At 44.2% G+C, this 288358-nt stretch overlaps 2 protein-coding genes and 2 long non-coding RNA genes across 20 annotated transcripts; 2 read left to right on the top strand and 2 right to left on the bottom strand.

The window, feature by feature from the left end:
- Positions 1–13767: 13767 nt before the first annotated feature.
- On the bottom strand, positions 13768–157571 carry ZBTB38 (zinc finger and BTB domain containing 38). Of its 11 annotated transcripts, XM_042903784.1 has the most exons (9): positions 154082–154524; positions 140284–140526; positions 95301–95487; positions 94058–94130; positions 76552–76617; positions 75602–75964; positions 60973–61071; positions 33663–33754; positions 13768–20353 (listed from the first exon to the last, which is right to left on the bottom strand). In XM_042903784.1, the coding sequence occupies exon 9, from the start codon at positions 20351–20353 to the stop codon at positions 16769–16771; it is 3585 nt and encodes a 1194-aa protein (XP_042759718.1). In that variant the 5' UTR covers positions 33663–33754; positions 60973–61071; positions 75602–75964; positions 76552–76617; positions 94058–94130; positions 95301–95487; positions 140284–140526; positions 154082–154524; the 3' UTR covers positions 13768–16768. The 11 variants fall into 11 exon arrangements, with proteins under 11 accessions (XP_042759718.1, XP_042759717.1, XP_042759715.1 ...); XM_042903783.1 differs by lacking the exons at positions 33663–33754; positions 154082–154524 and adding an exon at positions 157556–157571; XM_042903781.1 differs by lacking the exon at positions 33663–33754 and having other exon boundaries at positions 154207–154524.
- A 7361-nt stretch (positions 157572–164932) lies between these two features.
- On the bottom strand, positions 164933–235976 carry PXYLP1 (2-phosphoxylose phosphatase 1). Of its 7 annotated transcripts, none has more exons than XM_042955840.1 (7): positions 235893–235976; positions 216770–216892; positions 199676–199807; positions 182654–182812; positions 181674–181800; positions 171406–171545; positions 164933–165995 (listed from the first exon to the last, which is right to left on the bottom strand). In XM_042955840.1, the coding sequence occupies exons 3-7, from the start codon at positions 199752–199754 to the stop codon at positions 165055–165057; spliced, it is 1446 nt and encodes a 481-aa protein (XP_042811774.1). In that variant the 5' UTR covers positions 199755–199807; positions 216770–216892; positions 235893–235976; the 3' UTR covers positions 164933–165054. The 7 variants fall into 7 exon arrangements, with proteins under 7 accessions (XP_042811774.1, XP_042811776.1, XP_042811775.1 ...); XM_042955842.1 differs by lacking the exon at positions 235893–235976 and adding an exon at positions 235334–235378; XM_042955841.1 differs by lacking the exon at positions 235893–235976 and adding an exon at positions 219058–219116.
- On the top strand, positions 203051–206454 carry LOC122230143. The gene is made up of 3 exons (XR_006207300.1): positions 203051–203270; positions 203365–203558; positions 205995–206454. It is a non-coding gene; the product is annotated as an uncharacterized LOC122230143 (long non-coding RNA).
- Positions 217870–221026, top strand: LOC122230142. Its single transcript, XR_006207299.1, has 3 exons — positions 217870–218317; positions 220326–220538; positions 220767–221026. It is a non-coding gene; the product is annotated as an uncharacterized LOC122230142 (long non-coding RNA).
- Positions 235977–288358: the final 52382 nt, after the last annotated feature.

Below are 288358 nucleotides of genomic sequence, written 5' to 3' on the forward strand. Positions count from 1 at the left end.
GGTTGTCTGACTCCATGCCATACCACAGCACCCATCCCTGCATTACAGGGGTCTTTGCATATTACCTCAGGCCACTGTGTGTGTGTTTACCTGTGTGTGTGGTGGGGTCGCTTCCCAGTAATTCAGGCAAGAGGCAGATATTAGTGGTTTATGGGATGGGCTACACCTGGTCAAGTGCAAACCAAGGTTGAAGCAGAACCTGATGTTCTGTGTTTCAAGTTATTGCCCGTCTTATCCTGAGTATTAACTTAATGTTAAACTAAAAACTCTTAGGTTTGGGATATGAAAGGGTAGGTACTACCTAGGAAAACTGTTGACAGCATGCACACACTTTTGTTATGGCAACACTGACCATTACTTCCTTCAATATGCAAAGCAGGGAGCAAGTGAATGGACAGGAGCTGGAAGAAGAGTGGGCACAACCTTACTGGGATTGGCCTCCTGCCTGGGCTGCTGCTAAATCGCAAGCTGGAGCGTCAGTGACCTCTGCTGGCAAGATTTTTTCCTCGGCTCTGCAGAAAGGATGGAGTCCCCTCCACGGTTCGTGTGTCCGGTTCAGTGTTCTTGAGAGAGAAACCATGAGATTTATGTCTATTGGGGGTAGGGCAGACTGGGCTTTCATGCTAAACTTTTACTGGGGGTTGGAGGCTACAGCAGGCAGCAATCTAGGCACAGATCCTACCCCAGCCTCCATCAGCCCTCTGTCAAACGCTGACAGCTTGTTTACGTTACTCGCTTTCCAAATATAAACATGCTTTCTTTTTTAAATAAATATGCTTTCAAAAAGAACGCATTCAAAAACAAGTTTCGCATAAACAGGTTTATAAACTGTCTTAAGAACATGTTTGCAAATTGGCAAAGGGAGGTGGAAACAACTGTCAAAACAAGTTCACTTTTTAATGTGTAGTATGTGTCGGGGTGGGGGGTGTGGGGGTGGGTTGAGACATCCTTTCCCAGCACCTTCCCAAATCGCACACCTCGCCACGTGCCATCTCATGCACAAAAACATGTGAAACGCTGTTGTGGGACAAGGCCTGAGCCTGCCTCTAAGCCAGGCAGACCTTTTTACAACTGTCCAGGTACGTCCGTAATTGGAGACTTGGGGCTGGAAAGCTGGATGGCGAAGTCGAAGCCATCATGACAGGTCTCGAGGGTCATGCTGATACAGTCACTGACTAAGCAGCTCTTGCCCCTGCAGGACCTCGTGGTGGGCACTTGACCTCTCCTAGCCCACCCTCCCTTCTCTGAATGTTGCGTTTCCGGTTAGGATCGGGCCTCTGCAGCTATCTTCTGACAGGGCTCTGTCCCTTTAACCAGAGCTAATTGGATCCAGACTAAACTGACCAAAGGGAACCAATTTCTTCCACGGGGGTTGGGGGAGGGCAGGAATCAGATATTCTTTTCCAGAATTGGCAATTAGTGCACAGGGACGGCAGTCAGTCTCTGATAGACGCTTTGTGAGGTCCTGTGGGCCTGGCCAGCACCTTGCACTGTGGGCAGGGAGACACAGAGAAGGCTGGGAGCACAGAGAGAACGAATTAAGGTGGCACGAAGGGGGCTCAGAGATGAGGTGGAGGGCTTCCTGGTTCCAACTTTCATCCATCCATCTTAGGTTCTTCCCTTGTTTCCTTCCCACATCCCATTTTTGCCTAAACAACAAAAGACCCTGAAGACAGAGGCACTTCTGTTTAGTTTGCATTGAATACAGAGCAAAATGTTCTGAAGACTTATGCTTGAGAGCTCAGAATTTGAATTATGTTGATTCAAGCTACCAGGAGACTCAGAAGGGATTGCAGCTTCTGTTCATTGGATTTTCTAGATGAGAGTTAAGCAGAAAACTCTCTTCCTGTTTGTTTCCATCTTTGTTATAAAAGTTGGTCTAAAATGTGCGAATAAAGAAAAGATTGGAAACAAATGTAGGACACTTATACAATACATACAATAGAGTACTCATACAATAGAGTACAATGTAGGCATAACAATACATACATTAGAGACTCATACAATAGAGTACGATATAGGCATAACAAGAAGAAGACAGACCCCCCTGTCCCCCGAAAGGCTCTCCATGATATTGGAGATTATTGGATATTATTATTGTTAAATAAATTAAGTACTGAATGCTATGTGTAGAGTTCTCACATTTGTGTAAAAAAGGAAGGAAACAAAAATATATAAGTTCATATAATATATATAGCTAATATATAAAATATACACATATGCTTGGATATGCATAGGATGTCTGTGGAGGACTACCCAAGATCTAGAACAGTGCATGCCTCCTGGGAGAAACCTTGGGGCAGAATGCGAGGATAACTTATTTTTCTCTGTGTCCCCTTTCACTGTATTTGAAAAAAAATTTTTCTTTTACCATGTACCAGCTCATTAAATACGTACATAATGAATAAACACCTACCAATGCATTAGCCTGCTTTCCCCTTTTATTAAGCAGAGAGCAGTCATTTCTGTTAACCAAGAGAATTCCTGGGCTCACCTATTCTGATATGTTTGCATTCATCTGTAAAAGTCATTGAATGATCAAACATAAGCGGTGAGGAGTGAAGGGTCGGTGTTCCTCGGGCAGCACGAGTGAGGCGGGGAGTGGAACAGGCAGGGGTGTAGTTGCAGAGGAAACAATATCCCAGCTTGAGGATCTGCTAGTAAACTGAGTTCTCATTTCCTATGTAGATTCTCATCACTGTGAGTGAAGTCCTTGGGCGCGGGCCTTTCTGCCTCTATTAAATGGTGAAAACAATACCTTCTTTCCCGGTTCTTGCTCAGATGAAAGCATTTGGCACAAGTCCCTTGCTCAGTTAGTTTTAGCCAAACACAGTGTGTTCTGTGGTCATTTTGATGGACTTTTCTTCAGCATGTCCCAGAAGGAGGGGCATAAAACCTCTATTTGTAGAGATTATGATGATGTTGGATGTTCTGGGTTTGAATTCAGACTGCTGTTTAGAGGAAGTTATTATTAGATGTGTCTCGGGGCGCCTGGGTGGATCAGTCGGTTAAACGTCCAATTTCGGCTCAGGTCACCATCTCGCAGTCCGTGAGTTCGAGCCCCGCGTCGGGCTCTGCACTGATGGCTCAGAGCCTGGAGCCTGCTTCAGATTCTGTGTCTCCCTCTCTCTCTGCCCCTCTCCCGTTCATGCTCTGTCTCTCTCTGTCTCAAAAATAAATAAACTTAAAAAAAAAGTAAAAAAAAAATGTGTCTCTGTTCTCTTTGGAGATTTTGCGGGGAGTGGGGACTTTATTCCCTTCAGCATAGGCATCTTTGCCGTCAGTTGGAGAGAACCAGTCTGAGACTGAAGCCAGTAGAGAGGAAAGTAGAGCAGAGAGAAATGGGAGAGATAGGAGAGACAGAGAGAAAGAGAGAGAGAGAGAGAGAGAGAGGAAAGAGACAGTACCATTTTTCTTAAGCCCTCATATCCTGCTTTGCTTAAAGCCAACTATTCTGTCCGTGGCAGCTGAGAGGGTCGTGGCTCAGTTTCCTTGCCCTTGTGATGAGAAGTAGAAATCCAGTATACTAGAACAAGGTTATGTGTTGCCCACCTACCAGCCACCCCCAACCTGATCGATATGGTCTGAAGGTGGGGCTGAGAAGCGAGGGAGAGGTGATTTCTAAAGGAAATTCAGGTGCTTTCACCATCAGACTAGAAGAGGACTCAGCAGGAAACCCCAGAGATGTCCACCAGGAAAACCCAGAGCTATCCACCACACTTAGCAGGACAGATGGGGGGCTTAGTTCTACTTCTGTTGTGGCTGCTGATGCCCCTTCCCATTCTGAAGAAACTCTTCCCCATTAGGGTGACCAGTCATCCTGGGTTTTCCAAGACTGACCTGGTTTAAGCACTGAAAAGCCCCGCCTCTCGGGAAAACCCTCCTTCCTGGACACACAGTGACGGTCGGTCACCCTGGAATGGAGAATCAGCACCCTTAGCAGAGGACTCATGTTTGCATTGCTGTGCTGATGCTGGAAACACAGCTAAATCAGGAAGCTCTGGACTCTGCCTGGAGGAGCGTGCCGTCTGAGGGAATTGAAAGGTGGGAAGGTGGAATTGAAAAAGGATTTTGCCAGAGAGCTGTGGGGCCGGACTGAGGCAAAGGCAAGCCGAGGTCTGAGGGTTGGTCTCACAAAACACCTCAAGGAAGAAGCTTTCTTTAGAAGGGACTTTTGACCTAGACATTGAGAAATGATCATGTCTGTGGGTGGGGGCGGAGTGGCGCGAGAACGGACCTTTCAGTATTGCTAGGAACTTGTACTCAGACACAGTGTGATGAAAAGCCAGATTCTCTGGGGAGTGGTGACAGCCCCCCGAAGTTCAACAAGGTCAAAGGCAAGAGTACAGATGGAAGCCTATGCAGTGGACTCTCGAACAATGCAGGGACTGGGGACCTGACCTGTGTAGAACCTTTGACTCCCGAGAAACTTAACCACTAATAGCCTACTGTTGACCAGAAGCCTCACTGATAATATAAACAGTCAATTATGTATATGTTGTAGATGTATTACATACTGTATTCTTATAATAAAGTAAGCTAGAAAAATCTTATTAAGAAGACCATAGGAAAGAGAAAATACATTTATAGCACTGTACTGTATTTATAAAAAGAATCTGCATATAAGTGGATTCACACAGTTCAAACTCGTGTTGGTTGAGGGTCAATGGCAGTATATCATGTATCTAAATTTGAAGGTTATAAGTCAGGTGAGTAAGCTCTTAATTAAATATGCTCTATTCTCTTCTTTCGGTAAACATACCTTCCTAACAATCTGGGAGGCCAGGTTTGGATTTAGAGGACCCAGTCTGTGGTGTTCCTGACTGGGGTGAGACAGCATGAGAAAGGCTGGGCCCAGGGTGTCCTTGTATTTCTTCTTACTCTCCGCCCTGCTCCTTCCCACACTGCCGGGGCTTTCGGCACATACACGTGTGATCCTGAAACTTCATCACAAACTCCGTCCACATCCCTTGCAAACACCTGCTCCTTGCCTGTCCCTCGGGTCTAGGGGAGTGACCCTGGCAGGGAAGAGACCCGAGCAGGCCCTGCAAGTGGGCAGAGACTTCTCAGGTCCTGAGCACTCTGGGTGGGCACCTCATTGTTGGCCCTGCGTGCAGACTCTGCCTGGAGAGAGGGGGGACCTCCGGAGGAGGGCCAGGGTGGGGCCTTCCTGCTTAGGTGTAAGGATGCCACTGAATGGTGAGGAGTTCCCAGTGGCTGGAATGTTGCCACAGTCCACATGAGCACTAGCAGAGGAGGCTGGTTCCCATCATGATGACAAAAATCGTGGCCCTGGGTTTCTCTTCAGGAAGAGAAACATCAGAAATGAAGGGGTCTGACCTGGGAAATGGCTTGCTGCTCTTCCCACTATAACCACATTTACACAGATATTGGGCATGTTCCAGTCAAGGTGTGGGATGTGGCCTTTTAGCCCCGTAAAACTGAGAAGCTAGAAATGAACAGCACCTAAGCTACACAGTATCTCAGCTGGCCAGATTTCGGGAGAGAAACTGGCCAAGCCTCAGAGCTGAGTCAGCTTCTCTCTGGCAGTAGCCTATTGCTTATGTGAAGTGAGTAAATTTTTGAATTAGAGATGGCAATTTCTTTTAGATGGCCTTCCTAATGGAAGATGTTCTTCCATCAGAGGGTCTGCAATGTATAAAAGTTAAGTGATGACCTAGATTTTCAGAGCATTATACATTAGACATTATACAACGGGGGGCACAGAAGGGGCATCAAGATCCTTTCGGGGGCCAGTCTATATCTCAGATTCGAATTCCTTGGTCCAGTCATAGGCTCCCCCCATATTTTACCCTTTGGAGTAGCTGACTAAAAGTTTCAGATTTTGATTAGTTATAAGAAAAACAAACAAACAAACAATACACCCCTCCCCCACTCCTCGCTATACTTCTATTCTTTCCTGATTGGGTAGAGGCAAGCAAAAGTATGAAGTCTCCCATTTGCTTTGGGCCACACAAGACCCCATTTTCACCCCCAACATGAAAAGAGTCTTGTTTAGATAGTCCTTGAAATTTGACTCAATTTGTACCCTCCTCATTTATTTCCATTTAAAGTATTTTCAGAGTTTCTTCCGCTCTCCCAAATCCTTGACAGCTAATCCCAGGAACTCTCCAGTTCTACTACAAATAATGCTGTGCTCCTACCCACCACAGCTTTGTGGTGAGAGGAGGTCTGTGCTCTCAGGCTTCAGTGCCATTTGCCTCTATTAGCCGGCTCTGGAACTCAACTGCCAGGGAACTCTGCTTCTCCACATACCAGCTGTATGACCTTGGGTAAGATAACTTCTCTGTGCTTGGTTTTCTCATTGGGGATTTTCTCTTGTAGAATAGCTTGTCCCTAAAGATGCCTGCCATCAATCCCTTCCCTCGTTGTATGTGCCTACTACTCCCCCATCGAGAAGTATAGTCCATCCCTCCACCCTTGAATCCAAGCTGGGCTGGGACTGCTTGGATGCCCAGGGTGGTCAAGACTTTAGATGATGCCACCATCTGACTATACCTGCACGAGGGGCCCGCTCAGCTGATCCCAGTCAAACCACAGAACCATATGATCTGAGAACACTGTATATGGCTGTTTTAAGCCACTAAGTTTTGTGGCACTGTACAGCAAAAGATGACCACATTAAACGTTGATGGGGATGATAATATCAACGTCTATCTCACAGGATTGATATGATGATTAAATAAATTAACATTAATTAGATGCTTAGAAGAGTGCCTGGTCATACAGGAGTACACCTTGGAGATATTGTGGGTTTGACTCTAGACCAGCACAATAAAATGAGTATCACGAAAAAACAAGTCAATTGAATTTTTTTGGTTTTCTAGTACGTGTAAAAGTATGTTTATACTATACTATAGTCCATTAATTGTGCAATAGCATTACATTTAAAAAACCGATATACAGGGGCACCAGGGTGGCTCAGTTGGTTAAGCGTCTGACTCTTGATCTTAGCTCAGGTCTTGATCTCAGGGTTGCGAGTTCAAGCCCCACATTTGGCTCCATGCTGGGTTTTGTGAAGCCTACTTAAAAAAAACAACAACAAAAACCCAAATCAGTGTCATGCCTTCATTAAAAAAAATACTTCCTTGCTAAAAAAATGTTAAGCCTCGGGCGCCTGGGTGGCTCAGTCGGTTAAGCCTCCAACTTCGGCTCAGGTCACGATCTCGCAGTCCGTGAGTTCGAGCCCCGCGTCAGGCTCTGTGCTGACAGCTCAGAGCCTGGAGCCTGTTTCAGATTCTGTGTCTCCCTCTCTCTTACCCTCCCCCGTTCATGCTCTGTCTCTCTGTGTCTCAAAAATAAATAAACGTTAAAAAAAAAATTTAAAAAAAAATGTTAAGCCTCATCCGAGCTTTCAGTGAGTTGTAAACACTGATCACAGATCCCCATAACAAATATAATAATGAAAAAGCTTGAAATATTGCAAGAATTACCAAAATGTAACACAGAGACACCAACAGACTTGCTCAGTGCTGGGTTGCCACAAACCTTTAATGTGTAAAAAAAAAAACAAACCCAAAAATGCAGTAAGTGCAAATCACAGTGAAGTGATGCGCAGTGAAATGAGGTCTGCCTACACGAACTGCCACAGAAGAACACATTGACCAAAAAACAAAAAACAACAACAAAAAAAGAAAGACATGGGACTCGGGGTATTCGAGTCTCAAGTTAATAAACACTCATTTTGAAGAAAGCATAGCAGTTGTCATTGGCCCAGTCCCCCACCTTCCAAAAAATCTTAGTCGATGTGGAGTCAGCTGGTGGTGGTGAGAACCATGTCCTGAAAACCGACAGGTGTTGGCCCTGTCTCTCTGGGCCCCTTGGCTTCTCTATGCTCTGTGCCCACAGCCCTCAGATGAAGACAGTAATCACCGGCAACACAACAGGATGATGGTGAGAGACAAATATGAAAGTAGTTGTAAAAGAGCCTTCAGGCCTCCTCCATTTGTGTGTGTCTATCAGACACTGAGGTCTGTACTTCCTTATATTAAACCCAGGCTTTCTAGTTCTTGGCTACAACTGAGTCTCTCGCCAATACCCTCAACTTTCTTGCCTCCTCATCCTTTGTTTCACCCCACGTGGTGGAATCCTGGTCTCCAAGCGTCAGATTCCACTTACAGCTCCTTTTCTCTCTCCTCTCTCCTTCCTAGCTCAGCTTCTGGAAACAAGAACCCTTGCTGACTCTCTTCCTCTCTGCTCCTGCATCTGCCCCCCAGTTTCCACCTGTACCACCACACTGAAACCACTCAGCAGGCTCATTCCAGCTCTCATGATCCAACTGGATGTCTCTCTTCTCAACTCCGCATTCAGTGACATCACGCTGGCAGCTTAAAATCATCTGTGGCAGGAGTGTTTACACGACAGACATTGGCAAGTACTATAAATCCGGCTTTCCTGCTCTCCAAGGTGATGGTTAACTGTTTTACCAGTATATCGCTCCCAGTGACCTTCTAGTTGCTAAGTGCAAAAGGGCACTTTCCAGATTTTCTTTACTTGGCTTTATCTTCACTTGACACAATTGATGATTCTCTCCTTTCTGAGAGGTTCTTCATCTCTGGCTGCCTAGATGCCATTCCTCCAATTTTCCTCCTACTTCTCTGTTCCCTTCTCTGTGCCAGCCTCTTACAGACTTTTATTTACTCATCAAATATCAATCACCAAATATTGGTGTTTTCCAGGATTCGGTCTTCTTTTGCTATACAAGCTTCATAGGAGACATCTTACATTCCCATAGTGTCAACAAATAGGAAAACAAAAGGTTATCCTTGACCCCTCCCCAGCCCTCACTTCTCCATATCCATCCAGTATCAAGTTCTGCTGATTTTGTCTCCTAAATAGCACTCATTCTCTCCTCTTTTCTCTCATCTTCACTGTCAATACATAACCCACACCACCATCATCTCCAGTCTGGACCACTGCAACAGATTCCTGCCTGCTCTACTTCTGGCCATTATTGTCCTCTGTGTCATTCCCCACAATTCAGCTTCAGTGACATTTCACAATACAAAACTGATTTAAAAAATTCTTCTTGTCCCAACAATCCAATGGCTCTCTGCTGCTCTTAGTGTAAGATCCCAATCCTTAGCATGACCTGGGGGTACTGCAGGGTATGGCTTTCAGCCTCCAGTCTCCTCTCAGACCCACCTCTCTAGCACTCTGGTCACCATTGGCTTCCAATGCACTGTGTTCCCCTAGAAACAGACTTTTGTACGTGCTATTCCCTCTACCCGGAAAGTCTTTCTTTTTCTTTTTCTTTCTTTCTTTTTCTTTCTTTCTTTCTTTTTCTTTCTTTCTCTTTCTTTTCTTTCTTTCTTTCTTTCTTTCTTTCTTTCTTTCTTTCTTTCTTTCTTTCCCTTCCTTCCTTCCTTCCTTCCTTCCTTCCTTCCTTTTTCTTTCTTTCTTAAGTTTATTTACTTATTTTGAGAAGAGCAAGAGAGAGAACAAGCAGGGCAGAGGCAGACAGAGAGGAAACGAAAGAGCATCTCAAGCAGGCTTTGCACCGACAGCATGGAGCTGGATGTGGGGCTTGATCTCATCAACCGTGAGACTATGACCTGAGCTGAAATCAAGAGTTAGACACTTAACCCACTGAGCCACTCAGGCACTCCTCTCCTCTTTCAACTTTATTCCTTTTTCAGATCTCATTCAAAAGGTACTTCCTCAAGGACGACTTCCCTCGAACTTCCAGACTAGCTTAGGCCCCCTGTTAAATGTCCTCATGGCACCTCTTCTTCACATTACTTACTGAAATTGTAATTGGTTAGCTTTTTGTGTTCCCCATTAGATCATAAGCTACAGGGACAATTTGTTTTTTCTGTTTTTGTATTCCCAGCACCTAGTTCAAATATGTTTTGAATGAATGAAACACAACTTTCAGCTTCATACCCAAAGCCAGTCCCCCTTCCGAACTTCTGGTCCACATAGCTAGTGGTCTACAGGTGACTCCACTCTTCTAATGACTCAGACCCAAAACCTGGGAGTCATATTTGACCTCTCTGTTTTTCTCACCTCCTGGGACCTAAACCACTCACAAATCCTATCAGATCTACCTTCAAAGTACATCCAGTATCTCAGACAGTATGTACCTCCTGATGGAAGAACATAACCCAACTTAGGAAGCTGTCTTGTTAATTCCCAGGCTGTGACAAACTCTTCAGGACAAACAACATAATTTCTTCAAAAATATATTGCAAGAGAAGAAAAAATAGTTTCTTCACTGCATTGCAGTGAGAGTCATTGGTTACTTACATTTTTTTAAAGTCGGCTCCACACCCAGCATGGAGCCCAGTGCATGGCTTGAACTCACAACCCCAACATCAACACCTGAGCTGAAACCAACAGTTGGACGCTTACACTGTTGGTGGGAATGCAAACTGGTACAGCCACCCTGGAAAACACTATGGAAAATAGTTTAAAAAAAAAACACCAAAAACCCTAAGTAAAGAACTACCCTACGATCCAGAAATTGCACTACTAGGAATTTATCTAAAGGATACAAACGTGCTGATCCGAAGGGGCATGTGTACCCCAATGTTTATAGCAACGCTACCAACAATAGCCAAATTATGGAAAGAGCCCAAATGTCCATCAACTGATGAATGGATAAAGAAGATAAAGTGTATACATACAATAGAGTACTACTCAGTGACGAAAAAGAATGAAATCTTGCCATTTGCAACAATGTGGATGGAACTAGAGTGTATTATGCTAAGCAAAATAAGTCAGAGAAAGCCATACGGTTTTAGTCTTATGTGGAAATTGAGAAACTCAACAGATAATCATAGGGGAAGGGAAGGAAAAATAAGATAAAAACAGAGAGGGAGGCAAACCTTAAGAGACTCTTCAATACGGAGAACAAACTGAGGGTTGCTGGAGGGGAGGTGGGTGGGGGGATGGGTTAATGGGTGACAGACATTAAGGAGGGAATTGTTGGGAGGAGCACTGGGTTCTACTCCTCCCGAAGCCAAGGCTACACTGTATATTAACTGACTTGAATTTAAATTGAAAACAATTTTTTTAATTTTTGAGAGAGAGACAGAGAGACAGAGAGACAGAGTGTGAATGGGGAGGGGCAGAAAGGGAGGGAGACACAGAAACTGAAGCAGGCTCCAGGCTCTGAGCTGTCAGCACAGAGCCCTTAAGGGGCTTGAACTCACAGACCGTGAGATCATGATCTGAGCAGAAGTCAGAAGCTCAACCAACTGAGCCACCCAGGTGCCCCAGAAATAATAATAAAAAAGAGAATAAAGTCACTCACAAACAACAACAAAAAAGAGTTGGACACTTAACTGACTGAACCACACAGGCCCTCCAGAGACCTTCTTCACTGACCTGCAGTCTCTTCCCTATACTGCAGTGACAGTCATCCTTTAAACACATTAAATCATTTCCTTTTTGTTGAAGCTCTCACACGGCCTCTCGCTTGGACCTTCTGGAACCGCTCTCTGCCCTTCCCTCCTAGCACTCAGCTGCTCATCTGCTCCCCCATCATCTGTCTGTGTCAGAAATACAAAATCTCTGGCAAGGCACACGAGGCCCTGGTGATGTGTCCTCTGTGTACCTCTCCTGGCTCACCACCCGGACCCCAGGCCTGCGGAACCACATGCACTCACCCATGCTCCTGTGTTTTAGCCACTCCTACCTGGACCTGCCTGCACTGGGAAGCCCAGGCTCGGTCAGGCCCAGCGCAGTGCCCTCTCTCTATCAGAACCCAACATAATCCGATCTGGTTCTGAGCAACTAGGGACTCAGGGTTTCGTTTTGTAATCGTGCCTTGCCTCATCAGTCTCCTTCCCCGGTCTCCGGCTCCTCAAAGGCACAGGCTACCTCTTATAACTCTATAGCCCTGGCCTGGACACAACACCTGAGACCCCAAATTAAACATATTTTGAATAAATGAATTAAAATTCTCCATAAATTAGCACTGTTCCAGCTTTTAAATCTCTGTATACCGAAGTTTCTTATAACAAAGAATAACATCCTGACCCCTATGTGACATAGAAGTCAGAGTTTTTAAAATTATTGGGGAAAAAAGTGCTCTTCACTTCTCAGCAAAACATTCTAAGTAAATAGAATTGAGGTCTTAGACATCAAGAATGAAATCATAATTTACAAAACCTTAAGAAATGTAATCATACTTCTGCTATAACCAGTTCTTCCAGGAGTTGTCTAAACTTGGGAGAATTTCATTTTAAAATCTGCACCCCAAGCCAACTCACCTGCTCACTGATGACCTTCCTCGGAGAATCAGCATCAAGGGGAGTATACTGGGGAGGGGGAGTGGGGACAAGGCAAGGGGTTCCTCTCTCCAGAAGGGAGACTGATAGCCGGCCAGGATTTGGGGAGGAGAAAGGTGAAGAGTTCTCAGATATGGAGGAAATTGCCTCTGCAAAGAGCTACTGAGGGGAGACAGAGGGCGTGGGACCGGTCAACCGGGGGGTGGGGGGGTGTGTGTGGGGGGGTGGGTAATGAGAAAAGAGGAAGGTGAGAAACAGGAGTAAAAGAACCCAAAGTGATTAATACAATATGCACAAGTAGGATTGCCTTGCAGGATTTGTTTTGATGCTTTTAATGGAGCTACTTTCTCAATTATTAAAAATTCTTTCAATATTTAATCTGTTTTGCTAGATAAGTGAAGTTAGTTTCAGCAGGCAGCAGTTATCAAATTTTTGATTTGGATTTGGTTTGGATTATCCTTCAAATACAAAACTGATGCTTACTGGCCAGACATTAGTAGGACTGGAAATTTGCGTTATTTTCCCTGTGTTGGTGATGGATTATGTTGCCTGAGCCACTGGCACTCCCTTTCACACTAGCTACTGTGACTAACTGCATGCATCTGAAGATAATTAAAGTTAGGAATATAGTCTGTGATGAGGGAACATTTTTTATGTGAAAAATTACTAGCTTAAAACAGTATTAAATATTTTACTCCATATTATTTTTAATCCCTTTTTTAAAATGTTTGTTTTTGAGAGAGAGAGAGAGAGGAAGAGAGAGAGAGAGAGAGGGAGCAGGGGAGGGGCAGAGAGAGAGAGAGGGAGACACAGCATCTGAAGCAGACTCCAGGCTCTGAGCTGACAGCACAGAGCCTGATACGGACCTTGAACTCACAACTGTGAGATCATGACCCGAGCCGAAGTCAGACATTTAACTGACTGAGCCACCCAGGCGCCCGATTTTACTCTATATTCTTGAAAAGAAAAAGTGTACAGATTTAAAAAATGATTTTATAAGGCAATATCCCAACATACAAGAGAAGGCAAATGCCCAGAGTGTAGAGGCATCAGAAATAAAGCAGCGGTGGTGTCAGGGAAAGCTGAGACCAGTACCGCCTCCTGAAGGCCATCACTGTAACAGCTATCATCATAAAGGTGCATTCATTTGTCATGCCTCTTTGCCTCACTGCCCGTTCAGTTTACATTAAGTATTTTTCTCTAAGGTGTTGAGAAGAAACAAAAACGTGGGCTTTGAAGTCAGGGAGATCTGGCTTGGAATCCTGGTTCTGTCTGGTTGTGGGATCTTCTCAAAGTCACTACAAATGTAGATAATGAAGTCTACTTCCCATGGTTGCTGGGAAAGACCTGAATGAAACAGCCCATGGGAAGAACCTTGCCAGATTCCTGGTACTAAGTGTAATTTGTTTCCCGAGGATGAGTAGAGTAGACAGAACACTTTCAACGCTCTCTGATTTATCACAAGGTCAGGCCTAGCCAAGGCATTAAATGATAAGAAGACTTCAATCTCTCTTATTTCTGCTTTTTTTTTTAATGCATATTCCATTTGAGTCCTAAGCATGTAAGTAGGTATCATGGAACGTAAACAAGTAAGGAAACAGAAATATATTAAATGAATAATATGTGAAACAATGCTGTGACTCACAAAGAGGAAATAGCCGCTTGACTGCACAAAAGAATTAACATTAAAACATTTAAGAGACTTAACATAGAATAAGCTATTTTAATCAAGCAAAACCAAATTTATATTCATTATTTCTAAAAATAAAATTAGACTTTTCCAACCCTTAACATCTGCATTTAATAATATCTTCTAACCAAAATACAGATGCTAAAACAGCAAATTACAATATATCTTGTACAGCATACAGTATGTTCACTGTTTACACCTACTTTAATTCTAGTTGGTCGTTATGTACTCAATGCATAAACATCACTCATGGTAAAGTTTTCACAATTAACAAAAATGTGACAAGGCTGTCTTAAAACGGCTCTGCTATAAATTGTATAGAATATACAGAATTACAAAGTCAAGTATTTTTTTTATCAAAATATACACCCCTCCCTGAAACTAACACAAGCTATCAACATTTTAAACGAATAATACAATTATAGAAAATATTTGCAAAATTATTTTTTCATGTATAAATATTCTGCCATATTTACTTTGGTCTAGAATTATCAGCATACAAGTCCACTTAAAAAATTTCCACATGTAAGGGCTAGGAGACATCACTACATGTAATAATTTTATATTTGGAGTTACCTCAAATCAAAATGACTGAAATACACAGTAATTCTCTTTGATTAATAATCCCAATTGAGATAAAATAAATTAGTAGATCACCGAATTACCTATTCAATATTCTAATTATCAATTCAGAAATGATTTTCATAAGCCCTTTGTGACCATCTCTTTTAACAAAACCCAAATGAGTAGTGCAGGTATACATATATACAACGTATAAAATAAGGATGAATTTGCTTGCATTTCCCCATTTTCCTCTATTACATAATACTGTATGTAAGTAAGTGAAAGTAGATCAACAAAAGATAAATGCAGATGCAATATTGGGGTTACTTAACAGCAAAATACTACTGTATAAAAAGGTCAGCTTTGATCGTGTCCTTCTCTGGGTGTTTAAATGCTTTCTTGCCCACCCAAATCCGTATTAAGTCTTCTTCAAGGAGACATCACAATACTTGAAGAGAGAAACTGGAGTCCTTTGAACTACTTCTTCATTATGGTGACTCTGCAACCTTGAATAACCTTGGGCTTCCATCTATCAAATCCCATGAACATGAATAGCTGTAGGTCACCCTTAAACCAGGTTCCAGGTTCTGCTCACACTGGTGATCAAAGGGTGGGAATGTTTTCTCTCTCCCTCCTATTCTGGCAGTTTATAACCTAAGAATGATGAGTTCCAGCTTCCCAGAACCTAGTCCACATGATGGAATATCCTACAGCGCAATTAGACTTGGAGGGCAATGGTGATGGTGTGGGGCAGCATAAAAGAACATGAAACAACTTAAGTGGGTTTTTAGCAAGGGAGCCAGGTGTCTGCAAACATGAAGACAAGGCATCTGGCTTTGGGAATAGGTTTCTGAGTCATATAAGTAAGTGATGGAATCGTATTACTCCACAGTCTATCTCTCCTCCAACCTCCCCCAAAACAAAGCTACTGTTTGAGGCAAGGAAGGTCATCGCTTCCTCTTGCCCACTCAAGTCATTAATGGGTGAGGTGGGAGGTGTCTTTCTGATGCCCTTTTGTTTTATATTAGTATATACTTGTGGGCTGCATAATCTCCAAGAAGGCTAATAATCACTGGGATTAGGCTTTCTGTCATTTTCAAGTGCCTGGGAATTCACCACCATATGCATGCTTTGCACTAAATTTCCTGGACACTCCTTCAGTGGAATGGGATGTGTCAGGTTTTAACTTAAACCCTGGAGACTGATTAAGTCTGTCTGAAATAGACCTCTACATCCATGGCCTTGTGATGGATGGAAGACTGCAGGGAGTTTCAGAAGAATTTGACCCTTCTTTATTTTCTGAAGTGAGGCCACTGCAAAGTAATATACAGCACAGGTGATCAGAGAAAAATTCTGGGAGGGCTCTCCCCCATAGATAAGGCATGACCTATTTTTTCTGTGACTGGAGTAGACCAGTTCTAGTAATAGCTCAGCCAGAACTTCAAGGGAACAGCATTCCATCTAAAAGCATACAACGTGCTCTTAAATCATATCAAGATGCTTTCTACTGATTTTTCCATTAGTCCTCATTATTTGCAGATCTATTGCTCGTCATTATAATTCTCTACAGGGGACATGGATAGTTAAAAGTCATAGTGATTTATATATGTATTTTACAAGGCTTGTGTTGCAGAAAAGTAGTTCTAGATAATGTATGAATGTCCTACTTAAGTTACTCAATTTCACACATATTTTCAGCTATAATATTAAATATTTCTTATATATCCACTAATTTAAACAATTTTTAATAGCACAGAAGCTGGATGGGAAAAATGACTGTCATAGCTCGTTTACCTTCTAACATATTTATGAAGATGATGTTTTCATGATATCCGACCCTCGTTTTCTCCAGTGACTAAAGACAGCTCAGCAGCCAGTTCCTATTAGCACTTACTAGAAAGTTCTAAATTAGGCTAACATTAGACTCTTTTTTTTTCCACTGGCAGAAATACCACAGCTAAGAACTTCATAAACTTCCACAAGATACTTGGGATACTGGAGGATTCAGCTATTTCATTTTTGTGCACTTTGCATGAAGTTAATGCTAAAACCCAAAGTAGATATTAGGATCCTTTTTCTGGAATTTTCACAAATGAGATTTTCTTTTTTACATTTCACTCCTTCATGACTGTTGTGTGAACAAAACAAAACTAAACTTAAAAAAAAAAAAACACACACCAGAAGAAACAGCTAAAAACACCCCAAAACAACAAACCCACCAACTTATAGTTTTGAAGATTTTTCTAAGTATCGCCACTCAAAGGACATTTTCAACAATGGTTTGCACATTATCCTTTTGGTCATTGTCTTCTGAATCATTGACATGTGGGTTCTCCAGAGGATTTGAGTTCTCATGGCACATGTCACCTTCGACTTTCTCCCGCTGACTTGGGCTCTTGAATAAGTGTTTCTTCTGGTGCATTCCAAGGGCAGCAGCTGTTTTGCAAATTTTGGGGCACTGGAAGCAGGCATAGCCCTTCCCATCATGTTCCCAAATGTGCCTCTGCTCATGATTCCTTTTTGTGGAAAGGTACAAAAAACTCTGAAAGCAGAACTGACAGTGGTAACGCTTTTCGCCGGTGTGGATTCTTTCGTGGATTTTGAGCGTCTCGTTCAACGTGAATGCCTTGTTGCAGTACTGACAGATGAACTCCTTCACGCCCAGGTGGATGCGTTCGTGTTTCTGTAAGTTTCCCTGCACCGAGAAGCACCGCCCGCAGGTCTTGCACTGGTACGGCTTCTCTCCGGTGTGACACCGCATGTGCATCTTGAGCGTGGAAGGGCTCTGGAACTGCTTGGCACAGAACTCGCAGGCGTAAGGCCTAGCAGTGAGATGCCGGTGGGGCCTTCCTTGATTGCCGGCCCCCGAGGCTTTGTCTCCATCGCAGAGTTCGCACTGCAGCTTGGGCATCTCTTTATTTTCTTCTTCCTCAAAGGCCTTCTCCTGAGGAGCTTTCCCCACAGCGCAGTCCAGTTCTGCTGGGTATTTACACTTATTGCTTGGGCTCCTGTGTTCATGTTCTTTCTTCCAGTTGACCTTCCTCATTTTCCTCAACTGTCTGGATTTCTTTTTGGGTTTGTAGTTGTAGTAAGGACGCCAAGGTTTGTCAGTGGAATCCTGGTCGCTGGCGTCATCGAACATCTCGTTCATTTCCACACACTCGGACTGGCAGAGCCCGAGTGGGCTGTGTCTGTTGGCTTCTGGGTCACTCTCTTGTGGCAAGGTCTCCTCCTGCACTTGATACTTGGGTCTTCTCCCTCTTTTATAGAACAACTTAGATCCTAGGATGTGCCTTTTCACGATGGCTTCGTTTCCGATTTTCACCGTTATCTGGCAAAGGGGCGCCACGTTGCTGTTTGTGGAGGTTCCTGGCAGAGCAGGCTTTGCAATGTAGGTTTCAATTTTACTGGTTTCTTTCATACTTGCGGTTTTGCTCAATGACCCTCCGGGATCAGCGACGTATTTGGACTCCTCTGCTATCTCCCCTTTGTTACAAGGCACGATCTTCTTTTTCTCCTTAATGCTTTTGGGTCTGCTGACGACCCTGCCCGCTTTGTCAGGCTCGAGTTTGCTGTCGTCTTTCAGGGGCTGACTGCCTGCTGGGTCCGAAGGGGCTCTGTGGCTGCTGCTGGTCATGGCGGCAACGGCGTTGCTGTGCATTATCACTGATGAGAACTGGCTACTATGCACAATGACCGAGGGTGCTGAGCCACTGTAGCTGATCACAGAGGCTGCATTCTCACTGCCACCACTCAAAGACGAAACAGGCACGTCCCCTGCTGGGAGGTCAGAGCTGACAGCATTCTCAGTGGAAGAAACCGACACCTCGGTAGAATAAAAGTTATTGTCGAGATCGACTTTCAGTGCTTCCTCTCCCCACTTGGTCCCCTCTGTGCTCTGTACGTTGGCAGAAGCGGGCATGTCCTGGCGTGCAGATGTTTCCAAGGGGACGGCTGGACTGCTGGTGAGGGTGTTGACGCGGTCTTGGAAATTCAGCGTCGGTAACTCAGAGCTGTGTGGATTCTGAATGACATAGGGACCAGATGCTGACGCATTCATCTGACTGCTTTCTCGAGCATTTTCATAGGAAGAATTTCGGTAGCTCTTATAAGGAGCCCTCTTGCATTTCATAGGCAGTAGCCTGTAAAGTTTATATGGATACACACTAGGCTTCAAGCCTCCATTTGCTGTTTTTTTACTGATGGAAAGTCTGTGATCTATGGCATGGAAAGACTTCTGATGGTTTTTGAGAATATAGTAGGTCATGAAAGTTTCAAGGCAGAAAATGCACTGATAGCGCCTCTCCCCTGTATGCCAAATTTCATGTCTTGTCCTGTACTCAGCCAGTGCAAATACTTTGTTGCAGTAATGACACGGATATGTTCTTCTCCACGAGTGAACATTTGCATGTCTTCGGAGGCTGGATAAAGTCACGTAACTACGTTTGCATACAACACAGCTGTAGAGCATCTGCCCATTAACAAATTTAACCATGTGGTCCGTTTCTGGCAAGGTACTTCCGGTACTGGAAAACTCACCAATCCTGTTTTCAGAGAGCAACGGTTCTGGACCTGTGAACGAACTTCCATTCTGTCCGATGGTTGGATAGTTTTCTAAAAAGCGCTGGTTTCCTCCGGGAACAGGCATGTGGCTGGACCTCATACAAATCTGCTCGTGCCGATCCAGTCTGTTCAGGGTGCTGAACTGCTTGTTGCAGTACTTGCACACTAACGGCTCCTGGGTTGGCTTGTGGAGCTGCATGTGGGCACCGAGCAAAGTGCTACTGTCAAAGGACTTAGAACAACAGCTGCAGTTGTACACGAGAGGTGGGACCTCTGCCGTCGGCGGCCCAGGGACGTCAGAGGATTTATTTTCATCTTCCTTGGAAAAACGGAGATCTCCTTCGTTGCTGGGAGATTTTGAACGAGGAAGAACGGCAGGCAGCTCTGGACTTCTTTCCTGATTAACCTCTGAGCTGGTTGCTGGAGGGGGTGGTCTATTTTCTGCAGCTGAATCGGAAGCCTGGGGTATGGAGACTGTCTTTGGCTTTCGGCACGTTTTCGGTTTTGCTGCTAGAGCTTCACAGGTTTCTTTACCTGTTTTACCAGGCGAACTGCTGTCGTGTTCACGTACGGGCTGACTTCTGTATGCCTCGGCCACGGAGGAAACGGCATACGAGTGCTCCGCCAGCGTGCGGACGGGCTCTGCCTCGTGGCACACGTCAGTCCTCTCCAGGCAGAGGCTGGTGGTTCTCATGGAGTCAGAGACCTTTTTGAAACTTGCTCTCAAGTCCAGTGGAGAGAACATGTTATTACTATTTTCTGTTTCAATGATGGAAAATGCATTTGTGATCCTTGGCCCATTGGTGATGGCAGGTTCTTCGTGCCTTTTTTCATTTTTTTCTTCTTTAACCACTCCCTTTTCAGTAATGCAGAATACATAGGGACCAGGGGAATTTGAGAAGTTGCGATCAGTAAGGTCTTCCAAGAAGGATATTCCCAGCTTTTTCCCTGCAGCTGCAAGATCCGTGACTGTTTCCTGTCTCTTGACGACAACTGTGGAGCTGTAGATATAATTAAGGATCTCTGTAAACACTTCAGCTTTGAGATCATCCAGTTCCAGGACATGGCTGGAAATACAGATTGTATGGCTCCAAAAGATATTTTTGAAATAAAGGCTTGAAGCAGCCAGGACATTGCTGTGGGCTTTAAATTTGGTGTCTTCCACAATAATAGTGACATCGCATAAAATGCCCCGAATGCGCTGCTCATTTAAGATGGAGAGCACTGTGTCACTGTGCAAGTCGTCCTTGAGGTCCCTGGAAAGGGACATGACTGTCATCTGAAACAAGAGGAGAGAAATGGTCAGAGACCCTTCCAAAACTAGTTTCTTTCCTTCCTTCTTTTTTTAAAGTAAGCTCTATGCCCAGCGTGGGGCTCAAACTCACAACCTCAAGTTCAAGAATCATATGCTCTACCAACTGAGCCAGCCAGGCGCCCCAACAAGTAGTTTCTTTATTTCTAGACAATTTTCAATGTTTTTGAAAAACTTTTTTTTTTTGTATGAAAATACAGGTTTTTATCTCATTTGCTGTTACTTGCAAGACTTGGAGTCAACATTAGAAACTAAATCTTGATCTCGCCCCAGCCTGTTTCTCATACCATTGCTAATAGTTGTTATAGTTGGAAATCCTCCCAGAACTCTTTCTCCAAAGCCGTAGCTATATATACACGTCCAAATTTGGGAGAAGGAGGGTTTCCCCCCCAAATGTGAAGGGTCTCATCATCACTCAAGGCTGCTGCATTGAACTCCTAGAGCTGGGCAATGCCATGGTCCTGCCACAAACGTCCTATTTTCATAGATAACCCTGAGGACCCGATCCAAACATCACTTATGAAGCAGGAAGATGATTTTTTTTTTAAAAAAAGCTTTCCCTAAGTAAGCAGTACCTGTATACAGAGGTACTGCCCACTCAGAGAAGAAGAACTGGAGAAGCCATTCTAATTTGTGGCTCTGAAAGGTCTCTCAATGGAAACCCTCAGTCTGCATGACCCAGTCTGACCACCAGGGGTTCCCTGCCTCTCTGCGTTACTGGCCATATCTCATACTTTCTCTAATTTCCCTTTTTATTACAGCCAAAGTAGATTAGGGTTTTCAAAAAGGGCTCGGTGACGTACTGAAGGCACACGAAAAAGAAACAATGCACAAAACCAAGAAAGCATGTCTCTGAGTCTACTCTCATTGTGGTTTGGATTTGAAGGTATCTCTTTAAGATACTGATTTCAATTCCTTCAGACATATACCCATAAGTGAGATTGCTGGATCACATGGTAGTTCTATTTTTAATTTCTTGAGGAATCTCCATACTCTTTTCCATAGTAGCTGTACTAATTTACATTCCCACCAACAGTGCACAAGGGCTCCCTTTTGTCCAACCCTTCATCAACATTTGTTCTCTCTTATCTTTTTGATGGTAGCCATTCTGACAGGTGTGAGCTGATATTTCATTGTGGTTTTGACTTACATTTCCCTGGTGGTTAGTGATGTTGAGCACTTTTTCATATGTCTGTTTGTCATCTTTATGCCTTCTTTGGAAAAATGTCTATTCAGGTTCTCTGCCCTTTTGTTAATCGGATTATTTGTGGGTTTTTGGTGTTGAGTTGTATAAATTATTTACATGTTATGGATATTAACCCCTTATCAGATATATCATTCGAAAATATCTTTTCCCATTTGGCAGGTTGCCTTTTTGTTTTGTTGATGGTTTCCTTTACTGTGCAAAAGGCTCTGATTTTAGTGTAGTCCACCAGTTGATTTTTTGCTTTTATTTCCCTTCCCTCAGGAGACATATCTAGAAAAATGATTCTATGGCCAATGTCAAAGAAATTACTGCCTGTGCTCTCTTCAAGGGTTTTTATGGTTGCAGGTCTCACATTGAGGTCTTTCATCCATTTTGAGTTTATTTTTGTACATGGTGTAAGAAAATGGTCCAGGTTCATTCTTCTGCATGTGGCTATCCAGTTGTCCCAGCACCAGTAATTCCACTACTGGGTATTCACCCCAAGAAAATAAAAACACGAATTTGAAAAGATATATGCAACCCTATGTTTATTTCAGCATTATTTACAACAGCCAAGATATGGAAGCAGCCTGTGTCTGCTGACAGATTAATGGATAAAGTAGATGTGGTACACACGCACATGCGCGCGCACACACACACACACACACACACACACACATACACACACAGGAATATTACTCAGTCAAAAACATGCATGTTGCCATATGTAACAACATGGATGGATCTAGAAGGTATAATGCTAAGTGAGATAAGTTAGAGAAAAACAAATACCATATGATCTCACTCATATGTGGAATTTAAGAAATAAAACAAGTGAGGGGCACCTACGTGGCTCAGTTGGTTAAGCATCCGACTCTTGGTTTCAGCCCAAGTCATGGTCTCACAGTTCATGAGTTTGAGACCCGTGTTGGGCTCTGCGCTGGCAGCACAGAGCCTGCTTGGGATTCTCTCTCCCTCTCTCTGCCCCTCCCTCATTCATGCTGCCTCTGTCTCTCTCAATATAAATAAATAAACTTAAAAAAATAATAAAACAAGTGAACAAAGGGGGAAAAAGACAAACAAAAAAACCAGACTTTTAAGTACAGTGAGCACTGGTGGTTACCAGAGGGCAGGTAGGTGGGAGGATATATGAAACGGATAAAGGGGATCAAATGTGATGCACAGTGAGCAATGTATAGAATTGTTGAATTGAAACTAATATAACACTGTATGTTAATTGTATTTCATTAAAAAAATACTGAGTCTAGTCACAGGTTCCTAAATTGGCACAATTTAAAGGCATAGTGGCTCTTGTTCTGGTTCAAGGATCTTATCTCTGTTCTTCCCAGCACCTAGTTCTTGGTATTTTCTCTATATATTTTAAACCATAAGACTGGAATGGCCAAAGCCTACCAACTAATATTCCAGTAAGAGATAGTATATTATATAAGAAATACATAGTATGTTAGTATGTAGGGATCTAAATTAAATTCAAACTTAACCTTACTCTGTGTCATGTATTCTGTTCTGTTTCATTTTAAAAATGCTAATAGCAACTCACTCAACTAATTTCACTATTCACTAACAGATCACTCCTGCAGTTAAAACCAAAAAAACCCCTCTAGTCTAAAGGTCATACTAATGAGCTGTTCATCCAGCCTCTCTCTCTCTCTTTTTTAAAATTTATTTTGAGAGTGAGACAGAGAGAGAGAGAGAGCAAGTGAAGGAGGAGCAGAGAGAGAGAGAGAGAGAGAGAGAGAGAGAGAGAATGAGAATCCCAAGCAGGCTCCACACTGTCAGCACAGAGCCAGATGTAAGGCTTGATCTCATGAACTGAACCATGAGATCATGACCTGAGCTGAAATCAAAAGTTGAATGCTTAACCGACTGAGCCAACCAGGCAAGCACCCCCAGCCTCTCTAGTGGCAGTGTCTTCCTAGCACTGAAGTACAACATTTAACTCACAGCATTCATTCAGCTGTGGAGAGACCAGATGGCCAAATGAAGAATTTCTTTTTACCCTTTTCTGAAGCTGTTATAAGTTGTGCCCATTATGTTATTTAGTGTCCTTTATACTTTAGGATCCATTTGATTCATTCTTTGATCTCATCCAGCCACAGGAAAAAGTGCATTAATACTAATAAATGCTTCTATTTCCAAGACAAGGAAGCTTAGAACCAACTTTTATCATCAACTGTTGTAGCCATTGTTAGCTTGGATTTCTGGTGTGACTAGTGTCTCATTTTCTTCATTTAATATTAGTTCTTTTCTACTTGTGCACTGTGCCTTTAATTGTAACCGTCCATGAATCTTTTTTAGAAATGTGAGGGATTAAGTCTATAAACAGAAATGGAATTAAATGAAATGGAACCTACAGCTTCCTCTATGCCCCTGAAGGAGACGGGGTCACCCCTGAACAGGTGGCAGGAGTCCGTTCTTCATTGGTTACAGATCAATGACATATTTTGCTGATGCTTCTTTTGTCTTCCATGAGTTCTCTGCTCTGGGCCCCTGGAGGATCCACTTTCTCTCCTGCCTCATTTATTCACATCCTGTTTGGCTTTTCTGAAGCCCATACGTTATTTCAATTCTTTATCCAGCCTGACTGGATAGTCTGAGATCTGGCAAAACACATACTGTATGATTTTAAAAGGTGGTTGCCCTCTCAGTTTAGTTCCATGCTGACATCTGTTTTGTCCTTCCACCTCAAAACTACTGCTTCTTCCAAAACATTCCAATTCACAGCACTCTTAAACTCCCACTAGGCCCTACTTCCACTTGGGGACTACAGTATTTCACATCAAGCCAATAAACACTCCAGGATGTTAGATGATAAGCCCCCCCCTCACTTCTGTAGGATTCTCTGATTCTTCTCTTAGGTTGTTCAATTAGGATGGTTAGTAAAAGGCCAAATGTTAACATTTAATAATATCTTTTTTTAACGTTTGTTTTTGAGAGAGCGAAAGTGTGAGCAGGGGAGGGGCAGAGAGACAGGGGGACAGAGGATCCGAAGCAGGCTCTGCACTGACAGCAGAGAGCCTGATGTGAGGCATGAGCCATGAGATCATGATCTGAGCCAGTGAGATACACAACCGACTGAGCTACCCAGGCGCCCCCACATCTAATAATATCTTAATCATACTCACAGTTAGAATAATGCATCTAATAGAAAGTATCATTATATAGGTCATTAACACACTGTTGTAACTATGGAATATCCACGTACGACACTATTCAAAAGGGGGATGATCTACCACGGTGTGGCAGAAATCCTTTTATAATCAGAGTAACTATGCAGCACTTCAATCTACGTTCTTGGCACACACACAAAAACTTCATTCTTGTGTCACTCTTCCCCAGCACACGTGTTAATGTCTAACATGGCTAGACACAGTACTCAGAGCTGGAAATACTGAGGAATAGGAGACAAGTCTCTTTCCTCAAGGAGCTCAGAGTCTAGGGGGAGAAAGAGAAGTGTCAACTAATAATTGCAATCCATGATGGTAGGCTTTATACTAAAGGTATGTACAAAGTGTTAAAGGATGAAGGGCCAACTTGTTATTTACAGGGGCCCTGGAAAGCTTGGCATCAATCAATCAATAAAACAGGAGTGTGGGATCAGGGAAATACAAATCAAAACCACACTCAGATATCACCTCACGCCAGTCAGAGTGGCCAAAATGAACAAATCAGGAGACTATAGATGCTGGCGAGGATGTAGAGAAACGGGAACCCTCTTGCACTGTTAGTGGGAATGCAAACTGGTGCGGCCGCTCTGGAAAACAGTGTAGAGGTTTCTCAAAAAATTAAAAATAGACCTACCCTATGACCCAGCAATAGCACTGCTAGGAATTTACCCAAGGGATACGGGAGTACTGATGCACAGGGGCACTTGTACCCCAATGTTTATAGCAGCACTCTCAACAATAGCCAAATTATGGAAAGAGCCTAAATGTCCATCAACTGATGAATGGATAAAGAAATTGTGGTTTATATACACAATGGAGTACTACGTGACAATGAGAAAGAATGAACTATGGCCCTTTGTAGCAACATGGATGGAACTGGAGAGTGTTATGCTAAGTGAAATAAGCCATACAGAGAAAGACAGATACCATATGTTTTCACTCTTATGTGGATCCTGAGAAACTTAACAGAAGACCATGGGGGAGGGGAAGGAAAAAAAAAAAAAGAGGTTAGAGTGGGAGAGAGCCAAACCATAAGAGACTCTTAAAAACTGAGAACAAACTGAGGGTTGATGGGGTGTGGGAGGGAGGGGAAGGTGGGTGATGGGTATTGAGGAGGGCACCTTTTGGGATGAGCACTGGGTGTTGTATGGAAACCAATTTGACAATAAACTTCATATATTGAAAAAATAAAATAAAAAACAAACAAACAAACAAGCAAACAAAAAAAAAACAAAACAGGAGTGTGGGAAAGGCATTCTAAGCAGAAGGAACACCACAGGCAAAACAAACAAAAAATGATAAAAGGGTATATGCGCTCAGAGACTGATGAGTGGGTCTGTGTGATGGCGGGAGAGCGTGTGCACATGGTCTGTCCCCAGGATCCCCAGCAGTGCCAGACATGTGGCAGGCCTCAACACCTTTCTGTTGAATGACATGGGCTAGGAAAGGAAGGGTCATAAAGGCTCTAAAGTACTCCTCATGGTAAATTTTATATTCTAGGTTAAGAGGGAACCACTGAAAGTCATAATCTATTCCAGATTTGACCTGGAAAAAAACCAAACCCCACTCACTCAGGCTGCCGTGTGCTGAAACAATCAGAGGGGAGGGGCAAGCTGGCTGCAGGAGACCAGGTGGGTAGGCCATCCATGGTCCAGCTGAGAAGCAGCCCATCCATCCAGGCAGAGTGAGAGGCGGGGGCAAGCAGACAGCCCTACCGCCAGCTAAGGAAGGGAGTGGGGGGTGGTATCTGGACTTAGAATAGATTTTCATTCCCTCCACCAACATTTATGGAACAACTGTTAAGTACATGGTATCAGACTAAATGTTAGAGGAAGACAAGAGTTCATTCCACATTTGAACAAATGTTTCCTGAATACCTACTATATGCTTTGGGACAGTAGTTCCCAAACCTGGCTATGCATGACAGTCACCTGGGAAGCTTTAAAATAGTATAAATTGATAGATTTTCCCCTCCCCTGCTCCCACAGAAATTCTGGTTTAGAACAGCTGGGGAAAGACCCTGGAATCCAATGTATTTTTTAAAAATATTTTTCATGTTTATTTATTTTTGAGAGAGACAGAGAGAGAGAGGGAGGGAGGAGTACAGAGAGAGGGAGACACAGAATCCGAAGCAGGCTCCAGGCTCTGAGCTGTCAGCACAGAGCCCGATGCAGGGCTCGAACCCATGAACTGTGGGATCAGGGCCGGAGCCGAAGTTGAGCACCCAACTGACGAACCACCCAGGCACCTCTGTATGTTTTGTATTTGCACTAATTTAGTGAATAAGGAAAACATTAATATGATACCAAATTCAAAAGACACAACACATAAACTTGATGAGTCTCTTTCCCACCTTGTCTCAGAGACTCTTCAAGTAGTTTTTATCAACCAGCTAGAACCAGGCCCAGTGGGCTGACACTAAAACCCTGTGCCATAAAATATATACAAATTCGTCCTTCAAAGCTTTGTGGTGTAGCAAGGGGTATAAGATGTGTTTATGAAACGCTGCATAACAAAGACACATAAATGTGTGGAATCACACAAGCAGGCAGGTTGGAAGAAGGCAGTGGCATTCTGGGGAGGAGCTTGGGAATGGCGGTGAGGGAAGGCACAGGGAGACACTCAGCAAAGCCCTGGAGGAGAAAGTGCCATGTAGTGGATCTTGAGGGTAGAATTTAGTTCTGCAGATCTAAACAAAGGGAAGGGAACCTCACTCAGAAAGAGGCACAGAGTTTCATGCCCTCAAAAAGCTTATAATCCAAGAGTCAGTGTAACAGTTCAAAGAATCTAAATCTGCAAAAGCAAATTGAAAAAGCAGTGAAAGTTGTTGAAGGTGGACCTTGAAGTCTTTAAGACTTTAGAACCCTCTAGAACCTCCTTTTTGATTTTACCTCCCACCTGAACCACTTCCCACCACAGTCACGGGGTCATCTCAGATGGTGCCAAAGCTAAAAGCCATATCCTACGTGTTCAAAGGGCAATAAAGAAATCAGTTCAAAGTCTGTAGACCCACAGACCCACAGTAGGCCACAGGCAAATCTGGCCCCCACAGGTTTTTCTGACCAATCTGGTTTTTGGAACCACGTTTTTGAAAAACCGGGCTGATGCTGAAAAGAGTAAGATTTAACATAAAAACCAATATACCTTTTTTGAACAACAGGAAGAGTGGGCAAAATGGTTGTTGTCCGCCTGGCAAGAAGGACTGGGTGCCTCACAGCTGTGTCCCCTCATCACAGCCACCTGCACTCACACACTGCCTGCCCATGCTCTTACCGCCAAGTGACTTCTCTCTGTAACCTGACCAGCCTGGCCCCGTTAGCTGATTTCCTTTGTTGTGACTGATAAGAACATAAAGGGAAATAACATTAGACCCACAGATCTTATCATACATACTTACTTAAAGATCCCAAAATTAAAATTCAGACTTATAAATGAGTTTTTGTGTGTTTGGGGTGGAGGGGGTAGTCATCCTCGGCAAAAACAGTATTCTTTGACCTAAAAAAGTTAACTGACCTCCTCTACTATATTTTTTTATAGAGAGTAACTTAACACTGAAGCCTTAGGAATTCCTGCCAATGGAAAGCCCACAAAAGACCTCAGAAAAAGAAATGTAGGATGGAAAGAAGATGAGATTTAATTTACATGTAACTTTTTAAAATGTTTTCTAAACAGCAAGCTTCATGCAATACATTCACTTCTCTCAGTAGTATTACTGAGATGGGATAGACAAGCATGAAAAAGGCTAACAACAAATGTTATAGATGCAAAAATTTTGGTGGGCCTACCTACATTTCTTTTTTTTTAAATTAAAAATTAAATTAAATTAAATTTTACATATTTTTTAAATATTTATTTTTGAGAGAGAGAGAGAGAGAGAGAGAGAGAGAGAGAGCGCGCAACCGGGGTAGGGACAGTGAGGGAGACACAGAATCCAAAGCAGGCTCCAGGTTCTGAGCTGTCAGTACAGAGCCAGATGCGGGGCTCAAACTCATGAACCACAAGATCATGACCTGAGCCAAAGTTGGATGCTTAACTGACTGAGCCACCCAGGTGCCCCTAATTTTTTATTTTAGAGAGACAGTGCCCAAGAGTGGGGGAGAGGGGCAGAGGGAAAGAGAGTGAGAATCTTAAGTAGGCTCTGTGCTTAGCCCAGAGTCCGATGTGGGGCTTGATCCCACAACCCTGGGATCATGACCTGAGCTGAAATCAAGAGTCGACATTCAACTGACTGAGCTGCCCAGGCCCCACATAAACTAATTTGTAATTAGATAATTAAGTGACTTTATAAATATATGAGCATATGCTATATAAAATACTTACACAGTCATATTTATCTATAAAAACACACATGTAGATATCTATATGTATATATACAACATAAGTATGTGATATACACATATATCTATATGTGTACATACACATATACGTGGACATTTGAAAGACAAAAGGGGTGCAGCTAATAACTATGCTAGAGAAACAGGTATACATTGGGACTGCACTTGAGGAAATAAGGATGAATATTCATCCTTTATTTATTTATACATATATTCATATATATACATGTGTATATATATGTATGTGTATGTCTATATATAAAAATAAAACCTAAACCTCTATGTAAACATAAAATTCTGTATTATAGTACAAGTACATATGTATATGTTTACAGAAAGTATGATAAACATACTTTATAATTATACTTTATATAAATGCCATTGGGAAATTCTAGTTCATTCACATATTTAGAATCTTCTGATCCTTTCGTCTCCTGCCATATTTCAACCTTATCTAACACATGCACATACATATAATGCAAAGATGAACACTTAAATAAGATGCTTTTGAAGATTAAATTACCACTTCTTCACCAGCTTTTTTAAAATTAATTAATTAATTAATTTATTTATTTTTAATTGTTTTTTTTTTTTTTAACATTTATTTATTTTTGAGACAGAGAGAGACAGAGCATGAACGGGGTAGGGTCAGAGAGAGAGGGAGACACAGAATCTGAAACAGGCTCCAGACTCTGAGCTGTCAGCACAGAGCCCGACGCAGGGCTCGAACTCACGGACAGCGAGATCATGACCTGAGCCAAAGTCGACCGCTCAACCGACTGAGCCACCCAGGTGCCCACTTCACCAGCTTTTAGAATGAACTATATTTAAAACAATAAAATAAATCTATGCTCATGGTAAAATATTCAAACAGTGCAGAAGTGTATTAAAGTACAAAGCAGAAGGCCTGTTCTCTGTCCTAGCCTCCCCTCCCCCACATCGATGCACCTACGGCACCCACAGCATGCATCCTCCCTAGATGGATACATTTTTTCTAACTTTGGAAGATCTGTACACTACATCTGTATAAAAGCTCTAGGAGAAAAATTATTTCCTCTTGAGTTTTTTCTACCCTAGCCTCTAGCTCCTCTGCCTGGCAATTCCTTAAACTTACCCATCTCAGGTGACAGCCCACCTGGGCACCCTTCGTCCTCTGGAACGCCTAGATTCTGGCTCCCACCTTTATGAAACGTGAAGTGTTATGCATTTGTTCATGTTTCTATCCTTCCCTATTTGCTCCTTGAGTACAAGGCCAATCTAACTCATCTTTGTTCTCGCGACACCTGTAGGGTACAGTACGTTGTCGACGATGGTGACAATAAGCAAGAGGAGCTGGCTCTTCAGACCCTGAGCAGCAAACAGCTTAAATTACACTCTGTATTTAGAAAAGTTCCTGATTTAAAGTTTTCAAAATTAGAACCAGATGAACCCAAATTCTACTCTGTAGACAGCACAAGTAACTAGGAAAATAAAAATTAATTCCTGTCCATTTTCTTCCTAGTTTCCTCCTAATGTGGCAGTTGGCTCCAAGTGTTTCATAGACCTGGAGTCTCCCAAGACCCTTTCAGCAGGTTCATGAGGTCAAAACTATTTTCATAATAACATAAAGATGTCATCTGCCTTCCCCCCCGCCCCCACCCAGCCATGCTAATATGTGCATTAATGGTACAAAAGCAATGATGGGCAAAAGAGCCAACACTGTAGCAAGCATCAAGCCAGTAACACCCAGATAAGAAAGTAAAAGTTACTAATTTTATTAAATCTTGGCTATTGAATATACATTTTTTTACTATTTTGTGTGATAAAATGGGAGGTACACACAAAACACTTCCACTGCACTGAAAAACCAATGTCTGCCTTGAGCACTTGGGTGGTTCTTAGAGTTGTGAGCTGAACTAGCCAACTTTTTTTTCATGGAACACCATTTTTACATTCAAAAACGACTGACAGACAAACTATGGTTATTCAGATGTGGATATCTGGGCAAACATTTTCTTGAAAATGAACTAAGCGGGACTGTCACTTCAAGGAAGTAGCCATTTTGTTCCCAGTAATAAAATTTGACTTTCAGATGAAAATCGCAATTCTGGAAAATTTGGTATTTAACACAAACTTTGGCATTCACCGCCATGAGCTCTACATTTCTCAATACATAATGATTTTTCTACAGAGGTTGGTGGTGATGTTAATGAATGTGACTTTAGTATATCGTGCAATGAGTTTGGAAGACAGGCATAGCTCAGTGAACTAACATTTGCCAAATATTGTAACAAAAAACCACGCACATACAGGCAAAAAGGTGTAAGATCAGTAGATTTAACTGTGACAACATATGGAAAGTTCATTGCTTTGGTTCAAGTTCCATGTCACAGCTAACCTTTAAAAAAACCAACTACCTGACAAGTTTTGGTGTATTATCAAGGAATATCCACAATTAAATGAAAAGCTATTAGAAAACATCTCCCACTTCCAATGACCTATTTGTATGAGGCTAGATTTTCTTCACATACTTCAACTACAACATACTTGCCATTGAATTCAGAAGCAGATATGAAAATCTGACTTCCTTTCTATCAAGCTAAACATTATATGTTTGCAAAAATGTAAGATAATTCCACTCTCATTACATTTTTTTGCCTTAGAAAAATTTATTTTTTTAAATGTTATTAAAAATGTTATTTAATCATGACTTTATCACAGCTATTTTTCATGAATTGTGATTATTATTTTTTAAATGTTTGTTTATTTTGAGAGAGAGACAGAGACAGCATGAGGAGGGGACGGACAGAGAGAGGGGTGAGTGACAATTCTGAGCCTGATGCTGGCCTCAGTCCCATGACTGTGAGATCATGACCTGAACTGAAATCAAGAGCTGGATGCTTAACTGACTGAGCCACCCAGGTGTCCCGAGTTAATTGTTGTTGTTGTTGTTGTTGTTTTTAATTTCCTTTTAAATATTGAATATGGCAAATACTGATAGATATTTAACTCAGATAAACAAAAGCTCTTTGGGTCTTCAATGATTTCTAAGAGTGTAAGGAGGTCTTGGGACCAAAACATTTGAGAAATGCTACTCTAACCTATAAGAAGATGTTCAAAATGATTGTTCTCTAAAAATTATTTTACTCAATAAGAGAAATCAGATACAGGCTTAAAAGAATGAGAGACAAAGTGAATGAGAATGTGGTAAAATACAAGCAGAAATCCCCAGGAGAAGGAGACCGAGGGATACAGAAACACAGACTGACATACCCACAGTCACAGAGACACACATTCTATAGCTGTCATGAATTTCCCAAGCTTGAAGTCATTACTAAAACCTCTGGAGTCTGAGCATGGCTGAAAAACCAGGGGGCCAAACAGGACTTCCGCACTATAGGTGCTCAGGTGACAACTGTTCCTTGATTTGCAGGGCTGTGGCCCATCTTATGTTTGCACAATCTAGCACTGCTCGCATTCTTGCCTTCCAAATCTCAAAGGTTAGCCTGCTCACAGAATTTTGTGTGCTCATAACAATTCTAACCATTCATCTATTGAATTAGCCCCCACCCCATTAGATTCTGGAGACTGCTTTTAGGCACTGATTCACTCATTCTACAACTGAACTTTAAAAAAGGGGAAGAGTACCTGGGTGGCTCAGTTGGCTGAGTGTCTGACTTTGGCTCAGGTCATGCCCCATATTGGGCTGTCTGCTGTCAGCACAGAGCCGCTTTGGATCCTCTGTCCCCTCTCTCTCTCTGTCCCTCCCTTGCTCACACTTTCTCTCTCAAAAATACACATTAACAATTTTTTTTAAAAAGGGAAACAATCCTTAGCAATGATCTGACCAACTAATACTCTCTATTTCCAGTTTATTATATTTTTAAATGTCTTTTTTATTTTGAGAGAGAGACAGAGTGCGAGCACAAGTAAGCACAAGTGGGGGAGAAGCAGAGAGAGAGGGAAACAGAATCTGAAGCAGGCTCCAGGCTGTGAGATGTCAGCACGGAGCCAGACATGGGGCTCAAACCCACGAACTGTGAGAGCATGACCTGAGCTGAAATCAGATGCTTAACTGACTGAGCCACCCAGGCGCCCCTCCAGCTTAATTAAATCTTCCCTCCTCAACTAGTCAAGGCAACTTTACTGAAATATGCAGAAATCAAAAAACATAAAATGAGAGTTTCCATATAAATTTTAACTCTCATGGTACAAAAAAATCTTGGAAAACCTCTTCATTAATCAATAACACATCTATTATTAGCACTTTACAGGGCTTGTTAATAAAATTTGGTGTACTTTTATTAGTAAATCTTTAAGACATGACAAAGAGTGAAGCAATGCAACGTCGAGTAAGGCTACTCTCTGGGGCCAGACTGAGGCCCATTTTTCTAAATCTTCTGATCAGAGGAGAAGGCCCAAGGCCCTCCTGCAGCCGCTGGCCACCACCCAATTCCTAACGTACAGAACAACAAAACTGAATCAACAGAGCAACTTTTGCTTCTCTCTACTGCACAGCTCCTTCTATAAAAAGAAACTTAGAAATAAAACCCAACTAAAAAAAGAACACACTGTATTAGGATACTGACCTGGAATTCTGCAAAAGTCAAATGCACAGTCCATTTTGGGGCAGTGAGGGGCCCATGTCGAAGTGAAAACTACCGCACGGGTCTGCTAGTCCCTGCAGAGAGTGTTCCGACAAAGGACACAGCTTCAGTGAGTCCGGTCCACCACCCCACACACATCCCTGCAGTACGTTTTCTCACAGTCCTGTTGGGTGACTACGTCACACCCTCACATGACAAGGTGTTAGAAACACACGCATCGGATCTCAAAAACAGATTACAAAACAGAAGCCCTTTATAGAGTTCGGCTATGTCTAGGAAAAGGAAAATCCTCTTGATTTCTCTTCTAAATGCAGTCCAAAGGGGTAGAGAAGAGCTGCATTTATCAGACTTTAACGCACTTAAACTATCAGATTCAAGAAAGCATGGTGAGGTGAGGAAAGTTTGCTTTTTCAACTGAAATTCAGGCCGTTCGAAAGGCTAACATCAGGAAGCTTCCAGGGTGTATTCAACAGAGAAAGGCTGGCTTGAACAACCTTACCTGAATATATTCTTTTGAAAAGGTAAACATCTGGTCTCTAGACTTGTAGTTGCGTGCATATGGATTGTAAGAACGAGCATTATCAGATTCATGAATGATGCAACGTGCTCAGTTAAATATTTCAAGTTGCTTGTTTGGAAAGATGAAAGGGGGAAAAGGTCCTTGGCTTCTTTTTCCTTTTTGAAACACAACAGTATTTCAGGGTAGTCCATGTACCTTGGGTTCACCTCAGGATCATGCATGCCCGGATATCTGCTTGCTTAGAGAGTGTACCTCTAAGCCCTCCGGTGCTGTGTTTGTTCCTGATCTCAACCAAATTCCACTGACACTCAGCGTCCCTAATGCAGGAGGCATTTTAAATATGAATGCTGCAGGAACCAAGTTACCAAAAAGACCAGAACAGGGTTCCTGTCCTCTGGGACTTCTCATTTCCAGGTGAGCTTATCATAAAGAGTTGGTCTCAAAAAACCAAATACCAATATTTTGGAAGCCTGAAGGGCCAACTGATTTAATGGCCCTATTCCTCTCAGGTGACTGCTTCCTCTTGGGAAGGACACAAGGAAGAACTGTCAGAAATTTTTGGCTACTGAACAACAATCACCCTCCAGCTGGTCACAAGAACTAAGATGGACTGAACACTAACTGCTGCTTTGGTGTTAAACCATCTAAACCCAGCTCCCCTGGCACCCTCCCTCTCCACCCCCTGCTCCCTCTGTCCCCCAGGTTTCTCAGGACTACTGAATGACAAGGAATCCCAGCTTACACTGGTTCTTTCTGGAGGAGCCAGAAACTGGGCAGGAAGGAGCAAGCACACAGCACACACACACAGCATGAAGAGCAGCACTCGGCCCACGGTGGGGTTGGTTCTGTGAGTGTGGGCTGGAATCAGCTTGAGAACTGACCATGTCCTGCTTAGCTGGTGGTTTGGAGAGGACTGCTTATGCAGTCCATGCTTCACACAGTACACGGGATGGTCTTTTATAAACACAAATGAGATCAAGTCCACCCCTGCTTAAAACCCTTTGGCGGTGTTCTCCAGACATCAGCACAAAATCCAGAAGCTTCACTGTGGCCTGCAAGGCCCGGTATCGTCCACAGGTCCCGGCTGCTCTCTCCAGACCTGCCTGCTCCCCTCCACCCCACTCTCTGTGCTCACTACATAGGCCTCCTTTTGCTTACTCCACCTGCCAGGTGTCTTCCAGCCTCGAGGGCTTTTAAACACACTGATCCCAGTACTGCCCAGGGCTGGCTCACTCTCATGCTTCAGGCCCAGCTCAAGTGTCATCCGGGGGGATCATCCCAAGTCTCTGTCTGATTCTGCTTTCACTTGCCCTCATAATGCCCGGTTTTCCTTCATACCGCCTACCTCATCCTGCAATTATCACATGCGTTTGCCTGCTTGTGCATTGTCTGCTCTGCCCACCAGAAGGTAAGCTCCGGGACAGAAAGGACCTTGTGAGTCCTGTTCACTGCTATGTCTACAGAATGCAGCACATGGTAGGTGGTCAGGAAACATCTGCTGAATGACTACATGAAATGGCTAGGCATAAAAAACATGAACGAGGCTCCCCTTGATTGAGAGAGCAACCTGCCCCCCCTCCCCTGCATTCCCGATGCCCTGTACCCTGCTCTGCTTTTATTTTTTCCACAGTACCCATGACATTCCAATATACTACGCAATTTACCCCTTTACTTCTTACTGTCCATCTGCCTGCTAGAATTGAAGTGCCACAAGGGCAGTAAACTTCGATATTCTACACTGATGTATCGTAAGCACCTAGAAAAGTGCCTGACACATAGTAGGCCCTCAGTAAATACTCACTTACTGAATAAACAATCCGCACTGTAAATAGATACATGTTTCTAAATCAGCATTAGATATGGGTAGGCACCACAAATACTGCCAAATACAATGCCCATCTGTTTGAATTTCCCTAATCAATTTAGAATAAAATTGCTTTTATCTGATGTATTTCAGGTTGCGAAGCACTTCACATATTAATTCTTTTTTTTTTTTCCACATTTTATTTATTTTTGAGGAGGGTGGGAGGGGCAGAGAGAGAGAGGGAGACACAGAATCCAAGCAGCTCCAGGCTCTGAGCTGTCAGTACAGAGCCCGATGCAGGGCCCGAACCCACAAGCCAAAAGATCATGACCTGAGCTGAAGTCAGACACTTAACTGATTGAGCCACCCAGGCACCCCAAATATTAATTCTTTTAATCCCCTTCAGCATCCCGGGCAGTGGGAAAGTAAAGTGGAGATATTACTATATACTCACAGGGTTAAGTGAATTAACAAACAGAGTTTGTGCTCAGTATATGGAAGCTGATATTATCGTGCCCACGGTATCAAGTGGAAACTGAGCCCAGATCAGTACCGTGCTTACAGAAGGGCTGTCACTTCTGATGGCAGCACGGTGCTCAGTCCCCCGCGCTCTACTGCCACCTCACATGCGTGTGCACACACAGCAGGAGTGAAGACAGAGCAGCATAAAACTGCCCTGCACCGAGTCCAAACAGCAGGCGTACTGTATGGGATCACTACTGTGGAAGCCCATAGCAGGAAGAGACCCAGGCCAAGATTCAAGAGCTAGAACCACTGGGGGCAGCCAGCCTAGATCACACACCAGGAAGTAACTAAGAGGGGCACCTGGGTGGCTCAGTCGGTTAAGCATCTGACTCCTGGTTTGGGCTCAGGTCTTGATCTCACATTTTGTGAGTTTGAGCCCCACGTTGGGCTCTGCATGGACAGTGTGGAGCCTGCTTGAGATTCTCTCTCTCCTTCTCTCTCTGCCTCTCCTGTGCACTCTTTCTCTCAAAATAAATAAGCTTTAAAAAAAAAAAAAGTAACAAAGAAATGCTGCCTGTCATGAAGCAGAATCTGTCAAGAGTGGTAGCCAAGAAGGGCAGCTGAGGATCGGAGTTAAGGCAAGCAGACCCCTTGCCATGGGCAGCAGTCACCAGGGCAACCTGAGCATTGCTACATGTAATGGGCCCCGGCCTGGGACTCTGCATGCTGGTCGGGCAAACAGTGGTGCTGCAGTAGGCATTCTCTAGGTGCCACCTGAACACGTAACACAGTCAGTCATGGTGCCTGCTCCACAGCCCAGAATTTGCTAAACACTCAACACCAAGGCTTTATACCCACGTGTGGCCAACTTAAAATCTCAGTATTAAAAGAAGTTGCTTTCTAAAAGTCTATTCAGTCCAATTCAGTCCAAGGACTCAGAAGACAAAGACCAAGGATTTGCACAGCCAGGATTTGTTACTCTGAAGTGTATGTATGTATCAGGAAAATGAATTTTCATTTGCTTCCCCTCCCCAATGAGTATTTAGATTTACCCGCTCATTAGAGGACTGGGCATGATGCAGTCTCAGGGATCATGAAGCTCATGCTAGAGACCTATCAGTCAGGGTACAGCATGAGAGCAATGAGTATGAAGCATCAGGGGAGCACTAGCAAAAGAGAATCTCCAGGGGAGGGTCACTTTGGGTGTGAGCTTTCCCCATGACAGATGGGAGAGTCCCCCCACAAACACAGAACTGAGAGGTGGTCAGTGAGGCTCATTAAAACCCTAAATCCAAATTCCAGTATTTTTTTTTTTAATTTTTAATGTTTATTTATTTTTTAGAGACAGAGTATGAGTGGGGGAGGGGCAGAGAGACAGGGAGACAGAATCCGAAGCAGGCTCCAGGCTCCAAGCTGTCAGCACAGAGCCCGATGTGGGGCTGGAACCCACAAACCATGAGATCATGACCTGGGCCAAAGTCAGATGCTTAACCCACTGAGCCCCCCAGGTTCCCCCAAATTCCAATATCTTTACCAAGGCTTATAAAGTCCTCTGCGACTTAACCGCATTTCCTGCCACTCTAACATGCATCAGCCTTCTTTCTGTTCATTCAATATGCCTAGGAACTTGTCACTTCAGGGTCTTGCTTCTGCATCCTAGAATGCCCTTCCAGCCCAGGCAGTAGTCCTCTTTTATCTCTATCCAACAATCCTTTCCCCCTCAATTAGGTTCATCTGTTATCTATTCTCAACATACTTTTCTTTCATAGCATTCGTTACGAGTGTAATTAAACAATGACAAATGTGTGCCTTTACCACAAAAGTATAAATTCTATGAGAGCTAAGACTGTCTACCAGTATCGTTAGCTCCTGGCACTGTACTTGGCACAGAACAGGTGCTAACAAACCTTTACTGAATGAATGCAAAAACAAAAAGTACCCAAACATTAAGCTTTCTAAAGCCCACTATACCGGGCACTGTTACCAAGCTTTCTGGATCCAGCATTAGGTCAACAGAAACCGCCCTGCTATTTGTCACCTATGCTAAAAGGGGTGAGTATGTTTGTTGAACATAAAAAAAGCCAAGAAGGCTGTTTTGACATGGTATAAGGAAACACACACACACACACACACACACACACACACCCCAGATCAACACTGCTAGCCTAAACCTGAGCCGGATAAGACAAGCCAGGGCCATCTATCTATTGCCCACAAAGTTGTCACTGCCCAAACAAGTTAAAACGCTGAAACGCAGCTTCAAAACACTGAGAAATGGCTTACTATTACTGCTTTGGCTCAAAAAAAGGGAGAAGAGCAACCCTTTATGCCCTGATATGCTTTGTTCTGTTATAGACAACAGGCCCAAAATGGAATTCCTTATGCTAAGCTAAGCCCCATGTCACCAAACTGAAACTTAACTTAGTTTTACCTCTTCCAGAAATGGAATCTTAAACCAGTCAATCACGAATCAACTTTTATCAGCATTAAGTACCCTGCTAATAAGGCCCTGCCGTCCGCTATATGGAGACTAACCTTGCAATAACCAATCTGCCTCTTTGCCTAGTGTAACTTCCGTATTCTGCTCCCATCTGCCTATAAAATCTCTTGCCTTGCATAGCGCTTTGGCGCTCCTTTTTTTTTATCTGCTAGATTGGATGCTGCTCAATTCACAAACTATGGAATAAAGTCAATAAAATCTTTAAAATTTACTCAGATGAATTTTGTTCTTAAATAGTTTAAACTCCAGGGATTTGGCTTTTGTCTCTTGAGTGCTTAAGCTAAGCTGGAAACAAACTTTTAAAATAACTTAAAAAAAATACTAAAACTTCAAAGTGGTTAACATGTGGGTGTAGAATAAAAAAGTTACTGAGCTACGTTGTGCACATGCACTGGCCCATGACTTCTAACTATGCTGCTGTCCCCTGCTCTTTCGAGAGCCCCTCTGGGCAGCCTTCCTCAGGGCTGGTGTAGTGTCACACTGACATCCCACTACAAGTGCATCAACGTCCCCAACAAGACCTGCTCATCTGACAGGAGGAAGTTCACCTCCTATGCCAGCCATATGCTGTGCCCTCAGCACCTGACGGGCACATCCACGTGCCCAGTACCATTCTACCCACTGTGTACACACCATCCCGATTAAGTTCACAGCAACCTGATTTTGCAAATGAGAAAACTGAGGATTCTGAGAGGCTGTGTCACTTGACTGGGGTCATTTCACTAGTGAGCGGCACAGCTGGGATTCAGACTCAGCAGTAGAACTCAAAGACTAGACTATCCATTTCAGGCTCAGAAGCACCAAGAAATAAAGAATAAGTTCTTGGTACCAAAGGCTCCTAGGCTCACGACCGCAGCCTACCTACCCGTGTGTGAGTGCCTGGCAAACTTTCAACTGGACTTGAGCAGGGCTGCCAAATGCAGGGGGACAGGCTATGCCCTGTGATATGCTGTCAAGAAGGGGAGGCTGAGAGCCAGCTCATGCTCTGCTTGGCCAGGCAGGTACACTGGGGAGGGCTGCATCCTCCTGCCATACGGACGGGGCTGTTTCTTTAAAATGCATAAAGATACCATATGGACCACCAGGTGGCTCTGGGGTGAACATTTTGGGGAAATTCAGAATTTTCCATAACATTCTATTTTTAATTTGTGTTCCTAAAAAAAAAAAAAAAAGTAAACTTCAAAGTAATATATGGCACTCATAAATATTATTTTTTAAAATATTTTATTTTTATGGGGCACCTGGGTGACTCAGTCAGTTAAGCGTCCAACTCTCGATCTCAGCTCAGGTCTTGATCTCAGGATCATGAATTCAAGCCCTGTGTTGGGCTCCACACCGGGCATGAGGCCTACTTAAAAAAAGATTTTATTTTTAAGTAACCTCTATATCCAATGTGGGTCTCGAACTTACAACCCCGACATCAAGAGTTGCATGCTCTACCAACTGACCCAGTCAGGTGCCCCACAATTGTTATTTTTTTGATCCACTTCTATTTCAAGGTAATATTTATCAAATGCTTACCACTCACCAGTAACTGAGTGCAACACAGGGCTACCATAAGAAGTAGGTATTGAAAGGGTGAATGAGGAGATCAGAGCTCCTGAACCAGGAGAACTGAGAGACCCCAAAGCCCTGTATCAATCCGTTCATGAAACAAGGCTCTCCCTAAGGATAATTCAGGATGAGGGAGATCACGTCCAATCTGGGATAGTGGCAGAGAGCTTAAACTTTGGTGTCAGGTGGACCTGGCTCCGTCACATTCTGGCTGTGACCTTGGGCACGCTTCTTAAGCTCTTTGCACCTCAGCCTCTTCATCTGCAAAATGGAGCTAAAAATAGAATCTATCAGGGTGCCTGGGTGGCCCAGTCGGTTAAGTGTCCGACTTCGGCTCAGGTCATGATCTCACAGTTCGTGGGTTCAAGCCCTGCGTCAGGCTCTGTGCTGACAGCTCAGGGCCTGGAGCCTGCTTTGGACTCTGTGTCTCCCTCTCTCTGTGGCCCTCCTCGGCTCATGCTCTGTCTCTCTTTCAAAAATAAACATTAAAAATTTTTTTTTAAAATAGAATCTATCAGGGTTAACATGAGGATTAAATGATAATACCTAGAAAGTGCTTTGTGTAATGTCTGGAACAAAATCAAGCTTGCTAATAACCATGAGCTATTATTAATATTACTATTACCAATTAATAATTAGTTGCAAATGTCAGTAGGAACAAATATTGCAAGCCTTGGCCCCAGGCCCCAAATATAAGGAATGTGAAATTCCTCAATGGCAGGGACATATGTTCTATTTCACTGTGTGTCCAGAGGTCCCCATCACCCCTCACAGTACTTAATACCCCAGAGGGGCTCATCAACTAATCATTCTTCCCTAATGCAGACAGCAGTTACATCTGAGCCTTAGCTCAGAGGTGGGCATTTAGTTACAAGTACCATCTTAAATTCTTTTCTTTCTTTAGTTGCATCGTTTGTTAGCATTCTTCTCAGCACGTGGAAAAAAGGTATTAAAAATTTAAATTAAAAAAATCATTCAAGTTAGCTATTTACTAGCAATTCTGGTAAAAAGCTTAATAGGAAGGAGACCAGAATGTTTAATGTTTAAGACAAACACCTAAATCACAAATTTCCATGATCTGTCCTTGTCCCCTTAAGTCAGATCACTCAAATTGCGCTCTACAAGGCAAAGTTAGGGTGCTGTCTGTCAGCTTACTCGGTGATGAGGCTGCTCTGGAGAGCAACATTCTTCCACCTCTGTTCTGCTGCTCCACCTCTACCTGTAGACAGACTCCTAGCAGACCACGTTTGCTCCTTTCCTCTCATACCATGGGACTTTTGCAAGGCCATGTCCTGGGACCTCCCTCTTACTTTAAACTAGGAACCTAGTAACATGTCAGTTTGGTAGGACTTATTTTAGAGAATATTTTGGTTTTCTGATTTTAGAATTTTTTTAGTTTATGTCTCAGTTTAATGGATTCATTAGATTGTGGTTTGTTCATTAAAATTTTTTTTTTATTTTGGGTTCAGTCTGGGGTTTAACATGTTTATGTGCTTATTTGGATCTGGTTCAAGCTTCCACTGAAACCCTGGAGGAAAATTTTTGACAACTGTCAGATGTAGTCAGTAGTCGCAAACTCTCCTTCTCCTGTTCCATTGGGCTGTCTTTTCTCTGTATAGTTACATCTTCATCCTTAGAGGTTAAAGCAGGGTCTCTGCTTATACACTCCTGGGTTTAAATTCCAGTTCTGCCGCTTACTAGCTGTATGAACTTGGACAAGTTAATTAACACCTCCAGACCTGTTTTTTTTTAATCTACAAAATGGATACAATAGGGCAACTTACACATAAAGTGCATTTCATTCTATTGCTCTTTTCACTCTAATTTTCCATGAAAATTCCAGAAATCAATACCTACAACTCTTTTCTTTAGCCCATCTCATTTTGATAATAACAACCAATTTAATGCTTGCTGCTTGAAAGGTTGGAATCAGGGGTTTCTCTGAAGCTGAAGTGGAAAGATGAATGGCCTAGAGAGTTTCAGGCTTCAAGGGCTTCCAGTGAGTCTGAGAAAAAGACTAGTTCTGACAGGCTGGGCAGTCAGGAGCCAGGCTGACCCCAGAAGAAAAGGAGTTAGCTACAAAACAGTCATGGAAGGTAAATGCAATAACAAATATTTAGCAAAATAAGGGACTATGTGGGTAATAACAGTAACAGTTCCTGTATCAAAGTCTTGCAAGAATATGTTAATGTAGGTACAGTAATGTAACTGATAGAACCAATGCCTACTTTTAAAGAAAAAGTACATGCATCATGATGTTTATGATAAATAAAATCAGTAACTGTATTAACAAATAGAAAATTAGTGACTATTGTTTTTTTTGGGGGGGGGGGGGTGTTCTATATGCCCATTGAAGATAACACCCGCCACAACCCTACTGTGAAGAATAAGCAGAGAAGAGGCCAGTGGCTTCTTTGGGTCCACACATTGCTCTTCTCACTGTGGGTAAAGATGCTGAGCAAGAGTGCCCTCAGACTATCATCTTAGCCCCAGATTAGATCATTACTCCGTTTTTTCACACACAGAAATGGCAAAAACATCCACATGGCCAGCCCCACCAGTGTTAGCAGACGGAGGGAAGGCAAAGCATTTTACAACCTGAGTGCTCTGTTCTCTTCACAGCTCCCTTCTGTTGCATCCTCACCTCACTGGGAAGGGGGCCTTTAAGCACAATAAAGAAGTCATGCCCGGAGTGGCAATCAACACCAGCAAGGAAGAGAGGAGGCAGGGCAGAGGGTGCTCTGTACCAGAAGGGGTGGGGCCGGATGCAGGATATGGGGAAGGGAGACCATGGAGGAAAGAGCCTGGGGCTCCCTCCCAAGGAGGTCTCTGCACTGAGGAGCTTCCTAGTAAACACAACTCCTGGGAAGGTCTGGCTACTGTCACTGAGCCTGCCCACGCTGCTCTTCCAGGTTTCACGGGCTTAATAACAGGGTTATGGTCATAAAAGTAAATTTCCTAAGGCAGTTCCTAGCTCCGAGATTAGACAGCCCTGTTACAAACATGATCCTTTAGACAGACTTTTGCCTTGGCAGCAGCCTTTTCCGGGTTGTGTTTTGAGGTTCTTTTACATTTGATGACCACAGCCCATCCCCAGTCCAGAGCGCTGTGTCCACAAGATGGTGCTGAGTCCACACAGAGAAATGGTCAGTGTCCTGGGTAGCTGGTAATCCTGTCCCCTCAGTCTTTCTCTCAATGGGCAGATGAGTACGCATTGCTCCAAAAGAAATAGATATTGAGTGTTTTAGGTAACAAAGAGAGCCAGCTTCTTAATGGAGTTTGCACTCTAACTCGTTCTCAATTTGCCACAAATGTAGGGAGTCTTCAGATAAAGGGTGGGTACCGCCCTGCCCAGTGCAGGAATTTCCTCCTTGGAGGGGCAGTCCTCACCAGGACCAAAGAAGGGGCCCTCAATGGTGGCCTCGGCCCTACAAGAGCCCTTTGAAGGTTTATTTAGCATGTCCCCCCTTCCTGGGCTAAACATTTCAAATTCCTCTACTAGTCCACTGTGAAGAGGGTTTAATAGACAAAGAGCATTGGATGTGGTCCAATCCTCTCATTTTGGATGCAAGTAAACTGAGGCATGGAGAAGTCTAAGATCTCATGGTGTGACCAAAACTGGTTTCTGGACTTCCGATTCCATGTGCTTCATTATATCACACTCAAATGGCAGATGCTGGGACCTGCTTACTAACAGCAGGACCACAGAAAGGACCTGACCTCCCTAAAACCACACAGGGTGTTAGGAGGATTCAGTGAGAGTACCTGAGCACTCAGCAAGGGCAAATAGGGAGCAAATAATTGATTTTATTTAGGATACACACATGCTTCTTTTTTTCTGGCATGAAGTTCTCCTTTCTTCCCTTGTTTTCTTCTTCTTTCTCAGCTTCCAAACTTCCAAGGCTGAGTTTTTTAACCAAAGCTCAAACACACCCATTTATTCTGATTAAATTTAATCATATTCATTTTATTCATCATCTCCAGTGTGCTGGGATATTTTAGAATGTAAATTCTAACTTAAAATGGATCTACTGATGTTTTAAAAACATGTTACACAGATTAATCCTCCTGAAATTTACAGGTAAGTTTAGGATGGTGATGTCTGTGACAAAAAAGGCAGGGCTGTTTTCTATGCTCACCTCGAGTGGCAGAATGTGGTCATTCTTCTAGCCTCTCCCCCCACCGCCCATCATATTTCAAGACTGGGACTTGGAAAATATTTTTCAACCTATCAGGATAAAACAGATAAAGCCTTGATTTCATTTTTGGTGAGGAAGCAGGTTGAATCTACACTATGAGGAAGTGGCCCTGTGAAGAACATCTCCGTCTGTGTTAATGCCTTAATATGTTTGGAATCAAGACACTGAGACCTCAGGGTAAGTGAGCTCTTGTGCTGAGATCCAGAAAACTTCTGAGCTGCAGAAAAAAAACCTTTTACTCAAAAGAACCAGCTCCCTGGAGTCGATCCATGATCCCTGGGCTGGTCCTCAGTTACAGGTGAACCAATGCAAAACCCTGACCAGTTACATTCTCTCAGCTCTGTTGTTTCAGTAAGCGGAAGACTCTAATTTTCTAACCACTCTTCCTCATTCCCACATCCTCCCTAACTAGCTCGTGCCATTTGGTTTTCTGGGGCTCACAACCCAGCCTCCTGATACCCTGCCCCACCAGGAAATCAGACAACCTGCAACGAACTGCCTCGGTGCCCATATTCACTGACCCAGCAGGACACCACCTTCTCCATCCTGACACTTTTCTAAAGGCCAATCTTCTGGACCCAAATGCAGAAGAAGGACAAGAACACTCAGCTTTACTCCTGCTTAGCCTTAGGCCATTTACAGATCACTTTCATACGTACCATTTCATTTTCTTTCTCACAATACCACTCTGGGCTGTGAAATACTATTTCCATTTCAAAGATGAAGACACCGAGGCTCAGAAAAATTAAGCCAAATCCTAACACCACATATCATGTAATTGGCCAGGTTGGGTTTTTGACCCTGATCTTGTGACTGTGGGTCACAAACTCCTTCTAGCATACTTAAAAGGAAGACTGTATTTACGTGATTCCAAATGCTATTAATAAATATGAATCACCATCTCATCTTTTGAGTATTATGTTTAATGGCTGTGTTTTTGTGTGTGTGTGCCAAATTCAGTGTCAAATGTGAATATGCCATTCAAAAGATTATATATCAGTAGCCATTTGACCAACAGATCCAGTTTTTCCTGACCGGCCTACAAACCATTAACACCTGCCAACCAGGTGACCATGTCTGCATTCCACTTTGTATTCTCTGCCACCTTGCATTATGTGATGGCACAACATTTTGTTTAATTCGTTCTGTAAAATGGGAATGATACCTGAGATGATTATTGGGTCAGTTAAACGAAGTAACGACTATAGAGAACCTAGCTAGGAAGTGTTCAATTAATGGTATTACATACTACTATTTCTACTTCTACTAAAACTTCATTACGGTCATTAAAACCAAGTAGACCTTTGTTTTCTTAACAGGTGTCTGATGAGGTGTAAGGCAGCATGGGCCCAATAATTCAGAGAAGCAGAAACACTATTTCAACCCCTTAGCTTTGTTTAATCCTTTATTTCTTCCCTCATTCAGCAACCACCTGGAGCCCACAGTCTAATGAAGAGACAGGCATGCACACAAACAGCTCCTCCGTGATGATCACACTCGAGTGAGTGTGCCCAGGACTCCGAAGGAGGCAGGCTTAAACAGTTGGGGGAAGGAGAGTCAGGGAAAGAGAGGTGGAATGGAGTCCTGAAAGATGCAGAGCATTTCTTTGAAATCGAAAAGAGAAAAAGGCATTCTATCTCCAGGCAGAGGTCTGAGCGAAGGCAAGGAGGCATGAGATAGAATGATAGATTTGGGGAATGGCGAAGAGGTGGGGAATGGCTGCCACACAGGGTGTGGACAGGGCCTGATGGAGACAGAGAGGGACAGACTGGCAGGGACCCAGGTGTCAAGAGTTCTGAATGTTACCAAGACTTTGGATTTTATCCTCCAGCCTAGCATATTGGAGTCACCCACAGGAACTGGATAAAAAACCAACAAGCAGGCTCCAACTCGAGATTCTGGTTTGTTTGGTCTTGGGTGAATACTGACTACTGAGATTTTTTTACATTTATTTATTTATTTTCAGAGAGACAGAGAGCGAGCAAGTGGGGGGTGGTCACAGAGAGGGAGAAAATCCCAAGCAGTCTCCATACTGTCAGCGCAGAGCCCACATGGGGCTCAAACTCACAAACTGTGAGATCGTGACCTGAGCCATAATCAAGAGTCAGGTGCTTAAGTGACTGAGCCATCTAGGCGCCCCTCCAGATGATTCTAATGTGCAGCCTGGACAATCGTGAATCATTTAAAAGATTTTAAGTGAGAATCATTTGACAAATTTGCAGGCAGATCATTCTGGAAATCATTTGGTAAGAAGGATGTCTACAGGGAGTGTAGAAAGAAGGCAAAGGGAAGGTGGGGAAGAGGAGAGAAAGATCTGACAGCTATTTGGGTGGAAGAATCAACTCACCGGAAATGAGAGGAAAGAGAGAGGGAAGGGTTTACACCCCGATACCATTGCCTCGATGTGCCACTGGCAGGTAGGGAACCTGATCAAAGAGCTGGTTTGGGAGGAGGATAATAAAGTCTGTGCTCCCTGAGGAGCCTGCGGAATACGCAGGTGATGCTCTCAGTCAACAGGCTTCCAAAACAGACTCTGCTGTTGAAAGCAAGCCGGCCTGAAGATTCAGATGTGCAGTGCACTGGCAGGCATGGAGGAGGTGGTCGCAGACATGAGCAGGGATACTGCCCAAGGAAAGTAAAGTGGATGAACAGAAGGAGCCTGAGGAATACCACTCCTGAGGGGTAATGGATGTATCAGGATCACCTGGAGGCCCTCATTAAAACTTTAGTTTCTTAGTGCCACTCCAGACTGACAGAATCAGAATGGTCAGGGGGTAAAGCCCCAGAGAGGCATTTTTCACAAGTTCCCAGGCATTTCTGAATCAAGACTAGGACTGGACACTGCATCAGTTTCCTAATAATGCTGTTAACAAGTTACCACCAACTCGGTGGCTTACGACAGAAATTTCTTCTCTCACAGTTCTGGAGGCTGGAGTTTGCACTCAAGGTATCAGCAGGGCCGTGTTCTTTCTGAAGATGCTAGGGGACAATCCTTCCTTGCCTTTCCCAGCTTCTGATGGCTCTAGGCATTCTCTGGCTTGTGGCTGTGTCACTCTAATCTCTGCCTATGTCTTCACATGGACTTTTCTTTATGGGTTGCTCCTCTGTGTGTTTCTTATAAGGCCAGTTGTCATTGGATTTAGGGCCCACCCCACAATTCAGAATGAACTCATCTCAACATCCTTAACTAACCTACATCTGCAAAGACCCTTTTTCCAAATAAGGTCATATGCACAGCATCGGGATACGAACACCTCTTTTGGCGGCCACCGTTCAACCTACTACTGACCCCATGGCAAAAACCCATCTGGATAAATGGGAGAGGGGACTGAGATCCAGAACTCCAAGCTAAGTTCCCTGACAGTAGCAGGAAGAAGAGGAAGAAAGAGGGAGAGAGAGAACTATTTCAGGGACTAAAATCAGCAGCTACACTTCCAAGTCTTACGCTGCCCAAGGGACCCCGGGCTGCTAAGAGTGCAGCGCACAAAGCCATCTGAAAGTACTATGCAGACTGGAAAAAATCACCACAATCATAAATTAACAAATGCTAGACCATGGTTCCCTCAAAATACAAGTGAAAGCTTTGAAGGGCTGAAAAGACTTTTCATTAATTCACTTTCTAGACTAAATTAATTTGATATGAAGTTAGGCTTCATTATCTCAGATACTGTGGCCACTTTGTCCTCACCACTCTAGTAGCTTTCAGTCCAGACAAGTCACCGAGGCAGCACAGGATTGGTTACTTCTATCTTTCCAAATGTTTCCTTAGGAGCAGGCAAAACTCTCAGTCACCAACATTAAACAAGGTTCAGTTACACCTTCCTTCTCATGCCTCCCGGGGTCCCCGCACCTTTACTGAGACCACATCCCTCCTCATTTTTACACTGATACATGTTCCACCACTAAAGTCCTACACCATAATTGCTTGTGTCGGTTCCCTGACACGTAAAGGTTTTCTGGCCTCTTAACATAGGAATTTCCTTTCTTGGCAACATGGTTTGCCTGGCCAGAAGGTCAGTGGGGCGTGGGGCAGGTGGAAAGGAACCACATGCTAGGCTGAGGTTAAAGTCATGGCTCAGGAACACTAGCCTTCAGAATCAGATTCCTGGTGTGGTCAAAACCACCCCATCACACATCCTTACAGTATAATGCAACAGGTACATCCCCCAAGATGTCCCTACCCTCTAAGACTATCCGAAAGCATCTTCTAGCTAGCACACCCACAAGGACCAATCTCTACACAAGTCTGTCTCTGCTTTACCACAGCATCTAGAGCAGTGTTCCCCAAACATTCATGTGCATGAGTCAGCTGGGCATCTTGTCAAGTGCATTTTCAGATACAGTGGGTCACATGTATGTGGTCCATCTTCATTTATGTCAGGGTGGAGATGGCTGAGGTGTACAACTGGATTTCAGGTTTAAGGAAACTAAGTTCCTTTACCTGCTGGTGAAATTATAATAGTTATAATGGTGATGACAATGATGCCAATGACAGGAAGAGCTAATATTTACTGAGCACTTTCTACATGCTAGGCCCTGTGCTAAGTGCTTTACAGACATTATGATTCACTCTGCACCGAGAGAGCTAAGGAAAACAGGAGTGGTTAAAAGATATTTATAAAAAAGGCAAGGCATTTTAAATTCCAGGATGTGCAGAAGGTCAATCAAGTGTCTACAGAGAGAGGCCAATTCTCACAGTGTCCCAGTCTGGGACTAGCTAGGCAGTAGCTAAATGCTTGATATTTCAGAAAGCATCTTTGGGCTAAGCAAGTCAATGCTAGAGACTATTTCATGAAATGCCTGCTGTCCCTCACTGTCACCCCATGGCCTGATGCCAGCCAGGTTAGCCTCTGCAGTCTTGGCTTCATTCAGCCGCCTCAGGAGGAACATGCCTGAACAGGGAGTGGCTGCTTTTGGTGGGTTCTTCCTGTTCTATCCTGGGATGGGCACAGTGAGCACTGGGCAGCTTAATCAAGGCTGCTATGTCTGATGCCTCTCAAGATGTCCCCCAGATGTCCTTGGACATACATGTTGTGTTTTGCTGCTGATTCTACTGACAAATGGCTTTGCCAGTATGAGACCAGACACCGTTTATATTCAAAGTGGTTCCCTTATTTGCTGTGACATGGAGAAGGCTCAATGGCCATGACCTTTCCTTGGGATGGGTCTTAAAGAACTTCAGTCCCAATGCTCTGCAAGAAAAGACTGGGCAGGCTGCCACTGAGGAAATCCAGGTTGGTGGCCTGAGTCAGATGGTGTGGCTCTATAATTGGCAGGCAAGCAGTCCGGAGGCTGAATTCAGCCTGTCGATATGTTTCATTTGGCCCTCCAGTACTTAAAAAAATTTTCGAGCCTCCAGTTTGCCCCAATTTCACTATTCTATCTTCTTATACCCAGCCCACATTGAACGTTCATATTATCTTCTTGCCCCCATATGTATCTGAACTTTAGACCCTAATCTATAATAACCTAAGTAGAAATCACTTAAAAGTTTTATTCTGCCTATAACGTTTCCATCTCTGCACTGTGATTCAATGCCCTCCTAAAAATTATATGGTGAGGTATCAGTATCCAAGCTTCCAAAACTACTGAAGTATTCCATCTTAATGAAGGATAGGTGGTGAGAAGCCTTAACATGGAGTGTATTTGGGTCACACAATATTTCTTCAGGATCCCTCCAGTTTGTTCATGCCCAAGTGGAAAGTTTCTTTCTTTTTTTTTTTTTTAAATTTTTTTTTAACGTTTATTTTATTTTTGGGACAGAGAGAGACAGAGCATGAACAGGGGAGGGGCAGAGAGAGAGGGAGACACAGAATCCGAAACAGGCTCCAGGCTCTGAGCCATCAGCCCAGAGCCCGACGCGGGGCTCGAACTCACAGACTGCGAGATCGTGACCTGAGCCGAAGTCGGACGCTCAACCGACTGAGCCACCCAGGTGCCCCGAAAGTTTCTTAATATATGAATCCTAGGGGGCAGAGTGGCAGATATCAAACTCTTCACTTTGCTTCAAAAGTCACGTCAACCACAAGGTCAACTCTAGCTCCTCAAAATCAGATTCATACTCCTGGAGGCACCCTGCTTTCCTTTCCAAAAGAGATTCCATATTCATCGTTAGCAGATGATATAGTGAGGGAAGCAATAATTGCTGAGAATGCACAGGCTTTTACCAGTAGTTCCTTCCTGGGTCAGAGTATTCTGAATGACACCGTGCTTCACCACTGTATCACACAAATAACAATTCCAAAAGCTAGACACAGAAATGCAGCCTGGACAACCTGGCAGTCTGGGCTTCAAACAGTGGGATCCACACAATAACGCGTATCTACCAAGATCACAAGTGGCTCCGGGGAATTTTTGCAAAGTGCTCAACAGAACAATGGTGATCAACCCAAGGAAGCAAATTCTGCTCCAGAGACCCTGGGCATAGGGGTGGGGGTGCAGAGCTGATCCTTTTGGTCTCTGACACCATGGGGACCTCCTGGAGAAAAGCTGCTGAGCTTCTTCCCTGTTCCGCCACGCTTGCTCCCCACTGTCAACACACAGTCCGCAGTCCACAGCATGTTCCCCCCTGGTGAAATGCCAATGCACAGGGATCATTTTCATGGACCCGAGCTCTCATATATTCGAATCCATGTACGTACTTTCCTTGCACACACGTTTCCTCCTCCTGTGTTTTCCTTGACTTCTCTTCCACCTCCCATTTTTCTAGTCTGAAGCCACCACTGGAAACACTGCAATCTCTGGAGCGAGGCCAGGCATGGCAGCATAGATCCCCGAGGTGGCACAGGATTGTGAAACAGTCACCTCCTCCCTGGGTCCAGGAGATACAGGTGACTGGGAGAGCTGTCAAGCAAGCCTGTCCGTAGGTCTGGCGTACAACTGGAGGCACAAGAGCTTCTGTACCGTGAAAATGCTACAAAAACTCTGGCTGGTCACACAAATGGACACACAGCGGCTGAGACAAAAGAAATTGCCTGGGGAAAACTGGTGGGTGGAAAAGGCAGGAGGAGGAAGGAATATCAAAGGGACTGAGAGTTCCAGTGAGGTTTTGCCAATCTCACACCGAAAGAAACTAACTCGAAACTGAATGAAGGTTTCTGGCCGTAGTCAGGTATCAAAATAGTTCCCTCCCCCCTTGCTCACCTGTTTGACTGAAAGTATCTGGGGGGAAACAGAGAGCAGTTACAGCGATAAATAAGCTCTCTACACTAAAAAAAATAGTAAACTCCTCCAAACAAACCCAAACCTGCTGCAGATAAAAACCCACAATAGGCTGTTTAAAAAACTATGCTTTTGAATATACTGATTTAAAAAAATCTGAAGAACAGGCTGTTCTGCAGAACAGCTCGAGTTTCTGCTTGTGCTTTCATTTTAGAAAACAAAATGCTCATAGACTCCACAGTGGGAGGGGCTTCACACAGGGATTCAAACTCACAGAAAATGGCCACCGGGTTCGGAAACCTGAACACAACAAACAGGACACTCGGGGGACCTTCTGGGAATATACGGCACTTAACTTTCACGACAGTAATTGTCTAGAGACAGATATAACCTTTTTTTCCCCGATCAGTAACATAAATCATGGCCTCCAAAGGATTTGTTTGTGGAACGCCACAATGACTAATCACCCGACTTTTTTTTTATCCTCCCTAAGCAAGGGAACCTCATGGGGCGAGGAAATAGGTCATTTTTAATGTAAGGTAGCTACTAGGATTAGAGGTAAGACTCCTACTTAAACTTCATTTAAAAAAAAAAAAAAGGCCTCAAAAAGGATTTCCTAAAATAGAAAGACGCGCAAATCATCTTATCAGAAACTCGTAACAATAAATAGAAAAGAAAGTCTTAAAATAGATGATGATTCAAATGTGGCAAAAAGCTCTTGAGTGATTTCCTGAAAATGTCAAAACCAAAACCAAGTATCAAGAATATTAAATACACAACAAAACAGGGTAAGAGACTCACTCTGTAGCGTATACTCGTTTAAGAAAAGATGTGTTTCCCGGGTAATTAACGGTGCTTCGGTGCAAAAAGTCAACTTACAGTGTATACTGGCTACAGAAACTCCAGAATTGCTAGACCTTGACAGGAAAAATTTCAAAGGTCACGTTCTTTTTTTAACCCTATTTACAGCACTCAGGGTAGGCCAGTTCTCTAACGTCTGAGTAAAACCCCATTCAGGGCTTCATTTCTTTGCCACCTCACTGCTGTTTCCATCTATCCTAGTGCCTTCTGCTTACTCAAGGTGGTCCTCCCATTAAAGCAAAGGTGGAACTCACATCAGTCCAAGGTAAGGGGAGAACACAGGGCAGAAAATATGGTTCTGCAGCGGGCACCCAGGAAGCAGGTATAACTCTGGCTGCTGTGAGACAGTCCTAGCTGCTTCCAGCCATGAGCATAAAGACAGCACTGGGACCTTGAGAAGACTTGCTCTTTGAGCTCATGTCAGGAACTACAAGACCAGAATAAACAGGTATAGGCAGGGACAGACCAGAATGCTGAGTAGATTTTTAAAAAAGGAAATCCTGGGGGCATCTGGGTGGCTCAGTCGGTCAAGCATCCGACTTCGGCCCAGGTCATGATCTCATGGCTCGTGAGTTTGAGCCCCCAGTTGGGCTCCGGGCTGACAGCTCAGAGCCTGGAGCCTGCTTCAGTTTGTGTGTGTGTGTGTGTGTGTGTGTGTGTGTGTGTGTGTGTGTGTGTCTGCCCTTCCCCTGCCTCCCATGCTCTGTCTCTCTCTGTCTCAAAAATAAACAATAAAAAAATTTTTTTTAATTAAAAAAAAAAGGAAGTCCTCACTTTGGTCTAGAAGTGAATCAATGTTCTATCAGAGTTAATCAGAAATCTCTATGCCTACGTGAAAATGCATACAAGTTTGGGTCTCTTGCCTGGCAAGATAAGAAATTCTGCTTTGTCTTTACTGAATTGGTGGTCTTATTATCTAATTGTAAACAACTCTACAAATAATCAGAAGTTGTTCTAACACATGAACAGGAAAAATAACACAGACAAAACGGGGCCTGGAAACAATATCCAACTCACGAAGCAGGAAGTGACAGCTCCCATCTATCTCACCTTACACAAAGCCTGCCTTCATGGATTGCTGAAATAACCTCAGGATGCTCCTCTAGGATTTAAATAGCCACTGGTTTCTCATGAAAACGCAGCATAGGATAAACACACGTATAAAAGCAGCCAGCAAAAGGAGTCAGCAAAACACAGGCATTGAAATGGCCAGTGAAAGCTGGGTCTTCCTCTTCATATTCATTCAGAAAATATTTAATTCCCATCAAAATTAAATTATTTTATAGCGTAGTAATTTACACTGGAGTAAGAGAGAAAAAAACGCTTTAAAAAAAGGAAACCGGGGCACCTGGGTGGCTCAGTTGGTTAAGTGGCCAACTCTTGATCTCAGCTCAGGGTCATGAGTTCAAGCCTTGTGTTGGGCTTCACACTGGGCATAAAAACTACTTAAAAAAAAAAAAAAAGGAAACCACCTTCTGCCTCTCCCAGTTTAAAAAGAAAATTTCTCGACTACTTTAATTGACAAGAGTCCACTGGTCAACAGGATGGAAGTTTTGCATCATGGTGTCCTACTGTGTACTACAAGGCCAACAGGCATTATGGTCCGCTCTCCAACAGAACAGGTTCAGCCTCTCTTTACGTTTTGCTTGCATATTGCCATCTTCTGCTCTCCTTATAACCTGCCTTAAGACAGGACCCACCTGTTTCTGCAGAGAACATACTGGACTGGGCACTGGTCACTGGGTTCTGTTCCCAGCTTGCTACTAGCTGTGTGATCTTGAGTTAAGTCCTAGCACTTCCCTGGACTCCTATATCTTTATCTAGAATGTGAGGAGGTTGGGCTATTTCATTTCTGAGGTTCTTTCTAGCGAAGAAATTTGAAAACCATGATTCCCTACCTCCTATTTTATCATCTCTTGATTCCTAGCCAGGCTCTGTCTTTTTGTAAGAATCTTAATTTTCTCCCAAACAATCTCCCACCCTTAAATTCATACACTTGCCTCAAAAGTGTAGAGGGTAAAAGCAGAACCCAAACTCTGGCTGGTACTAGTCTGTCTATGAGGACAGTCAGATGGAACTCTGAAATCAGGATCCCTGGAAGACCTTAAACACGGAGTTAACTCTTGCCTCCCCTTTCCACCCGCTTGTCCCAGCACCTCTGTTTTTCTGCTGGAGAGGGAACAGATTTACTGCATCTTAGAGCTAGAAGGAACCTCAATAATCACTGAGCCAAACCTTCTATGGTTACAGATGTGGAAACCAAGCCAGCAAAGCTCTACAACTTTCCTTCCCAAGGTGGCTCAGTGGGTCACGGAGACAAGTCCTAGGCCTCCTGGTTGGTCTGGTCTCTCACGTCATGGTGTTTTTTGTCTCCCCCAACCTCCCTATGCAGGGCTCTGGGCTCCTTCCCTCTCCCCACCTTAGGCTTCAGGGCCTCAGAGGATAATCAACAAACACTTGCTGAGCACCTCTGGGCAATCCCCCTAGGAACTGTTCTAAACGTTCAACTGGCACAGTGACTCTGGGAACATTCAGCCCTGCACAGGGACAGTAACAGCTATAAAAAGACACAAATTGATGGATCTTATCAGTGTAGAAATCCACTGGTGTTTTCACTTTAAAAAGAAAGCTTGCAGCAGCACATGGATAGTAGACAAGGATAGGTGAGGGAGACAGGGGTGAGGGAGACAGGGGTGAGGGAGACAGGGGTGAGGGAGACAGGGGTGAGGGAGACAGGGGTGAGGGAGACAGGGGTGAGGGAGACAGGGAGGTGCCACAAGTGTGGGGTCCTAATCTGACACCTGGCACATAGGTAATATTTATTGAACAATTTCAAGTTTGCATGTAAGCTTTGCTCTACTTGCTTCTTGTAAAAAATTCTGAGGTTACAATAATATCAAGGACAAGGGTCTCTAAGTCTTCGAGCTAATATCAGAAACACGGATCTATTTCATACTCTCTGTATATGGCTGGGGACAACAACAGGGGGTTCCCTACCCCTGAGAGATGCTGGACTTTGGAATCAGACCTCAGGGTGTGAAAATCTCATCAGCTTCCCTACTAAGCTTCTTTGCCCCACTTTCCATCATGCCAGGTTATTCTGAGGTTCTAATACAATGGCTAAAATACTGCACATAAGGTATAGAATTCACTTCATGAAAACTGCTCTGTCTTCTACCCTTGGGCACGATGAGAACAGACAGAGAAACTCTAGGAAGGCTCCAGGCCACTGGCATCCTCCAAAAGAAGCAAACCATCAACAGAATGCCAACAGCATTATAAAAGGATAATTTTAATAAACATATTCCAGTTATCTGATTTTTAAATTATGTGCAAGGAGCACAAAGAACAACTCAATATGAACAAATCGAGTATGTTTTATATTCTCTATACATAGCTTAAACATCAATATACATATGTCTCGATCCTTTCTTGTGAATAAGCAAAGAAAACAACTAGGACTAGGAGGAAATATAGGATCAGTTATTTTTTCATAGATTAAGTGACGTTGGGATAGACAAGCAATGTGAACTAGCCTAAAAATTATATGATTCCAAGATGCAGACAGAGAAATGTAATCAAATGGCAGAGATGTTTATCAACCCTAGAAAAATACATTAAGATACATCTTACTGCCACCACTAAATATGTTATTTATTTGCCACCACACTTAAAGTTACATTGCTTTTGCAAACTCTGGGCACGGGGACAGGGTGTTACCACTGACTCCATAGGAAGAGAAGCTGACTCGGAGGCATGTCACCCCGTACTGCTGTGGATGTGCTGTGCTGCAGACAGAGACAGTGGGGTGCAAATGCTAGCATCCCTTGACTATCTGGCACTCATTTGTTTTTATCTTATTACAAATACAATCCATAAACATTAATGATACAAATATAAAACACTGGAAAATAGACATATCTCTGATAGAAAATGGATTTGAAACCGGTATATCAAGTCTCAGGTCTCTCCCTTCATCTGCTTCCTAGAAACTGGCATTTGTTAATCCTCATCTTGCACTGCCTATTTAAAATGAAGATCTCTGTGGGGCGCCTGGGTGGCTCATTCGGTTAAGCGTCCAACTTCAGCTCATGTCATGATCTCACGGTTAGTGAGTTTGAGCCCTGCATCGGGTTCTGGGCTGACAGCTCAGAGCCTGGAGCCTGCTTCGGATTCTGTGTCTCCCTCTCTCTCTGCCCCTCCCCTGCTCACGTTCTTCTGTCTTTCTCTCTCTTGCTCTCTCTCAAAAATAAATGATAAACGTTAAAAAAATAAATAAAAATAAAATGAAGATTCCTAGACCCTCCCCCAAATCTAAATAATCAGAATCTCTGAGTCAGGGGCCTGGGAACCCACATTTTAATTCCCCAGGTGGAATCGTATCCATTAAGCTGCTAGTCACTTGAATTATCACAGGATAGATTAGCTATAGTGGGAGGAATGCTCTTTCTGTGATAAAATCAACACATTAAAATGAGTCATAAGGATAAGGCTTTATGTATAGATGCATATTACACAGACATTTACATACCTATACAAGGCTGTAAGAGGAAAGGAATCAACACTTATTAACTGCCTGCTATGGTACGATCCTGACCAAATTATATATTACTCAATCTTCAAATAATCTTATTTGAGTTATAGATGGAAAAAGTTAGGCTTCGAGACATAACTTTTCTGAAGTCACAAGCCTGGAAAATGGCCCGGTGAGGTTGTGAAACTAGATTTATCTGACCCCAGTCTTCTCATTCCATTGTATTAAGCTCATATGCCCATGAAAACACACACACATACACCACATACATACTCTTTCTCGCTCTTTGTCTCTCATACACATACATCATACAATACCCTTTTAGTAAAAGGCAAAAGAATTAAATTACTTTTAGAAAACCTCTTGTATCAACAGAAATGGGAGTTTTTGAAGAATTTATTCTGTCGACGGTTATTCTTTGGTCTGCCTGCTCACAACAGAATAAAGTGTATGACTACTATCAAAACCAAATTTAACAGCTGGAATTTTAGTAATCAGAAGTGTGTTTTGGGCCTTGCTGGGGTCAAATTTAATAGTGATTCTTGATTTGTGCAAGCTACCAACTCTTAGAAATGAAACCATTTAATATTCATTCTGCAAGTCATATCATCTCACAAAGGAGATCACAAACATGATCTAGCCCTTGTCAATCCAGTGGCCATCCTGAGGCCAGCCCCCACCCCCCAGCATCTGGTACTTCCGTTCTCCCTCCACCGGGAACCCCCTTCTGCTGGCTGCTGGAGTCCTGCTCTCTTGCCAGACTCATCCTCTAGGTCCTCCCTTCATCCTTCTTTCTTTTCTCAACCTTTGCCTCCCTATATTCTCTCTCTAGAAAATCTCTCCTCCCACCTTTTCTTGTATCTTAATGACTCCCAAGCTAGCCCAGGCCCTCCTCTGAAGCACAAAGGCCCTATCTGTCAGGGGGATGTGACCGCCTCAAACTCAGCCCCTCTCAAATGCAGCCCCTTCCCACCTCTGAAGTTTCCCTCGTGCGCAGCACTGCCTAGGAAATCTCAGGGGCGGCTTTAGCTATTCGTTCTCTACTGCCAGATTATATCAATTCTCTCCTTTGCATCTGTCCCTTTCCCATTTCACTGCTATCGCCCATTTTAGGTCTTCCCCTCTCCTGCTCTCACCTTTCCTTGGTGGACTGTGGAAGCTTTCTCACTGGTCTTCAAGGCTCCGGTTTCTGCCCTGCCTTTCCTCCTGATTGATCTCCCCATGAGCTACCCACAAGAGCATGCCCCTGATGCATAGCTGTTCAAATATATTCAGTAACTCCTACTGGCTAATACATTCGTATTTCCCAGTCTGACATTCAAGACCATACTGTTTGGCACTGAATGTTCTCAGTTTTATTTCCCACCGGATGGATGCCTCTATAGGCCAGTTCTAACTCAGCTTGATTCACTACCTTTCCCTGAACATGCTCCATGATCTCTTCTCCCCGTCTCTTTGATGGAAACTCCGCTTCCTTCAAGGACTTGCTTAAATGCCTGTTCTCAAGAAAGAGTCCCTTGACTCCTAGGAGAAAAAGAGACCTCTTCCTTTTCAAATTACCAAACTATATCTTTTGGCATTTACCACACAGTTATTTCTGCATCTTTTACTTCCTCACCTACATCACAGGGCCTGAGAGGGAAGGGATCAGATCTGTTGAATCTGTTTTCTCTAGCACGGTGACGTACTCATGTGAGCACTCAATAAATATTTGCTGCGTAACATTTATAGAACTCCTGAAAGTTTACAAAGCACATTCACATTCAACATCTCATTTGTTCTATTTGGAGTTAAGTTTATTACAAGGAGTAGTCAAGACTTACAACTGATTTCTGTTGCTTGATGCGATTACTGGAGCTATCTCTAACTCTACTCTGTAAATTAAAGTAGCTCTTACATTGCTTTACTTTTGAACACTCATAGTCCTGGGTAGCCTTCAAAGCTAAAGAGGGGAGGGGTGCCTGGGTGGCTCGGTCGGTTAAGCGTCCGACTTCGGCTCAGGTCATGATCTCACGGTCCGTGAGTTCTAGCCCCGCGTCGGGCTCTGTGCTGACAGCTCAGAGCCTGGAGCCTGTTTCAGATTCTGTGTCTCCCTCTCTCTCTGCCCCTCCCCTGTTCATGCTCTGTCTCTCTCTGTCTCAAAAATAAATAAATATTAAAAAAAAAAATTTAAAAAAAAAGCTAAAGAGGGGAGAATTTCAAGTCAAAGAAAGCCCCCTTGCCAAACTGCTTTCCTCTATGTCTACTGGTTAAGTGCACAGATAAAAGACTTCTACAAGCAGGTGACAGTAACGGCAGAATCAAAATTTTAAAGAGAAGAAATTCCTTTCTTAAGATTTCAAGATTTTTAAAAAGACCTATATATCCTTTAGGAGTCAATCTCGAACATTCTTGGAGCTGATATTCCAGCATGTTAACAATAACAAATCTCCAATAGTTGGACAAATAATTCCTTGCTAAAAGATTGAACGTGATTAATATCATGATTTTAAAAATATAGTAGTATGTTTGGTCTTGAATACCCACGTGCCTTGTGGGAGCTCAAGAAACATTTGTTGAATGAACAAATCAATGAATTAATCTGGAGAAGACCTTACTATCATTTATAAGTTGAAAGTATACGTTTATTTATTTTTATTCTTTAAGTAGGCTTCATGCATTGAGCAGAGCCCAGTGCAGGGCTTGAACTCATGACGGTGAGATCAAGACCTGAGCTGAGATCACGAGTCAGATGCTCAACTGGCTGAGCCATCCAGATGCCCCGAAAGTATAAGTTTTAATAGTTGGATGGAAGTTTATGTTAAATTTGAAAAAAATGAAAAACTGCATTGAGAGGCAAGAACTGTGATATGTCAGCTACTCAGGTTTCTTCCTATCACAGATCCCACTACGACTGCTGGAGAAGCAGGGGTGAACATCAGGTACTGACCGTCTGACTACCTCTTTGGAGTTTAGGTTGCAAGCTCCTCATGGGCAAGCACTTTGCCTTGAACTCTGTGGTCCTAGCAAAGTGTTCTGCATTCAGAAATGTACACCACAAATGTAGCATGAGATATGAAGCCCTCCGTGACCTGTCTGCATTTTCACACTTTAATCCTTCACACCTGTTCTTTTTTACCTTGTAGGGGTATTGTGAGGAGTAAGTAAGAAAAAGAGAGAGAGAGCACTCTGCTGGGTTGTCAGTTCTTGCCAACACACGCTGCAAGTGTCCTGGAGGTGGGCGCTTCACATCTGTGCTCTCAGTGCCTAGCGTGGTGCTCACTCTGCAGCCTAGAGCTGGCCGCATGACCGAGCAGCTGAGATCCAAGGTGCAGTCCTGCCTCTGCTCCAGCCCACTGGGTCACCCTGAAGTCATTTAAACTCTCTGGGCCGCAATGATGTCTGCGGGCCCTTCCGGTCTGGAGAAGCTAGAGATCTATGAAGAGATTTATAGAAACTCCCACAACAGTCACTGGCAGAACTGGAACAAGACACCAGTCGTCCTGAAGCCTCGTTTCACTTAGTTCCCCCTGCATCACAGGGGCCTCACGCGTCATGTCTCCTTAATAACAGTTCACTGAAGTGTCGTCATTTTGCAATCCCCAAATCTACTGGATCGCTGGCACAAATCATATGCCCCTTGGGAGTCCTTCAGTCCCTCAGAAAAACCGTTTCTTATTTCATACACACTAAGGAGAGATGCAAATTCAGTTACCTCAGTCAGAACACACCAGCACTAACAGTTTCTTGTGCTTTGGAAGAAATCACTTGGAAATTCTTGGTTCTGAGTCCTCCATCTCCTCCACATCAAGACCTAAAAAAGAAAAAAAGGAAAGAAAGAAAGAAAAGAAAAGAAAAGAAAAGAAAAGAAAAAAGAAAAGAAAAGAAAAAAGAAAAGAAAAAGTACAACGTCCCATGACTGGGTGCCAGGATTTGATGTTTCAACAACAGTAATTATCATTAGCATGTGTATTGAGCACCTACTATAAGTTAAGCACCGAGCAAAATGACTGCCATACATGACTTCATAAAGTCTTCATAATACCCCTTGATGTAGGAGACATCCCCCATTTTACGGCTACACAAAAAGAAGCTCCGAGAGGTCACAGAATCTATTCAAGGTCACACAGGTAGTTTATGTTAGACCTGAGACTTAAACCGAGGTTCATTTGATTCCAAAGCCTGGGTTATTAACCTGTAAATAAGGGTTTTAAAAACTTTTGACAGTGACTCACCTTTTAAAAAAATTATATTATATAAACAAACCCCAAAGTCTCAAAACAACACTTACTATACGCATTGCACTCTGATTATTTTCCGTCCAATTCTTTTCCATATTGGATTATGTGTTTTATATCTTTAAAAAAATTCCTGCGGTAACGCACTAAACTGATTCCACAATCTTCTAATGGGTCCCTACTCTTGTTGGAAAAACACTACACTTACATATAGTACTTCACCAGAAGTTTCTCTGAAACAACGGACTAAATCCTCCTATGTTTCTTTTTAACCATGCCAACCTGACTGGAGGAGTTGAGCTTCGTAATTAGGAGAAAAGTCTTTAACCTTTAAAATATGTATAAGACACCATAACATATATCATTTATAATGGATCCTTAAAAGGAATATTCAATTAGGGCCAAAGTCCAGAATGCAATTAGTCACTTACCTACAGAAGAGAAGGACTTATAAAGTGGAATCGCGGACAGACTGAAATCTCGGGTGATTTATTATATACTCTGCAAAGAAGCAGCTTACAGCGGGCGGTTGTGTTGTACCAACAGAACAGACCTAACTACTTGCAGAAGTAAGAGGCTGAGATTGCAAACCCCTGGGGGCAGGGTCCTGCCTTTGCACGTCCCATTCAATTTCAGGGGCTTGGTGCTGAACCAAGAAAATCATCAGCTTCCCGTTCGGTCAGGACTGGGGTCCCAGTCGTAGGCCGGAGGAGGGGAGCTGCGACTGTCAGCGCAGTTCCTGAGCCTGCTGGACCTGAGCCCATAACGTCCCCGGCCCTTGGGTGCGCATTTCTCCCCCCCACCCCCACCCCCCGCTCTCTAGCACAGCCGCGCAGTTGGGCCACTAGATGCGGCGCCACCTGCCCCGCTCTGCAGTTGACCCCCTTCCCTCGCTGGGGCGCAGGCCCCCGGGTCCGGGCACCTGCGGACGCTCGGTCTCTGCAGCTGCTCGGTTTTCCAGCGTTTGCAGAGCTCACGGCTCTGCGTCACCCTCTGCCAGCCAGGTTTCGGGGCTCCCTCCTGGGCAGAGGAGGGGTCAGGCCGGCCGCGCCCGGGGCCCCGCGTCCGCAGGCCGCACCTCGCCCACCCAGCCACGCACACAGACCCTGCGAGTGGCACTTACAGGGCTCGACTGCTCCGGCGCGAGCGCGTTTCCCTGGGGGTCCATGGCTCTTCCGGACCCGCGAGTCCGGCCGCTGCGCCACACAGCACCGCCCAGAAAATGGACGCCGGCGGCTCGGCTCTGCCGGCCCGGCCCGCCCCCGGCGCGGGGTAGCGGACGCGACCTGGCTGGAAGAGGTCGGCCCGACCCTCAGCCCGCGGGCCGGGGCGCCCGGAGAACCGCCGCGCGGAGGACGAGGCCTCGGGAGGGTGGCGGCGGGACAGGGGAGCGGCGGACGCACGACGGCCCCGCGAGGCCCAGACCCTACCTGGTGCGACGGCGGGGTGGGGGCTGGGGGTGGGGAACTACGACGGCCCCAGACTCCACCAGGGAGGCAGCGGCCTCCACCTCCTTCCCGAGGGAGAACACAGCTAGGAACCCGGCCCAAGGACAACCCCGTTAAGGGGGCCAAGGGCCACTGAGCCTATCAGAACAAGGCCTGGGGCCGCAGAAGGACCCTGGGTTCCAGATCGAGGTCCCAGAGGGCATCCAAACCCTGCACGTTGCAGACAGGCAGGATTCGGAGAAAGTCGAGCGCAGTTTTATTGTAATCAAATTCTCAGAAAGAGGGTGTCACCTGTGCTTTCCCATGGCTGTCAGGAGAGGCCTAGATAGATTTTTCCCAACGTGGCGTAAAAAAGCATTTCACGGAAAAGAGCCAGTCCTCTTCCTCAAATAAAGGGCACTGACTGTCTGCTAGGATCTTTCTTCCAAGATTCGGGGACTGCTCCTGAGAAAGTATTTACCGAGGCCTGCCACAAGCTTGCCTCGTGGAGCTATCAGCCTGGATGGAGCAGTAATGCGCAGGTTTTGTTGGCTTGATTTTGTAACAAAATTCATCCACGTTCCCTGCGCTTTGGTAGTATGGGTCTTACTTTAAATTTTTCTCTAGCGAAGATTTACTGCAAGGTTACAAGTTAAAAGGATCAAAAGCCTGTTATGTGGGACCCAAGGAATTTAACAAAAACCCCCTACCCCTGGACAAGCAGAGCAAGACTAACTCCATTTTGTGCTACACCCACCATGTCATGTATAACCCCCACATGACCTACTTACTGCTTAAGACACTCCCTCACCCTAGTCAAGCCGCTGAGCACACCCTTACTGGAAACCGGCTCATATAGGAATGCGGAACCCCTCACCGTCAAAGAATGTAAACCCTGCCTTTTGCCCGCCAAACGCGCGCCAATTTTTAAACCCGCCTTTTTCCCACCAAACTTGCGTGCCAATTCTGACCAGAGTGATAGGCTAGTTCAAACAGTTACTACAGGGTAAATTGTAATTCAATTGGCCACCTGCGTGTGGACTGACATGACTATGCAACTTTCTGTGTGTGTTACAATCTCATTGGCCACTGGCCCCTATAAAACTGCTAGCCTCTTAACCTAGGGGTCCAAGTCCCTGCTCCGCTTCGTCGGGTATACTTGGGCCCAAGCTCGAGCTTGCAAATAAACCCTGGAATGTTTGCATCGGTATCGGCTCTTTGGTGGTCTCTCGGATTTGAAATTGGGGGCATTACAGTTATCCTGGTTTCAGCTTGGAATACAGTGTTTGCAGTTCTGCATCTCCATTCCTGCCTATATTTGAAGAACCGGATCATGGTGAAGAATAAAGGAGATTTCAATATTAAATACACAGCCAGCATAACATTTTATGTAATCAAGGAAAAATATATTGACTTGAAGTCAAGTTAAAGACTCGTGTAATTTAAAAATAAAGGCAGGGTTTTGAAGGCGGGTAGTTTGGGCAACATGCACACACATGTACATGAGCAGTTCCCGACCTTCCCAAAGCCAAGTACCCTCTAGCCTTTCTCTGTAGGCCACATGTTTAGAAAGATCTATTCCACTAAATTGCGTTTATTAACTAATGATTCATCTTCCCACTTGAAAAAACAACAACCCTGCAATGTTTTTGTGTAAGTAACCACCGATCAGAGCTTCTACAAAACTTGAGCCAATCCACTGTTACTGGTGGATTCCAACCTAAAGAAACTTGTGGTCTGATTGCAAGTTTACGTGTTTCCATTGAGGCTTTTGGAAACTGAAAATCATTTGGCGACCAACCCCCCCCCCCCCCCAAGAAAATTGAGGCATGTGAATTAAGAACCACGGGTTGGAAAGTGCCGGTATGAGCCATGACTGTCTGTGCTTTCTTAAGATTGGGAGATGGGAAGTGGTAGAACAAGGCAATTTGGCTTTTGGAGTCTGCCTGCCCGGGTGTAAAGCCCACCTTTGTCACTTAGAAAGCCACTCACTGTGTGGCTTTTAGGCAAATTACTTAACCTCCCTGAGCCTCAGCTTCCTCATCCATAAAATGAGGCTACTTTTAAGATTACACTTACCTAATAGGGCTTTTAAATAATTAAATGGGATAATACCTGTGAAGTATCTACAATACTGTTGGGCGCACAGTAAGCGCTTTTTAAGCGTAAACTGTTGTGGATGCTAGTGCTGGAACGGCAATTATTTCAGAGCTCTACATTCCTACCATCCAAGCAGTAAGAATCATAGCTACATATGTACAGCAACCTTCACACACTAGAAATTTTCCATGGGCAAGCTGCCAGGGTCACATGGCAAGTGACATAAAGGGATTTAAACACAGGTCTGACTCCACAGTCCACTTTCTGTTCTGCTAACATGTTCCAGGTGGTACCTTGATCAGACACTGTCAACAGCTTGTTAAGGGTGAAATCGGCTCTGGCTTTCCTAAGAGGCTTAGCAAGTGAATGGCTCCTTACATCCACTTGGGAATTCACAAACAGTGGCATTTCTCTCTCATTAGAGCCAAATGTTTCTCCAGAAGCAAGGAGATTTCCCCAAATTGTTATTAATAACTAAAATATCATGGCAACAGTTTTGAACACCACAGCCGAAAACTTACATAATCAGCCTGTCCTTCAAAATTTTCCACCCTTCCTCATAACCAGTCTCAGATTCTCTCTCTTAATCATTCTTTTGAGTAAGGGGAACTATCTGGAAATTTCCAGGAACATCCCAACTTGTTATGATTTTATTCTTTTCTCTAAAGCTTTTATTCTTTTCTCTAAGTTCTCTTCCCCAAACAACTAAACGTGATTTGTTTTTCTATATCTTTATACTTTTCAGTTCAATACATTTGCAAATCCGAAAAAAAAAAAAATTCTAAGACTTTCAAGATCCTCTCCTCTTAAATGTCTACCAGTTCTTCAACATCTCTAAACCACGGCTGCCGGTCCTTTTCCAGTGGCTTTTTCTAGGAGGCTTTCCTCGTTTTCTACCTCATTTCCTTTAATCACCACATGATTTCTGCTATGCTATAACTACATGCTTGCATTTTCTGATTTAGGACTGTTGACCAATGTAACATTTACTGCCCCCTTCTCTCTCTCTCTCTCTTTCTCTCTTTCTCCCTTTTTTAAGGTTTCAATATTATCATAATGTATAAAAAGACTCAAGTTTGTCTCTTTTTAAACCCATTTCCTTCCTTAATTTCCCGCCATGGGTTAGGAATCTATAACTCATTCTTTTTCCCATATTTGCAGCACTTTGTTAATCTGCTGTTTTACGTTTCTTCTCTCTTTCCCGAATCCTGGCACTCACCAAATTTCTATCACTTGGCCTCCCTTTATGTAGCTGCTTATCTTTTCCCTTTAAGCATCTTAAAAAGTCCGTGTCTGAATTGTCTTCTCTAATCTCTACCACATTCCTAAAAAGGCCTCTTGTGATGGTGCGTTGAGAAGTCTACCAAAGTCCCTGAAGAGGCAGTGTTTAGAACAGGGGCTCTAAGGCTCCTGGGAGCCAGGCAGAAGTAATATGAACTGGGGCCTGCAGAATAATTCATATCCCGCCTAAGTGGGAAATAAACGTGGTTACTACCCAGCCCCAGATCAATTGTTGCCACGTGGGAAGGCCAGATCTGCAGAATTTCCCAATGAAGCCAAAAATCAGGACTTTTATATGAAAACCTATGAAATGTTGACTACTTAAACAAACAAACAAAGGAATCTGAATCTGATCAAGTCTCCAGCTGTAACTATCAATTTACAGGAAATTTCTGCAACAGAAGAACATGGAAAACAGCACCGACGAATGTAGTCCTCAGATTTTAGACTGTAGACAACCCTACAGGTCAAATAGTATTTTTTCAACAATTTTTTTACAGCAATAGCAAGGATGAAAGAAAGCAGGAAGGAAATCAATAAATTAAATGGAATTTAAGGGAGTATCAACTGTACTGTAAGGACCTTATTTGGAATTGTGCTTTGAATAAGTAAATTATTTTTTTTAATGACATAATTGGACAAATTAGGCCATATTAGGAGAAATGCTATGATATTTCATGTTATTAAAGAATTATTATTTGTTGGCAATGATAATGATACTGTGGTTATTTTTCTTAATAAGTCACATTTTTAAATGTATTCTTTTAGTAACTTACATTTTAAAAACTTTTTATTTATAAATATTTCAAAGTTACAGAACAATTTCAAGAACAGTACAAAAAACCTCCTATATACACTCTACTCATATCTTCCTACCTACCTACCTAATTTTCTCCTGAACCATTTGTAAGTTGCAGACATTATTCTCTTTTGCCCATACATACTTCAGAATTTATTGGCTAAGCAAAAGGGCTTTCTCTTAGTATCCTTGTCTTTTAGAGAATCATACTAAAATACTTAGAGATAAAATGATGTGATGTCTGGGATTTGCTTCAAAATAATACAGGAGAGGATTACATAAAACGAGGTTTGCCAGCCATTGAGAATTGTAGAAGCTGGGTTTCATGTAGAACATGGGGTTTCATTAATCTGGCCCTTCCATTAAGGTTCAAGATTTTCATAATAAAGTTTTAAAAGATTATGTAAAGAAAGGCCTTAAAGTGACATGATATTAAGTGAATGCGAAGAAGATACAAAGTTGTCTACAAAATATTATCTCAAGTATTAAAAAAAATCACCATGCATAGATAAAAGATTGAAAGAATACATGCCAAAATGTCAACATTTCAAATTATTTCACAGTAGGTATATATTACTTTTATACTTAGAACTATATAAATATAGTGAGAAGGATTTATGATTAGAAGCAATTAAAAAACTGGAAAATGGGGGTGCCTGGGTGGCTCAGTCGGTTGGGCATCCGACTTCGGCTCAGGTCACGATCTCACAGTCGTGGGTTCGAGCCCCGCGTCGGGCTCTGTGCTGACAGCTCAGAGCCTGGAGCCTGCTTCCAATTCTGTGTCTCCCCCTCTCTCTGACCCTCTCCCGTTCATGCTCTGTCTCTCTCTGTCTCAAAAATAAATAAACATTAAAAAAAAAAATTAAGAAAAAACAACTGGAAAACGGAAATATTGTAACTGGTTCAATTAAAATTGTTAACAAATAAAACACACGTGTGGACTGGACTGGCCAAAGGGCCCCCAATTTGCAGATTGTGACTTAGGAAACAGGGCCACAGACTATGATCTGTGGACCAAATTTGGCTCACTACCTGTTTTTGTATAGCCTGCAAACTGAGAATGTTTCTTACAATTTTAAATGATTGGGAAAAAAATCTAAAGGAGACTAGTATTTAATGATCTGAAAATTACATGAAATTCAACACTGAAAGTGTGTCCACAAGTGAAGTTTTATCGGGACATAGCCACCGTCATTCATTTCTATATCTAATGCAGGGCAGTGCATATTTTATTACTGTTATACTTAATGTTATATATTATTAAATTTTGTCAAAAAAAAAAAAGCTTAAAGAGGGGCGCCTGGGTGGCTCAGTTGATTAAGCATCCAACCTCGGCTCAGGTCATGATCTCACGGTTTGTGAGTTTGAGACCCTCAACGGGCTCTGTGCTGACAGCTCAAAGCCTGGAGCCTGCTTCGGATTCTGTGTCTCATTCTCTCTCTGCCCCTCCCTCATTCACACTCTGTTTCTCTCTGTCTCTCAAAAATAAATAAACGTAAAAAAATTTTTTTTTAAAAAGCTTATAGAAATTTGCTTTCTCTGTTGTTATATAAATACCTATGTGGTATCCCCAATTGTGCCTCAATCCACAAAACCTAAAATATTTACTATCTGTGCTTTAGGACTGGGCTTCCCTGTGACCTAAAAGAAGCATATTGTAGAAACTGCACTGGACCAGGAGTCAAGCATGGCCTCTTAACTCTCCAAGTGACCTGGAGAAGTCACAACGTCTCTGGGCCACAGTTCTCTCAGTGACAAAAAAAAGTGTGTCTAAGGTCCACACAGCAACTGAAGTCTGTGATTCACATTCCTGTAAGAGCTAAGCAAGAAGTACAGGGATGATGACCGCACTTAGTGGTGGCACACCAGCTGGTGTGGTCCTCCTACAGAGCAAGGACTCCGTGAGAGTAACCACTGGCACTCAGATCAGGGTCTGGATAAACTGGTGAAGAACAAGGAAGGACAGGCTTTGCGGGGGGGGGGGGGGGGGGGGGGGGGGCTCCAAAAACAGAGCAGCATGCTTGTTATGAGCAATACGACTTCGGGAGAGAGTTCCTAATATCTGTAGCTTAAATCAGGTATTTTGGATCTCTCTCTCTCATCTGGGCTTTGTAGAAGATCACAACGCAGTGAGAAGTCTGCTTATTTCATTTAAAATTCAATCCAGATCTAGCAGAGCAATGGGGGTGAGGGGGTGGGGGGCTCTCTGACATTCTCAGATGGAGAATAGAAGCCTTGGGATGGAGACTTCATAAAAATTCTGGGATAAATTACCCTTAAGGATGTCAGTCTGTAGGCTCTTTGTACTAACCAACATGGGACAATTAAACCGCAAGGCCAACATCACCATGGAAGCCAGACAGAACATCATGGTGCCAGTCCCTATACTGCAAGCCTGCAGCCTGCATTTTAGACTTCTTTTTCTAGTTGCACCCCCTCTCCGCTCTTTGGCCCTTGGACCCTGCACCCCCAGCTTCAGTGTAGGCAAAACAGCATCTCCTTTTGTTTACCTGCGGCCTCCTGACTGCTCCCTTTGTCTCCTCCTATTTTCTCTGCCTCCACCAGTCCCTCTGCAGCCCTCTCAGTCTGCAGTCCCCTCTATCGCCCCATTTCGCCTCCTAAATGACCACCCCATTCTCTTCCACATCATTTCCGCAATAGCCTGCAGTCTCTAGAGAATCCTTCAGTGATGTAGCCCCTCTCTTTCCCTACTAAAGCTTCCCCTCTTCCCTTCCACAGCTCAAGAAACAAGAGAAAAGGGGGAAAAAATTACAAGGGCACTGCCCTTCTGGGATTTAACCACATTCTCAGCTGGTGGCTTTTGTTTTCTCGTCTCACTGGCTTGTAAGGCCCTCGGGGCAGGCGCTCCGCACGCACGTCATGCTCTGCACTGGGGAAGATGGGCAGGACTGTTAGGCCTTAATTAGAGCAAGGCCTCAGTCAGGGTAGAACATTTTAGCAGGAAAAAGGAAAAAGGAATTTCAAAATATCCACTTGGCAGCAATGACCACAGGGGAAGGAAGAGGTTTATTGTTTTATATAAGGAAAATCACGAAAGCTCTCACAGCTTTTCATGAACACAGAAATAATATTTACACTGGCAATTTTAAAACAAAACAGAACCAGAAAACAAACTCCCTCTGCAGGCCAAGTGTAGTGAGTGTAGACCCAAGTGCTAGTCTTGAACCTTGAGCAGGAAGCTGCAGAAGCAAGGAAAGCATTAAGGGAAAGGATGCAAAATGAGTTACAAGATCAAAAGAACACTTTTCTGGTCAATGAGACATTGAGGCCATAGCAGAGCCACACCGAGATCACCTAACAGAGACATGAGCTTTGGCAACTGGTCTTTGATATACCTGTTACCTGTCAAGCCTTTTTTGCAGGACAGACAGCAGGGAGACCCCCACTGTCAGACAGGGAAGGTAAAAAGGCAGAAGCATCTTGCCTGCATCACAAATTCAAATTTTTGCATTCAAGGGCCTCTCAACTTAACATCTGCTCATGAATGCAAAAGAGTGGCAGCCGTTGTTGAAGTCACCTGGCAAATGTAGGCAGACCAGCTTGGAGCAGGGCAGCCAGACATACGGTGGCTTATTAGGAGCCAAGACATCTTGGGAAGGTGATGAGGATGAGATATAGAGTCCCAGGAAGGAGCCCCCCTGCCATCAGCTGAAATGCCCCCAAACTGAAGGCTGGCCTCCAAGGTAACGGTATAAAAGGCCACTAAGAGAACAGCATGTCATTCATTTCTTTCTGGAACAGACAGGACACACAATTGTGCCTGTCCATACAATGCGCTAGCCTTGTGTAGGAACCTGGATGCAAGTTTCCTGGGATATTTCATGTCACATTCCATTCTGCCTGGGTTGGAGCGGTGTCTCTCACACAGTACATGCTCAACAAGTGATGCTCGAGGAAGTGAAGCCCACTCCCGCACTCGTGGGCAAGACTCTACCACAAAGGTTTAGAACAGTCTTCAGGCAGTGGAAAGTTTCACGAGCCAGTCAAAACCAAACACAATGTAAGGAGTCAGCCAGGCCACCTCTAACTTGTGATAAGCAAAACCCACTAGGGACGCTCAGTCGGTTGAACGTCTGACTATTGATTTCCTGGTCTGATCATGATCTCATTGTCATGAGTTCGAGCCCCGAGTCAGGCTTGCACTAACAGCGCAGAGCCTGCTTGGGATTCTGTCTCCCTCTCTCTTTGTCCCTCCCTGCTTGCTCTCTGTCTCTCTCTCAAAATAAATAAAAATAAAAACTTAAAAAAAAAACCTCACTATATTGTAAATCAATCTTAGAAGATGCCTCTGACACATTCTGAAGGCTTCATAGGGTCTTATGGTTTCTAACTTATACAGCAAAGCTATCCCTTTGTTCTCAGAGCTTCATCAGCAGACCAACCTAAAAGGCATAAAAGAGTCGAGGTTCTTAAAAAGAATTTCTTTAGTATTACTTGCTCGAATAGAGAAACACCACGCCAAGGAGTGAGGTCCTTAGAAAGCCATTGTTGGGCAAAGTGACCTGTAGAACTGAAGTGTTTTAGGCACTAGAGCACAAAGACAATTTATTGGCGGTATGGGACTGATCCTTCCACCATGTGCTTTTGAAAAAGTGAAAGGAAACAACTGTCTCAATGTTTTGCCATGCATTTACTTTCCGGAGTTCTTACAAAAAACAAAGCTCTGAGAATCCTTTCTGCTGGGGATTTCTGGGGTTAGCGCTAAATCTATGCCAGCGTTTCATCACTACCACGGCACCTTGTTAGGTGGTTTCAGGTTGGGACTGGGTCACAGGTAGTGACTTCGCTGGCACTGCATCCTGGGAATTTGACTAAGACCAGCCATCTACCTACATAAGAGGAAGCTGACCTACGTAAGGCCGAACCTGCAAAGTCGTCAGACCTGGCTCTGTTAGGCAGCAGCTCCACAAAGAAAGGAGTTTGCAGTCTGAGCATGAGCCTCCTCTGTCTCATAATGGTACCCTTAGAACGTCACCTGGCTGGGTCCATTTCACCCTGCAGGCAGGTCTCAGCCTACATGCAACCTCTTCAGGAAGGCTTTTCCTGGCCAATCATTCGAAAGTGGCTCTCTTCCTCCCAAGATATCATTCTTGCTCTCTCTCTTTTTTTAAGTTTGTTTCTTTATTTTGAGAAGAGAGAGAGAGAGAGAGAGAGAGAGAGAGAGAGTGTGTGTGTGTGTGTGTGTGTGTGTGTGTGTGTGTAAGCCGGGGAGGGGCAGAGAGAGAGGGGAAAGAGAGAATCCCAAGCAGGCTCCCTGCTGTCAGCACAGAGCCCAAAATGGGGCTCAATCCCATGAACTGTGAGATCGTGACCTGAGCCAAAATCAAGAGTCAGACACTTAACCAACTGAGCCACCCAGAAGTCCTTCACTCTTGCTTTTTAAATTTCTATTTTTCTCTTTTGTGCTTGTCTACTTTAATTGTTTACATATTTATTTTTGAGCTCCCCACCCCCACCATTCCTCTCCATTGGAGGCAGGTCCATAAGACGCAGGCCCTGATCTCTTGTTCATTACTATATTTCCAGCCTTTGGAAAATGCCTGGCTTGTAGTAGGTGCTCAATAAATTTGTCGAATGTTTCATTACCAACAAAGCTGTTTAGAACAGCATTTCCCCGGAAGGGAGCTGTTAGAATGAACGACATGGTTGTAGGAACTCAAAGGCTTAAGCAGGATTTAGTATTAAAGATATAAGTGCTAGATCTTTTTTCTTGATCCTCCTTCCCCTACCAAACAGCTCTAAAACAGGGTCTGGCTACCAGTCTTTTTACGGGGGGATCCACAGAACTGGTTGAGGTAGATCAAGCTCACTCTAGTAGCAAGAGATGCAACCGTGGTCGTCTCACTGAGTTAAGGCTTGGAAAAGCATTTCCTATTCTCCAAAGAAAAAGAGTAGAGAACCGGAGACTATAAATCATTCAGGTAGAAAACCACAGATTTGCTCATTTTGTTTTGGTGAGAACAAAGGCAGTTGTTTGCACATTCTTCTTGTCGCACCTGCTCTGGCCTGCCCGGTATAAACACCTTAGCCAAAAGTGTAAATGGGTTAAGCATAGCCTTTTAGGCAATGAGAGGGCGTAAATGCCATCTCTGCAATCATCGGGAAGTGTTTTTGGCTAGACTAGGAGATCCAATAATAATTGTAAATGGGTAAGTTTAGAAAAGCTTTGTGCCTTGTAAATATTTCTGTGAAATATGAAGGCAAAGCATTAAGGCGAAACACAACAAAGTAATAAATAATAATTATTCTTCCATTCGCTGGTCTATTTATTAGAATGACAATGGTACAATATACTTCCTAACAGTCTTACTTGGCTTTCAACCTCCTTGAATTGTGTTTAAAATTCTTTTCGGCAAGACCAAGAGCACCATAAATGAATAATGCCACAAAAAATCATTAGGTATGAAAATCTACAAGATGACGCAACCATGCTTGAGTTAACAATAAAAGGACCAACATTTTATAAAGAAGAAATACACTGTTGAATCTATCAGGCATTCATTTTCATGGTAAAACAATTCCATTGCATCCATCTAACCTTGAGATTAAGATTCAAATAGGTTCAAAATGATTAATTTGTTCCGGCCTATCAAAATGGAAGACGTTGTAGTTGTAATCTTTCTGAATAGCAATAGTGTTTTAATTACAAATGCCTGGCTCATTATTTGCTCGAGAGCGAATGACAATTAGCTTGATTCTACTGCAACTGTTAATGCTCCTGGTACTAAAATAAATAGGCAATACTGAATCAGGTGTCCTACATTTCCCTTCGTTTTATGATCTTCTGATTGATGCTATATTCAAAATGTACTTAGTCATTTTAAGTCACAGGCAAGAAGGAAAATGGCTCCCGAACAGCCAAAAAAAAAAAAAAAAAAAAAAAAAAAGGTATTGCAGGAAGGATATTTCGTGGCAAGCCCAAAGAACGAAATCACTATGAGGTGAATCATGTTCTAATATCATTGAGCCAGAGAAAGACTCCAAGCAAAATATTCAAGTTGGCCTCAAAACAACACAACAACAACAGCAGCAACAAACCTTTAGCCCATTAGAGGTTTGGTTTTACAGACAGTGCTTTGGAATATCGGGCAAACTGCTAGAATAAAGCAGCTATTTACACAGAGGGTTCTGAGTCTCAATGTTCTTCACATTGGAGTAAACCTCAGAGAGGTTTCAGGTTTGCCAGTATCTTCCTATTAATACATCTATAAAGACGTTTCCACAAAGGCTCGATGTGCACTTATCATTGGGGGGGTGGGCTTGGCTCTCGGTCCCTCTCTACCCAGAGCTCTGAGGTTACCGATGGAGGGATCGGGGAAAACAAGGGCATAAGCATTTTCTGATTCTCAGAATTTCTGAGATGCCTTTTGTTTCAGGGGCGCTGGTGAACCAGTGATAATGAAACTACACCTTTGTACACAAACCTTGACCAGCATTCTGGAGCACGTTACAAAGAAAAACCTTAATTTTTGAAAGTACTGAGCACAAAGGAGGGGGAAAAAAAAGCTCTCACTGTGCAAGCTTTCTCTATATGTGTAGAAATATGGCTTAATTTTTAAGGCTTGAAGACCGCATTTAAAAACGTCTAAAACCAGTGCAGACTCTATATGGGAGGAAAAAGAACTGTACAGTTTTCATTAACCATTTGTTTCTTTTTTTAAGACATTCTTTTGCATATCAGTTATTGCATTTTTAAATAAGATTTGGTTACCAAGGAAACAGGTTCTGGCCCAGTGTTAAGTTGAAACTAAAATATATTTCGGAAGTTAAGCTCAAAGGAAAGAGCCCATGAAATTATTTTGAAAAGTGGCAGAATTTGGTACTTACAGAACCATAGCTGTATGGTCTGCAATGAACCATTCTAGGGACTCTTTTTCTTTCAGTGAAGCTCTCTTTCTTCTAACAGGGCCATCTATATTTAATATCCACCACCCCCCTTTAAAAATTGTAACTCCTCATCTCTCCAAATAATAGATAAACCCATAGTATATTTGTTCTTGTATATTATCTAAAATGGATTTTGGAAGCATGTAAGTTTTTATTTTCATCTTTCATATAACACGTTTAAAGACCGCTTCTTAAAATTTAAATATTTTAAATGTTTCTTACTAAGCTTGTTTGCGCTCTTTAAAATTATCTCAAGAAAACCATTTATTTTTAGTTTCAAGCTAAAATGGAGCTGAATCAACAGACTTTTCAAAAATTCTTTTGTTGTCTAATGGCGCCACACCTATCATATATATATAATTTTTTTAAAAGGAATCAGCTCACTTTTATAGCAGAATCATTTTGTAAGTTTAGCAAAGCTGTACATTTATATAGTATCTGCATAGGAAAGCCTATCCAATTTAATACCCTCCCTCCAAAAAATTACAGCTGTCTTATTTAATTTTCCTTATAAAAGTCATATTTTAATCCCTCTAATATTCTTGCTGCATGGCTTAAAAAAATCTATAAAACATGCAAATTTCGACCTACCTGTGTGTATCACTTAATGCAGTGCTAGCATGACAAGACACTCAGCCATTTTTATGTAAAGCGATGGAGACCAACTGATTTCTCCGTCTTCTTGCTCACAAGTTTTAGATGCGATTGTCACACACACAAAAAAATCATACGCAGAACAGCTTGAATGTACTGTGATCACGAGAACTGAATTTATCAACAGGAAAATAGGATTGAAAAAAGAAGTTTCTCTTCCAAGGTTTCTCTGAGGCTGCAACCAAGGAGGTGCTGTGCTGAATTCTTTTCCCCTTCCTCCTCTGAGAGTTCAAAGCCCGGAGCTGACCACTGCAAAGGCCACTGTCACATTTGCTGAAAATCAAACCACTGATACCAGCACTGAAAATACAAATTTGAGAACCAACTTGTGTGCACACCATGGAGTGCATACGAGTTAAAAATAGATTCCACCTTGCCTCCTACCTGCATAATAAATATGTAAGTTTCAAGTGTTTAATTTGATATTCACATTAATTAACAATACAACATACATTATTTAAAAGACAGCAAAGGCAAGAAGAAAGGAGAGACACCATCTGGTAGCAGAGTTTTGTTGTTGTTGTTTTTGTTTTTAGGGTTTTTTTTTTTTTGGCTTTGTTAAAAAAAAAAAAAAAAGGTAAAATCCTATTTTGAACGTGATGAAAAGCAAACATCCAGAGGCAAATGAATCGGAACTGAAAGGTGATGTTGAAATATCTAAGGCTGTAATGAGGCAAAAACAAGTCTTCGCTACCAGATGATATGGCATACCGAGCATTTACATACTCACATCTGAAATACTAGGCAACGTGTAATGAATTCTATACACAGCATGCACACACAGCAAAAGCACGGCTAATCCTGCCTGCCATCTTAGGCTCGCAGAAGCGATACGCACTGCATGCAGACACGAGCACTGGGGAAGGAGGAGGCAGGGGACAGCTCACCTTAAATGCAGTATCTGATTAATGTTGTAAGTGACATTGCATATCAGCCTCAGAGTCTTGGTTCAACTGGGTAGGAGGGAACAAAGAAAAATGTCATCAACTGGTGATGCAAGATGAGCCCAATCACTAAACACTGTTTAGCAAACTCCAAATTCTGCAACCAGACAGTAGAAGGCATTTCGTACACTTAAGCAGAGCTGCTGCACAATGCATGTGTCCTTTTGCTTCTGAGAATCAAACAATCCTTTTGCTAATGAAGAAAATAAGCCGGAATGAATACTGTCATATCTTCTTCTTGAAGAAAGCTTTCAATACAGTATGTATCTGGTTTGGGGTGCATTTGATAGACTATTAATTTCATAGAATTGCTAACAACAACAACAACAAAAATCCAAAACTATTAAGCTATTGTGAAGTAAAAAATAATATTATACAGGGTATAGCATTTCTAGATTATTTTTCAAATCCTAAACGGTGCCGGCAGGCTTACAGAAGAATGCATGATCGGGCTGTCTGTATCGGTGCTATAACCTCTAACCACAAGCCGTGTAAATGTATCCTGCTGAATGTATCTGCAGTACAGAGCGGCAGATACCTCCTCTGTTGGAATTGTATTAAAATGTGAATGAATTTGCTTAAACTTAGAAGCAAATAAAATCAGCACAGAAAAATAAATTGATGCTGAATTCCTTTGGATGTACGGTATAGCTGATCATCATGAACGATAAAAGCCATCCTTAGGATACTGACCTAAATAATGTTAAGACCTGCACCAGCGTACTTACCGCATTTGCTCAGAACATAGAACACGCAAAATGATTTTTGTCCTCCCTCCCTCTCCAGAAGCTAAACTGTAAAGTAACGAGGCATTGGCAGGGATATCCAAAGGCTATATGTGTATATATTGTACATGCTGTCAGAGAAGAAATGGTGTTGTGCTGAGATGTGATGTTTCTTTGTTTTACTTTGAGGCTTATCTTAGCTATGCTTGCATGATGACATTGACATCATGGAGGTCAGGGCTGACACTGGGGTGCCATCCGTTTTATGAGTGAAATGTTTTCCGAAAATTAAATCTCATCTACTCAAACACCAAATTTCATGTCTTCTTCAATACCACCTCCCTACCCCCGCTGTTCAAGATTGATGGGATCTAGTTTGGCTGTGTGTAATAAATTGGAATTGCCTTCTGTAGAGACTCCAATACATAATTGTAGGAATTAATTTTTTAAACAAAAAACCTTTAAGAATTCTTATGCATCCCCTTTCAATCCTTTCTATCAACACCCACACACACACACACACACACACACACACAATTGAAGCTCAAATTGCAGTGAAACGTTTAACATGTGGAACAAAAAATGTGGAAAGAGCTGCTTATTCAGGATTTTGAAGAAATGCCTAATAAGCAAATACTGTTTAGCTACAAAACCAGTGTCACCATGTCCCCAAAGAGAGGAAAACAGCATAGCTTGCTAGAAAAATTTCCTCCAGAAACTGCCGGCAGGTAAAAAACAGAAAAGCATTTCTTTTACCATGCTGTATAAAACAAGAAGTCTTTTATTTTTAAGAAAACAGAACAGATTCTTTTCCACTTTCTTCGGCTACAAAGAAACCATACCCACCCCCACCCTTAGATCCTGGACATAAGCCAACATTTTTATAAAATGCTATGAGCCTTATTTTGAATATATATTTACGTTTTTCTTCTTATCTCTCCAAAATTCTTTAATTGTCTTGTTGTGTCACTGAATATACTAATGCTAATTAATTTTAACACGTGCAAAAATGAATTCATATTTTCTGGGGTTGCTAGTTTCCTAGTGCCTCGATCTTCTATAAGGACTGGCTAAAAATAGTCAGGTTAGCAAAATATTCAAGTTCCCCAGAATTTTTTTTAAAGGAGAAATTGTATTCAAGCATCTTAACTTAGGTGCTAGGTTTCACAACTGGATCTTTTGTTTCTAGCTTTCATTCTATCTCGTTTCCCAGAACCCAAGTGATTTTCAGCTCCATGTGTGGAAAGCACCCAGCCCATCTCTATCCCATACACTTTAAAGTCTCCGAGCTGGGACGTCCAGATGGTCGCTCATACCTGAACCACACCGAATCCTCTTCTCTTTGGAGCACATCTCTCCCCCACAACTACTCCAGAAATAAACGTGGCTCTGACAGAAACAGTAGCTCCTGGTCTAACACCAGCGGTGGAGCCATCTTCCCCACCCCCACAACATTGCTCTATGAGCTCTGGTTAGCATTGACAGCGACAGAAAATTAGAATGGAGTGTCCTTAGGCTAATTCCTCCTTTACCATGGGGGTCAAGAATTAGACTCTCAGGCTGAGTTACAAGGTACCAATTTAATACACGGTCATCTAGAAAGCAGGGTCCTCACGGTGGGGTCAGAAGAGGTAGAAGTGAACACCTAGACATTTGGTGCTGTTAGCGTCTGTTCAGCTCTTCCCTAGTAATAACATCAGAAAGCTAGACAATCATGTTAAAATACTCACAAATTATTATCAGGTAGGCTAGATATACACCACATGGAATCAACTGTGACCACATAGAACTAAGTCGCTGCCTCCTCTGCCTGCGATAATAAATGACAGTGACAAGGACAGTAATCCGCATCATGCTCCCATGAGATGAGCGAATAGTGTTATGTCCTCACAGGGGCAGGGTGGTGAATGTGGTCAGGTCCCCTACTGATACTCGTAAACCTGATGCCAGGGCAAGTGGTTTCCAAACCTCCCAGTGGGTTCCCTGTCCACCCTCTGTCAAAATGAGCCTAAAAGCCACATATTGGTTTATTCTGTGATATTCTAAATATGCGCAATGAGCAAACTTGGCCCGTTTACCAAACCTGCTTGGGTTAAACAAATCTGAATTGTAGTTAAAAGCATTCAGATTGATGAGCTTGTTTAGGCAGACATTCTTGACTAGTAAATCCTGTTTTGTACTTAAAAAAAAAACAACAAAAAAACCAAAACCACGCTCATGCCTGAATTACTTAGGCTTTGTCATGATTACAAGTGGCAAGGGTATGTGTTCACTTATGATTTTTAGAAATAGCATGCTCCTCATCAACATCCTCGGGGCACATACACAAATATTAATTTAAAAGACAAATCCCTTTGGGGCGCCTGGGTGGCTCAGTCAGTTAAGCGTCTGACTTTGGCTCAGGCCATGATCTCACAGTTCATGGGTTCAAGCCCCGTGTCGGGCTCTGTGCTGACAGCTCGGAGCTCGGAGCCTGGAGCCTGCTTCAGATTCTAGGTCTCCCTCTCTCTCTCTGCCCCTCCCCCGCTCATGCTCTGTCTCTCTCTCTCTCTCTCTCAAAAATAAAATAAACATTAATAAATAAATAAATAAATGACAAATCCCTTTTCCGTGATAAAAATTTTAACCTGTTTCTGCCATTCTGAGGAGTCAAGTATAAGGAGCCCTAAACAGCCTGGCAGGAACAGGACAGAGATGGACAGAGACAGCAGTGAGGGGTGTGCCTTTCACTCTGATTAACCTTCTTCCTTGCCCACAGTTTTGTTGCTCTGCAGTCTTAGCTCATTTTATTTTCAGTCCTGCGGGTTAAAGTTAAATTGCATGGCTTATGCAAAGTGCATAATTCAAGTATGAACAAAGCTTGACTCTGTATATTTAAAAAAAAAAAAAAAAGAAAGTCAGGGCACTGAGTCCCAGAGAAAACCTTGGTTTATAAACATTTGGATTGGTTTGCACTATGTTACTACATTCACTGCGTTAAAAATTACAGCTGGTTTCCATTTACACCTAATATGGACATTCAAAGTTCTGGGTAAATTTGTTACCAGGTTAGGCCATCCTAAATCTAAATTTTTGCAAACGAAATGTTCAGCAAATTCAACATTTTTGTTTAAATTCTTAGCATTAAAAAGTTTAAAAAGTTTTATGAGGTTATTACATCAGTCTATAATGTATTTAGTCCTGGAAACAACATGGTGACTTAATTTATCAAGGACTAAAAGTGGCTTTGGATGATATTTTTACTTAAAATTTTTTGAAAGTCTGGTGCTATTTTAAACATCTATGTCTTGCCTATGGAGCTGGGCAGGAACTTCTGTTTCCTATCTTAATCAGAGCTAAGTCTATAATAGCTACCATTTATTGAGAACCTACTACATACTCAATATTTGGCTATACTATATTATTTAATTCTAACCCAAAAGGCTTCAAGGTGAGTATTAATTATTATCAACTTTGGCTGAGGACCTAATTGGGATTTCTAGTCACATGGGAAATAGCAGAGTTAGGATTCAAATCTAAGTCTGACCAATTCCAGAGTTTAGGTCTTTCCACCTATCTTCAGAGGATAAAACCTCCTCCATCCACATTCTGTCCTGATGTAGGAAACTTCTTCCTGTCAGAATCCTGGTAGATGGAATCCCCACTCTCTGAAGCCAGGACTAATTCCCTTTATATGAACCAGCCTTAATTTCCCAGGCCCTGGGAACTGTGGGTACCTAGGGCCATCAACTGGAGACAGGCTGGACCAGCAGGTGGAAAAGAAAATAAAAGGAGGAATTCATTAGACCAGGTTGAAAAGTTAAGAGTAGAGAGCAGATTAACAATTTTGGTCAGAGATGTGTCGTAATTTGGAAATGTTTTATGAGACAAAGTAAGTGGGAAAGCTCACATTTCCACCTGAGCAAAAGCCTTCACCAGGTGTCTTTTCATGTTACAGATGAGGAAACTGAGGCTGAGAGGAATCTAGTCACTTGCCCAAGGTCACACATTTAATAAGTTAGCCCATTTGTTATATTAAAAAGTATATCTTGTTTCCTTTTGTACCTAATAGATTCAGCATGTGTGAGTAAATTTGTTATCAGGTTGTTAGAGTGTTCTAATCTAAATTTTCAGTTAAAGAAAAATCAGTGTAGCAATCAAGACTGACCAGGTTCCCACTTACGAATAGTATTTTTGTCCTGAACAAATAAACTAAATTGGTATTATGAGTTCCTTCCTCAACATATATTGAAGACAGATTTTTCAAAAGTCTAACTTTTGAGTAAGAGATTTTCCTTAACCATGGTTAGTGTTTCAAATGCATGATTTTAGTGATTAACTCTCTCTGTTAGCATCTGTACATTTTGCTCTAAGATCCCTTCCGGCTCTGAAGTTTGTAATTCTAAAAAATCTAGCCCAGCTTGCTTTCCAGGTCGGTCTAGGCCAAGAGCTAGACTCCAAGTCTCCTGCCTCCTGGTTATGTGGCCAGCTGACTATCTTGCTCGTTGGCAGTAATTTTATATGCCAACCAGATGGCTCTCAAAGGGGGCTTTCTAATCAGCTCCACTCTGCCTGGGAATATGAGAGGAGGATTATGTTGCTTGGTGCTCATGAGGCAGTAGAATGAATGGTTGAGTAGACGGACAGGACTGAGGAATCTGAACTCTGGGAAGCCTCCAATTCTTAGACATGAGTTTTCTTACTTCTATCCATTAGGATCTGTGTAAGATGTGGGAACGGAGTACATACTTGATGGCAAAGATGAGGCAGCAAACCATGGGGACCAAACTGAGGTTATCTTCTAGGAAAGACCTAGGGGAGACGGGAAATGTGAACCATGCGGTTTTCAACAGAGAAAAACTGGTGAGTGACTTAGGGTTGGGAGGGAGACTCTGACCGACAACATTCTGCCCCACTTCCATCCAGCTCTCCTGTGGGACTATCCTCCATACTCCTCACCACTGTTTTGATATCACTACCTCAACGTTAGCAGCAGAATAGTTCCTGCTTTTCTCAGGGCATTTGCAACATGGCACTAAAGGAAAGAACAACAAGGTTTTACTAGATCCTGAATTGGCAAGACACATATTCAGTAAGATGGCTGAGTTTCTTCTTTCTTGAGAGACTGGCAAGTAGGGTGAAGAGGGAGGGTGGGGATGTAAACTAGGGTGGAGGAGGAAGAATTCTCACAGATTGGTAAAAGCCACCCTTTGTGAGAACATAATCCTCTCCTAATATCTTCCCTTCATCCTGGGCAGCAAATACTCCAAGACTCAACCTGGGAACAAAGCCATTTGTCTTCTCTTCTTTCAGATAAAGACATGGCTCAGAAAGGCCATAACCATGCACCTCATCTCACCAGAGCAGCTTTAACAAACCTCAGTGAATCGTCACTTCCTTCGGACTGAAGATAAAGGCAGAATAAGTTTTTGTTGATTGAATTATCTACCTTTAATCACGTCTCTGGCTTGCTTCCTGCAAGATCTGTGTATCTCCCGCGGCACCCAGAGCGTTGTCTGATGCAGCGAAGGGGGCTCATATGGGTATGCTCTTCACTGACCAACACCAACTTGGGAGTTCCCTCTCTGCTCCCATCACTACCAGTGGAATCTTTAGCTTTGTCTCATGAAGCCATTTCCCAAAATAGGGGAACTTGCTCCATGAATTAAGGAATGGACCTAGGGGCTGAAAATATCTATGGAAGTCTTTCAAGTACTTAATTACTTGTTTCCCAAAGGGAGTCACAAATTGTCTGGCAAGCAGACCACAGGCTTTGTTTAAATCTGTCCCTCCCAGAACAGAAAAAGGGAGACAGAAATAAGAATGGTCTGACAGCAATACCATTGCCTCCAAATTGTGCCTCAACCTTTCCTGGGCCCTCAGCGTCAGAACATGTTTCGTAGAACTATAGGATGGGCAAGGCAGTCTGCAAGATGCCATCTCAACCCTCTCTTTGAGGTGGAAAAAAAATCACGTTCAAAGAGAGTATTATATCTGAAGACCTCGGCAAACAGGATAAAAGCCCTATTCCTTAATTTCTAGTACTCTGCCCTTTGTAATGCAACATACTGGCTCAATTAAAGTTCCAGGCTTTCATTTAAATAGGTACTTATTGGGGCGCCTGGGTGGCTCAGTCGGTTGAGCGTCCAACTTTGGCTTATCTCATGGTTCAGGGGTTTGGGCCCCGTATTGGGCTCTGTGCAGACAGCTCAGAGCCTGGAGCCTGCTGCGGATTCTGTGTCTTCCTCTCTCTCTGCCTTACCCTGCTTGCACTATGTCTCTCTCTCAAAAAGTAAGCAAACATTAAAAAAATTAAGAAATAAATAAATAGGTACTTATTAAATGGTTATAGAAAAGCAAGTTAATGAAGAGATTCTGGTAAGACAGCTATAACTTATTTCTCAATTCCTCTCACAAGAAAATGTTATAGTATACTTGTTTAATTTTTTTTAAAGCTCAACTAAATATAATTTTAAGCAAAATAGTAAATGGCCAAAATATCACCTGAGACCAAGGGTCACTTCAGAAGTATCAGAGAAGTAGGTTTGATTGCCATTTAAGTCGATCAGATTAAGTTTAGCCAGCTGAAGTAGGCTTTATCCTATTTGGTTTGCAAAAAAGAAATCTCATGAGTTAGCATGAGCAGCTAAAAATAAGTTGCAGGTTTCATTTTCCGTTGTTCAGTATGGTTTTGAAACCAAAAGGTGCAGAGCTAGGAGATTCACCAACGCCTACTGAAAATCAACAATTCAAACTGACACCTTTCTAGCACACTGCCCTGAACTATGGGCCAAAGCCAGGCCCAAGAAAGGTGCACCTATGTCCCTCTCACCATGGTCCCTGGAGATGAATCTCCATAATAACACACGGCAGGAAGTTGGGGGCTGAGGCTCATCCTAAGGGACAGTGGCTTATGCCTGAGTGTATTGTCATATCTGGACAGGATGCCACATAATCCGTCCCATATGCTCAGCTTCAATCTTAGGTGATGTTGGGGACCCCTCAGCAAAGCAAGGGAGTAAATAATGCTAGCATTTCATTAAGATGGGGACCTGAAGGTAGTGAGCTCAGCAAGTACCCCTTGACCTAAATGCCCATGGCCTTGTGCAATTCCATTCTGTAAACCCAAGCAGCTCATGAGAAGTTTAATTTCAAAACTGCCTTTCCAGGGCCAAATCTGGCAAAAAGGTGTTTGACAGAGGCATACATCTTCAAAGGGAAGACGGCCATCTCACGCTGCAGCATTCAGCTGTGGCACAAGGCTCAGAGAGAGCAGTGTAGCTATAAGAAAGCCCTCAGCTGAATGAGATTGAAAGGGGGCAAAGAAGGGTTAATCTCCTTCCATTAGAGGAGGGCCCATTTGGTGAAGGTGAAGAGAATAATCTGTATGAAGAGCAGAGAAGACAAAGAGCCATTCCAGAAAAGAAATCACCGTGCAGGGGCAAGAAGGATGATTTGTCCTAGATTTTCATCGTGAGACCATTTCTTAGATCTCTGAGTCTTTACCTCGCTTTGAAGTTACAAGTCTCAGGGAGGGGAAAGGGGGCATATTCACACTCTCCGTGCTGGAATACTTGAGCTTTATTCCATCTGAGATGGGCTGTCTCTGAAAAGCAGAGGGCGAGGCCTTAGAAGGCTACCCGTAAATCAGAAAGTGGCAAAATAAACAATAGGAGTTGTTCGTAAAAGAGAGGCCAGTGGCTGAATCCCCCTTTTCTGGGGTGGGGAACACCCTCCCCCCTTTTTTTTTAGCTTCAAAAGAGTTTTTAGAAATTGCTTTTAACAACATTTTTGGAAATAGATTAAGAATCACAAAACATGGAAAAAATAGTAGAGTAACTAAATAACTTCATCTGGCTTCCCCCAATGATAATATCATCCACTAGCCTAGCACACTGTCTAAACCAAGAAGCTGACATTGGTATAATACTATTGACTCAGGCAAGGACCTTATTTGGATTTCACCAGTTTTTGTATGGGTGTGTGTGTGTGTGTGTGTGTGTGTGTATGTGTGCGTGTGTGTTTCTATGAAATTTTATCACATGTTATTGATTGGAATAGCCATCATCACAACCAAGATACAGAACTATTCCATCACCACAAAAAAAACCTCCCCCCAAAAAAAACAACCCGTGCTAACCTTCTTAGAATCACACTTTCTTAGGTCATTAAGTCATTTATGCTTTCTTCCAACCTCTGGCACTGATCTATTCTCAATCACTACAATTTTGTCTCTTTGAGTTTGTTATAAATGGAGTCATATAGTATATAACCCTTTGAGATTGGCATTCTTTAACCCAGCATAATGCCCTTAGATCCATTTAAGTTGTATGTAAAGAGTGTGTGCCTTTCCATTGCTGAATAGTTTTCCATGGTATGGATGTACCACGGTTTTGTTATCCATTTTCCCCTTGAAGGACGTCTGGCTGGTTTCCTGTTTTAAGCTATTAGAAATAAAACTGCCATGAATATTGATATACAGTCTTTTGTGCTAGCATAAGTTTTCATTTCTCTTGTATAAACACTCAGGAGTGGGACTGTATGATATATGTATGTTTAACTTTATTGGAAACTGTTTTCCGGAGTGGCTATACCATTTATGGTCCGACCAGAGGTGCAAAAGCCATCCAATTTCTTCACCTCCTTGTCAATTTTTGGGAACATCAGAATTTGTTATTTTAGGCATTCTGATAGACATGTAGGGATTCTTTCTGCTGGTCCAGTCAAGATGGCAGTCAATTGGGGGGTGTCTTCAGAGCTTGGGTGTGTTGCATTCTGATATCTCTCACTGTTCCAGATTTCATAATACTTGTCTACATAGCAGTTTGAGCTGTCTGGCATTTCAGTGATGGAAAATGGGGCTCTTGATATGTGGTGAGTCTTTAGGTTTGACCAGTTGCTCCTGACTACAATAGTAGGACATCACAGTCTGGGGATGCTGGGCTTCTTTGAGGCAGTACATCTTGGCCCAACAGGTAGACTTGATACCAATGACACTCTCCCAAGAGGTGATACAAAAGCCACGATATGGCAGCCGTGGAGCAGAGACAGAATTTGCTTGGACCAGGGTCGTCCAGCAGCTTTGGCCAGAGACTGCGAGAATGCTTTTTATTCTTAAAGTCAGCTACTCATTAGCAAGGTGTGTGGGGAGTAGACATGGAGTCAGCACAGACAGGGAAGAATGGGATCACCAGCAGCACTCGTCAGATCACAGACCCCACTGAACACTTTCTGCCCTTGGACTTCCTACTCTGTTGATAATCTCAGATTTGCCAGCAGCATGTGGGCACCTTGTCTGGATGTCACAGAACTCCAACATCTATCTCCTGGGGGTTAGATCTAGAGGTACTGCTGTCACCACCACATGGACCTTCTTGGCCAAGGGATCCAGGTCTTGCCAGTAATTAGAACTCTATTTGGGCCTCCTGGGTGGCTCAGTCGGTTAAGCGTCCGACTTCAGCTCAGGTCACGATCTCGCAGTCCGTGAGTTCAAGCCCCGCGTCGGGCTCTGGGCTGATGGCTCAGAGCCTGGAGCCTGCTTCCAATTCTGTGTCTCCCTCTCTCTCTGCCCCTCCCCTGTTCATGCTCTGTCTCTCTCTGTCTCAAAAATAAATAAAAATGTTAAAAAAAAAAAAAAAAAGAACTCTATCTAAGCATCAGAAGGTGCTTCAGCCAAAGAAGTTGTAAAGGATGCCAGGGAGATGGGCTTTGCATAGAGCCAACATTATAGTGATGACAACTGCTCCAGCCATGTCTGGGAAGTCACCTTCCATCTGTTGTACCCCTGAGTGAAGGGAGGTTGTAGAACTTCCTGGAATCCATACCCATCATCTACAAGTTTGGACCAGAAGGCCAAGAATGAGAAGAGCAGTGATGCTATGTGGGAACAGCCAAGAGACCATGAAGACCCTTCACAGAAGCAGTAAAGCTTAGTGATCAGAGGCAAACTCCCTGGTGCCTCTGCGTTCTGGCTCTTGCACTTCACCTGGTGCAGTCACAGGCGGAAGATGTGGACTTGGCTGTGGAGGAATCTAAATAGTGATTTATAGAACCTAAACATGAACTAGGGACCATCTGGAACTCAGCTGTTTGTGGAGGCTGAGCATGAAAGCAAATGATATGATGGTGACTCCCCAGAAGCTGGGGTGGTAGAATGAGAAAGGTCGGCCATATGCCATCAGGTGACCAATAGGCATGGTCTGATGGGCTTGAGCAGGGTTATGCAGCAGGATGGATGCTCACACCTCCTTAGAAGGTGGTAAAAAAATTTTTTTAATTTGGTTGTTGTTTGTTTACTATGTTTTCTGCTCTAACAGAGAATTTCCCAGATTTCCCAATTTCAGGAGCCTCTTCTCTGACCCACTGCCCCTCCTTCGGCCAGGTGCTACTACTCACCTGCTGTCAGAAGGCAGCCTGGTGCACAGCACCTCTCAGATTTAAAACGGCAGGCACAGCTATGGACAGGTACCTCCCCAGACAGTGAAGTTATGTGATGGGACTCCATCCTTGAGAATGAGTCACACAGCTCCCCTCTAGCTCTGGCTTTGTCTTCTTTTGCAGTTAAGATCTGACTACAATATGAGTCTCTGCTCTTTTGCATTCTGACTCTGGACCCGGCCTCCTCTTCTGCTCTTGTGCGTGGCTCTGAGTGGCTGCCCCTGTCCTCTTCCGTCCAGGTTCGATGTTACCACTTCAGGGCTTAGGGCACACAGTGGCCTGGTCTCATTAGGTGACCAAGGTGGGCCCTTGGGCCCCTCACAGGGTCTGGGCTGCCCATACAGGTCCTGAGATATGGCCCTGCCTATAAGAAGGCAGATCAAAGTTTCCTGGTTGAGGCAGAGTCTCTCACATGAGCTGTCTATCTTCTCACTGGGGCCTTGTCTCTGCTACCCTGAGGTTGGGGAGATCTAGGCCCTGCTTCTACCCAAGTCCTTGTTTTACTGCTGCCACTGAATCTCTGGCTAACCCCCTGGAAGTAAATCATTCTGGGTCTCAGTTATCTCATACTTACAGTAAGGTTTCCCGATTCTCTAGCTGAAAGTCTTTCAACTATACCATACCACAATTAAGAAAAAATCTAAACTTCAGAGGCCAAAAAAGGAGCCTTTAAGTTAAATTCTGGTTTAGATATACTATCTCAAGGCTCTCTGTTTTCTAATAAGTGTTTGCTGAAATGAATGTTTATTGAATTGAATGCAGCATATCAAGAGGCTTTAACGTGTATAAGGATTAGGAGGGTGTATTGAAAAGCATATTCCTAGGCCCCGTCCTTAGAGCTTCTGATGCCACTCGGGCCTAGGAGCATGCATTTTAACATGAGAAACTGAAGGGGACTTAGGTTTTGAAATAGACACTGGTGACTTTCTGGAGGCTAATTTACTGATGTGCATTAGGAAATTTAGAAACAGGTCATTTGACCTACTGATTCAATTCTAGGAATTTTCCCTAAGATGTCCACAAAAATTCATCCACAAGAATGTTTACAGATTGATAATAGCAGAGCATTACAGCCAATCAAAATGCCCATCAAAGGGGTGACTGGGTGACTCAGTCGGTTAAGCGTCGGACTTCGGCTCAGGTCATGATCTCCCGGTTCAGTTTGTGGGCTTGAGTCCCGCATCTGGCTCTGTGCTGACAACTCAGAGCCTGGAGCCTGCTTCAGATTCTGTGTCTCCCTCTCTCTCTGCCCCTCCCCCATTCAGGCTCTGTCTCTCTCAAAAATAAGCATTAAAAAAAAAAAATGCCCATCAAAAAACCCCAAAAAGGATAAATTAAGACATATCAATGCAAGGGAAACACAGACGTTAAAAATCAAAATTTCAGGGGTATGTGGGTGGCTCAGTTGGTTGAGCGTCCAACTTTGGCTCAGGTCACAATCTCACGGTTTGTGAGTTCAAGCCCCACTTTGGGCTAGCTGCTGACAGCTTGTCAGCAAAGAGCCTGTCAAGAAACACTGCCTCAGATCCTCTGTCTCCCTCTGTCTGCCTCTCCCTCTCTTGTGCTCCCGCTCTCTCTCTCTCAAAAATAAATAAATAAATAAATAACATAACATAACATAACATAACATAACACAAAAAAAAAAAAATCAAATTTTCACAGGCCATTTAGTGACTTGGAGAAATACTTACAACATAATGGAAGTGAGGTAAGAAAAAACATAAAATACCGTGTCAAATAATTTCTATATGTGAAAAACTGGAAACAAATACATCAAAATGGTAATACAGAATTGTTGCTTGTTTGTTGTATTACTGGAAGCTGTTGTTTTCTCCTTGATATTTTTCTGTATTTTCTATTTTTTGTATAGTAACTAGTTATGACTCTTTTTATCTGAAAAACAATGATAAGTATTTTAAAAGAAACAAAAAGGAATTCACCTCATGTAGGGTGAAAACGGAGGGAAGAGACTCCTCTTAGGAGTCCAGCCCAACCATGGCCTGGCTGCAGTAGAAGGACTCAGACTCTGGCTGGTGCTTGGGGTAGATTTCAAGCTACATTCTCTTTTGTGAAGTACCTTGGAATAGTTGATGCCAAGGAATTTGGATCAATGAGAAAATCCTTTCACTAGATACTGCTTTCCCCACTACATTCCAAGATAACAGATGACAGGATCTGGGACATGGAGGGGAGTTCACAGTTTAAATGATACCTTCTTTACTGCTCTTGGGTTGAACTCATGCTTGTTGACTCTGTATAATCCCCCGCCCCATTAACACCAAACAGACAGACTGCATTCAAGCTTAGGGGCTTTGGGACAGGCGATGGACTCCTTCTCATTTGGGAGACACCACCCGACGTCAGTGCTTCTGTGGAGTGGTTTCAAAGCCTCCTGTGGTCAATGCACTGGGAGCCCCCTAAAATGCCAGGAAACACCATTTTTGTTTTTGGTTTTTTGGTTTTTTTTTTTTGGCAGAGAGATAGCTCAAATCCATCCTGTGTCACAGATTTCAGTACCCGCCCCCCCCCCCCCCCAACCCGGGTCAAACCTCTCTCTGAGTAACATTACAAGCCTCTTGGTTAGGCTTCTGGCCTATAGTCAAACCTTTCCGAATGACCTTGAAAATTTTATCCCACATGCTGTGGCTAGCTAGTGAGTGGTGCTAAGGATCTCAGATGAAAGTCAATTGAGAAAGACCAAAAAATGTTAAATGATGATACTTACAATATTAATACCAACAGTAAAAGTCAAAACACCAATGCTAACCATTATTATAATTATTTTCATCAGTATCTTGACTTGCTATACATTGTTCTAAGTTGCCCAAACCATTTTCCCCCCCAAACCATTTCACATATTTTACTTTATTTATTCTGACAGAATCTCAGTTTTACATCCTTTAAAAATACCATTTTGGAGGCGGGAGGAAGCTTTCAAGTTCTGATGAAAAGCAGAGGCTTCTTGAGTTAAAAACAAAACCGTGAAGTCTTCAAGTGTGGTGTTTTCCAACTTCGTTCTTGACAAGAAATCGGGGGATTTCAGCATGAGCAATTACAAAGCCCTATTACCATGAATTCTTAGCTTTGGTGAATATGACGTGGCCTTATTGCAAAATCCTCTAAGTGGAGTAAAAGAACATTCATAAATGCCGACCCAGTGTAAGAAGAGGGCTTGTATTTCTGTGCTATGAAAACTATAAAACCTCTGGCATTAAAAATAACCAACTGAGGGGCACCTGGGTGGCTCATTTGGTTGTCTGACTTCCACTCGGGTCATGATCTCACGGATCGAGCCCCACCACATCAGCCTCTCTACTATCGGCACAAAGCCCACTTCGGATGCTCTGTTCCCCCCACCCCCAACCCCCTGCCCCTTCCCCCTCTCACGCAGGCACATGCTCTCTCTCTGCTAAAAATAAACATTTAAAAATAAATAAATAGGGGCACCTGGGTGGCTCAGTCAGTTAAGCATCCCACTTCAACTCAGGTCATGATCTCACGGTTTGGTTCCTGAGTTCAAACCCCGCGTCAGGCTCTGTGCCGACAGCTCAGAGCCTGGAGCCTGCTTCATTTCTGTGTCTCCCTCTCTCCCTGCCCCTCCCCCACTCACACTCTGTCTCTCTCTCTCAAAAATATATAAGCATTAAAAATTAAAAAAATAAAACAAAAATAGAGTTAAAAAATAAAAATAATAAAAATAATCAACTGGTCTAGGCACTATCTATGTCAGCCTGCTGTGCACGTCCATGCCTGCTTATCACAGATTAATTGGTCCAGGCTAAGCTCTTTAGGTGACCTAAGCTCTGAAAAGACTATGGTGCCCCAAATTTTAATTATACCCCTCACGTGGAATAAACAGTTTTTTAAATAAGAAAATATAAAATTAAAGAAAAGTCTAATTTTTCCCATGATGTCTACTTTGACACTTTTTTGAAAATGTTGAAGATCAAAATATTTACCAAGTGTATACCTTGTCACCCCTGCCGTGTTGGTGTGTTTGTGAGGTCACTCAGCGTGCTGTAACAACACTGTGGAGGGGTCACGCTGACAGTACTGAAATTCTGATATGGCGATTACACACCCCTCCCTTTCATGCTATCAATACAGGTAGACAGGAGTAATCAGGAGATTGACCCCAGCCCACCCCCTCCACACATACACTCATATGTCACTTCCTACATACTTAGTGCTCTGAGAAGTCACTACCACATGGTGGTTGAAATTTATCAACTGGGACAGCTGAGTCTCCCAAGTAAATGGACCGTGACATCTTTCCTTCTTGAATGGCCTTTGGCCTTGCCCTTCCTGGCTGACTCCATTAGACAGGGGTTTCCAGCAACAGATCATCCCCACCTGGCTCTAGCTTTTGAAACCTAGCATTTGTTCTCAACTTACTCCTTTGGCTGCACCCTTCTAAGCAGGCCCATTCAACTTGGTCTTATCTTTAGCTTCCTCCACCAGCCCAGCCAGCTTTCAGTTCAGTAGATACTTCCAGGACAAACCCAAGGCACAGCAAATTAACTCTGAGAGACTGAAGCATTTTTGCAACAATTCAACTTACTTTACTCCACTTCTCCTTAGACCATTCCTGATGTGAGAGCACTGGGCAGCGGTAGAGGTGAGGCAGCAGTGATAGGAGACTAGGCCAGGCACCAGTCTCCATGAGAGCCCTAGAGGCTGTGTCAAACTGGCCAGTAGCTGCCTTCCCACACAATGGACAATGTGTGCTCTTCAGGGTGTGGGTGTGGGCCTCAGAAATGTCAAGTCCAGGGGCAAAATACAATCAGAAACCAGGGTATCTAGCCAGATATTGACAACAGAACTACAGAACTATTTCAGGCAAAGACTCAGGCAAAGTCCATTTTTAGTATATGCGCTGCTGAAGCAAGCATGTGAAGTCCGTTTTTACTGGAGGTCTTTATGCTGCCTTTGGGGCATCATAAGGTACCCACCATATGGTTTCTGATATTTACCAGCAGGGGAATTCTGCACTAAGACCAACAATGGTGAAACAGCTACATAAAACATAAAATTAGCTCAGAGTTCCCTAAACAGGGATTACACCCTTACCACTCATTATTTCAGTACATGTTTTTAAACTTTCCCTGAAAAGAAAAAACTAGAATTATGTATCAAATCCTTAGGGTTGCACTAATCTCTCCAGCCTGAGCCTTTTAAATCTATTTTTAAATGTTTCTCTAATAACTTGGTTTGAAGATCTCATTTCAGTCAGGGATCCTACCCCTTACCCCGATCACACACCTAAGATTAAAACACTTGCCAAGATCTGGAGTAGATCAGGCAGGATAGCTTCCCAAAGTTCCCAGAAGCAGACAGAACCATGAGCTAAAGAAACCACGAGCTTTCCAATAGACTACTGGGGCTCAAAGTTGGGGGAACAGAATTCTGTTGGACAATTCCAACTAGCATGACTACACCAGAAGCAGGAAACAATGCCAGAATGATCCTAGACCAAGAGGACCCTGGAGGGGAAAATAAGGGAAAGAATGTCCTTCCTCATGTACTGGTCACTGGCAGCATGGTAGTGCTCATAGAAAGGCTCAGGGTTGGAAAGAACAGAGGCATCTTGAAAAATCTCACCCACTGCCCCTTGCCCATATGGCTAGATTTTACCTAAGAGAGTCAGTCAGGGAATACTAAATACCTGATAATTTTTTGCTTCTCCCACTAATTCATTCTGCTATCTTATCCTTGAGCATCTCTAAGCTCTTTATTATGCTGTGCCAGAGAGGAAAACCTCTTATCCAGAAACTCTCTAGACCATTGCTGGGAAGTGGCTGCCTCCCTGGGAACTACATTTCCCAGATCCCTTTGCAGTTAGCCATGGTCATGTGACTGAGTTTTAGTCAACCAAATGTGAATAGAAGTGTTGTACATCCCTTCTAGGCATGGTCTGTGAAAACCTCCCCTGTGCTCTTATTCACACTCTTCTTCTCTTTCACTGGGGAGTGGAGACAGTCCTGATGGCCTTGAAAATCACATGCTGCAGAAGGTGGAGACCCTTTCCATCTGTATCTCTGAATGCATGTGTGAAAGAGAGTTGCCCCACTATACTGTCACGTGAGCAAGAAATAAACTTCTGTTGTGTTTAAGCCATTATACATTTTTCAGTCTACTATAGCAATTAGCATATCCTAACACTTACATGTCCTTTTTGATGTAGTTGTTTTTGTGTGTGTGCGGAAGTTCCCATGCCTTCTCCCCTTTCCTTAAATTTTACTATAAACCAAGAGAACAGAATTAGTGAATTTAAATTTAAGCAGCCATTAGGGACAAATGACACTCACCAAATTAGTGGTCACAGCATTCAGATCTTACAGCCAGAAGAACAGTAATTTAGCAGAATCTCACATCGACAACCTGATGCATTAAATTAAAACAAAAAGTAAACGTAAGATGTACAAAATGAATATATTAGAATTACAAAACAAATATAGGGTTACTTTCCAAGAGTGTTGTCAGACTACAAAGGAATTTGCCACTGCTTTCCAGTGAATGACAAGCTTCTCCGTTGCCTTTAAAATAAGATTTATTTTTTTAATACACCCCCCTCTAATCATTATAAAACAGAATTTATAAAGAAAAATTCTACTCTGCTAAGTAAGCTATTCAAAGACTAAATGCTGACTCAGGGGATGACACTGGAGGCTAGGAGCACTGGGTATGATTTCTATGCCTATGTGCTCTGCAGTTCTTATGTACACATTTAAACTTCTCTCTCAGGAACTTAACTTTCTTGGTTAGGAACTTCCAGAGCTCGTAAAATTATAGGCTATGCAAAGACTTAAGTTTTTTAGGTGACATTAAAACAGATATCAGAGATACACTAGATCTGTCTTTGTGTTTAGTATCATTCCAGATGCAATAGCCCAAGCAGGAATTAAAATAAGCACTCTATAAACACGGTGATGAAACAATGGAGGTGCGCGCACCAAAACAATCAGAAGCAACCAGAAACACGCTCTGTGAAGGCGGCAGGTTGTGGATGTTTTCTTATGAGACCTGCCATCTTTTACCAGGTTAAGTGCAAAGCTACAAGTGGACGACATAGGGGACGTATTTGCCTAGAACAGGCTTTCTTTTTATGTCTGATTACTCGGTTTAAGATCCAGGAAGCAAAGAGTTCAGAACTCTGAACAAACATTCTGGCAGTCCAAAACAGAGCACCAGGGCTCCGGGAGGAGGAAGAGGAGACAAAACAAGAAGGTTGACCGGGGAAGGCACGACTTGAGCCATTTCCCCCAGGGTTTCAGCCTATGTGTATGTATGTATATGTATATATATATATATATATATATATATTTTTTTTTTTTTTTTTTTTTTTGAGAGGAAATGCATTCTTGTCTGGTCCTGTGAAAAGAGAGAGATCAGATAAAATCGCTTTGGTGCTATATTTGGAGGGTCTCCCAAATGTAGTCCCACCACCTCCCTCTGGGCTGGGGCCTGCCAACCCGCAGGTGTCAGGAAACAAGATGGCGCCACACAGTGTAGGGTGCTGAGTGAGAGGGGCAGGGGTGGGCCTTCACTTACTCGGAGATGCTGGCTCCTCTGAAACCCAAACGCTGCCAACTCCCTGGGCTCAGGAGTTAAAACCGCTTTCTTGCTCTGGGTTCTTCACTTCTTGTTGAGATCAGCTCCACATATTTTTCTGATGATGTCACCCATTCTGACTTCCTACATTTTGAAAGTTGATCTACAAGCAAAACCTTCCATAAGGCTAAAAAAAAAAAAAAAAAGAAAAAGAAGACGAAAAGAAAGGTGTGTTGTGAGGAGATGGAGAGGAGGAGGAGAGAGGCAGTTGCCTCCTTATTTTGAGATTTGCTGCAGCTGCGAGTGCCACTCCCCAGCCAGTTTCCTGGCTGCAGAGGGAGGCCAGTGGCCGGGCGTGGGTGACGTCAGGGCCAGGCCTGAGTCATCGCCAGCGGCCTGGCTGCCCTGCCACTCGGAAGGGGACAAAAGGAACCTTTGATGTCCAGAGGCCCTCCTCTCGGCACACTCGCCTGTACAGAGCAGCAAGCCAGGAGAACATTCCTGCTGTCTCTCCACCCCCAGCCGCCCTTCCTACTTCCGGAACAGTCCCAGGCAGATTCAAGAAGGCCTCCCCCAAGGGACGTCACCCTCCTGCATGACAGAGGCATGGCCACTCTCTGTCAAAGAGAGAAGCAGAAGAGGGCGTTTCTCTGGGGATTTCTTACCTCTCCCTCTGGCATTCCCCCTTTTCCTTGTGGTGCTGTGTTAACCAGAGAGTCGAGACGGTATTAAAAGACATATGAAGAGATGGAAGGTGCTCTTGTCACATTCCCTAGACAGTATCTGGTGGTCAGTGCCTTTATGCCATGGCCCTGGACCTCAGCTCCTTGTCTCTGAGTGCCAGTGTGAGCCTGCACCTCCTGGATTTAAGAGAGGACCATTCTTTAAAAGGGTTTTTATATCCCAGTGCTGGCATGGGACTCAGTAAATACATGGTGAATGAATGAATTTTGATACATTTAGATGATAATTCTTTTTAAAATTTTTGAGAGAGAGAGAGAGAGCACGTGCACATGTATGAGCGGGGAGGGGATAGGGAGGGGGCAGAGGGAGAGCAGGGGAGAGAATCCCAAGCAGCCTCCATGCTGTCAGCGTGGAGCCTGACTCGGGGCTTGATCTCATGAACCATGAGACCGTGACCTGAGCCAAAATCAAGAGTCGGATACTTAACTGAATGAGCCACCCAGGTGACCCTAGATGATAATTTTAGAATAAAATAGTAGAAAACATATACTGAATACTTGCACTGAATGTTCAAGCCTCTGTGCTAAGTGCTTTACAAAGATGATTTCATTTATTGTTATCATCATGACAAAGCTATGAGGTTAGGTACTATTATTCTTCCCTATTCTATTGATGGGAAAATGATGCTCAGAGAGATTAAGAGACTTCTCTAAAGTCTCACACTAGTTAATGGCAGAGCCTGGATCATCTGATCTCAAATCCTGTGTTCTGAATCACCATGCTGAGTGGCTGAAGTGAATGTGTGAACAATGACCAAGGGCAGCCTGTTCAGGTGAGCAAAGGGTAATGATGGGGCTTGAAACCATTCCACAAGGAAGTAGTGGAATTAGGGATGGTCTGTCTAGGGAAGTAGGCCTCATGTCCTCTCAATGGGTCAACACAAGGTCTGGGATAGCCAGAGTGGTCAGGAAGGCAGGTTCATTGTCAGGTCCCAGTGGGAGTAAGAAGCTAGGATGGGGAGACAAAGTCAGGGATGTCTGGCGGCGTGTGGTGGACGCAGGGTGTGGGAGAACCGTGCACTGGGTATCTCAGAGGGGCTGAGGCCCAGTATTGTCTTTGTTGCCTCCTGGACTCATGGGGATACGTGGGGGGTCAGTGCAGCTAAAGGCACTGCTTGTCTGGGACAGGCAAGGAGACTAGAGCGAAGAAAAACAAGATAGCTCTCAAAGACTCCAAGGCCTAGAGAAGGAGTTAGAACAAAGGCGTGTTTCAAGTACAAGGCGGGGCTGGAGGTGACAGGGACAGAGCTGGACCTGACAGGGGCAGTGACTGCCCTTAGCACTGCTCTACCAGGAATCAGCTGCCTTTCTGAGACAGAGTGCGAGTCCTATCAGTGGCTGTGTTCAAGCCAAGGTGAGGTGGGTTGGCCAGAGGAGAACATCTGCTTATGGGGGTATCTGGGCCCAGGATAAAGATGACCTTGGAGGTACCTTCTCCTTCTGGGCTTTATGATTGTGGTTTGTACTTTTCCATGGTTCTCCTAGAGTAAATGTCACATTCCAAGAGGAAGACAAATGCCAGGAATTTCCAGCCCCTTGCAGAATAGGGAGGGAGATGTCAGTGGCCTCCTCAATAATGCGACTCCATGGCTTTCCTCCCCACTGTGGTTATGAGACCCCTCTCCCTGGCTCAGGAGATCGATGCCTCTGGTAGCTGGGGACGTAGTGTTGCCACCTTGTTCCTGGGAGTTCTGCCAGTTGCCACTCTGAGGAATTACACTTGTGCTGTGGGTTCTGACTCCCCAAGCAGGTGGAATTAGCAAAGGTGAATTTTGGAAGAGAGGAAGCCACATGCTTTTAATTAAGGGAGCAGCAACAACTGATCAGGGTCATTGTCAACATCCACACAGAGCCTGACCTTGGGCTGAGGAGAGCACTTTAAGTTCCAGGCATTTTTGGCAGAAGGCTTGGGGTTTGTTTTTTTTTTTTTCCCTTGGTTCTCTGTAGAAAATGCCTTTTGGGCATCTCCCCACTCTGCTTCCCCAAAGGCTTGGTGGCCTTGCTTGCTTCACAAACACAGGTGTTTATTTCTCTAATAAGACAAAGAGAGGCTTATTATTTTTTCATTCTACCTTGTGGGGCCAGGATAATGTGAAGACAAAAGGAAAAAAAGGGGAAATGATGAGTAAGCTTCAGTGAGATACAAAGCCTGGCACTGTGTGTTCTGGGATTGATCCTAATAGGATAAAATCAGAATTGGGCAAAACATCTACTGGGGGACCCAGAGAAGTAAGTACAGTGACACCCCCTAACCTCTACCCCATCTAGAGAATCCTTTGTTACAACAAATGCAGTTATATACTGGTAATCAAAAAATACATCAATAAAACCTTTACAGGTTCAAGAAATTCCTCAAAGACTTTTCTGTACTTGCTGCCTCCAATTTTTTTCATCTCATGCACTTTTTAAAAACACAATTTATTAAGATATAATTTACATACCATAAGGTTAACCCACTTAAAGTGTACAAGTCAATGGATTTTAGTATATTTACAGAATTGTGTGACCTGTAATCTAATTTTAGAAGCTTTTTTATCACCCCAGAAAGAAACTACATGCCCATTAGTAGTCACTCTCACTCACGCCACCCCTCACCCCCCTGTCCTAGGGAAACATTAACCTTCTCTCTGTCTCTATAGATTTGCATCTTCCGGACATTTCATATAAATGGGATCATATAGTATGTGGCCTTTTGTGTCTGGCTTCTTTCACTTAGCATAATATTTTCACAATTCATCCATGTTGTAGAATATATCCGTACTTCATTCCCCTTTTTCAGTTTGTTTATTTATTTTAACTTTTTTTTTTAGTAAGCTCTAGACCTAGCATGGGGCTGGGAACCATGACCCCAAGATCAAGGGCTGCATGTTCCACCAACCGAGCCAGCCAGGCACCCTGTACTCCATTCCTTTTTAGGCCCAAATAATATCCCATTGTGTGGATGTGCCACATTTTGTTCATCCATACATCAGATGATGGACATTTGAGTTGTTTCCATTTTTGACTGTTGTGAATAATGTTGCCATGAATATTCCAGTACAAGCTTTTGTGTGGACGTATGTTTTCATGTCTCTTGGGTGGATACCAAGGAGTAGAAGTGCTGGGCTGGGTTGTAAGGTGACTTGATGTTTGACATTTTAGTACATGGGCTGCGAAGCGAGCATCCTGTTTAACATCTTGAGGAGCTGTCAGACTGTTTTCCAAAGTGCGCCATTTTACATTCCCACCAGCCATGTGTGAGAGTTTTGATTTCAGCGCATCCTCACAACACAATTCTTGTCTATCTTTTTGATTCTAGCCATCCCAGTGGTTTTGATGTGCTATCTCATTGTGCTTGTGATTTACATCCCCCTAATGACTAATGATGTTGAGCATCTTTTCATGGGCTTACTGGTCATTTGCATGTCTTCTCTGGAGAACTGTTTGTTCAAATCCTTTGTCCATTTTTAAATTGGATTATTTGTCTTTATACATTCTGGATACAAATCCCGTATCAGAAATATGCTTTATAAATATTATCGCCCTGTCTGTGGGTTGTCATTTCACTTTATTTATGATATTCTTCGAAGGAGAAAGGTTTTTAATATTGATGAATTCCCTTTATGAATCTTCTGTTATATCACTTGTGCTTTTTGGTGTCAAATCTGAGAAACCATTGTCCAATCCAAGGTCATAAAGATTTATACCCAAGTTTTCTTTTAATAGAGTAATAGTTTTATTTTATTTAAAAAAAATTTTTAATGTTTATTTATTTTTGAGAGAGAGAACCAGAGCATGAGCGGGAGAAGGGCAGAGAAAGAGGGAGACGCAGGCTCCAGGCTCCAAGCTATCAGCACAGAGCCTGACATGGGGCTCAAACTCACGAGCCTTGAGATCATGACCTGAGCTGAAGTCGGATGCCCAACTAACTGAGCCACTCAGGTGCCCCACTATTATTTTATTTTATTTTATTTTATTTTATTTTATTTTATTATTTATTTATTTATTTATTTTTAACGTTTATTTTATTTTTGAGACAGAGAGAGACAGAGCATGAACGGGGGAGGGTCAGAGAGAGAGGGAGACACAGAATGTGAAATAGGCTCCAGGCTCTGAGCAGTCAGCACAGAGCCCGACGCAGGGCTCGAACTCACGGACCGCGAGATCGTGACCTGAGCCGAAGTCGGACGCTTAACCGACTGAGCCACCCAGGCGCCCCAGTATTATTTTATTTTAAAAAATGTTTATTTACTTATTTTGAGGGGAAAAGGGGAGGGGCAGAGAGAGAATCCTAAGCAGGCTCTACGCTCAGCGTGGGGCTCAATCTCACAAATGTGAGATCATGACCTGAGCCAAAATCAATAACTGGACGTTTAACTGAGCCACCCAGGCACCCCTAATAGATTAATAGTTATAGTTCTCACATGTAGGTCTATGATCCACTTTATATAGTATAAGGTAGGGATCCAAAGTCATTCTTTTCCTGTGGATATCCAGAATCATTTGTTGAAAAATTATTTTCACAAGAACTCTAAACATCTAAAACTGTTCTAAAATACAAAGTTTATTTTATTTTACTTTATTTTATTTATTTATAAATTTTATTTATTTACTTATTTTTGAGAGACAGAGAGAGGGAAAGAGCATAAGTGGGGGAGGGACAGAGAGAGAGGGAGGCACAGAATCCAAAGCAGGCTCCAGGCTCCAAGCTGTCAGCACAGAGCCTGATGCAGGGCTCAAATTGATGAACTGTGAGATCATAACATGAGCTGAAGTTGAACACTTAACTGACTGAGCCACCTAGGTGCCCTCAAAGCTTATTTTAAAAACAGTCCATTCTTTCCCACATTTAATTGTCTCGGCCCCTTTGTAAAAAATCAACTGACTATAAATATTTGCTAATTCTGGACTCTTAATTCTATTCCATGGATCTGTCTGTTCTTATGCTGGCACCACACTGTTTTGATTACTATAGCTTCATAATAAGTATGAAATCAGAGAGGATGAGTCCAACTTTGTGCTTTTTCAAGACTGTTTTGGGGGCGCCTGGGTGGCTCAGTCGGTTAAGCGTCTGACTTTGGCTCAGGTCATGATTTCGCGGTCTGTGGGTTTGAGCCCCTCATCGGGTTCTGTGCTGGCAGCTCAGAGCCTGGAGCCTGCTTCAGATTCTGTGTCTCCCTCTTCCTCTTACCCTCCCCTGTTCATGCTCTCTCTCTGTCTCAAAAATAAATAAATGTTAAAAAAAAAAAATTAAGAAAAAAAAAAGACTGTTTTGGCCAGTCTGGATCCCTTGCATTTCTATTTGATTTCTAGAATTATCTTCTCAATTTCTACAAAAAATCCAGCTGGGTTTTTTTTTAATTGTTTTTTAAACGTTTATTTATTACTGAGAGACAGAGAGACACAGAGCGTGAGCAGGGGAGGGGTAGAGAGAGAGGGAGACACAAAATCGGAAGCAGGCCCCAGGCTCTGAGCTATCAGCACAGAGCCCGCTTGGGATCCTCTGTCCCCCTCTCTCTCTGCCCCTTCTCCGCTCATGCTCTCCCTCTCCCTCACTGTCTCTCTCACACAAAAATAAACATTTAAAAAATAATAAGAGTAATAACTGAATATAATAAACCACAGATTTATATTCTTACTACTTAACCTTAATATAGACAGAATACATTTATAAATAGTGTGCCTCTGTAAAACAAGTTTATTTTATAAGCCAGATTTATTTCAACGTCCATGAAAGCAGAACAAATATTTAAAATGACAACACAGGGGCGCCTGGGTGGCTCAGTCGGTTAAGTGTCCGACTTCGGCTCAGGTCATGATCTCATGGTCCGTGAGTTCGAGCCCCGCGTCAGGCTCTGTGCTGACAGCTCAGAGCCTGGAGCCTGTTTCAGATTCTATGTCTCCCTCTTCCTCTTACCCTCCCCTGTTCATGCTCTCTCTCTGTCTCAAAAATAAATAAATGTTAAAAAAAAAAATTATGAAAAAAAAAAAGACTGTTTTGGCCAGTCTGGATCCCTTGCATTTCTATTTGATTTCTAGGATTATCTTCTCAATTTCTACAAAAAATCCAGCTGGGTTTTTTTTTTTTTAATTGTTTTTTAAACGTTTATTTATTACTGAGAGACAGAGAGACACAGAGCGTGAGCAGGGGAGGGGTAGAGAGAGAGGGAGACACAAAATCGGAAGCAGGCCCCAGGCTCTGAGCTATCAGCACAGAGCCCAATGCGGGGCTCAAACTCACCAACCATGAGATCATGACCTGAGCCAAAGTCGGTCACTTAACCAACTGAGCCATCCAGGCGCCCCTATTCCAGCTGGGATTTTGACAGAGACTGTGTTCTACCTGTAGATCGGTTTAGGGAGTATTCCCATTTTAACAATATTAAGTCTTCTGATCCGTGAAACTGGGAAGCCTTTCCATATATTTAGATCTTTACTTTCTCTCAACAATGTTTTACCATTTTGGCGTACAAGTCTTATATTCCTTTCGTTAAATCCTATCCTATTTTATTCTTAATTGATATTATTTATATTGGAAATAATCTTTGTTCATGGACTTGTTAAGAGCTTTGGAGGTTGAAAGACCTAAGTTTCAGTACTGGCTCCACTATTTCTTAGTTATATGACTTTAAGGTTACTTAGCCTGTATCAGCCTCCTTTATTTTCTTAATCTGGAAAAAAAGGAAATAATAATACCACCTGCTGGGTTTGTTATGAAAATTAAATAAGATAATGCTTATGTGACCCTCTTGAGACCATAACCCACATGGGCCAGTCTCAGGGTGATGTTACAATCTAAGAAACCCAGTCCAGTCACCAAAAAATAATTTCAAATTAACTCATATTCAATACTTGCATTTCTCAAGCACCATATAGAGCCCCCTGCAAGCCTTCTTAACATCCTTTTCCCCGTCTTATCCAAACTCCTTATACCCAATAGCTTTGGCCTTGCCTTCTTTCTCCCAAGCTCCCTAGCAAGTTTTTCTCCCACCCTAACCAATGCTGCTCTAATTCTTCTATTTCTGTCCTGTTCTTCTGATAGGTAAGGGGAAGAAAGTGGACAGGCAAAGCCAGAATTCTTTTTAGCGTTCAGGACAAAAAGAAAACCAGGGAACTCTCAAACTTTGTTTGTATCACCATTCACATAAAGTGCTCAGTGCAACATCTGATAAGGGCTCAATAAATGTTGGGTTTTAATTTTTATTATGGTGTTGGTTATATTATACCTATCTATACTTCATGTTAATGGAGCGGGGTTTAGATCATGACCTCTGAGAATCCAGCTGGGAGGCTACTGCTCAGTGGCCCATCCTCATTCATTTAGATGAATTTGGGATTATTGTTTTCATTTCCTCTTCCTGAACCATTCCCCAAAGAATCAGCTCCTAGAAAATTGTAATAGAATTCATCCTTGAGGCTCCCTGAGTAATGTTTGGTGGTCGTATCTCCTGTTTCTTCCCCAGCCTAGGACCAGGACTCCATCCTCCACAAAAACTTCTAGGACAGTGTTTTTAAAACTGCAGGTCAGTATCCACTATTTATTGGGTCAGAACCAGCGTGAGCTTCAAGTGACAAAATAAAACAGAAGAATTCAAGTACATTACAAGACTTTTGTTTTGGTTTTATAATATGGGTGCGAGCTGGGTCTCTCTGTGAAACATATTTGTCACTGTGGTTCAGGATTTTTAAAGTCTGAGAAACAAGTGTTGGACTAGATCTTCCACTTTCATTAAGGTGTTCAAGCAACTCCTAAGAGCATAAAGTGGTCTGTCCATTTGGATGGGGATCAAAACCTTAAGTCCCAGGGATGAAGTTCCATCAGCAATGAAGGATTTGGGGGCGTTAAGGCCTTTTTCTATAATTTATAAGAGTTGGTGGAGGATTATTGCTGTTGCCTTTGCGGACCTCCTCCACCCATCCCCCATGCACCCCTCCCCCCCATGCTCACTCTTAGTCACCATCTCCTTTTGCCCTCATAATACCTGAAAATCCACACCCTGGACTTGTAAGGGGCTTTCTATTCCTCAATGCTCTTTCACATACACCACCTCATTTGATTTTCACAAGTATTCCATGGAATTGACAGGTCAGATCCAAACCCTTGCTTGACCATATAATTCCATGTGTGACCTTAATCTCTCAGTTTATCTCCTTAGCTGCTATATCTAACCAGAAAGGTTAAGAGACTTGGCCAATGTCTCACAGCCTGGAAGTGGCAGGACCAGGAAGAGAACTCAGTCTTTGACCTCCTCTCCTGGTTGTCCCATGGGCTCTCTTCATGGAGACACAAAACTTCTTTTTAGTAATATTATTCATCTGACTGCTTTATGAAGAATGTTTAAAGAAGCAAAGAACACTTCACTCTCTTCCACCATATCTAAAAACACCGACTTTTATGGCACAAACCACAAGGCAAACAGCTCTACATGCCTTGTGGGTAAAGGTTATAGCTCTCAACATCAAAGACTATTTATTAAAGGCTGGGCCCTCCGAATCAGAGACAACAAAGTCCACAAGTAGAGGAAAACAAGGTTCCCCAAGGTCTCTTCTGTCCTTTGTGTTGCAGAGTGTCCCCTCTAGTGGCTCTGGAGGAAAACAGCTTCTGGAAAACATTCATAGATTCCATATTGGTGAAATCAGACAGTGTTATATCTTTAAGGGAACTTGGTTCAAGGTGTCCCATCAGTAATGAGAAATTGAAAACTAGAGCAGTGGTTCTCACCCTGGGCTGATTCTGCCCCCAGGGAATGTCTGGCAACTTGTGTAGACATTTCTGGCTGTCATTTGACTGGGGATGGGTGGTGCTACTATCATGGGTAGGTAGAATCCAGGGATACTGCTAAACATCCTATACTACACGGGACAACCCCTCACAATGGAGGAAGTGGCCTCGATGCCCCCAAGTCCTTCACTACTGATGGAATTTCATCCCTGGGACTTAAGGTTTTTATCCTCATCCAAATAGAAAGACCACCTGCAGGTGTGTTACTATTATGCTCTTACGAGTTATTTCAACATCTTAATTATCTGGTCCCAAATGTCAATAGTGCTGAGGTGGATTAATGATATGTGATCTACCCAAGGATCTGAAGCTTCCCCTCCCCAAAGCTTTACTGAGATGTCACCGACATATAACTAAAGACTTGCAGCTTTATTCACAGCTTTTGATGGCTTGGGCTATGTGCTCTCTTTCTTTTGATTTCTTTTGGAATGGTTTTCTTAGAATTGTGAAAAATTCAAAAGTAATATATGCTCATAATTAAAAGCAATATAATAAAAGACTTATAAGACTTTCTATTACTCCTTCCCATAATCAATGTCAACAGCCTTGGTGGTTTATTAGGTGGAGTTGTATTAATATCCAGGTTTAGATCATTTTTAACTTATAAAAATGGTCATTTCCTATGGTTATACTTGAGATATTCATCCACTTCTCCATGTGCACACCAAGACAAGCAACAATCCACACACAGGGGTTTCTTTTGACTTTGCCTGTTATATAAACGTTGAATTAACACACATTACTTTACAACTTGCTTTTTTTATCTAATAAATTGTGAATACCCCTTCAGGTCGAAAATAAGAATCTCCTATATGTTTATAGAAGTTCGAAATGATCAGTACTGTGGACTCCAAGGAGCTAATATAGCCTATGAGGGACATTAAATAACCCTGAATCATGCAGTGTGTGTCTTTAGTATCTCTGACACTTGATATTTCACTTTTTTTGTAGATCGCTGGGCTCAGGATTAGAATCTTTGATAGGCCATGCTATCTAACTAGGAATGAGTAACATCCTTTTGTTGTCTTTGATTTAATATTACAGATATTTTCAAGGCATAGTAAGTAATCCTGGCTTTCTGTTGACTGTGGTACTATAAAACTTCATTTTATAACAAATATACGTGTACTGATTGATTTTATGTCAACTTGACTGGATCATGGGGTGCCTGGTTATTTGGCTAAACATTATTTCTGGGTGTGTCGGTAAGAATGTTTCTGGGTGGGATTAGCATTTGAATCTATAGATTGAGTAAAGCAGATGGCCCTCTGCCACGTGGGTGAGCATCATACAATCTGTTGAGGGCTTAGAACAAAACGGCAGAGGCAGGGAGAATTTGGTCTCACTCCACCTGATGACCTGGGTCACTGGTATTCTCCTGCCCTGAGACTGAGACTTACACCATGGTCTCTCCTGCTTCTCAGAACTATACCACAGGCTTTCCTGGGTCTACAGCTTGCAGATGATAGAGCATGTGACTGCGTAGCCTCCATAATCATGTAAGCCAATTCCTCATAATAAATATTCTGTGTATATGTATCCTATTATGTATATATGCACATATATGTATACTATTAATGCATATATAATGTAAATATGAATCCTATTAATTCTGTTTCTCTGTAGAATCCTGGAGCCAAGTCAAATAAAAATATTTTAATGGCGTAAGACTGATTTAAGTTTGGGGAAGAGTGCTCAAACTCATTCGTGGTATGGCCAACCATGTTGCTCAGTCATTCCCTTCTGATGGACAAAGGGTTTTTTCCCCAGATATTTGTTTGTTTTGTCAAAAGAGATATTGCAATAAATATCCTTATCCTTTCATAATTTTAGTTCTATGAAATAAATTGTCCAAAGTGAAATTATTGTTTCAGTTTTTTGTGTATTTAAAGTAGTAATAGATATTTTCAGATCATTTTCAAAAAAGCTGAAGCAAGTCATACTTCAACCATTAATATCTGAGACTAAACATTCTCCCACATCTTTGCCATCACTGAATAGTAATCACTTTTTTTTTTTTTTTTACATTTTACTATTCTGATGGGTAAAAATTGGTATTTCACTTTTGCCTTTTATTTTTTGGAAGAGCAGTAGAGTATATTATATGTCATGTCATTTATTTTTTTGTTTAAGTCTTATTTAAATTCGAGTTAGTTAACATACAGTGTAGTATTAGATTCAGGTGTACAATTTAGTGATTCAACACTTACATATATCACTCAGTGCTCATCACATCACTTTTACTTTAATTTGCATTTCCCTGACTCTAAGAATAGGGGTTAAGAGCATAAATGAGTGAATTTTATGGTGTGTGTATTATATCCCAATAAAACCATCATTGAAAAGCTAACTATAAGTTGTAACGTATTTTATTTTACTATGTTTTTTAAGTTTATTTGTTTATTTTGAGAGAGAGAGAGAGACCAAGTGGGAGAGAGACAGACAGAGACGGAAAGAGAGAGAGAGAGTCCCAAGCAGGCTCTACATCACCAGTGCAGAGTCCAACATGGGGCTCCAACTCACAAACCATGAGATCATGACCTGAGCCAAAATCAAGAATTGGACACTTAACCGTCTGAGCCACCCAGGTGTCCCAATATTAATATATTTTAAATAATCAGCAAAATAATTTTTAAAATGCACAGTAATCCATGCACTGTACATCTTCATAATCTTTGTTTCTACCCATCTTACAAAGACTAAGGCAACCTCCCTGAATGTCTCTACAAAAGAATTTCTAGGGGTTACTGCTGAAGTTAATCCTAGACCATGGCTCCTCCAGGTGAAAATAAAACTCATTTCTAGAAAGAAAAAAACAAGTTCTCCACTGGGGAGGGAGGAAAGACCTCAGAAATAAATCAACCAATCACATTAAGTAGAAAAAGGACGTGAGAAAGATGGATAAATTATAAACCAAACTATGGCCTTGGCCAAAACATGTTAACATCTCTGAGCCCAGCTGCTGCTTCTGTTAATGGGAACAAAAACCCTGCATGCAGATTTCACACCAGGTTGCCACATGGCTGTTGTGAAGGTCAGAGGATTGTCTGCCAATAATGGTAACCTCCTGCCCCAGTTTGCTAAGCTTCCCAGGATGTGGGACTTCCAGTTTTAAAACTAAAGTAGTCCCTAAAAACCTACATGAGTTGGGTATTTTACTACCAATTGAGGTTTAAAAAAAAAATTTTTTTTTTTAATGTTTATTTGGTTTTGAGAGAGAGAGAGAGGCACAGAGCACAAGCAGGGGAGGGGCAGAGAGAGAGGGAGACAACACAATCCAAAGCAGGCTCCAGGCTCCGACCTGTCAGCACCCAGCCAACGTGGGGCTTGAACCCGTGATCCATTGAGATCATACTCTGAGCCAAAGTCAGACGCTTAACTGACTAAGCCACCCAGGCACCCCTCTACAAATTGAGTTTTTAAGGTCCAAAGTAGAATTTGGAGCACAGAAAGAAATACATATGTTAACATGTGTCTGAATCAATATTCAATTAAGTTTAAGTTAAAAAAATGTAAGCTTAGGGGCGCCTGGATAGTTCAGTCACTTAAGTGTCCAATTCTTGATTTTAGTTCAGGTAATGATCTCCTGGTTGTGATATTAAGCCCTGTGTCCAGCTCTGTGCTAGGTGTGGGGCCTGCTTAAGATTCTCTCTCCCTTTGCCCTTCCCCTGCTTGCGCCCCCTCACACACATCCTCTCTCTTACTCTTTCAAGAAAAAAACCCCCAACTCTTTCAAAAAAAAAAAACTTAAAATCACCTGTAAACATAGTTGTTTTATTTATAAACATAGATGTTCAAAAGTATAAAAATAAGAATAATTATTTTCTCTTATCTTTGAACTCATGTTCCATTAACTTATAAATTTAAAATATTATATTCCCCTAACAAGTAACTATTTATATAAATTGACCTAACTAAATATTCATAAACATTTAAAACAACATTTACAAATTTCATGTCAAATCCTCTCAGGAATTTCAGTTACCAAAAGAAAAAAAACAGTTACAAATTTAATGAACAAAATCTTGCTAAATCCAAACAATCAACAAAACTAAAAGGCAAAGTGTTAGTAACAAAATATATAAAGAACAACTCAACACCCCAGAAACACTCAAATTAATTTAAAAAATTTTTTTAAAGATTTTATTTTTAAGTAACCTCTACACCCAATGTGGGGCTCAAATTCAAAACCCCAAGACCAAGAGCTGCATGCTCTACCAACTGAACCAGACAGGCATCCCAACAAATAATGCAGTCTAAAAATGGGCAGAAGACATGAACAGACATTTTTCCAAAGAAGCTTTCCAGATGGTCTACAGATACATAAAAAGATATTCATCATCACTTACCATCAGGGAAATACAAATCAAAACTGCAATGAGATATCACCTCTTACCTGTCAGAATGGCTAAAAGCAACAACACAAGAAACAACAGGCGTTTGGCAAGGATGTGGAGAAAAAGGAATCCTTGTGCACTGTTGTGGGGAATGCAAACTGGTACAGCCACTCTGGACAACAGTATGGAGGTTCCTTAAAAAGTCAAAGATAGAACTACGCTATCTATCATCCAGCAATTGCCCTTCTGGGTATTTACCGAAAGAATACAAAAACACTGGTTCAACGGGATACACGCACCCCTGTGTTTACAACAGCATTATTTACAATAGCCAAGGTATGGAAGCAGCCCAAGTGTCCATCGACTGAGGAATGGATAAAGAAGATGTGGAATATATATACAATGGAATATTATTCATCCACAAAAAAGAATGAAATCTTGCCATTTGCAATGACATGGATGGAACTAGAGTGTATTATGCTAAATGAAATAGGTCAATCAGAGAAAGACAAATACCATATGATTCCACTCATATGTGGAATTTAAGAGACAAAACAAATGAACAAAGGGGAAAAAAGAGAAAGGGACAAATCAAGAAACTTAACTCTTAATCAAGACTCTTAACTATAAAGGACAAACTGATGGTTACCAGAGGGGAGGTGGGTGTGGGGATGGGTGAAATAGGTGATGAGGACTAAGGGGTGCACTTGTCATGGGTGATAAGAACCAAGTGATGTATGAAGTGTTGAATCACTACATTGTATACCTGAAACTAATATAACATTGTATGTTAACTAACTAGAATTAAAATAAAAACTTAAAAATTAGAAAAAAACCATGCATACACACAAAGATACTATGTCCCTACTATTTAAGCCATTTATAGTTTAGTGTTTTCTTACTTGCAGCCAAAAAGCTTGCTTATTGAGCATGCATAAGACCCCATAACAGGTACGCACAATTATGGACTCCTAATGGCACTCCCCGGCCTCACAGCCCCCTTCTACCATTCTGCATCAAGAACATTCTTTCTAAAGAGCCACTTTGATTAGAGAATTCTACTGCTCTAGCCATTAGTGGTAATATTATGCCAAACACAAGAAGCTAGTCACAAAAGACCACATATTATATGATTCTATTTAAACGAAATGTCTAGAGCTGGGAAATCTATAAGGATAAAAAATAGATTAGTGGTTTCTTAGGCTTGGGATGAGGATGGAGGGTTAGGGGGTAACAGATAAAGGGTACATGTTCCTTTTTTAAAAAAAAATTAATGTTTATTTATTCTTGAGAGAGAGAGAGAGAGCACGCACATACATCAGTGGGGGAAGGGCAGACAGAGAGGGAGACACAATCCAAAGCAGACTCCAGGCCCTGAGCTGTCAGCACAGAGACTGTTGTGGGGCTCAAACTCACAAACCGCAAGATCATGACCTGAGCTGAAGTCGGACGCTTAACCGATTGAGCCACCCAAGCATCCCAAGGGTACACATCTCTTTTTGAGGTGATGAATGTGTTCTAAAATTGACTGTGGTAATGGTAGCACATATTTGTGAATGTACCCAAAACCACTGAATTGTACACTTTAAATAGGTGAGTTGTATGTTTGTGATCTCAGTAAAGCTGTTAAAAAAATAAAGCCTTCAGTGGTGATCCATTATCTAGAAAATAAAGCACAAATTTGTTACCTTGGCATTCAAGGTTTTCTATCCTCCAGCCTCAAACTATCATCTAATTTAATCCCTGGCTACCTCTCTATATAGCAGACAATTGGATAGCTCATGAGTGCAGAAACACAACCTGTGGTTCTCTGCTTCTCTACCCTTGCTCCTATGTTACCTTGGCCTAGAATGACCTCTTCGACCATCTTGGTCTCTCAAAATCTAACTTGCCTAATTCAAGGCCCAAGTCGAATGTTCTCCTTAATATTTCCAGGCAGAAACGTTGCTTGCACCTCTGAATTCATAGAATTCAATGTATCTTCTGTGGTGTTTGCCTTGTCCTCTTTTACTTGGACAAGGCAAGTGTTTACACAATCCCATTGACTATACTAGCCCCAGTTTCCAAATCAAAAGTTGGATGGTAATCATGTGTCTATATGAAAGAATATTGCGAATATGAACCACTTTAGAAATTTTGGATTATATGGTTGTCATAACAGCTTTCCCACTAGAGCAAATGGTCTTTGTTGGATACAGACTGGTGTTATGTGTCCTTTAGTCTTTTGTAGAGTTTTTGCCACTGTCTCTTAGACAGATGAAAGAACTTAGCCTCCCCTTTTCTCTAGGATGCATGGAAATGCAGTTAGGTGGTTTTAATGAATGGTCTTACCCCTGCATTGTATGCCAAATAAATAAAAGCTACACTGATGATACAAACATTTTTAAAGGCAATGAAAGTACCATAAGAAAATAAAAGAGAAGATTTTTATAATCTGGTGATAGAGGAGACAGTCCCAAATAAATCACAAAATCCAAGATTCCATCAAGAAAATCAACAATGAATTTCTCTACCTAAAAACCCAAGCCTTCTATATGGCAAAAGATACCATAAACGATGTTAAAGGACAGATAACAAAGATTTTAAGAACATATATATTTTTAAGCTTATTTATTTATTTTAAGAGAGAAGGAGAGAATGCATGTGCATGTGTATGCAAGTAGGCAAGAGGCAAAGAGAGAGAGAGTGGGAGAGAGAGAGAGAATCCCAAGCAGGTTCTACACTGTTAGCCCAGTCTGTGAGATCATGACCTGAGCTGAAATCAAGAGTCGGACATTTAACTGACTGAGCCATCCAGGCACCCCAAGAAAAGATTTTTAAGAGATATAATAGTTAAAGGATGAGTATCGGCACTAACCGAACAAACAACACACTAGAAAAAGGCCAAAGAATATGAACAAGTAGTATGTAGAGAAAAAGTAGAAATGACAGCATATAAAAGATGTTCAACATCACTAGCATCAGGGAAATGGAGAACAATACAGTGAAGATCATTTGCCTCTCAGATGGGCCAACATGGAAAAGACTGAGACTATCCATAATTGTCAAGTGTATGGGGAAAAGACCAAACATAAATAGTAGTGTTGCACATACACACAATTTTGAAAGAGCAATTCAGTAGGATCTAATTATTTTCTGCCACGAACAGTTATTACATTCATAATTCCCAAGTGAATTTGTAAAAAGCCATTCTTTCTTGAAAAAAATTTCTTGATATTTATTTATTTTTGAGAGAGAGCCAGAGCACAAGCGGGGTAGGGGCAGAGAAAGGGAGACACAGAATCTGAAGCAGGCTCCAGGCTCTGAGTGCACCACAGGGCTTGAACTCATGAACCCATGAACCATGAGATCATGACTTGAGCCGAAGTCGGATGCTTATCCAACTGAGATACCCAGACGCCCCTGTAAAAAGCCATTCTTGCGTAATGAGGGGGAGTCTCAAAATCTTTCTTTTCCATTCCCCCCATTCTAAGAGGCTTACAGGAGAACACTTTTAAAGATAATTTTTGGGTTGCCTTCAATACTAAATAAGGAAGTCTGGTAGTGCTAATCATCTTGAAACTCCAACTCTTTAAGTGAGCATTTATTTTTAAAATTCTCCACATTTGCCTGGACTGATAATAGATATTAGCCCTGTTACCTGGTTACTTCTTAACATGGTGCAAGACCACTGCCTATATGGGTGGAGGCGGCGGTGGGGGAGGGCGGGGAGGGAAGGAGGGGTTACTTTGTCCTGATCTCCCTTCCCTGGCTTCTCCTGATCAGCGTTCAGTTCAGGTGTGTACATGCTTTTTGTTTCCCTGCTGTTCGCTTGAGCTTTACTATAAGGTTGGGTCTTGGCATAAAGTTTTATCCATCATTACAGTCATCTAAATACCCAGACTTTTCCTAGGCTTGGCATATTCCCTTATCCCACTGTCCCTCCTAAGTGGGGCCATAAGAGCCCTATGATACCTCTGTACGAGTTAGGAAAATGTGTCCCCTAGGGTGCAGCCCCCACGCCAGGCTGCACCGCTCTGTGAGTGGAGCGCAGGTGGTCTTCAGTCCTGCTAGCCCCATCGGCCCCTGCACTGGCCGCCCTGCTCCTCACACCAGTCCTAGTCTAACTGCCGCACAGGAAGTCTTTGCAAATTGCCGTTTCCTCATTTCAAATGGTCACAGGACACAGTGGCACCTGCTGCAGTTAATGCTGCAGGCACGTGGCTCAGGTTTCTTTCCCTGGCTTGTCCTCCTAAGCTGCCCTTTGAGATTTCATCAAGTGTCCAAATCTCCTTTGTTAATGCTTTTAGCCAGCCCACCCCCACCTCCACCACACAAATCCTACAGGCTCAAGTGTTCACCCAGGAAACAGAGTGACGGAGAAGTTAACTGGTGTCTTATCCTTTTTACTGCTGTGGCCTTATCAGCAAAAAAGAACGATAAGGTAATTTTCTTCTTGGCCTTGAGTTTTAAGTTCTGGGCTTCCTGTCCTCAGGGGAAAAGAAACAGCCCTTTGTGCTTCACAGTCTAAAACAGAGAAGTTTCTAGGCTCCAGGATAAAGACTTTTCATTCAGATCTTTGTTTACAAGCCAGACTTAGGAATTACTCAGGATTAAAGGAGGAAAGTGTGGCCCAGCTCCACTGGTGGTTCCCCAAGAGGGGGAAGTGTGTGTGTGTGTGTGTGTGTGTGTGTGTGTGTGTGCACGTGCATGCATATGTGTGTGTGTGTTCACGTGTAGAGGTAGTAAGTGCAGGTTTCCAGGGTGGCAGGGGTCTCTGACCCAACACCCCTGTAGGAACTCAGGTGGGAGCCTACTTGAAAGCCTACGGAGGTTGGACACTAAACACTCCTGCTTTGAGAGCCTGGGTGTGGGCCTCCGTGGATAACCTGTAGTCACTGGAGAGAGACACAGCACCAAGAAGTTTCTCCATGGTCCTCTCAGCATCATCCCTGACTAGCACGTGGGGTAGCAGAAGGAACAGCGGAAACCAAAGCCCCCACCATGGTCTACCTACCAGGACATCTCCACCTCCCTGGGCCTAGAAAAGCCTTGGGGACAGAAACAGGGAGACTCAGTGATTATGATATTGGGCTCTTCCCCAGCTGGAGAGAGTGAAGACCTTGAAGCCAAGTTTAATTTGATTTTAGAGAAATACAGAAACGTGGCATTCCTTGCAGCTGAATATTATGCAGCTATTTCTTCTATGTATAATCTATGGAAATCCCCCCCCGGGAAGACAACGGCTCCTGCATTTTGAACAGAGCTTCCTCAACTCCTTCCTTTCACCATAATTTTCACCTCTTAGAAATTCTCTCTTGTCTAAACACTATGTACAGCTTAGCTCATAATATGCATATATTAATTTAGTGGAAACAGGAGTTCTTACGATCTTCCCAAGTGCTCTACTCCCCATTAAAAAAAAAAAAAAAAAGACAGAAACAGGATCTTTAAGAAGAATCATGAAAATGAGGCCTGGAATTGGGACCCACCAGCCTAGATCTGGATCTTGATTACTCTAGAAATTCTCTTGTGTCCCCAGCGGAATCAATTGGGGAACCACTGGGTGAACAGCAAGTAGACAAATGGATTTACTTCCTCTGACTCAGAGTTACAAAATAACACCTAGTGTGCAAAAAGGCAATGTGTTTGGCACTCTGGAAATACAGGGAAGTAAAAGACATGGGCCCTTCCAGGAGGAAGGCACCAGCTCACTGGGGAGATAAGACTACAGGCCATGAAGTAAAGGATGAGCTGGGTAGAGAGGGCATGGGGAGCTCAGAGAGACAGGAGGACTGGATGAATCAAGAAAGTCTCCCTGGAGAAGGGACACTAGGAGGAAACCTTGCCATCCAATTTCCTGATTTTAGCTGGCTGGAGAAGAAAGGTGGAAGGGAAGGAAAAGAAGGTTCCAGAGCCTTGACAAAGGGACAGAGGTAGGAATAGTCAATGCCTGATTGTGAGGTCAATGATGCATGCTGGGGGTATTGGGGTACACATGGAGTTACATCCGGCAAGTGGGGCCAGTTTGTGGATGGTTTTCAGTGCTGGGAAGAGGAGTTCAGGCATGAGGCAGTTGGGTTTCCAGTACAGAAATTACATTATGAGAGCAGGGCTTAAGGAGGATTAGTAGACAGCTCTCATGGGAGATACCAAGAATTAGAGATTCTTTGGGTTAGTAATGATTTCTTTGTAATAATGCTTACGGTATTAAAACAAAAAGTTGACTTTGAGATGCAAGTATTGGGTGTTGTGCATAACGCTTCTGAAGGGTTTACACCTTGATACTACTTAATCCACACTATTAGTGAGAGAGTGAAGGGATTATTGACTTATGAAATCAACAATCGGGAGGGTCTGGGTTGAAGAAGTTTGGGAACTAGCATGAGACTAGAGGCCCAAGTGCTGACTTCATAAGGTGGTTATGAGAAACTGCAGAAGTTGGCTGAGGACCACGTTCTGCAAGAGCACACTTGCAAGAGGAATGACGGGAGGGTCCCTGGAGACAGATGCTGGAGCCCAGGAGAGCTGGCAAGAAACTGTCCCAGATGATGGTGAGTAACATGACACCTGGGAGCAACCTCACTGCACTCACCGTCTGACCTTGCCATGTTCACGCACTCATTCACTTATTCACTCAAACTCTCTCATTCATTCAAGTATTTGTATCTGCTAAGGCGCTATGGAAGGTGCAGACTTCAACAATGCATGAGATGATCTCTATACTTCAGCGGGAGAGAAAAACATGCACAGGAATAATGGCAGTTCAGAGCTGTTGTTCTCTCCTTCCCCCCCCCCCCCCCCCCCCCCCCCCCCCCCCCCCGCCGAACACCCCTTCTCTCTGGGAAACTAAAATATCTGTTGTATTGGTAGCTGATTGGCTCTCAATTTTCCTTGATGAGTTCCAATGTCAACTTTTGTTTTCTGTTTAATAACAACGGTGAAGACATTTAACAAGAAGTTTCTATAATTCCTTAACTTTCCCTTCTTCCTAAGGGGTGTGAATTGAAGGAAATTTCTTTGGTTTATCTGAGCTGATGTAAGGGATTCAAATGGAACAGGCTGGAGAAGGGGGATCACCCTTAGGGGAAAGGGGTTAGGCTTTCTGAAAGAGGGAAGATTTGGGTTGGGTTGAGGTGTGAGAGATTGCTTTAGAGGGAATGAGAGGGGGAAGGAGGCAGGAAGAACAGAGACAGAGAGATTGGTGGGGGTAGGAAGAGAGAGAGGGTTTGAGCAGCACTTATGTGCAGAGGGATTTGGGAGAAAGAGACTATTGCCTATTTGGAGGAAATTTTCTGTGTGTTATGCAATGAAACTCCTTGACCGTGGCCTGAACTAGGATACTTCTGAAGGCTTTTGGGTGAGGGTGCAGGTGTTAGTAGTGCAAACTGGTGCTAAGACTGAAGGCAGCTTAGTTTTATTTGGGGGTGTTCCTGCTACCTTCGATTTTGCAGTCAGGCTTCCTCAGGCTTCTTTGTCTGTGCATATTTGATATCTGAGCTCAATGGCCTGTGAGCCTGTAATGATTATAGATAGGACTTTTATGGCTGTGGCATGGCCTTAAGTTCTTCTCTACTCCCTCCACCCACATACACTGTCGATTCCACGGTTTTCTTGGCTGCTCCTTTGGCCCAGTCTAGCTAGCCCTCCCTTGATGGAATGCTTCTTCCATTCTTGTCTCCTTCCGCATCTCCCTTTAAACTTGAAGCTCTTCCACTGGCTGTCTCCTCTTCTATAATCTTTACTTTAAACATACTCTGAATTCTAGGATTCTACGAAATTTAGATTCTGAGAATTCAAATTATCACCTGGTTCATTCACAGTCTGTACTCACCTCAAGGACAGAAATACATATATGTGTATCCCTGAAGGGAGGCAAGGTGCTGGGATTATACTTCCTCAAGATAACCACACAGCTCCGTCCCTCATTTCATTTAGGTCTTGCATAGAAGAGCAACATTCCTGCCCGCTCCCTAGCTCCTTTCCATGCTTTATTTTTATTTATCACCTGATATATTATATATTTATTTATTAAATTGCTGAATATCTGTCTTCTCTGCTCTCCTAGAATGTAAGCTCTATGAGGGCAAGAACCTTGCCTGCATCTCCAGGTCTGAAACTGTGCCTTGCATAAATATGCATTTGGTAAATGCTTCTGTTGAAGTTTTTAGATTTTACGAATGTATTTCTTAATGTCCAGAGGCTATTCATACTTCTCCGATTATTCCTCTTTCACTGCATCCTGTTCTCTTATGATGCAGTATCTTCCCAAATACCTCTGAGAATACTAACTGGAGGTTTCTTTCTTCCCTTCTGTTTCCTATCTTTACTCTTTCCTCTGGTCATTCTTGTGTTTACTTGTATCCATCTTTCATGTTGTGACCTTTCCGCAAATATCTGGTCATCCTTGGTTCTCTTTACTTCGCAATGAGGTAGTAAGATGTTACTTGGTACTTTTTGTTTTTTGAATCCGGATGGGGCTTACTGAGGCTTCACCTTGTGGTGATCTAGCTTTGCCAGTTAGTTGCTGTGACATCTAAGGCAAGTTATCTCACCAGTTTCTTCCTAGAGTTGCTGTGAACATTAAATAAATTGATACATAATGTAGGCATGACAGTGCTATGTAACCATTTGCTACTTGTATTACTTTTACTGTGATTACTTGGCAGAAACCCAGCTATTTGCTAGGGAACGCCTAAATACCAACATGTCAGGGGGCTTATCCACGTGGCCATTAAATTCTGTAGAGAAAAGAATACGGTTGTTGTTTCCTACTGGCAGTGGGGTGAGATGGGGGGAGAGCCTACCTGCTGCCATGTGGGGAGAGAGGCCAGCTGCTCCTTTGTGCCACTTTATCCATCACTCCCCTTTCAGTCCATCACTCACTCAGCTGATGTTTATGAGTTGTCTAGTGCCCCAAGTTCTGCTTTGCAAAAGATTTCCTTCTCAATTCTATACTCCTCTAACCTTCCACTCATGCAGTATGAGTTTAGCTTCCTCTGTTCTCTTTCTTCAGCCACCACTCTTCCATCCACTGTTTACCCTCCAGAAAAATCTTTGAAATCTGTTATCTACTGAGAGTCCCTCTGCCATTACTGGGTATCTATCGTTTTTTAAATACCCAATTTTCATTTTAGTGGGGCCTTGGTGACAATAAAACCAAGCACGCTTAATCTGCCATCTTTAAATCAGACGCTGCTAAACTCTCTTGGCAGGTACAGTACCAGGCTCCATGTTTGAAATCCTGGCTCTTCTGTGTTTTGTTTTTAATTAATTAATTAATTTATTTTGAGAGAAAGGGAGTGCAAGCAGGGGAGGGGCAGAGAGAGGGGGAATCTCAAGCAAGCTCCATACTGTCAGCACAAAGCTCAGCGTGGGGCTTGAATTCATGAAACTGTAAGATAATGACATGAGCTGAAATCAAGAGTCAGACACTTAACCCAATGAGCCACCCACGTGCCCCTGAACTTCTGGCTCTTTTAATATAATTTTCTTGTACTTATGGGGTCCTTTAAGCTTGGGCAAGATGAGGAAGGGAGGGAAGAAAGGAAGTGGTAGCCAAAGTGACTTGATTTAGTTGAGGTCCCTTAGAAAACTGTCTACTAATGCATTCCTCTCCTGGAATGATCCAGTTGATCTGAATTTGCAGTCGGCAGGAGAGAGAGTTTTAGGCAAAGTTTCAGGAAAGATATTACAAGTAATAATAAAAATAAATCACTTAAAGAGTGAGATATAAATTACTTCTAAGTTCCAAAGTTATTATGAGCATTTCTTTTACTGTAACTACCACCAGATCATTCCTTCATGATGCTGTTGCTGGAAGTCAGTATGTATATTAGCTCAAGAAGATTTTGGGCCATTTCTGCAAAATGCACCAGTAATCCTATTATGAATAACATAATAATGGCATATGATTCACTATTTTCATGGCATTTATCATATGAAGATAATGGGTAAAATTAGGTCACTGCTTTGAAGCTCAAGTTGGTGGAATTCACAATCATTTGTGAAATCTAAGCATTTAGAAAAGCAGTAATAACTTCAATAGATCATGAACTATCCCTCAAACAAATAATTACAGAAATAATAGATTGGTAACCACAACCCTAATTTAAAAAATTGCTAATAGCTAATCCATGTGAAAGGAAAATGTATTTTAACCATGACATATGTTATTAGTTAGGGTCTAGCCAGAACAACAGAAACCACTATACGGATTTCTAACAGAGGAAGCTTCATGCAGAGAATTGCTTATACAACTTGATGGATGACCTGAGAAGTTCAGGTTAGTGGCAGCGGAAAGTCAGTCACAACCCTGAGGCTAGAGGGACAATCAGAGGGATGGTATTGCCGGAGCCCAGGGGCTATGATCACCAATAGTAGCTGGAGCCACAGCAGGCCCTTCAGTAGGGGCTGGAGCCTTGCAGCTGCTGTCAGAGAACCACCCAAGGGCAGGAGGTTTAGGGACAAACAACCTGGCCGTTCCCTTCAGTCCTCTCCAGTGCTTCTCATTGGCTGAGCCCAGCTGGAACCCAAGTGACAGGGCGGCCTGTCAGGGAAACCTGTCTGCAGTGGTCAGCTCCCTGAGACACAGGGCAGAGCAGGTGAGGGTGAGCGATGAGTCTGAAAGCGAATGGGCGCACGACCTATACAACAACATGTACAGAGTATTATAGACCAACGGACACTCCTTAGGTTCAGTACACGACGAGCACCGGTGTCTCATGTATGTAAGTACAACTCTGCAGTTACGTCTGTACTCAGGTTAAATTGGAACCATAATCTTAGCCAGAGTTGAGCCAGGAATATCTTAATGGATTAAAGTCAGTTTCAAAAGAGCCATAAACGATTGCAAATATTGCTGTCAATTAAATGATGTTTTGGGGGCACCTGACTGGCTCAGTCGGTACAGCATGTGACTCTTGATCTTGGGGTTATGAGTTCAAGCCCCACCTTGGGTAGAGAGATTACTTTAAAAAACAAAAAGGAAGGCTAATAGACACTTTTTGTTTTTTAAATCAGGAAACACATCAATCACCAACCTTTGGACATGCAAACCGTTTCCCTCCTCTCATTTTATGTCTAATACTAACCAGGAGTGTGTGGTCTGAGATGCAGGGCTACAACTCGCGTGATGGCATGAACGATGTGCAATCCACCCACGCAGAACTCACAAGTTGTGTGGTTTTTTTTAAACCAGGGACACCTAAGTTTAAGATTCTTGGGTAAATTTCATGAGACTATCAAAGAATAAAGTTCTGAAACATAGGCTTTACAAATAATGAAAAACAGTTCTTTGATTCTTCCTTCATAAAAGCTAGTAGTGAAAGTGCTGCACTGGCTGTTTTCCCACACTAATTTCCTCCTGGCAGATGGCAGAATAAAACATTCACAGTAGACAGTGCCTTCTTTCAGAGACTCCAATCCACAGGGTATGTGGAAGAGAAGAAGAAGGCTTGAGTCTTGGTCTCTTTCCGATGTGAGCATTAAGCTATAAAGACAACTCAGAGGGTTTGAGAGATGCCTTTGGCCTGTACCTTCTAGAAAGTCTGATGCCCGGCTCTGTGGGTGGGGCTGGGCTGAGTGTGGCTGGACCCTGAATCATTTCCCATTTACCCTGAGTCTCAGCGTCTCTCCCTAACCTTCCTTTGCTCCCTTGGCCAGATTGTAAGCCAAGAGGAAATAAAAACATTAAGGAGCTCTAGACTCGGCTGTCTTTTCCATTCTTACCTTTTGTTGCAATGGAAGAATAGCTTGGATGAACAAAAGGGCACTGCACAATTAATTCTAAATAATTATAATAAAAATGGGTAGAAGGGACAAGAGGAGAAAGAGTAGAATAAATTAAAGGGGGAGGAGCTAATGAAGGCACTTCCCCAGTTAATGAAAGCATTTATTCAATGCTGTTCCCCTTGCCCCTGCCCTAGCCTCAAGCTTATTCACAAAGAGTATCTTCTGGTAACTGGTTATCAGTGCTGGCTAATCACTGGGGGCATTAAAATAGTTGGGACCCCCTGGACCAGCTAAACCAGATTCTCTAGGGTGAGACCCAGGTGACAGCATTTTTAAGATCCCTGTGATTCCAGTGTGCAGCCAGGATGGAGAACCTTGGGGATGTTCCCCACCTTGGGCATAACATGGCCAGAGGTGAACAGTAGGAATTCTGGAGATGAGTGGTAAAAATCACAGTTGGGGGGCAGCTGGGTGGCTTAGTCAGTTGAGTGTCCCACTCTTGATTTCGGATTAGGCCAAGATCTCATGGTTCTTGATTTTTGAGCCCCGCATAGGGCTCTGCACTGACAAGCAAGGAACCTGCTTGAGATTCTGTCTCTCCCTCTCTCTTCTGCCCCTGGTCCACTCACGCTCTCTCTCTCTCAAAATAAATATATAAAATAAAATAAAGAAAAGAAAAGAAAAGGAAAAGAAAAGAAAAGAAAAGAAAAGAAAAGAAAAGAAAAGAAAAGAAAAATGAAATCACAGTCTCTATTTAGAGCAGTGGCTCCCAGTTGGGGGCTGTTCTAGGAAATTTCTTCCCACAAAGCAGCTCAGTAATCCAGAAACTGCCATCCCCAGCCCCTGCTGAGGACTGACATTGCCTTCTACTCACATGCTCTGAGCAGAAGTTCCCAGCGGGGGTGATCTTGTCTCCTGGGTGGCCTTTGGGAACTCCATGGGGGTGTTTTCAGATGCCACAGTGATGAATAGTTTAGGGCTTAGACAGAAACTAAGCTGTTAGGATGGGTGAGGGAGGGGTGGGGAAGAAAACTAACACTGGAAACCTCTGGTGTGGTAAGCACTCTGATGGGCCCTTCTGAGAGGTGTGAGCCCCCACCTTCCCACCTCTCCACCCCCAATACACACATGTGCACACCCCCATCCACGCACAACAGCCTTATACAGCTTTTCTGAGTTTAGGGAGAAGAAATGTGCCAGCTAAGAGGTGGAACCCAGGGACGAGATGGGAGAATACTCTCCTTGCATAATAGGGCCAAAATAATTAGCTCACACAGCACAGGGTCAAAGTTCAGTCAACAGAAGCATTATGAATCTCAAATGCAGACAGATGGGGTCGGGAAAAGAAAAACCTATTCTCACAGCATAAGGTCTGCTTGGCTTTAGATACTGTGGGATGGAAAGAGTGGCATCCTGAACAGAACTCCACCGTTCTTTAAAGTTCATATCTATGTGTGCCCCATGGGGCAGAGTTCACTTTCCCCAGCACTATGAGCTGTGTACCTGTCCAGGCCCATGTGTTCATCTGCAAGGGCAACCCTTGCAGATTCTACACCTGTGTCCCCAGGACTGACCTTTACCAACCCTGACCATCCCTCCCAAACCCTTTTTTGTTGTTGTGGTTGTTAATGTTGTGTCATCCCAGAAGCACTGCACCTCCTTTTCCCATAGAAACCACCAGAGCTTCTTCCTGGGCCAGACATCTATCCAGAATGGGTGCCTCATCTTTTCAACCCACCCAAACACAGTCTTACCCAGCCTCCTTCTTTTGCAAAAGTCCTTGGTAGCACATCTAGGGGAAGTTGCTAACTTTTCACAATATAAAGTCAAGTCTAGATCCCTTGATGACAAAAAGTGTCTAGAAATACACCACTGTGAGTATTTATGCCCATTCCCCAGCCTCACCTCCTATAATCTGGATAGTATGCCCATTTCTCAACCACAGCTATTTTTTGGGGGGTCACCAGGACTCTTCTAACTGCCTACTCTAGTGGCCTCTTCTCAGGTTTTGTTTGTTTAATAATTTTTTAGATTTTCTGAAGTTTTCCAGTGGACAGAAAAGTAGAATAGCATAATGAGCACATATACCCATTTCTTAGATTTAACCCTTACTAACATTTTGCCATAATTGTTTCCTTTTATTTTGCTGAATTATATAATAAATTACAGACCTTCTGACATTTCACCCTGAAATAATCCAGTACACACTTTTAAAATATAAGAACTCTTCCCCACACGCCTCTAGGATCATATCACCCCTAATAAAATAAACAATAGTTCTAGAATATACGTTTTCCACATTTCAATTTCCTCACCTGTTCTAGATATGTCTTAAAGGCTAGCTTGTTCAGACAAAGCAGCGATCGTGAATGTCCGTTGCATGTGGTGGTTGTGTCTTGCTTTTTACCAGTGACCTCCCTATAGCATTTGCCTCCATTAAGCTGTTCCTTCTTGGAGGTCCACACTTGGTTTTGCTAATGTCAACTCTCTCGTCATCGTCTACTCCTGACCATCTGTTTTCACCCTTCCTTTGTCGCTGTATTTTCAGTATTGGTGCTTCACAGAACTCTGTCCTTGGCTGTCCATTCTCACCTTAAACTTATTTCCCAGGCAATTTTCCTGAACGATATTCCATTGTATGGGTATACCACGTTTTGTTTATTTACTTATCAGTTTATGGATTTGGGGTTGTTTATATTTTTTGGCTATTATGAATAATGCTGCTGTGAATACCATTTGTATATAATCATTTGTATTTGTACACAAGTTTTTGTGTGGACAAATGTTTAATTTGTCTTGGGAATACACCTGGGCATGAGATTGCTGGGTCAGATGGTAGTCTTATGTTTAACACTTTGGGAAACTGCCAAATGTTTTCCAAAGTGCCTTTACTGTTTTACAGTCCCACTAGCAATATATAAGGTTTCCAATTTCTCCACATCCTTGTCAACACTTACTACTGTCTGTCTTTTTTATTACAGCCATCCTAGAGGGTGCAAAGTGATTATCTCATTGTGGGGTTTTTTTTTTTTTAATGTTTATTTATTTTTGAGAGAGAGAGACACAGCGTGTGGGTAGGAGAGGGGCAGAGAGAGAGGGAGACACAGAATCCAAAGCAGGCTCCAGGCTCTGAGCTGTCAGCACAGAGCCCGATGTGGGGCTCGAACCCACGAACCGCGATATCATGAACTGAGCCAAAGTCAGATGCCTGACTGAGCCATCCAGATGCCCCTCATTGCGGTTTTGATTTGTATTTCCCTAACAGTTAGTGATGTGAATATCTTTTAATGGGCTTATTGGCCACTTGTACATTTTCTTTCTTTTTTTAATATTTATTTATTTTTGAGAGAGAGCGAGAAAGCATGAGTGGGGGAGGGACGGTCAACAGGAGAGAGGGGGACAGAGGATCTGAAGCAGACTCCTTGCAGATAGCAGCAGTGTGCCTGATGTGGGGCCCTACCTCAGGAACTGAGAGATCATGACCTGAGCTGAAGTTGGACGCTTAACTGACTGAGCCACCCAGGCATCCCATTTTCTTTGGAAAAATGTCTATTCAGATTTTTTGCCAATTTTTAAATTGGGTTATTTGTCTCTTTATTATTGAGTTGTAGGAGTTTTTATACATTCTAGATACAAATCCCTTAGCAGAGATACGATTTGTAAACATGCTGCGGGTCGTCCTAGGATGCTTTTTAAAAAAATCTCATGGGAGTGGAGTGCGTACGTATGTTTCTTGAGGTTTAGGACACGGCTTAGGCTCCAGCACAGTGGGTATTCAATAAATATTTACTGAATCCAGTTGAATTCCTTATAGGTCTTTTTAGCAAAGTCTTTGACCCTCTATTTTACTCTCCACTCAATTTTACCTTTCTTTCTTAGAGTGTAAGAAAATACAAATAAAACTGAAAAACATACACAATTTGGGCTGGATACATGCGTTTAAAAAATCTAAAATGTGGGGCGGCTGGATGGCTCAGTTGGTTAAGCGTCCAACTCCAAGTTTCAGCTCAGGTCGTGATCTCACAGTTCATGAGATCGAGCCCCGCATCGGGCTCTGCGCTGACAGTGTGGAGCCTGCTTGGGATTCTCTCTCTCTCCCTCCCTCTCTACTCTTCCCCCACTCATGCTGTCTCTGTCTCTCTCTAAATAAATAAATAAAACGTTAAGAAAAAAAAAGATGCTTTAAAAAAAAATCTAAAATGTAAGTGGTTTTTAAACAACAGATTTTAACAAATCACTTAATCTCTCCATTTCCTCAGCTGCCAATTGGAGAGGAGTTTTGGGGTTCGTGCGTGATCGTCTCTATGCTTGCTCCTACTCTACCACTGAATAAGTTTGATAATAACAAGTTAAGACCATTCCTGGTGGCATTCTGGGCTCAGAGGAAGTCACCTGGAATAATCACCATGTCTGTCTTGCTCTCTGCTACATTCCAAGTATGGAGTACTGTGACACACACAGCAGGTAATAAATTGAGTGAATAGGTCCCCAGTAAGCCCGTACCTCTTCAAATACATTGGTGAGTCCCACATCTGTATCTCTGGCCTGAACTCTTTTCCTTTTCCTGATGGTCCCTTTGCTGATTCAACACTTCCATGTGCAGGGTCAACAGGCATGATCACAATCATAATGTGTCAAAAACAGAATTCATGATTCTCCACTCTTCCCCAAACTTGTTTCCCTGGCTCCCCACCCCACACTGGGCTTTCTAATTTCAGTAAGTGGTACCACCTCCAAAGAGGTGCTCAGGCAGAGCCCTAGGAGTCATTCTTAACTGCTCTTCTTCTTCTTCAAAAGTTATCCAATTTGTCAAAAAGCCTTATCAGTTCTAGCTTCAAAACATACCCCAAATCCGATCCCTTCTTACCTTCTCCACAGCTTACCACTCTGACCCGAGCCGCTATCTTTTCTCCCCTGGATTCCTACAGGAGCCTCCTACCTGATGTCCCTGAATCTACTCTACCCCACTACACTGTTTTCTTCGCACAAGAGCCAGGATGATTCTCTAATACCTTAAGCCAGTTCATACCAATCTCCTGTTCAAAACTCTCCCAAGACCTACCATACTCAGAGTCAATCCAAAGTCCTACCAATGGCCTAGAAAGCTCAGGTGATCAGGGCCTGGCGTCCTCTCTGATCTTACCTCCTCTTTCTCTCTCTGCCTTGCTGGCCACCTTATGCTCCTTGAACATGCCTAGCATGCTTGACCTCAGGACCTTTGCACATATTGCTCTTTGCCTGCAACACTGCTTCACTTGAGGATTCAGCATGGCTTATTCTCTTGCTTCATTCAGATCTCTGCTTGAATATCTCCACCTCAGGGAGGCCTTACCCAACAGTCTTTCTAAAGAAGCCCTTTGAGGGGTACCTGGGTGGCTCAGCTAGTTAAGCATCTGACTTCAGCTTGGGTCATGATCTCGCGGTTCGTGAGCTCTGTGCTGACAGCTCAGAGCCTGGAGTCTGCTTTGCATTCTGTGTCTCCCTCTCTCTCTGCGCCTCCCCACTTGCTCTCTCTCTCTCTCTCTCTGTGTGTGTCTCTCTCAAAAATAAACATTACAGAATATTTAAAAAAAAAATAAAGAAGCCCCTTTGCAACATACTGTCCCCTTATTCTGTTTTATGTTCATTCATGGTATTTAACATTCCCTAAATTACAGTATGTATTTGTTTACTTCTTCTTTCCCCCACTAGAATGCAAGCCCTATGAGGGCAGAGATCTCACCTTTGTTTATTACTGCATTCCTAGTGCTGGGTACCATTTCTAGCACATTAGAAACACTCAGATGTTGCTGGATGAGTAAATAAGCTGATGATATCATCATCTGTCATCTGAGAGCAAGCCCTGGGTTTGTGTCTTGGCTGTGCCACTTACTCACTGAACAGCCTTGGGCAAATCATCTAATCTCTCCAGGCCTCAGTTTCCTCATCTATGAAAATGAGCTAGTAATCCCTACTGTGTAGGACTGCTGTGAGGTTTAGAGATAAGGGATGACAGTGCCTGACATTAGGTGCTCACTTCACAGACCTGTAATTAACATCCTTCTTCACGCATTACTTGGTTAAGGGACAGAGGCGATCACCAAACTGGCTCCCTTAGAACTAGAGGTTAATGATGGAAAATGGCACACTAGAGGCTAAGGAAGAAAATGAATCCATTTCAGTGCCGAAGACTCAGAAAGCTGGGTTGATACACCAGCCAGAAGAGCTGGGCTTCCAGATACTACTTCCAAATTCAAGTCAAGGCACTGCTTTGTTCTGTGGACAACAGCGGGGTTGGAGGCAATGATTCAAAATGACCTCAGCTTTTGTCTCATCTGGTCCTGTGACCAGACCGCAGGCAACGCCTCATCCAGGGTAGTAATTTCCTTTGCAGCTTTCTGCTAAGAGGCTCTTCGACATGGTAAAATACCGTGCAGCTGCTGCACAGGATGAGGCATTGCTACGTGTTCTGACATGCAAAGATCTTCCACACGTGTTGCCGAGTGAAAACCTCCAGTTGCAGGTGAAATACACAGTAGAATATACATGAACAGCAACACTCTGCTATACAGCAACACTCCGCTATACGTGTGTACAGGTTTCTATGCGAGTATGTAAACACATAGAGAGAGGTCTGCAAGGGTGGAAACCATATTGGTCATGCTCGTTTCCTCCTAGAGGTGGGGAGGTGACTAAAACTAGAAATGGGTGTCAGGGGAGACCAGCTTTATCTAGAATCTATTTTTACAAAGAGAACGTACTACTTCTGTAATTGAAAATTAATTTTTTAAACTGCCCAAACACGATGATGCTAAGACACCACATTTAAGTAAAATGAAGTAATTTACTTTCCCCTAACTAGCAGTTCTCAAATGGAGCGGTCACCCTCAGTGGTCGTGCTTGGTGGCGTTTTTTTTTTTTGGTTGTCAAAAGACTCCAACGCTATTGGCATTTCGTCCCCTGGGGATGACGGATTTAACTGCCCGAGTGTGTGAGAAAGTCCCACAGCACAAAATAGTATGCCAGCCCAAATGCCGAAAGGGGTCCTAGTGAGGAACACTACCCAAAAGCTAGGGTTGGTTGTAATTATGAATTCATCTGTGACCTGCCACTCCCCTCCCCCATTAAGAATTTTCTGTCTTTGCTTTGGGCTACTGAGATGCCTTGCCCATGTTCCATCGATATATAAGACAGTACATTTTATCATCAATGGTCAAGAGAAGTAAATTGAAAAGCATGGGAAGCACAAGTGGCTTGGGTTTTATGCCTCCCATCTGGAGCATGGGGATATTTCTGAGAATCAGGGTTGTCCAGGCACCAGCCACCCTGTACTCTGTACTAAGTCTTTAAGACAAATGTCCCAGGGATGCCTGGGTGCTCAGTCAGTTGAGCACCTGACTCCTGATTTCAGCTCAGGTGATGATCTTGTGATATATGGATTTGAGCCTCAAGTTAGACAGCACGGAGCCTTCTTGGGATTCTCTCTCTTTCTCTCTCTTTGTATCTCCCCTGCTCTATCTCAAAAATAAATAAATAAACATTAAAAAAATTGTTTTTTAAGAAAGACAAATGTCCCCTTGGCCAGCAGCTGGGCAAGGGCTGAGAACCTTTCAGGACAAGTTGGGAAGGTCCCTTTTCTCATAGTTCTCACACAGGACGGTCTGCCTTCAGACCCCTCTGCCTTTGAGAAGCAGCTTCCAGCCTACAATAATGATGGAAAAGTGATGATAGAAAAAAGAGAAACAATGTGTTATATTTCCCCTTCAATTCCACACTCTAGGACACTGTTGTGGTGTGTGTATTCAACAAGTATTTATGGAGCAACTACTATGTGTCAAGCACTGTACGAGGTGCGGGGTGTACAGAGAATGAGACTGTGGTGAAAACTTAATAAATAAACAGATCAGGAGCACCCGGGTGACCTAGTCAGTTGTGCGTCCGACTCTTGGTTTCGGCTCAGGTCATGATCTCACAATTCATGAGTTCCAGCCCCACATTAGGCTCCACGCTGACAGTGTGGAGCCTGCTTGGGATTCTCTCTCTTCTCTCTGCCCCTCCCCTGCTCTCTCTCTCTCAAAATAAATAATAAAATAAATAAATAAATAAACAAATAAACAGATCCACATAAGTCAGGTCATTTTAAATAGCATGAGAGATGTGGTCACTAGCAATTGGAGGGGGTCAATAATATGATAGAACTCAGCAGAGACCTGTCCCCTGGAGGCAGGCGGAGCCCTGGGGAGGAGGAGGGGGATGGTGCTGGGGGGGCCACTGTGGAAGGCGTGTGCCTGTGCAGCTGATCCTGTCTCTTCCAGCTCAGCCGGGGCTGTGCCCTCTGGGACAGCAGGTATGGTCCAGGTCCTGTGGGTTGTCTGTGCTCCTGGGCAGATAAAATTATCGTGAGTAACATTCATGCTGCTTCTTATTTTGCTTTCCAGCTGTCTCCACCCAAGATTTCGCTTGCATCTGAGGAAGCTGATTTCATGTGCTTCAGAGGTGTGCTGGCAGATAACCGGCATGGGCTTTCAAAGTCACTGTTACTTAAAAACACATGCATGGCACTCACTTTGTGTCAGGCACTGCTCAAAACACTTTGCAAATGTTAAATCATTTTGTCCTTACAAGAAACCTACATGCCAGGTGTTGAGGAGTATTACTATCCTCCATTCACGCACGAGGACGTGGGACTGTTCCTCCAATCACAGCCCTTCCCCATGACATGCAGTATAGCAGTAACGTTAGCAGTGGGGGAGGACTAGGCATCAGCAGCCATGGTATCAGAAATGCAGATTCCTGCCCTGCCCTCGAGCTACTGAATCAGAATCTGTTTCTTCAGGTCACTCTTAGGGATCGCCAAGTTCAAAACCACTGATCCAGTCCATGTTTTCATTTTTTGGGAGATGATCTGGAGGATGTGCCTTCCATGGTTAGCTAATCCTTCAAACTCCAACAAGTGTTTGTTTTATGCACCCTTTTTCCTCCTTAGTTAAAGTTCATTTCTCAGGTAGGAGAACCAAGCATAGCAGGGTTAGAGTCCGCCAGTAAACAAACAACTAAACAACATGAAAGCAGGACACTACGTACAAAGGGCTGGGTTCGGGGGTGCCTGGGGTTGGGGAAGGTACAGCGGAGATGCCGCAAACTATAAAACACTGTCCCAGCCTGAAAGAGTGCTTTATCCCCCTGTGGAGAAATGATATATAAATACCAGATGGACAGACAAACAGGGGTACTATACTTTTACAGTGACATCGTATCCCACAAACAACTAAAGAGTCATCTATTTAACTACATATCCCTGAAAGAAAATCAAGCAAGCAAGTGGGAGGAAGGCAGGGAGGGAGGGAGGGAGGGAGAGAGGGAGGGAGGGAGGGGGAAGGAAGGAAGGAAGGAAGGAAGGAAGGAAGGAAGGAAGGAAGGAAGAAAAATGGGGGAGGAGCAGGGAAGAAAGGAACAGGGTAGGGAGATTTAACGTTGTGGGGTATTCCCTCCACACTCCTCTGATGAGATGCCTCAGAGGGAGCCTGCATTTCCCTGGGGTCCTCAGCTACCATGGGCCTCTGTGGCATATAGCTGCCTCTAGCTGAGAATGGATCTAATATTTAAAGATTTTTCATAAAACATAGCCCCTGAATGCGAGCCAACCACACTGCCTGGTTGTCAGCCAAAAAACATGGCCTGCTGTGATGCTAGAAGAAAAACTGGCTGTGCGGGGCTTAGTGAGAGATGTATGTGTCCCATACTTATTGGGTGATTTAACGGATTTTCAAGAGACAATGTTTTCATCTTACGTGCTGATTTCAGACACGACCCTTTACTTCAGATGTAACTGCACTGTGCACGAAGGCCTCATATTTTCTGACTTTCTCTGTTGCCAAGGCTGAGAAACTGGCCAAGCAGACCCCATCCTATGTTGTAAAGTCCACAGTAAGGACAGGAGATGAGGCTGCAGCCTCCAGAGGAAGCAAGAGCATTACAATTGTTGCCGGGAGCCGTCAGTGCATCATCACCAGGCTTGCGCCGCAGACGTGTGTGTTCCACCCCCCTGCAAAGTACAGGGCTGGGTGTCTCTGTGTCCGTGAGTGTGCACTAGGCAAGCGATCACTGCAACGCCAGTCACACCTTTCTTGTCCTGGAGAGCCTAGGCTCCCATACTCTGCCTCCTATAGCCAGCCTGCACTGTTAGTGCTTCTTGACCTCACAGTGACTCCCCTCCCCCACCACACACGCACTGATTGGGTAGGGAATGGACCACTTATCACGGGCTGGACCCAGATCCGAGGGGTGGCCAGTCTGAGGTCAGATGGTAGCAGTCTCTGGTGCCACAAGGTCCTGCAGATTCAGGGCCGGTAGCCATCTTGAGCACACAGAGGTAGACAACAGAGACAGGCAAGAGAAACAGGGAGGGGGCGCCTGAAATGAGCAAGCAAGCAGGTGAACAGTTTTCCCCCTCAGGTTTCCTGGGCCTGGCTGCACCTGACTCACTGTCCTAGGTGTCCTTTGCCTATGCCCTGACACCACCTCATCCCCTTTCTATTGAGCTGGTAGGCCTTGGTGCTTCTTTTGCATACAGACAAAGCTTTACTGACTGGGCTTTCCACTATTTTCTGTGGGCTTCAAAGACCTGCATGAGGAGACAGGTCTTCTAACCACTGTGCAGCTTCAATCACTTGTGACCTTTTGTGACCCAAAATGCAAACTTCTAGAATTCACATGGTTTTGGCAAGTTCATTTGTCTACTAAATCCCTTTCTGTAGGACAGTAATTTTTTTTCTTGGCACTGTATAAAATGCCCACTCTTTGGGGCATTTTGGGGCAGTTGGGCGGCTCAGTCAGTTGAGCATCCAACTCTTGATTTCGGCTCAGGTCATGATCCCAGGGTCATGGGATCGAACCCCGTGTCAGGCTCTATGCCGAGCCTTTCCCTCTCCCTCTGCCCCTGTCCGCTGCCCACACACACTCTCTCTAAAAAATAAAAAAATAAAATAAATAAATGCCCACTCTTTGGATCAAATTCTTCCTTTCCTGATGGTCTCCTCAGTACTACTGGCACTCCTTTCAAAGGCGAGCATGAATTTTCCCTACTGTTGACCACATTAGGCACGGACATCAACAACGAGTCCAATGGTTTTCAGATTTTTAGCACTGAATTTTTTTCTTTTTCAAATTAATGCTACTTGAAGCAATACAGAAGAGACATAACCCCAGCCAACTCTGGATTTCTTCTCCCTGCACCCCTCCCCCAACTCTCAGCTGTAGGCTCCTATCAAACCCAAGGGCTCTGGGAACAAACACTTGGTGCACTGCTCAGGGCGGCAGATTGTTTCATCCTTATCTTGGGCAAACATCAAGGATCACCCACTGCATATTCGGGATACACCACACAGTCCATCCCAAGCTCTGGAAATGCTCTGGAAATACAGTGAAGTGAAAGACACATCCCCAACACAAAGGAAAAGCTGGGCAGATAAGACGCTAACGGCCATCACACAGAGCGTATGCCAAGTACAAGGGTGTCACAAGTACGGTTAGGACGATGGGCTCAGAGGTTGGAGGGGCGGCCAGGGCTAGAGCAGCTGGGGCAGGGCCCCACAGAGCAGCAGGAGGGGCTCCAGCAGGATTTCAACAGACTTACAGGAGAAGAGAAAGTAAAATCTGAGGGGTGGGGGTGGCGGGGTGCATCCAGACGAGAGGACAAGCACAAACAAGGGTGGAAGTGTCTGTGATGGACTCAGGAAATGGTTAGCTGATGAATTTGGTGGGATGACAGGGCGTTGCAAATGGGAAAATGGGAAGGGGCCAGAACTTGAACAACAGGCTAGGAAAAATCAACTCATTTTGGAGACCATCAAGAGCCCTGAATGATTCGATTTAGAATTTAGAAAAACAATGGAAAAAAGCAAAACAAGATAAGAGCAGAAATCAGACGTCAAGGTTCTTGGATGCGGAATCAGACATGGGTCTGCAGGAAAGACAAAGGGTCAGCAAAGGGAAACGCTGATGACACATTTCCCCACTGCTGATCCTCTCCCCAAAAGGGTCAGAAGGCTTTGAGACTGGTGAAGGCAAGCTGTATCATCTTCCACTTATTCATCAGGCATCGAGAAGCCCGTGACTCCTTTGAAGTCATCTAGGCGAGGACTCTGGGGCTCCTGACTCACAGGCCTTCCCAGAAAAATCCTCTCCAGCAAGAGCAAGTGATCATAAGACACTGGCTCAGGGGCTGGTGAGAGCAGTCTCCAACTACCTCAGAGCTTCTCAGGCCTTTCTCCTCTTGTCCAAATCCAGGGAACGGAAAAACTCAAACTCACCCCCAGTCTCAGCCTCAGCTTATCACCACACGCTTACCAAAAGAATGCAGAGAAGAACGGCCTTACAGTGAAACCACTCCAGAATCATTGCCAGCAACACATACCATGTGCAGGCACACACAGCCATTCTTGGAGAAGGTGTGAACATCAGAGCTGAACCAGGTAAACGTGAGCGCTGAATGTGGTCTGCCCCGAAGGAAGGCCCAATGCTACAAACTTCCGAGGGGAAGGTGGTATAAGGTGGTCCCTCACCAGATGCCTATTGATGGTGACACATCTGGGCTAGCCAAGTCTCTCTGTCTCTGCCTGTCTCTGTCTCCTATACAACAAAGAACCCAGAGACGTGGGAAGGGCATGTTACGGGAGGGCAGGAGGGAAACAGGGTGTGAAAAGTCTGGGTGTCCCGCACAAGGTCCCTGGACAAGGCGGTGTGTGGCCACCTTCTCACCCAGGTCTTCCAGCTCCAGAGGCTGTGTTCTGCCAACAGCTCCATGGGACAGATGAGAATGACATCATCAGAAAAGGGGACAAAGAGAGAAGAGGACAGCCACGGCACATTCCCTGTCAGGAGAGGAAGGCTTTCCGGGAGGTTGTGTTGGACTTGCCAGCACCTTCGCTGTATTCCCAGAGGTCTGTCCCTGAGGCTTTGGGGACTGAGCGGGAGGGGGCACCTGTGGTGGCCTTACAGTCAGGACAACGTGTCAGCCGCAATTCAGCCAGTGACTCAGCACTGACGGGAAGGCCAGACCTCCCTGAGGTCACCAGCTGCAGTCAACCCTGGACACGTCCACCTCCCGGCACGTCCCCACACATAAGGGACTCCAACTAACTTCCCAGTGACTGCTCCCTCACCATGAAACAGTCTACCTCCCCTTCATTGATTTCTTCTTTTTTTTTTTTAAGTTTATTTTGAGAGAGAGCAGGGAGGGAGGTGGTGGGGGGGAGGGGGGTGGGGGAGAGAGAGGAAGAGAGAGGGAAGGAGAATTCCCAGCAAGCCTCACACTGTCAGTGAGGAGCCCGACGTGGGCTCGAACCCACAAACTGAGATCATGACCTGAGCCAAAACCAAGAGCTGGACGCTTAACTGACTGATCCACCCAGGTGCCCCTCCTTCAGTGATTTTCTGGTCCAACTAGCTTTCTAAAATTTATAAATATAACGTGTACCTGATTTTAAAAAATTCAAACAGCACCAAAGGCTGTCCAGTAAAAAGAAAAGCAACAGAAATTTAAGTATAATTTTCTAGTTCTTGACCCATCGGTGTAAAGAAGCTTTGTGTGACTCCCATTTTTGTAAACAAGGAAACTGACCCACTTTGTGTGTCCTTCCACTTCTACTCTCTGCTGCCCAATCCCTAATGCCCAGCACCCTTACTATCACGGTTACATGGCACCGAGGTTTACAACTTTTATGTTTTGTTCTAGAAATATAACTGTTTGTGCTTCATCTGGAGCTTGGTTCTTTTTTTTTTTTTTTTTTTAATGTTTATTTTTTATTTTGACAGAGCACGAGCAGGGGAGGAACAGAGAGAGAGGGAAGCACAGAATCTGAAGCAGGCTCCAAGCTGTGAGCTGTCAGCACAGAGCCCAACACAGGGTTCGAACTCATGAACCGTGAGATCGTGACCTGAGCCGAAGTTGGATGCTGAACCGACTGAGCCACCCAGGTACCCCTAGAGCTTAGTTCTTAAAATTAAAAATGAACCGCCAGCATTTATAATATACTGATTGTGTAATTATTATTGTCTCCAGAGGCAAGTGAGGACCCTCAGAGAAGAAGAGCGGATGAGTCACTACACTTGTGCTGCTCAAAGTAAAATGAAATTAACTAAGTTGGAAGGAGGACTTGGGGAGGGGATGGAGTGATATTAAAGTTCTTTCTCCTCAGCATGTTGAAGGCATTTCTGGGGCTCTTCTATTTGGGTTGGCTTGAAGGAGGAGAGGAACAAAACCAGGGGTATTCATTCTTGTATTCATCTGTACTTTTTGAACACCAATTATGTGTTAGATACTATGCTAAGCACTTAAGATGCATATAAAAGCATTTCCCACCTTCAAAGAGTTCCAAGGGAGAGCCAGGAAAATCAAAGACAGAACAACTAGAAGCTCCAAGGCAGGGTTTTTAAAATTCTGTTTTGTTCACTGCTGTAGTTTTAGTATTTAGACAAGCCAATTACTGAATGAATGACTGAATGTAATGCCTGAGTTACACGCAGTGAAGGCGGCGTGGATTGGGGAAAGGGGTTGGGACTGGGAGGGGAACCCAGAACACGAAGGAGGAGCCCTGGAGGGTGCCGTGGGCTTGAAGCTCAGAGAACATTTCCAAAGAGAGTTTGGGTTGACTAGTGAAGTAGGAGGAGGACATGGGAAGAAATCAGGAGAAGGGATCCCCAGTGGTATCATAGGAGCAGGAGGTGAGTTTGGGAAGTGGCAGATGAGGTGAAATGACAGGAGGAGGCAATGTGTGAAGACTTGTATGCAGGGCTGATGGCCTGGCCTTTATTCCAGGGTGCTAGGGAACCATGGAGGGTTGTTGGCAGGGTGGTAGTGTGGTCAGCTCTGTGGGCAGGGGCAGGGGTGGATGGGGCTGGAGATGGGAGTTCAGCTAGGGAATAAGCTGTCTCTGGGAGGAGGCATAATGAGAAGCTGGACTGAGGCTCTGAGGTTGGAGAGAAGGGCTCAGCTCTGAGAAAAATTCAGGAGGTAGAATCTGGACAATTTGGTAACCGAGGGGCTTCATGGGATAGCTCGCACAGGGTGAGTTCCTGATCTGAGTGGCTGACGGGGTGGTGGCATCATTCACAAAGAGAAGGATTAAAAGAGGGGTGCGTGGGTGGCTCAGTCGGTTAAGTATCCAACTCCAGCTCAGGTCATGATCTCACAGTTTGTGAGTTTGAGCCCTGTGTTGGGCTCTGGGCTGACAGCTCAGAGCCTGGAGTCTGCTTCGGATTCTGTCTCCCTCTCTCTCTGCCCCTCCCTGGCTCATGCTCTCTCTCTCTCTCTCAAAAATAAATAAACATTAAAGATTAAAAGAAAAACAATGGGTTCAGCAAGTTTTCAGGAGCACTACGTACTGCTGCACGTTGTGCATGTGGGACACCTAAGTGGGGACATCTTTGGACAGGTGGATCCATTTACACATCAGAGAATTATTGGCAAATGAATGATATATAAAGCCAAGGATGCAGAAATGTAGGATAATAGGAACATGAGTGTATGAGAGAAATACCACCTTTAAGGATGGACAGATACAAAGAAGTCCATGAAGGAGACCAGGAAGAGCTGAACCAAGGGGATGGGTATCACTCTTTCAGTGCAGGGGTATGGGTGAATGAATGAATGAATGAATGAATGTGTATCTTAAATTATTTATCCCTGCCTTTCCTTCTGGATTCCCCTCTTGAAGTACCTTCAAGCACTAGACTGTACAACAAGAACCTGTCCCCATTATCTTAGGGCAAGAACCACCAGAAGTTTTCCCTAAGATATTTAGGAAATATTGAGAGTCATAAAGACTCTCAGTAGTTTTCCAAAGAGTGGTTTCTCTGGAAGTTAGCTTTTTTTTTTTTTTTTTTTTTTAAATAAACTTTTAATTTTAGTTTTAGGTTTAGAGGAAATTTGAGAAGATGGAAGAGAGAATTCTCATATACCCAACACCCAAGTCTCCCCTATTGGTAATGCCTTACGTTAGTATGGTGCGTTTGTCATAACCAGTGAATCAAAATGGTTACAACATTTTTAACTAAAGTCCATACTCAGATTTCCTTGGTTTTTCAATAATGTCCTTTTTTGGTTGTTGTTCTAGGAAAGCATCCAGGGTAACACATTACACTTAGTTGTAATGTCTCCTTAGGCTCCCCTGGGCTGTGAGAGCTTCTTATATTTTTCTTGTTTGTGAGGACTTGGACAGTTTTGAGGAATACTGATCAATTATTTATAGCATTTCCTACCACTGGGGTTTGTCTGATGTTTTTCTCGTGATTAAACTGGGATTATAGGTTTTGGGGAGGAAGACCATAGAGGTAAAGTGCTATTTTCATTCATATCCTATCAAGGTATGTACTGGACATGGGCTAGCCAGGTTAAAGTCATGCTTGTCAGTTTTCTCCTCTGTAGAGTTTTCTCCTCGCCTCCCTTCCGTACTGTACTCTTTGGAAGGAAGTCAACGTGTATATCCCACACTTAAGGGATACAGAATTATGGTCCTCCTCCTTGAAGGAGCAGGCAGTTAACTTTAAAAATTCTCATGCTGTCTTTTCATTTGAAGGAAGTTTCTCTCCAGCTTCCTTTTCTGTCTTCCAGATACTCTTTTAAGAACACATAGGGCTGCCAAACAATGGAGCCTGACTTCAAAGGATCTTTTATGGGACTCAACATTTCTAAATGTATCTAAATACATGCAATCTCAATATACCACATGACCAGAATTTTAAAATGCAAGCAGTGGCTCTCCTCCAGGTAGGCACTGGTTGACTACTGCTTCAGGCAGGATGACTCCCTTTGAAGCAAGCCCGGAACGGTGTCTGATACGGGGCCCACCCCTTGTCCACCCTGCTGGTAGGTATTGTGGATGAGGCTGGTCTAACTTAAAAGTCAGGAATAAGTGAAAACCCCCCAACAAGAGGAAGATTCAGAAAGGAAGTACTAGAAAATACTGATGATGTTCATTGTACTGGACACATAAATAATGTCCTACCACGTTACAATAACAGCACTCTCTTCTATAAGCCAAGAGTATCATGGCAAAGACACACAACATAATCAGAGATCACATCCCACAAAAAAGTAAGGGAAAGAATTTCACACCAAGGAAAGATGATTATTTAAAGACATAATGAGACTCTATCAAGAATAGTCACCATGTGAGTCGGGAAACATAGCACTTGTATCTTAGCATAATAAATTTTTATAACTTAATAAAAAGCTATTGAACTCTGGAAAGATAAGACCCAACCCCACTGTTTTGGTTCCCTCCAGTGGTTGTGTCCTGCTGCCCCCTTGGGGCCTTGCCACAGGGTAAGGAGGAGCAAGGAAGTGACACAAACTGTTTTTCTCTCACTCTCTTTTCCTCCTGATTATTTCCTGGACTTTGAAGTTCAATGCCATGTAAATATTAACTTGCTTCTTACATAAAGCTTCAAAGAACAAACTGTAATCTGAGCATATGATTTACCCTAACATTTTCCCATGAGCTCTAAGGATTCTGATTTCTTCTCTACCAATATGTCTCTATTTCACAGAATTAGTTTGAAAACAGTCTTTAACTTCTCCTTCTTCTTCTCATTATTATTAGTATTATTCTTGTTATTACTATTATTATTAACCATCCTCCTCCTTCTCCTCATTATCATCACATGATGGAAATATTTTCCAAAGAATGCCTGAGATGATTTTAGGTGGTAACATCCACTAAGTTTCCTTTTAAATATATTTAAGTTAAAAAGCTAATTTGACTTGAGGTGCCTGGCTGGCTTAGTCAGTAGAGTATACGACTCTTAGTCTTGGGATTGTGAGTTCAAGTCCCATGTTGGGTAAACAGATTACTTAAAAAACAAACAAACAAAAAAAACAGCCTAATTTGACTTAAAGAAAAAACATGTCAGTGGTAGTACAACTTGTAAAAGGTAGGGCAAAAATTATCACTGGCTAAAGTTTGGGACTTACTCAACTCTTGAAATAATCAGTTTCAGAGGTGACATTTATTGCACAGGTAAAAGTGGAATTATATTATTATAACTTCGGGAACAACTCACAGCAATAAGGTCCATGGGTTTTTTGTTCTGTTTTGTTTTGTTTTGTTTTTGTTTTTGTTTTTTTTGTTTCTTGTTTCTGCTAGTCACATTACCAACAGTTTTCTTTTATAATACAATCGTGCCGACCATGATGGTCTAAATCACTCTGACAAACCTTTCAAACCGAATTAGACACCCATTGACACAATCTTTGCAAAGCTGGTCAAAAGAAAGTCTCTCGGAATTTGTTTTAGAGATGTTTTTGGATTTTCTCCTAGGTTATGTTTTATTTTCCCCAAATTAAAATAATATAAAATAATTATGGCTTTTCCTAACATTGAGAACCTTAACATATGTTACAATTTGACTTACTGAAGAAACAATCCCTTAGTTATGAGATCTTGATTTTATAAAAATTATGTCTTATTATTCCCTTCTAGCTCCATCATGCTGATGTGTTCTTTTGCAAGGTATGTGTCATCTAGAGTTGGCTTGCTGGACCTGAACTGTGTAGCCAGTATGATCTCAATAAATGAAAGACTGATACTTTTAAAAAATGCTAATTTCCTTAATCTTTTCACCTCCCCCTGCACTGAGATGTTTTTCCTTGACACATAATTAAATGCTTTTGAGCGTTTGCTGAATTACTGTGTGGTTAATCCCTCTCAACAGCAGGAAGCTTAGATATTTGTAAATTTCCTCAGTGCACCGTTTCTGATTAGTTGACCTTTTCTAAATACCAAACCAACTGGTTGCAGTCAGTTCTATCACTCCATGATCAGCCTGCATTTATCCATAAAGTTCTTGTTGGTTTTCATTTGTTTTGAGAATTGGTATAGACAGAACAAATGGCTGTTGCATTAGAGTTCTGAATTTATCTTAAACTGTAATCACTGATGTTATCTTTCTTCATAAGCTCCTAAGAGTACCTTTGTTGTTATTCTGGTTTATACTAATACTTTATCTTTATATATACACCCTTCCTTTTGCAAAGTGACTTAATTTGTTTTATTGATTGTAGGTATCAGTGATAGTGCACTTAATTAGCTTTCAAAACACAACTATGTTATCATCACATTATTTCTAAAAAATACATGAACATTCTTTCCAGCCGTGCCCATTCTCCAATCCCTTCTTCTCTCTCTTTCTCTCCTGCCCTCCTTCTGTTCTTTCCTTCCTGCATCAAACATTTATTGAACATCTACATGTCAGGCACTGTGCTAGATATTGCTAGAGTCAATGGTGGAAAAACTCTTGGTTCCCGAGGAACCTTATTCTATAGGTTTAAAATCATTCCTTCCTGTTTATTCCAAAGATCACTCGGGATGAAAACACACTAATGAAATTCATGGGAAAGAAAGCAAACATGGACTGCTCCTACTGAACTGGAGAAAAAACATGTTACCCACCTTTAGCTGCTGCAGAATAATCTTTCTTCCTTGTGGGCTCTGGCTATATCAACAATCCTTCTTTTCCCCCCAAGAATTGGCTCTGGAGAGGGCGTTCTTCCTCCTCTAGCACAAATAGCCTTCAGTGGGAATGTTGGGATGGACACCAGTTGAATGAGGCCCAGAGCAGCTGGAGTCCTCCTAGAAAACTTAGATGCCCACACTCGTTTGGTGTGGCTGCCTGAGGCCTCTGGTAGAGAGCTCCTGTAGGAAACCACAAATGCACAGGAAATTGGGGAAAATCAGATAAAGGCAAACCTTTAAATGACATATGTACAGAAAGGAAACAGTTAAGAATTAACCCAAATTAATTTAAGGCTATAAGAACAAGTGGTGCAACGGTTTGGTTAATAAGTAGCTAGTCTGCAAAGCTAAGGCATTTGAGCCAAAGGACTAAGGGCCTTTAGAACTGTAAGAGGGCAGGTGGATGGAGAAATGGACCTATCACAGAGTCACAAATTGCTGTGGGAAGTAGGAGCAGGCACTGCACAGTGAACCAATACGACTCGTACATACAACCACCTACCTGTACATACATCTATGGATCCATTCAGAAAACACTTGTCGAGCCCCACTGTTCTAGGGATAGTATTGAAGATATAGCAGTGCGCATGCCTTCATGGACTCTAACATTCACCAGCATGCAGGAGGTACATTGAACAACAAACTGGAATTTAGGTAGGTATTATATAAAGAAAAGGCAATGTTAAAACTTGAGTCTGCTAAGTTTGGCTAGTTTCTTTGGAATAGCAGGGACCAAAGAACCTTCCAGGGGAAAAAGCCGTCACCTACTTCCTTACCCTTTCTCTAATCTCGTTTTCTCCCCCTCCTTTCTTTCTTTTAGCTCATCAAGACCATGTCACCATCCACTTCTTTAGGCTCAGGCTCATCTATACTCAGACCTCTAGTCCTGCCCTAATAGGAAACATGAGACCCTTGGCTGTTCTGCACTTGGCTTCTTGAATTTCGGATTTATTTTTTGTTTTTGACCTCTAAAAATTGAATTCAAGTTCCTGGAATTCAAAGACTCAATATTTATCTATATCCTGTGTTTAACTTATGCCCATCAATCTATATGATGCACTCAAATCCCTAATCTAGCCATGAAGAATTGGGAATGTGGAGTATGACAACCAGGTCAGTATGCCTAGGGAGAATAGTCAGTGGACAGAGGTGAGTAAACCCAAAAGTGAGATGGGTTAAACGTCTGGAGACCGAATCAGGAGATGTAGTCCACAAGGATCATAGTCTACAGGGGACATGTTGCTTCTAGAAGACTTTCCCAGAACTTATTCATCCTATGTTGTGGTTTAGTGATAAGAATAAGGGGTCTCATTGTAAATAAAACCAGGAAAAAGACCATTTGTAAAATCAAATGAAAAAGGGTATAGGATAGAAGGGTGACTATCCTTAAAAAGACTAGAAAAGGAAAAGCCAAGGAGGAAGTTTTATCATTGTGTCTCCAAAACTGTGCAGATGGGGAGATGACTGACTGGTCTCATTGTCCATTTGGAAGGCAGATCCCATAGAAGAAACATGTGATAGCATAATTTAATTAATAAATTCATTCCCTAGGGTTTTTTGCTTGTTTGTTTTTCTGAGCACATACTGTAGTCCAAATACTACTGAAGATAAATCCGTGATAAGACACAACCTCTTTCCTCTTGGAGCTCATTGTCTAATGGGAAATACAGGCTTATAAACAACTCATGAAAAATACCACAAGTTGGATTTTCTAACACAAGATTCCGTAGGACCTCAGAGCAGGGGCTCCAATACTTCCTAGCAAGGTCAAGGAAAACTCTCCCAAGGAAGTGACCTTTCAGTTGAGTTCTAAAGAACAAGGGTCATTTCAGGTAAGAATTTTTTGTCTCCACTTAGCTCTTCTCCTCCCTCCATCCCCCCATTTAGCTTTTCTTCATGGGAAAAGATTATTTAGGACTAATCTACCATGAATATTTCTGGGTTGTTTGTTTTTTTTTTTTGAAAAATATAGCTCTCATTATTTAAAAAAAAATTTTTTTTAATGTTTATTGATTTTTGAGACAGAGAGAGAGCATGGATGGGGGAGGGTCAGAGAGAGAGAGGGAGACACAGAATCTGAAACAGGCTCCAGGCTCTGAGCTGTCAACACAGAGCCCGATGCGGGGCTTGAACTCATGGACCACGAGCCACCCAGGCGCCCCTATAGCTCTCGTTATTAAGCTAAAATTTCAGTTGATTTTTAGAGCCAGTGTGGAAATAATTTACTTGGACCTGAACTGAAAAAGTTTTTGAATCTACAAAGCCAAGGACTAAATCTTTGAGCAGTTAGAAGACATGCTGAGAGATACAGCCAGACTGGCCAGACATCCCTACTTTTCCTTACCAATTTATGATTGGTAACTGGCTCCACCTGATGAGGGACAGAAGCAGAAAAATGTGTGCATTTAGCTCAGAAGTCTACCTGTAGACTGCGTAGTTCCAATAAGGATCAAATATGTGCTAGTTGCTACATTCTTAAAGGGTCTCATGATTGCCTGTATATTTCACTGATAGTTAATACCCAACTGACTGATAAGCACCAGAGAAGTCCTACAAAAGTAGCTTTATTAGTAGAAATTCAAATAAAACATTTATGATCTAATACTCCCTGCACATCTCCTCCCCCTTGAGCACTAAGCATATAACCACCAGCTGCCCATGGGTCCTTCCCCTGTCCTCCTTAAATAAGTTTACTAAGTTGCACCATACAATGTCTCAAGAATTCTACCTTGACCATTGCACTCAACAACCCCATAACATTTTTGGTGGCCTGTGCAGGGATTATGGAATGAATACTAGAGCTTCTGTGCAACTTGGTAAGTCTCTTTTACTTCTCCAGCCTCTACTTCTTACTTGTTCTTTTCTGGAAATGTCCTGAATAGTATGACCCTTGGGAATGAGTCTTGCCTGAGTGCTCAGGAGAAAACCTCTTGCCCGTGGCCACACTATGGAAAGGGATGGACTCCTGCCACCCAGCTAGACATTATTACTTTGGCTGTAATGGTTTTGGGCTCAGAAATCAGACTCTCCTTGGGGCACCTGGGTGGCTCAGTCGGTTGAGCGTCCGACTTCGGCTCAGGTCATGATCTTGCAGTCCATGAGTTCGAGCCCCACGTCGGGCTCTGTGCTGACTGCTCAGAGCCTGGAGCCTGTTTCAGATTCTGTGTCTCCCTCTCTCTCTGACCCTCCCCCGTTCATGCTGTGTCTCTCTCTGTCTCAAAAATAAATAAACATTAAAAAAAATTTTTTTTAAAAAGAAATCAGACTCTCTTTATTTTTCCTGTTATTTTGATGCATATATTATCGTCAGGTTTAGGATGGCCACCAATCTCAAAACTCCCACATAAGGTTTCTACCTATATAACCCAGTGTGATCCCTCGATTAACATAAAATCCAAGATATGTCTGACCATGTACTTCTCAAAAGGGACCAGTCAGAACTACCCAATGGGGAGCTGGACTGTAAACAGAGATCCTGAGTAAGTTGCCTGGATTCGATAGGAACTCCATGCTTTTATTTTTTTCATGTCTCTCATTTGTCCTTACTCAAGGGCTATTTGACATTCTCGGTCCTGCTCTCAGATTGAATACACTTCCAGCTTAGATATATGATGCTTAATACAACATGAAAACCCCATACATTAATACTAGACCTAGACGCTTACAAAGGTTAATATTATTGATCGCCAAATATATTGACTTCTTCAAAATGGAGACAGACCCAGTGTCTGTAGCATCTCAGTCCATTCACCAGCACCCACTGTAGTCCAGAATGCAATTGGAAAGCAAAGGGAGGTTGACATCGCTTCTCAGGTAGTACAAAGGTGTCAGAGGGTTAGGAATGAGGGACGCCTCTCAGCACTCTGAACCCCAGATACCTTCAGCAATATTCCTGGTGGGATGCCATTTGGAAGTTGAGGGGGATTTTGGCAATGGTTTTAGTTATATGGTCTCCTCGTTTTATAGGGATTAACTATGGAATCAACTTCCTCAGTCCCATGGGATTCCCCTTTGGGCCATCTCATAGCACACTGGAGTCAATTTGGACAACAGGATTTAAAGAAGAAGTGCTTCATCTTTTTTCTACAAAAATGCCTGGCTTTAGTATTCTTTGGATGATGATGAAAAATGGCCCATTAACAGGTCCTTAAGCTTCAATACTATTTATCAATTTGCCTTTTTATGCAGGCAACAGGGAAAATGAACCAAAATACCCTACATCCAGGTCTTTGTGGCACTGAGTCAGGATCTTAATCTAAGAGAGACTTGTAGGATGTGTCTGGCAAGATTCCAGGCTCCCCACCTTTAGATATTTCAGACAATGATTGTTTAAAAAGACCACCATAATCAAAGAAACCAACTCAGTCAGACAAACAAGAAAATCAATGAGCAGAAGAAAAAGTGAAAATGAGACTGTAAGCAAGCCCCAGTCCCCTAGTAATTCCCACTCCACATAAACCTTTGGAGCCTTCTACTCCTAGTTCAGTGGGACATAAACTAGAAACAGAACATCATACTTACCAAACACTCAGACTAAGGAAGGATTGTATCCACTTCAGAAAGTAGCAAATGAGGAAATGAGCACAATTAAGGTACATGTTCCATTTTCCATGTCAAATCTAGCTCAAATAAAACCAAAGCTAGGATGATACTCAGAGGATCCATCCAAGTTTATAGATGGCTTTCACCAGGTGTCTCTAACGTTTGATTTAACCTGGAAGGATATCTATATTATTCTAACACATTGCTGTACCCCAGAAGTAAAGGCCTGGACTTGAACTGGGGCACAAGAATTTGTAGATGAGGGGCACATGGGTGGCTCAGTTGGTTAAGCATCCAACTTCTGCTCAGGTCATGATCTTACAGTTCCTGAGTTTGAGCCCCACGTTGGGTTCTCTGCTGTCAGTACAGAGCCTGCTTCCTGATCCTCTGTTCCTCTCTAACTCTGCTGCTCCCCCACTCATGCTCTCTCTCTCAAAAATAAATAAACATAAAAAAAAAAAAAAAAGGAATTTGCAGATGAGTTGGCAACTAGGGGTAGAAACCATTATCCAGCAGGAAGAGAGGTTGTTCCTAATGCTGAGTCTTACTGGAACTACCAAGAGGACAGACCTGGCAGGGAAAGACGAGACTATACGGTCACCTATTTATTGGAGGGAGTGTAAAGAGGATTTTCTACACCTGTCAATTCTGATAAAATTAAGGAAGTGACCAAGGCAAATGCTGAAAATCCAGCCTTATTTCAGGGGTGTTTAATAGAAGCAACTTATAAATACAGATTTAGACCCAAACACACCAGAAGGGATGGCTATCCTAAATAAGCATTTTATGAGCCAGTCGGCACCATTCACTGTAAACTGGCAAAGATGGCCCTAGGCCCTCAAACTCCAACCCAGTGGCTGCTGGAAGCGGCCACTGGAGTCTTTAAAAACAGAGATATGGCTTTAAAACAGGAGAAGGACCACAGGGCTAAAATAACAGAGTAGAATGAAGGTTCAAATATTGGCTGCCATTATTGTGTATCCCCAACAATGCCAGGCTAACCAGGGCAGCAGAAGAAACTGGTCTCAGACAGAAGTTCAGGTAAGACCTCATACTATAGGTGTGGCCAAACTGGACACTGGAGTAAAGAATGTCTGAATAAATGCTCTCTGCAGGGGCCAATCCCACTTGCAAAGCAGAGGGACACTGGAAAAGGGACTGTCCTTATCTCCAGAGAGAGGGGAAGACAGGAACTCATTTCCCAGCCTGAGAGCAACAACCCGAACAGATGGCATTATGGGGCTGAAGCTGGTCTGGCTTCCCTGAACATCAAGGTGGCTAAGCCCTGGATTACCCCGGACGTGGGAAGTAAGTTCACTGATTTTCTTATTGATACGGGAGCCACTTACTCTGCCCTTGTTCAGCACTCTTGCCTGACCTGTCTTTCTAAACATAAAATTACCGGAATAGAAGCAGAATCTAAATCATGCTAAGTAACTTTTCCTTTAACCTGTAAATATGAAGACCATTAATCACCCACTCTTTTCCGGTTCTCCCTTCCTGTCTCACTTCCCTACTGGGAAGGGACTTCATGTTTAATTAAGTTGGGAAGCTAGTTCAAACTAACTGGGTAGGAGGATGGTCTCTTTTCCCTGAGGGCTGAAGAAAAACCAGGCATTCATCCTGGAATTCCCCCTAATGTTTGGGAACAAGTAGACCCATGAGCATGGAATTGTGACATCCCAGGGAAGGCAATATGGGTCCATGACATCAAAGTAGGTCTAAAGGATCTTGCTATTATTCCACACAAAAAACAATATCCTCTTAAGAGAGAAGCCAGAGCTAGACTCCAACCACTTACAGGTAAATTTCTTAAATATGGAATTCTTAAACCTTGTTTATCCCCTTTTAATACTCCCATTTTGCCTGTTAAGAAGCTTAATGGTGAGTACAGAATGGTACAAGACCTCAAAGCAATAAACTAAGCGGTAGAGTCCCTATTCACCCTATAGTACCAAACCTTTATACTATTATTGACTCAAATTCTGGGCAATAGAGAATGGTTTACAGTGCTTGATTTAAAGGATGCCTTCTTTTGTATCCCCTTAAGAGAAGAGGCCCAGACTCTATTTGCCTTTGAATGGACTCCTTTAGGAGAACAAGCATGGCAGCTTACATGGACAGTCCTTCCATGGGGATTTAGAGATAGTCCCCATTTGTTTGGCAAGGCACTCAGTAGAGTACTTAGATATCTTACATTGCCTCAAGGAACAATATCACAATATGTTGATGAAATTTTAATATGCAGCCCCACAAAAGGGGCCTTGGGCTATAATTCTATTGTGTACTAAACTTTCTTGGAGAGAGAGGATACTGAGTATCACCTAAAAGGCTGAAATTCTAATTTCTAATTCTAATTTCTAAATTTCTAAACAGAAAGTACAATACTTAGGATATGAATTAACTCCTGGAGATCATTTCCTGTCAATTGAGAGAAAAAGAGCTATAATAGAATTGGGACCTCCTGCCACAAGAAAAAATGACTCCAAACCTTTTTAGGAATGGCTGGATTTTGCCACCTATGGATTCCAGGGTTTGGAGTCTTTGCTAAATCTCAATATAAGGCCACTAGGGGGCCAAATAAGAGCCTTTAAAACGGGACAAAGAACAACAGGGGGCCTTTCAACAACTAAAAACTAAACTATCTTCGGCCAGGCCCTGGCTCTACCAAACTTAGAAAAACCCATTTACCCTATTCATTGTTGAAAAACAGGGCCACGCCCTAGGAGTACTAACACAAAAACTACGGGCATGAATTGAGACCTATAGGATGTTTTTTCAAGCCACTGAAAGTACAGCCCAAGGATGGCCAGCATGTCTCTGAGCAGTAGCAGCCACTGCATTGCTAGTAGAAGCATCTAAACTTTCAATGGGAAGGCCAATGACAGTGATGACTTCTTATCACTGTCCTTTAGAAACTAAAGGACATCAGTGAATGACACGGTGATGACTAAAGATCAAACTATACTTTAGATTCCCCCAGTACTGTTCTCAAACCTGTCAAACCCTAAATCCGGCATTCCTCATGCCTGGACGAGGCCATGCTACTACTCTGCCTGAACATGAATGCAAAGAGGCAATAGAATTAGTCTATTCCAGCCACGTCTGGATCTAGAAGATCAAGCCACAGATAGTTGGTTTATAGACGACAGGAGTTTTACGTAAGAAGGACAAAGTAAAGCTGGGTATGTAATTGTTAGTTTCATGAAAGCTACTGAAGCCAACCCGTTACCAACCAATGCTTCAGCTCAAAAGGCAGAACTGATAGTTCTCATGCAAACTCTTCAGTTAGCTAAAGGCCTAAGAGTTGGGGCGCTTGGGTGGCTCAGTTGGTTAAGCGTCTGACTCTTGGTTTCGGCTCAGGTCAGAATCTCACAGTTCATGTGAGTTGGAGCCCCACCTGGTGCTCGCTGCTGTCAGCACAGAGCCTGCTTGGGATTCTGTCTCTCCCTCTCTCTCTCTCTGCCCCTCCCCTACTCATGTACACACTCTCAACAAATAAATAAACAAACATTTTTTAAAAAGGTCTAAGAGTGTGTGTGTGTGTGTGTGTGTATGTGTGTGTGTGTGTATGCCTTCCTTGCACTTCATGCATATGGTGCCATCTGGAAGTAAAAGGGATTATCAACTAGTCATAATTCCCCTATTAAATATGGACTTAAATTTGTAACTCTGTTAGAGGCAGTTCACCTCCCTAAAGAAGCTGCTGTAAAGCATCTTAGAGGACATCCAAAGGGAACAAATTTAGAATCTAAAGGAAATAATTTAGACAATTTGGCAGCCCAAGTGACAGCTTGAACTAAACTAGTTCTGAGTCTTAGACCAGTCTCTAATCTCTTAAGCACTGTGGTTTCCACTTATACTATGGAAGGGAACAACAGAGCACTTGGGGGAAAATCTACTAAAACTGCTGAGGGATGGTATAAGAAGTGATAAAGGAAAAATCTTTGTCCCTAAGGAAAAACAATGCAAATTAGCAACAAGATTGCACTAGTCTACTCATATGGGAAGAGAAGCTTTATGGAATTTCACCAAACCCTTATTTGATGGAATAGGATTAAGAGCCATTTTATAAAATGCATGTAAGTCTTGTGCAGTGTGTGCCCAGGTTAACCTTGAAGGTGCACTATGACCACCTTCGTTTTTTAACACTTGCCCAAAGATGTGGAAAATACCCTGGGGAAGACTAGCAAATTGATTTTACAGTTGCCACCTTATAAGGGATATAAATATTCATTAGTCTATATAAACACCTTTACTGGATGGATGGAGGTCTTCCCATGTGAGACAGAAAAGGCTACTGAAGTAACAAAGACTTTATTAAGGGAAATCGGTCCCCAGTTTGGGCTCCCTTGATCTCTTCAAGGTGACAATGCCCCATCCTTTACAGCCCAAATAACTCAACAGGTAGCCCAAACCCATAAAATTAAATATTTTTTACATATAGCCTGACATCCTCAATCACCAGGCACAGTTGAAAAGGCCAACCATAATTTTAAAAGATACCTTACTAAGATGAGGATAGAAACACAAGAAAACTGGGTAACTTTTTTACAAATAGGTCTCTTAGGAATAAGAACTACCCCACAGGAAAGATTAGAGTTAAGCCCTTTTGAATTAATATATGGTTGACCCTTACCATTGACTTATCCTCAGTCCCAGACTAAAGTAATGTTACACTTCTCATTAGACACTAGATTAGTCCATAAAACTCTTAACAAACATGCTAATAAAGTACTGCCAAAACCGGACCCTAAGGAAATTCAAAATTCTTTACAAGTAAACCCCAGAGAACTAGTCTATTTAAAATAGACTGGCAGGCAAACAACTCAGGAGAACAAACTCCTAAATGGAAATGACCTTACAGGGTCATTTTAAGCACTCCACTGCGGTAAAACTAGAAGGTCACTCAACATAGACTCTTATTTCTTGAATTAAACTTATACCCCTTCAACAGAGAATGACAATGAACTGGTTGATGTGCCCTCATATTCCTGTGAACCAGCAGATCTCAAATTCCTTTTCAACAACGAGATAAGAAAACATGAAGGTCTCTTTTCTTTTACCTGCCATCTACACACCATACCTAAGTGGTAACTCTTTTTTATAGTCGGTATAACATTACATGGAGCTACAAAACCAGTATTCATGCTGGATTTGTAGCTCACTGCCCGTATCAAGCACTTCAGGCCTTCCTTGGTGGGTTTCTACTTTACAAGATACAGATTGGCATTATTTACATCAATACATAGCTGATATGATACATCACCTCCACACTAGCACATAGAGGGATATTTCTATTACTAGAAAGAATGTTTCTTGCTGGCCTATGATAGATGTTACATGTGACTCTCTATGCGATAAGATGCCTTTCTCTTACCCTCAAATCTATTAAAATTTTAACTGAATATGCCAACCTACAGGTAGGCTCATAACAACAAATTCCCCAATTACACAGTCCTTCCTATCGATATCATCCAGGAAGGACGATATCAAATATGGGATGAATCTATATGGCTTATTACCACAACAGGACAACTAAGCCAGAAGACCTATGCTGGGAACAGAAAACACCATACCCTTGATTCATGGCTCAATATACTCACCAAATGGGATGGCTCCCCCAGAAGCCTGTGACCATACTGTCACTTTATAGGCAATTGATTGGTTTGCTACTGACTGGACAAAGTGACCGGGCATCAGATGGCTAACACCTAATGGAACACAACGGTTATATGGGCCAAATATGCAGCCATGGCTTCCACCAGGCTGGAATGGAAGATGTACTATAGATTATGGCTAGACGCATGGCCACAGCACTAAGACTATCACAATTCCAGCTAATCTTCCATATCAAAACAACAATGGACAGGATCTGTGTTCCATTGGTATGATCATCTGACATCTATTTTTCTTCTATCAGTAGGTTTAGAAAATGTCATATGGCACATGGAGGCCCTTGACAAACACAATTAAGGCCTTAAATGACCCTTAAAATAATATTGCATTATTAAACTCTGAAATAACTCATGTATAAAGCAGTTCTACAAAATAGAATGGCATTAGATGTCTCAGCAGCACAAGGAGGAACATGTGCCGTTATTAAAGTGGAATGTTGCGGGGCGCCTGGGTGGCTCAGTCAGTTGAGCGTCTGAGTCAGCTCAGGTCATGGTCTCAAGGTTTGTGAGTTTGAGCCCCACGTCGGGCTTGGGCTCGGTGCTGACAGCTCGGAGCTTGGAGCCTGCTTCGGATTCTGTGTCTCCCTCTCTCTCTGCCCCTCCCCTGCTTGCGCTCTGTCTCTCTCTCAAAAATAAACATTAAAAAAAATAAATAAAGTGGAATGTTGCAACTACATTCAGGATTATGACAAAAATATAAGAAGATTACTTACTGATATGAATAATCAAATTGGTGCTCTTAAAGATCCTACATTGTCACTTAATGACTGGTTACATTCCTGGTCAGGAGGTGGACTGTGATCCACACTAAAGGGTCTTCTCATTGCTCTTCTTATTTTCATAATAATAATAATAATAATAATAATAATAATAATGTGTTGTCTCGTTTGCTTGGTTCTCTATTCTTGAGATACCTGCAAGTAGTTCCTGACTCCTTCACCCAGCCGACATATGATCCTTACTACTTGAAACAAATTCATCCTGATGTCCACTCTGGACTCTACAGCAACAGCCTTCCATAATAGTTACTTGCAGGGACAGAGAGTGACTATTTTTGGTCCATAGGTTGGGACATCTCTATGACCCCTGTCAGCCTGAAGAAGTCACAGAAGATGAGGCCTGCACCCTTCAACAACCTTCAAGATTTAAGGACCGAAAATTGGCCAGGGGGGAAATGATGAGGGACAGAAGCAGAGAAATGTTCACTTTTGGCTGATCTACAGCCTGCACAGTTCCAGTAAGGAGCCAACATGCTGGCTGCTACGTTCTTAAAGGGCCTCATGACAGTCTATACATCTCACTCATAGTTAATACCAAACCGAATGATAAGCACTGGAGAAATGTTACAAAAGCGGTTTTAGGAGTAGAAATTCAAAGCAAACATTTATGATCTAACACTCCCTGCACGTCCCCTCCCCCTTGAGCACTAAGTATATAACTACCAGGTTCATACAGCAAAAAAACGCAGTCCTTTCTGCCCATGGGTCCTGCCTATGTGCTGCTTAAATAAACTAAGTTGCACCACATAACATTTCAAGAATTCTTTCTTGATCCTTGCACTCAATGACCCCGCAACACCCCTGGGAACTTTTCAGGCCCTGTAATAGCAGACTCCACATTTCCTGAACAAAAAATAAATATGTGTACGGGAGTGCAGCAAGGGGCTTCTTCCATGCTCAAAGGAAGCACTTCTAGACAGTTCCCAGTAATAGTTAACTGGAGGACTTGAATTAATTTTTATTTTCCCAGACCTGTGAAGGCCCCCTAATAGTTTTCTAGGGATGGCATAACACAACACAACATAGGCTAGGTTGTCTAATCAACAGAAATTAATTCTCTCACAGTTCTGGAGGATGTTAGATCAAGATGTCAGCAAGGGCTGGTGTCCTCTGAGGCCTCTCTGCTTGGTTTGCAGATGGCTGCCTTCTGCCATGTCTTCACATGGCCTTTTCTCTGTGCGTGCAAATCCCTAGTGTGTCTTTTTTGTGTCCTAATTTATTATTCTTATAAGGAGACCAGTCAGACTGGATTGGGGCCCACCTAAAACGGCCTCATTCTAACATAAATACCTCTTGAAAGGCCCTATCTGCAAATACAGTCACATTCTAAAGTACTGGGTGTTAGGGCTTCAATATGTGCATTTTTAGGGCTGCAAATTCAGCCCTTTACAGCCCTGTCCCTTTGCCAATTCTTGCTATCTGGTTGCCCTGTGGTTCACTGTGTGGAAAACAGCATGAACCACAGAAGAAGCCAGGGACCACAGGGCCCTCTATTTGCTAAAAGAACGCTTGCCTCAAACCAAGAGAGAAGTGGAAGAGTCTTGGGACTTACACCCCTTTATGCCTACTTCTTGCATTCTATTACAGAGAGACCCATTGTTGATGCCTTCCCAGGATTTGGGGCATTTCCGAGTTTTAAAAGTGACACAGTAACTTTCTACTTGAAGCAGCTGAAATGCCTATTTTGCATCTGAGGATCACATGGGAAAGATACAAGCCATTCACCATCAGAAGTTTCAGATTAAGGAGTTTTTAAAGATCTCAGGTTGCGTTTAGAAACAAACTACAATGTGAAAACAGAGCCAAGAGGAGAGGAAGTAAAAGAACCTTGCAAGGCACAGTTAGTAGCACTCTGAAAGTCAGTATTTCCTGTTTGCTAACAAACCTCATTCTTCCACAACGGCCTTGCTCAATGATGGCAGGTCTTGTAATGCCAGTGGCTCTAGGTCAATTCACTGAAAGCCAGGTGTTTCTATTTTACCTTCCTAATCCCTGCCGGTCCCCATCAAGTTTCTTCCATTGTTTCTAATCCCCCTTAATCCTCCCACTGCCATTTGTTCTCACTTCCCCCTATCCTTTCAAGTGCCTCTTGGTTCCCCCAAGCCTTTGTCCCTTTCCCTCTCCGCCAACCCCAGTCCTTTCTAATCACTCCCGGTCCTACAGATCCCCGCCCTTTACATTCCAGTCCTTTATGCCCTCCCCTTAACGCCCATTCCTTCAGTCCCTCCCACTACGTCTATTCCCGTAGCCCCGACCGCTCTGCGTCAGCCCCTCCCCACCTCAAAGGGAACGCAGGCGTTTTAAGGCTGATAAACATAGCCCATTGCCTACTAAAAGCACTGTGCCGATTTACGCTCACATCAACATCGAATTCGATGAACAGGCTTGATGTCAGAAACATCATCAGCAACCCTATTATTCTTTTAACTATCTAATAGCATTTTTTGGTGAAAATAAACAGCTTGCTGTTTTATATTGTATTTTTCTCGATTACTAGTAATGTTGGAAATCTTAACATGTGTTGTTTTGGTTAATTATTTCTTGTTCTGTGAATTGCCTGTTCATATTCTTTGTCCATTTTTCAATTGGGTTACCTTTTCCTTATTGACTTATATTTGGATTATTAGTCTTTTATATATTTCACTATTATTTTCTCCTCGATGTCCCTTTTAACTAGGCTGAGCCGGACTGCATATTCCTTAAAATGCCGTTATGCAGATGTAATGGAATACTGACCAACCAAGATTCTGCAGAAATGTTCAAAAGTCGTTAAAAGAATTCCATCCAGTATGAATTCCCGGCGAAAGACAGGCAATGCAGGGAACAAGGGTACATAGGACTGCCTCGCTATAGGTCTCTACCTTCAGAGACGCCCGGGGGTGGGCAGAGAGTCTGTAGCCTCCGCAGGCAGGCAAGGCCAGAGCAGGCGGAGAGAGTGCAAAAGCTGAGAAGGGCCGGCAGAAGAACCGGCACACCGCACCGAGAAGCGCGGAAGGACTGTGGCCAGGTCTTTTCCCTCCAAAGTCCGGGTTTCTCTGACTCACGAACGACCTCTGGAGGCAAACACTCTACAAATTTCGCTCCGTTCTACCCATTCAGAAACCTTCTCCACTGCTAGGCTGGTCCCACGTTTTGCTTTCGCAAAAGAGCGCATTTCCGGGGTGGGGACCCCGAGGGCCTTTCTGGGAAATGGAATCTTGGTCAGGAGGATTCTGGGAGTCGTAGTGCCTACTGTTCTCTTTGCGCACGCACATTTCCGTTTTCACTTTGCGGCTGCTGGTTCCGCACCACGGGGGAGTCGTGTACGCCTGTGCTGCTCTGGCTCTTTGTATCTTGGGGAGGAGTCCCGGGTTAGAACGGATTTGGGACCTCTGTCAGTTACAATTGCAAATTGCATTTAGGCAATTACAGCGGTTTGTGATATCTCTGAGCTGTCAGATGTAGGGGCAGCGCCTCATGGCCTGGAGGAAGAAGCTTCGGAGCTAAAACCTTGGGGGTGTGGCTTAGGAACAGGCTGAGGGGCCATGCGTACAAATTCTGCGGCCTCGAGAGCTCAGAGTCCCCAACGAGCAGAGCAACGACCTTAAAAGGACCTTCGAGTTAATGAGATGGCGACATCCCCTGACAGTTTAAAACTGTTCTCCCTTTCAGACAGGGGTGCACTGCGACCCTAATTTCATTTTATTAAGGTCACTGTGGTGGTTGGGAAGGTTCCCCAGGGGAGGGCATTGAAAACCGAGCTGTAGTCTAGGGAGATGTGATAATAACCAATGGTGACAATGGCAGTGTGGACTGAGTTGGTGATAAAGGCTCAGGGGGAGGAAGGAGTTGAGGATTCTCAGATTTCTGATGTGGGCTGCTGGCATGTCTGCAGATGATCTCACCTTAAGAAATTCTTGCTCCTGGGGCGCCTGGGTGGCTCAGTCGGTTAAGCGGTTAAGCGTCCGACTTCGGCTCAGGGCATGATCTCATGGTCTGTGAGTTCGAGCCCCGCGTCAGGCTCTGTGCTGACAGCTCAGAACCTGGAGACTGTTTCAGATTCTGTGTCTCCCTCTCTCTCTGCCCCTCCCCTGTTCACGCTCTGTCTCTCTCTGTCTCAAAAAACTCAAAAATAAATAAATGTTAAAAAAAATAAAAAAATAAAAAAAGAAATTCTTGCTCCTAATCTGTCTTAACTCCAAAAAACACTGGAGGGATCCTGGAGTGAGCACACGTGTAAATCTACTCACAAAGCCATTTAGATGCATACTTTGACCCAAAGGACACTCATTCCCATAGCCATACAGCTCTGTCATACCCACCCTTGTGAGCACACTGCTGTGTAAATACACACAGCCATATAGCTACTCATGATCATACACTTACACATACTCCATGCTCCAGACAATGGTCCTGATAAATGTATCCATCTCAGTTCAAAGAGTCTCTCCCAGAGCTGAGGTTACCTTGGGCTAAGTGTGGCCTCCAGGCCAAAAGAACACATGTTGATTTCTTTGGGCCTCTCTTTGGGAACTTCACACACAGCTCAGCCTTTATCCTTCCTACTACATCCATGTCGATTATGACTCTGGCTCTTCCTGTTACCTTCCTATCACTGGCTTAATGGGAGGGATAAATGGAATTTAAATTCAGGTAAGGGGTTTGCTTATCTGAATGTTTGCTGAGGCCTTTTCCAGAGCAGTAGTTCTGAATGTGTCTGCTGGACTCTTTTAAGAATCCAGTGAAAGCTGTGAACACTTTTCCCAGATAAACATAGCTGTGTAACCACGATTTTGAAAACAAAATCAGAACCTATCTTTTGGTCCCTAATTAAGAACTTCACTAGAAGTAAATCAGAGGATCAGTTTTCTGGTTGCCCTTTCTGTAGTTTTGAAGTGGTGCTAAAGGAGATAGAGTAGGGCTCCAAGTCCCCAGCGGATGAAGCATTGGGCCTCATCAAGTCTCAGGCCATGAGGATGGGGCAGTCTCTCTTTCCGTCCTTCTGTTACCCTTAGTTATGGAGCCAGGCTGTCAGTCTGCAGGTCCTCTGCTGGGCCATCAGTCATTCAGCTGGTTAGTGGAAGAGTTAGCAGGCAGGCAGTTCAAGCTTATCAGATATTTACTTATTTAGTGTTAGAAGGTCAGTTAAAAAGCCAGTAGGTCAAGTGATTTGTGGTTTAGAAACTTAATCAGCCAACTGGCCAGTCACTTAGCGTTAACTTTTTAGGTGGACAGTAGTCCGTCAGGATTCATCGGTTGAAGGTCGATATAATGATCAGTCCATTCATCAGGGAGCCAGTTTTTGAGAATGCCGAACAGCTGGGTCACCAGTGGGACCAAAGGGCAGCTGGGGTGAAACCATTTGGATACAGAGTGTTTCTACTTGCTACATCCTGAAGACAATGTGGTAGCGCTCCCCCCTCCTTATTTGCGGTTTTGCTTTCCATGGTTTCAGCCCCCAGTCAAATGTGATCCAGAAGCAGATGATCTTCCTTCTGAGTTATCCTCAGATCAGTAGCAGCTTAATGCTACATCACTGTGCCTACGTGTTCACCTCACTTCATCTCATCATTTGATCATCTCACATCATCATAGAAAGGAGGGTGAGTGCAGTACAATATTTTGAGGGAAGGAGGGAGAGAGAGAGAGCACATTCACAGAACTTTTATTACAGCATATTGTTATAATTTTTCTATTTTATTATTAATATTGTCTTACCGTGCTAATTTATAAATTAAACTTTATTATGTGCATGTATGTACAGGAAAAAACATCGTATATATAGGGTTCAGTATCTGCGGTTTTAGGCATCCACTGGGGGTCCTGGAATGTATCCCTTAAGGACAAGTGTGGGCTACTGTATAGGCAAGTGGAGAGGAGAGGTGACTCCTAGGCCACCAGAGGGAGCTTCAGTTTGCTGGGAAAGAGGAAACGCCATAGAACAAGGGCCAGGCAGAGTTGACACTAGACGGCAGTGTGGCGCCCCTTCCCAACCGTGCCCTGCACACTCCAGAGCTAAACCTCAGGCTTGTGGCAGCTCAGTTTCTGGCCAGCTTGCGGAAAGGCTCCAGAAAGGATTTCTCACCTAGGAAGTGCTTAACCAAGACATGCTTGACTCCCAAGCTAGGAGGAAGCCAGCCAGCTACGACCAGAAGGACTTGCCACTCCTAGGCACCACTGCCAGGAGCACACCAGCCATGGGGGAGGAGGGAGAATGGAGGAGCATCTTACCTGTCTCTCCCAGGGCACAGAGGGTAGCAACTCCCTAAAGCTGAAGCACAGAGGGCAGGATCTGTCTTCTGTCGAGGTGCGTGCCACTTCCCGGGCTGCTGCTTCAGCAGCTGCTTCTCTAGGGGCTAAGGAGGGGCTAGACCAATTGACCTAAAGCCGATGACTCAATTCCTTTGCTGGACTCTGATCAGCTGCTCCTTCTGCGATGGGCAGTAACTCTAACGCCAAAGAGGGAGGTTAGATATAGATAATGAAGGAAACATGGGGAAAGGATGAGCTATGAGCTTAATTTCCCTTTGGGAATAGCTGAGATGTTTACGTAAGGTGTCAAATACGGCATTGGGCACAAAGGCAGCACTCGGAAGATTCGAGTTCTTTTCACCTCCAAAGGGAAGTGCAGGAGCCCAGGTAGTTGTATGCCTAGAGCATGATATTATGGCTCCAGATGGGCTTTCTGGCTTAACGGGCAGGAGCATATCCCGGCTCCAGCTGGTTTCCTTGTGTCAGAGCAGTTAAAAGAAAGAATAACTTGGGGACAATAGTGATTATAGAGGTGTCCTTGTGCCTAGCACTTTATGTACACTCTCACAGGAGGTATCACCCCCAGTTTACAGACGGGGAATCTGTGGTCTCACAGCTTACAATAGGAAGCGATGCAGAACTGGTTTTGAACTCAGCCTGTGTGGTTCCAAAGCTCTTTCCTTTTCTGGGATATCCTACTTCAGACACAAATGGGGAAGCAGAAGAAAGTGAAAGACTGGGAGGTTGCTAGGTCCTGAGGAAGATTGGCTGGGGGGCTCCGGACAGGACGGTCCCCTTCAGAGATTCTACAAACCTGGCATCCCACATGGTGACATTGGCCTTTTTTCTCTCTCCCAGGCACGCAAGAAACGTGTCAAAGACGGCAGTCTGTGCACAACCCCTTTGGCCTTGTGAGTCACCTTAGGGAACTTGGATTTTCTCTAGAAGGTAGGGGAGGACCAAGGGGTTTCAACAAGGAGGGGCATGGTTTGATTTGTACAGTCCATGCACCAGAGAGAAATATCGAGTGTGGACTTAGCATGTATTAGTAAACCCTCACACACTCACATGGGGCCCGTGAGGAATGTTTACTGCGAAGGTGGAGTGATGATGAGCAGGGGCTCGGGAGTCTGCTGCTTTGACTCCCAGGTCTGCCACTTCCCTGCTGGGAGGCCTCGGAGGATGACCTCTCCTCTCAGCTTCTTTCTCCAGCTTAAAAATGGGAGACAAGAAGGATGATCTCAGGGCCACAGGATTGCTATGAGACAGAAACAAGGCTTTGCTTGCAAAGCACAGCACAGTGCCCAGGACCCTGAGGCGCTCAGTGAACACTGACTCCTCCTCACGTCGAACACGTCTCCTGCTGCCTTCCCCATCCTCTCTCGGCCTAACGTCTCTGTACGCCCACTGTTGTGGCGACTGAGTCCATGCAGGCCTTGACCTGACAGCATCTTATGCTCTTGTTTTCTGCCTCAAGGCTTCTCGGACGCCAGGGTGCCCAGGTGAACCCTCTGCACTCCTGCGCGTCCGACCCAGCAACAGGGGGCAGACAGCCAAGGATGGGAGCAAGGGGTCAACGTCCCTCTGGTCTTCCTCCGGGTGAATGGTTCAGCTGCGTCTCAGGTTTGTCAGGAGGTCGCGTGGGCTGGAGCCACCGGTGACCGTGGCAGCTCGGCCCACAGCCCCACTGCAGCTTTCCCTCTTCCCTTTGTCACCTTCCCTGTCCTTCGCTCCTGTCTTCAGGACAACGTTCCCTCATAAACACCTACACTTAAGGGTTTTTTGGGGTTTTTTTTCCCCCTCAGACTGCTCTCAGAACGCAGGCTAAAACAACCCATGAGAAGATGATCCTACTTTCTTAGAAATGCTGCCTTAGAAAAAAGTGGGAAGAGAAATGGAGGGAGCTGGAATCACGAATGTAACAGAGATCATTCCCTGGACTAACGTTGACTCAGCTGTATGGCAGTTTTCAGGCTTTGCTTATTCACTTGTAGGAGGGTAGTGGAGTAAGGGGGCGGAGGAAGCGGAGCGCCAAGGGAGCTGGAAGAGGTCTGTTGTCTGGGAAAACCCACTCTCCAGTCCTGAATCTGCCACTTCCTACTGACTGTGGGATCCTGGGCAGAGGCCTACCTCTGGGCCCCGGTCTCCTTACCTGTAAAATGGAGATAATAAATGCTTACACAGCCCATGAGACATAATGGCTCTGCCAGTGTCCAGCCCCTGGTATGTGTTCAATAAATGGAAAGTCTTGGTAGAACAGCTCTGTGTAATCAGCTTTGGGCTGTTCAAGATCAAGTTTCTCCTATTGCTTCTTGTGCACTTACTGAACTGCCACACTAAGCCCCTCAAAGGCAGAGATAGAAGAAATTTGTCATCAATAGATATACTATCCCTTTCAAGCAACTGACCCCAGTTTTACTGCCCAGACTAGCAGAGGCCCTGGGCTTTGCTTACCTTCTGTTGCAGGTCTGTTCCCAGGAGCAGACTCTAAGAGGGATGCACGTGGGAAGTTTACTCGTGAATGTTCTTGGGGCCAATGCTGCGGAGGAAGGGGAGGCAGGAGATGAGGCAGAAGTGGACTGTGATGCAGTCATGAGGCCTCCGCTGATGCCATGGGGAGTGCTGAAACAGGGATGGCCCCTCAGCATTGTCCCCAGGGTTTTCAATCCCTGCCTTGCCTACTCATTGGATGTGGCTGTCCCAGGAAGGAGACACTGCCAGCTGCTGGGGAAGAGTCGTGGTCTTCCCAATATCCACTCCCCGTTCTTCCTTATTAAGAGGCACCTGGGGGCGCATGGGTGTCTCACTTGGTTAAGTGTCCGACTCCATCTCAGGTCACGATCTCATGGTCCATGAGTTCCAGCCCCACGTCAGACTCTGTGCTGACAGCTTGGAGCTTGGAGCCTGTTTCAGTTTCTGTGTCTCCCTCTCTCTGTGCCCCTCCCCCACTCACGCTCTGTTTCTCTCAAAAAAATAAACATTTAAAAAATACTAAAAAAAAAAAAAAAAAAAGAGACAGCAATGTGCCCAACAAAAATATTCATTCTCCTAGATTCCTTTGCAGTGGAGGTGGGCCAATGGATCCTGTTCCAGCCGGTAAGATGTAAATAGCAGTCTGGGTTTCTGACTCTCGGGCCACTGGGGAAAATGAAAGGCTTTATTTGCTTAACCATTGTATTCAGGTTTCTGTGGCACCCAAAGTCCTAAATGGTTTTGAGAGGCACTGTCGTATCTTGTTTAAGAACATGGTCCTTTGAGTTAAATGGGCAAGAGCTTTGAGTCCTACCTCTGCTGCATACTGTGTGAAACCTCAAATGGGTCACGCCATCACACTTACCTGTTTCTATAAAGTGGGAATGATGGTACTACCTGACACATGTCTCATGTAACCCTGGGGTAACCAACCTGTCGCAGTTTGCCTGGAACGTGCTCAATTTTAGCAATGAAAAGTCCCTCATCCTGGGGAACTCCTTAGTCCCAGGCAAACCAGGACAGCTGGTCTCCCTATTCAAACACGCCCCCCAAACTACCCTATCTCCTTTACAGATGGAAGACTGGGCCCTCCCTGAAGGCTAAACATTATGTTTGATGCCATCCCTTAATGGCTGAGTATAACATTACTGCAAAGATTAGTTTTATATTATGTGGTTTTTTTCATAAGAAAAGCAGCAACCACAGATGGTCAGAGGCACAGCTGGAATATTTTCCTGATCATTTAAATTTTTAACAGTTGTAACCCCACTATGTTTTAGTACTCATTGATATTCACCAGCAAATACGGTATCTTGCAGGGCTATTGGGAGGGTGAAATTAGTCTAGGAAAAGACTTTTCCATGATGTGTTACACAGTACGAGCGCTATGAAGTTGACCGGTGTCACACACACTTGGGTTGGACACTAGGCTTGGCTCTTCTTTTGGAAAAGTGACTTCACCCCCGTACCCCCCTCCAGCCTGCTTCCTCATTTGTGTTAGTGGTAATAGGAACTTCTTGAGAGCATTTAGATTGATAAAGAAATGCTTGTGGGGCATTTCTCAAGGAAAGTGTGACCCCAAAATGGTGCCTTTACTGCTCCCAGGTATCCAGAAGCCAGGCCTCAGGCCGCCCCCTGCTGAAGGGCCCTGCAGCTCTGGGAAGAGCCAAGTGGACCCTCCAGTGATACCTGCTCCTCACATCAAGGCCAGTCTCAGCTGGCAAGTGGGTTTCAGAGGCCCAGGACAGCCTGACCAGACACTCTGAATTCGGCTGGTTCCTCTCAAGCACAAGTATTATTATTCATGAGATGGCTACAGAGCAGGTACCAACATTTAGTTCAGTGGCCTTGAGCAATGGGAGTTAATTGGGGCCCAGGCCAGAACTCTGGCCACTATTGAAGCCAGTACTTCAATGTAAAAACCCTAGCTGTTTTCTGCTCTGTACTTGGGGCTGTGTTTAAACACACCCGGGTACACCCACACTAGCTTGGGCTGCTAAATCTGTTCAGAAGGCTTCCTGAAGACTCACAGAAATGGAAGCATGCATCCCTGCCTCTCGTGTATCAGTTTTTAGGGGTCCTAGGCAAAGGAATTACTCACCTCTTTCAAAAGCCTAATTCTGCTATAGCCTCGAAGATCCTCAAATAGGGTTAATAGCAGTATTAAGTTCTCCAATTGTTTATCAGTGAAATTTGAGAAACACTTTAGCCATGTTAATATCTGCAGCTGTACTGAAAAAGGGTTAACTGCTCAATTGGGCTACAAAATTAACGTGTACAATCACCGGCTTCTGCTTGTTCTGTGTACCTCAAAAGCCTGTGGTCTCATTTTAGTACCTTGGTTTTAAGTTTCAGTTTCATTCATTTAATATTTTAAAAATATGTCTTTAGGGGAGCCTGGGCGGCTCAGTTGGTTAAGCGTCTGACTTCGGCTCAGGTCATGATCTTGCAGTCTGCGGGTTTGGGCCCTGCGTCAGGCTCTGTGCTGACAGCTCAGAGCCTGGAGCCTGCTTCGGATTCTGTGTCTCCCTCTCTCTCTGCCTCTTCGCAGCTCGTGCTCTGTCTCTCTCTGTCTCAAAAATAAATAATCATGAAAAAAAATTTTTAAAAAGTCTCATCTATATCATTAAATATTATGCAAATATTAGCTAGCTACCTACCTATCATCTATCTCAATGTGGAAATACCTCCAAGACATACTGTTAAGGGAAGTAAGTTAATAAGAAATATATTTTAAGGGAAGCAAATCACAGAACAATATATACAAAGTGATCTTATTTAAAAATTACATATATTTGTACATCTGCATGGAAAATTTCTGGAAGAGTATCTGTCAAACAGCTCACAGTGTTCTCTCTGGAGGTGAGAAAAGAGAACTTCACTTGAAGCCGCTTTCAGTATAATTTGATTGTTTTCCAGTGAGCATGTATTAATTTTAATCATAGAAACAAGAAAGCTGAATTTGCACCACACCTGCCATGAACTAAGCCATTAAGACCACTGCCCAGAAACCAAGAACTAAATGCATTAATCTCGGCTCAGTGTTCAGTGTTTGTTTATGGAGAGAGATGTCTCAGTACTTGATGCTGAGGAAGGTATATTAATGATGTACATACCTGATGTCTTGGGAGGCAAAAACCTCTTACCTATGCTTTTAATGTTGACTTTTATCCAAAATATTTACCTTTATCAAGAGACGTTTCCAACTGATTTTTAAAACATCTTCTGATTCACTTTTGGTTTTAAATCTTCAAGCTGTGTTTAGCAGTCCTAATTCAAATATACCGTGAGTGGAAGCAAAAACCAACCGATTAGGTCTAAGTACTCAAGAGACCGCACGATTTTCAGCAATGAAAGGAGCTGTGTAAATGGATTTCAAACCAGTCCAAGGCCACTAGCTGTGCATGTCCTCTGGGCCCCATGCGCAGCCTGCAGCTGGGCCACGGGTCCTGGCCTCTTTTCTCTTTTCTCGCATGTACTGGAGAGTTTTCTAATTTGCAACATTTTTACTTATACCAACAACAACAAAAGGATACATTTCTAAAATACCGGAACTTACTTGAAAAGACCCATAGGTACAAACCATGACTTGTATGTACGAGTATTCTTCAAAAATTTATTTATAGAAATGGACGTAGGTATCCAAAGGCAACATTAGACAAAAACAAAAAGTTTGGAATGCCAACGACACAGGAAAGTCTCACCTGCACTTTACATTTCTTCACAAGGAACTAGCACCATTTTAGTTCAGAAACCACAGATTTCATTATAATTGCTTCTAATATATAAAATACCTTATAAAGCTTATTTAACTATCTAGTAACAAAGTTCTTCCAAAAACTTATTTAAAAATCAGTTAGAATTTACCATTTGAAATTGACGAAAATGGTTTAAAAACTGATCTAATTCTAGGGCTGCTCAAAGGGAATGGGCCATAATTAGTTTTACTGGAAGAAAGGGCCTGAATTCAGCTTCTGGCTTTCCTTCTAACCACCAAGCAGGTACAGTAAATTGAATATCACATAGGAATAAGAGCACATCTAAAACTGGCCTTAGAAAATATTTTCCCAGACTATAAAAATACTAAATGGAATACAAAAATCTCAGCATATACAGCAAAGAGACTACAGCAGACAAATATTTAAAACACACTTAAAACTATCATCTACCACGATCATCATGAACATCAAGTATTATTCTAACAATTTTTCTATGATTCATTCGGATTTGATATTTACTTCCCCTCAAGTTTTATTGTAACACCAGATATAGACCAAATTCGGTGTGTCTAGTGGAGGTTACTGGAGGCACCACTGAATAATTCTCTGCGTTCAATTGCTTCTTAAAGCGCGGAAAGTGCAAACTGTATAGAGGAGCCAGTTTTCTGAGGTCAGGGGTCAGCACACTGCAGCCCATGAACACAGCCACACTCGTCTGGCTATGTGCTGTCTGTGGGTGCTTTCATGTTCCAAGAGCAGAGCTGAACAGTGAGGACTGTATGTGGCCTTTGGGTCCTCAAAGTCTGAAATCTTTACTATCTGGCCCTGTACCGAAAAAATTTGCCGACCCCTATTTCAGATAAATCACTTCAGGAAATGTTTTCTTGAAGTTAGGACAAGGTAAAATTGTCCCAGGTGAAGAAAATGCGGGCTGAGGTTTGCTGGTTCCATCATATAGTACCATGGCGGATCAAAATAATATACATGTGGATCGCCAACTTTGAGTATTGAATTATTATTCTGGTGTTGTAAGCAAAGTCTGGCTCTGATGAAAGTACCTTCCCTTTCTCTGTGAACTGGCCATTACGTACCAAGTAACTAACTCGTGTACCCAATTATAGCGACGTACTTACTGTTCAACCCAACCATCTACGTGGCTCTAAAACACAATTTCTAGCCTTTATAAATCAATAATCTTAAACCCTTGGCAACAGACAGAACTAGAAGCAGACCCTTCCCATCCCTCTCTATTGGCATAGATTCTATGAGCACTGTGCTGCTCACCTTTTAGAATCCTTCCCTGTGACATGCATCATAATAATTAGTACTAGTACTACTCCCCAGGCCCACAAACATGTCCCTTTTGACAAAGCGGACTAGGTTTTCTAGGGGGCACATGGGCTTGGAAGAATGCTTGTGGTGGTCCTGGCAAAAAGAGGTGTGGAACGTGACATCAACACCATTATAAAGAATCCGGACAGAATGCTCACTGGGCTTTTCTCTGTCTTGCCAGAGCTCAAAGATCAACCTGGCTGCAAACCTTGGGAATCTGGCTTCCATAAGGCCCAAGGCACTGAGAACTGGTGACAGGGTGACATCGTGAGCAGAGTAGAGGGTGAAGACCTCTTCTTTCCTGCCCTCCACGGCACGCTGCATCCGGGTGACGGTCTGATTGAGGATGGGGTGGGCGCCCAGGAGTGCATAGCCCAGATACAGTTTCTTCTCCCGCCTCTCTCTCTCGTCCTCTATCTGATGTGTCTTGATCACCTTGAAGTGCTCCATGTCAATACAGCCATTTCTGGTGCACGGGAAGCTGACGTTGTGGCAGAAGTGGCAGAGCATGGAGTCTATGGGGTTGGCCGCTCGAAGCTGTTTGGTGGGGACATCCACGATCCTGGCCATGTCCTCGTAGGTCCTCTCCAGCTGGCTGTTTTTCAAACGTAAGAGGTATTGGCGACGCTGTTCCTTTTCCAGATACTGGTTTCTCAGGGGACAATAGCAGTTTCCGGAGCAGAAGAGAGCACTTGGCTGGTGCCTAAAATGAATCTTCTTCCAGTCAAAATCGGGGAGAAAACCATAAAGCAAGGCCAGCCCACTCTGGAGCGTCCGGCTTTTCCCAGTGGTCTCCAAGTAAAGTTGGTCTGTGGACCAGTTATTCGGCAGGAGTTTGTGTTTCTTTAGATAGATGTCCCTCAGCAGCTGGCCATTCTGCAAATGCTGCACGACTCCTGAAACAAAGGGACACGAGCTGCCCTCACTACTAGCTCAGCAGAAGGAGTAGCAAAGGGAAGTCAAGTCTGTGGCCAACTCTACAATGCTTTAAATCAGTGCCTGAGAATATAACCAAAACCATCCCCCAGCGTGTGGAAGCTCCATCAGCTCGTGAAGGGAGCCCCTTGGGGTTATCATCCATGAAGGGATGGGCAGAGCTGGGGAGCACCAATCCCTCCCTTCTTGCCCAGCCCCTTCCCTGGGAAGGGGCATCGTGACTGGTGGGCCTCAGAAGGCAGGAAATGCCCTGCTGGTAGACGTCAAGGCTGTAATTGGCATGGGCCTAAGGAGAGCTTTCTCCAACCTGCCCAAGGACACAGCATTCTTTAGTATGCAGTGAGGGCCCATGGGAATCACTCAGGTAAAGAGAAAAAGTTGCTTGCTGGCTCCCTAGTCCCCTCACTGCCGGGGAGTTCTCTCCCTCATTCTCCCTACTCTCCCAAGCGAAGGCTCTCTGCTAACCTTCTAGCAGCATTCCGTCTAATCCTGCCGCAGGGTTACCAGCTCATCAAGGATATTTTGTCTGCACAGATATGGAATGATTGCTCAGATACCGGATAGAATACTTGAAAAAAAGCAAAGTGCAGAACAGTACATTTATTATAGCCCTTTTAAATAAAAATGAGGGAAAAGTAAGAATGTATATTTGTAGTTTTGCATAAACTACAGAATGTGTCTGTGTTTTGCATAAAGAACCTTTGGAAGGACATGCAAGAAACTAATACCAATGGTTACCTGGGGATGACAGGGGCACAGAAATGGGATAAATGGAACATAGGAACAAAAATTTTAAATTTACCTGTTAACTAAAAGTTTAACAAGTTTTATTTTTGAACCACCACAGTATGGTAACACATTATCTTGAAAAAAAAAAAAAAGAAAAGCCTTATCTTCAAACAGAAAACAATCTGCAAGCTCACCCTCCAAGCAGTAGGATGTAGGGGTGATGGAATCTCAGCAACAGATATGAATTCTCAGAGAGGGTAAGCCACATGCAGGCCCCATGACCAGTTCATGACCAATGTCACTTATTCAGATGCCCAAATGATATGAAAACCTGAGACAACTCAAGGCTGAGGTGCGTGAGACAGAGGGAACTGCTTTGGCCCGGGAAGGGGAACAGCTCAGGAAAGTATCATGAAGGGTGTCTGGGTCCCGTTCTGAAGGAAGAATATCGAGGGAATTCCTTCAGAGATCGGCGCTGACACAGGTCTTAGGCATTTATTTCCAAAATGATTTGCATAAAGAGGCAAACCATGAGTGACAAAGATTAAGAATCTGTGTCTGGCCCCAATTCACCTCTGGGTCTACCTATGCCTAGGCTACATACATCAAGGCTGAGTGCTTCCCACATGCCAGATCTTTCTCCTTTCATCCTCACAAAAACCTGATAAAGAAGGCATATTATCATCATACCCAATTTCCTTATTTTACAGCTGAAGAAACCGAGCTGTTAAGTGGCAGAGTTGGAACTCAAGACCCCCAATATCCCCGCAGGCCCAACCTCACCCTCCTAGTCCCTGCTCACAGTGCCTTCTCCCTGCATTTTCATGAAGAAATACTATGTTCTAGCCATTTAGGGTCTCTTATCCTCTCCCAACATTTATCTCTTCATGGCTTTGTTCATGCCCTTCCCCTTGCTCTGCCTAGAGAAATCCTCATCCAGTCTCTACCTCCAATACTGCCTTCTCTGTAGTCTTCCTTCCTCCTCCTCCAGGTCAGATCAAGAATTCCTTCCTGGGACACCTGGATGGCTCAGTTGGTTGAGCGTCTGACACTCGGTTTCGGTTCAGGTCATGATCTCACGGCTCGTGAGTTTGAGCCCCGCATCCGGCTCTGTGCTAACAGTACAGAGCCTGCTTGGGATTCTCTCTCTCCCTCTCTTTCTGCTCTCTCTTTCAAAATAAATAAGCTTAAAAAAAATTCCTTCCTGTTCCAATTTGTCACTGGATCTCCAGGGCTTGAGCTGTAATCACTGAGCCTAGCGTAGGCTGGCACCGTGCTAGGCATTTTACACACGCTAATCTCGCTCACCGCCTCACCGGCCCTGTCGGGCGGACGTCAACGGTCCCGTTTCACAGGCCTGTGCACTCTACAGCCCTGGGTCTACTCTGTAGGACCGTGCAGCTTGCAGCAGCATGGTGAGCTGCCTTCTTGCGCGCTGTCCCATGGCAGCTGCAGGTTCCTTTAGGACAAGCTGGGGAGCATCTACTCATCCAGCCACTCCTCTCTCCTACACTCAGCAGCTGCCAAAGCGTCTTGAATAGAGTAGGCACTAATGATCAATCTTATATAGTTACTGTGGGGGTGCCAAAAGTGCGTTATAAATGGTTATTCTAACATCCATATATTTTTAACGAAATTTAAAATAGAAGATAAAAGTGAGCATTAAAAAAGAGAATAAGGGAACAGGAACAAACAGTACTGAGAAAATGATTTCTAGAGTAATGTTGATTTAGAAAACGATGTAGATAATAGACCAATTGAGAAGAGAGGTCAGAATGAACAATTGTCTCTAAGTGTGTAAGGGCCACCTCCCCCAACCTCTTTTCAGGGAACAGCCCCTGGATCTAGTGGCTGGGCCCCCACTGCTCAAAGCCTAGTCACCCTGACCTCCTAGCCAGCTGATGGCCACTGACCCTGAAGGACCCCATCAGACACACACTCTTCGCTCTCTCTCTCTCTCTCAAGAATTTGGACTTGGGGCACTCAGTAGTCGGGTGAACATCTGACTCTTGATTTTGGGTCAGGTCATGATCCCAGGGTTGTGGGAATGAGCCCTGTGTCTGGCTCCATGCTGAGTATGGAACCTGCTAGAGATTCTCTTTCTCTCCCCTCTACCCCTCTCCCCTGCTCGTGCTTTCTCTCTAAAATTAAAAAAAAAAAAGAGGACACCCATGAGGGAAAAAAAGAATTTGGACTTGCAGTTCATCTCTGGGTGCGGCTAAGACTGTCACTCTGTGGACAGAGCAAAACCACAGAAGCTGGGACAGACAGCTTTTTTTATTCCTGGTTCCAGTCTCTGGAGGCCTGGTCATATTCTTGCCCTTAAATCTAAGTCTGTGAATCACCCTGAATCCTTACAATAAATGTACCTCTTTATTTTTTATTTTTTAATTTTTTTTTTAACATTTTTATTTATTTTTGAGACAGGGAGAGACAGAGCATGAACAGGGGAGGGTCAGAGAGAGTGAGACACAGAATCTGAAACAGGCTCCAGGCTCTGAGCCGTCAGCACAGAGCCCGACGCGGGGCTTGAACTCACGGACCGCGAGATCATGACCTGAGCCGAAGTCGGCCGCTTAACGGACTGAGCCACCCAGGCGCCCCTAAATGTACCTCTTTAGCTTGAGTTGGTTTCTGTTGCTTGCAACCAGAGAGTGTGACCAGTGGTTCTCAGCAAGCATGGCTCTGGTCTCAGGGAGCGTTTGAGGGTTGAGTTGTCACAATAATGTGGGGAAGAACATTCTTGATACTTAGTGGGTGGGGGCCACGGAGCTAGACAGTCTCCACAAGGAACTGTTCTCTGTCCCACATAACTTTTGTGTACCACAAAATATTCCCGCACATGAAAGACCTGTTAAAATACTTTAGCCTACAACCTGTTTCTTTGTGTCATAAATATAAAACCATTTTTACATACCATTAACATCCACTGATTTTTTCCAGATATGCAATATAAATTAAGGGGCGTCTGATCTTACTTTGATCAGAACTTGCCAAAAAAATCATGTCCCAAAACATGGTTTTAGAGTCCCTGGTGTAATATCCCTCAGTCAGACTGCATTTACAACTGTCACAGTTGTCACAGTTGTCCGCATAAATAACCGACTGTGTCATTCTATTTGCTAGTGTGGGTGTGCTCAAGCTTTTATATTGAGACATAAAATTATATAACAAATTCATTTCCTTTTGTTTCTTCTTTATATTATAGTTAGGGTATCTGATATAATTGCCCTTCTTTAAAATAGGTCATATTATATTTGAATTTCACTTCGGGATGGTTAAAGGAGCACCACAAAATACCTGTTAACAAAAAGGGGTGCTTGGTCTGATAGGATGAGAACTCCTGTTTTAAACTACTACAGGCCTGGGGTGCCTGGGATTCTCTCTCTCCCTCTCTCTCTGCCCCTCCCACACCTGAGCACACACTCTCTCTCAAATAAATAAACTTTAAAAAATATGTGACAAATCCACAGGGCATAGGACAGAGACCTTCCTTCCATCAAAGCTGAGGTCCTACAGTACTGGTGGGACAAGGCAACAACATGGCCGGAAGGTTCTCCCAATTCTTCCAAAAAGACTGTGACCATGCAAAAGGTCCTTTGAGATCCCAGACTGAAGTAGGAAGAAACCAGAACCTATTGGGGGATTCCCAGTTCCTTCTCTTCTCAACAGAGGTGACCCCACAGTTAACTCACCAACCTAACATGACAATGAACTGGCTGTGTAGTGGTATGAACAGGGCTACAGAGAGAAAGATGGGCTTCTGTGAGGAACACTCTCAGCCAGACAAACTCCGTGCCCACTGGGGATCTGCCATATGTGTTTGTTCCTGAGATCTCTCCCATCCAAACTTAATCAGGTTATTTTCTTTGAAGTATCGAAGGACATGGGATTGGTTACAGAAATTATGGCCCAGCAAGAGTGGGATAATAGGCAGACATCAGAAATGATGCTGTTAAAAAATAATATAGAAACAGGGAGATGAATCATAAGAGACTCTTGAATACAGAGAACAAACTGAGGGTTGCCGGAGGGGTTTTGGGTCGGGGGATGGGCTAAATGGGCAAGGGGCATTAAGGAGGATACTTGCTGGAATGAGCACTGGGTGTTATAAGTAGGTGATGAATCACTAAATTCTATTCCTGAAATCATTATTACACCATATGTTAACTAACGTGGATTTAAATTTAAAAAAAAAAAAAAAGAAATGATGTTGTTGACAAATATTTGACAGGGAAAGACTATCACAATGTACTGTTAAACGAAAAGGTGAGTTACAAAACACTGTGTTTAGTAAGCTACCACTGTGTGTGCATAAGCATGCACATAAACGAAAGAAAACAGGATACTAATTTCTTCAGTGGACGAGGGTTATGGGTACTTTACGTTTTTCTTCCTTTTGCTTGCTGTCTTTCCTAACTTCTCTTCCATTGACTATACTGCTTTTGCAATATAAAAAGGGTTACTTTTAATTTTTACAAATCGTGTGTGTAGAGACGTTGGTGGACTCAGAGCTGCTTGAGGTACTAGCCCTTATTCACTCCCGTGAGCCTAGAGCCTAGCCCAGGCGCATCTGCTCCGATGTACGCCAAATGGAGGAGCACACAGGAGAAGGAATGAGCAAATGGCCGCTGTGCATACCTGTCTGCGTGAGCTCGCCCATCTCACACAGTGCGTGATTGGGGTAAAGCGGCAGGGAGTGCAGGGGGCTTTCGAAAGAGGCTCCGGATCCTTTTGACATGTGACTAACGAAAGCTTCCAGTTTAGGGTGATACGGTTTCCTAAAGAGACAACACAGAGAATTAGTGGTCACCGTGCTCCAAAACGGTCCACAAGGGTTTCAACCCCAGTCAGCAAAATCTCAGGTGTGGCATGCCCTGCTCACCCACTGTCATAGGTACTGGCTTAATCACTTCTAAATTCCAGTACCATTATTATGTGACCACTGACGTTCCACAAGGCCAGCCTGAGCCCCTAACCTCTGCTGAAGCAGCCATCATTCCCAGCACTATGGGTGTCACCTTTGCCCTCCACCACCCAGATCCCCAACCTGCGCCCCTCCCGTTTCCCTCCCCAGGCGGCTACGGAATCCCACCGGGTAGTCACGTCCAGGCTGGGAACCCTTCTTGACTTCTCCCTCCCCTGCTCCCACACATGCCATCTGCCACCCAATCCTGCAGACGTGTCCTCCTGGGGCTTCTCTACCCCCCCCTTCTCCTGCATCCCTGCAGCCACGACCTGCAGCTTTTGTCTGTATGGCACGGGCTCCTCTTTGGTCTACTTTAGCCTAATCTTGCTCGTCTAATCTTGCCTTTTTCACAGCCGGGGATCGACCTAAAGGCAAGGCCGACTGTCCCTGCTCTTGTTCACTGCCATCTTCCCATGGAAGCGGTGTGTGGCCCATCTGCCTGTTCCAACCCTACCTCACTTGAAGTTCAGGGCTCCCCACCCTCTCCATTCTAATGCTGGGCTCTGGTCACACGCAACCAACTGCCTCCTGTACCCCCAACATATCTTGTTTTTTCATGCTTCCAACACTTTCCACATGCTGCCCCTTCCTCCTAGCAAACCTACCTCAACCCGCCCCTCAGTAATCCTTAACTGACCTCGGGGAAAATCTCCTTTCAAGAAAATTAACTGATTAAGGTAACCAAGATCGCCATAGTTCTCTACAGTTCACATTGCATTTTGCACATACAGTATTTCATTTCATGGGAGGGTGGTTATGAAGAGCTAAAAAACATCTTTTTTTGGTAATATCTGACATCATTTATATTTTTGCCATGAAGTACATGGGTAAATCAAGATTTATCTTTTTAACGGCTGATATACAATTTCCCTGAATAATGAAATGACCTGTGAATGTATATCCATTCTCCAGCTGAACAGAAGTGAACAGATAAGACTAGTTCCCAGCTAAGCTAAAGCAGCATGAAAAGGAAGCAAGGATAAATTGTCCCGATGGCAGACCTCTCTTGTCTGAAAGCCCAGTTAACTTTGACAATGCTTTTAAAGTAACTACTAAAATGCTTCTATTATCTTTCAAAAACATAACGCTAAAAAAAAGTCCATCTTTAAAAAAATGTTTTAAAATTAGAGAATGCTGGGGCGCCTGGGTGGCTCAGTCTGTAAGGCTTCCGACTCTTGGGTTTTGGCTTAGGCCATGATGTCATGGTCCTAAGATGGAGCCCCCAGTTGGGCTCTGTACTGGGTCTGGAGCCTGCTTGCGATTCTCTCTCTCCCTCTCTCTGCCCCTCTTCCGTGTGTGTGTGTGTGTGTGTGTGTGTGTGTGTGTGTGTGTGTGTGTTCTCTCTAAACAAACAAACAAACAAACAAACTTTAAAATTAGAGAATGCTAATCCTAATAGTCTAATTATCCTGGATTGCTGCAGGGCATTGTGTCTTTTCATAAACACAGAGGGTATGTTGTTCCTCCTGAGGCTAAAACAGATAAACATTTGCAAACTGGGGAATAAGGTTTCCAGACTGACAATGAGGCTGCCAATATGAATCCACACAAACAAAGGCTAGCCATCAACAGGAGTCAAATGTTCTGTTCCAGGTCATTATTATGGGCTGGTGATTTTTGACGATCTGAGAAGGCTTTGCTGCCAATTTCAGGAATGAAATTTCACTACGGGCAGTGTTTGCAGAGCTGGTACAAGTTTTCAGGGCATCTGACTACTTAATGGCATGTTAATATATAACTATACATATGAAAACTTGTTTTGGGTCTGGAAAGACAGGTGATTCATGGAAGAAAAACTTCATATACAGAAGAGATGGCAGATGGCTGGATCTTTTTAACAGGAAGAGGACCAGGTAACCTGAGTCCCAGGCCTGTCCTGGATCTGAATGACCAGGTCCTATCTGCCAAGGCCATGGCTCCACCCCTGCAGCCAAGAGGGTACCTAGTACGTGGCAGATACTCCAAAACACATGTGAATGAATTCAACTGGGAAGTGCCCCAACCTTAGATGCTTTATGAAAAGAATAAGCCTCCCATAATCTGTAGCAATGAATATGGCAAGTTCCTACAGTGGTTTATTAAAATATTCAGATTTCAATGGAAGTACTATGAGTGAAACTGCTAACTGTGCTAATTGTGATTCTCTTTGAGCAAACTATAGGTAGGCTCCTCTGAATCGTCTTCCCAACTAGGCCTCAACCTTTGGACTTCCATGTTCTTTTTGGACTTATGTCCCTCTTTGCATCACTCAGTTTTAGAAAACATCCTGCTAAGTCAATTTAGCCAGAGTCTCCTGCTCCTGATACCTGATCAAATTCCTCATCTCCCAGGTGATATCTGCTCACCCTGGTCTGCCTTCAGCAATCTCCTCACCCCTGAGGGTTTTCTTTAGTCATTTTCCATCCACTGACCCCCACCCTGATCCTTTGCTGTAAGTTTCCACTGCCCATGTTGTATTTGGATTTGAGCCCAGTTCTTCTTCTTCTTCTTTTTTTTTTTAATCTTTTTTAATGTTTACTTAGTTTTGAGAGAGACAGAGACAGAGTGCGAACAGGGGAGGGGCAGAGAGAGGGAGACACAGAATCTGAAACAGGCTCCAGGCTCTGAGCTGTCAGCCCAGAGCCCGACGCGGGGCTCGAACTCACAAGCCATGAGATCGTGACCTGAGCCGAAGTCGGATGCTTAACCAACTGAGCCACCCAGGTGCCCCAGCGCCCAGTTCTATGTTAAGGTCTCTGCTCTCCTACTGCATTAGTTCCTGGATAAAATCTGTTTTTACTACTACTACTGTCTGGTTCTGCTTTTTCTTTTAACAGTTGTACACTAAAATCTGTTCTCCTCTTCTTGGGAACTTGGTTAGATCCCATGTCTGAGGCCCTGGTGGTTAGGTAGAGCCACATGGTATTCTTCACCAATGGAATGGAAGGATGTATCCCACTTTTGGGTTTAGGTTTTCAGATCATGGGGTGCCCCTTCACACTCTTTTCCTTCCCACGGGCCACTATTTAGACATGGCAGCAGTCCTAGTTCAATCATGTAGACATCCCTAGGGCACGATGGGGGCAATGACCTGGAAGGAACCTGGGGCCCTAAATGACCAAGTGGAGTCCCATCCTATGACCCGGTTCACTCATCTCAGACCTTCACAGAAGGAAAAGATAAACCTCTTTGTTATTTGAGGGAATGCATTCTTCAGTCTCTTTGTTACAAAAGGCTAGCCTTACTCTGACTAACATAGAAATGATGATATTTGTGACGATGAATTTTTCTTCGGGAAAAACTCATGTCATTGTAGCCTCATTGGAAATCAGCTTTCATATTGAAAACTGGAAGAATTAAAAGAGTTACTATCTTAAGGCTTCAAACTGTTCACGTCCAGAATAGTTGTTTACATTTTTATATGCATTATTCACTTCTCTCTATGCCACAAAGCTCGAGACAGAACCCTGAGGCTAATCTACACACCCATGGGAAAATTTATTGTGCTTTAGCTATAATCTGAGCAATTTCTTAGTCCTGCACAGAACAGTAAGACAAACAGAGAACAGGTTTAATACCAGTGATACTGTTATCAGAAAACAATTCAAGAACGTTTACGTGGCTAGAAACTGGAGTGAGTTCATACTACAGATTTTTACAATTTATGCAAAGGAATTTATATTATTAATGAAATGAAATTCTACAAGGATAAACTCAATATACTTTTCTCAGTCTGCCTTTCTGGAACTTTGTGCATTAACTGACGTGATTACTCACCCCTCACCCTTTCCTAAAACTCTCTCCTTTCTTAGCTCTCCTAACATCACTACTGTGTTTGCAGTCACCACCTCCTCCTGGGATCCTCCTTTCTCTCTGTGCTATGTTACAGGTTGGCGTTTCCCAGGACTGTTTTTGGCTTTCCCTCACTCCATAGGCTCTGTGATACCAGTCAAGCTCACGGCTTCAGCTGCCATCAACATGTGAACTCTCAAATGAACCTCTACCTTCCAGCAAGACAATGCCCCTGAGTCCACACCTACACACCTTCTAGAAATGATCACTTGGATGCCTGATGACAGCTCAAACTTAGCACTGAGACCTGTCCTCATAACTTACCTCCCACTCCTCCTCCTTCTGCATTTTCTATTCCAGAGAGGGGCACCACCACGAGCCAGACACCCCATCAGAAATCTGGGCACCATCCTCTCTCTGTCTCACCCCCATCCAACCTGTCACTAAGTCCTACCGACCCCACCTGGTGCCCTTCTCTCAGATCCAAGACTTCTCTCCAACTCTGCTGCCACTCCCTGAGTTTCAGCCTCTATCATTTATTCATTCAACAAATACTTAATCGTGCTCCTCCCATGTGCCAGGCACTGTCTTGGGCACTTGGGATATAGCGGCATTGAACACTGCCCTCAGGGAGCTTAGGAGCCTGGAGAAACAGAAGACATACAATGAACACTAGAAAGAGAGAGAGTGTGTGTGTTTACGCGTGCGTGCATGTATGCATGCATGCACATTAGAAGGTAACGGATGCTATGAAGCACTGATGCGTTGAGCAGGGAAAAAGGGGACCCAGGAGACTTGGGTGGAAGAAGTGCATTGTAATTGTAAGTGAAGTCTTCTGAGTGGTCTTACTGAGAAGGTGACATTTAAGCAAAGGCTTGTGGGAGGTGAGGGAACTGGCCAGCCATAAAGCCACCAGGGAACAGCTATCTGCAGAGAGGACACAGTCAGTGGGAAGGAGAGCTAGGGACAGTGTGGCTGAGGCTGAGTGAGGGTGAGGAGAGCCACAGCGGAGGGCAAAGCAGGGCAAGGGGATGAGGAAGAGCACAAGAGGCCTTGTAGGTCATTTTAAGGACTCCGGCTCGGACTCTGCGGGAAATCTTTCTTTTGGATCGCTGTCCCCACAGGAACGTAAACATCACTGCCGGCGTCTAATCCATCCTCCACATCATGGCGGTCAGAGATCTTCATAATTTCATCCCTCCATTTCCCAGCTCCCTCACTGCCTTCGTGCCTGGTGTCCACAATCCTTAGCTGGGCATTCAAAGTGTCAGATAACCTAGTCCTTCGCTACCTCTCCACTCCAGCCTGTGGGCTGAGCTGTCCACCTCCCCCCACCTTTGCACAGGTTTCACCACCCCAGGTATCATTTATCATCATCTGCCACCTGACTTGTTCCTGCACACCCTTGAGGTCCCTTTCTCTTGGTGGCCTTCCCTGACCTGGCATCCCACCTCTCCCTCTGCCGCAAGCTGGGTCAGGCTGCCCTCTTGTGGTTCGTGCCCCTAAATATGGTTCCAAAACTACTTCTGCTTCTACGTTTTCCTCTTTGTCTCTAATACCTTTGCCGTTGCTGTCACCATTCATGCTGGCCACCATTCCCCGAGGGCTCACCATGTGCTAGGCATCAGATCTGTCTCTCAGAGGGGAGTGGGCCCCCTGGGGCAGGAGCAGCCTCTCTTCCATGAATCTTTAGAAGCCCGCTCTCCCATTAGTCTTCCAGTCCAGCCACATAACTGGTCTTACTGTTCTCCTACATGTGCAGCCCCTCCAGCCTCAGGCTCTTTGCACTTGCTGTTCTGTCTTTCTGGAACACCATTCCCCCAGATCTGCACAGGGCTGGCTCCTTCATCTTATTTAGGTGCCTGCCCACATGTCACCTCCTGTTACATGACATGGTACCTGACACATAATACATGTTTTCAAATAAAATGTAATGGGGCACCTGGGTGGCTCCATCGGTTAAGCATCTGACCCTTGGTTTCAGCTCAGGTCACGATCTCACGGTTTTGGGGATCGAGTCCCAGGTCGGGCTCTGCACTGACAGCATGCAGCCTGCTTGGGATTCTCTCTCCCTCTCTTTCTCTGCTCCTCCCCTGCGTGCACTCTCTCTGTCTCTCAAAATAAATAAATACAATTTAAAAAAATAATAAAATAACGTGTTGAATACTGGTTGAATTGAATATTCTTTTTTTCCTTGAATATAGAAAACAGTATCTGATTCATATTCTTCAGTGCAGAAAAAAAGCATTTAATACACATGGCACATGTATGGCTAACAACCTTATTGCTGGCTAAATCTTGTCCTATGAGGGTTACAACAGCACCTTTGTCATGAGGCACAGGGCATTCGTGAAGAGGCAGCTTCCACTACAAAGACTCGGGAGAGCCATGGAATGTGTCACCGTGAAGGGAAACACGGGGCTGCTCCCTTGCACCGACATTGGCACTGATTACTCAGCTCACTGCAAGCCTGCCTGCTGGCCCCGATAAACCCTGTCACTAGACTGAAGTAGCAGACACAGTCCAGGATCCACCACCTTTAAGATGCCATAAAAATTAATGATTCTTGAAGCTGAACTAGCACCTGGGAAGGCACAGGCACAACTGGTGACCCAGACCCCACAGTCTCAGGGGATTCAGAGGCTCAAAGTGGGTCTCTGTCACTGGGAGTCCTGCTCACTCTTACTCTAAGTGGGTATTTATAATTTTTTTAAATATTGTATTTATTTTTTGAGAGAGAGAGAGAGAGAGAGAGAGAGAGAAGGAAAGAGTGTGAACGGGGGAGGGGCAGAGAGAGAGGAGGACAGACGATCCAAAGTGGACCCTGTGCTGATAGGCTGATAGCAGCCAGCCTGATGCGAGGCTCGAACTCACAAACCGTGAGATCATGACCTGAGCCAGTCGGATGCTCAACTGACAGAGCCACCCAGGTTCCCCAAGTGGGTATTTATAATGACAAGTCAACTTCATGTTTTTAAAAGTAGAATTAATGAAATGACATTATTTAATTAAACATGCATACTCCACCCTCTTTCCACAAAAGACTTAAAGCAGCTCTTAAAGATACAGAATGTTCAATAAAAGTAGGCCAAAAGATCAAGGCCAGAGAAAATGAGGGCAGAAGCAGCCAGGGCAGCTGGTCCCCAGAATAGCGTCTCTCAAATGGGAGCTCCAGAAATGGCCTGTCAGAGGGCCCTGTCCTGGCTATGACAGAATGAGGGACCTTGGGACCTGCCCTGGCCTCATGACCATGACCACTCAGAGTGGGAAAGAGGCCGGGCCCCAGAAGGCCTGCAGGCTGCTGCAGTAAATGAAACATCATCGTTTGTAAACCTCTCAGTATGACCAGCTCAGTGCTTAGTCCGTCCCCTTAGTCAGACTTCATGAGGATGGACTATTCAAGGGATGGACTATTGTCCCCATGTGCCAGGACAGAATACTGAGGCTCACAGAGGTGAAGTGATTTTCCCTACAACCAAAAGGTCACAAAGTCCTCAGAGGATTCCAGGGCAGAGGCTGAAATCAATTGAGGCACTTGATTAGCAATTATGACTTGTGATTCTCACCAAGGTCCTGAATTCACTCAGCAACCAACCTAGTCCACCTACTTTATGCCAGGCTCAGACTGGGCACCAATGATACAGGAAGGAGCAAGACCCAATGCCCTTAAGGAGCCAGTGATGTGGGAAGGGCACAGATAATCATGCCGGAAGACAGGCTGCGAAGCATGTAGGTGCAAAGGGGAGGCCCTGCCCACTGCCAGGGGGCTATGCCCAATGGGTACCTTCTCCAGGAACACCGAGGGTAGCCTCCAGAGCCTTGAGGTACTCAGGGACCCTGCAGCACTAGCTGACTGGTTTGGGGACAGACTCCTGGTCTGAGCCAAGCCACTGAAATTCTCACATCTGGGAATGTGAAGCCCAGACAGAAAAAGAGGAGCAGAAGCCGGGAGTCACCAGGGTAGAAGCGTGGAACTGTCCACAAACTCCCTGAGGCTGCCCTGAGGTTGCCCAACTCAGAGGTCTTTTCCTGTCCATTCCTGGGCAGTTCAAAGGGCAGATATCCAAAGTCTGTGCCAGTGGAGAAAAGCCCCTTCTCTGAGCTGTCCTCCCTGCACCTCACCCAATTCCTCCAGCCAATCCCCCAATCCAGAAACCAAAGGGTTAACACCCGGCACAGCAAGTGGCCTCTACCTTTGCCCTCGTCCTAAGGCCAGTTTAGGTCTGGTCATTAAATATTTTGCTTTGAGACCCTTCCTATACATCCCTCTTCTCAGTTTAAGTGAGGCAGTGGCAGTGCCCAATACAACCAGAAACTCGTCCTCACACACCAGGAGAGGTTTCACAGAGGAGGCAGCTTCTCAGGGGAGCTCCTGAGGAGCTGTAGGAGTGGGTCACACAGGGACGGGGCAAGCAAGCTAAACAGCAGGTACACAGGCTTGCAGGGGTGGGGGGCCGCCAAAAGGTGGGTAGAGCAGTACAGAAGACCCCAGGGGAAGGGTTGGCACAGAAGGCTAGAGACTGGGGGAAGAAAGCCAGTGACTGCATGGCCTTCTGACAGGGGCCAGCCTCAACCCTGGGGCTCTACCAACTCACGGGACACTGGGACCTGCACCCATGCTTGCTAAATACACAACAGATGACACAAGCGCCCAGGCTGTGAGCTTTGTGACCTCCAGCAGGAAAGGAGAAAGTGCATGGAAGCCTATAGTCATATGGTATTTCATGATGTGTTTACATCGAATGGTTCACTCCCTCTTCCCCATGATCTTGGACAGTGAGAAGCCTGGAGGCGCAAATAGTTAACCTGAAACCCCTGGCTCCACACCGCCATCCACTAGAAAGAACAGGCCTGGCTGCAGACAAGCAACCCATGGTTCTGCCAGAGCAGCCCTGCCCGAGGCAGGCTGGCACCCAGAAGCATTCCATCCAAATAACGTCTTCCCCACTGGGCACTGCCCTCCATCTCCTCTGCTCGTTCAGTAAATCTCAAGCCATGTGGTGTGCCCCCAGACACATTTGCAGAGGCCTGGCTCGTCATTTCATTAAAAAAAATTTTTTTTAATGTTTTATTTATTTTTGAGAGAGAGAGAGAGAGAGAGAGGAAGCAGGGAAAGGGAGGGGGGGGGGGGACAGAAGACCCGAAGCAGGATCCGTGCTGACAGCAGTAAGCCTGATGTGGGGTTCGAACTCATGAGCCATGAGATTACGACCTGAGCTGAAGTCGGACACGCAACTGACTGAGCTGCCCAGGTGCCTCTCGTCATTTCATTTTAGAGCTCTGCCATTTTCTTTTTTTTAACATTTAAACATTTTTTTTTAAATGTTTTATTTACTTTTGAGAGACAGAGAGACCGAGCATGAGTGGGGGAGGGCAGGGAAACAGAGAGAGGGAGACACAGAATCCAAAGCAGGCTCCAGGCTCTGAGCTGTCAGCACAGAGCCCGATGCGGGGCTCGAACTCAGGATCTGTGAGATTGTGACCTGAGCCGAAGTCAGATGCTTAACTGACTGAGCCACCCAGGCACTCCTAGAGCTGTGCTATTTTTATACTCAAAATTTCCACTCTCTGTTGAATTATTTTTTACCCTAAGGGTTCTCAATCAAGAACGTGCTGTCTCTATTCCCACAAACAATTAAATGGTTGAAGTATATCTTACATTTATATGGCTCTGCAGCTGGTAATGCACATTCCCCTCTGTTATTTCACTTCATTCCTCACCCAGACCCTGCACGGTCAGCACGGTCATTCTCATTGCAGAGACGGGAGGGGGAGGCTCAGAGACTAAGGGACTTACCTGCTGCCCCCAAAGAGAATAGCTGAGCCTGAGGACATCCAGCCCAGTGTTCACTGCACTGTGTCCCAGTTTTTCCTCAAACTGAAGAGCACAGGTGAGGAGAGCAGACCTCACACAGGCCTGGACCCAAATCTCAACTTATCTGCTGTGTGTGGCCTTACACAGGTGTCCTTGCTTCTCTGGGCCTCCTCCTTCGCAACTCTGAAATGGCAATTAACACTCAGGATTGTTCTAAAGATCAGGCTCCTGGCGAATGGTCTGTGCTCAGCGAGTGTAGGTTACTCCTGGCCTGTGTCATTCTCCAGTCAGCACTGTGACTGAGACGGAGGGAACAGATTCTTGAAAATGACTTTTAGAAAAAGTGCAATTTACCTGTTAGCCAGCAGAGTGCAGTCAATTTCTGGTCGCTTCGTTTTGGGAATGACATACAGCGGGTACCTGTCCCCGTGTCGAATGAACACATGCACGGAGACCAGCTTAAAATGATGCGGGGCGTGACCTGTGGGAGAGGAGCATGTGTCCTGGTTAATGCGCAGGAAGTGTGGATCCTTTCCACTCTGCAGAAGTGGGGAGGGATGACCATGGTAAGAGGGTGCCATGCTGGGGGGTGGGGGTGGCTCACAAGGCAGGCGGAGGAACATGACAGGGCTGGTTATACATGTCTCAGGCCTCTAGAAGTAACGGGGAGCCTCTGGGGGTGTGGCTGGGGGCTGGAGACCAGTGAAATGGGGGCATGTCGATTCGTGGGGCCTCCCTCACATCCACAGACTAGGGGGAGGCCCACAGAAGTACTGGAAACGATGACTTCTGCTTTAAACCTCCACGAAACAAATCAGGTCACTGATTTGTTGAGAAAAATATTCAACATCATTCTTTGAAACACTTTCAAAAAAGCAAAACTCAACACAGAAATCATAGTTTCCTGCACGTTTACTACAATGCACCAACAGAGCATCCAGCATCCTGTGGATTTCCTAAGCCCTGAGAGAGCTTACTGGAAAAGAGGGGAGCTGGGGGGGTGATGCCCTAGAGCCCGCCAAGCCCACCTTTCCATCTCTGGTGTCTCACCGAAAACCATGATGGCAAACATTTGCAGAGGGCTTATCCTGAGCCACGTGCTGTTCAAAACAGTTACTTCAGGCCTCGGGCAGCCCTGTGAGTAGGTACTGCTGGTTACCCCCATTCAGCAGAGGAGGAAGCTAACTTGGGAACTCATTCAAGGGCACGACCTAGTGGCAACCGCAGGATTTGAGTCCAGGCCGTCTGGCTCCGTACCGTGGCGCTATGCTGCTTGAAGAACTAATTCCCAGAGGGGTGCTGGGTACCAAGTTAGGCGGCACAGGCAGACCTACCTTCCATGCTGCGCTCAGCCACACTGGGGATGTTGCAGTACAAAAGAGCTTCGTAAACGGGGTCCATCACGGGAGGCTCGGTCACTGGGTCAGGCATGATTCTCTTTCGACTCTTGCTACTCACTCCATTCTTAGCTGTGGAGACCGGGGTCAGGTGGACTGCAAGGAAGGCAAGGCAGGTCATGGCACGTGCAGTCACAGGAGGGACCAGGCCGGCTAGAGGGGCCCAGGGTGTGGCTAGATTTTCACTGAGCGACTATGCTCTCCCACAGCATTAGGGTGGACTTTAGTCCAGCAAGAAGTCAGCTTCTCATCAGGAAATGTGCCCTGCCTCTTTCTTAATGCCATTATCTTTTTCTGACCAATAATTACCTGTGCAACCACGGGTGGGCCACCCCAGAGAAAGGCGCCTCACTCACGGTGGTAAAGGAAGAACATGCAAACCGAATGCTTCATTCCTAACACCCTTTGAATTCTAGGAAATACCAGGGAGGAAAACCATCACCTATGGAGTGCCTACGAAGTGTGAGATGTGTTGTCTGACAGATCTCATTTGATATCACCTGCTTTGCACTTCGAGGTTCCCAAGAGCCTGATCCAGACATCACTCATTAATCCTCACAAGTCCACTTTATAGAGAAGAGAGCCTAGAGCCCAGGGGGAGACTGAGGCAGCTGCCTAAGGCATATGTGGTGGATGGAACCGCATCTCAAGCTCACTCCTCTGCCTCCAGGCCAGGTTCTCCCTACCAATCTTCTGTAGGTCATACATGGGTCCTGCAGTCTGTCCAGCTAGCATCCCCCTTTCTGTTGATGAACTGCTCCTTCCTCTCCTGGTTGTGGCTGAACTGTCAATCACAGTGTCTCTGACCCTTGGCTGGGGTGGACATGTGACTGAGTCAACGAGGACAGTGATGGGGCAATTCGTCTCCTTTTCCTTGGCAGAGATGCTGTGCAAACACTAGAAAAGGGTCTCTTTTGTATGATGATCTCTAAGAATGGAAACCTGGGCCTGCCCAACCACCTATCCATCCTCAGACAGCCTCTGCTTGCTGTAGAAGCTAATGATACTAAGTACAGACAAGCAGACCAACAAATGCAGAGACTGAGAGAGAGACAGAGAGAGAGGAGAGGGAGGAAGGGAGGGAGACCTGAGGATATCCATCCTTTGAGACCCTGGATGATGTGGATGAAGGCAGAACCTCTCTTAGAGGTCCCAGTTATATATACATCTTACATAACCCTTCTTGCTTAAGCTATTTTGAGTTGGGTTTTCGACACTTTCAATCAAATGAGTCCTGATTAACAGACTTTTATGAATTACTTATAAGCGGATTAAGTCCATCTTCTGGGACAATGGTCTCCAACCTTTCCGTGTATGGGGAACCTCTCTGCAGCATCACAGATTTTCTGGAACTCTCTATACAATGATAGTGGCATTTTTAGCATCCACCCACTGAGAAAATGCACAGAAATAGGTGTGTCCATGCACCATTTCTAAAAGGTTTATTAATCACCACCATAATATACATACATACATTTGAACAATAGCTAAAACAGGACCCAATCACCAATCTAAATCCATTTAAATTCCCTAATTTACTCTAAAAATTCTTTTTCTTTTAAAATTTATTTATTTTTGAGACAGAGAGAGAGAGGGTGGGAGGGAGGGGGAGAAGAAGGGAGAGGGGGAGGGAGAGGGGCAGAGAGAGGAGGAGACACCGAATCCGAGGCAGGCTCCAGGCTTTGAGCTGTCAGCACAGAGCCTGATGTGGGGCTCAAACTCATGAACTCATGAACTGCAAGATCATGACCTGAGCTGAAGTCGGATGCGGAAAGGACTGAGCCACCCAGGAGCCCCTACAAATTCTTCTAAATAAATACTTTAGACTTCCCTTTGGCAAACCGATGTTAATAAACAAAAGGAAAGGAACATATATGCAACATGCCTAACAGACAAATTATTAATATCCAAAATGCATACGAGCTCCTGCAACCATAAAATCAGCAAGGGATATAAGCGGGCCAAGTACAGAAAAATAAATACCAATGGCAATAAGCATATGAAAAGATGTTCAACATTATTCATACTTAAATACAAAATAAAACAACAGGATGTGACACCCTGCCAACAGACTAGAATATCACGTTTTTTTTAAAAAAATTTTTTTTTTAACCTTTATTCATTTTTGAGACAGAGAGAGACACAGCATGAACAGGGGAGGAGCAGAGAGAGAGGGAGACACAGAATCTGAAACAGGCTCCAGGATCTGAGCTGTCAGCACAGAGCCCGATGCGGGGCTCGAACTCACGGACCATGAGATCATGACCTGAGCCGAAGTTGGACGCTTAACCGACCAAGCCACCCAGGCGCCCCTAGAATATCACGTTTTAATAATCCTGTCAGTACCCGCACGGGTGTGAAGCTGCCTTCCACGTGCTGCAGGTGGCAGTGGAAACTGGAACCTTTGGAAGAATTTGGCAGCATTCACCAGAATGTTCTATGTGCTTTATCCCTGATCCCATTATTCTACAACTTGGAAGCTACTCAACAGAGGTATCAATTCGAATCACAAACAGGTATGGCCACGGAAATTCACCACAGTGCTGTTTGTAATAACAAAAAAGGGAAATCAACTAAATATCCATCATGAACAGAACAGAATGCTGCATCCATATTGGGGAATATTCTGCCATGACTAAACAGAATGGAAAAGAATCAAAGGTAAATGAAGTGAAGTGAATAAACCAAGTCACTAGATAAGAAAAAAAAAAACCATAAATGTATGAATCTACAAGCATATTATGTAAGTGCATAAAAAATGTCTATAAGGACATCCTGACAACACAGCAGTGGTTTTTTCTGGGGAACAGGGGTATGGGGTGTGAAGAAGTATTTTTACTTGTTTTTCCATAAATTTCCATATTGTTTTATGTATTTCACACACACATACTCACAGTAAGCATATGTTATACATATCCGATATGTATAGACATATATGTATCCTGCTATAATGTCTTGATACACTATTAGCAGAATAGTATCAGCATAGTTATTAGCATATTTTCATTCATTACTTGTATTACTTGTACTAAAACAACAATAAAACAACAATCACAGAGCTACAGAGTTGGCTCTTCCCCAATTCAAAATTAGCTCTTTGGTCCTACAGCAACGTTCTTCCCCGCACCTGGAAGGGGCCAGAACTGCTAACACACAGCTCGGGTGTCTGGAGGTAATTTACTCTGGGGGAATTTGTGCCAGAGCAAGCGAATGAGAAAAGTATATGTCTGAGGGCAGCATCTTAATGACCCAGCAATTCTGGCCGTGCGGCAGCCCTCAATCCTTAACTCTGATCTTTTACGGAACGGTGCCAGATTCTGGCTTCTTAACCCTGCCTGTGGGCACACTCCCTTGGAGTCTGGGTCAGAGACAGGTGAAGCTAAGGACACATGATGGTAGAAGTGACACAGAGACTGGGGGCCATTGGTCCCTGGGCATCCCAAAGTCCCCACAGTTTGCTACTTTATCTGTAAGCACATAGGGTAAGGCCTATGGGGGCTACCACTTGGGAACTGCTATATACTGAATGTCTGTGTCCCCTTAAAATTTGCATGTTGAAATCCTAACCCCCAGTGTGATGATATCTAGAGGTGAGGCCTTTGGGAGATGATTAGGTCAAATGGGATTAGCATCCTTATAAATGAGACCCCAAAGAGTAACCCCGACCCTGCCCCTCTACCGTATGAGATTGCAGAGAAAAGATGCCTTCTAAGAGGCGGGTCTTGACAGACGCTGAATCTGCTGGTGCTTTGGTCTTGGACTTCCCAGTCTCCAGAACTGAAAGTAATACATTTCTGTTGTTTAAAAGCTACCCCGTTTGTGGTATTTTTACTAAGCAGCCCATGGAATAAGAAGGAACCATAGTAGCTGGGTTCAAATGACTCATTCATAACCCCGGGAAGCAGTGGTTTGAAAGACTGGGTAAAAATCACAGACCTTCCATCCAGAAAGACTGTATCTGCTGCTTCTTCCTCTGACATCTGGGCCTGTCAACCTCACTCACTAGCTTCTGATAGCACCCTGTGCTGTTTACACCTTCCTGAATCATCAGAATGCAGGGCCAGGCCACATGGGGCCCTTTGACGGGTCCTCCACACACTAGACGTGTTGGGGAGGTTCTGATGCACAGAAGCCTGGGGTGAGACATCTCCCCCAGATCCACCCTCCTGCATACTCGCCCCTAACCTGGTTCTCACTGTCCTGAACTGCTCAGAGCTGTCCCCACTACCACAGGTGTTTCTCAACCACACTCCCCCCTTTACATCTAATTACCTCATCTCACCGCTGCCCCCCAAATCTGGCCAACTCCATAAGGATCCCAGGGTCACCCCTCTAGGAATCCCACCCTGACATCCCTCTTCCATGGGCCCACCTGGTTCTTGCTGCCATCTTGGCTCGCACCACAGTACCCATAAGCAGGGCTGTCCACAGTTTGTCAACCTGCCACCCCAAACATCTTGAGGGTTAGAGCTATGTCTTTTTCCCGTTTATAATACTGCCCATCGGACCAGCACAGGGCAGGCCCTCCATAAATGGCTTGCTGAGCTGGAGGACTGCTCTGAGCCAGGGACTGTGCTCTCTGTTTTTGATGAAGTGTCTCACTGGGCAGAGAAAAGAGATATAAGGGCCCAGGGTCAGGATCAGATCATTACTTACCAGCACAGGCCTCTAGGCTGTAAGCCCCTGTCTGGCCTTGGGCCTCAGGCCGCTTCAGTTACTTTGACAACTTCAGTGATCCACAGGATCAGCAGGTAGTCTCACAGACAGATGTCTGCTGCCAGCTCATTACCTGGGAGTCACTCTGACTTCCATACGGACAGGCTAGTGTCCTTCCTTGAGGGCACCAAGCCAATGCCCATGGTCTCTAGCTCATCTCCCCATATCAGGGCTCTGGCCCAGGGCAGAGAATAAAAATCTACCTGTACACTTGGCCTTTTCCCACAAGGTCTGGCCTTAACCCCCTGTATGCAAGCCCTTTACAGGTGCTTCAAATCTGACTTGACTGAGTACTGTGCCTCCCCTCCGCACCTGTGTTCCTGACCCAGATCACCTCCTGTCCCTCCCTTCTGTGGAGTGGCACCTCCCCCCATGCCAACCCTGTGGCCTGATGGGGGGCTGTCATGCTGCTCCTCCAGGGCTCCGCCCTTGCCAAGCTGACTGGGGTCCAGGGATAGGGACCTGAGTCTAGCCAACTGTGCCAATAAGGGCCCTGTCCAGGAAAGAAAGGCTTCCTCACATGAAAGGAGCAGTTTCACAAGGACTCAGGTGGCCTCCTGCCATCCCTACCCTAGGCCCTGGGCTGTAAGATGTCCCCTACTGTCCCTGTGCTTGTGTCATTTATTTGTCAGCTCTTCCTCTCGTTACACGGGCACCTGGAAGGTCCAAGGCCCAGGTGTCACAGACCCAGAGGTGTCCGCGTGGACTGAAGCACAGCAGGGCTGAAGTGCTGGCTCACCTCTCCACCAGTGGCTCAGCTGCCTGAGTTACACCACGGACTGCAGCGGCAGAGAACCTCATCGGGCCAAAAGAGTGGCCCCTCCATCTCCTTTTTACCCTCCTAGCTCCAGGGCCTGCCTCACCATCAGCCCTGGGCTGGTCATCTCCCTGGGGGACTGCAGTCACCTCTTTTGTGGGGCTCCTCCTTTCCAGGGCCACTGAAGTCTGTCCTCAGTCACCCTTGCTGCCCATGGTTCTGACTGCAGACAGGTGGTACGGGACTGGGGGCCACTGAGTCACAAACCTGGGTTCAAGTCCCAATTTTGTTACTTCCTAGCCGCGTGACTTTGGGCAAATGTTCCTGCCTCACTATGTTTTATTCCCCTCACCTGTAAAATTAAGATAATGGCATCCCTACCACAGTGGTGGCACGGATGACCGAAGACCTCGCCTGTGGAACACCATATAGTGCCTGCAGTGTGGCAAGGGATAAGAAATGTTATTTGCATGTCTGGCCCCTTGAAATGATTATTCTGGCTACTTCCAGGCTCTTAAAAGGTGCTCTCTTTAACTCAGGATCTGGAAGCGATACAGACCCTCTGTGTCCACACCTTTCACAGAAGCACAATGAACCAGTCTCCCTTCTCCTCTCGACTACTCAATTTTAGGAGCTTTTCTGACTCCTTTAAATACATCCAGCATATCCAAGATGACACCTTTTTTTTTTTTTAAAGTAAGCTCCATGCCCAAAGTGAGGCTCAAACTCATGACCCCAACATCATGAATCGCATGCTCTACCAACTGAGCCAGCCATATGCCCCCAAGGTGGTACCTTCTTACAAGCTAAAATACCCCTGGTCCTTGTACTCCCTAATCATCCAAAGGCTCTTGAATTCTCTCTCCTTCACTGGCCTGCCAGAAAATAATGATTTGCTCCACAGGCAATTTCCACAATTCCCTCAGTGCTCCCCAATCCACTAAATTGTCCTAAAGGCCCATTGTGCCTCTACCCAGCACTGAATATATAAACATCTATATGTAATTCTCAAATATAAGACAGAACCACAACCAAAGACCAGTTCGGTTATCTGCCTTTGGCCATTTACTTTTAAAGGCAGGAGTAGAAATCAAGCAAGGTGAAAATCAAGTCCACATTTACTTTGAGAGACTGGATTTTACATGGACAAGATTGATCAAATAGCTGAAATCTGTCCTTTCTGACCTATCCAGTTTGGGCTGCAATATAACCAACCTTTCCTGTTCTCCTCATTCTTAACCATTCTTCATTCCTCATTCTTGTTGTCTCATGGTGAACCACCGTTAGGTAGGAATCTAGTAAGTGCTTTTGTCCCAGTGATAAGCCTGGTCCCATTCAGGGAGCCGGTAAACCACAGCAGGTGTAGCTCATGGGGTTGGGACTCACATCAGATCAGGCTAGAGGTATTGTCATAGACTGTTCCCAAGCTCTTAATTCCTCCTTGCCTGACCTCCCTCTGACATGGGTAACTGAACCCTAAGTCCACGGACTGCCAGAGCACAACGACTGGGTTCCCCCTATGGCCCGAGCGTGAGCCCAGCTGTGGTCTCTCAGAGGGGCCAGGAAACCTCACTCTCCTCTGAGGCAACTGATAACTGGCTTGGCCCAAACAGAGTCCTTTGGATGAGATGACAGAAGCACAAAGGATGCCAAATCATGACAGAAACTAGAAATCGGAGAGTCATCCAAGGACAGGCTCCCAGAAAGAACCGTGAAAATAACTATTAGCCACTCTTAACCATCTCTCAGCCTGAATCCCCTCTGCCTCACCTTTGAGAATCTGATAAAAGCTACTGCTCCTCTACCCTGAGAAAGGACTGCATACACGAGCTTCTGAATCTGGCAGTTCACAGGGTTCAAAGGACCCTTGAAATGAGACAATGTGGACATCTGCAGACTCAGGCTAACAACCCTAGGTGCCTGGAAACAGGTTTCTGAGTTCAACACCCTTGACAAGAGATTTTTCTTTTTTCAAAATGCAAAAGGAGCTGTACAACTCACATAAACATGTGTTCATCCTAAAATAGCCATTCAACACTAAGGTATAAACAGAAGTGAAAATCACCGGTAATCTTATCACCTAGAACAACCCACAGTCTACATTTTAGCACATATGTGTGGCTGGATGTCCTGCCAGAGGTTAAATCCATGCTTCTATCCCTGCTCTGGTGAGAGTCACTAAGGCCCAAGGACATTGTTTCCTCTTCCCCTCAAGAGGAACAAGTAAGTTTTCTGTCTCAAAGATCTACCTTTAGAGGGAAACTAAACCCCAATGAGGCCAACAAACCAGCTGCGCAGGAAGGCAGCTGGTTGTCTGTCTGTGGGAAGGGTCACTAGGAAGAGATGGCCAGGGGTGAGGGAGAGCTTTGGGGAAGCCCCCCTCACTGAGAGACAATGCTAAGGGAGGGACCTGTGCCCTCAGGTACCTGGAATGACCAGCCAGCCCTTCCTCTGCTGGATACCTGGGGCTGGGAAGAGGCAGAACTCTGGCTGGGTTCCAGATTCTCCAAGAGGCAGACCCCTGGGCAGTGGGGTCCAGCCCCTCAGATGATACAGGAAAGACAGGAAGGGAGGCGGCGGGGGGTGGGGCGCAAGACGTGATGCTGCAGCCCAAGCCAGACATATCAGAGAGGGGCCACACATCATGGCCGACTCCCTGTCCCTCCCACCCGGGGTGGGGGGCAACCTGGCTCTGCCAGGCGGGTGAGGCACTGTGTGTGGACAGTGAGACCATCAGAGAGTTCTTCCTGGGTGCAGCCTGACTTCACCCTCATATGCCAGATTCAGATTCTGCTGTCAAGACTTCATTCCTGGTAGTTTCTTAAACCACCCAGCCTCCCCTTCCCCTGGGGCAGAGCTGCCGTCAAGATCACAGGGCTCCACCTCTGATTATGACTTATCTCATGCCACTGTGGACTTTCTTGAGTTTTGGGGGTTTTTAATGTCATCAGCTTGGGGCAGGTGCCCTGTTGCCAAGGCAACAGGGAGCAGGGCCCAAGTTCATCAGTGCAGTTGGAGTAAACTCCACCTGGGCAAACTTGCACTGTGTCCTTGGCTCCCCTCCATCCAGCGGTTACTCCAATGTAAACACCCTGCAGCTTTCCTCTCCTATTTTGTTCCTCTCCTCACACAGTCCTGGCATATTCGGATATGCTCCGAAGTTCACTGGCTACTTTGGCTAACGTTTTCTAGTCTTACTGGCTAGCCCTGATAGTCTCCTCTTCTCTAAAATGAGATTCCCTTCCTTGTGGGTGAAAAAATTCTGTAGGTAAGTGTCAAAATTAAGTGTGCCAAATCCACTTTCGTCACATGTCTTATGCGATGAACATGTTCACGTGGTAGTTACACTGGAGGAGGGGTGAGAGTATCCCATAGCAGGCCCTTCCATGAGCTAAAAATAGACATATTTAATGTGTGGGGGTGCATTTCCAGAGTGGGGGCGTTGTTTCTCTCTTTCTTTCCCCTTCCTCCCTCCCTTCCTCTTTCATTTCTTCCTCCCTTCCTTCTCTCCTTCCTTCCTAGTTTCTGATCTTAGAGAATTTCTCTTAAAAATAATTAGGCAAGAGGCACCTGGGCGGCTCAGTCAGTTAAGAGTCCGACTCAAATCATGATCTCGCGGTTCAGTTTGAGCCCCACGTAGGGCTCTGTGCTGAAAGCATGGAGCCTGCTTGGGATTCTCTCTCTCCCTCTCTGCCCCTCCCCTGCTTGCTCTGTCTCTCAAAATAAATAAGTAAACTTAAAAAAAATTTAAAAAAAGAATAATTAGGTGAGAGGATGGAAATGTGCATTCCAAGATGTTTATGAAAGCATTGCTTATAACAGACACAGGGGGAAGGCAGCAGAAGTGTCCAATGGTAAATACTCCTGCAGCCATTACACCATGATTACATATACACCCATCTGTAATCACTTGGAAGGTTGTCCATAATATATTAACTAAAAGTACATATGGTATTTTATATGGGAATACATGTGTGTGTCAATTCAACAGTATTGACAGGAAGGGAAACTCATTCTATGTGGTAGTTGGATATGAATCATTCCGAGAAAAAACAAAATTAAACCTCTTAGAAATCAAACAGAAAACAAGTCTCCAAGAAAAGGATTGAAATTTTAAAAATACTACATGTAAAACTTTAGTGATAATGTCGAGATTGGGATATTAGGAACAGAACTTAGGATAAAAACGCAAACCCTCATATTTAACTCCTCATTCTTTTTGACTCCAACTCACCAAAATAAAATCCTAGGAGGAACCTTACTGTGGCTTTTAAAATAGAGTACATAGCACCTAAGGCCCTTGGCATCCTCAAATCTTTGTCATGAAAACACTAAAATCTTCATGAATCCCCAGTTCACACACACCACTGGGGCACACGCTTTCCTCCATAAAATGGACTCAGGATGAAGGGTAGGGAACCACAAGGCCCCCAGTCGGCTGGCAGGGCCAAGCCTGCTCAGCAGCCAGGAGCTCACTCCCAGCTATTATTATCCAAATTTGTGCCTCAGCAAAATCCCTACCACCATCTACCCCAGACCTTCAAGGGTGCGTGCAAAAAAGCGGGAGCTGTGAATGTCAACAGTCAACTACAAAGAGCAGGCTGAGGCTGGGGTGTGAATAATCAAGGCGAATGTCACAATACCCTGGCACCTGTCGGGGGCTCCTCACTCTCCTCCTCAGAGGCAATTTTCTTTTAATTTACACACGGTTCCAGCAAACTTGGTTATTCCATTTCCCAGAGGACGATCGATCCAAAGTAGCATATAAAAGGGGAGGGGGTGTGAGGACTGCAGGCTGTGGGAAAATGGTGGCCCTGCTGGAAGAGAGCTACCTGGGAAACTACTGAAGACACACGTACACACCACCACTCCTACTACGTACACACAAATGACTCACACACTAAGCCGGTTCGGCTGGGGTGCCTACTGTGCGCACGCGCGCACACACACGTGATTAAGCTGAGGCTCCTCATCTGCCCACCTGTTTCCCTTGGCTTTGGAACCCCACCTCTCTGCTGCTGTTCTTTTTTTTGTTTTTAATTTTTTTTAATGTTTATTTATTTTTTTTGACAGAGAGAGAGAGAGAGAGAGAGAGAGAGAGGGAGAGAAAGCATGAGCAAACATGAGTGGGGGAGGGGCAGAGAGAGAGAGGGAGACACAGAATCTGAAACAGGCTCCAGGCTCTGAGCTATCAGCACAGAGCCTGACACGGGGCTCGAATTCAAAAACCGCGAGATTGTGACCCAAGCCGAAGTTGGATGCTCAACCGACTGAGCCACCCAAGTGCCCCATCTGCTGCCATTCTGTCTCCTTCATGGCTTCCCTTCCTCTGTCTGCCCAGATTTCATCTTTGCCCTGTCCTCTCTTTCCTCTACCTGTGTGACAGGGCACAAACTCCAAGGTGACAGGGCTTAGCAAGTGGAGACTGTGGAGAAAGGAAGAGCTTGCACACCCCCACAGGGAGCGGCCCCTACCTCGCTGCTTGCTCCAGCTACTCTCGTTGCAAGGGACCATGGGTCTCAGCTTGCTGGAAAGTGTTTTTTTTTTTTGTTTTTTGTTTTTTTTTTAAAGAGGGGCTGGAAGTTTAGGTGAAACTGCCTAAGTTCTAAAACATTCATAAATAAAAGCAAACATGTGAAAACATTGGTTGGGCCAAAGAAAACTGTCAGTCTGGAGTGGCTTCTACATGCCCCCAGGAGACCTGGTCTCTCCAAGTCATGGCTTCAGGAACAGTGAACACAGAGTGCCCCAGCAGGGGGTCTGGACAGAGTCTCTCTTAGGCTCAGATCCTGAAATCCACTTTCCAGCAGTACGTAGTACCCAGTCAGCCTCTGGGGACCTCCAATGACCTCCATGCACCTCAGAGACACCCCCCAACTACCCGTCCTGCTCTGTGACCAGCTTGTCCACTTGTCTGGGCCTTATTCAGTCCCACGGAGCCATCAGCTCCACGTGGTTACCTCCCAGGCCATGTTGTGGGCAGGCCATGTCATGGGCCTTTGGCACACTTAACCCAGGGGGAGATGAGATGTTTACGTGAATGAACGCATGAATGGATTAGTGAATAAGGCATTCACCGAACTACCCCAGGCAGACTCCCGTGTGTCCTGGTGGGGTCTTCCCTCTTCTCCCATCGCCGTGACCCACTCTACCAACCCATCACCTGCTGTTTTGGCTTTGCTTCTTCTTCCCTGGGCCAACACCTTCAGGGTGCCACCCTCAGACTTTTATGGAGGCGAAATGGCCTGAGTTGCCTCCCGGCTTCGTGCTTCCATCAGCCTCCAAACAGGGAGTGTCCAAAATTTGTGCTCACCAGACTCACCCAGGGAACTTGTCAAAAATGTAGATTTCTGGGTCCCATTCCTGTCAAAATTTGGAATTTTGTGCCCTTTTTTTTGTTTTTGGAATATGTACTCTTTACAAGTCCCCAGATCCAGTCTGCTCAAGGTGCTCAGGAGACCACACTTGGCAAACACTATCCCAGACTGTGGTTCTTCCAAGACATAAATATGCTGGTGTGTTCCCTCCTTCAGTGGCTCCCCACAGCCTTCAGGACGTCACGTGGGGATGGAGGTGGCCCCAGCCTTTGTCCACGTTAATAGCTACACACAGGTGATTAAACTGGTCCTGCTCTCTCACTGCCTTTGCACACCATCTCCATCTGCAGGAATGCTCTTCTCACCTTCCTCCACGGCCAACGTCTACTCATCCCTCAAGGAGGTCACCTCTGCTGGGGAGTCTTCCCTGAACTCCCAGTCTAAATTAGCTTCTCGTCCTCTATCCTCCCATATCACTCTGCCATAAATGATCTCTAATCCATTTTATTTAACAAACATACTTACACCAATCACTATGCGCCAGCCACTGTTCTAGGTGTTTTATAAACATGACCTCACTTAATCCTTTACTAACCCTATGAAATAGGAACCATCGTTATCCCTATTCTACAGATGAGGAAACTGAGGTATGAAGAGGGTAAATGATATGGCTGAGATCACCTAGCTGGTAAGTGGCAGGACAGTGATTTGATCCAGGCAGTCTAACTCTTTAGCCATGTTCTTACCCCCTCTCACCTTACATGGTATCGCCTCTTACCTGTGTTAGCACAATGCAATCTGTATTCCAAGTGTCTGTCATGATTCTCTTCCAGTAGACAAATGGCTCCTGTGGCCTTTGAGGGATTAAGCTACCGGCCCAGGATCTAACCCGTGGTGGAAACTCAAGGACATTTGCTGAAGGACAAAGTTATACATACTCATGGCACTGGATCAACCAAAAAAGGTAAAATTCATGAAACTTCTAAGCTTTAAGAGACCTTAATCAGGCCCAATGACCTAATATTCTCCTCTTTGCAGAGCAATGCTCCAGAATTTGCACACTATGCATTCCACCTCTGTATGACACTGACCTTTTGGCTGTTCCACCTTCTGCCTAACTGGAATGTGTCCCCATGGTCACCTGGGCCAACAGAGAACAGGTGTGACTCCTGCAGAAAAGGTTCTTCAGATATTGAAGACAGCCCTGGCTTTCACGACTGCAGGTAACTTTCCCTCTTCTGCCTGGGGATCTGAACCTCTAATCCGTCTTCGGAATTTCCTTCAGAATCTGCTCTGGTCAACTGGGGCTCTGCCCAGGAAAATTGCCCCCAGATATAGGTGCCATGTGCCCAGTGTAGACTGGTTGCTATCTCGGCCAAAGAAGTCTAATCAAAACCAAATAAATGTAAGATATATTTCAAAAGCCTCCTCCCTGACAAGTGGTTGAAAGGTCACAAGGCTCGGCAGCCTGTGGGACACCAAGAGCCCTGGTTCCTGAAGATGGTATGTGGTAACGGGACTCCATGCTATTGCTTAAAAGGTTTACACTGACTACGCTTCCCTAAGCCAAGGGTTTCCCTGCAAGGTGTCTGTTCTCACACCAGCATTGCAAAGCAGCAATTAATTCCATTTTACAGAAGAAACACAGGCTCTGAGAAGTCGAACTTGCCCAAGGGCACACGGCTGGTAGGTGTCAGAGCAGCATTCAAATCCAAGGCTGTCATTCCAGAGCCTGCGCACTCCTGTCACACTGCCATCTTGGGAATGCTGGGTGGAACATGGTGAAATGAGCATAAAATAAGAATTAAAGAAAGGCTGAGCCGAAGCAAGAAAATGGACGATTACAAAAGAGCACAAAGAGCAGAAACATAACTAATCTAACTAATCTAATCTAACATAACAAATGATTAGAAAATAACTAATCATTCACAAGTCTTCACGTCCTGGCCCTCTTGCCCAGTTGCACTAACGGACTGCCTTAATTTGAGAAGTAATTTTTCCACTTGTAAACATTTTAACCAGAACTAAAGATAGGCATGCCTTACTTGTTCCCTTCTACAATTCAAACATCAGGAATTTCAGAATTTCCCTATTTCCAAATTCAAAAGCATCAAGGACTTGGAAATACAAAATGAGTGATTTTCATTAGAGGCTGTTAGCATTAACGCCATTTAAAAGAAACATATTCTGAGAAACTATGAACTGTGTCTTAACCTTTTTTATACCCTTTCCATACCACCTCCACCCCGACACTGTAGAAAAATGCCCAACACACATAAGCACTTAATAAACATACCCGGGTTCACAGACCCACTTTCTGCACCAAGAGGAAGAAATGCTTATTTAAACAACATGATTTTTAAATTGTAACCCAGGTCATAACTTTCCCATATTCAAAACACCAGAAAAAGAAAACTATCAACAAGACAAAATACATGATCATTGCAGAAAGCAAATAAAACCATACTGTTCACTTAACGCATGAGAAAACCTACGTTATGTTTGACTGCCTCAAAAATATTACCTAAAATAGTTACATGTGCTAATTTGGCATTCAAAAATTAGTCAAAAGAAATGATGAAAAAAAGTCCATATAATTTAGGGTAGGAATGAACACACAAGCGTTAGTCAAACATATACCTTCGTATTATCAATTAGTGCCATTCCTCACACCATAATAACCAGCAACCCGCGACACAATTAAATAAAGCAATTAAACTCCATTTCCACAGAAATGGGTAAATTCCAAAGTTACAGTTTACCTAGAAGTAGAACAGCAGTAAGAACATCCATATCTTAATATCTTCCCGAACTCCGATGTAGCCAAGAATAAAGAGCTCAAACCCAGGCAGCCTAATTTACTCTGCAAAATTTTCCTTAAAAAAAAGTATGGCTGAAAATTGGCTCTCCTAAAACAGAAGGTACTTTCAGAAGAGTTATATAAGCAAAACACACTGGCCAATTCAGTGACGTGGAAACCACCTCATGCAAAAGAAACGCAGCGAACACAAGTAACCCACATTCATGTCTCGGGACCCGTCAGCTTCTCAGAATAAAACTCAAGGTTGATTGTACCCTCCTACCTCTCCAACCAAAGGAGGGAAAAATTTTTCATGACGAGTTATGAACAATTAAACTGCCGAGGGTCCTAGCACATGTCTTTTTAGAAAGGATTCGTATGTTATGGTTCATTAACCATCTGGACTATCTTTAAACTTCCTATGCCCACCCTCTCTTGACCTCGTTTCCTATTCTGGAAGGATAAAAGGAGTATTTTTAATAGTCTTTAGTATTAGAGATAGCCTGTCACATGTACCGGACGTGTGCATGGAGTATGTCACATGGAGGTGTGTCAGGGAAACCTGCTCAAAGCCTCCTCACTTCAAACCACTTATTCCAAGTGCCAAGTCTGTCCCACGTTCCCCAGTGCACTCAGAACAACCCACTTGCTGAACCACCTGCTCTTCTTTCCATCATTCAAACGGCAACAGAAACGCCACCTCCTCACAGAGCCGTCCTAGGCAGTGATGGGTGCCAACCACTTGTCTCCCACCCATCAGGGTGAGCTGGTATAATGGAGGGAAGGCAGGTGACAGCAAAAATAAATAAATAAATAAAAAATAAAAAAAAAATGCCAGTATCTTACATTGTCAGCTTCAAGTACACAGCACCAGGAGAGGGAATTAGGATCAGCCTGTTTTTTGGAGCAGGTGTAGCTCATTCATTCGTTTAATAAACAGTCATGAAACACCTACTGTGTCATTGGCAGTGCAATTCCTAGGGTATAGAGGGAAACAGGACATGGTTCCCTGCTCTCAGAGAACACAGAGTTTTATACATATATATTTTAAAGTTTATTTTTCAGAGAGAGAACACGCACAGGTTATGAACAAGCCAAAAAAAAAAAAAAAAAACACACATGCACAAGCAGGGATGGGGTGGAGAGAAAGGGAGACAGAGAATTCCAAGCAGGCTCTGAGCTGTCAGTGCAGAGCCCAACTTGGGCCTCGAACTCACAAACCATGGGATCATGACCTGAGCCGAAACCGAGAGTCAGACACTTAACCGACTGAGCCACCCAGGTGCCCCTGAACAGACAGTCTTGTTGAAGGAAGAGACACAAGAACTGAGCATTAGAATACTACATGGTTAATGTAAGGAGGGGAACAGGTTTAGGGCATCCTGGATGTGCATCAAAGAAGCACCAGACCAAGTTAGGGGTGAGGGGGTTATGGAAGGTTCCTAGAGGAGAAAAGAACTGAATGAACCATGTGGAGAAAAGGATGGGAGGGAGGTGAAGAGGATGGCACTCCAGACAGAGGGGCTGATGGGATCTGGGCAAAGAGAACAGAGTAAACATGTAGAGAATGCCAAGTAACTCAGCACTGCTACAGCACAGAGATCAAGGGCGGGGGAGGGGGGCAGGGGGGGCGCCGGGTGGAGGTGGAGCCTAGAGAGCAAAGAGCCTCCCAGACACCACTGGCCACAGCTGAGGGGTTCCAACCAAGGATGTGCCAGGGCTGGATCTCTGTTAGAGGATGGCCACTCTTGGGGAGCAGTGGGGTGCACAGATTTAGGGCCCAGCCTGAGCACAGGCTCCCCGTGAAGGACAAAGTGTTGGGCGGTGAGGTCTGTGGACTGACTTCATCGGCCCTGCTCTTCCTCACCACACAAGACTTCCCATGCATGGTCCTTGCTGCCCCAGGAGACAGAGTTTGGTACCTAATTCCCCCACCCTCTCCAACAACGGCAGTCCCACAGTTCACCGAACATAAAACAGACACCCGAGGCTCAAAGAACCAACCAGCAGCCAAATATCCCTGCTCAAGCCGGGCCACTCAGTGTCTCTGCCTTGGGAATCCAAGGCAGAATAACTGGGCAATTTAGTTATCTGTGCAAAAGCCAAAGACGTATCATGAGGCCTAGTGAGCACTCTAGTTCCTTATGGCCGAAAAAGACACTCAGGACAATGCTCTGCAGTTTGGGATTTGTACTCACAACCATTCACCATCAGTACCAACAATAAAAAGACTCAGTTGTTTTAAACTGCATTGTTCATTTGAAAAACAAAGGCTTTGGGGCCTACTTGTTTGCTCCCCACAAGGGCCCTCTATTTCAGAATGAAGCCCCCTCCCCTACCACGACCCAGTGACACCAGGCGATACTCACAGAACTGCAGGCTGAGGCTCACAAAGGCCAGCAGGGCAGCCAGGGCCAGCAGCAGCAAGAAGCGATTGCGGAAAAGCATTATTATTCGTTCTGTTTTCCTTTCATGGTTTCACCTCCAATCGGGAACACATCCTGTGAATAAAACAGAGGCAATAAACATGTGTTCTGAGGTGGAAAACCAAGTTTGTCAACTGAAAATAATCCAATTAGCCCAGTCCTCCAGCAGGGAAGCGGGGAATCCTAGTCAGAGAACAATAGCCCACTGTTGATTACGTCTTTGCCCCCAAGTAAGAGCAGCCGAGAATGATCCCTTCACATTAAGAGGAGGAAACCAATTCGTGAACGCTTCATTGATCTGACATCAAAAGAAAATGAGATAGTTTCCAGCATGACCTTTCCAAAGAAAAAGGTAAGGAAATTTATCGAGCACTTACAGTGTGCCAGACAGACAAGTGTTTACTGACCAGCACGTACTCACCCAATGCTGACAACCAACTTGTACATCTTCAACCTTTTTTGGTGAATATTGGGCTAATATGATTCTGGTCTTTTAAAAATTGTAATCCTTAACCTGAATGCCAGTCACTGTCACACGTCCCGCAGTAATGCCTTTGGGGATGGCTGGAGTGTGCCAGAGGACTCGTCCCTACACTCATAGCTCCATCTGCTAATCAAAGGCCTCTTCGCATCTGGACCGGTGACCCTATTTCAGCGACGTCCACTGGTCTTCCCAAAGCCCCATTCCACCCATTCTTATTTCCTCTAACCACGTCACAGCAGTGCAAAAGGACGTTAAAAAAATGGTGAATGATGGGCACTGGTGAGAAAAGTGAATGCTGGCTCTAGGTGGTAACCCATCAGTCTTAGACATTCAGTTTATCTCCTGATTCTCTCTGGGGTTCCAGATAGAACTTGAAAACCACACTCTCCTCAGAAAAGATTCAACGTGGTACAGTAAGAGGACAACAAAAATTTCAAACCTTCTCTTAGTGGCGGCATCTTTTCCTCTTTCGGATACAATCTCCTTCAGAGCCCCAAGAGACGCAACCAGACAAAACTCATTTACTGATGTGGGGAGGGTTGCATACCTTTGCGAATAACACAAACTAAAAGCTATTGAATTGTGCACTCTGGGTGAACTGGATGGTATGTGAATTTTATCTCATCTCACCTATTTTTTTAAAAAAGTGTATTGGTAGGGAATGAAGTATGATCCAGAGCGCTGGAGTCCCTTATCTCCCAGCCCCTAACCCCAGCAAGGCCCTGCAGGGGATTTTGGGAACCACTCCTTTAAAGAGATTTGTCAGACTTTCTACAAAAAGAGAACATTTGCTAAAAGACTAACAAAAATACACTTGCACCTCACAAGTGAGCCTGTACTTTGACAACCAGCATCTCTGTTAACAAACAGGTCCCAACCTTAGACCTTCAAATAAGCACTGCTTCTGTCCCTTTAGTCACCACCCCTAACCAAGGGCCAGTGCCTAGCGTCCCAAAATGACCTGCAACGCCTCCTGGGGACACCCCCTCCCTGCCTTGGAGGGGACTCATTAGACTCACAAGTTTAGCATCATGGCTAAAACAGCATACTACCCTGGCTGATCCCACCCCAGATTTAATGTATTTGGGACCCCAAATAAATGTTCTCTGTTTCCAAAATTCAAACTCCTCATAAACTCTACCTGAGAGGGTCTGAAAAGACACGCGTGGATCTGAAAGCAGCTCAGCAGAATCTGTGCTTGGTGAGAGGCAATGACTTCTGCACTGAACCCCCAAGGAGGGTGAGGTCACAGTAGGAGACAGAACCTGGGTCCACTGGACTATAGCACTACAGGTATTCCTTTCTGTGGCAACAAGGAGGGTGAACCCTTGATGCTGATAAACCCCAATCCCAGAAACAAAGTGTTAAGCCTGGGTGGCTCTGGGCCACCTTGACCTCGGGGGGTGTCTTTGGTAATGCTCAGCTGATTGTTCAACAGTAAACCTCCCCATAGGAAAACAACCTAAGGAAAATCAGAGTCAAGGTTTCTGCCCTCCACCCTAGATAGCCTCTACTGCCTGGCCCAGCTCCCCAGGGGATGAGCATGGAAGGTGACAACATTCACCTACAAACACTGGCCACAGTGTTTTCAAAACATACCCCACGTGGGCGGAATAACAATGCTTCCTCAGCCACCCTTGCATCCTAGGTATGAGCCCCTTGGCAGCCTTCTAACTTTGCTCTGCTTCCCCAGAGACCAGGAACTTCTTTAAAAAAAAAATTATTTTTAAAAGAGAGAGCATGTGAGGGGGCAGGGGCAGAGAGAGAGGTGGACAGAGGATCTGAAGCAGGCTCTGCACTGGCAGCAGTGAGCCCGACATGGGGCTCGAACTCACAAACCTTGAGATCATGACCTGAGCCGAAGTCAGATGCTTAACGGACTGAGCCATCCAGGCGCCCTGGAACGAGGAACTTCTAACTGTTCACAACCATCATTCCCTAGGTTTCCATTCACAGAGCACAATGTGAACCAGCCACCATGTGGGGCCCTTGACATGACCTCCTTTACTCTCTGCAGGGCAGATGTGTGTGCTTCTAATACGCAGGCAGAAAACCAAATCAACAGCACACGTTATTAAATCATGGCGACAAGATACAAACAAGATCTCTGTGCCTCTACAGTTTGTTTTTACTTGTTGTAGTGTCTCCCAATAGGTCTGCACACTGATTCTAGCTGCAAGCTGTGGATCAACACAGAACAAGTTGACTCTTGGCATGTGCTGGCTTCTTAGATACTCGAAAACAGCTGGCAGCTCCTTGTTAAACAGCCTGTGGGTTTCAAAGCCCTCTCCTTACCTCAGTCATTCCTGATTCAATTTATTCCATTTTATCAATGACCTTCTTATAAGGTGATCCTTCTGATTGGGGAAGGTGAGTGGGGTGTGTGGGTGGAGATTAGACCACAAAATGAGGAGGAAGTTCGGAGCAAATGTCTCCTGTGGGGTATCTCTGTACCCCTGACAATAAATACGCTGGAGCTTTTCTTTATGCCCTCCTCCCCCTTCTGTTACCATGACACCTTCTGAGGCCACCATCTTTTCCTTTACATGAACATCTTCCAGTGTTCCTGCCTGGGAGATGGCCTTTGGGGTGTTTCTGAGCTCTACTGTTAAGAGGGCTCTACGGTCCTTGCTGCCTAAAAATGTTCTTTATATCTTCTTAAGTTTGTTTGTTTGTTGGGGGGGGGGGCGGTGCAGAGAGAGAGAGAGAGAGAGAGAGAGAGAGAGAGAGAACCCCAAGCAGGCTCTGTGCTATCAGTGCAGAGCCTGATGCAGGGCGTGAACTCATGAACTGTGAGATCATAACCTGAGCTGAAATCAAGAGTCAGATGCCCAACCGACTGAGCCACTGAGGTCCCCCTAAAGATGTTCTTTCTTGTGCACCCCACCAGCAGCATGGTGCTGAAAGACAGGCACAGCCCTGGGGAGTCAGACACACCTGGGCCAGAACACTCATCTTAGTGACATAGGCCAGTTCTTTAACCTCTCTAGGACTCAGTTTCCTCATCTGTGACTCAGGACTAATTCCCTCAGGAAAGACTACGCACAATCCCCGGTATGTGACAGACATTCAAAGGACAATGGTTGTTATTAGCATTACTATCTCATCTTTCTCTCAGTTCACTTTGCCACTTCTTCCCTCCTCCTAGGTAACAGGAATAGTTCCCTCACCTGTTTCGTTGGTTCCTCCACGTACGCAAGTACTCAACGTTCACCCGTTCTCGTCCACATCCCTCCTGTAGCTCCTGCTCAAATGCTGACTTTGGCCTCTCTCTCACTCTGAGCCTGGGAAACAACCTTGCTGCTCTGGGAAATCACCCACCTCTGACTTCTGAGCCTGGGGGTATGTCTTGCTTCAGTACCTCAGAGACCAGACCTGCCACTTGGTTGCTCTGCATTTGGGTATGGGAGGCAAGGGTCTTTCTTCTTGTGCTGGGCCAGGTCTGGCCCTTCAACTACTTGCTGCTTCCAGCCTCTCAGCGGATTTTCCACCACACTTTCTGGCAGGTGAGGCCACCAGTACTCCGCCTACGGTTTTACCTGACACTGCCTTTTTTACGTGAGGATGAACCACAATACTGTTCAGAGCTGTCTTCTGGTGGGCATTAGGTGGAAACAACCACTACCAAAGGAGTTAAATCTCAGGCTTAGAGCATGGTGGATTTGTAATAGTGATAGTCCCCAATTTGTTCACGCTTTTCTGTATCCATGGCCTGTGTTGTTTCCTCCCACATGGACTCTAGGCTTGGACAAGGTATTTACTTCAGCCAGTGGAGACAACAGTAACAGCTATAAGAAGAGGCTTGAGAAGTACTTATGCACTGGGGCCTGTCCTCCTTTGCTGCTCCTGGAACACTGTGGCCACCATGGAAAGACACCCGGCTACCAGCTGTCTTCCTGGAGGCCGTGAGAGACCACATGGAACCAAAGCAAGGGGTCCCCGCTGAGGTTCTCTTCAAACAACCAGCCTGCCCATCACCACACATGTGAGCAAGGCCAGCCTGGCCATGCCACCAGCAGATGGATACAAAGAAAGTCAGCACAGACTAAAGACTGCATGGCCAACCCACAGATCAAAAGCAAATTTAATGGTTGCTGTTTTAAGCCACTCCGTTTTGGGACTTGATACAAAACGAAAGCTAATTGATACGACAAAGAAGAAATGCCTTGCGTCTTTCCTAGGGATTTCTAAGCCAGGCTCTTGAGCTCCATATCGTCATCTGCAGGAAGCACACGCAAAGCTCCACTTGCCTACATTCCTCAATATGCTGCGTGCTTTTTCAGAAAGGTCTATATTTAGTTCCAGATTTAAAATACTGAGGATGTGTCGCGTTAACCAGATGGCAGGGATTGTGTAACTGCCTGACTGCTTCTAGTTTTTAGGCTACTGACATTCTCTACATATCTGTAGCTTTTCCATTTGATGACACGGGCCTCAACCTGGGAACACCCACGCTTTCCCCCCGAATGCTCTCAGGATTTCTGCACCCTTCCCCTCTGACTCTCCTATGGCACCACCACCAAATGCAAATGCCAGGGATGTGGTCAGAGTCTCATTACTTCCACTTGTGCTGGGGACAGGCCTGGTGTGATCACCGCCCCGGGGGGTTGTGCACACAGCCTGGAGGGAAGGGGTGGCAACATCCAGCCCCAGGAAGAACACATGCCTTCTTCTGGGGCTTATTTTCCTAGAAAACTTGGAGAGGAAGGTCATGCTTTGTTCTCAATTTTTATTAGATTTTTAAAAAATATTTATTTTTGAGAGAGAGAGAGAGAGAGAGAGAGAGAGAGAGAGAGAAAGCAGAGGAGGGGCAGAGAGAGAGGGAGACCCAGAATCCGAAATGAGCTCCAGGCCCTGAGCTGTCAGCACAGAGCCCCACGTGGGTAGAAGACCATGACCTGAGCCGATATTGGGATGCTTAACTAAGTTGCCCAGGCACCCCTTTCTTCATTTTTTAAAATGGTTACATAAACATGGTATCTAAAATTCACATGGATTTGAAGACAAATGTGTTTGCAGCTAGAGCTAGGACCCCAATGTGTGTGTGTGTGTGTGTGTGTGTGTGTGTGTGTGTGTGTGTGTACCCACGTGCAGGTGCCATGTGGGCCCCCGGGCGCATGGTTCAGAGAAAAGTTGCCTTCGGGGAGGACACTTCCTCAGTTGAGAGGAGTCATGATGGAGAGGCAAAAAGGAGGCTCCAATGACCTGCAGATCTGGGTCAATTCCCTCCTCTGCCGCTTACCTTCTGTGTGTCTCTTTGACAACTAACTTCGTTTCTCCGAGTCGAGGATCCCGATGTTAATAAGATTGGGAATAAGGGTAAGAGTGGGAAGGCAGTGAGGAGCAAACATACACACAGCAGCAGCAGTAGGCACATGCTGTGTTTGACTGCCCAGCTTTGGAGGAATCCTTGCATCATTATCTAAACACAAAGACTTGCCTTTTCCCCTGAGCTGCTGTTTCTGCCCCATGCTGTGGTTCCTCTTCCAAATCCTGGTCACTGGCCACTGGCCACTTCCCTACTCACCAGCCCCAGCCATCAGAGCAGTCGGCCACGTCTGCAGCCCCGTTCCTGACTCCTCCACCATGACAAGCCTTCCCTCAGCTGACTCATCTGTGGTGTCCCCCCACCCCCCGCCACAGGTTTTCAAGCCTGGAACATCTATGTCAGATGGGCCCCATCCTAAGAAGACGAGGATTACCAGCCAATGGGCTCTGTCTCTGTGGCCTGAGCTCTGGCCCATTCTCCAGAGAACCCATTCTCTTTTCCATCTGCAGGGAGGAGGCTCACACAGCCGCTCAGGAAGTCACACAATCCGTGGTTCCCTCCAGGCATGTTCCTGCGTATTCCTTCCGTGGGGGCTGTGTGCGCGCACACTCCTGGGGTATACTGTGGCTCCCCCAGACACTCCATCAGACTTGTCCAAGTCATGCCAACTGAAAGCCAGGTCTCTGGGTCCATGGCAGAAACCCCACAGCCTGCTCACTCACAGCCCAGAAAATAAAGTGCATGGGAAGATTCACTGCTACAGCAGCAGGATGAGATGCTGGCTCATGACCTACTTCAGCACGGCATCCACATCTCCTTGTCCTCAGACATCCTCAAGTCCCACCCCCTACCTTCCAAGGAAAAGACACTCTAGACTCAATATGGCATGGTGACCAAATCCAACTCCTATAAATACTTCTGTAGAAACAACTGTTTTATGTTTCATGTAAGTTACATAGTCATCAGATGCCTACTGGGCACAGCCTTATTCCTTGCGCTAAAACCACATGGTAAAAATATCTTAAATCCAGAAACAGAATTATTACTCTGAATTCCTGATGAAACAGCAAAAAATAAAGCAAACAGAAAACCCAGCCAACTTTAATTTAACTTTACAACAGATTTGAATGGTGAAAGAAAATATTTTAGAATATAATTTTGAAAAAAGGACTAGTCAATAGGCACTTCCCATTATATTGTGGTAAATACTGTTTCTGAATTTAAAAGTAAAAAGGAACATGTCAAAGGCATTTTTACAAACTACCATTCTACCACCAGAGATTTCCAAAAACCCAAACCCTGGCCTGATTTTCTACCTCGTAAGAGTGAGAAATGCCACATCTAGTGACTCTGGTCTCAGGGTTCCCTTCAAAGTGTACAGAATTCAGGGTTTTAAACATGACCACAACTGCTTGAAAGAAAAATGTGTATTCAATTATCTCTTATTTGCGTAGTTAAAATACCATTACCAGGAATAGAAAGATGTTATTAAAGAAAATGCTTTAGATGTATTCTATACTTTGTTTTTTTGGTCTTAATCACTTTGGCCCAAGTAAATATGGTATTATAATTAAAAAAAAAATCAAACCCAAGGCTGTAATTGTGAACTAAATATGAACCAAGCAAAGGTAAAAGCTACATCTTAATAGTCCTCTCTACCCCATGTCACCTCAAAGTAGAGTTTCATTGCAAAATCAAAGATGCTTGACTAAGAATAAACCAACCTTAAAGTCTCATAAATAACAGACAGATTTCAGAAACTCCTGGAAACCCCAGGCAGCAGGACAGGCACCAAGGAAGCTGTGGGCTCCTAGCAGCTATTCACATTCTGTTATTCAAATTCCAGCATCCAGAATGCATGCTCAGTTCTAGGGGCTGAAGCCAATTCATTCACCCAATTAGTCGACTCAAAACAACATTATTTCTCAAGAGCCAATATGTGTCAGGCATCATCCACAGTGCTGTGGACACAGGACACAGGATACAGGACACAGTACTGTCATCCTGAAGCTCACAGCTAAAAGGTCCTGAAGTATATATGGAAAAATGATACAAGACCTAGGAACTGCTTTAAAATATTCAGGGTGGGAGCAGGTTGAGGAGGACTTAATAAATCAAGATTGGCAACATGCTGACAACTCTTGGAGCTGGGTAAGGGATTCTTGAGGATGTACTATATGATCCTCTCTGCTTTTGTGTATGTTTGAAATTAAAAGTTAAAAAAAAAAAAAGAAAGGAAGGAAGCTCACAGACTGGTCAGTGGACCAATGAGTAAAAAGACCATTACACCATATGAAACCGGTGCCATCAGGGGGAAGTGGGAGTAGAGAGAGGAGGAGAACCACGTAGACCTAAAGGGAGCGGATAGGATTTCTGGAAGAGGCTCAGCCAGAGCTCAGTCCTTTTTTTTATTTTCTTAAAATGTTTATTCTTGAGAGAGAGAGAGAGAGAGAGAGAGAGGGAGGGAGGGAGAGAAAGGGGGAGAGAGAGAGAGCGTGCATGCACGGGGTGAGGCGGGGTGGGGTGGGGGGAGCAGAGAGAGAGGGAGACACAGAATCTGAAGCAGGTTCCAGGCTCTGAGCTGTCAGCACAGAGCCGAACGTGGGGCCCGAACTCACGAACCATGAGATCATGACCTAAGCTGAAGTCGGATGCTGAGCTGACTGAGCCACCCAGGCGCCCGTAGGGCTCAGTCTTGAAAAGCAGATTGGAGCTGGTGTGTTTATAATTGCATTTGAGGAAACAGAATGAACCAAAGAAAAAGCACTAAGTAAAACTGTACTGGCTGCTGGGGGGCAACGGGAAGGTTTGCACTGTTTGTACTGAGTGTCAAGAGCCAGAGAAGGGAGGTGGGTTAGTCCAGGCACCACCCAACAGCTGCATCTTGAGTGAGGCTGCTATGCCCAAGGAAATCTGGCTGCCCAGAGGCCCCATGGGGCCGGGCCAGGGAGTCCTCACCTCTGGCTGGCACCCACAGGCAGGTGGGCTGCAAGGGTCTCACTCCCCCTACCCAGACCAGCCTATCTGATGACCCCAAGGAGTCCCACCACCAAGACAATACATGCACTGATGCCCACTCCCTCTCTGGAACTCCCTTTGGGCACAAAGCCACTAATTTCCAGGCCGGAGCAGGAGGAGCATGATCCCAGAATCCACGCCACTAATCAGTGCCAGCTTAAAGGACAGGCCAATTTCACGGACCGCTCTCACTTTCTAGGGCCAGGTTCTGTGCCTTCCTGGCACCGGCCGCCTTTGGGAATACAGGACAGGAGCAGGCCACAGGCTCAGCTCGACTCACAGGGGCAAACACCTTAAAGGATGCCTGTTAGGCAAGTGGTGTGCCTCATCCTGCACTCTGACCCAAAGCTGACCCTCCTGGGGCTCATCTCTTACCAGGTACTCTCCTCCTAAAGAACAGCCTGTCTTTTACCCTGGGGTAGTGAGAGATCATGCCCAGATGTGACGCACGTGGCAACAGCCATCCCCTGGCTATGGGGTAACGGTGGGGACGCCAATCAATGCTGCAGATCAATCCCAAGCCTGGCCCTGATGAAGGGTAGCATCAGGCCCAAGCCTCTTTAACCCTACTTGCAGGGTTCACTATGATCTGGTCACACCCCACAAATCCCACCTCATGTCCCAGCCCTTCCCACAACATGTAGTTAAGCATGGGGGCTCAGGGATCGGTTGGCTAGGTCTAGAGCCTTTCTCACACTCTTACTGAGCCACAGTTTCCCCATCTATGAAATGGAAACAACCATAGGCTCCAGCTCACAGGTTGTGTCAGGGCTAACGAGGTTAACAGGTGTAAGGGACCCAGCACAGTACCTGGCTCCTGATAAGTGCTCAATAAGTTAGCAGTGACTTCTTGTATGGTTTTAATACCTGCCACCCACATATGAAGTACTCACTCTACTTCCACTTTGTCTCTGCCCCAGCTCTATAACTAGAATGCCTGCAGGACCATGCCATAGAAGGTCAGAGCTTGAAGAGGTTTTAAATATCACTGATTCAAGTCCCTTGGTTGACCAGAAGAGAGGCCAGGTCAGGACCGGCACACGGCTCCAGGCTGCTTAGGGAGACTGGACCTGTGACTCAAATCCTTACTTCACAGAGAGTGACACCCAGCGCTTTGTCCTCATTACGCTCTCCCTCTCCACTGTAGAGGACACACTATGTGGCAGACACTTCTAACTGTTCTCAGGTGTCTATTTGCTCTTTTTTCTTACTAATGGAATCCTCTACGTTTTAGCTGGATACATGGCCATTCAGCTAGGGATACTATTTCCCAGAATCCCTTGCAACTAGCTGTTGTCATATGATCAACTTGGCCAATGACTTATGCTTACAAGTATTACGTGCAATTCTGGGTCAAAAGGAGGCTATCGGTCCTATCTCATTCTGACCTTCCTTCTTCCACCATTTCCCATGCTCTGAATCACTGGTGGGGTGGTAAGCCAGCTTTCTTGATGCGCATGGAGATAACATCCTAGTGGATAACACAGAAGAACCCTGGATGACCTCATTGGGCAGGCTACCCATTTCCCTGACTGCCTGTCAGCCCAAACTGCTTTGGGAGAGAATAAATAATCTCACAACCTTCTAAAATCACTGTTGTTTCACCTCTGTTAAAGCAGCCAAGCCAATATCCTAACTAGAACTTGCCACCAGCACTAAATGACATTGGTCCTCTTCTTGGGGGCTCCTTCTGTAGGTAATGATGAACACGCACACACACATTCATAACAAATTGCATTAGACAGAAAAAGCTCATCACATATTTAAGAATGTCACTCTTACATGATCTCACTCACGGTTTGTGGGTTTGAGCCCCACATTGGGCTCTATGCTAGCCGCATGGAGCCTCCTTAGAATTCTCTCTCTCCCTCTCTCTTTCTGCCCCTTCCCTGCTCTTTCTCTTTCTCTCTCAAAATAAATAAATAAACTTTAAGAATGTCACTCTTAGATATGATATAAATGAATCATGGCTATGATAACCTTTGTTCTTTTTGAGTTTTATTTTCTATTTTATCTTAAATTATGCATCTTTGGGGGCACCTGGGTAACTCAGCTGGTTAAGTGTCATACTCCTGATTTCAGCTCAGGTCATGCTCTCACAGTTTGAGAGATTGAGCCCCATGTCGGACTCTGCACTGACAGTGCAAAGCCTACTTGGGATTCTCCCTCTCCCTTTCTCTCTGCCCCTCCCTCGCTTGCTCTCTCTCTCTCAAAATAAATAAATAAACTTAAAAAAAAGCTTAAAAAAAACTGCTTATGCATCTTTGAAGATGGCTTGGCTGCAGGTAAGAAAAAAAGGCTAGCTAATGCAAAGGGACTCATCCATATTCTCACATAATGAAACATAGTTGAGGAATAGCAGCTCCAAGGTTAGTTAATTCAGCAACCCCAAAAGCATCATCAGGAAGCCAGAACCTGTCCCTGTCTGGACTCTATGCCATCCTCTGTCTTTGTCCTGTCCCTAGGATGACTTCCTCCAGGGGTTTTGAGATGGTGGCCACACTCACAGCCATCACCACCACACTTGGCAATCTGAAGAGGCAGAAGGGACAATCTTGCACATTTCTACTAGAAGCAAGGAAAGCTTTCCCAGAAACCCCCCAGTGGATTTCTCCTAATGTCTCATTGAAGAATAGTGTCAGGAGCCCATGCAAAAACCCATCACGGGCTCCAGCAATGGGCCACAGCAAGTAAGTGAAAACACCTGGGATTCACCTCCTGCTAGAGGCCCACAGAGGAAGGGAGAGGGTGGAGGCAGGCACAGAATCAGAGTTCTGTTAGGAACGAGGGAGCAAGGGGTTGTCTGCAAAAACCCACCGTTGGAGAAGATTTGACAATACACACAATTATTCTAAAAAATAATGACAGTACTGGCACTTTTCAGATCTAGCAATCAAAGCACATACAGTCATAATTAGATGTTTAAGAAACATCAGCGCTGGCTTGCTCAGGTGCAATTCGGCAGTGACACATGGCAGAGCGGCATCCCTCAGCCTGCTGACTGTGGTGCCTGTTCCAGCATCAAGACCTTTTATTCCCTATTTTACATGTGTTCAAATATACAACATGAATTATCTACCTACCATTTCTTCCCAGAAAGGATTTGAGGCAGATCATCTGCAGAGTTAGTGTTTTTAATCCTTGAAATATTAAAGGCTTCCGCCCCCCACCCCCTCCACCATTTCTGAACTACATGTTCCTGCCACTCTCTCCTTTGAGGTTTTTTTCCAGCTCTAAAAGGATAAACTTGTCAAGGTGCCTGATCATTTCTCGGGACCAGAACAGATTGAAATAACTAATTCATCAAGCCAGGATTTTCAATCTTATGTACTCCCCAGTGATCTCTTTCTGACATTGTAGGAGAAGCCTGTGTTCCATCCAACTTCACTGCTTTGCTTCTCCTCAAGTTGCAGAAGTAGCGACATCTGAAATTGGCATATTCTTACGTTAGAATGTCAAGAGCAACTATAAGTACCTCAACAAAAAAAGGGAGACCATGCAGTTGGCATGATTTACTCATCACAAAGCCACGTTAAAAATACAGCTAGCTGATTCTTTTTTATTTTGCAAGCAAACTGTGTCAATTAAAAGTTTGTTAAAATGTCAAGGAAAGCACAGAACATTAAATAGGCAAGGCTGAAAAACTAGAAATACAAGCCTACAATGAAGGTTTGCGTGGTGAAAGCCAAATTTCACAGGCAGAAAATAAAAAGAGCTTACAAGGGCCTGAGAATCACAGCTGTGCAACGTGAATCAGGCACACCTGGAAATGGAGGTTGCCAAGGCCACTTCTGCTTTCTGAAAGCTGTGTTGTCTGTGTTAACAATACTACACAGAAACAGGATTTTGTTCTGGACAGGCTCGTGAGTGAGAGCACTGATGCATGCCACAGATCAAGGGGTTTTGCCCAAGGAGGGCTTTTTTTCAGGCTAGAAGCACGCTTACTGACAGAGCTTTGACTAAACCCTGGGCTCACTGCCGGCTCATTCCGTGACTTGATCATGATGAGGCATGGAGTGCCAGGTCCCTTGTAGACAATCACTGCCATTGCCAAGGGCAGGAACTCCATGCCCTTGAAATATGTTTTAGAAAACTGCTGACAGTCCAGAGGGGGTTTGGCAGCATCAGTATCAGTACAGAATGAGCCCTCCTGCTCAAGGAGGGGGTCAAGTGTGGGCAGCCACCTGCTGGCAATGCTGTGGGGGGGGGGAGGGGGGGCTGATGTGAGTGACCTCTAGGAGCCCTTCATGTACCTGAGACCCAAGGATTCTCTGGTCCATATCTCAAAATAAGCTCTCAACCTTTTTTAGGGAGCTCCTTTGCACTTACAAACTCTACAATAACAGAGCTAAGAACACTGTCACACAGAATCACAGGCATTTAGCTCGGGAAGAAAGCTGAATTGCTATCTGGTCCAAGCTCCCTTCCAATGGAGTAGAGACTAACGCTGTTATAAGCTCCAAAACTTTGATTTGGCTTAGGTTAAAGGTGTAATTAAACATAAACCTCAAAGTCAATGGTACTCATCATACACAATAGTGAAAAGCTGAGAGCTTTTCCTCTAAGATCAGGAACAAGAAAAGGACACCCACTCTCACACTTTTATTCAACATAGTACTGGAAGCCCTTCACAGAGCAATTAGGTAAGAAGATGAAATAAAAGACGTCCAAATTAGGATGCAAGAAATAATACGGTGTCTATTTGCAGGATATATTTTTATATATATATATATATATGTTTATATATATATATATATAAACAACCTAAAGAGTCCACCAAAAAGCTGTCAAAGCTAAGAAGTGAATTCAGTAAAGTTGCAGGACACAAAATCAATATACAAAAATTAGTTGCATTTCTATACACTAACAACAAATTCTCAGAGAGAGAAATTAAGAAAACAACCCTGTTTATAATTGCATCAAAAAGAATAAAATACCTAGGAATAAATTTAACTAGCAAGATGAAAGACCTGTATACTGCAAACTAAGACACTGATGGAAAAATCTAAAGAAGACACAAATAAACGGAAAGATGTTCTGTGATGATCAGCTGAATGAATACTGTTCAAATAGCCATACTATTCAAAGCAATGTACAGAGTCAAAGTTCAATAACATTTTTCACAAAAATAGGAAATACAACCCTAAAATTTGTATGTAACCACAAAAAACAAACAAAACAACCAAATAAAGCACTCTTGAGAAAGAAGAACAAAGCTGGAAGGATCACACTTCCTGACATTAAACTATATCAGGGGCGCCTGGGTGGCGCAGTCGGTTAAGCGTCCGACTTCAGCCAGGTCACGATCTTGCGGTCTGTGAGTTCGAGCCCCGCGTCAGGCTCTGGGCTGATGGCTCGGAGCCTGGAGCCTGTTTCCGATTCTGTGTCTCCCTCTCTCTCTGCCCCTCCCCCGTTCATGCTCTGTCTCTCTCTGTCCCAAAAATAAAAATAAAAAAAACGTTGAAAAAAAAAAAAAAAAAACAACTATATCAAAAACTACAGTAATCAAAACAGTATGGTATTAGCATAAAAACAGACACAGAGACCAATGGAACAGAATAGAAATACCAGAAATAAACCCATGCATATATAGTCCATTAACTTATGACAAAGGAACCAAGAATATACAATGGAGAAAGGGCAGTGTCTCCAATAAATGGTGTTGGAAAAACTGGACAGCCACATGGAATAGAAGGAAATGGAACCCCCTATCTTATACTATCCACAAAAATCAAGTCAAAATGGATTAAATACTTAAATGTAAGACCTGAAACCATAAAACTCCTAGAAGAAAACACAGGGGGTAAGCTCCTTGACACCAGTCTTGGCAATAACTTTTTGGATTTGACACTAAAAGCAAAGACAACAAAAGCAAAAATAACCAAGTGGGACTACATCAAACTAAGAAGCTTCTGCAGAGCAGAAGAAATAGTCAACAAAATGAAAAGGCAACCTATGGAATGGGAGAAAATATTTGCTAATCATGTATCAGATAAAGGATCAATATCCAAAATATATAAAGAACTCATATAACTTGATAGCAAAAAAATAATTAAACCAATGTGCAGAGGAATTGAATGAACATTTCTCCAAGGAAGATGTACAAATGGCCAACAGGTACATGAAAAGATGCTCCACATTACTAATCTACAGAGAAATACAAAATACAATTCAAAACCACAATGAGATATCACTTTGCACCTGTTGGAATGGCTATTACCAAAACAATGGCTATTTTACAAGAGATACTAAGTGCTGGCAAGGATGTGGAGAAAAGGGAACTATTGTGCACCATTGGTGGGAATGTAAATTGGCACAGCCACTGGAGAAAAATGTATAGCGGTCTCTCCAAAAATTAAAAATAGAACTACCATATGATCTAACAATCCCACTTCTGGGTATATATCTGAAGGAACCAAATCAGCATCTTGAAGAGATATCTGTACCCCACGTTCATAGCAGCATTTTTTACAATAGCTAAGATGTGGCAACAACTTAAGTGTCCATTGACAGATAAAGAAAATGTGCAAAAGATTAATGGCGTATTATTCAGTCATCAAAAAAAGAAGGAAATCCTATCATATGCAACAACATGGCTGGACCTTAAAAGCATTATGTTTTCACTTATATGTGGAATCTAAAAAAAACCAAACTCATAGAAACAGAACAGTTTGGTGGTTATCAGAGGCAGGGATGGGGTAGGGGAAATGGGTGAAGGTGAACAAAAGGTCCAAACTCCTGATTACAAGATATATAAGTCCTGGGGATGTAATGGATAGCATGGTGACTATAATTAACAATATTCTATTGTATACCTGAAAGTTGCTGAAAGAGTAAATCTTTTTTCTTGTTTTTTTTTTTTTTTTTCATTTTTATTTATTTGAGAGAGAGCGCAAGTTTGCACAAGTGAGGAAGAGGCACAGAGGGAGAGGGAGAGAGAATCTTAAACAGACTCCATGCTCAGTGGGGAGCCCCATGCGGGGTTCAATCCCACGACCCTGAGATCATGACCTGAGCCGAAATCAAGAGTCAGACGCTCAAATGGCTAAGCCACCTAGGTACCCCAGAAAGAGTAAACCTTTAAAGTTCTCATCACAAGAAAAAAACTTATAAATAGTTGAGGAGATGGATGTTAACCAAACTTGTGGTGATCATTTCACATACATATATACATATATCAAATCATTATGTTGTACACCTTAATACGATGTTATATGTCAATCATATCTCAACACAACTGGAAAGGAAAGAAGATAGGATAGGACTTGATACTGAATAAACAGAAATGTGCAGTATTAAAGAAAAAAATAAAGTAATCCAAAGAAAAGAGGAAAAAACACTTAGGAACAACATATTATAGAAGGTGGGGATTCCGCTAGCCTGGGTCCCCAAATTTCTGGGTGGAGCAGAGGTCCCACCACTTTCACGAACCCCCATCCTTAATACCGCCATCTTGGAGCCAAACTGGACTGTTTTTATAAAGGAAAAATAATGTATTGTGTTAAGCCACTGAACTTCGGGAATTCGTTACAGTAGCTTAACACTAATACTTATCTGTATATATAGGCTTTTGAATAAGATTAAACCAATATACATAAAACACCATAATGATGTGGGAAACAAAGGCAGAAGGAAATGGCAGATAAAATTAAATTTCCTTATAACCTGCAGCCCACTGACAAATACTTGAGGCTGGCAGAGTAAGACATTTCTCCAGGAACTCCCTACTGTCTTCATGTTAATACTTTGCTAGGGGGAAAAACAACCTTCGCTTGACAATAGCTAGGCCTCCAGTATCCATGAATCTTCTTTACCATATCAAGGTCCCTTTGGAAACTTCCTTTAACTTTACCACCTCAGTCTCTCTTCACAGTCCTGGGGCAGCTCTTCCTGCCCACAGGTCCCATCCCCATGCTTTAATAAAATCACCTTTTTGAGCCAAAGACATCTTAATACTTCTTTCTTGGCCATACGCTCCGGACCCTACCGCCACTCCAAAACCCTATCAATAATAGCTCAATAATGGTTAATTCCTTTCCATTTTTGGTCTGCTACCATCTGAAAATATACCAATAAAATCTTTTTTTTTTCTCTCAAAGCAAGAGTTTTCTAGGAATTTTTAAATGTGCAGGTTGGAAAAAGAAAAAAATAAATAAATGTGCAGGTTGGGGTTAGCCCCATAAACTTATCATCAAGCAACATTTTCGGGAGAGACCTGGTCATTTACATCTTAAAACCACTCTGTCATCTGGAATATGGTACTTACCTTGAAACCTAACTTGAAGCTGAGACAAGTAGAGGTCTTGCAACAAAGATGTCATTCGGAGGATGGTAGGTCCTTTCAAGTTTTCCAGAGCAGGCCATACTTACCTGTAAATCACTAGGGGTTCTATAAAATAAACAAACAAACAAAAAAACAAACAAATAAATAGATGACTTCTGTTTACGTATCAGTTTCCACAAACGTAAGCTAAATGAACCAATACTTATTCTGTATTATCATCATTAAAATAAGTTTCTACATTGAGTTTCTGAGTATGTCTACTAAAGAGAGCAAAGACCTATCCTGTAACATTTAGAGATTTGTTTTAATAGTCATCTTCCAAGGTTTGCTGTTTTATTACTTGGGCACTATTGATTGTTAACTGTTGCACTATTTGTTGGGTGTTACAGGACATCATAATGGTAGTTATGTTTGCTGTAAACTCTGTTCAGCTGACAGTGTTGTGAACTCTGTTGGCTACGGAAGATTGGCTCTGCCCACCTACCTTATGATAACTGACCACAGACTGCCATATCATTGGTGTTATTATAACTCGTTTAATCAGGATGGAGATCTATGCTTCCTTTTCTGAAACTAGGAACATACTGAAAGTCCTTTGTAATAAATAATTCTAACATTAACTTAAAGACATAATGCAAAATCTTGTCTTTCCAGAGGTCTGTCTTCTTTTCACTGAGGTATAATTTACATATAGCATTATATTAGTTTCAGATGCACAACATAATGATTTAATATTTGTATGTTTTGCAAAATGATCACCACAATAAGCCTAGTTAACATTCCTCACCATAGTTAATATTCATCACCATACATAGTTCAATTTTGTTCTTATACGAGAACTCTTAAGATCTACTCTTAGCAACTTTCAAATACACAATATAGTATTACTAACTATAGTCACCATGCTGTACATTACGTCTCCATGACTTAATTATTTTATAACTGGTATTTTGTACCTCTGGAGCTCCTTCACCCATTTTGTCCAGCCCCACCCCCACCTGGCAACCATTAATCTATTGTCTATATCTATGACCTCATTTTTTTTTAAGATTCCGCGTGTAAGTGAGATCATAGGACTGTCTTCTATAATCCTCCTGGAAGGTGGTCAACAAAACTCTGGCCATTTAGCAGTTTCCCATAATGCTCTTAGGATGCTGATCAAACCCTGCCCAAGGCCTACAAGGCTCACTGTCAGTCCGGGCTCACTGGTACGACTACCAGTCATCCTGGCCATCTCTGAGCCCCACAAAACAGCCTTGCTCCTTGGGGATTTGGTGCCTGTGTCCATGCATGTCCTCTGATGACCCAATTAGGAGGTGGGTCAGCTGGGTAGATGCCTGGGGTTCGAGTCCACAAAAGGCACCAACCACCCCCCACCCCATCCCCCACCAAGAAAGGAGATGAAGAAAACTCTCCTTTCTGGAGCTATTTGGGGCAGGGGAAGAAGGTGGGACCCCCAAGGGGCATGCTGGAGCCAGGATGCAGGCCATAAGACTGCCTTCTCTGGAGGACGCTGGTGAGCTGAGGCAGGTGGGTAGGTTTAAAGCCAAGGATAAGAAGCTAGGAGGAGCAGAAGGTGAGGGTGTGGTGGTTCTGGAGCACATCTACAAGTTTTCTGTCACATCTCCCATCAAGAGGGAGTTCTAGCTCCCCTGATCAGGCTTCAGGACTACCTTAGTGAATAGAATGGGACAGAAATGATGCTGTGTGACCTCTAAGACCAGGTCAGGAAAGTCCATGAGATTCTATCTGGCTTGCTCTCTCTTGGACCATTTGCTTTAGAGGCCTGAAGCGACCATGTGAGAGCCCACCCGGAGACAGGGACACCCAGGCAGCCACTGAGGCTTCCCAGCCCAGGCATCAGACATGTGAGTCAGGGAATATCTGGATGATTCTAGACCACCCACTGCCTGCATAACTGTGAGAGACCCGCGTGAGAAACACAAGCTGGCCCTGTCCACCTCCAGACCATGAGGATAACAGTGAAATGATGGCTGTTTTAAGTCACCAAATTTGGGGATGATTTCTTACGCAGCAGTAGTGATGAGGCCAGAGACTTTGTCTTGCTCCCTACTCTTCTGTCCTCAGTACCAAAAACAGTACCTGGCCCAGGTAATCAATCAATGTCTGCTGGATGGCTGAATGGACAGATGAATGTGCAGAGGAGAGGCTCACTACAGTCACCGGCAATCCATCCTTTCTGCCTTTCCCCAGCCAGCAGGCTGCTATCTCTCCTCTGCCCTTCCACCTTTCCCACATAGCTAACTCACCATCAGCCTTCGGACCCCAGCTCAAAGATCATTTTCTCAGGGAAGCTGCCCTTGAACTCCCCTGTCTAGATCAGGGTCCTGTCTGACACTCTCAAGTCATTCTGTATCTCTCCTTCAGGACACTCTCCGGGACTATTAGTACATAATCAAACAACTACACTGAAAAGCTGACTGGCTGTCTCCTGGGACTCACTACAAACCACCCTACGGCAGCGATAGGGTCTGTTCACAAGCGTGCCTCTGGTGGACAAAGCCTAGCACAGACCTGGCTGACTGTGTGTCAGAACATTTCTGGAGACTGGTAACATATACAGCTCAGCTGTTTTGACTCACAATACTTCTGACACCAAACGTTGTTGTTGTTTTTTTTTTTTTTCCCCACACCAACCAATTCTCCAACTCTGTGGACACCAGCTGGGTGTCCTACAATTTAATTCTGACACCGACTATCCCAAATTAGTGTTGGACTCCACAGGTTGAAGGACTCAGTTCCAAAGACTGCCCCCACTTCAGATGCCAGTTACAAGCACAGGGTCCCCAAATTACCCACTTTTGTCTAATCTAGTTACAAAGTCAGAGGTGGGGCCTCCCACAACCCTTCCCCCTTTCAGGTTCAATAATTTGCTACAACAGCTCACAAAACTGGAGAACATTTTACTTGCTGTCACCATAGATTTATTATATAAAGGATACAACTCAGGAACAGCCAAATGGAAGGAATGCACAGGGCAAGGTGTGGGGCCAGGGCGCAGGGCTTCCATGCTCTCTCCAGGCATGCTGCCCTCCTAGCACGCGGATGTGCTGCCAACCCGGAAGCTCTCTAAATCCCCGCTGTTTAGAGGTTTTTATAGAGGTCTCCTTTCATCTATGACGGACTAAATCATAGGCCATTGGTGGGGCTTAAAGTCCAAACCTCTAACGGTGCTTTGGCCTTTCAGGCAACCAGCTCCCATCCAGAAGCTTATCTAACCCCCTCTCCTGACCCCCAGACCAGCAGTCATTAGCACCTAAAAGATACTCTTAGCACTCTGGAGATTCCGTGTTCCAGGAGCTGTGTGCCCTGAACTGGGGGGCAAAGACCATATATTTATTTTTTATGATACCATCCTGCTATTAGACGGTGCTCATTTTTATTGTTCTCAATAATACTGAGCTAGAATTGGCCTCTAACTAGTAGCCTACCCTCCATCAGGCTGTCCAAAGCCACTCACACCGTGGTCATTCACACCACACAGACCCCCGGGAACTGGTCTGAGTGTCTTCTTCAGGTTTACACACAGCTGTCGGGGGAAGAGCCGGAATCTGAAGCCAACTCTTCAGACTTGACAGTTCAACACGATGTCCCTCACACCACCCTGCCTCCCGGATGTTTCCGCCGATGTGAGATGCTCTGGGAGCATCATAATCTCCTTATCCAAAACAACAACAACAAAAACAACAACAAACAAAGCTGTGCACTTTTAATGGAGCACACAAAACAGGTGAAGCTTCTTAATATTTAACAGATAGTATTCAATGTCCCTATAAAACAAGAGCTCATGGTGATATTTACTTTAGGCACCTCCCTGCCAAATGCCTAAGGGATGAGCCCCTGAGCAAACATCTAATTCAGATTTTAATTTGCTTCATTTCCTGGGCAGATCCCACAATCCCCCACAGAAGGTGCTCCTTCTGCTTTCCCTTCTTTTCTATTACTTGTCATTCCCCAGGCTGCTGGAGATTAAGGACTTAAATAAACTAAGATAAAGAACATTCCAGGTCATCTGCACCGTTCAGTGAAATAGCACCCCTGAACAAGTGAGCTTTTGAAGACCATGCAATGACCCAGAAAATGTGAACATTTTAATGTGACTTAATGTGAAAAACTAAAAAAGGATACAGAGCCATGCCCTGCACGACCCAATTTTTTTTTTTTAATGTGTGTATGTATATGCTTGGAAAAGCTGGATGGAAAGAAATACAAATTTAAAAATGACATCGTATGTCTCACCCTTCAGATTGGCAAAAAAATAAAAAGATCATCCATCTCTAGTGGATGTTAGTCCCAATGGGTGGGGGGGGGGGGATACATTCTTTCACACACTGTCGGTAAGAGGGTTAAGTGGAACAGTATTTGTGAAGAAGAACTGTGGTCTCATTAAAACAGTAAACACACATACCTTTTGCCCCAGGAATTTGGATTCTGGATATCTAATCCCCAAAAATGTTTATTCATGTATATAAAGCAGCAGTAAGAATAAATATAAAAATTTGAAAACTGAAATGTACCCCAGAGGGAAATGGTTGGAAAATTACAGTTTGTTCATATAATGGAACAGGATTTAGCCTTTAAAAAGAAAGAGGGGGGCACCTGACAGGCTCAGTTGGTAGAGCATGTGACTCTTGATCTTGGGGTTGTGAATTTGAGCACCACGTTGGGTATAGAGATTACTTAAAAATAAAATCTTTTAAAAAAAGAAGGGAAGGGACGGGAAAGGAGAAAGAGATGGGCTTAGGTGTGGATGTGGACAAACCTCCAGATTCTGCCAAGTGAAAAATGAATGAGAGAGAGTGTGCAAGTGGCAGTGATGTGGAAATGGTGGGGTTCGGAGTGAATGGTTAAGAAAGAATTCTTGAATCCTCTTCGGTGCAAACAGGAGGTTTTAGTAAAGCATGGGGATAGGGCCTATGGGTTGGAAGAGCTGTACTGGGATTAAGAGAGGGTTAGGGATAGCATAAGTCTCTAAGGAATTTTGGAAGCAAGGTTTCCAGGACCTTAAGAGGCTAGCTGTTAGGAAAAGGTCCTTTACTACTGTCTAGTAAAACCCTAGTCATGAGACCCTTTAGATGCATATCTGTGGGCCATGTGCTTGGAGGATGACTGCTAACATGTATCTTGGGGAGCAGAGATAAAGGAAGTTTCCAAGGAAATTTTTATATGTTAACGTAGACTTACAGGATCCTGGAGGTGAGGCCACTGTTAAGCTAAGGTTGCCTTTTGCCCTTAGCAAAGTGTCGTCATCGAGGGGGTTGAGCTCCTACAGGAAGGTCACTCTGCCCGTGTCAAGGACTTGTCAATGGGCTCTAAACTGTAAAGAAATTTAATTTTTTTCTTTTGCCTTTGTTCTCTATTTCAGCAGCATAATAGATACAGTGCTTATCTATTGTATAGGTGTCTCTGAAGGTAAAACAAACATTTGCACAACTCAACATATACCAGGAAATTTTAAGAAAACATGTAAACTTACAGAATAAGGTGTGGAAGGAGATAGTCCCCAAGTTAATAGTGGTTATCTCTACTGTGGACTTTTCAATATTTACTGACATATTTAATGCTTTGTTTTTACAGTGTGTTATGGTACAAATAACAAACGGTTAGTAATGACAGAAAATGTTATGTTAAGTCAAAGGAGCAAGCTATAATACAGCATATACAGTTTGAGCTCAATTACGTTATAAAGAAGATACATTACAAAACTGGACTGAGTCATCTGAAACAGGGCTGAAGAGTGAGACTTTTTACTGTTATACTCTTTAGTGCTATTTTTTTAAATCAATAAAAGTGACAATTCTTAAAGAAACCCTGGAAAGAGAAAATAGACCCTTAGTGTTAGGAGTGGTTATGGCTGGGACTACAGTAATTTTACTCTGCTTTGAAACCAACTGCAAGGGTGAAAGACTGGTTTACAACTCTTGAAGCAGGTGGTAGCATCCTGGAAGACTTCTTTTCTCATTTATAGTCTTGCATTTTCCAAATTTTCTTAAACATTTATGACTTTTAAAATCAGAAAAAAAAGAAAGCTGTAGAATTTATTTAAATTAACAATTTTTTAAATGTTTATTTATTTCTCAGAGGGAGGGAGAGAGAGAAAGAGAGAGACAGAGAGTGAGAGTGGGGGAAGGGTAGAGAGGGAGGGAGAAACAGAATCCGAAACAGGCTCCAGGCTCTGAGCTGTCAGCACACAGGCCAATGCGGGGCTTGAACTTGCGAGATGTGAGATTATGACCTGAACCGAAGCCAGACGCCCAACCAACTGAGCCACCCAGGCGCCCCTATTTAAATTATTTTTTAAACAATGTTAAACAAGAAGTCACAAGGCAGGTACCTAAGCTATTGAGAGACCAGTGGTTTTGAAAGAGTACCTGCTTTCAAAACTAATGCAACATGAAACCTGATGTCGTAAGAAAGATAAAATCATAGTTTACTGGGAGGGGTCTGGCGCCCCACTCAGCAGAAGCCCCATCATACCCAAAGAAACCAGGGCTCCAGGAACTCCATTAGGAAATGCACTATATAAATAGACTGAGGCTACAGGGTTAGGGAAGGGGACATGTGCTAAATGGTCAGATGGGGCTTTAAGGAAGAGACAGAAACTGCGAAAGCTACAAGGGCAGGTAGGATGTTAGTGGGCATGCCTGATGTGAGCAGGCATTTCAAGGAGGATAAATAATGTATACAGTGGTACACATGCAGAGGCAGAATCCACCCTCCCTACACTGTTGACTGATGACAGGTTTTATGCAGTCACTCATCAGTGAACAGGGTGGAGAATGAGTGGGGCCAGACTAGGCTGCTGTAGGAGGAGGGAGCCACAGAAGGTTCCTGAACACACGCCTGACAGGATGAAGGCGGCAACATAGAAACATCACTCAGAAGCTGACAGATACACTCCTGTATATACATCTCACCCTTGAGTTTACAGCAAGGCACTGGCAGCCAAGAATGCAGACAACCTTGCCGGCTTTGACATTTGGGGGCTTGCGGCTCGTCACCATACAAATGCTAGCTTCTGCCAAGCTTGTGCTGCATTTGGGCAGAGTATCAGCCAGACAGGCTGCAGGCCTTCCTCCAGGGCTACCCTGGAAGGAGCCCACATTCCAAGGGCAATGGGGCTGGGACCCCAAGTCACAGCTCATGGTGCCTCCCTGGGACTGAGAGCCGGGCCTTTTACTCCACTGCTTACCAGCTGCAGTACCTCAGGCAAGTTACTTAACCTCTCTGAGCTGGTTTCCTCACCTGTAAATGGTGATTCGATTATTCACTCAACAAATATTTACTGAGCCCCTGCAATACGCCAAGCACAGTTATAGAAGCTGGGGATCAGCAGTGACCAAAGTAGTCCAAAATCCCTTCCCTCACAGAGCTTATATTCTAGCGGAATATAAAATCACCCACTTTCTGGGGTTGTGGAAGGGACTGCACTTAGGGTACTAAGGATTCCGTACCTAAGTCTAGCGTATGTACGGGTTTCCCCCGCACATCACCAAGCAGTTCTCTGACCCTAGCTGGGTGTCCTACAACTCAACTCAATTCTGACCCTACCTGCCTGGAGATAGCGTCAGAGTCCACAGGTTAAGGGCTCAGCTTCCCCCCAGCCCTCACCACTTCAGAGGCCGATGGCAAAGCCAGGTTGTCCCTTGTGTTTCTGACTGGAGGTCTGTCTCCCTCTTTGGTTCAATTAATTTGCTAGAGTGGCTCACAGAACCCAGAGACACATTTTACTTACTAGATCACCGGTTTACTATAAAAGGACAGAATTCAGGAATAGTCAGATGGAAGAGGTGCACAGGGAAAAATATGCATGTGGGAAAGGTCACTTAGTTTTCATGCTCTCTCCCAGGGTGCTAGTCTCCCGCACCCCCAAGTGCTCTCCCTGGAAATTCTTCAAACCCGTCCTTTTGTGTTTTTATGGAGGCTTCATTACATAGGCATGACTGATTAAATCGTTGGCCATTGACAACTGATTTGACCTCCGACTCCTCTCCCCTCCCTGGAGGTCTGGGGATGGGACTGAAAGTTCCAACCTTCTAATCACAGGCTGGTTCTCCCAGCAACCGGTCCCCATCCTTAGTTACCTGGGGGCTTTCAAAAACCATCACTTCATTAACATAACAAAAGACACCTTCCTGGGTCCCAGCACAGTTTAGGGGGTCTGCGCCAGAAACAGGGATGAATGAACATGTATTTCTTATTATAAATCACATCACAGGTAGTAATGATCCTCCTTTTCTCATTTTATTACTATATATTCCCTACAGCCTTTAGCACCAAGAAGGCACCCAGTAGACACCATGGGGCTGGTGGAGTTTCCTTCTATGGACTGAGATTTCCCTACCTGGAAACACAATGCCATACATTCAGCCCTGGGCTCAGACTAGCACAAAAGTTCCTCTCTGCACCCCACTCCCTAGCACCATCAATTCCACCATAACGAACAGGGATGGGTAGAGAGAAAGAAGGAAAGCACCCTGGGGCCATTCGTCACAATGAAGGCAGCTGACAGCCCCCATTTCCTCGGGGAATTGAGCAGACCTGCCTGCTGGTGACAACAGTTCCCTTCTCAGGGGGTGCTCACGTAGTCCTTGCCTGGAGGGACACCCTCGTGGACCATGGAGCAGTACCCAGTGGGCCCGTAGAGGTGACCCGGCCTCTCCCAACAGGCCAGCCCACGGCAAGGGCAAACCTCAGATTTCAATGTGTTCACAGGGTGGGTAACAGACACAGCTAGGTCATATTCTGAGCCAAGCAGCCAGAAGTATTGGTAGGAGTTGAAAGGAGAGGGAAAAAAATCGTAAACCAACTTGAGGACCTCATCCTTGGGGCTCCGAGAAAGCGCTCCGTCAAAAATCCAGCTGGCGTATATACTTTGATATGTGATGACAGTTTCAACTTTCCTCACCGACTACACGCTGGTGTTCTTGTGCCAGGCTCTATTTCCATGGCCTGAGTAATGCCCGGGCACAGGACCAGAAATGAATCGGAAACAGAGGGACGGGGCAGGAGAGGCGAACAGCACAGTCAGTGGGCCCACATCCTGCTCAGCCTCCAACAGCAAACCCTTCAGGGCAGTGGCTGGGACAGCAGCCAAGCCCACCTCGGATTCCCGCCCACCCTCCCCTACAGCCTCATTCCCTCTTCCAGCCCAGACCCTGAGCTCCCTTGGGGCTGCGACCTTATCTGCCTCGTTCACAGCTCTCTGTTAAACGAATAAATGACCACAGTGCTGGACCCCAACTCTGGCGCACTGGACTTACCGTTCTCCCCCAACCGCCACATGCCCCTTCTCGTAATTCAGTGTCTGTGCCCACTCACTTGGCCCAAGTGCCTTCTTGACCTGGTTAACTCCTACTCATCCTTAAATGCAGCGCAAAAGGCAGCCCCTCCTAGAAGCTTTCCCTGACCCCAATGCTAGGTGAGGCCCCCCAGTATTGGGCGACCACAGCCCTCCCATCATATGCGTCAACACACAGGCTCAGGTCAGCTTCCCCGCCTACTGTTTGCAGGGCTGGGCGAACACAGAGCTGAGGAAGCAGCAGGTGGCTCAGTAGGTGTGTGTGGGAAGAAAGGAAGGGAGGGAGTAAAGAAGGGCACCAAGAAAGATACTGTGGATGGAGAAACACGTGTCACAGAAACCTACCACAAACGGAACAGGAACAAAACACTTTAACTCAGTAGATAAGTGGGTCATTTATTAATGTTTACAGAGAAAAACTAGCAGGAAGTGGCTGGGAAAAGATTTCTCAAATCATTTGAGTGGGAAGCAGGGGTCACTCTGTGCTGCATCCCTTGCTCCCTTCCGGATGTGGGTGGGCTAGGCTGGGGGCTGAAGAGGAAGAGAAACTTTGGAAGGCTAGGTGAGTGGAGGCACTTGAAAGGCTCACTGGCAAGAAGGTCTCAAAGGCTCAGAACTCCTCTGGCCTAGGGGTGCTGAATCCCATTTCCCGTGGGGTAATCTTCAACTGCCGAGGGGGATCAATTATGACTCATTCCCTTAAAGCTGTTAAGAACAGGCCTGGGGTCAAGAAACAGGGATAATGAGGACCTTCTATTGTTCTGGTCCAGTTCCGAAAGGTAGGAACAGAAGCAGGGATTTAAGACAGATGATCTGGAAATGAAGACTATTTTGGGAGGTAGCCTTCTTAGCACACTATTTCCTTCTAGGACAGACACCCCTAGTTGTCCCTCAACATTCATGCCTTCTTCCTTGCTAAGAGACTTCTGATTTGGGCGGGGGTGGGAGGGACAGTGTGGTAGAGACTGCCAGCTAATCATAAAACCCAACTCCTCTTCTTCCTAGGCACTGGACCACATTCCCCAGCCTCTCTTCCAGGAGGTGTGGCCATGTGTCTGAGCCCCTGCCAATGGAATATCACTGGAATTAATTCACCACCTCCAAGCTTGGCCCATAAAATTCTCCCACACACCATCCTCCAGGCTCCCTCCTCTTCTGATTGATGTAAACAAGCATGGCAGAATTAAGAGCCTGGGTCCCTTAATCACCTGTTGGAAGAGAACTCCCCACTAATTAGGAACAGCCATTTTGGATTTTCTGTCAGCAAAAAGTAAATGTCTACCATATTTGAGTCTTTAAGCATATTTGGGTTATTTGTTTAGCAGTGAGCCCACCCAACGATTCTTGGCAACAGTGTGCCCTGCTAAATAGTCACATGGCCCTTTAAACTGGGACTGGTCATGTGACACGTGAAACGTCAGGGGAAGTCTGCTCAGTGTCTTGGGGAAAACGTCTGCTTTCCTGATCAAAGGTACCAGTGTGGCTGGCGCCTCCTTCCTGCCGTAGTCATCTCTCCATCATGAAGGACAGGCCAAGAAAATAACAGAAATGTCAGTCCAGACAGACATCAGCTGTTGAAACTAATGCTAGCAACCACCTACATTTGGACATCTTGTTACATGAAAGAAAGAAACCATTATATGCTTAAACCACTAAAGTAGGACTTTCTGTTACTTGCAGCTAAAAGCAAACCTGACTGATTTGCAACCAGCCAATCATTCATTCACCCAACCTTTCCTGAGGCATATTCCATGAGAGTCCTTGTGCTCAGGGCTGAAGAGTCAGAGAGACGTGCTGGATGTGAGCCCCGGCCTCCAGGAGCTCCCCGTCAAGCTGAGGAGACAGGCCCGTGCAAAGACAATGTGCACGCAGTGGGAAAAGATGCTAGGACGGCACGCAGTGTCCCAGGGGAGTGTGAGCATTGAGTTGTGGGCAGGCACTGGGGCAAAGCGTCCCCAACTCCCTTTCTGGCATTCAGCACACAGAAAAAACACTCCTTGAGCTAAAAAGCCAGTAAAAAAGAACCTGTTCTGCTCAGCCAAGCCAACTGCAATTACTTACTGTACGTTGAGTTGTTAAACACCATCAATTAATGCAGCTGTTCCAAGATAATCAGCAGTCATTAGAGCAAGATGCACCAGTAAAAAATCATATGCTACTAACATGGAAATTAGATGAACCAAGAACGAGGCAGACATACCTGAATCTTCCTGCCTGACATTAGCATCTCCTGAAATACGCCTTTCTCAAAGACAAGAGTTATTTTTCACCTTGAAGACGGAGCCAACAACAAGAAAAAAAATCAACTGTCAGTGGGATGACCTTCAACCATAAATATCCAAGCTTTGATTTTCAGGTCTAGGTTTCCATTAGGAACTGTAATGGAGACAGACAAACTGGTGACAAAAGATGACCCCATCTGGGAAATCGTGAGGCAACCAAGACCAGAAAAGTTAGAGCACCTGGGGAACCACGTGGAAACTAAAGAAAGGTTCCCCTCTGCTTAACTCAGTTCTGCCTGCATACAAATAAATGGCTTTTAAAAGTGAAAGACATTTTTTGTCATTTCTTTATTTTCCAAGCATGGGGCAAGTATTTTAAAAAAAAAAAAAAAAAGACAAAATCTCCCTGACTTCAAATTCCAGTAGTTCAAAAACAAATAAAAGCAGGCTCCTCACTAAGAGAGGTATTAGGTTTTCAGTCTGACAGGCGACACATTAACACGAAGTGCTCCAGTGTGAAGCCAAGGCTGTAGCAATCACATTCACACAAGGCAGAAGCGCTCAAGTTCCTGAGGCAGCGATCACGGGCTCTCCGGTCCGCAGTCCATGGCTAGAGGCCTGCGCCAGGCCGTGATGGCAGGCGCTAGCTAGCTGGGCAGGCTTCCACGTGGGAGTTTCTTTGTAGGACACACAGAGCAAGTGAGGACTTCCATTCTCCAGAACCAGTTATTAAATCCAAGCCTATCAATACAGTCCACCAGAGATCTTCACGTCCAGAAGGTTCTGACTATGGCAGATACAGGAAGCATGATGGTCTGGCCTTCTGCCCCAGTGCAAATCCCCCGGCCACCCTTAAGCAGCCGTGCTATTGCTCACTCAGAATTGGGTCTCTCACAGTACTGGGGGGGCTTTTAGGGCTGCGGAAACACCAGTCTGAACCAGTGGTCAGGGCAGTATGCTGTCCACCAGGACCAAGAGCAGTGCCGGCAAAGCAGGTGAGTAAATACTGAGTTTACAGTCTCTTATCACACTTCCCACTAACAACCTGAGGCCAAGAGTGATAGTTAAAACATTAACCACCAGCATGTGCTTGTGAATCGAGGGCATATCTTAAACAGCGGGCAAGGCAACATCACACCTGAGTGTACCCGATCAAGATAATAAGCTCCACCCCCTGCCACGGTCAACCCTTCATAGGCCTGCCCTAGGCCCTCATGATCATAATAGGTGGCGAAGAGGTAGGTGAGCGTCTGGGAAATGTCTGCACTACCATTCAGGTCCTTCACCTGTGAACTTAAGCATCAAGTCCTCTGTTCCACTGGGACAGGCTATGTGTGTCTTGTCCATTCTCCTATATCCATCAACTTGGTGAGGTTGGTTGGCACCAAAAACATATTTTTAAGGAATGAATGAATGGTAATAACAGCTACCATTTTTTTACTTTTAAAAAATGTATTTATTTTTAAATGTTTATTTCTCTTTTTTCGGAGGGGGTGGGGGGGAGAAGACAGATGATCCCAAGTGGGCTTTGCCCTAACACCACAGAGCCTAATGCGAGACCCAAACTCACAAACCAGAAGATCATGACCTGAGCCTAAGTTTAACGTTTAACCGACTGAGCCACCCAAGTGCCCCAACAGCTAACATTTTTAAAGCATATCATGTGCTAGGCACCGTTCCAAGTCCTCGTCATGTACGAACTCATTTTAGCCTCACAATAATAGCATCTCAATTTTTATCATCATCTCAATTTTACAAATGAAGAAACTGAGGCACAGAGTAGTTAAGTAACTTGTCCAAGTGTACAAGACTAGTAATGACAGATCCAGGATTCCAAGCCAGAATGGCTTCAGAGTCTATACTCTTCACTACTGTACTATGCTGAATACACAGGTCTTCAGGTACTCTAGTACTGGGAAGTCATCAGCAGAGAACCTCTTACATACACAAACCCTGAGAAATCCTTCCAGGAGGTTTCTGGTGGTGCTGATCACATGCTGGTTGTGTCTATTTGACCTGCAGAACATTTTAAAGAAAACCAATACCCACTTTTACCCCTAAGCAGGAGACTACCTGTAATTTTCAAATAACTATGTAGTCACATTTGGTTATCAAGCAACTGAAGCAGGAATACCTAAGTTTACATAATATTTCTCTTCTCAAGAGTTCTACATTCTAGGAGAAGCCTTTTGAAACACCCTGTGGTCCCATTTCCTCATCTCTAAGATCCCAGACTTGCTGGAAGGACTTAAGATCACAGGCTCAGTTGCCTATTTATATGGTAAGGTACTGGGGCACCTGGGTGGCTCAGTCAGTTGAGCATCTGACTTCAGCTCAGGTCATGATCTCAAGGTTCAGGAGTTTGAGCCCCATGTCGGGCTCTGTCTGTGCTGATAGCTCAGAGGCTGGAGCCTGCTTCAGATTCTGTGCTCCACCCCCGCTTGTGTTCTGTCTCCCTTTCAAAAATGAATAAACATTAAAAAAAAATTTTTATATGGTAAGGTACTGCATAAGCATAATAATGTATGATCATAATATTAAATACTTAATTAAATATTTCAACAAAATGACTGACTAAAGTTTCTATACTTATCTATACTCATTAAAATTCTATACTTGCTTATACTTCTATACAAATTCCTATTTATACCTCTGCACATTTTAGTAACAATGTTTAAAATTTAACAGTTTATTTCTGTAAGACTGTGTCCCTCCTTTATTATTTTTGAGTTTCCAGACATTTCTACCATAATAACGTTCTTCCACCTTAATCCAACTGCTTCTTTCATTTTAGAAGCATAAAGAGTTAACAAGGCAGTAACATGTTTTATTCTAACTTCAGATTCTCCCATATTAGATGACAAAATTAGCAAGCAAGGGCTTCATTTTATTTTATAGCTTATTTTATAGTTTAAAAGCTCAAAATGATATGGCTGTATCTCTGAAGGCCTAAAGTTCGGTACGGGATCCAAGAATGAGGTAGTTCTAGGAAAGTAAGCTATGGTTTTGTTAGTGGAAAAGACAGGTCTCCTAATAATTGAGTGGTAGGACAAATAGTATTCAAACTATTTGTAAATTTGGTGTAAATTATGACTTTAACCACAAACAAGCAGAGAGGAGGGGAAGGGGTTGTCAAAACCAGGTGCAATAATTTTCATCTTTGTTTGTTTTTTAAAGCTCTGGTTTCCATGCTATTGATTACAGCTCTCTCTGAGGAAGTCGGTTACACACAGAGGCCCAGAGTGGTAAGCACATGACAAAAGGATGCCCCATAATACAGAAACATCAATGTATAAGTTGGGGAGGCAAGTGGGCAAACATAAACAGAATTTTAAAGTTCTTAGTTGCTACTACTAGATGTTTGAGTCACCCCAATTCTCTTTTACCCCAGGGTGCCAGCACAGAGGCAGCTCCCCGAGGTTTGCAGTACAGAAGGATGAGACTGGGCAAGGAGAGGAGGAGGGAGGGACAAAGGAAGGGAGGGCAGGTGCATGGATGACCCAGCCCAGAGCACACACTGAAGGCTACCCCTGGCTGCAGGAACTACTCCTCAAGGCCCCTCCAAGTTTTTCAATGCCTTTTCAATCACTTATCTACATCCATGCTCCTGGGACTGCTCCTCTCTTCATTACTGATTGAACTGTAACCTTCCAAAAGCCCGGGGTTTCCCTAACCAAGGCCCAAGAACCTTCACAGCAGCCTTCTGGGGGTGGAGGCTAGCAGGCTGGAGTCTGTGGTCCAGTTAAATAATCCTGACCCTCCTGCCTTTGGAACTCAGAGCAGACTCCGCAATTCATTCCCGGTTCACAGGTGCCTCCTCGTGCGTGGCTGCCTTCCAGGATCTGCAGGTTGGGCGGGGAGGGGGGCTTCAGCAGGCCCTGTTCCATCTGCCAGGCTGCCCAACAGGTTCAAGAAGGGTGCCTGGGGTGGGGTGGGGGGGGGCGCGCCTGGGTGGCTCAGTCAGTTGAGGGGCCATCTTTGGCTCAGGTCATGATCTTGAGGTTCATGAGTTTGAGCCCCACACTGGGCTCAATGCAGTCAGTGCCAAAGCTGTCAGTGCAGACCTTGCTTGGGATCCTCTGTTCCCAGCCAACCCCCCCACCCCCTGCCCTTCCCTGCATGCGCACATGCTCTCTCAAAAATAAAATAAAAACATTTAAAACAAAGGTCCCTGGAAGGCTGCTTCTGTCAAAAGGCCCACCATCCTACCAGAAAGCAGCTGTTGCCTCTTCTTCACCCCTAAATGCAGCACACAGACTCTGCCAGCTGCTTCTCCTTTGCCACTCTCTTGGGCTCTCTCCCTCAGTATCGCAGGTGTGAGGTGACTCCCCAGGGCCAACCCCAGCTTAATGTCACTCAAGCCATTTCCAAAGGGGCCCAGCACAACCCTCATTCAAAAACTTAAAATAGCTCTGCACTCTCACTGTGCTAAGTCCAGCTCTCAGCTGTCCTTCAAGGTTTTCTGGAAAGGTGAACAGTGAGCCCAACAAATCGTATTTCAGGCTACTGCGAGCTATTTTTCCTATCTCAGTGACTCTTCTCCTGCTGGTAACCCCTATCCCAGAATGTGGGCATACATCCTTATCCACCAACCAAAAGCCCTGTCCCAGGGCAATGCCCTGGGGCTGAAGTCTACTCCTGCTGTTTTTCCAGGACCCTGGATATTCTCCCATCCTTCTCCTTACCCACCTTGAGACTAGGCACCACTGCCCTCTCTCTCCCTCCCTCCCTGTCTCACTCACAAACCGCAGGCATTAATTAAACCTCCTCTACAAAACAGATTTTTCATCTTCAGCGGCAGGAATTCTGGGTAGGAGCCAGGCTTGGAGACTGAGACAGTCTGGGGAAGAAAGATAAGCCCATGACAACCCTTAACCTGTGGGCAGTGCCGGTTCCCACATCCAAGTAACATTCTGAATGGCAGCCTTGCGGGATTCCTGAAAAAAGGTGGCACGGGGCATTCCCACCCCCTCCGCCTCTGGTCGTATTCTTCAGGGCCGGCCTTTGACAGAGGAAGAAGAGCTGGACTTTGCTGACCTGTTGGTGGGTAACAGCCACCTCCAACAAACAGAAACCGCATCCTAAACCACCAGCCCCAACAGAGCCACAAACCACATTGCCAGAAACTGCTCCCAGCTCTCCATGGGAAAGTTGGGGTGAACAGTACCCACTGGACTAAAGATGGTGCAATCTGAAGCGGCCGGCAGGGCTCTTCAAGCACTGCTTGGTCTCCCTGAGTGCTCCTTCCCATTATAGACATGGATGAGAGATGCGGCGGGGGGAGCTTCAGTCACAACTCAGGGCCCTACAGGTTAAGCTGCGAGGGCCTCACCCCTCAGCAAACAGCCTTAGCTCCCCAGAGTGCCCATCACCCCCTCACCCCAATTCTAGGCTGAAGACAGCTGATTTCCTTCACGGAAATTCTGGAGTCCCCACTGAGGTTAGAGACCCAGCTATCAGAGCCTGACCCATAAACCGAGTGCTCTGCTCCCAAATAAACACAAAAAGGAGTCTGTCTCCAGTGACAGGATGCATTTTTTAAAAAATTGATGAATTTAAGGACAATATTTTGAAAACAGTGCAGCACAATGGGAAAACAAGAGTCATGGACTCAGACTAGATTCAAGAGGGGGATCCATTTTGTTTACTAGAGAAAACACTGAGTACCTATCACTTAGAGGGTGCCAGGCTGCGTGCTGACAGAGATGGTCCCCGCTGAAGGCATTCCTGGCTAGTGGGGCATCTGACAGTCAACAACTCACCACTGAACAGCATGATGAGGACTAAGAAGGTGCCCTCAGCAATTTGTGGGCACTTAGAGGGAGCCTACTGAGTCCCAGTGTGACCTTGGGCTAATTACTCATTAATTCACTCTTCAATGCTGAAAGAATATTGAGCTAATTACTATTCAGGCCAATCAATAGAAAAACAACAACAACAACAACAACAACAACAACAACAACAACTTATGGATACTGCAAGTTTCACAAATGCTCAGAGCCCTAGGCTTCAGAGACCCAGTGACCCATCCTGTCCCTGGTGCCCCACAGCAGCCTCCCAACCATTAGTGAGGGTGGACTGGCCAGGAGTTAATTCCTGAAAGAGAAGTATCCCCTATGTGTCCTTTCTCTGAAATGCGCAATTAATTTAAAACAAGACTTAAGGAAAGCCAGGAGAAGGGATGCGGGGAGATTCAGGCACTGGCTTTTCAGGCTGTAACCAGTGCATCTCCACCCCTCTCTAGGGAACACGAGGCTTTTCAAACCATCTGCTTTGAACTCTCTTCCCACAGATGTCCAGGCTGAGCACCAACACCTCCAAGGAGAAGGAACTGTTTGCCAAGCTCCGTTTGCAGTCACGTCACGTTTGTAAGCCTAGGCTGGGCATGGTCTGCTCTATACTCGGGTTCACCGGGGGCCCTCCGCATCATAGGCAACAAATGTCCCCAAGTTATGAAGCCTTCTTGAGGCCCCCTTGGCCATCCACCCCACGCTTCCCCATTTGCATCGATCTAATTTCACATCTCTCCTGATTTTACTTTTTGAAAGCCTACAAAGCATCCTCGCCTTCCCGCGAAGGCACTGGCCACTTAGGCGGTGAGAGCCTCGCTCCCCGGGGGGACCCCTTTGCAGCCTCCGAACGCCCAGAGAAGCGGGAAAATATGGCTCCACGTCCTCCTGCACCGCTAATCCTTGAACCATCCACAGGTACAACTTGAAAGACCGCTGCTGCCACAAAGAAAGCAACCTGCTCTAAGCCAATTCCATTTCTGGTGTGTGACAAAGCTGGCTTCGTTATTAGATCGCTCCAGACGAGCAAAAGCAAGGCCGTGGGATCTGGAGCACGCAGCCCCAACCTTAGCACCCAGGCACGCCAGCCCGCGCGCGGAGCGGTTCCTCGGCGGGGCCCCGGGACTCCCGCAGGCGCCAGGCGCAGGCGGCTGCGGGGGTGCCAGCCTCACCCCCGAGAAAGGCCGCGGAGAAGTTGCCGCCGCCTTCTCACCTGGAGACCAGCAGGTTCGAAGCGCCGCGGGAACTGGGATCCTGGGAGGTCCAGCTGGGGCTGGAATTAGGCGCAGGAGCGCGGGCGCCGGGCGGGAGCTGGTTGGAGGGGCGGGGACGCGGTGGAGGAAGGCGGGGCCGGAGGGGCGACGGGCTGGAGGTGGAGGAAGCCCGAGGCAGCGGGTTTGAGGGAGGTGGGGGCGAGGGCTCGGGAGAGGGCGCCGGAATCCTTGGCAGAGTTAAGAGGGTGCTGAGGCTTGGAGACAGGGGGCGGCGGGGCGGAGGCCGGGGTGGCCTGGGGGAGAAACAGCGAGTCGGGGTCTGGGGTTTGGGGAAGGAGCGGGAATGGAGGAGGAAGCTCAGTCGGGGGGTTCAGACCCGGTGCTCTGAAGCCCGCCCCAGCCCCACTCTCCCACCGGAGACTCAGTCCCGTCGTCCCGGCCTGGGCGCGTCCCGAGGATCCCCTCGGGCTCTCAACCGTGGGACGCCTGTCCGCTCCGAGCCTCCGCGCCGCTCAGCCCAAAAGACAACCAGCCGGGCCCCGGACCATTGCCACTCACCGTCCATGGTCCCGGCCCGGCTCCGGCTCCGGCTCCGCCGCTGCGCGCCCGGTTCGGCACTCGCCGCCTGCTCAGCCCTTTGCGGGGGGAGGCGAGGGCTGCGTGCACCGACCTCGGGGCAGCACAGCATGCCGCAGCGCCCCCTGCTGGCCCCGCCCCACGCCGGGCTCGGCCCGCCCCGCGCCGGGCGCCCTCGAGCTCCGCCCCTGAGACGCCGATGCGGGGCGGCCCCGGCGGGGAGAAGCGCGCGGAAGGGGTTGCGGAGGGGATGCTGACCCTGGAGGGCCAAAGAGCCCCCAGAGACAGGCCAGTCCACCAAGCTTCCGGCGTGCCTAAGCCACGGTCACGGGCACCGTGAGTGTACTGGGACCGCAGCCACATGCACACAGAGTCGCCGCGCGCCTCACAAAGCCGGACTTGGGATCAGACTACGCGGACGCACGCCTAGCCCGGGGTACACAGACTCGCCCCGGGTCCTAGTGTGGGTGCTTTTGGGCCTTGTGCCTGGCTAGGCACCGCCCCGATCCCGGTGCTGGGTTGGGCACGCGTGTTTGGGATCCTCCACCGCCGGGTCACTGCTGACGCGTGGACCCAAACCCACGGTTCTCGCCACCATGCCCCCGCCTCGTTCAGCCTTCCTCACGTTTCTCTTCCGGCACCGACCACATCCGGCCCTGTAGGTCAACTCTAGACTTGCGGCTGCTGGGTCTCAGGATGGCCTGCAGGCGTCCCGCAAGGCCTCTCTCTCACCCTCTCCCGACCCCGTGGCTTCCTAGGAGCGAGCTACTTGAAACTGATCTGTAACGCGCTGTTAGCCTCAAGGCATGCGGTTGAACTTGATGTGATAATGCATTCGTGGGGTCATTTCTTCCAATGTTGGCTTCCAGCTGGAGGGAATTTCTACACGATTTCTCTCTGTGGGTGATGATCTCACCAACTGTGACTGTCAGGCTTTTGGTGTCAATGACCCCTGTGTGCCCTAGCATAACTGGCCTTGAGCAAAATAGACACTGCTGTTTAACTATTTACTTTTGAGATGCACTTTCTGGAGGAGCTCATCACTTCGCCTCTTCTTTCACTCGTGTATTGAGGGCTCCTAAATCCACAGTACACCCAGATATCTTACCCATGTTTCTGCCTGCTCTCTGGTTTTCTGCTTAGAACTTCCTATCTCACATCAGCACTTCCTGCACCAAAGTCTTCTGTTCCAAGCTCTCAACCCCATCTACCTGTGTGGTCTCACCTTTCCATTCCCCTAGCCACTTAGGATGCCTTCCTCCCCTGAAGGCATTCTTCTCACCCTAGTCCCCTGATGCCCTGCTGTCCTGAGCTCCTTCCTGCCCTGACTGACACAACCCCTCCCAGTCATGAACCCGGGAGCGTGTACTGCTCACCACAAAATCTTTTCACTGTGCCTTCTCACTCTCCTCTGGCTCTCAGCCCACGCATTCACCTAACACTTCTCCTTTGGTCTACAGGCTCCTCCTTCTGACTGTCCTCCCACTGATTCCAGGCTCCACCTCTTTGCTGGCGCTGCCTCTCTATACCTTACTTGGGTTAGAGCCCTTTCTGCTGTCAATGACAGATAATGCAATTCTCACTTGCTTAAACAAAGAAAGACTTTGGTTGACTTATGCGAATGAAAAGCCCAGGGCACTTCTGCCTCGTGTCTGGACTTATTTCCAGAGACTAAAGACTCCAGAGACTCTCCATTAGTCAGCTTTGCTTCTTTCCACAAGGAGACCCCAGCAGCCCAAGGCTCACAACCTCACAGCCGCCAAGTCCGGCAGAGAAATAGCTTCTCTTTGCCAGCCATACCAACAAGCCCTGGGCCTGACTCCGATTGCCAGGAATTGGTCACCTGTCCATCCTGTTCTCCCAGCCACTGTGGGAAGTTGGTTTCCTCTCTCTTTCAGCTACCTTCTCACCCCCCCCCCCCCACAGGGAACATCTGGGTGCTTCTGGATCCTTTCTCTGTCACAGGAGGACTAAGGGTGACTCGGGCATCTTCTGGAGCCATTTCCCATTAAATATGTCACACAACCACTTCACTTTGTTACAGCCCTCCTGTGTTGGCACAGGGCATTCTGGGGCAGAGTTCCAAACAGGAAGTGGGCACTGGCTCTCTTCGCTTTCAGCTTTCTTCTCAACCTGCTGGGATTTCTGTTGTACTCTACCCCTTCCTAGGCCAAGACATGGCACAGAGGTGGCTTCGGGCCCCTCAGGGAACTGGGCATCATACTCTTCCCTAGACCCATCCTCTCCAGTCTCTTTGCTCACATTGCCATTTCCCTGAGGGCTTCTATGCTACCTTCCATTCTGGAGGAGGTATCCCCCTCCTCGTCCCTATGGACTTTAGGTTCAGAGTGGTATCCATGCTGCCCTGCTTCTAGGACAATAACACCTCATGGCTAAGCCACAAGGAAGAAGGGTCTATAAGGAAAGAAAAAGAAAAGGCTCCTATGGGGAAACAAAAAAATTATATATATATATATATATATATATATATATATATATATATATATATATATATATATAGGGAAGCATCCCAAGACTACTATCCCCATTAAACATCTTTCCTCTGTGGTTATTGAGGAGATAAGATGTCATCAGCCTGAAGCTGTCAGTGGTCATCTAGCCAGCACCTAGGGAGGCTGTGCCAGAAACTTAGCTGACAAAGAGGGAGGCAGAATTGAATGACAGGTGGCTTTCTGTCATGCCTGAAACCAGGACCTGGATTTGTCAAGTACATTGTTCAATAAATCCCCTACTTCCCCCAAACAAATTAGAATTGGGTTTTTTTCTGTCACTGGCAAGCAAGAGAGTCCTGAGTACTACAAGCCCATAGCACAGTGCGTGGCACATTGGTTCCTACACAATAGGAACTGTCACCATCATTATTCATCTGATAGAGGAACGAGTGATACCCATCGATGACCGTAAAACAGAGTAGAAATGAAAACATGCAGTGCCATCAGCTCACAACCTTGGTCTCAGCTTCTTTTCTCAGCCTGTTCCTTTGTCCTTTCCACACACATTTTGGCCTCCAGGGAAACTATCAAAATTCAGTGAAAGCTGAACCCATGCAACCTATAAAAACAGTCCCAGGCTCACCCAAGTTATGAATATTCTGCTAGGCAGCTGCCATTTGCTGCCATTTCACACAATCAATCCCTGCCTAGACCAGGAGCAGCTGGGAGCAGGTGCCCATCTTCAATTCAGTTTCAATTCATTAAGCAAAAATTGAACAAATATTTGTCCAGCCTTCTTTGTCTTGCACTGCAGACTTAGAGAAACAATGGGCCACTGCCTCACCCAATGGAACCCTATGACAGGAGGCAGACAAGTTGTGGAGAGCAGAAACCGATGTAACATAATACCAGGGAGTCCTCTAGAGGAGGAGGTAGTGTGGTTTGTTTGCACCAGGTTCCAAGTTCCAAAGGTCTGCTGCCTGCAATCCTGCCTGACAACAGAATTATACATCCACACAAAATATTTCATTTGTGCCCACCATAATATCTAGGTTATAAATACTATTTATAAATTCCACTTATCATGGGTTTTGGTTTTCTGATTATTAAAGGAGTGCCCATTCACTGTAGAAACTTGGAAAAAAATACGCAGTACACAAAAATAAGCATTAAGATAAAAATGATGCATAATATATTTTATTATTACAGTCCAGAATATCAAACTAAGCTATAAAGAGAGAAGATTTCCCCATGCAAGTTTCCACCTCACTGCTGGCAACCCTGGGGCCTCAGGAGATAAATATCTTACAGAAGGCTGAAGGTTATTTCAGGGGTTCTTGCAAAAATGTACTCTCCCTATAACACATGCATATTTTGAAAAAATGCAGTGGGAGCCTCTCAGCTTCAGGGTGGTCTGTTCTCTATTATTTATGTATGCATGATTCATTTTACTTACCACCAGCTGCCATCCTTTCTCCCCACCACAGTTTTATTATATAAGCCCCTTCCCCTCCTGAGAACAACTAGGGAGGGCAAATTCATTTTACCGTCTATCTGGTTAAAATTTAATCAGAGAGGCAAATCTGGAAGAACAGAACACAAATGACCACGTTAAATAAAACTAAGAGATGGCTCTGAACCTGACCTAGAGCCAAAAAAGATCACAAAGAACCGAAGTAATTTGCTGAATCACAGATCTAAATATTCATTTTCGTCCTCTAAATTCTGAGCTCAACTAAAAGAGGTTTCTAAGAAAAAAGAGACAGACAAGCACTGGATGAACTCACACGAATCCCATTTAGAAATCCTAAAAGGACAACAAAAGATTCTGGCAATCTATTTCATCTGCCACAGTACCTGGCACATACTTTATGAATATTGGATGGATGGATGAATGGACCTACAGTCCCTCCCTCTCAGTTAGAAGCCAATCAGAAAGGGGGCAAGAGAAAGTGGGAACCTGGTGGACCTTTCTGCAGTTTCAGGGCCTCTTGGGAGACCAGAACTGGGGTTCATGTTCATGAGAGAGGTGGGACCCACTTAACACTCCAGACTTCCAGTTAGGACCCAAAACAGAAAAGATAGAAGCTAGAAAACTTTAAAATGCCAAAAGAAAGTCATTGCCAATGCAGAATTCTGTGCCCAGAGGAAACGGGACAGAGGACAGTCAGCTTGTCCAAAATCAATCGTAGTGAGATAAGGGGAGATCCAGGACTAGAACCTGGGCTTCCTCAACATTTCAGGGCCCTTTTCACTGAACTAAGATGTTTTCTTTCCTATCTCTCTATTTTTTAAACCACTGCATGAAAAGGAAACAAACTCAGTATTATCCAGAGAGGAGCTGAACAAATTTATCTTCTAGTGAGTTTGAATTTTTTCGGAAATTGCATTCCAAAGCCCTTTGGGGTCACCCATACTCTCAGTGTACTCAGGTTACTTATATTTTTTAACCCGGGCTCAGATGACCTGCGTTCTGAGATTCTTTGCCTCCAGCCCAGACCTCTGTTGTGCAGCAGACAAGAACATCCAACTGCTTGCTCACAAACTCCATCATGTTAAAACTGAACACTTTGATGTTTAACGTGGTGTTTCCCATCTTAGGGAACTGCACATAACCCACCTTCCCTAGTCTGGAAACCAGAGATTGGGAGACATCTCTCTCTCCCTCAACCCCCACATCTACCTTTCCCAACTCTTGTTAATCATACCCTGTGTAAATATTCCCCCAGTTTGCCCACTTTGGTTCTCCCCATCACCGCCATTGTCCAAACAAATGATCTACTCTCTATCACAAGAGAGTAGCTTGCATTTTCTAGAATTTTATATAAATGCAATCACACAGAATGCGTCCTTTTTGTTTTGTTGCTGGCTTTTTTCACTCAGCATAATTAGTTTGACATTCATCCATTCTGATGTATGTATCGATTTGTTCTTTTTCTTGCTGAATATTATTCCGTTAAAAAAAATTACTCCATTTTAGGGGCACCTGAGTGGCTCAGTCAGTTAAGCGTCTGACTTCAGCTCAGGTCATGATCTCATGATTCGTGAGTTCGAGCCCCCAAGTGGGCCCTGTGCTAACAGCTCAGAGCCTGGAGCCTGCTTCTGATTCTGTATCTCCCTCTCTCTCTCTCTCTCTCTCTCTCTGCCCCTCCCCACTCTCAAAAATAAATAAATAAACATTTTAAAAAATCTTTGAAAAGAAAAAGGAAGTTATTTCGTTTTAAAGATATACCACAGTTTGCTTATCGGTTCACCTGTTGATGAACATTTGGGTTGTTCCCAGTTTGGGCTATTCCAAATAAACCTGCTATGGACATTTGTGTACAAGACTTGGTACTTGTCCTAGTGAGCACATGCTTTTTGTCGCTTTTAGGTAACTATCTATGAGTGGCATGGCTGGGTTATCGGGTAGGCATATGTTAAATTTTTTTAAAGACTTTATTTTTAAGTAATCTCCACACCCAACGTGGGACTTAAATTTACAACCCCGAGATCAAGAGTCGCATGCTCTACTGACTGAGCCAGTCAGGTGCCCCTATGTTTAACATTTTAAGAAACTGCCAAGTTGTTTTCTAGAGTGAATATATCATTTTACATTCTCTCAGGCAGTGTATGAAAATTACTGTTCCTCCATATCCTTACACCTGATACATATGGTCAGTACTTTAAATTTTAGCCATTCTGGTGGGTGTGTAGTAGTATCTCATTGTGGTCTAAATGTGCGTATTTCACTACTGTTTAATGATGGTGAGCATCTTTGCATGTGCTTATTTGCCATCTGTATATCTTCCTTGGTGAAGTATCTGTTCAAACCTTTTAACTATTTAGTTGGGTTGTCTGTATTATTATTATTGAGTCGTGAGTGTTCTTTATATATTTTAGACACAAGTCTTTGTCAGACGTCCACTGCGCAAATAATTTCTCCCAGCCTACTGTTTGCGTTTTTATTTCCATGACAATGTTTTTTTAAGGTGTTTTTTTTCCCCTTTGGAGGGTGGAGAGAGGCAGAGAGAGAATCCCAAGCAGCCTCCCACTGTCAGTGCAGAGCCCGATGTGGGGCTCAAACTCACAAACTCTGAGATCGTGAGTTGAGCTGAAATCCAGAGTTTGACACTTAACCCACTGAGCCACCCAGATGCCCCACAATGTTTTTTGAAGAGCAAAATTTTTAACATTGATGAAGCTTAATTTGTTGATTTTTGACTTCTACAGTTCTTGACTTTTGTATTCTCTTTAAGAAATCTTTGCCAAACCCAGCAGCAGTAGGATTTTCTTATAACTTCTCCAGAAGTTTTAGCTCTTATATTTAGGTCTATGATCCATTTCAAGTTAATTTTTGTATAGAGTGTGAGGTCAGGGTGGAGGTCCAAGTTTTTGCGTATGATTTCCAATTGTTTTGTCATCATGTGTAGACATTATTCTTTCCCTGTTGATTTTCCTGGGCACCTTTGTTGCAAATCAATTGGTTTATATGTCCTTGTCTCTTTGTGACCCCTCTACTCTGTTCCATTAATCTATATGTCTATCTTTATGGCAATACCACATGGTCTTCATTATAGTGGCTTTATAATAAATCATAATACCAGGTAGCACAAACTTCTGATTTTGTTCTTTTTTTTCAGAATCGTGTTGTTTTAGGTCATTCACATTTCCACATACATTTTAGAATCATCTTGTGAATTTCTACAAAACACTTGCTGGGAATTTGATTGGGATTGCAACAAATCTATAGATCACTTTGGGAAAGTTAAAGAACTTAACAATATTAAGTCTTCTGAAATATGTACACCCTATATTTCTATTTGTTTCGGTCTTCTTTACTTTCTCTTACAATGTTTTATTGTTTTCATTGTACAGGTATTACACATTTTTTGAAGCTTATTTATTTATTTTGAGAGAGGTAGAGAAAGAATCCCAAGCGGCTCTGTGCTGACAGCCCGATGTGGGGATCGAACGCTTGAACTGTGAGATCATGATCGGAGCCAAAATCAAGAGTCAGATGCTTAATTGACTGAGCCACCCAGCCTCCCCCAGGTGTTACACATTTTTAAAAAATTTATCCCCAATGGTTCCATATTTTTGATGCTGTTATAAATGGTGTTGTTTAAAAATGTCCAAATGTTCATTGGTAGTTGATATAAATACAATTGATTTTTATATATTGCTCTTGTATCCTGCAAACTTGCTAATCTCATTTATTAGTTCTAACAGCTTTTTGGTAGATCCGTTTAAGATTTTCTATGGAGAGGATTATGTCATGTGTGAATAAAGACAGTTTTTCTTCTTCCTTTCCAACTCTATGCTTTTTAAATCTCTTGTTCTTACTGTACTGGTTTAAACTTCTAGTAAAATGCTAAACAAGAGGAGTGGAAATATTTATGATTTTAAAGGGTTTTTGAGTCTTTCACCATTAAGTATGATGTTAGCTAGGGGCTTTTCATAGTTTCCTTTTTATCAGGGTGAAGATGTTCCCTTCTATTTCTAATTTGCTGAGAGTTGTTGCCAATAATGGATGTTGGATTCTGTCAGATTCTTTTTATCCATCTATTGAGATGACCATACAATTTTTTCTCTCTTCTCTGTTAATATAGTGAATTATACTTTTTTTTTAAAGAGAGAGAAAGGAAAAGTGGGGAAGAGAGACAGGGAGAGAGAGAGAGAGAGAGAGAGAGAGAGAGAGAGAGAAAATCTCAAGTAGGCTCCACACTCAGCATGGAAACTGATGTGGGGCTCCATCCCACAACCCTAGAATCATGACCTGAGCCAAAATCAAGAGTCAGATGCTCAACCAACTGAGCCACCCAGGTGCCCCTATACTCATTATTTTTAAATGTTAAACCAACCTTGGGTTCCTGGGATAATATCCACTTGATCACGATACATTATCCTTTTAATACATTGCTGAATTTGATTAGCTAAAATTTTGTTTTAAATGTTTGCATCTGGGGCACCTAGGTGGCTCAGTTGGTTGAGCGTCCGACTTTGGCTCAGGTCATGATCTCACAGTTTATGAGTTCGAGCCCCACGTTGGGGTTGCTGCTGTCAGTGCAGAGCCTGTTTTAGATTCTCTGTCCCCCTCTCTCTCTCTGCCCCTTTCCCTCTCATTCTCTCTCTCTCAAAAATAAATAAATGTTTAAAAATTAAAAAAAAATTAAATGTTTGCATCTATGTTCATGAGTGATATTAATAATTTTCTTGTGAAATAATTTTCTGTTTCTGATGTCAGGCCAATGCTGGCTTCATAGAATGAGTTGGGAAGTGTTCATTCCTATTTTGGTTTCTGGAAATTTTTGTGTAAAACAGGTGTTATTGCTTCCTTAAATATTTGGTAGATATCACCATGAAAGCCATGTAGATCTAGAGTTTCCTTTATGGGATTTTTTTAAACCATGAATTTGATTTCATAAGTAGATATGACTGTGCAAAATATCTATTCTTTTCCAGTGAGATTCAGTAGTTTGTGTCTTTGAAGTAATTTGTCAATTTCATCTAAGTTGTCAAAAATATTAGCATAAGGCTGTTCACAATTTTCCCTTCATATCTTTTTAATATCTGTAGGATCTGTAATGATTTCTCCTCTCTCATTCCTGTTGTTGGTAGTTTGTTTCTGTATTTTGTCTGTCTCTTCTCTCTGCTAGAGTTTATCAATATTATTGAGCATTTCAAAAATGATCTTTTGCTTTCATTGGTTTTCTCTTGGTTTTCTGTTTTATTCATTTCTACTCTTACACTTATTATTTACTTTATTATTTACTTTGCTCCTTTTCCCTCTGATAACTTAAGGTAAAATTTTAGGTCTCTGATTTAAGACTTTCCTTATATTCTAATACAGGCTTTTAGTGGCACAAATTTCCTTTTAATCATTGCTTTAACTGTGTTTCACAAATTCTGATGTGTTGTTTTCATTTATATTCAGTTCAAAATACTTTCTGATTGTTCTTTGAGCCATGGGTTATTTAAATTTTTTTTTTTTTTTTTTTACGTTTTTTTTTTTTTTTTTTTTTTAAATTTTTTTTTTTAACGTTTATTTATTTTTGAGACAGAGAGAGACAGAGCATGAACAGGGAAGGGGCAGAGAGAGAGGGAGACACAGAATCTGAAACAGGCTCCAGGCTCTGAGCTGTCAGCACAGAGCCCGACGCGGGGCTCGAACTCACGGACCGCGAGATCATGACCTGAGCCGAAGTCGGACGCTTAACCGACCGAGCCACCCAGGTGCCCCTACGTTTATTTATTTTTGAGACAGAGAGAGACAGAGCATGAACGGGGGAGAGGCAGAGAGTGAGCCATGGGTTATTTAATAGTCTGTTTCATTTCTGAATATGTGGGGATTTTCCAGCTATATTTCTGTTATTGAATTCTAATTTTACTCCATTGTGGTCAGAGAACCTATTTTGTAGGCTTTGATTCTTAAGAAATTTATTGGGACCTATTTATGGCCCATAATATAGTTTAACTTGATAATGTTCTGGAAAAGAATGTCCCTACTGCTGTTGTTGTGTAGAGTGTCCTATAAATATGAATTAAGTCAAGCTGATTGACTGAATTAAGTCAGCTGATTTCCAATCCTCACTGATTTTCTATTTGTTCTATCACTTATTAAAAAAAATTTTTTTTTAATGTTTATTTAGTTTTGAGAGACAGAAAGAGAGATAGAACCTGAGTGAGGAAGGGGCAGAGAGAGAGGGAGGCACAGAATCTGAAGCAGGGTCCAGGCTCTGAGCTGTCAGCACAGAGCCCAACACGGGGCTCAAACCCACAAACCGTGAGATCATGACCTGAGCCGAAGTTGGACACTTAACCGACTGAGCCACCCAGGCGCCCCTGTTCTATCACTTATTGAATGAGAGGTTGCATCTACCATAATTACATACTTGTTTCTTTCTCCTTTCACTTCTATTAATTTTTACTTCGTGTATTTTTAAGCTGTTATTAGATGCATACATGTTTTGGATTGTTATGGGTACTTGATAGATTGTCCCTTTATTATGAAAACACTTTCTCTATCCCTTCAAATATTCTTTGATCTGAAATCTACTTCATCTGATATTAACACAACCACTCCAGCTTTCTTTTGGTTAGTATGGTACATCCTTTTCTATCCTTTTTCCTTTAATCTATTGATGTCTTTATATTTAAAGTAGGTTTTTGGTAAGCATCATAAAGTTGTATGTTCCTTTTTTATTCAATCTGACATTCTGCCTTCTGTTTGAAGTGTTTAAACTATTTTAATTTAATGAGATTAATAATTTGGTTGGGTTTAATGCTACCATTTTACTATTTGCTTTTTATTTGTACCATTCCATTTTTTGTTTCTTCATCTTGCCAATTGAGTATGGAGCTGCTCCCTCACTGCACAGAGCATCCAACATATTCTCACACATCTTACAGGAAGCAAAACAGTTCTGACTTGTTCCTTCCTCCCCTGCCCCCTTCTCCCTATCCATCATACCTGGCTTCAACACCTTATCCCATTCCTCTGGACCCTTCCTGGGTTGAAAAATTATCCAAAGTAGAAAAGTTGAGTTGCGCCATAGGTTGGGGTGGGAAGCAGGCCTGGGATCACTGGGGTGCTTTCTACTGTCCTGGATTTCCTTTGGAAGAGTGAGAGGCCAGTATAATAGCAGTGTGGAGGGGTTGGCAAAGAATGGAGTGGTTGCAGGAAGGCTTCAATTCTCATTCATTCACTTGTTGAGTGTTAGGGCATGCCCAGCACTGTGTTGAGCACCTCTAAGACAACAGTGGGTCATCACTACCTGAGCAGGTTCAAAGGCCTGTCTGGTCAAACAAGCAACAGATCACAATGTGATCACTGCAGGTTCACCAAGAAGAAATGTAATCCTATTTCATGTAAGGGATGAAAGTAATGGCTAGAGAGGTCCTGTGGCATGCCCAAGGTGACCCAGCAATTTGGAGTTAGAGTTTATATAAAATTAAGACCCAGGGCAGGTTTTCACCCACTGTCTTAGGTCTCTCATCCATGCAGCCCAACCCTGCACACCAAGAATCCCCTCACAGGTCAGAACTGTCCAATGTGCACATCATGACATCACAGTTCTTCACCGTTTAAGTCCCAGGTCCTTGAGCAGGGTCTGTCCCACATGGCTCCTTCTGCCTGGAGGGGCTGGAACTTGTCACGCAGTGGACACATCAATCCTTCAGACAGCAATGTCTCTGAATCCTGCAGAGTGCCTTGCATGTGCCTGGCAATCAATAAACGTCTGCTGATCAAGTCTCTGTTAATGAATGGCGACGACTTCATTAGTGAATATTGATGGATTTGAGACTCCTGCTCACTCTGGATGATAAGCCAGGGCTTTTGCCAAAGGAGACAGAAAAGGATTCCCAGTAAGCTGGATGTGTTCCAATTCCCTACATGGACAAATCTGTAATCGACTCAGGGGAAGTGGGGCTCTCTCTGTTGTCATGGCGATTCGTAAAAAAAAAACTTCTTAACAGCATGCCAGACATCAAGACTCTGAAGTAATGGCCCTTTTAAAACAGAATCATATTAATAATATCTACCTTACTGAACAATATATTTCTTTCTTCCTTTTTATTAGATGCATTATTAACTTGGCTAGCAGCAAGACCTCATAAATGCAAAGTAACCATTCAAGGACACCACTTCCAGCTTGTAATGTATAAGGACGCAACTGACCAATTCCAGGGATCCTTGTGGATAAGGAATAAACTCTGTGAATGGTGAGTTTCAGATTATAGATTCTTGAAGGGTCTGGGTTGTGTGTGGGTCACTTCTCTTGGGTGAATCTTCAAAGCCTGGGGCAGCTCATGCAGGCAAGCAGACCAGGCTGGTCATAGAACATCAGAGGGAAGTTGGGAAAAGGATAAGTAAATTTCACAGAAGTTCTACATTGTGCAAGAAATAAATTGCAAGAATCTTGAATCTTACAGCTTTCCTTCCCCAGTGTCAATTTGTACATTGGATTAAAAATATTCAGTGTTTATTGAGCAAGTAATGTGGCAGATAGACTCTAAAATAGTCCCCAATGATCTCCACCTCCTAGTATTCATACCCTTGTATAACCCCCTCACTTTGAATGTGAGCAGGACTTGTGAGTTGCTTTTAACCAATATGGCAAAGGTGACAAGACGATGCTTCTGTGATTATATTACATAACACGTAACTTCTGTTTTGCTAACTGACTCTTTCCCTTGATCACTTTGATGAAGCAAGATGCCATATTGTGAGCTAAGCTGTGGATAGACCCTCTGGCAAGCAACTGAGGGCAGACTCCAGACAATACCCAGAAAGGAACTGAAACTCTGAGTCCAACAACCCAAAGGAACTGAATCCTCCCAACAACCATATGAGCTTGGAGGTAGATTCTTCCCCAATCAGATCTTCAGATAAGAATCCAACTCCTAGCCAACTCCTTAACTGCAGCCTCATGAGAAGTCCCAAAGCAGAGGACTCAGCTAAGCCATGCTTGGATTCTTGATTCACACAAACTCTGAGGTAATAGATGTGTGTCGTTTTAAGCCACTACCTTTGTGTATGCAGCAACAGATAACTAATAAAAACACCTACTGATGTTCTAAGTGCCATGTACACACCAGTGAAAAAGACAGACAATTCTCTGCCTTTGTGGATGTTCCCTCCTAGTTGAGGAGACACATAATAAATAAATTAATAAGTTATTGCCATGAAGAGAAAAAAATCAGGGTGAGGGACTAGAATAGGAGGTGGATGGTATTTTAAACATTTTTTTTTAAAGTAATCTCTATACCGCATGTGAGGCTTGAACTCACAACCCCGAGATCAAGAGCCACATGCTCTACCAATGGAACCAGCCAGGAGCCCCATGGATGGTATTTTAGATGGGGCTGGTGAAGAAAGTTCTCTGTGCAGAGAAAGCATTTGATCAGAGAACTGAAGAAGTAGGAATATCAGGAGGAAGAGCATGCCAGGCAAAAGGAATGGCAAGTCCCAAGGTCCTGGGGTGGGATCAAGTTTGGCAAGTCGAATCCCTTGGTAGAAGGGTTATTGTAAGAGCTGAGCTTAATGGTTGGGATGGTTGGATCACAGGTAGCCCTGCAGGTTGTGGGCAGGGCTTGCTCAAACGTGCCATGTGAGTGGAGGTGCCAGAGCCTTCTGAGCAGGTGAGTGACATGATCTGACCTGTGAGAGTCTCTGTGGAAGGTTGATTCTCTTCTAATACATACAACACAAATTGCATGAAGCTACACAGAGCCTGGAGAGTCACAAAGGGCCTCTCATCTATTTTTCTTTGGGGATTCTTCTAGAAACCTTGTAAAGTAGACGGGGTAGGTACAGAAATTCCTCCTCAGTTTTGCATCCCTCTAGATCAAAATGCTGAACTACGTGGCTGGATGTCTGAGTCCTTTTTTCACAATCAGAAACCATTACAATGGAGGCAGAACGAACGGTGAGTCACTCCAGTTATGATTTAGGGACCCATATCATAATGTCAGAAAGGCTTTGAATATTTGCATGGAGATAAAAAATAGTGCTTTTAGATGCATAGTATTTGCAGCAAGGCAAGTGGATGTATAGGAATCCTCCCACCTCCACTTTTAATTTTTTTTGAAATTTTAGAGAAGGAAGATACTGAAAATATTTTTTGTGAATTAATTATATATGGCACATTATTGCCAATCTAAAATGTTTTAGGGGCGCCTGGGGGGCTCAGTCAGTTAAGCAGCCAACTTTAGCTCAGGTCATGATCTTGCGGTTCATGAGTTCAAGCCCCGTGTCAAGCTCTGTGCTGACAGCTCAGAGCTGGAGCCTGCTTCAGATTCTGTGTCTCTCTCTCTCTTTGCTGCTCCCCCACTCGCTCTTTCTCTCTCTCTCTAAAAAATAAATAAACATTGGGGCGCCTGGTTGGCTCAGTCGGTTGAGCATCCGATGTCGGCTCAGGTCATGATCTCGCAGTTTGTGAGTTCAAGCCCCGCATCGGGCTCTGTGCTGACCACTCAGAGCCTGGAGCCTGCTTCGGATTCTGTGTCTCCCTCCCTCTGCCCCTTCCCTGCTCATGCTCTGTCTCTCTCTGTCTCTCAAAGATGAATAAACGTTAAAATTTTTTTTAAATAAATAAACATGAAAAAAACTTTTTTAAATAAAAAAATATTTTAAATGCCATTAAGATGGTAGTAGTAGTTGTTGTTTTGAGTGATACTCTTGTGTTTTTGTAGAGGCTACTTAAATATATTAGAAGTTTTATAAATCCACATATATCAATCCCTCGATCTTATTTTCTGGTAAGGTTTGAGTCCACATGTACAATATTTTTGTTAAGTAAACATAAACCCCAGGGTTGAAAGAGAAATCTGTATTATTATCCCTGAAGTTTGAAAGATTAAGTAAAGGACCTCCATATTTTTTCAGAGGAGTCCTGCTGGCTTGGGCCGTGGGAAAGGGGGAGGGCAGCAAACCTAATGATATTAGAAAACCAATATTGACTGAAACCTCACCCTACCCTCCATCCACCCACTATCCATCCATCCATCCATCCATCCATCCATCCTCCCATCCATTCATCCACTAATTCACGCACCCATTCATTTATCTATTTATCCATACATATATTCAACAAATATGTATTGAGTACCCGACAGAGCCAAACATTGTAATAGAAAAGTGGAGATGAGGCAGACTTGGCCACTGTCCTCATCTAGCCTAAACTTTGTTCTCCACACAAAGTTGGATATGATCCCAAAGCACCATCTCCTCCACTACCCTTGAGCTCTCATTTCTGCAGTAACACATCTCACACTGGCTAGGGGATGTCCAGGTAAATGTTGCTCCCCAGCTTGCAGAGGCAGAATCCAAGAGATACCCTCAAAGAACTCTCTGAGATGGATGTGGTCAGAGCAGGTAGTCAGAGATCTCAGAATCTACTCCAAAGTCCTTCTGGGGCTTAAGTCCTGGGGAAGCTCTTATAGGTACCAATACTTACAGCACAAAGCCTTCTGAAACAAATATTCCAGTCTGTTGAACAGTATTGCATGCTGGCAGGATTATGTTCTTATTTTCAAAAAATATGTGTTTCTTTCTAGATCTTGGTACTCTGCTCCATCTGCCCTAAAATTTTGATGTGTTCCCTGAGGTTAACTTCTAAGCCTTCTGCTTTACGAACCTCAATGAGCTCATCTACTTCTTTTATCAAGTCTGAATCCAGTCCAACAAGATCTCCGAAGCTCTTGACTTGTGTGTCTATTTTCCTGATAGATTCATATGTCCCAAAGGATATAGAAACTGAGTCTCTCCTAAACCAAATTTTAAGGCAAATACAATAGCAAGGCCTTGGAATTGTAAGATCTGATGAATCTGCAGGGAATGTCTCTTGGGATAGGCAGAGTAGCACAGAGAGACTACAGCTAATTCAGGGGCACAAACCCACCTCAAGAATCATGCAGCAGAGAAAACCTGGGGTTCAGAGAGAAAACTAGGTTACTGTCCAAAAAGGAGAGACGCTGGATAGAGAGGTTCGGGGGAGTCCTGCCACCAGAGAGGAACCTCAGCCCTGGAGTAAGAGATTGTTTTAGGACATACTGGTTCAGGGCTCACAGTTCCTAAGCAGTTGAAGGACTAATACTTTACCATCTTAGCACATTGACACATTCAGAACTTTCCTGACTCCAGATTAGGGTCTCAGTGCTGTAAATACACCTCCTTCTTGGAGAAGGGGGTACATCAGTCTCCTATGAGTATGGTTAGCGTAAGCCAAACATTGGCAGACATCATTCTGAGTGGCCTGTGAGGCCTCAGCCCAAGCCTGCATTCTCCCAGTTCTGGTAGCCCAGGGAGGCATCCTCCATTTTGTGTGGCATTAATGACATCTAGGGGTGCCTGGGTAGCTCAGTCAGTTGAGCATCTGACTCTTGATTTTGGCTCAGGTCATGATCTCACGGTTCATGAAATCAAGCCCCATGTCAGGGTCTGTGCTGACAGTGTGGAGCCTGCTTGGGATTTTCTCCTCTCTCTGTCTCTCTGCCCCCTCTCACAATAAATAAATAAACTATTTTCAGACCACAATGCTATGAAACTCGAAATCAACCACAAGAAAAAATTTGGAAAGGAAGGTAACAAATACTTGGAGACTGAAGAACATCCTACTAATGAATGAATGGGCTAACCAAGCAGTTAAAGATGAAATTAAAAAGTATATGGAAGTCAATGAAAATGATAACACCACAACCCAAAACCTCTGGGACGCAGCAAAGGCAGTCATAAGAGTAAAGTATATAGCAATCCAGGCCTTCCTAAAGAAGGAAGATACACAAACTAACCTTACGCCTTAAAGAGCTGGAAAAAGAACAGCAAATAAAACCCCAAACCAGCAGAAGACAGGAAATGATCAAGATTAGAGCAGAAATTTAATGCTATCGAAACCAAAAAAACAGTAAAACAGATCAATGAAACCAGAAGCTGGTTCTTTGAAAGAATTAACAAAATTGATAAACCACTAGACAGTTTGATCAAAAAGAAAAGGGAAAGGACCCAAATAAATAAAATCAAGAATGAAAGTGGATAACAACAACCAACACAGATAGAACCAACCAACACAGATAGATAACAACCAACACAGCAGAAATAAAAACAATAAGAGAATATTATGAGCAATTATATGCCAATAAAATGGGTAATCTGGAAGAAATGGACAAATTCCTAGAAACATATATACTACCAAAACTGAAACAGGAAGAAATAGAAAATTTGAACAGACCCAGAACCAGTAAGGAAATTGAATCAGTAATCAAAAATCTCCCAAAAAACAAGAGTCCAGGGCCAGATGGCTTCCCACAGGAATTCTACCAAACATTTAAGGAAGAGTTAACACCTATTCTCTTGAAGCTGTTCCAAAAAATAGAAATGGAAGGAAAACTTCTAAACTCTTTTTATGAGGCCAGCATTACCTGGATTCCAAAACCAGACAGAGACCCCACTACAAAGGAGTACTATAGACCAATTTCCCTGATGAACACGGATGCAAAAATCCCCAACAAGATATTAGCCAGCCGGCTCCAACGATACATTAAAAAAATTATTTGCCACAACCAAGTGGGATTTATACCTGGGATGCAGGGCTGGCTCAGTATCCACAAAACGATTAACATGACTCACCACATCAATAAAAGAAAGGACAGGAACCATATGATCCTCTCAAAAGATGCAGAGAAAGAATTTAACAAAATACAGCATCCTTTCTTGATAAAAACCCTCAAGAAAGTAGGGATAGAAGGGTCATACATCGAGATCATAAAAGCCATGTATGAATGACCCAATGCTAATATCATCCTCAACAGGGAAAAGCTGAGAGTTTTCCCCCTAAGGTCAGGAACGAGACAAGGATGTCCACTCTCACCACTGTTATTCAACATAGTATTGGAAGTCTTTGCCTCTGCAATCAGACAACACAAAGAAATAAAAGGCATCCAAATTGTCCAGGAGGAGGTCAAACTTTCACTCTTTGCCGATGACATGATACTCTAATGGAAAACCCAAAAGATTCCACCAAAAAACTACTAGAACTGATTAATGAATTCAGCAAAGCTGCAGGATATAAAATCAATGCACAGAAATCGGTTGCATTCCTATACACCAACAATGAAGTGACAGAAACAGAAATCAGGGAATCGATCCCATTTACAATTGCACCAAAAACCATAAAATACCTAGGAATAAATCTAACCAAAGAGGTGAAAAATCTATACACTTAAAACTATAGAAAGCTTATGAAAGAAATTGAAGAAGACACAAAAAAAATGGAAAAAGATTCCAGGCTCCTGCATAGGGAGAACACATATTGTTAAAATGTCGATACTACCCAAAGCAATCTACATATTCAATGCAATCCCTATCAGAATAACACCATCATTCTTCACAGAGCTAGAACAAATAATCCTAAAATTTGTATGGAACCACAAAAAACCCCAAATAGCCAAGCAATCTTGAAAAAGAAAACCAAAGCAGGAGACATCACAATCCCAGACTTCAAGCTATACTACAAAGCTGTAATCATCAAGACAGTATGGTACTGGCACAAGAACAGACACTCAGATCAATGGAACAGAATAGAGAACCCAGAAATGGACCCACAAACATATGGCCAGCTAATCTTTGACAAATCAGGAAAGAATATCCAATGGAATAAAGACTGTCTCTTCAGCAAGTGGTGCTGGGAAAACTGGACAGCGACAGGCAGAAGAATGAACCTGGACAACTTTCTTATACCATACACAAAAGTAAACGCAAAACGGATGAAAGACTTCAATGTAAGACAGGAAGCCATCAAAATCCTGGCAAAAAGCAGGCAAAAACCTCTTTGATCTTGGCCACAGCAACTTCTTACTCAATACGTCTCCAGAGGCAAGGGAAACAAAAACAAAAATGAACTACTGGGACCTCATAAAAATAAAAAGCTTCTGCACAGCCAAGAAAACAACCAGCAAAACTAAAAGGCAACTGACAAAATAGGAGAAGACATTTGCAAACGACATATTAGATAAAGGGTTAGTATCCAAAAATCTATAAAGAACTTATCAAATTCAACACCAAAAAACCCAAATAATCCAGTGAAGAAATGGGCAAAAGACATGAATAGACATTTCTCCAGAGAAGACATCCAGATGGCCAACTGACACATGAAAAAATGCTCAACATCATCTATCATCAGGGAAATACAAATCCAAACCACCATGAGATCCCACCTTACACCTGTCAGAATGGCTAACATTAACAACTCAGACAACAACAGATGTTGGCGAGGATGCAGAGAAAGAGGATCTCTTTGGCATTGTTGGTGGCAATGCAAGCTGGTGCAGCCACTCTGGAAAACAGTAGGGAGGTTCCTTAAAAAACTAAAAATAGAACTACCCTATGACCCAGCAATTGCACTACTAGGCATTTATCCAAGGGATACAGGTGTGCTGTTTCGAAGGGACACATGCACCCCAATATTTATAGCAGCACCATCCACAATAGCCAAAGTATGGAAAGAGCCCAAATGTCCATCGATGGGTGAATGGATAAAGAAGAGGTGATACACACACACACACACACACACACACACACACACACACACACACAATGGAGTATTACTCGGCAATCAAAAAGAATGAAATCTTGCCATTTGCAACTACGTGGATGGAACTGGAGGGTATTACCCTAAGTGAGATGAGTCAGTCAGAGAAAGACAAAAATCATATGACTTCACTCATATGAGGACTTTAAGATACAAAACGGGTGAACATAGGGAAGGGAAGCAAAAAGAATATAAAAACGGGAAAGGGGACAAAACATAAGAGACTCATAAATATGGAGAACAAACTGAGGGTTGCTGGAGGGGTTGTGGGAGGGGGGATGGGCTAAATGGGTAAGGGCACTAAGGAATCTACTCCTGAAATCATTGTTGCACTATATGCTAACTAATTTGGATGTAAATTTTTAAAAAATGAAATTTAAAAAAATAAACAAATAAAAAATAAAAATAAACTTTAAAAAAAATGACATCCCGCTGATCCATATCTGCACCAGTTGAGCACCACAAACCTTCGTGCTGTGATTTCCAGGAAATTTTGTTCTGGTATTTCCCTTATTTCTTCGCTAACACCAGAGAGTTTGCTCTTAGGAGCCATCACTCCTGTAGCTAAGGCTCTCATGCCATTTAAATGCAGTCTACAGATCGGTATAAGCTGATTCAATTTTGGAAAACTGTCTGGAATATTTACTAAAGATGAACACCTACTCCATGATCCAGAAATTCCATTTCTAGGCATATACTCAAGTGAAATGAACATACATCTGACAAAAGACACATATATGATTGTTCATCACAACCTTTTCCATGGTAGCCCCAAACTAAAAGAAAACAATAATTGTGCATCAATAGAAGAATGAATTAAAAAAAAAAAAAAACCCACAAGCCCGTGGATGGCCAGGCAATGGCATACCACACAGCAGTAAAGAGGAATAAAGTATGGATATATGCAGCAATGGGGATGAATCTCACAGACACATATTGAATTAAAGAAGTCAGGCACAAAAGGCTACCTGCTGTATCGTTTTGTTCATATGAACTTGAACAGGCAAAACTAACAGTGATAGAGGTCACAACAGAGGTGGAGATATTGACTAAGAAGGAGCACAAAGGGACCTCCTGGGGGCTGGATATATAATTTATCACGATCTGGGTGGTGGCTACATGAATATATTAATATGTAAAAATTCATTTGCTCAACTTTGAAAAGTAGCATGCTGTTTTGCAATTTATTACAAGACAGGAATATTGACAAAGAAAAAAAATAGGATTTTTTTTTTTTCATTTAAGGAATGCAGTTAGTCTTGATCAGGGAAAACAAGATCCAGGGAGAACAAGTGCATTTAATGTCTCACCTAGATTCTAATTGAGCTACATTTTTTAAGGGACCCGATAGTAAAGATCTTAGGCTCTCTGGGCTGTATCATATCTGTACCATTTCTGCCCTCGTAGCATGAAAGCAGTCACAGATAATACATTACATACATACAATACACTACATAAATGAATGGGCTGGTTGTGTTTTAATAAAACCTCATTTACAAAAAACAGGTGGCAGGTCACATTTAGCCTGGTGGACTGTAATTTGTCAACCCCTGACTTAATCCATTGGTGGCGACTTCCCCGGGAAAGCGGTGTTGAGGGTTTGGAGGCCCCTTCAGGGTCCCCCATGGAAGGGGACGACCCTTCCATGTAACGACCCCTAGCTATGTCTGCCTTAAGAGAGGGACCGAGCAGCCAGGCAGTTACATGGCAGTGAGGAGTACCCTGTCCCTCAAAATGAGCCCTTGCTTACTCTTGTTTCATGGGGAAAAGAAACCCTTTGTCCTTAACCCTCTTACCGAAGACCTCCTGCACCATCTGCCTTCACCGTTTGGCCCCCAGGACACTGCTCCTCTGCAGAAACCCTCAATGTCGTTGATGCATTCTCCTTTGTGCCTGATACCCCAGGCCTCCCTATTCTCCATGCCCTTACCAAGCTGCCGCCCCCCTGCCCCCAGCCCTCCACCCCTGCTGCAAGAAATCCCTCGCTCCCTTGGGGGTTCTGCCATATAACCATGCAGCCCTCTTCCCCTGCTGGGGGCTGACTTACCCTGCTAGGCACCTCCCTCTCACTGCCTTCCTCCTCACCCGGGGTACTCCAGTGCCTACACGGATGACCTGTCATGTGCCCTAGCCTCTCGGACCCTAGACAGCCATGTTTCCCAGAATCTTCACCCCTCTTCTCCCTGAGCCACTGGTTCCCACGACTATACTCCAGACTTCTCCATCACAGAGCCACAGGCCCCTGACCATGAGCATCTTAAGTCCACATGTTGCCCAGTGTACACACAGTCCCTGTCCCTCTGGCTCTCCTCAGTGAGATCTGGAAGCCTTTGATGTGACTTGAGCTTCTCCCTGTCAACCCCTCCAGGCTCCACCGCTCTTCAGGCCAAGCTTTCCACCTCTGTGGTAACTTCAAACTCTCTGCCCCTCTGTCGAGCTGTCCTATCCATCCCCCAAGGTCCCCAGTTCCTAAGAAACCCAATTGTCTGCCCCTTTGTGCCACTTCCACGTGGCCTAGAGCTGTTGGTCTCGGGCTGGGAGACTATAACCTTGTGACTTCAACTCAGCTGGGTCCTCAATGCCACCAGGAGTTCTTTCCCCAAGGTGCCACAGCAGCTCTTTGCAAATCCCTCCACGGGCTCCAGCCCTGCCCCACTCACACTCTCAGCAGGTGACTTTGCCGCCACTTCTCAGAGGGGGCTCTTTCAGCATCCTGCCAGAACCTCCTCAGGAGTCTAAGGGAGATCCAGATCCCAGAGGGTTCCCTCACCACTCAGACAAAGCATTTGCAGGCATGGCAGATTTTACCGATCATTTTGGAGACCAGTGGAATTTACAGCACAGAAACGCAAACAGCCTAAAATCAAACATTAGAATTTCCTGTTCTTAAAAATTCCCTCAGCTGCTTTCGCCAGTTGGACCCCACCTCTTCCTTGCCCTGTTTTGTCTTTATTCACAGTCCAGCAACCACAACCCCCACACCTTCTGGTTCAGAGCAATGTAGCCCATTCTTGCCTCTGCACCTAGATTGCCCCAGGCCTCCCTTTACTTCCATTGATATAGTCAGCAAAACAATGGGCACATCCCAGGAGCCTCTAAAGTCTCCATTAACCTCTTAACCACCAGTCTCTGCCAGGAAGAGGGGAGTAATCACTTTCCTCTCTGACCCTCTGATCTGAGAGTGTGGTGGTGGGAAAGGAATCACAGTCAGCTTTTCTCTGTAACATCTGTGTCCTGTGTCCCCCTGCCCAGGTCTGTCCTCTTGCCCCTGCCCCCCAGTCCCCAGTGGAGAGGTGCCCTCCTTCCTAGAAGCAAGTCACTTGAGTCTGGAATTCTGCGGGCAAGACAGGAGGGGAGAATTCCAGACTTCAACTTTTCTCCTCTTCTCCAGGTTTTATTTAACTGTTTTCTCCACTGGCTTCTTCCCATCTACATTTATTATTATTTTTTAAATGTTTATTTATTTGTTTTGAGAGAGATGGGGGCTGGGGAAGAAAGAGGGGGAGGATCCTTGTGCTGTCAGCGCAGAGCCTGATGTGGGGCTCTATCTCACAAACCGTGAGATCATGATCTGTGCGGAAATCAAGAGCCTGACGCTTAACCCACTGAGCCATCCAGGCGCCCCATTTTCCCATCTGCTCCTAATTCTCTTTCAGTCCTTTGGGGAAGGAAAAAACTCCTCTTTCAATCTCTTCTTCCATCTCCAACCACTGCCCTACCTTTCTCCTCTTGTTCTCCTCCGGGATCTGGAGAAGTCATCCCTGCTCATGGTGGAGGCATTCTCTGTTCTGACTCTTCCAGCTGGCTTCCTCCGATGCCACCCACCCTGAGACCTGCTCCGTTTCCAGCTCGGGTGACTGCTCTGGAGTGAAATCCTTCAGCTGCTCAGAAGCCCGTGCTTCTATAGGTCTGCGTTGCTTTTCAAGCTGTGAACATGCCCTTCCTCTCCCGCCCCAGCTCCTCTGGCTCGCTAGCTCTGCGAAGTTTCCTCCCGGTCGGGCTCCAGCTCTTCCTCCCTCAGGCTCTCCCGCAGGCTCCTCCGAAGGTCCCTGAAGTGGTAGTTCTGCAGGACTGACATCAGGCACCTTGTCAGTATGTGTACTCTCCTGAGTAAGGCTGCAGTGAATAACCATCTTTTCGTAAACCACACCTCTCCCTGGAAAGTTCTGGGCAGTCTATCCTCCCCCCTTTTAGGTAGTAACAGATCCCTGGTATTTAGCTGGGTACATGGCTGTTCACAATAAGGAAGGTATCTCCCAGGTTCTCTTGGAAGTGGTTGTGGCCATGTAACTTGGTTCTGGCCAGTAGATATGAACACATCATGGAGAAATTCTGAGAAGGTTACTTAAAAAGAGGCTCGCTTAACTCACATCCAGTCTTCCTTTTCCCCCTTCTTCCTTTCCACTAGCTGGAAGGAGATGTAATGACTAACTCCACTGCCGTCTTGGATATTGAGGCAATTGTAACGATGGTACTCACGTGCGGTGGAGCCAAATGGGGGCGGTCTGGGTGCTGGAGAGCTTGCTAGAGCCTCAACACCTGCCCGGAGTGCCCACCTGGACTTCTTTTGGGGGAAGGAAAACATAAAACAGAACATGGCTGTGGGTTTAAGCCCCTGTTGAATCCGTTGGGTCTGAGAGCTGAAACGAACCCTGATATGTCTCTTTTTTTTTAATGTTTTATTTATTTTTGAGAGAGAGAAAGCGTGAGCAGGGGTGGGGCAGAGAGAGAGAGAGAGAGAGAGAGAGAGAGAGAGAGAGAGACAGTATCTGAAGCAGGGTCCAGGCTCTGACCTGTCAGCACAGAGCCCAACACGGGGCTCAAACCCACAAACCGTGAGATCATGACCTGAGCCGAAGTCGGACACTTAACCGACTGAGCCACCCAGGTGCCCCTGTTCTATCACTTATTGAATGAGAGGTTGCATCTACCATAATTACATACTTGTTTCTTTCTCCTTTCACTTCTATTAGTTTTTACTTCGTGTATTTTTTTTTTTTTTACTTCGTGTATTTTTAAGCTGTTACTAGATGCATACATGTTTTGGATTGTTATGGATACTTGATAGATTGTCCCTTTATTATTATGAAAACACTTTCTCTATCCCTTCAAATATTCTTTGATCTGAAATCTACTTCATCTGATATTAACACAACCACTCCAGCTTTCTTTTGGTTAGTATGGTACATCCTTTTCTATCCTTTTTCCTTTAATCTATTGATGTCTTTATATTTAAAGTAGTTTTTTGGTAAAGAAGTTTTTCCCTGCAAAGGAATGGGCCTGGGATTTGCCCTGGGTCTGTCTGACTCCAAATCCCTGCTCTTTCTCCTCACCGGTACCCCTAAGCCTGGAGACATATCTCCAACACTTGCTGAGCTATTAAAAATTCTGATTCTAGGACCAAACCCCAGAGATTCTACCCGATCCGTTCTGGGCTGAAGCTGGGGAATTTGGTTTTTCACAAGCGCCCCTGGTCTCCGGGTAATTCTGATGCTTAGCGGGTGTAGGATTGGCCCTACATCGTCTGGCCGCCTCTGGCTGATAGGAGCTGCCGCTTCTCCTAATACGGCAGGGAGGATGGGCCGCTTGATTAGCTCTGAGGAGGCAGCTGCAGCCTGAGGAGGGCTCTGGCTGAGTATGAAACAATCCTACCTGGCAGTAGGGCCAGCAGAGCCTGCTGAAAAGTGCTGGTGCCACCAGACGGCTGTTCCCACCTAATACCCGTTTCAGGGATTGTTGCTTTGAATTCTTTGTGCATTCGACCAATCTAACTGTTCTTGCCATTCACCTTGCACAGAGATGTCAAATTTGTACACAGCATCTGCCTTACGTCAGTCTGTGTTTGAGTATTTTTGTGGGCTCCTCCCATTCCAGAGGGTCCAGGTGAAGCTCCTGGCCCTAGAGTGGTCTAGTCTGACTTCCTGCTCCTGCTTCTCTCTGGCTGGTCTCTTTCACAAAGCCCCTGGACCCTTTGCTCACACCTCTCCTTTCTCCTCTTCCCTGGTCTAGAACCACCAGCCCATCCCTGAGCCCTTCCTCATTCTCCAGATCCTACCCTAACTAAATAACCTCTCCTCCAGGGAGCCCTCCTTGACTGGCCTGGCCCCACTAGAAAATTTGCTGTTGTTCATGGCTTCTGCTCTGCTGTGTCCTGTGACCTTCACATATCTGCATCCTAAGGACACAAGCATAGGTTGCTTCTCAAAGTCATCCACTGGCTCTTGAATGTCCACTTGACTCCACATCTACACTCCTGAGTCGTGGCCTACGTCCCACATCGTCCTAACAATTCCCTTTGCCCTTTTCTCCATGCCTTCAAAACTCACCTGCTTTATGACCCTTTATTCTTTTACAAAGCCAATGATCCAGCTTGTAAGAATCTAATCGTGCAATTTAATTTTTCATTTTATTGAGAGGGGCTAAATTTCCATGGATCATTGTTTCTGGCTAGGTGTTTTACCCCATTTATCTTATTTATCACAAAAACTCTTTGAGGTAGGTGCATTACTCATTTTACCAATGTGGAGACTAACATTCAGGGAAGTTAAGCCATATGCTCAAGATCGCGCAGTGGGCGCTGGCGCAGGGGAGTGGGGTCCAACTCCTAGAATCCCTTTCTTGTTCTGCAGTGTTAACAACAGTCACTAGATGGCGTAGCGAGACAGCGGCGAGCCGGGCTACTCTGGATGGAATATTGGCTGGAAGCTGAGCCTGTGGTGCCCATTTTTACCACCAGGGGACAGGCGGGGGAAAGAAATGACACCTAAGGCCACACAGGAGGCGGCAGAACCCTGAATGGCTAAGGGAACCCCGTTGCCTTGGGGCTGGGGAAGGCCACAGCTGTTCACTGATTATTTTTTAATTTAAATCCAAGTTAGTTAACATACAGCGTAATAATGGTTTCAGGGGTAGAATTTAGTGATTCATCACTTATTTATATAACAACCAGTGCTCATCCCAACAAGTGCCCTCCTTAATGCCCATCACCATGATTATTTTAGTTACGCTACACAATACAAGTTACAAAATGTGTTCTTGGACTCTTCCTTACATACACTGGAGGACTAAGCAGGACGTTAATCTTTTTTTCTTTTTTTAAATGTTTATTTATTTTTGAGAGAGGGAAAGACAGAGCATGAGCAGAGGAAGGGCAGAGAGAGAGGGAGACACAGAAACTGAAGCAGGCTCCAGGCTCTGAGCTGTCAGCACAGAGCCCGACGCGGGGCTTGAACTCACGAACCGTGAGATCATGACCTGAGCTGAAGTCAGACGCCCAACCAACTGAGCCACCCAGGCACCCCTAATCTTTTTTGTTAGTTAACTTGAGGTCCTCAGCACGATTGATAGAATGAACAGAATCCCCTCTCTGCAACTACCTGGCTTGACCAACAAAGAGAATCACCACTAATTACCTCATGTGTGCAGATGCTTTACATGCTTTATCTCATTTTACCGTTCCATCTTTGAGAGGTTCTGAGAGGGGAAGTGACTTGCCAAGTTTGCAAGGTTGCAATCCCAATCAAACCGACTTCAAAGTTTCTTAGCCTCTCTGAGCCTCAGCAGCCTTGTCTGCTACATGGACATAATTATAACAATACCTATGCCAGTGTTGAATACGATCATGCATGCACATAAAGTGGCACAGTGTGAACACTAACATGGTAAATTAAAGACGCCAGGTACCTGAGGTCTGTCACATGGTGATATCTAAAATAGGTCCCCAAGCACAGTCTCCCTTTGCAGCACTGACGGCATTATAAGTTTGGGTGGCAGGTATTTTACACAGAAAAACTGAGGCCCAGAAAGGGGAAGAGACTTACATGACCTCTGAACTGGCTGGTGCTTATTATTAATTTTCATTGATTCACATACTTGACAAACATTTATTGAATACCTACTGTGTATTAGGCCTCTGTCAGGCACAGAAAACAAGAGATGACTCAGATATTTTCCCCATCTTTCAGATGTGCAGAGTTGAGGGAAAGGATGATTGCCCCAATCAGGACTGTGCTGTCATTCCCCACTGCCTTCTGTGATGTCACCTCACCCATATATCCACTCGTGGACCCTCCTACCAATCCCCCCCATTCATCCACTCATCCATCCATCCATCCATCCATCCATCCATCTACCAACCTATCCACCCACCTCTCAACCCACATATTCGTCCCCTCATCCATCCACCCATCTGTGTATTCATCCATCCATCATCCAGCCAGCCATCCACCCACTTACCTGTACATCCATCTAAGCAGTTGTTTAGACGATCTTTCCTCTGGGTGAAGTCCCTCCTTAGTGCCCCACAGTCATGTGTGTTCCCTCTATCCCATCACCTATCACTCTGGTTGTAGTGTTCTCTTCTCTTACCTATATTCCCTTCTAAACAGTGAGCTTTCTGAGCACAGGAGACTGGAGTGGTAGAGACACTCAGCAAATACTTGTTGAATAAAGCAGTGGCACCCAAAGTGAGAGCTGGGTACCTCAGGATTCGTGCAAGGCAATCCACTGGCATGCAGGAGGACAATTTTAGAACTTCCATTTTCATTTAAGTTTTCATTAAATAAGGGGTGCTTAGGTGGCTCAGCTGGTTAAGCAACCGACTCTGGGTTTCAGTTCAGGTCATGATCTCGCAGTTCGTGGGTTTGAACCCCGCTTGGGGCTCCATACTGACAGGTGCGAGCCCGCCTTGGATTCTCTCTCCCCTCTCTCTCTGCCCCTCCCCTGCTTGCGCACATGCGTGTGCTCTCTCAAAATAAATAAGTAAACTTAAAAATTTTTAAATTAAATAATAAGAACATAATTAGTTATCTCTAGATTGTTAATGACACAGCTGATGTGTTGGACGGTCCTGCATTGCTCCTGGCACCTGAGGCTGCCTGAGAGCATGTCAAATGGACTCCTGAGGGCCCTGCCCTCCTTTGCTGGCTTTCAAGCAATTGCAAATATGGTACTTCCACTATAGTATGTCACTGATGCTCATTTTAGAAAAGTGAAATTTTCAAATATCAGAGTCTTTGTGTCACTTCGTAACAAGATGTCAAGTGACTAAAATTTTTGAATGAGTTGGTGGTTAAATATGTGTTTTTTTAATGTTTATTTATTTTTGAAGGAGAGAGAGACAGAGCGTGAGTGGGGGAGGGGCAGAGAGAGAGGGAGACACAGAATCCGAAGCAGGCTCCAGGCTCTGAGCTGTCAGCACAGAGCCTGACACGGGGCTCGAACTCACAAACTGCAAGATCATGACCTGAGCCGAAGTCGGATGCTCAACCGACTGAGCCACCCAGGTGCCCCGGTGGTTAAATATGTTTAATAGCATACCCTGAATTTAATATCAAATGGCAAAACTGGGTATTACATTTAGCAAAACGAGGGGCTAAAACACAAGGGGGTAACACAAGGAAGAACACACGGGATCTAGGACACGGGGGATCCCATAGCACGGCAGGGTGGAAGGAGGTCCAGAATGGCTGATAGGCAGCAGGACCAGAAAGCAGCCAGTTCAGACGAAGCTGATGGCTGAATGATTCAGAGGAAAACGACTTGTTAGCAGGCCTGATGTGCCAGTTGAAGTACTTCTGAATTGCTTGTTAAATAGCAGCTGTCATGAGCCACCCTTCTTCTACCGCCCGGTCTCTTACTGGGTCCCCTGGACCTCACCGTGGTCTAGGTGCTGAGGAGTTCATGCTCAGCATGGCAGGAGGCTCCCAGTACCTACCCTGTGCTTTGATGGCTCATGCTTTGTCCATTGATTGCTCTCTGCTATGAATCATCCCCATATATTGAATTAAATTAAGTTGGTTTGTGATTAAATATTTTTAGTATAATTCTCTGCTTGTTAGAATGTCTGATGTGATGGAAAGTTTGAAAGAAAACTAGGATATGATGTAGGCAAATAGGGCGAAGAAATGAAAGGCAAATAGAAAAGAAACTCCTGAACAAACAAAAAACTTATAAGAAAGACAGTGTGCTTATAGTCTGTTACCATAATTGGCTGAGCCACCATCAATATTTGCCTAGTAATAATCATGTAAACACTGTTTCCTGATTTTCAATTTTTAGATTCAGCCTGTAAACAAAGAACAGAAACCTTATTTGCAGTTGTGTAATAGCACGTCAGTCTTGAAAACATAAAGCAAAGCTGACCAGGGGTGCCTGGGTGCCACCATCGGGTGAAAGTCTGACTCTTGATTTTTGCCCAGGTCATGATCTCACAGTGTCCATGAGATTGCGCCCGGCATCGGGCTCTGTGCTGACAGCATGGAGCCTGCTTGGGATTCTCTCTCTCTGCCCCTCCCCAGCTTGTGCATGTACACTTTCCCTCTCTCAAAACAAATAAATAAACTTTGAAGGAAAGTAAAAAGTAAAGCTGACCAGGGTTGATAGGAAGGAATAAAGCGAGAAATCAGTGTCTTCATTTGACCTATGGAGAGTCGAAATATACTGTGGAAGGCTGATGGGCCTAAGAGCAGACATATAAAGGTAGTATTTACACTCACAAAGGCATTCAAATGAGGAATGCCTCAGATTATTTAAGCTCGGGTTAATCAGGAAGCTAACAGATAATGTCGAAAATTGTTAAGTCTAGGGGTGCCTGGGTGGCTCAGTCGGTTAAGCGTCAGAATTAGGCTCAGGTCATGATCTCATGGTCTGTGAGTTCCAGCCCCGTGTCGGGCTTTGTGTTGACAGCTTGGAACCTGGAGCCTGCTTCAGATTCTGTGTCTCCCTGTCTCTGCCCCTCCCCTACTTGCTCTCTCTCTCTCTCTCAAAAATGAACAAACATTAAAAAAAATTAAAATTGATAAGTCTAGAAAGCATGTTAAAGTCATATTGTCTCAAAGAGGCTTGGAAAGATGGCCGAGTAGGAGAACTCTAGACTCACCTTGTCCCATGTTTACAACAAGATATCACTCACATCTGAGTAAATAAACTGGAGAGCAAACGGGAGAGGACTCTGGCAGAACAAAGTCCACAAGTCAATGCAGAGAAGAAAATCCTATTGTCTTGAGATAAGGAACGAACCCCCAGCAAAAGTACCTGGAAGGGTTCAGAATGGCCCCACTGCAAGCAGGTGGCGAGGGTGGCTGGGCCTCCCTTTCCAAGCTTTTCCGTGCTCCTTGACATTTTATCAACTATGTGCATCTGCTAAAAACCTAAAACCAGCAAAAGGAGCTTTTTCATGATTAAAGTACATGAGGTGGGGAACTATTTAAAAGCAGTCCCTTCAGTAGTGGCTCTTGAGATTTAAAACGTATTGACAGACACGCTTTGCTTAGAAATCTGTTGTGATTCAGACTCTCTAAAAAACCTGTCCTCTCTCCCCTGTTGGATCTTATCAGGTGAGGTCTGAGAGGGGTGACCAGGCGGAGTCCCAAAGCTAGAAGGTGGCTGCCGAGGTCAGAAGGGGATTGAGAATGCTTCCCTGGATGGCAGATGTGTGCTGTCTGTGGGGGGCAGGGCAGGAGCCAGACCGCATCCCGGACAGTGGGAGCCCAGCAATCCAGGGGTCCCACAGGTCCTGCACAGCCCTAGCTGGGAGGTAGGGTGGGGGAACCCAGGGGGAGGGTCATTCTTGCTCAGTGAACAGGAACCCAGAGCTACTTGCCTGCTGGACCAGCTGTTCCCAGCCCCTGGGCCCTTCCACGGTCTCAGCATTCCTCCCTGAGGACAGATGGAGGTAGCAGTTGGCAGGCAGACACAATGTAGCACAAAGACTGTCATCTGTAGGGGGAGGGCCAATCCCCCCGGAAGGGAAGCCCGATCCTTTTCTCCTCCCCTGTGCCCCAATCTGAAGAGCTGAGGATACTGGTCTGCAGGGCCCCCTCTTGCCCCCTCTACTACTCGCCTTTCTGCCCACCCCAAACCCCACACAGGTCCCCAGATTCCTCCCACCTTCGGCAGGGTCCCCCATTCCAAAATAACACACCACTACTCCTCAGGCAAACCCCAGCCCTCAAGGTCCTGCTCCGTCCTGACCTAGAGCCTTGCTACTCAAAGTGTGGTCCTTGGGCCAGCAGCACAGGCATCACCAGGGAGCTTACTGGAAATGCAGAATCATGGGTTCCCCTCCAGACTTCTGGAAACAGATTCTGCATTGTTAAGAAAGCTCCCAAGTGATTCACATGCACATTAACATTGAGAAGCAGGGAGTTAGAATACATCATCTGTTAAATCAACTGACCCTATTACTACTAGGTGACATTTAAAAAATCCTTCCTGTGATCCAGGCTGTGTGCTAAGACTTCGCATGTCTTGTCTTATTCAACTTTCACACAACTTGACAAAGTAGGGACCCTACTGAACCCATTTTACAGATGAAGAGGCTAAGTTCAGAGAGATCAAGCAACTTGCCTAAGATCGGTGGGGGCTGGGAGGGTGGGGGGCGGTGCCTGGGTGGCTCAGTCCACTAAGCGTCTGACTCTTGGTTTCGGCTCAGGTCATGATCTCACAGTTCATGAGTTTGAGCCTCACATTGGGGACTGACAGTGAGGAGCCTGCTTTGGATTCTCTCTCTCCCACCGCCCTCTCTCACTGCCCCTCCCCCATTCTCTCTCTCTCGCTCCCTCAAAATAAACAAATAAACTTAAAAATTTTGTTTTAAGATTACTGGAACCGACCTAGGATTTGAAGTCAGGCAATCTGACTCCAGAAAACTCTTAGGTCTCAAGACTGAGGTTAACAATTAAGCTATCCGTCTGGGGAGGGTTTGTGCTTATTCTAAAAGGTCTTAGAAAAATATTCAAGCAGGAGAAGCGGTCCAGGAGTTAGGAAGAGCTGAGGACAGGGTGAGAGGGGACTTAGATTCAAGAACCACTGTTTAAGGGGGTGACTTTGAGCAAGTCACTTAGCCTCATGTGTGGAATGAGAATGACAGTTTCTGCCATGAGAGGTTGGTTGATTATTCAATGAGAAGGTATGCAAATCCTTTTACAAACAGTGAGCCTCAGACATGATTTGTTCCTCCTGTTCAGGCACCAGTACAGATGCTGGGATGCAGAAACCGGGAGATGACACCCTGCCCTCTGAGAGTGCAGAGCCCTGGTTGGGGGAGGGGGGGGGGAGGCGGGACTGATACATCTCGGTTGATTTACAACAATACAGCATGTCTGTTACTCCAGGGAAGCATGGGGGGCTATGGGAGCCAGAGGAGAGCCGTGCCATCCCCTCTGTGCAAAACGAACCGCTTCCCTAGAGGAGGCAACCTCTGCTTTGAGTTCTGAAGGACCTGGGCTTGGTGGAGAAGGGTAATCTAGAGGAAGGGAGGGGCATGCTGTCTGGGTCGAATGGCAGTTAGCACAGGACACCATCTAGCAACCAGAGGGCAAGGGGCCCAGGGAAGGCAGTCCCTGCAACACAGAGCAGGGCAGGTGAAGGCCAGGGCATAGGTCAGAGAGCACATGGGCATTTTACCTGCCCCTCCCAGACAGATTGCTCCAGCCTTCCCCCACCGCCTGCTTCCTCTGCCTTATTGTTTCTTTCAGCTTCCAGGGTCTTTTTGACTACGGCTTTTACTTTTGTCACTGACACACAGTTGCTCTTGCTCTCCCTGCCGCTGGGTTTGGAGACCCAGTTTTGGGGCCAGCACATCAGACCCCCACAATTCTGCTTCCCAGCTTCCTCCTCAGATCTGACTCAGGTCTTGGGAACATGGTACCCCTCCTATTTGCCACTAGCATACAGACTGGTTTTGTGCCTCTTTATAGCCCTGTGCCGGGGGTCGCAGATAAGCAAGCAGAGTGCTGACCGGGCTTCAGCCCCACTCACTCCTTAGCTGGAGGTCTTTGTTCAGTGCTCAACTTGCACAACCATACATGGTGATCCTGATGGTTGAGAACCTGCACTGTTCTCTGCTCAGCCTAGGGGTACCTTTAGGGCAAAGACACTATCATACTCATCTCTGACACCCCAGTGCCCCGGAACAGGGTCTGCTACTCAACAGGATGAATGGATGGCCTCACACTCATGTTCTCCAGCTCAACTGCCAGGGTTAGGGAAAAGGAATCAGGAGTTGCACTGCATAGCCTGCATGGTAGGGCAAGGCTAAACTTGTTTTGGCCTCTAGCTCTCTTCTGCTTGGGCTCAGAGCCACTTGACTATGCCATTTCTGCCCTCTGATGGGACCCAGTGTTGCCAAAGTACCTGAGGCCAGAGGTGGGAGTGGAGCCTTCCAGGTCCTTCTACCCAAAGGAAGATCTGCTCCCCATAGCCAAGGAGGGATAAGGGACAGGCATGACCACTGGGGACTTCTAGCTGGCATGGGGAGCAGGGGAGATATTAGATCCATCATGAGAACAAATAATGAATAATTCAAACCTGCGGATCATTTCAGGGCCAGACCCTGTGTTCAAGCTTCCCAGACTCCATCAGTGAGCGTGTCCGCTGAGTTCCCTCCTGGGGCCCCTGGGAGTCTGGGTGAGCCTCAGCCGCTTACGAGCTCGAGGGCTCTTTGAAATCACCTGTTTCATCTTAAAAATTCATGAGAATTTTGACTCTACTTCTGGGCTTGTTTTAATGTAACATTGCATGTGAAATTACTTTCTGTGAGTAAAATAGAAGCTGCAGAGAGATGCCTGAATTTCCCTGTGACTTTGCTTTCTGTCGGTACAGTCTCAGTGAGAAGACATCTGTTCTGTTGTTTTTCCTGCCCTGCCTCCATCCCTTTCTGGTGCCAGTGACTCAGTTTCCCCTTGAGGGAACCATCCCCCCATTCTCCCTCCACAGTGCCCTCTGTCACAGGGGTGGACCTGTAAGTTAGGTGACATTCCTCTGAGCATGGCGATTGCGTCAGGAGTGAACACGTGGCCAAAGGTGAGCCAATGAGTATCACCCTGGGGAGGTCGGCTGCTGCTGTAGGGACAGAGAAGGCCTATTTCAGCTGGGATGGCTCAATTGCTGGGAGACAGCCTGGAAGCTTTGAGGCCACCTAGTCAAGCTGCCTGGGAATGAGCCAACCCAAAGGAAAGCAGAGCTGAAACATGGAAAGAGGCAAAGTCCCAATGGGCCATGTAAGTCCCTGGATCTAGCTGCACCCGAAGCCAGGTAATTTTTTGGTTAAACTGGTTTGCATGAGGCTTCTTTCACGTGTAACTAAAAGCGTTCTGACTCATTCAACTGGTGGAGATGTGCTCCAGTTTGGAGGCCAGGCCTATTGGAAAGAATTTCAGAGCTTTGGCATGGGAGCCAGAAGACTGGATTTGGGTCCTAGCTTTCCCACAAACTTGCTATGTGATTTTAAGGGTTGAATTAGGTCATCTCCAGGGGTTCTTCCAACTCTAAGATCCTCTGCCTAAAAATCTTGTAGAAATTTAATGAAAGGCAAATTTACCATAGACTCGGGGTGGGATTCGTGGGCTGCAAATCTGGAGATTCTGACTCTGCGTCTGGGTGGGGCTCACAAGTCTGTATTTTTAATGCAATGTCCAGGTGGTTTTGATACAATGCCAGGTTTGGAAACCACTCAGATTCTTGAATTCTTTTCCCTGAGGCAGCCATTGAAAGATCTGTCCCACAAGGATTTATGGAGCACCTACTATGTGCCAGTGGCACCTTCTTTTGACAATGGCCTTCTTGTCGGGCGGGGAGGGTGACCTCGGGCCTCGTGCCGGACTTTCTGTAAAATCCCAAAGCTGGCTCTGAGAAGGAACATACATTATGGCAACACACTTCCTCCAGTCATTCAATTGCTTCATAAATAGCATTTAAAACTTTTATTGATGAATAAGCCATTCACTGTCCAGTTGGTTCGTTTATAAACAGCAAGTAGGTGAACGTATGCATTTATGTGGCTGTTGCTGTTGACGTCTCATTTAAAAACTTAACAAGACCATGCCATGGCAACCGTAACTCCCACATTACTAGAATTCAAATGGCTTATTATCAAGATAAACATTTATTATATTAAGGTATGCTATATTAGTGTCATATTTTATACATGGTTACTTGTAGCATGGTTCAGCTCGGGGCCAACACCATATTGAATTATTTAAAGCCATTTCTCCCCGGGTTATTAAAAAGTTCAGTAAAATATATATTAGTGTATAAAACTTTAATGCATCATTCACATTGCAGTGTTTGCAAGCTCTTGGCCTTTAGAAGAGGAAAGCCAGGGAAACCAAGCTCCAAACAGACTGTGTCTTTGAGATGGTGCTCACCGTGCAAACAAACACAGCATGCGCTTTGTCTCAGCGAGGCCTTTCAACCACACCAGGCCCTCTCGTGCAACTTACAGGTGAGAAGAGCAGAATAAGGTGACGGCCACGGATAATGGGTCTGGGAGGCCTTTGGGTCCCTAACTGCAGCGACTTTGACCCTGTTGACTTAAATACAGAGAGGGTGCCCACCAATTCTCTCTGCTCTGTATGACCCCTAGGAATCCCTGGATCACTCAGGTGGGCAATGAATAAGATGTTACCCACGCTGTCGTTTACGCATTTCATGAGTGTTCATTTCATCTTCCCTGCACCACACTTTCCCTGGGAGGAGGATGTGGCACTGGGGTGCATGGTTTGAAAAAGCTCAGTCAAGGCAGAGAAATCCTGCTGTTGTCCTGTCCAAGGTGGGGCCTGCCGTTGGCAATGTCCCCTCCTAGTGGCCCAGATCCCCCATATCAGGGCAGCTGACCAATGTCTAGTCACCCCAAGGTTGGACCGCGTGACTGTCAGCTTGAGCAAGTGCCTACATTCCTCTGAGCCCCAACTTCCCCAATAAATGCCTGAGACTGCGAGCGTAAGACACATGACAGAAACTAGGTTCTCCCCAAATGTTCATTCCCAATCCCTGAATGTTGGTTTTCTTTTCCTGAGATCTGGGTCATTAAAAAATTTTTTTCTTAATGTGTATTTTTAAGAGAGAGAGAGAGAGATGGAGAGAGAGGGAGACACAGAATCTGAAATGGGCTCCAGTCTCTGAGCTGTCAGCACAGAGCCCAACATGGGGCCCGAACCCACGAACCGTGAGATCATGACCTGAGCCGAAGTCTGACGCCCAACTGACTGAGCCACCCAGGCGCCCCAAGTTTTTCACCTTCAACTAAGATGTTAGCTATAGGTTTTTCATAAATGTTCTTTAATAAGTTGAAAAAGTTCCATCTAGAATTGCTATTTGCTGTGAGTTTTGTCTGGAGTGGATGTTAAATTTTGTCAAATGTTTTCCCACCTATAGTGAGATGATTATATGGTTTTTCTTTTTTAGTTTATTAATATGGTTAACTGTATCGATCAGTTGACACATATTAAACCAGCCTTGCATTCCTGGGACAAACTCACCAGTGATATATTATCCATTTTTAATTATTTTTGAATTTGATTTACTAACATTTTGTTTAAAATTTTTGCATTCATTTTGTGAGGGGTATAGTTTGTACCTTTTTTTTTTTTTTCTTCATAATGTCTTTTCTCTGGTTTTAGTGTCAGGATAATACTGACCTCATAGAATGAGCTGGAAAGGATTCCCTCCTTTTCAATTTTCTAGAAAAGTTTGTGTAGAATTGGTATTATTTCTTTCTTTAATGTTTCATAAAATTTATCAGTGAATTCATCCGTGCCTGGATTCTTCCCTGTGGGTAAAAAAGCAAGCCCAACTTTAAACATTATACTGCCTACCAGAAGTGTGTGTGTGTGTGTGTGTGTGTGTGTGTGTGTGTTTAAGGGGAGTTCATGTTCCATCTGTTCTTTGCTCCATTTTTCTTCTTTTTCTGCTTTCTTTTGGATGACTTGAGTATTGTTTATGCTTCATTTTATCTCCTTTTTTTGACTTATAAACTATAGCCTTTTATTTTGTTACGTTAGTGGTTGCTTTAAGGCTTATACATTTTTAACTTATGCTGTACCTCCAAGTGATATTTTACTACTTATATTGTATAAGAATCTTATAATCCTATGCTCTCATTTTACCCATTCTAGTCTTTGTGTTTTGTTGCCATATATTTTATTTATACACATATTATAAAGCCCACAAACCATTGTGTTTTGTTGTTATTGTTGTTGTTGGTGGTTGGATAATTATCTTTTAATAAGATTTAAATAAGAAAAAATCTTACATATTTACCCTTTTAGTTACCATTTCCAGTTTTCTTCACAAAGTTACAGATCTGCATATCTGAATTAGGATTGCATATTTTCATACTGACCATCTGTTAGCAAATCCCATTTCTATCTTTCATTCTTTCCATTGTTTGTTACTTTGCAAGCATTGAACATCTTGAGGCTCTTTCCATCTGTGATGTGTCATGTCCCTCTCTGATTTCTATAAGATCACCATTTTCTTCAAATATGCTTTGGAATGTTTTAGAAAGATAGCACATTCTACCCTCTGTATGAAAGAGAATGTGCCAGAAGCCTGCTGATAAGATGAATAAATGGAGTTTAACAATTGGGCACAAATGAATTGACATCTGAACAGAAGTTCAAGGGGATCGTGGATGTTAGGGAAACTTCTCTTTTCTAAAGAGACCACTCGCATATTTCTGCAGGTCAGAGAAAAATCATAAACCTTGAGAAAACTGTGGAGAGATATTTGGAGCCTAGTTCCTAGCAAGATAGTAATATGAACACAGAATACTGCCCCTTTGGTGATTTGCTCTTAGTAGGCGCTCAGTAAATATCCACATGCTTCTCTTTTTTAAATTTTTTAAAATGTTTATTTAATTTTGAGAGAGGCAGAGACAGAGCGCAAGCCAGGGGGTGGGGGAGGGCAAAGAGAGAGGGAGACACAGAATCCAAAGTAGGCCCTGGGCTCTGAGCTATCAGCACAGAGCCTGATGTGGGGCTCGAACTCATGAACTGCAAGATCATAACCTGAGCTGAAGTTGGACACTTAACTGACTGAACCACCCAGGTGCCCCGCCACATGTTTGTTTAATAGAGGAATAAAAAATTACTATTGGCCCCCACACCTTTGAGTTAATGTGTCCTTCCTCCCAGAAATTTCAGTGTTTTACATCTTATTGGACTTTAGGGGATTGTACACTTTGTCCCCAAGAGGGGGATGTCATTCTTTCTGGCCACCTAGTGCCTTTGAACTGAGTTTAGGCGATCCTCCACTGTGTGGGTCAGGGCTTCCTGACTACAAGAGCTAGGGGAGGTCTCTTTCCCAGCTTCCTTTGAAGTGAGGGACCAGCTTGATCCCCACTCTGCCAGTCAGATGCCCCATGGCAAAGTGGAATCTGAAGTTCATGGTGTAAAGAAACAGGCCCCCATGCAATCCACTCAGCCAAGGTGGCAGCAATGGGGGGCTCAGTGTCATTGTTCCCAATGGAACAACGGCCCCAATAGGGCCCCCACAGTGCCTGTGCCTGTTCCCCAGTGTGAGTCCATCTGACCATGAAGCCACCTTGCTTGGTTTTCTGGTTCCCCTGGAAATTCTGTGAGCTATTTTTTTTTTTTTTTTTTGAGAGAGAGAGAGAGAGAGAGGGAGAGTAAGAGAGAGGGACCTGGGGAGGGGCAGAGAGAGGGAGACACAGAATCCAAAGCAGGCTCCAGGCTCTGAGCTGTCAACATAGAGCCCAACATAGGGCTTGAACCCATTAGCCGTGAGATCATGACTTGAGCCGAAGTCAGACACTCAACTGACTGAGCCACCCAGGCGCCCCTGTGAGCTATTCATGTTCTCTAAGTTTTGCTCCTCTCTGTGTGATCCATGGACAAGCAACAAAGGCATCACCTGAGAACTTATTAAAAATGCAGACTCTTGGGCCCTACCCCAGACCTACTGAGTCGGAATGTGTATTTTAACAAGATCCCAGTGGCCTGATCTTGCACTGAAGTTATGAAGCTCCAACAGATTTCTCAACGATCCATAGAAGTTCTTCATCATGTGTGATTGAGAATCTGCTGATGGGGCACATCTCTGTGCCCCAATGTACTCATCCGTATATTGGGAAGGTTGAATCAATGATTTCTGAGGCCTCTTCCCAAACTGTCATCCTGTGGTTCTTTGAGTTTTAGAACCCTTCTCCCGACCCCTCAAGGGGCTGACTCTTCAGGTTTGGAGCTGCCAATCCATTTACCTAAATCTTATCTTGTTATGTCCTGTTAGCTACAGAATTAAGCACAGGCTATTTAGCGTGCCTTGCAGATAATGTCACCATGCATTCTGATTTCCCTGCACAGTTGTGGTTTATTCCCATTATTCCTATTTGCTCTCAAGAGCGTCTTGGGTGGATCTAAGGCTAGGCAAAGAATTCTTAGACTCGACACCAAAAGCATGATCCACAATAGGATAAAAACACAAGTTCCGGAGTGAGAGAAATCTTTGCAAATGACGTATCTAGCCAAGGACTGGTATTTGGAATGTATAAAGACCCTCAAAACTTAACAGTTAAAAAAACCACCACAATCCCGTTGAAAGTGAGCAAAAGACATACACAGATATTTTACTGAGGCAGATATGTAATTGGCAAACACACACATGAGAAGGCATTCAACATTATTAGCCATTAGGGAAGTACAAGTTGAAAGCACAATAAAATAGCACTGCATACCTACCAGAGTGGCTAAAATAAAAATGAGGGACAATACCACTGTCGAGGATTCGGAGAAAAGGGAACTCTCGTGCGCTGTTAGTGGCATTGTAAGATGGCTCAGTCGCTATGGAGAACGGTAGGAGGTTCCTCAAAAAATTAAAAATAGAAATACCATACAACCCAGTAAACCCATTTCTGGGTAATTATTCAAAGGAAATGAAAACAGGTTATCAAAGAGATATCTGCACTCCCATGTTAACTGTAGCATTATTCACAATAGCCACAATTTGGAAACAACATCCATTAATGGATGAATGGATAAAGAAGATGTGGTCTGTATATACAATTGGAATACTATGCGACCATGAGGAAAAGAGAAATCCTGCCATTTGCAGCAAGATGAATGGACCTGGAGGATACTGAGCTAAGTGAGATGAGTCAGACAGAAAAGACAAATACCGCATGATATGACTTATATGCGGAATCTTAAAGAAAACAAACTTGGAAAAGCAGAGAATGGAACAGTGATTACCAGGGGCTGGGATGGAGGGATTGGGGACGTATTGTTTATGGGTACATACTTGCAGCTAGAAGACAAATGAGTTCTGGAGCTCTAAGACACAGAATAGTGATTACAGGCAACAAAACCATACCATAAACATTAAATTTGCTAACAGACAAGATCTTAATTGTTCCCACTACTAGAAGAAATGATAATGATGTGACCTGATAGAGTCGTTAGCTAACACTACATGGCAATCACATGACACTATAAATGTGTCAAATCAATGTGTTTTACACATTAGACTTACATGATGCTCTATGTAAATTCTTTCTCAATAATAAAAAAAAAATAAGGACAACACCACATGCTGGTGAGGGTGCAGGACTAGATCATTCATTTGCTGTTGGGAATGTAAAATAAAATACAGTTCCTCGAACTCTGGAAAACAGTTTCAGCAGTTTCTCAAAACACTAGACATGCAACTTCCTTAAGATTTGGTAGTTGCATTCCTAGGTGTATATTCCAGAGAAATAAAGACTCATTTTCACATAAAAACCTTTAAACTAATATTTATGGCAGCTGTGGTCACAATAGTCAAAACCTGGAAATAATCCAGATGTTCATCAACAGGTGAATGGGTAAATAAACATGGAATACTACTCAGCAATAAAAAAGGGTGAACTGTCACAGAGCCCAGGTGGCTCAGTCGGCTAAGCATGTGACTCTTGATTTTGACTCAGGTCATGATCTCATGGTTCATGAGATTGAGCCCCATGTTGGGCTCTGTGCTGACAGTGTGGAGCCTGCTTGGGAGTCTCTCTGTTTCTGCCCATCCCCTGCTTGCACGCTCTCTCTCTCTCTCTCTCTCTCTCTCTCTCAAAATAAATAAAAACTAAAAAAAAAAAAAAGTTTTTTTAAAAAACGGTGAATGGCCAATCCATGTGACAACCTGGATGAATTTCCAGAGAATGATGCTAAATGCAAAAAGCCAATCCCAAAGGTTATACACTGTATGACTCCACTTATATAACATTCTCAAAATGATACAATTATAGAAATAGACAAGAGATGAATGGTTGGCAGAGGTTAAAGAGACAGTAAGTGGAAAGGAATCAGATGTAGCTACAAAAGGGAAGTATTGGGGGTCCTTGTGGTGATGGGAACGGTCTGAGCTTCACTGTATCAAGGTCAATATCCTGTATGTGATGTTGTACGACGGTTGTGTAAAAATTACCACTGGGGAAAACTGTGTAAAGGGTACACAGGACCTGCCTGTGTTATTTCTTACAACTGCATATAAATCTATAATTACTTCAAAATAAAAAAAGTTAATTTTTAAGAAGTGTCCTAATTGAAAGCATCATATCATCAGATAGGGCCCACTGCGATCTGACCTTTGTTTTATATCTCTAACTTCATATCCTGAAACTTCCAACTTGCACTTTCACCCACGCCGAACTTCTTGTATTTCCCAGCCTCCCCGACCAGACTCCACCTGCTTCTAGAGCTCTCTTCTGCACCACCATCCCCCCCACCACTGTGGCCCCGCTGGGAGCATGGATGCCTTTCAGACCCTGCTTCCACACAGACCCTGCCACCATTCAGGGGTTGGAATTTTTATAATGGGGCTGGCCTGAGACATGTGCGTGTCTCAGAGAGGCTGGTACGCAGGGACCCCTTGGATAGTTTAACAACATTTGTTCCACATGTAGCAGGTGGATGCAATCTATGGGTATTTTTAATTTCCCCTCCAGCGTGCTGGGTGCCTCCACAAAAGCAGGACCGCGGTACATTTGGTCAAGTGTGGACATCTGAGTTCCCGGTATCATATTTTCAATTTATTCCATTGGTATCTTAGCATGGATATAGAGTGATATCCCTATAGACTGGCACCCAGGGCCACTTCCGTGTGGCTTTGCTGGCTGTGGTGGTTTTGTGAAGGTCAGGAATGTCCTTCAATCGCGCACGGTTACCCTACACTTTTCATTCCCCAAGGAACATGCCAGCCTTTGTGAATTGTGAGTTCCTCCAGCCTTTCTTGAACCTGTCTCCATCTCCAGCCTGTGCCATCTGTCAAAGTGACAGGCTGCCTTTGGGGAAACAGGATGTCCTACTCTGTGTTTTAAAGTTCCCTTGGGTGTCTAGACTTTGTCCTAAGATCCAAGTTCTACTCTTCATCTTCTCCATGACTTCACACACGCTTCATGAGTTTTTAAGGATGAAGAGGCGCTTTTTTTTTTGTCTCTGCCACTTAAAAATCGCCTTGCCGTGTGTTGTGGCCCCAGGATGTTATTTTACTTGCTGAAGAGGGGACCCTTCTTTTTGTGTGTATGTGCTTGACACACAGCATTTAACTTTAATTGCTCACCCTTGGGGTTGTGGTTCCATGTTTCAGGCTTCTTTCCCCTCTGATTTCAAAACTTTATTCACTACAACCACTGAAATCGGTTTGCATTTGCTCCACAACACTCAAAAGCAAGAAGCATCACATTACTTCTCCTCTCCTGATCAAGTTCAATCTGCATCTCAACCGCTACTTACCAGGGCAGTGAGATGCCCAACATCACCCATTGTTGGGGACACTCTCTCTTCCCCGGGGTCACCCAAGGAGCCAGTGGAACTTGCACAGTCCTGGAAACGTGAGGAAGCATCTCTGGTCTTCAGGCCATCACGGCCACCACTGAGATTCTCATGGCCTATGTTGCCCATTTATAATGGATGGTGTTCCAGGGCGCCTGGGTGGCTCAGTTGGTTAAACGTCCAACTGTGGCTCAGGTCATGATCTCATGGTTTAGGGGTTTGAGCCCGTGTCAGGGTCTGTGCTGACAGCTCAGAGCCTGGAGCCTGCTTTGATCCTGTCTTTCTCTCTCTCTCTTTGCTCCTCCCCTGCTCATGTGCTATCTCTGTCTGTCTCTCAAAAAATAAACAACATTAAAAAACAAACAAACAATGGGTGGTGTTCCTTCCTCCTCCAGCTTGGGCACAGCGTTTGTTCGCTGTTGTTCCCCAGAGTCATACCCCTGAGGGCCCAGTACCCAGCATCTGTGTGCCACCCCTCAGAGGCCCTGCTGTGAACGTGAGGTGTCATTCTCACCTTGCACGGACTCACCTTCCTCCCCTCCGTCCCCACAAGTCACCCAAAGCCCCAAGCTCTAGCCTCCATTCCTTCCCATCAGGCAGAACCAAGCTTAACTCCTCAGTGAGGAGGGGCCATCTTCTAGGTTTTAGATGTAGCAGTCACTGTAGGTACACTGCCCCTAACCCCAGAGCTCACCTTTCTGGGGAAGCCAACAGCACCTTCCTGCAGGCCCCCGACACTCTGCCCGGGGACTTCTCCAGCTGCTTGGCACAGGGGTGTGCCTGGCCCAGGGTGCGGGCCAGAAGTACCCAGAAGCTAATGTCTCGAGAACAACTTCAACCAGTGATGAATAGCACTTGGTGGGTAAATACACCGGCTCTGGGCCCCTGGGGTGAGACAGTGCATGTCTGTGTTCCCCACAATCTCCCACAGGTCCAAGTAGGATGAGCCCAGGTGTCCCAAGTGGTAACCCACTCGTTAACATACCCACTTTGGCTCCCTTTCCCTCTGCTCCCCAACATGTGACTCCTGGGATCATCTCCCAGATTGTGTGCAAATCTTCGTCTTGGGGTCTGCTTCTGGGGACTCCAAACTAAAATTCCTGGCAGCTTCTGTTCTGGGCTCTAAAACCCAGAATCTATCAATACCTCCAGAGGCGAAGGAGTCTAGACCCTGTCTGCCCTTATCTGTTAAGAGAGGCAAGAGAAGAGAGAAAAATGACCTTTTCCTCCTTGGGAGAGTTTCCTACCACAAAGAGAATATGAGAAGTGAACACTCCAATACATCTTCCTGCCATAGAGCAATCACACACTGAACACCTACTGCATGCCCAGCCTGATCAGGGCCACGGAGTTGGGGTGATGAAGGAGAAAAATAAGAAGGTGTTGGGGCATCCGGGTGGCTCAGTCAGTTAAGCGACCGACTTCAGCTCAGGTCATGATCTCACGGTTCGTGGGTTCGAGCCCCGCGTCGGGCTCTGTGCTGACAGCTCGGAGCCTGGAGCCTGCTTCAGATTCTGTGTCTCCCTCTCTCTCAGCCCCTCCCCCGCTCAAGCTCTGTCTCTGTCTCTCTCTGTCTCAAAAATAAATAAACATTAAAAAAATTTTTTTAAAAGGTGAAAAACTTGATATTTATGCCCTTAAGATCAGGAACAAAACAAGAATGTCTATTCTCACTGCTTCTATTCAACTTCGTACCTTGAAATTTACAAAAGACACTGGAACTAATGAGTGAGTGTACCAATATTGCAGGACATAAGATCTATATACAAAAATCCGTTGTATTTCTTTTTTTTTAATTTTTTGTTAACATTTATTTATTTTTGAGACAGAGAGAGACAGAGCATGAACGGGGGAGGGTCAGAGAGAGGGAGACACAGAATCTGAAACAGGCTCCAGGCTCTGAGCCGTCAGCACAGAGCCCGACGCAGGGCTCGAACTCACAGCCCTCGCAGACCGCGAGATCATGACCTGAGCTGAAGTCGGCCGCTTAACCGACTGAGCCACCCAGGCGCCCCGAAAAAATCCATTGTATTTCTATACACTAGGTACCAGTGATCTGAAGTAGAAATTGTTTTTAAACATTACAACATAGCAACAAATATTACTGAGAGGGTGAATCTCACAAAAGATACGCAAGACTTATCCACTGAAAGTATCAAACACTTTTGAGAGAAATTAAAGAAGACCTAAATAAATGGACAGATATATGTTTTTCATGAGCTGGAAGACTCAGTAGTATTAAGATGTCATTTCTTCCTAAAGTGATCTATAGATTCAATGTAATCCTATTGAAATCCAAGCAAATTTTCTTGTGGAGAAATGAACAAGTTGATTCTAAAATTTATATGGAACTACAAAAAACCTAGGATAGCCAAAATGAACTTCATAAAGAACAAAGTTGGAGAACTAATACTGATTTCAAGACTTATTATAAAACTATAGTAGTCAAGACAGTAGAGTATAGGCACCAAGATAGACAAATAGATCAATGGAACAGAATACAGAGTCCAGAAAAATACCGCACATTTATGAACAACTGCACTTTTACAAAGATGCAAAGGCAATTGGGTGGAGAAAGGATAATGTTTACAACAAATAGTGCTGAAACATTTGGATATCTATATGCAATAGCATGACTCTGATCAATGCCTTACCCAATATACAAAAATTAACTCAAAGTGGATCAAAACCTAAATGTAAAATCTAAAACTATACAACTTCTAGAAGAAAAACATAGAATAAAACCTTTGTAAGTGTGGGTAAAGATTTTTAAATAAGACACCAAAAGCACAGACTATAAATGAAGAAATTAATGATTTGGACTTCTTTGAAGTGAAAAAAATTCTGCTCTTAAAAGACACTACGAAGGGAATGAAAAGACAAGCCACACACTGGGAGAAAATACAGGATGCATCTGATAAAGAATGTGCATTCAGAATGTGTGAAGAACTCTCAAATTTTAATAATGAAAACCAAGCAAGCCAATTAAAAATGTAAAAATGATTTGAACTGATATTTCGGCAAAGAAGATACATGGATGGTAAATAAGCATATGAAAAGAAGCTCAAGATCATTAGCGATCTGCTAATTAAAACCCTAGTGAGATAACACTGCACACCTAACATTGTAAAGGCTGATCATATCAAATGTTGGCGATCATGTGAAGGAACTGGAACTCACACACTGGGAATGTAAAATGTCCCAACCAACTTAGAAAACAATGTGTCAGTTTTTTAAAAAGTTAAACATACACCTATACACCATATGATCCAATCTTCCACTCCTATCTATTTACCCAAGAGAAATGAGCATATGCCCACATATAAATGTTTGTGGCAGCTTTATTTGTAATTGCCCCAATCCAGAAGCAACCCAAATGTCCATCAATGGATAAACAAGCTGTGGTGTATTTACCCAGCGGAATGCTACTCAGTGGGAAAAAGGAATGGACTGTTGCTGCACATAAAAGCATGGATGCATCTTAAAAAAGGGGGGAGGGGGTGCCTGGGTGGGTCAGTCGGTTAAGAGTCCGACCTCAGCTCAGGTCATGATCTCACAGTTGTGGGTTCGAGCCCTGCATCGGGCTCTCTGCTGACAGCTCAGAGCCTGGAGCCTGTTTCAGGTTCTGTGTCTCCCTCTCTCTCTGCCCCTCCCCCACTTGTACTTTGTCTCCCTCTGTCTCAAAAATAAGTAAACAAACAACAACAAAAAAAAGAAGTATGGATGCATCTTAAAATAATTATGCTGAATGAAAGAATCCAGATAAAAAAGAGCAGATAAAAACCAAATATATCTGAATGATCAAAAAAGAAAACTGCAAACTTTTAAACCCCAGGCTTAGACTCCAGTTAGTGAAGGACACATGGATGGTAGAAAATTATTAGTGACCTGGAGTGCAAATCAGGAAATGTCACTTGCATTTTCAAAGGTGGATGAGAAATGGCAAGTGGCTTTCAGCAGTCAGAATCTCCCTGTTAATTCATGTGATCCGATGTAAATGTTCATCCATCCAAATCAATTCACCTGCAGAGAATCTGTTCTTTTTTTTTTATTATGGTAGATGATTTCAAACAATAAGAGTAGACTACACTGTATAATAAACTCTCGTGTTCTCATTACTTAGCTTCAACAGTTTTCAACTCATTGCCTGTTTTGTCTCATCTATATATCCCTGTAACTCCAGCCCCAGCATCATGCGATTCCATCTGGAACTATTTGTTTGTATTTCTACCAAAAAAGATTATTTTCAGTCTCTGTTTTAAATTTCTAAGAATTCAGAACCAGTCCTGGCAACTTCATCTGAAAATCTTGGAGGAGTTTGGGAGGAATGCAGGACTGCCCACACATTGATAAAGGAGAAGCGATTTCAAGACATTTTTCTTAAGGAGAGGAAAAAGGCTGGTTTTCTCTGTTTACAAAAAAAAAAAAAAAAAAAGGTGGATTTTTCTGTAGCTAGTGGGCAGTGATATCCGATTAAGCTCTATGTGACAGTCCCAGGGGCTGTTAGGTAACATGACTATTATCCAGGAAAGAAATGTGCATTTTTAGATGGAAACGTGCAACCTCTCCCCTGTGTGCGTTTGGGCTCATAAGGGCATCCACACTAGCTTTTATAGGAGGCCACTAGGTATGGGAGATCCCTGAACAGATGTTGCGCTCCTGGGAGTGCTTCTAGGACCTCAGCTCTCTGAAAATGTTTTCACGAGACAATGGGATTCTTTCTTCTTTAAAACCTTCAAATCTCTCAGCAACTGCCTTCTCCTCCTGCTCCTCCTCCTCCTCTTCCTTCTCTCCCTTCTTCCTTCTTCCTCTTTCTCTTCCTCCTCTTCCTCCTTCTTCACCTTCTCTTTCTCCTTCTTCTCTCCTTCCCTTTTCCTCTTTCTCCTTCCCCCTCCTCCTTCTTCCCTTCTTCCTCTTTCTCCTCCTCCTTCTCCTTTTTCTTTTTCTTCTTATGCTTCTTCCTTCTTCCTCTTCTCCTTCCTCCTCCTCCTTTTTCTTCTCAGATGCGATAACCATACAAGTTGATGTCAAGGGAAATATTGCATTGAATCCAAAGCATTTTCAATGAGAAGGAAGTTGCTTTGGGGGCATTAAGCTCCTTCTCTCCTTTTTTTTTTTTTTTTTTAATTCAGGTATCCTATATATAAACAAAGTACGTGAATCTTATGTAGATAGTTTGGTGAATTTTTACGTATGTATATATTTGTGTAACCATCACCTAGGTGAAAATGTGGAAGTTTTCCAGGACCCCAGCAAGCTCTCTCATGCTTATCCCCAAGACAGGTGGCATGCCCGATCCTCTCCTTTGGATATCTGTATGACGGCAACACTATTCTGACTTGTCCAGTCAGAGGTATGTTTGCCTGTTTTTGAACTCACCTAAATGAAGTCATGTATTTTTTAATGTTTACTTATTTATTTTAAGAGAATGAGAGAGAGAGACAGAGGAAGAGAGGAAGAGAATCCCAAGCAGGCTTTGTGTTGTCAATGCAGAGCCTGAGGCAGGGCTCGAACTCATGTGAGATCATGACCTGAGCTGCAAATCAAGGGTTAGATGCTCAGCTGACTGAGCCACCCAGGTACCCCTGAAATTATGTATTCTTTTATGTCTAGCTTCTTTCATTCATCATTGTCACAAGATCCACTCAGTCATACGTAGCAATAGTCCATTTTTTTTTTTTTACTAAAAATCATTATATGCATACTATTCCGCTGTATGAATATGACGCAATTTATTTTTCTCTTCCGGTGATGGACATTTGTTTTTTTTCCAATTTGGGCCTGTTAAGAATAGCCACGATGCACCCAGTTCTGTGTGTTACAACCAGCTTCTTCCAGACCGTGCCTTGCCTTTCCATTCTCTTAAGCTGTCCCGTGATAAAGAAGGGTTCTTAATTTTCATCAAGTATGATATATTTATCGTTTCCTTTATAGATACTGCATTCTGTGCTTCTAAGAAAGCTTTGCTTGCTTTCTCTAGAAAACATATGTTGTTGTTTTACTTCCGTGTTTATGCCTCTAATCACTTTCAATGTAAATTTTTGTCTGTGATGTGAGGCAGGGGTGACGATTCATGGTTTTTCCATTATGGATATCCGAGTGACCCAGTACCACTTGTTTTTTTTTTTACGTTTATTTTTATTTTTGAGGGGGGCAGGGGCAGAGAGGGAGAGGGACAGAGGATCCAAATCTGGCTTTGCGCTGACAGCAGAGAACTTGATGTGGGGCTCGAACCCATGAACTGTAAGACCATGACCTGAGCCAAAGTCAAGCCCTGAACCAGCCGAGGCACCTAGGCGTCCTGACCCAGCACCACTTATTGAAAAAGCCCATCTTTCCCTCACTGAAATTCAGTGACACAATCATTGACCAGGCAAGTGTGGGTCTGTTTCTGACCTCTAGTCTAGTCATTGAACTCTTTGTTCATCCTAATGCCACTGACAAGCCATTTTAATTTACCTTTATAGCAACTCTCAGTATCTGATAACATAAGTCCTCCTACTCTGCTTTTCTTTTTTCAGATCATTACAGCTGTGTTAGGTCCTTTGCATTTCCAAATGAAGTTAGAATCAACTTGTCAATTTCTACAACAAACTCAGAATTTTTATTGCTATTGCATTGGCTCTATAGATCATTTTGGGAAGAATAACATATGAACAATATTGAATCTTCTGATTGACATGGTATATCTCTCCATTTATTTAGGGCTTCTTCAATGTCTCTTGAAAATGTTTTGTAGTTTTCCTTGTAGAGGCCCTGCATACCTTTCATTAGATTTTCCTATTTTTAAATTAACAATTCAGGAAACAACAGATGTTGGCAAGGATGTGGAGAAACAGGAACCCTCTTGCACTGTTGGTGGAAATGCATGTTGGTGGGAAAACAGTTAAAATAATTAAAAATAGAACTACCCTATGACACATCAATTACACTATTAGGTATTTATCCAATACAAAAATGCTGATTTGAAGGGGCACATGTATTCAATGTTTATAGCAGTTCTATCAATAATAGCCAAATTATGGAAAGAGCCCAAATTTCCATTGACAGATGAATGGATAAAGAAAATGTGGTGTGTATATATATGTGTGTGTGTGTGTGTGTGTGTGTGTGTGTACACACACACACACACACACACACATATATACGTATACATATATATATATATACGCATATACGTATACATATATACATGTATATACATATATAAATGTATACGTATATATGTGTACGTGTGTATACACACACAATGGAGTATTACTTGGCAATGAAAAAGAATGAAATCTTGCCATTTGCAATGATGTGGATGGAACTGGAGGGTATTATGCTAAGAGAAATAAGTCAGTCAGAGAAAGACAAATACCATATGATTTCACTGATATGTGGAATTTAAGAAACACAACAGATGAATATAAGAGAAGGGAAAGAAAAATAAGATAAAAACAGAGGGATGCAAACCATAAGGGGCTCTTAAATACAGAGAACAAACTGAGGGTTTCTGGAGGGAGGATGGGAGGGGGTGAGATAAATGGGTGATGGGCATTAAGGAGAGCACTTTTCTGGGTGAGCACTGGAGTTATATGTAAGAGATGAATCACTGGGTTCTACTCCTGAAGTCAAGACTACACTATATGTTAACTAACTTGGAAATAAATTAGGGGCACCTGGGTAGCTCAGTTGGTTAAGCATCCAACTTTGGCTCAGGTCATGATCTCATGATTTGTGGATTCAAGCCCCACATCGGGTTCTGTGCTGACAGCTTGGAAGCTGGAGCCTGCTTCAGATTATGTATGTCTGTCTCTCTCTGCCCCTCCCCTGCTCATGCCCTGTCTCTCCCTGTACCTCAAAAATGAATAAACGTTTAAAAAAAAGAAAAGAAATTTTAAAACATGTAAAAAAAATAAATGTAGAAAAAAGATTTTCCTATTTTTGTACTGTAAGTGGCATTGTTTTAAATTTTATTTTCTAATTGTTGTTAATATGTACACATGCAATTTATTTATTTTGCTTTATATGTTATTTTAGAAAGAGAGAGATCACAAGCAAGGGAGGGGGAGAGGAGAAAGAGAATCTTAAGCAGGCTCCACGCTCAGCACAGAACCCAATGTGGGGCTCAATCCCACAACCCTGGGATCATGACCTGAGCCAAGATCAAAAGTCAGAGGCTCAACTGACTGAGCTACCCAGGTGCCCCTATACATGCAATTTAAAAAAACACTGACCCTGTATCCAGTGATCATTCTAAATTCCCTTATTGATTCTCAGTTTTCTAAAGATTTGTTTCTATCTATACAGTGATGTCATCTGCAAATAATGATAGTGTTATTTCTTCCTTTCTAACTTTTATACCTGTTAATTTTTCATTCTTGTCTTATTGAACTGCCTAGGATTTCCAATATAATGTTGCACAGAAGTGGTGAAAGTGGGCAACCTTTCTTGTCTGTCATCTCAAGCAGGTGGGGACACTGTCACTGAGCTTGTCGCTACTTATTTACTCCCCAAACCCATCAAAGAAGTGGAGGAGGGCATCACTATTTAGGTCATATGTGCCATCTTCCTTAAGGAAGCAAGGTTTGGAAATACCGGGAACCAAAGCGTTCTATAGCTGGGGCTCACCATTCTCAATTCTTCTACTCAAAACAGTACATCCAGGACCACGCCACTCTCAGTCACTCTGTATTTTCTGTATTTATTGTTGTATGGAAATTTCAAGTGATCATGACAAATCTCTCTAGGATATTCTCCACACACCGTGGGCCCCACAGGTCAGGGGGGTGGGTGGGGCTGGAATGAATTAGTCAAGAATTGTGCGCCATTGGGGCAGAAGTGAACGGTCCTTCCACTCCGGTTCTGGAGAGCAGCCAACTCAGCATCACTAAAGGAAGAGAGATAGTTGGGAAGTACTCCCTGGCTTTGGACTTAATCACATTGGTGATAACTGCCCTTCAAAATCTTCTCTTCCCTGGGAATTCTGGGTGGGCTAGGATAGCTGTCTCTGTTCTCTGATAAGCTTTATACCCCAGTGTCCACCATGTCTCCACCGAGAAAACTTAATTAGGAACCGCTTCCAGAGAGATTCAACTTGGCTGTGCATTAGAATCACCTAGACAGCTTTACAAACTATCAAAGCCCACAGTCCACTCCCAGAGGTCCTGATTTAATTGGCCTGGGGAGAAGGATCCAGACACCGGGACTTTTTACAAAGTTCCTCAGAGGATTCTCAAGTGCAGCCAGGCTTGCCTAGTCATATCATGCAGCTTATTAAAAGAGTACCCGAGGGGCACCTGGCTGGCCCAGTCGGTTAAGTGCTCGACTTCAGCGCAGGTCATAATCTCACGGTTCATGGGTTTGAGCCCCACATCAGGCCCTGTGCTGACAGCTCA

This window comes from Panthera leo, chromosome C2 (assembly GCF_018350215.1).
Source record: "Panthera leo isolate Ple1 chromosome C2, P.leo_Ple1_pat1.1, whole genome shotgun sequence".
NCBI lineage: Eukaryota > Metazoa > Chordata > Mammalia > Carnivora > Felidae > Panthera > Panthera leo.

Bases quoted from the DNA above. Each gene is read 5' to 3' on its own strand.
- PXYLP1 (XM_042955840.1), bottom strand. From the start codon at position 199,754: ATGCTTTTCCGCAATCGCTTCTTGCTGCTGCTGGCCCTGGCTGCCCTG. The intron at 182,813-199,675 runs GTGAGTATCGCC...CCTTCCTTGCAG, and splicing joins GAGCCTCAGCCTGCAGTTCT to TCCACCTGACCCCGGTCTCC. The intron at 171,546-181,673 runs GTAAATTGCACT...TTGTCTCTTTAG, and splicing joins TGCACTCTGCTGGCTAACAG to GAAACCGTATCACCCTAAAC.
- ZBTB38 (XM_042903783.1), bottom strand. From the start codon at position 20,353: ATGACAGTCATGTCCCTTTCCAGGGACCTCAAGGACGACTTGCACAGT.